Source organism: Heterodontus francisci, chromosome 14 (assembly GCF_036365525.1).
Source record: "Heterodontus francisci isolate sHetFra1 chromosome 14, sHetFra1.hap1, whole genome shotgun sequence".
NCBI classification, from domain to species: Eukaryota; Metazoa; Chordata; class Chondrichthyes; order Heterodontiformes; family Heterodontidae; genus Heterodontus; species Heterodontus francisci.
This window is the reverse complement of record NC_090384.1, coordinates 69,954,935-70,218,637: the sequence shown is the minus strand read 5'-3', so window position 1 is coordinate 70,218,637 and position 263,703 is coordinate 69,954,935. Positions and strand designations below refer to the sequence as shown.

The window sequence follows — 263,703 nt, the reverse complement described above, 5'->3', positions numbered from 1 at the left end:
GACCAGTCTTGTTAATTAAATCAGCACTCCTATTGACTCACTATTCAACTGTTTCTCAGACTGCAAGTGTGCAGCCATGTTTCAGTTGTCCAACTCTGTGGGCTTTTTTAAACAAATTCTGTGCAATGTCCAGCAAAAGAGTTCAAGTAGTGTTCCATCTGATGAAATTAGTATGTTTGGCAGGTGTGGTTTCTGTCACACAAGAATAATCCAAGTAAATTGTTCAGAATGGTAAAAGGTTAAAAAAAAAGTAACATAGATTACTCATCATAACAAAGACAGTTGTACATTGTTGGGCTGAATAAATTTTTCAAAGGGAGCTGAAAAGATTGGTTGAGCTTTAGTAATTAATAGTAAAAATAGACTCATATCATCAATGAACATTCCATATACATTGTGTGGTCATTCGTGTCCACAATGTGCACAGTATTTTTACAAGTCAAAGATTTTCCACCTTTGATCAATATATGGTGATAGAGTCAGGAATTAAAGTACAGTCAATTCAATGATTAATAAAACAATGTATCTAGAAAGGACCTATGTGACTGGTCAACCTGCAATGTGAAATGCTGATGACAAGCACTATAACAACACTGTTTAGAATAGTTCATTGTATAAAACAGGCCATGTCACCCTCTCTGTTTTCTAGCAATTTTTCAATAGTAAGGCCCCCATTGTCATCCCAGCAGAGATTAACTAACCCAGAATTGAACCTGAAACTTCCTCGCCAATATGGTTCTGCTCTTCATCATCCTAACCAGCTGTTCCATTGCAAGAGCTTTTGAAATCATGCAAGATTACATACCAAAATCCTAAATATTTAAGACCTTTTAAGGTCTCTTTTAGAGTCATAGAGTTATACAGCACAGAAACAGGCCCTTCGGCCCATCATGACCCTGCCGGCCATCAAGCACCCATCTATTCTAACCCCATTTTCTAGTACTGGGCCTGTAGCCTTGTATGCTATGGCATTTCAAGTGCTCATCTAAATACTTCTTAAATGTTGTGAGGGTTCCTGCCTCTACCACCCCTTTAAGCAGTGTGTTCCAGATTCCAACCACCCTCTGAGTGAAAAAACTTTTCTTCAAATCCACTCTAAACCTCCCGCCCTTTACCATAAATCTATGCCCTCTGGTTATTGACACCTCCGCTAAGGGAAAAAGTTTCTTCCTATCTACCCTATCTATGCCCCTCATAATTTTGAATACCTCAATCATGTCTTCCCTCAGCCTTCTCTGCTCTAAGGAAAACAACCCTAGCCTATCCTGCCTCTCTTCATAGCTAAAATGCTCCAGCCCAAGCAACATCCTGGTGAATCTATTTATCGTCTATATGAACTACAATTTCCTCCACTACATAATTATCTGAAAATAGAAACATGTTGTCGAACCTTTTCGTCTTGCACTCATCAGGACAATCACAAGAATAACCAATATAAGGGAAAACAACAACTTATATTGCTTGAGAAGAGAGTGCTGATTGGTTGGCAAGTGAACTCTCATTGGTAGAGGCTTTGCCATGGCGAATGCACCAGTTTACAGTTACTGACAGTTAACTGCCAAGCTTTGTTTAAAACTTAAACGAGGCAGCTTGACTCTGATTGGTCAAGGCGTTGCTCTGAGGAATGTACCAGCGAATGGCTGTCATTTTGTTTACCTGAAACAAGCACAATGTTTGTACATATTCTTTCTGTCAGCAAAGAACAGGGCCCTGTGTATTAATATATGTAGCTTCCAGTACTCGCAAGATGCTGCCGTCAAGCCAAAAAGACATCCTGCCTATCACACAATGCACCACACTGCGAGCCCTACTGACAATCTTAAATTGGTTGTCCACATAATTCTTAGCACACTGTGGATTATTTAGCAAATGAGTAATGTGGTATATGAATTTCAACACCAGTGTGATGCTAGGTATATAGGCCATACGTCCCAAAGACTGGCCGATTGTATCAAACAACAAGTCCCTTCTGCTGTTTGCAATGGGCAAGGTATGGGCCATATCCAAGCAGCCTGTGCTTCCAAAACTCAAAACACAGATTCCAACATTAGATGTGATTCCGCGATTGGACAATATTTATCTGTCACATATATTAATACACAGGGCCCTGTTCTTTGCAAACAGAAAGAATATGTACAAACATTGCACCTGCTTCAGCTGAACAAAATAAGTGACAGCCATTTGCTGGTTCATTCCTGAGGGCAATGCCTTGACTAATCAGAGTCAAGTTGCCTGGTTTAAATTTTAAACAAAGCTTGGCAGTTAACTGTCAGTCACCGTAAATTGGTGCATTCTCCATGGCAGTACCTCTGCCAATCAGAGCTCAGTTGCCAACCAATCAGCACTCTCTTCTCATGCAGTAAAAGTTGTTGTTTTCCCTTACATTGGTTATTCTTGCAATTGTTCTGATGAGTGCAAGACGAAAAGCTTTGACAACATGTCTCTATTTTCATACGAACATGCATAGGAACATATGAATTAGGAGCAGGAGTAGGCCACTTGGCCCTTCGAGCCTGCTCTGCCATTCAATAAGTTCATGGCTGAATTGATTACTCCACATTTCCACCTACCCCCAATAACCTTCCACCCCCTTGCTTATCAAGAATCTATCTACCTCTGCCTTAAAAATATTCAAAGACTCTGCTTCCACCGCCTTTTGAGGAAGAGAATTCCAAAGACTCATGACCCTCTGAGAGAAAAAAATTCTCCTCATCTCTATCTTAAATGGGTGACCCCTTATTTTTAAACAATGACCCCTAGTTCTAGATTCTCTCACGAAGGGAAACATCCTTTCGACATCCACCCTGTCAAGACCCCTCAGGATCTTATACGTTTCAATCAAGACACTTCTTACTCTTCTAAATTCCAGCGGATACAAGCCTAGCCTGTCCAATCTTTCCTCGTAAGACAGCTCGCCCATTCTAGGTATTAGTCCAGTAACTCTTCTCTGTACTACTTCCAATGCCTTTACATCCTTCCTTAAATCAGGAGATCAATACTGTACACAGTACTCCAGATGTGGTCTCACCAATGCCCTGTATAGCTGAAGCATAGCCTCCCTACTTTTGTATTCAAATCCCCTCGCAATAAACGATAACATTCTATTCGCTTTCCTAATTACCTGCCGTACCTGCATACTAGCCTTTTGCAATTCATGCACTAGGACACCCAGATCTCTCTGCATCTCAGAGCTCTGCAATCTCTCACCATTTAGATAATATGCGTCTTTTGAATTCTTCCTGCCAAAGTGGACAATTTCCCACTTTCCCACATTATACTCCATTTACCAGGTCTTTACCCACTCACTTAACCTATCTATATCCCTTTGTAGCCTCCTTATGTACTCTTCGCATGTTACTTTCCTACCTATCTTTGTCATATCAGTAAATTTAGCAACCATACCTTCGGTCCCTTCATCTAAGTCACTTATATAAATTGTAAAAAGTTGAGGCCCCAGCACAGATCCCTGTGGCACACTACTTGTTACATCTTGCCAACCATAAAATGACCCATTTATGCCTACTCTCTGTTTCCTGTTAGCTGGCCAATCTTGTATCCATGCCAATATGTTACCCCCTACACCATGAGCTTTTATTTTCTGCAGTAACCTTTGATGTGGCACCTTATCAAATGCCTTCTGGAAATCTAAGTACAATACATCCATTGGTTCCCCTTTATCCACAGCACATGTAACTCCCTCAAAGAACTTCAATAAATTGGTTAAACATGATTTCCCTTTCACAAATCCATGTTGATTCTGCCTGATTACCTTGAATTTTTCTGCTTGAATGCACTGCTATAACGTCTTTAATAATAGCTTCTAACATTTCCCCTAAGACAGATGTTAAGCTAACTGGCCTGTAGTTTCCTGTTTGATGTCTCCCTCCCTTTTTGAATAAAGGAGTTACATTCGCTATTTTCCAATCTAACGGAACCTTCCCGAATCTAGGGAATTTTGGAAAATTAAAACAAACACATCACTTGGCCACTTCTCTTAACACCCTAGGATGAAGTCCATCAGGACCCGGTGACTTGTCAGCCCACAACTCCAACAATTTGTTCAGTACCGCTTCCCGAATTTTTTGAATTCCTCCCTCCCTTCCATTTCCTGACTTACAGCTAATTCTGGGATGTTACTTGTATCCTCAATAGTGAAGACAAAATATCTGTTCAATTCTTCTGCCATCTCCTTATTATCCATTATTAATTCCCCAGACTCACTTTCTGTAGGACTAATGCTCATTTTGTTAACTCTTCTTTTTAAAATATCTGTAGAAACTCTTACTATCTGTCTTTATATTTCTAGCTAGCTTTCTCTCAAACTCTAATTTTACCTTCCTTATCAATCTTTTAGTCATTCTTTGCTGTTTTTTATATTCTGTCCATTCTTCTGACCTGCCTCCCATCTTTGCGCAATTATATGCTTTTTCTTAAAGTTTGATACTATCTTTAACTGTTTTAGTTAATCACGGATGGCAGGTCCCACCCTTGCAATTTTTCTTTTTCATTGCAATGTATCTATTTTGTGTATTCTGAATTATCCCCTTAAATGTCTGCCACTACATCTCTATCGACCTATCGCTTAACCCAATTTGCCAGTTCACTTTAGCTAGCTCTGCTTTCATGCCCTCATAATTGCCCTTATTTAAGTTTAAAATACTAGTTTTGGACCCACTCTTCTTTCCCTCAAACTGAATGTAAAATTCAATCATATTATGATCGCTGCTACCTAGGGGCGCCTTAACTATGAGGTCATTAATTAATCCTATCTCGTTGCACAATACCAGGTCTAGTATTGCCTGCTCTCTGGTTGGCTCCAAAACGTATTGTTCCAAGAAATTATCACAAAAACATTCTATGTACTCCTCATCTAGGCTACCTCTGCCCATCTGATTTTTCCAGTAGGTTAAAATCCCCCATAATTATCACTATACCTTTCTGACAAGCTGCCATTATTTCTTCCTTTATACCCCGTTCTACAGTGTGGTTAATGTTAGGTGGTCTGTACACTACTCCCACAAGTGACCTCTTGCCTTTATCATTTCTCATCTCTACCCAAACTGCTTCTACATCCTGGTCTCCTGAACTTAGGTCATTTCTCGCTAATACCATGATTAATTAACAGAGCTCCCCCCTCCACCATTACCTAGCTTCCTGTCCTTCCTAAATGCCATGTACCCTTCAATATTCAGGTCCCAATCTATGTTATCCTGCAGCCATGTCTCTGTAATGACTATCAGATTATACTTATTTATTTCTATTTGTGCTCTCAGTTCATCTGTTTTGTTTCGAATGCTATGTGCAGTCAGATATGGAGCCTTTAGTTTTGTCCTTTTATTATTTTTGTAACCTCTAGCCTTATCTGTTGATTTACTCTTAGATTTGTACACTCTATCCCTTCCTGTCACAGTCTGTTTATCATTTCCCATATTAATACCTTTATCTCTTGCCTTGTCTCTACTCCTTGATTTACCACATCTTCCCAAATTTGATCCCTTGCCCCCACTATTCAGTTTAAAACCCTCTCTACTTCCCTAGTTTTGCAGCTCGCTAGAACACCAGCCCCAGCACGGTTCAGGTGCAGACCGGTCCCAATGGTACAGCCACCACTTTCCCCAATACTGGTGCCAGTGCCGCACGAACCGGAACCTATTTCTACTACACCAGTCTTTGAGCCATGCATTAATTTCTCTAATCTTATTTGTCCTGTGCCAATTTGCATGTGGCTCAGAGATTATTACCTTTGAGGTTCTACTTCTTAATTTGGTGCTTATTTCCTCATACTGACTATGCAGAACCTCTTTCCTTGTCTTGCCTATGTTGTTGGTACCTACATGGACCACAACGACCGGATCCTCTCCCTCCCATTGTACGTTCCTCTCCAGCCTTGAGCAGATGTCCTAAGCCCTGGCACCAGGCAGGCAACACAGCCTTCTGGACTCTCACTCTTTCCTGCAGAGAACAGTGCCAATACCCCTAACTATACTGTTCCCTACTACCACTACATTCCCTTTTTCTCCCTCCATTTGAATGGCTTCCTGTACCAAAGTGCCATGGTCAGGTTGCTCATTAACGCTGCAGCCACCACTCTCATCCAAACAAGCTGAAAGAACCTCAAACCTGTTGGACAATCACAAAGGCTGAGGCTCCTGCACTCCTGCCCTCCTGCCCTCTGGGTTCCCTTACCTGCCTCAGCTGCAGCCACACTTTCCTGTCCCTGATCACTGACCAAATCAGAAGACCCTATCCTCAAGGGTGTGACTGCCTCCTGGTACAAAGTGTCCAGATAACTTTCCCCCTCCCTGATGTGTCGCAGCGTCTGAAGCTCGGACTCCAGTTCAATGACTCTGAGCCGAAGCTCTTCGAGCCGCAAACACTTATTGCAGACATGTTTGCCCTGGATCACACTGGCATCTAGGAACTCTCACATGCTTTCAGCAAGATTCAAGTTCTGTACTACTAAACGACTATTAAGCATAATTATCTGTCAATTCTTTGTTAATGACAGACTTTTACTTTGCAGCTTGTACATACTTTCCTATAAAGTTTTAGCTGGCTTGTCCTTTAAACAGATAATACTGCCTCTACAGATCAAACCAGGAGATGCTGTTATAGACATGGCTGCACATTTAAGTGTTTAATTATAGTCTCTTTATATCTCTGGTTCCTGTGATAGTACAGACTATTGAATGAATATTCAATTATTTCCCTTTTGTAGGAATGGAGTAAGTTATTACTTCACTGAACAGTTCCAGTTAATGATCTGAAAATCTTGCTGCAGGAGCAAATCTAACATCGCCTCTTGTTTGTTAGACTTGTCGCTGCATGTTTAATTTTCTAAATTTTTTGCTTGGCAAGTTGCTGAAAGTATGAGCTGATAATCTCCTTAGCCAATCTAATAGAAGGATTGTGAAATTAACAGATTGAGAAGGAAGTGCAAATTAGATTGGGTGAATTCAACAAGAAATCAGGTATTGAAAGGGAAATAAAAGCTGGATTAAGAAAAAAAGATACAAAGGAAAAGTGAAAACAATGGCATGAATTCTGCGGTCAATAGCAAAGCAGCAACATTTGTCACTTACCATGCTGAAAAATACAAATTCACATAGTTCATTGGCTGGAGTGAGATTTTTAACATAATGATGCAGCATGGCCTGCTGACGTGAAGAATAGCGAGGTCCTTCACTGAAGCGCATTAGGGTGAAGCCATGCCCACAGGTGAAGTAATGATCTGAACCATACCCATTGATGACATCATGAGCTGAAGACCCATTAAGGTCAGTCGTCAGCTGAAAGGCAGGTGGGTGTTTTATAATGACATATTAAACTTTTAAAGCTTGTGAAATCATTGACATAATTTAAATACATTTTCACAGGTTTAAAATAAACGGGAACGTCATGGGTCAGTCTTTAAAAAGCCAAGCTAAATAAAATTAAGAGGTTTTGAAAAGCATTTATTTACTTGTTTACAGAAAAGAAGATGGCAGGGCAAAAGACAGATAAAGAGGAATAGGTGTCCTAACTTTAGTGGTGAAGATCTCAACACACTTCTCAATGAGGTGGAAATAAAGCATAACACCGGCTCAACGGTAACTATGGGGAGAATTTTATGCTCTCCTCTGTAGCAGAGTTGGAGGCAGGGAGAACATTTAATCGGGTGGGATGGTGGCGGGGGCCACCCTGCCATCTTCCCACCCTCACCTCAATTACGTCTCTGGCGGGATGGTCCGTGGATGGCCTTCCCACTTAGCTGCCAATGGAGGCCCATAAGTGGGCAATTAATGCCCAATTAAGGACTTCAACCTGCCGTGGCCAGTATTAGCCCAGCAGCATACAGGCCTGTCGGGGAGCATGCCAAGAAAACCTGTGCTTGCTGGCTCCGTGGGGTTGTCCCTCGTTAAAAGCCACAGTGCCTGATTGAGAGAGCCAGCAATGGGAAGGGGACCCCGCTGAAAGTCACCCCCCCCACTCTTGTTGCTGACCACCCCAACATCCCCTCCCCCGCAGCCCCCACCTGGCGAATCCCCTCCTTCCCTGACTCACCTGTGGCCTGGGTCCCTCACCTCTGTTGGGTCCATGACTGGCAGCAGTCACCACCTCCACAGTGCTCTGATTGGCCGGAAGCTCTCAAAATATGGGACTTCCATCTCCGGGGTCCTGAATCCTGGGAGAGCCTGCCGTTGTCCACTTATGTGCCTAATTGGTACGTAATGCCGTGGGCCTTCCTCAGAGGAAGCTACACAGGCTCTTGCTGGCTCTTCAGCCAGTGGCCTAGACTCCCATCGCCCACAATAAGAGTAGGGTGCCTAGAAAAGCTAGCATCTTAGAAAGGATATGACTGCCAACAGCACCATTCCACAGTCCATGGAGCAATGTCACAAGGAATTGAATGATTTAACGCAGTCTGCCAGTGAGTGTAAAGTTGTTGAAAATAATTTTAAATTAAATTTTCATTTAAGATTTATAAGGTTATGAAGCGAAGATCTTGTTTGTGCGTGGGTGGCTGATCAGGGTAAGATGGAGTCAAGTGGTCGTAAAATTCAGTTGTCTTTGTAGAGGGTCCTCACTAAGTGCTTGTAAAGAGCTCCTATCTGCACCCTGCAGAGTGGAAGTGTGAAATTGCTTTCAGTGAATGATACCTGTCTCCGAACGACAAATTTAACCCAAACCAACAAAGAAGCACAAAATGTATTTATTCTCTGTGTCTGTTTAGAGGAAGATGGCTCATAATGCCCGGGGGCATTCATTGACTGGGGCTGATGAGGCCTTTCTGAAGGATCTTAATTACAGGTTTTCTTGTAGGTTTAAAACAGCAGATTAACTATTTATTAAAAATAGTCATTCTCCAAAAATGTTCGCAACACCATTCATACATGCATTCACTCTAATATACACTCTCAAGAGTAGATAGATAGAAAGCTAATAGAATGTTATCATTTATTGCAAGGGGAAATGAATACAAATGTAGGGAGGTTTTGCTTCAGTTATGCAGGGCATTGGTGAGACCACATCTGGAGTACTGTGTACAGTACTGGTCTCCTTATTTAAAGAAGATATAAATGCACTGGAAGCAGTCAGAGAAGGTTTACTAGACTAATACCTGGAATGGGCAGGTTATCTCAGGAGGAAAGGTTGGACAGGCTGGGCTTGTATCCGCTAGAGTTTAGGAGAGTAAGAGGCGACTTGATTGAAACATATAAGATCCTGAGGGGTCTCGACAGGGTGGATGTGGAAAGGATGTTTCCCCTTGTGGGAGAATTTAGAACTAGGGGTCATTGTTTAAAAGTAAGGGGCCACCCATTTAAGACAGACATGAGAATTTTTTTTTCTCAGAGGGCCATGAATCTTTGGAGCTCTCTTCTTCAAAAGGCAGTGGAAGCAGAGTCTTTGAATATTTTCAAGGCAGAGGTAGATAGATTCTTGATAAGCAAGAGGGTGAAAGGTTATCGGGGGTAGGTGAAAATGTGGAGTTGAGGTTGCAATCCGATCAGCCTTGATCTTACTGAATGGCGGAGCAGGCTCGAGGGGCCAAGTGGCCTACTCCTGCTCCTAATTCATATGTTTGTGTGTAAAAGTACAGGATAAGACATGTTCAGAGTTAGGAACATAGGAGCAGGGGTAGGCCATTCAGCCTGTCGAGCCTGCACCACTATTCAATTAGATCATGGCTGATGTGACGGAAACCACACCTGCCAAATGGAGACACATTAATTTTGTCATATGGAACTCTATTTGAACTGTTACTGGACCTTGAACAGAACCTGTTTAAAAAGACCACAGAGCAGTGGCTGAAAGCATTGCAGCACATTTGCATTCTAGGAGACAGTTGCCTAGTGAGACAATGGGAGTGCTCTCTAATTCAATTAGCCAGATGGGTTTTGTCAATAGTCATGATCAAAAGGCATTGAGACTCATTGTCTGTGTAAGTGCCAGCCATCCACCCCATCACTGAGTGTGTCTAGTAAGCTTTGAAGAATCAACAAACCTCACAGGTGATGCTGTTTCAAACAAAGATTTAGTCACATGACTAACCTGCTGGCCAACTTGGGAATTGATAGAACACAAGAAATGGGAGCAGAAGTATGGCCCATCGAGCCTGCTCCACCATTCAATACCATCATAGCTGATCTTGGGATTCAATTCCACTTTCCTGCCCACTCTTGTATCCCTTGATTCCCTGTGAGACCAAAAATCTATCTATCCCAGCCTTAAATGTATTCAATGATGGAGCATCCACAACCTTCTGGGGTAGAGAATTCCAAAGATTCACAACCTTTTGAGTGAAGTAATTTCTCCTCATCTCAGTCTTGAATGATTGACCCGTTATCCTGAGACTTTCTCCACGTGTTCTAGATTCCCTGACCAGTGGGAACAATCTCTCATCTTCTACCCTATCAAAACCCTTTCAGAATCTTGTATGTCTCAATTAGATCGCTGCTCATTCTTCTGAACTCCAGAGAATATCGGCCTAATTTATTCAGCTTCTCATCATAGGACAACCCTCTCATCCCAGGGACCAATTTAGTAAATCTTCGCTGCACTGCCTCCAATGCAAGTATGTTCTTTCTTAACTGTGGAGACCAAAACGGCACACAGTATTCCAGGTGCGGTTTCACCAAAGCCCTATACAATTTTTGTAATACTTTTTATTCCTGTACTCCAATCCCCTTGCAATAAAGGCCAACATGCCATTTGCCTTCCTAATAGCCTGCTGCACCTGCATGTTAACTTTGTGCGTTCCTTGTACGAGTACACCCAAGTCTCTCTGAATATCAACACTTACCAGTTTCACACATTTTAAAAAATATTCTGCTTTTCTATTTTTACGACCAAACTGAACAACTTCACACTTCCCTACATTACACTCCATTTGCCATCTTGTTGCCTACTCATTTAACCTTTCTATATCCCTTTGCAGCCTCTCTACATCCTCCCTGCAGCTTACCTTTTCACCGAGCTTTGTATCATCAGCAAACTTAGATACATTACTCTCAGTCTCTTCACCTAAGTGTAAATAGCTGAGGCCCCAGCACTGATCCTTTCAGTACTCCACTATTAACTGCCTGCCTAATTGAAAATGTCCCATTAATGCCCACTCTCTGCTTCCTGTTAACCAATCCTCTATCCACACTAATATATTACCCCAAACACCATGAGCCCTTATCTTGCCTATTAATCTTTTATGTGGCATCTTATCAAATGCCTTTTGAAAATCCAACTCTAATAAATTTGTCAAACAGGATTTCCCTTTAGTAAAACCATGCTGACTTGTTCTAATCATACTATGCTTTTCCAAGTGCAATGTTAAGACTTCTTTAATAATAGTTTCCAGCATCTTCCCAATGACTGATGTCAGGCTAACGGGCCTGTAGTTCCCTGTTTTCTCTCTACCTCCTTTCTTGAAAAGCGGCTTAACATTTGCCAACTTTCAACCTGACGGAACCATTCCTGAATCTAAGGAATTTTGGAAAATCATAGCCAACACATCCACTATCTCTGCAGCTATCTCTTTTAGAACCCTAGGATGTAAGCCATCTGGCTCCGGGGACTTGTCAGATTTTAGTCCCTCAAGTTTCTCCAATACTTTTTCTCGACTGATATTAATATCCTTAATTTCCTCACTCCTTTTAGACCCTAGGTTACTGCCTATTTTTTGTATGGAACTTGTGTCTTCTACTGTGAAGACAGACTCAAAATACTTGTGCAATGCCTCTGCCATTTCCTCATTCCCCATGATGATTTCTCCTGTCTCTGCCTCTAAGGGGCCAACGTCTACTTTAGCTGCTCTCTTCCTTTTTATGTACTTATATAAGCTTACAATCTGTTTTATGTTACTGGCTAGTTTACTCTCATCTATTTTTTCCCTTTTTATCAACTTTTTGGTGGCCCTTTGAATTGTGCATCACAGAATTGAGAGAAATTGAAAGTGGGAAGCCAAATTGTTCCCAATCAAAAAAGAGTGAGATTTCAATACAGGATTTCTTGTCCTTCAATACTAACATGTCTGTGACTGCAGCTAGTAGCTCCCCAAGCCAGGGTGAAGTAACTTGGGATAAGTTAAAAGCACTGTCTATGGAGGAGTTGAGGAAAATGGCTGAGCAGTGTGGGATCACTGTACATGGAAAGGCTAGGAAGTCAGAACTCCTAAGGCTAGTGGCCAACCATTTTTCCCTTGAATCTGAAGAAGCAGAAACAGGGTTAGAAGCAGACCCAGACAGGGTATTGTTAGCAAAGATACAACTGGAACAGAGGAAACTTTAATTTGAACACAGAGAGAGAGAAAGACAGGAGAGAGAGAGAGAAAGAATATTCCGGAAGGAATGCGAAGAGAGTTGAAGCAGCTTGAGTTAACTAGGGAGCAACAGAGTAACCCTGGTGAAGGCATGGCCAATATGAAGGAACATAATTCAGGGCTGGGTACAAAATATTTAAAACTAGCTCAACTAATTCCAAGGTTCAATGAGGAGGATTGTTACGACCAGGTGATCAATGTGTCTAGGGGTCTCTTGCTGCCTTTACCTGGTCTTATTGAAACATGGTTTAATTTTAAACATACTGGCCGGAATGTTATGCTGGGCGGACGGCAGCTGGACTCCGGCGTAAATGTCGGTGTCAAACCCGCTTCCGCCCAGCCTGGAGATCCGTCCCGTATTTTACGGATCCTCAGGCTTTAATTGGCCTGAGGCGGGACTTCCACCCACTTGAAGGAGGAGGTCCCGCCTCAGTGAGCTGCCGGCCAATCAGCAAGCTGGCAGCTCTTAGTCTCTGCAGCGCCACCAGGAGTGGTGGCCACTGCTGGGACTGCAGCCCAGCCAACTGAGGAGCCGGGACTGAAGGTATGTTTGGGTTGCCTCACCAGGGGAATTGGTCATGCCCTGGTGAGGCTAGGGTGGTCATTTTGGAGGAGGGGGGGACGTCTTGGATCCCGAAGCTGAGTTGGCAAGCGGGGGCGGCCCTCAATCGGGCACCTTGTGCCTGATTGCCAGGCCCCACCGGGGTACGGAAAGGCCGGCAGCTATAGCTGGGCGGCCTTTCACATCCCCGGCAGGCCCGCTTGCCACGGGTAAAATACCCGTGGAGGCGGGCGAGGGCCCTTAAGTGGCTGTTAAGTAGCCACTTAAGGGTTTTGATTAGCCTCGGGCCGCTTCTGACCGCCCGCTCCCGCGCCAGACCTCCGTAAACTTGGTCGGAGGCGGTTAGGCCTCCTGGAGCCTGCCACTCAATTTTACGCCGCCCTCATGCCACCATCTGACCCGCTCGGGTGGCGCAAAATTCTGGCCACTTTGTTTTGAGCTCCCCCTTTGTGAATCTTTGTTCACAGTTTCCAATTATCAGGCAAATAACTGAGCACAAAAATGATTTCTTTGGTTTAAAACAGAAAGGAAATTTATGAAAACTTTAATACAGTCCACGCCTACAGATATACGACGTGCTCACGCTAGCATGCAAATGCGATATAAACATGCAGATAGGAATAGAAAAGAACAGAAGAAAAGATAAGTAGAACAATTTGAGGCAATATCTAGTTACTGTTTCTCGAGCTTGCTATCCTCCTTGATTGAAGATATGGTCTTGCTGTTCGTTGGTGCTCAGTATTAGCCTTAAATCTTGTACATGTAGGAAATCTTTCTCTCTTTTAGTTTCACATGTTTTCACAAGATTCAATTTTGTGGGAAGAGATGAAGCAGGCAGACAGGCAGGAGAGGAGATATTCTCAGTTAATGAGCACACGACGTTGTCTCTTCTCAAAAACCTTTGTTGGGAGTTCAAATAAAAAAAACTGTCAAGTTGCCCATCAGGTTAGTCATGTGACTAGCTCCTTATATGGAACAGTCTCCTCAACCTCCTTGGTTGGAAGTTCAAATTCAAAATCTCCAGCCAGCCAGTCATGTGTCCAAAACTGGTCTGACCAGTCATGTGTATTGGAAAAGCAACTGCTGGATCCCCATTGTTTCAACATTGTCTGTTACCATGGAAATGTCTTTCTGGTCAGGGCTTGCAATATTAAGTTTTAATATTCTTGTGGCAAAATAATGTGTGCCTCAGTCTTGGCAGGTGGGGTTTGCCTGACAAGGATGTCGAAGCATTTTTTGTGTCCTTTAAGAAACTGGCAAGGCAGCTAAAATGGCCTGCTGAGAACTGGCCTCTTTTACTACAAAGCAAGCTAACTGGAAAAGTCCATGAGGTTGATTCCCTGTTGCCAGATGAGAGTTCATCAAATTATGAACTGACCAAAAATGCTGTCCTTGGGGCATATGAATTAGTACCGGAAGCCTATCGCCAAAAGTTTAGAACCCTCAAGAAGCAAGCTAATCAAACTTATCTGGAGTTTGAAAGAAGTAAGCAGCTGGCTTTTGACCAGTGGCTGAGGGCTCTTAAAGTTCAGCTCAGCTATCAGAATCTCAGAGAAGTAATTTTGTTAGAATAATTTAAACACTCTCTCCCACTCTCAATAAAGACGCATGTAGAGGAGCAGTGGGTCCCGAGAGCCCAGCAAGCGGCCGTCCTGGCCGATGAGCTTGCTTTAATTTATAAGTCGGTTTCCCAAGGGAGAACCTTTCCTAATCACCCCCACAAACCCGAAAGGGACAAAGGGTGGGAAGGTGTTCGGCACCCAAGCAGTCCTGGGACAGAAAGTAAAGCAGTAGACATAGGGGGACCTCCTCCAGCCAAAAAGGAAGGTGCGATGAACAGGAGTGAGACCCGGAGACCTGTGTGCTTCCATTGTAGTAAGGCAGGGCATTGAAAAGCTGACTGCTGGAAACTAAAGGGAAAACCTGTCGGGTTAATCAGGGCACACCCGCTCAGTGACGAAGGTAATCTGATGGAAAGCACAGCAGAACAAGCTGTGGCTTTAACTGCAGTAAGAGTGAGACCCAGAAAGCTTACTACTGCAAGTGCAGGAAACGTTAGTAGGATTCCTGAAGGTTATTAGGGTTTTGTGTCTGAAGGGAAAGTAACCCCATACCCCTCGAGGGGGGCATGTGAACCCATAGTAATTCTCAGAGACACAGGGGCCACTAGATCTTTTTTACTGGAAAAAGGCTGTACTTTTCCTCACAGAGTGCAGTGAACACCAAAATGGTGGTGAATGGTATTGGAGGGCAGTGTATGCCTGTACCTGTACACCGAGTGCACCTGGAGTGCGACCTAGTTTCGGGACCGGTGACCTTAGAGATTGTCCCTAGTTTGCCTGTGGACGGAGTTGACCTGCTCCTAATGATCTGGTGGGGGTGAAGGTAGTAGCTTCCCCAGTAGTGAAAGAATGACTGCAGGAGGTCAGAGAGACAGGGCAGTGGCGGGAGACGGTCCCCTGCAGAGTTCCTGAACGTGTACTGGATCAGGTCATGCTCAAACCAGCTCCCCCAGGGGAGACTGCATTGGCACTGCAGGCAAATGACCATGAGGCCTGCCTGTCTGAGACTTTCTTTGGAAAGTTAGGGGACCCTGGGAATGAATTAAATGGATTTTCCCTTGCTGAGGATCAGCGAGCCGACCCAGTATTGCGAGCGTTAGCACAGGCTGCCCAGTCTGAAAGCTACTATTTAAAGAATGAGGTACTGATGAGGAAATGGAGTTCTCCTCACAGACCTGAGAGCAAGGAGTGTACAGTAGCTCACCAGTTAGTGGTGCCACAGAGGTACCAGAGAGGAATGTTAAGAAGGGCCCACGAGACTACAGTGGCTGTACATTCCGGTATACGAAAGACCAAAGCTCACATAAGACAACAGTTTGACTGACAAAACTCCACGTAAATGCAGACACTAGAAGCACCCCACCAGAGATGCTAATAGTATTTACAGGAACCAGCAGAGACAAAGAAAGACCTCTAGGGGGCAGAGATGCCTCACCTAGTTGAAGTGCCACAGGGGCGTGTAGTAGAGTCTGCATAAATACCTGCAGGCAGGAGTCTTCTCTGGGACAAATTGGAGATTAGCAAAGAATCCTACCCCATAGTCAGCAAAAAGAAAACCACCCACCCCCCTAAAGTCAAATGCCTTTGTATGACTCAGCAAATCACTGATTGAGAGTTCAGGATAGCCCAGTCCACTACTGACACTCCTGAAAAAAATTACTTCAGCAGGAACAGGCAGCCATGGAAATGGGCAAACGGAACAGAAACTTTCCCAAAAAAGAACCACATGTTTACTGGGGTGCCAAAACCGGGGCAGTTTTAATAAGTTTTAAGATTTTTGAATGAAAGGGAATGAATGAGAGAAATGCATGTTTTTTTTCCCTGTATCTTATACTTTACTCTCGATCCTTTGAGTCTTCCTAGAACAGTTCCTTCCAGGCAATGTTGATCAACAGTCTGTGTAGACTTTCAAGAAATTCAGCTACAGAAGGCTGCCCATAGATCTTACATCAGGTGTGCAGCAACAAAGGTTTCAGTTCTCGCACATTTGATACAAAGTTCTTTTGAAGATGCAGGTTTCTGCAAACATTCAGGATTTCTTCAAATATAAGAGGCAATAGTGCAATTTGATGCAGAATTTTCTTTTCAAGAGAGAAAGACGGGATGGCTGGATTTTCTGTTCTCCTGGCAGGTCCATAAGCAAACTTCAACTGCCTGTTTTTAGCCAAACCAACTGGCTTTTTTTAACAGTTCAAAAATGAAACCAATTTTTCAGAGGCAAGTCCTATTACAGCCATAAATCCTGACTTGTCAATATGCAAAGAGCTTTTCAGGTCAAGCCCCCTGCTGGGTTCTTTACAAACATGTGCCTTCCAGTAAAAATTATTTACTGGTCAACCTTCTGATGACCTTCCTTTTAAGACAAACACCCACAAAATTCAGCAATCTCCAAATGATCCAAAATTCAACTATAATTTCTTAAAACACATTTTAGACAGAAAAACAGAAGCGCTCACATAACACAAGTATATCCTTCCTTTGACAAGGAGACCAAAACTGGCTCTATACAATTACAGCAGGAAACTTTTACTCCTGTACTCAAATCCCCTTGCAATGAAGGCCAACATACCATTTGCTTTCCTAATTGCTTGCTGTACCTGCATGCTAACTTTTAGTGACACATGAACAAGGACACCCAGGTCCCTTTGAACATCAGCACTTCCCAAATTCTCACCATTTAGGAAATATTCTGTCTTTCTATTTTTTTCTATCAAAGTGGATAACATTACACTTGATCTGTCATGTTCTTTCCCACTCATTTAGTCTGTCCAAGTCCCCTTGAAGCCTCCTTGCATCCTCCTCACAGCTTACATTCCCACCTAGTTTTGTGTCAACAGCAATTTGGAAATATTACATTTGGTCCCCACATCCAAATCATTTATATAAGATTGTGAACAGCTTTGACGTCAGTACTGATCCTTGTGGTACCCCACTAGTAACAGCCTGCCATCCTGAGAATGACCCATTTATTCCCATTATCTGTTTTCTCTCAATCCATACCAGTGCATTATCCCAATCCCGTGTGCTCTAATTTTGTTTACTAACCTACTGTATAGGACATCAAAAGCCTTCTGAAAATCCAAGTACATCACATCCACTGGTTCTCCTTTATCTATGCTATGAGTAACATCCTCAAAAAACTCCAACAGGTTTGTCAAACATGATTTTCCTTTCCTAAATCCATGTTGACTCTGCGCAATCATGTCATTATTTTCTAAGTGTCTAGTTATCACATCCTTTATAATAGATTCTAACATTTTCCCTATTACTGATGTCAAACTAACAGGGCTGTCATTCTCCATTTTCTCTCTCTCTCCCTTCTTAAATAGCAGGGTTTTATTTGCTATATTCCAGTCTGCAGGAACCTTTCCAGAATCTATAGAGTTTTGAAAGATAACCACCAATTCATCCACTGGGCTTGATTTTAAGAGCTTGCAACCGATCTCGGTGGTGAGCTCAAAAGATGGTGGCCCGCACGCCAAAGAGCCACTGCAATCTTCCGCACCACAGCTCATTTAAATGGCCGGGGCGGCCTGCACCACCTCCCCCCCCCCCCCCCCCAATCACATGGAAGGGGTAGGTTCTCTGTCGCTGGCAATGGCGTCAGCTGCCCGTGCCCTTTCTCATTACATAATACTAAATCTAAAATAGCCTGATCCCTAGTTGGTTCTTCAACATACAGCTCCAGAAACCTAACTCGTACATACTCCAGGAATTCATCCTCCACAGCATTATTTATTTTTATTTATTTATTTTTTAATTTAGAGATCGGCATTAGTGCTGATTAGGTTTACCCAGTCTATATGTAGATTGAAATCACCCATTATTACTGTATTACCCATGTTACATGCACCTCTAATTTCCTGATTTATACCGTGTTCAATAATACCACTACTGTTTGGTGGCCTATAAACAACTATCATCAATATTTTTGATTCAGATTTCCGGCATCTGCAGTATTTTGCTTTTATTATCCCATCAATATTTGCTGTTTCTTAGCTCCACCCAAACTGATTCTTCATCTTGATATTTTGATCTAAGATCCTCTCTCACTAGTGTACTGATCTCGTCCCTTATTAAGAGCGCTACCCCAATTCCTTTTCCTTTTTGCCTGCCCTTCCTAAATAATGAATGACGAATATCCTTGAATATTCAGTTCCCAGTCTTGGTCATCCTGTAACCACGTCTCTGTAATGCCAGTTACATCATATCCATTTACCTCCATTTGTGCCTTCAAATCATTTACCTTGTTGTGAATTCTGTGTGCATTCAGGTAGAGTGCCCTTAACCTTGTCTTTTTTAACATTATTCCGCATTCTGATCCTATTTGATGCTTGCCTTTGCTTTGTCTGTATTCTAATTTGGCTTACGACTTTTCTATTTACTGTTACCAGTTTTGCTTCCCTCTAATCTGAGCTCCCTCTCAGGTTCCCATCCCTTGCCAGTCTAGTTTAAACCCTCCCCAACAGCCCTAGCAAATTTCCCTGTGAGACTGTTAGCCCCAGTCCTGCTAAGGTGCAACCCTTCCATCCTGTACAGGTCCCACCTGCCCCAGAACCAGTCCCAATGCCTCAGAAACCACCTACACCAATTCTCCAGGTATGTGTTCAATCATTCAATCCTCCTATTCCTATGCTCACTAGCACGTGGCACTGGTAGTAATCCTGAGAGTTAATGTTAGAAATAACCTGTGGGATCCCATCAGAAGGTGAATTTTAAAATTGCAATCTTGTTTGCTGGTTGTCTGGTAATTGTTGGGCTGTTGTAGTCTCCTGGCAGTTCACTTTGGGATGAAGATGGTGGTGATCTCTTAGGTCAATTCTCACTGGCAGAAGAGTCATTTTTACAAAGGCACTTTCTTGTCTCTGCTGTTCCTAGCTTTCAACTTGTCTCAGCAGTGTTCAACTGCATTTGCTGGAACTGATCTCTATCTCTCTTTTAGCCTTGCTGGAATTCAAGACGGCTTTTTGTTGCACTGTGTGGCTGAGAGCAGACCAGACTGATGTTGTTATCTCTAGTCCAGTCCTTAAAACACTGCCTCTTTGTTCTTCAGTTTTTTAAAATTCATTTGTGGGAAGTGGGTGTCTCTGGCTAGGCCAGCATTTATTGCCCATCCATAATTGCCCTTGAACTGAGTGGTTTGCTAGGCCATTTCAGAGGGCATTTAAGAGTAAACCACATTGCTGTGAGTCTGGCATCGCATGTAGGCCAGACCAGGTAAGTACAGCAGATTTCCTTCCCTAAAGGACATTAGTGAACCAGATGGGTTTTTACAACAATTGACAATGGTTTCATGGTCAACATTGGTGAAATGATTAATTTTTAAGGTGAATTTTACAAGGGTTGGTTTCGACAATGTGACTTAAGGGGCTGGATTTTAAAGGGTCTCCGATGCCGGGAACGGTGGTGGTGGGGGCATGAAGATCGCTACGGACGTGGCCTGCCACCGACCCCGACACCAGCACAGCCCGGCCCGATCTCAATGGAGGCGGAAAGACCTCCTGGCTGCCCCCCTGCTGCTCGCCGACTGGACCATGATTTCCATATGTAAATAAATTAACCTGCCTGAATTAATGAAGGTCCTATCACCTCCTTATTTGATGCACCGATTTTCATCCTGGTGGCTGGGGAAACGAGGCGCAACTCCTGTGGGGAGGGCGGGGAGGAGGTACTTTTCTCAGTGCGGGAGGGGGGACCGGGGTCATACTCCGGATTGGTTAGGGGGGGTGATGGGAAGGGGTAAAAGACAAAGGTTCTGAACGTTGTGGGGGGAAAGGTCATATATTTACGGTAGGTATTCTGGGGGGGTGGGGGGGGAGAGAAAGGCAGGAATGATGTGTAATGCTATTGGTGGGTGGGTGGGAGAGGGGCTGGAAAGATTTTAAAAAATTATTTACAATAATTTGTACTGCACTTTACGTTTAAAAATTTACGTTGTCATATAGGGCTCTAATCTCCTTAAAAATGGCACAGCGCTTGCGCATTGGCGCCGGACGCCATTGCCAGGGATAGCTCGCCCACTCCCTCCACATCATTGGGGTGGTGGGGGGGGCGGTGGTGGCTGTCCTGGTCATGCTAATGAGCCGCCATGTTTGGAATGGCGGCAGCTCCGCGACGTGCGCCCCATGTGTGAAGGCCCCCATGTTCTTCGCCCAGCGCGTATTTAGGCGGTGGGCTTTCAAAATGCAGCCCCAGGTTTCACTCCTAGCTGGGCTGTGTAATGGCCTTGATGGTGGCCCCATTCCGAAGAGATGGAGGTTATTCAGAGACAAGAAGTCTGAGAAAAGTCTTGCTTCATTGTTTTTGACTATAGCTCACATCCAGGTGTGATTATCTGTCGCATTTTCATGCAGACAGGGCTTAATTGGTTTTCTATCTTAATTGGCACGGATGTGGATTTGAGTGCAGGAGATGCTGAGGGTCATTTGTCTTGTTCTCCATTTTGTTGACAACACATGTACCAGTCTTGTTCCAATTTTTATAACTCAGTTTGGTCCTGTATTTCATCACTGCATTTCTCGTGAGCGTGAATACAACTGTTTACAAAGTTGAAAAATAGCTAATTAACACAAATTGAATTAAAAGTCTCACACTAAGTACCTGAAGTTTACATTATCCTGCAATAACTACCTCAAAAGTCTTGCAACGGGTCTTTGCTGCTGAAATAAAATGTCACTTGTTTCACTTTCTGTCTACACCTGTTTAGTCTGAGGGAGAGGAATTTTGTCAATCTCGATGTCCAAATGCATCAGCCACCAGCTGCTCTCTAGCCGCCCTGGTAGATGCATGAGGCTTTCTCAGGTGGTCCACGAGACATGGCTCCAGTGACATCCATGTTTGGATACTCCAACTCGTCCATTTCGTGTGCCATCCCATCTGCAAGGTGGAGGGTCAGTCCTTCCTGCCGGGCAAAGTTGTGCAATGCACAAAAGGCCTCCACAAACCTTACACTTTAACAGGAGAGTTCTGTAAAGTGCCATCAAACCTGTTAAAGAGCCTTTTACATTGTGACATCAAAGAAGTCAGGTAAATATTGCTAAAATGTCACATACATTTAAAGATCTTTTAAAAGTAACTTCAAACTTGTTTAAAAAAGTCAGATAAACACAATCCATTTAAGAAGTCTGGTAAGGCATACTAAAACGTTACCAACAATTAACAAATAAAATTCAAGAGTGAAAATGTCTGCACTTACCTTTGAGAGTTCCATTGTTACGGCCAGGTGGTGAGGGGTTTGTTTGCTTCCCACTGTTCAACTCCCACCTGACTGCAGAAACAGTGTTTTGTTATTTGGCTTTAACCCCTTTGTTTTTTTTATTTGTCAAATAAACAGACAGCGACAGGTTTTCTTGTAGGTTTAAAACAGAAATTCAATTATTTATTGATCAATATGCCTTAACCCAAAATTGTCACCACTGCATCCACTCGCACATTCGCTCACACACACACACACACACATACAAGAGACAGATAGAGAGGAAAAGGGGTAAGCAGTTTTAAGTTGGGGTAAGTTTCAAGGGTCACGGTAAACCTGTTGATTTCTCTCCGAAGTCAAATTCTCGTTGGTTGCAGTCCTGAGGTGTTTCTCTTGGTTGAAAGTTCAGTTGAAGACAGTGGATCACTTCTAATTCACTGCTGCATAAGTATTCTACAGCAGGACGCGTCCCTTCTGGCTTTGGATTTTTCCCAGCCCCTTAGCTGGAAAAGCTGTTTGGTGATGTTTCTTTCTGTGTGTGTCTCTCTTTCTAGGGCTGCCTTTTAATGTAAAAGTTTGTTACATCTCGTCTGTGCTGGGAGACAGGGATTTCCCTCCCACAATGACCCACAATGGCCCAAGAGGTGGCTATTTCACACCTTCTAAGCTATCTTAGATCTCGTATTGTGTAATGCAGCAGGGTTAATAAGCAATGTCATAGTAAAGGATCCACTGGGAAACAGTGATCATAATACCATTGAATTGCATGTTAAGTTTGGAAGTGACACATTTCAATCACAAACAAGAATCTTAAACTTAAACAAAGCCAATTATGAAAGTATGAGGGGAGAACTGGCTAAGGTTAATTGGGTAAATAGACAGGAAGGTATGGCGGTAAATGAACAGTGGGAAACATTTAAAGAAACAATTCAAAGGGTTCAACAAAAGTGCATTCCGTTCAAAAACAAAAACTCGTCCAGAAAGACTCATCTGTGGCTCACTCAGGAAGTTAAGGAGACTAAAAGAAGAGGCTTAAAATGTTGCAAAAAATAGTAGCAAGTCTGAGGATTCAGATAGTTTTAGAAATGAACAAAGGGCCACCAAAAAGGAAAAATTTGATATGACAGTAAACTAGCCAGCAATATAAAAACAGATTAAAAGAGCTTTTATCTTCTTTGGCCTCCTTATCTTGAGAGACAATGGGTAAGCGCCTGGAGGTGGTCAGTGGTGCGTGGAGCAGTGCCTAGAGTGGCTATAAAGGCCAATTTTAGAGTGACAGGCTCTTCCACAGGTGCTGCAGAAAAATTTGTTTGTCGGAGCTGTTACACAGTTGGCTCTCCCCTTGCGCTTCTGTCTTTTTTCCTGCCAACTGCTAAGTCTCTTCGACTTGCCACACTTTAGCCCCGCCTTTATAGCTGCCCGCCAGCTCTGGCGAATGCTGGCAACTGACTCCCACGACTTGTGATCAATGTCACAGGACTTCATGTCGCGTTTGCAGACGTCTTTAAAGTGGAGACATGGACGGCCGGTGGGTCTGATACCAGTGGCGAGCTCGCTGTACAATGTGTCTTTGGGGATCCTGCCATCTTCCATGCAGCTCACATGGCCAAGCCATCTCAAGCGCCGCTGACTCAGTAATGTGTATAAGCTGGGGATGTTGGCCGCCTCGAGGACTTCTGTGTTGGAGATACGTTCCTGCCACCTGATGCCAAGTATTCTCCGGAGGCAGCAAAGATGGAATGAATTGAGACGTCGCTCTTGGCTGACATACGTTGTCCAGGCTTCGCTGCCATAGAGCAAGGTACTGAGGACACAGGCTTGATACACTCGGACTTTTGTGTTCCGTGTCAGTGCGCCATTTTCCCACACTCTATTGGCCAGTCTGGACATAGCAGTGGAAGCCTTTCCCATGCGCTTGTTGATTTCTGCATCTAGAGACAGGTTACTGGTGGTAGTTGAGCCTAGGGAGGTGAACTCTGGAACCACTTCCAGAGCGTGGTCGCCAATATTGATGGATGGAGCATTTCTGATGTCCTGTCCCATGACGTTCGTTTTCTTGAGGCTGATGGTTAGGCCAAATTCGTTGCAGGCAGCCGCAAACCTGTCGATGAGACTCTGCAGACACTCTTCAGTGTGAGATGTTAAAGCAGCATCGTCAGCAAAGAGGAGTTCCCTGATGAGGACTTTCCGTACTTTGGACTTCGCTCTTAGACGGGCAAGGTTGAACAACCTGCCCCCTGATCTTGTGTGGAGGAAAAAGAGCTTTTATAAGTACATAAAAAGGAAGAGACCAGCTAAAGTGGACATTGGTCCCTTAGAGGCAGAGACAGGAGAAATCATCATGTGAAATGAGGAAATGGCAGAGGCATTGAACAAATATTTTGAGTCTGTCTTCACAGTAGAAGACACAAGTTCCGTACCAGAAATAGGCAGTAACCTAGTGTCTAAAAAGAGTGAGGAAATTAAGGATATTAATATCAGTCGAGAAAAAGTATTGGAGAAACTTGAGGGACTAAAGTCTGACAAGTCCCCGGAGCCAGATGGCTTACATCCTAGGGTTCTAAAAGAGATAGCTGCAGAGATAGTGGATGTGTTGGCTATGATTTTCCAAAATTCCTTAGATTCAGGAATGGTCCCGTCAGATTGGAAGTTGGCAATTGTAATGCCGCTTTTCAAGAAAGGAGGTAGAGAGAAAACAGTGTACTACAGGCCAGTTTGCCTGACATCAGTCGTTGGGAAGTTGCTGGAATCTATTATTAAAGAGGTCTTAACATTGCACTTGGAAAAGCATAGTGTGATTAGAACAAGTCAGTATGGTTTTACTAAAGGGAGATGCTGTTTGACAAATTTATTAGAGTTTTTTGAGGATGTAACTAGTAGGCTAGATAAAGGGGAGTAGTATACCTGGATTTTCAAAATAGGCAACAGATAAGGGCTCATGGTGTTCGGGGTAATATATTAGCGTGGATAGAGGACTGGTTAACAGACAGGAAGTAGAGATGGGGCATTTTCAAGTTGGCAGGTAGTTAATAGTGCTGCAAGGATCAGTGCTGAGGCCTCAGCTATGACTTAGGTGAAGAGACTGAGAGTAATGTATCTAAGTTTGCTGTTGATACAAAGCTCGGTGGAAAGGTAAGCTGCAGGGAGGATGTAGAAAGGCTGCAAAGAGATATAGAAAGGTTAAATGAGTGGGCAACAAGATGGCAAATAGAGTATAATGTAGGGAAGTGTGAAGTTGGTCACTTTGATCGTAAAAACAGAAAAGTAGAATGTTTTTTAAAATGTGTGAAACTGGTAAGTGTTGATGTTCAGAGAGACTTGGGGGTACTCGTACAAGGAATGCACAAAGTTAACATGCAGGTGCAGTAGGCTATTAGGAAGGCAAATGGCATGTTGGCCTTTATTGCAAGGGAATTGGAGTACAGGAATAAAGAAGTCTTAATAAAATTTTACAGGTCTTTGGTGAGACTGCACCTGGAATACTGTGTGCAGTTTTGGTCTCCACAGTTAAGAAAGGATATACTTGCACTCAAGGTAGTGCAGCGACAATTCACTAAATTGGTCCCTGGAATGAGGTCCTATGATGAGAGACTAAGTAAATTGGGCATATATTCTCTGGAGTTTAGAAGAATGAGCAGCGATCTAATTGAGACATACAAGATTCTGAAAGGGCTTGATAGGGTAGAAGCTGAGAGATTATTCCCACTGGTCAGGGAATCTAAAACATGGGGACACAGTCTCAGGATAAGAGGTCAATCATTCAGGACTGAGATGAGGAGAAATTACTTCACTGAAGGGTTGTGAATCTTTGGAATTCTCTATCTCAGAGGATTGTAGATGCCCCATAATTGAATACAGTTAAGGCTGGGCTAGTTAGATTTTTGGTCTCGCAGGGAATCAAGGGATACAGGAGTGGGGAGGAAAGTGGAATTGAAGCCCAAGATCAGTCATGATTGTATTGAATGGTAGAGCAGGCTCGATGGGCCATATGGTCTACTTCTGCTCCTATTTCTTGTGTTCGTCTGTGTTCTTCTTTGTTTCAGAAGAACCCATTCAATTTGGAATATTTCAGGATGGGTGTAGGATGAGTATAATTGACACCTCTTAGCTTTGAAGGTATTCCTTTGTCCCTGTAAGACAGTTTGAATATACAAAGGCCAAGTCTTTTACTTTTGGTGGAAATTTTTAGCAGCATCATTCACCTTTTGAAAGAAAGATCCATTTTTAAGAGACAAAGTCCATTTTTATAACTCTTCAGTTTTAGTACATAATTTTTCATCATTGCATATCTTGTGCTGCTTCCAGTGCCTTCCTGGACAAAATTAATCCTGCCAAGCATGTTCTATTGCCTAATAATAGTAGCTCTAAACAAAACCAATTATACTCAGCATTAATTGTGGGAAATTAGCCCAAATTCACAAAGTACTAGTCCCTGCCATTTTGCAAATCAGGTCAGTGGGACCATCATTGGAGGCATACCAAAAGTTGCAGTGCCCTTGTGACCTTCGATAGTGGTGAACATCTCAGCGTTCACTACTTTTGGGACCGCAAAATGCAGACCATTCAATTACATTTAAAAAAAACCTCCAACTAGAGTTAAAACCTGAGGGAATGAGACTCTGCACTTTCTAATCACCCTATTTATTTTGGCTGGATTTGCATTCAGGTGCCAGAAAGGAAAGGATCGTATGTTAAGTCACTGTGATAACTAGAATTTTCAATTAGATCCACAGTAAGTGATAAAAATACAAAGCTGTTGTGTACTTTTTCAATATTTTTACACTTAAATTCATGCTGCGACGATTTTCAGGATGGTTGACAAAATCTTCCAAAGAAATGGTGAAAGCTGTATCAACTGCAGGGAAACACAGTAATCCTAAAGTGTAGTAGTGCAGTTTGTTTTAAATTGTGTCTGCTGGAAACCTGTTGGAGAGTCAGGGAGAAACAAAATGGATTAAATCGGCTACAGTGTCACTGACTGGCTGCGGATGGATGATGTCTTGGTCAAGTGGATACAGCATGAAGTTGTGGGTATATAAAGAACTGCCATAAGAGGGAAGGGCAGAACAAGGAGCAAAGAACAGACAGTTTCAAGACATGATTACCTGGTCTCCAAAGGATTGGGCTAATATCCATCTTTTGTACTTGCTGCCTTGTTACTATGACTATGTGTAACTAATTGTACTTGATCATTAAAATTATTGATGCTGCTGTATTGGTTGTGTTGTTGAACTGATATACAGTACTAAAGCACCTTCTACTTTTTAGTACTGCAGACAGGAATACAATTGATGCACTACTAACTCTGATAACATATCCTTATATAAACAGAATAACTAAGCACTTGCCACTGAACACTCTGACTGTGACAGCACTCTAAGATGGGCCTGACCAAGGCTCTACACAACTAAAGCATCACTTCCACATTTTGTATTCCAATCTGCTTCAAATAAAGTCCAACATTCTATTAGCCTATTTGCACACTTTTGCTGTCCATTAAGCTTTTAATGAATTGTGTACATGGAGAGCGATATTCATTTGCTCCTCCACAGTTCCTAGTTTCTCATGTTACGGCCAGGTGAGGAGGGGTCACAGGCTCCCCTCTTGCCTTTCCTCTTATTTGACCTCAACAGGGTTTTTTTCCTTTTTAAACAATGGTTGTGGTTATCACCTCAGTGAGTGTTTTACCTATTACCTTTAATGTGATTGTGAAAGAACCAATTGGACAAGTTTTCTCAAGTTTAAACAAGAAAGAGATGAGTTTATTATACTTAACAATCTAAACCTGATCTAAAAGAAATAAAAAATATGCTACACATTCATGCACACATTCACACAAGAATCACACACACAAATAGATTACAGTGCGAAAAGTAGATTTTATGGTTGAATTTGAGTCCAGAATAAATGGAAATTAAATACATAGTTTGTGAGGTTGGATGATTCGGTGGTCTTCCGGATGAAGTTGTATTCTTGATGTCTTTTGCCGATCAAAGTGCACTTTGTGGCTGGCCCGCTTGGCTCAGGGCTTTCTTGGAGGCTGTCTTGTAGGTGGCTCTGTTCCCCTGGTCTCTGTTTGTAGCAATCTGTAGGCTTGGAGGGTCCACAGTCACAGATGGTTTTCAAACTTGTGGGGATATCTGGAGAAAAAGGAAGAGAGGGGGGAGGCACATAACTTTTCTGCTGCCGCACAGCCTGAGTTACTGGTTTGAGTGTCTTTGTTCAAGGAAACTCCCAGCTTTCACAGAGATGGATAGATGGTCACATGACTGCCTCAGTATATTCGCTGGAACTTTCTAATGAGATTCAGAATTGGCTCCCCAGGCCCCAGGATGCCAGTTTTTACACTTGGAGGGGTTTGCTCTTTCAAGGTCAAGGGGCTGAAATTTATACTTCCTACACTTCAATTTAAATATTTAAAGGGAGATTGTTTTTAAAAAATTAAATAAATTGATCTTGACTCTCCCCCACCCACCCCCCCCCCCCCCACAATAACCAGCGAATTACTTCCTTGCCCTCTCCTGCCGAATACCTTGCGCACCTGACCTGCCCCCACAAAGTTCATAAACTGCACTGTAACCCTTCCCACCATCCCCTACACCAATAAGAGGAGTTTGACCCCATTCCTCTCCTCACACTTAAAAACCTACCTGCACCCCACTCCCCAACAGTGTTCGACCTCAGATCCTGGGAAGGTGCCAGCACCAATATCGCTCCAGGATGGATGGCGGAAGCGCGATGTTAATTAATTCATTTATTTAAATTATTTTACATAAATATATCGGGCTCCCGTCGCCGAACGGCGGAGGGGCCGCCACGAGGCCTTGCCGCCGCTGGCAATATGGGGCCGGGCCTTCCCGGCATCGATGACCGTGGCGGGCCTCCCCCAGAAGCATTCTCCTACACCCCCACCATGACCCCCAATGTTGGGGGGGGTCAGTAAAACTCAGCCCAAGGTGTTAGGACTGCCTTGAATGCCATAATAATGATGCAATCTCAGATAATTCAATTACTTAGAGCAAGCCATTGTTCTGGGTCCATGTTCCTCAGACCTCTGAGCCGATTGGAGGCCTTGGAATGTGAAAAGGTGTTTCAGATGTAAATTGCAGTGGCCACCTTGGTTGCTAGTTTTTAAAAAGTTAACAGCAGGATTTTTTCCATTAAATGTTTAATGTAAGTTTCCAACCGATGAATTAATATTCCTTATTTGGCATTTTTTTTTACACCCACCATTAAGAAAATATACTGATTTGTCTTTCTTGGATCCAACATGGATGACCATACACTTCATCAGTTTAACCTCCTTACCTAATCTATGTCTGTAATTGCCCTTGAACTGAATCATTTGCTAGGCCATTTCCGAGGGTAGTTAACAGTCAACTACATTGCTGTGGGTCTGCAACCACATTTAGACCAGACCAGACTTCTTGCTCCCTTCATGAGTAAGACTTGCTTACCCTTCACAGATCTATGCTTCTTCCTGAACAGCTCATACTTGTCCACGTGATCAATTACACTGCTCCTGATGAAGATTTCCAGTAACTTCCCCACATTAAACTGACAGGTCTTTCATTAACTGTTTTTTTCTCTCCCTTCCTTCTTAAATAATAGAGTAACAATTTTCATAATCCAAAGACATAATTCCCAAATCAGAGGAGCTTTGGAACATTATGACTAATGCACCTGCAATTTCCTCACCTGTTTCTTTAAATACTCAGGTGAAAATCATCAGTTCCTGGAGATTTATCTCTCTTAAAGTCTATTACTTTTTCCATTAACATTTCTTTTGCTCATATTAAATCCTTTTTTTTTAGCTTATATTAAATTCAGTATACTGATGGTAAACCATTGAATATTGCAATCCTCAGCAATATCTACAACACTTATCTACAATACGATGATACTTAGTCACACAGGGAACAAATACAATATGCAATGTCCTTCTTGTATGCAATGGGCATTCCATAATGTTATATCACCCCATCCTTATTTTATGAATGAAACAGCAACTGTTTGACCTATTGCACAAGTTGCACAATGCAATAAAAATCACAGTTAAGGCTAAAAATATTGAAGGTTCACATATCGGGCGGGATTTCCAGCAAGGTCAAAAAATGGCTGCCCACCCACGAGGGCTGCACTCCAAAGAGCCACTGCAATCTTAAGTGCGGCGGCTCATTTAAATACCTGGGGTGGCCCGCACCCCCCATTAATCTCATGGAGGAGGTGGGCTGTCCGTCCCCGGCAATGGTGTTAGCTGCCTGTGCATAGGCGCTGGCGCTATTTTTAAAGGCAGCCAGCCCTGCCTCCCAATTTAAATTTTTAAAGTCCTACCGCCCCAAAATTAAAATATAAATTTTAAACGCACCTTTCCCAGCCCCCAATAACAATTACAATAAATATTTGCCCTTTCCCCCCAAAAACACTTACCTTTTACATTTGACCTTACCCCCTCCAAAATTCCACATAGTTTAAGGTTCAACACTTCCCACCATCCCATTTTGTATATTTGACCCTGTTCCCCCTGCCCACTGCACTGACAGACCTACCTCCTCCCCCCTCTCCACTAGTGTGACGCCTGTTTCCCTGGACGGGGATTGAAGGTGCGGGAGTGCCGGCCGCTGCGCCGAAGATCGCGGCGGGTCTCAATCGCGCAGGCAAGTCTATGTAAATTTATTAATTTTAGTCATTTGAATATTTAAATTGTAGTACCGTTGATCTGTGGCGGGGGCAGCCAGACCCTCCTGGTATCCAGGTCTGTGATGGGCCTCATCCAGAGCTATCTTCAGGAACCCCACCACCACCCCCACCCCCCGCCACAGAACCCAACACCTGGGTGAGAACAAAATCCAGCCCATAGTATAAACAATAAAACTGACACCAACAACAGTTTTAGACACTTAAATCTTCTGTGAATTATAGCACCAAAAAATAAATCATGAGATACAAATAGCAAAGATTAGGGAGACTTACATTTATGCAGCACTTTATCACAGCTGAGAAAAATTACAAAGCACCTCACACAGTACTTTAAAAAAAAATTTAATGTAGGCAAACTAGGGATGCTGATATTGGCCTCTAGGCTGGAGAGTTAAAAAGAGAATTAGTCAAGGTTCTTGCTTCTAAATGCTAATCAATCACTTTTACTGGAAAGAATGTGTAGACATCCAGCAAGGACAGGGTTGGGCTCAGAAATGATGCCACATTGCCTGGACTCACTTGAAGAATGACCAACTGGCTGAGCTATGAGAGATCATCTGACACCAATGGAACGCTGCCCCAGTGCTTGGCAACAATGGAACGCAACACATTGCCTGGCATCAATGAAATGCTACCCCAGTGCCTGGTAACAATGGAATGCTACTACATTGCCTGGCACCAATGGAACACTAGCCCAGAATCTGGCACCAATAAAACTGTAACCCAGCAAGGAGCAGGCATCTTCAAAACAGAAAATCAGTTGAGAAAGCTCTTTTCTCAGCAAATACAAAGGATTACAAAAAATAATTGAAAGTGACAAGATGGAAAGTATTAGTGATTAGAAAGGGGAAGTCAGAAATGTTTAAAAATTCCTGATTTAATTTACTGAATTTACCTGTAGAATGTGAATTATGGGAATGAATTTTACAACTAATAAATGTATTATTTAGTGCCCATAAAGAAACATATCATATGACACTTACATTACCTGCATGTCTAAACCAACATTAAATGATGGTGTTGAAGTGTATAAAAATGCCAGAACCTGAAGCAAAATTAACCTACAGAATCATGCTAATTTTTCTGAAGCAGCATTGAAAATGCATTTGTAGAGGGCAGTAGTAGTGCTGTGACACAGAGCAGTAGGGCACAGAATCCATCACCAATGGTTCAGCATGGGTGAGTTCAGCTGAACTGCTGAATAATGGAAATAACTGGAGGGAGAGTTGTCCCTGTATTGCTCTTTCAGGTCCCTATGGTTGGTTTAGAGTGGAAGAGTATTGAACAGGACCAAGCAACATCAAAGACAAAATTGAAGAATTTCACATCTGTCATTAAAAGCAACATTGCATGTGCAGATACACATTTATTGGGAAGATGGGCGAAGTACAGCTTTAAGCCTCACTCAACCAAGTTGGTGAGTGAAATCAATTAGCAAATGCAATTTGCAACCAAGTCATACAGATCAAAAAAAGGTCCAAGATTTGGATATTCAGTCTGCGCTGAATTGATTGATATTCAAGCCTGCTCACTGTCCATTGACAGCTGCTGCAAAATGATCAGGGGTGTGTGGATATTGAGCGAGAGCGGGAGTGGGTTTGGGTATGATGTCCACCTATAGCCAAGATGCACCGTGTAGGATTATATATGATGAAAGTTTAATTAGGTTAGATACTGTAAGGCAACCACGGGACCATACCTCTGCAGAGGTCAAAGTGATGAAGAGGCATGGAGTAAACATAAAATCCACAGTCTATATCACCAGCGACTCCAGGAAAATTTCGGAAATGGCGAAATTCTCATTTAACTGACTTTTCTTCCCACCAACGTCAAAGTGTCATTTTTGGGGACAGCCTCTGGCTGATTCATTCATTGTCACCATTTGGGATTCAAACTAGCAACTATTATTTTGTTAAAAATGAGTAGAAATGTAAAAGATTGCTGTGCAGATCCAATGTTTGCAGGGTTTGAGTTACATGCAACTCAGTTACACACAATGCAGAGTCAAAGTAAAATGCTTAAGTGGCAATAACTTGTAATTTTACTAGACATATGATATGCAGTACAAAATAAAAACTAATTTTATAGTAATGATTACATTAAAAAGTGACACGTTTCAAATAGTTTACACAGTCAATCTATAACCATATATATCATGTTGGATCATTACTATACAACATTTGGTGTAATACATTTTACATGAAATACATTTGCCTTCCCTCTCTCAACAGGGTTATCAACATTTTGATGCACAGTTAAACCGCACTTAACATCTACATACATAAGCTCCAGGTACCCAGGCCACAAGGGGACCTTGTCGTTGTCCCAAGATTCTAATATGAGAAATGACACATGGGGCTGGATGTTACCAGCCCTCCGCGTTGGGGGTCGGGGTGGTGGAGGGGCCTGGAAAATACTTCCAGGAGAAGCCTACCAGGCTCCCTGATGCCGGGAAGGCCCCACCCTATATTACTGGCGGTGGCGAGGACACCCCTGCCGCCGCTTGGCAGCGGAAGCCCAATTTAAATATTTGAAGTGCTACTTACTTGCATCATTATGCATACCGCTGCCTCTACAGTTCTGTATATTCTGGTGAATGAGCATCTGTCACGTGCTGTCCCATTCATGATGAATAAAAGCTGGTGGGACAGCAGTTTCAGTCCTTGGAGCCTGTGAAGGTAGGTCTTCCAAGATGGCTCTCGGGGAGGGGGGATGGTATTATAGGGGGCACAACCCTGCAGGGTTCAAGGGAGGTGGAGGGGTGGTATTACTGGGGGCACAACTCTGCACACATCAAGGGAGGTGGGAGGGGTGATGGTATTACTGGGGGCACAGCTCTGCAGGCATCAAGGGAGGTGGGGGGATGGTCTTACTGGGGGCACAACTCTGCAGGGTTCAAGGGAGGTGGGGGGTGGTATTACTGGGGGCACAACTCTGCATGCATCAAGGGAGGTGGGAGGGGGATGGTATTACTGGGGGCACAACTCTGCAGGGTTCAAGGGAGGTGGGGGGTGGTATTACTGGGGGCAAAACTGCAGGCATCAAGGGAGGTGGGGAGGTGGTATCACTGGGGGCACAACTACAGGCATCGAGGGAGGTGGGGGGTGGTATTACTGGGGGCACAACTCTGCATGCATCAAGGGAGGTGGGAGGGGGATGGTATTACTGGGGGCACAACTCTGCAGGGTTCAAGGGAGGTGGGGGGTGGTATTACTGGGGGCAAAACTGCAGGCATCAAGGGAGGTGGGGAGGTGGTATTACTGGGAGCACAACTACAGGCATCGAGGGAGGTTGGGGGGGGTGGTGGTATTACTGGGAGCACAACTCTGCATATGTGTAGACAGCTACTGCATACCCACACTCAATAAAGGGGGAGACTCTGCACCATTGAATGTTTGTGTGAGTGAAGGAGCAATGGCACTCCAGGAACTCTGTGTGTGAGGAGGTAGACGTTTAAAGGTGATCTGGCTGGTGGGCCAATCGATGCAGCTGCTACAATCTGAATGTGGTCATGCTGTGCCACTCTTAGTGGGAGCTAACATGGGCAATGCTATGCCACATTGTTGATGTCTGAAAGCACCTGATGTACCAGTCAACATCATTCTTTGCTGTTAGGTACATTCGAAGAAGTGAAGGAATCGAGTTTAATTGCAACTTGGAGGTGGGGATGGTTCACCCTCTATTCATTAATCCACTTGTCATGAGGAGCCATGTGCACCACAGGCAAAACTAAGAGGCAAGTGCAGCCCACATAAAAGCCCCTACGTCAGCAGCAGCACCCACGAAGAGCTCACCACTAAAGATCACCGTGCATCTACAGGTCCCACATGACAAACCTGAAGATGTCAGAGCGCCAGCGTTGGAAGTGACTGCGGATGCCGAGAGAGGCAGTGACGCATTTCTGTGCCCTGCTCAAAGATAAACTGCAGCCGATGGGCTTCGGTGGACATCTATGCCTATGGCCCTCAAAGTGACAGCAGCTCTTAACTTTTATACCTCTGCATCATTTCAGGGGTCACCAGAGACCTTTGTGGGGTCACACAGTCATCAGTGCACCACTGCATCTGGGAGGTCACCGATGCCTTATGTGAGGGCAGGTGATTATTTCTGCTTCAGGATGGATCCTGAGAGCCAGGCCCAGAGGGCCATTGGTTTCGGCTCTATCGTGGGATTCCCACAAGTCCAAGGGGTCATAGATTGCATCCATGTAGCCATCAAGGCTCCTGCCAGGCAACCAGCTGCATACATAAACAGAAAGGGCTTCCATTCACTCAACGTGCAGCTAGTATGTGATCAACGGAAAAGCTTCATGCAAATCTGTGCCTGCTTTCCAGGCAGCTGCCATGCGCCTTCATCCTGCGCCAGTCCCAGCTGCCGATGCTGTTCAATGAACTGGCTCACATTGAGGGTTAGCTTCTTGGAGAAAAGGGCTACCCTGTGCAGACATGGTCCTGACACCAGTGATATGCCCCACCACTGATGCAGAGGAGAGATACAATGCCAGCGCGACAAGAGCCACCATTGAGCAGGCGATCGGCATGCTGAAAATGTGCTTCCACTACCTGGATAGATCAGGTGATGCCCTGCAGTACAAGCCAGAAAGTGTAACTCATCTTGTTGCTGTTTGCTGTGCCCTGTACAACTATGCACTCAATAGGGGGAAGGCCTTGCAGGATGAGGAGAGATGTCAGCAGGACTCCTCCTCGAAAGATAAGGATGCAGAGGACTTACAAGAAGAAAGGCACATGGGAGGACAGAGAGCATCCAGGCGGCGCATGCAGGGCAAACAGCGAGCAAGAGATCCACGGCAACACCTGATTGATCAAAGGTTCTCCACGCTGTAGAAAACACCATGGTCTATGCAAGCCACACAGCACCCTCGTTCACCTGTTGTGCAGCAGTCCGCATCTGCAACCTCTATGTCTCCACCATTACTGGCAGCAGCAGACTGAGCCATTATCTATATTATTGCATCCGTGGAGATGCACATGAGTAATACTGGCATGGCAATGATGTTATTCAATATATTGACAGTTCTGAAAGGCCAATGAAGTAATGGGAGGAGACACGCTTGGTACAAGCTGGCACACGTCATTCACACTGAGTATAAATGACACATATTAGTGAAGAACATTTAGTGAAATAACTTTTTACAGTGTAGTGTCACCCATGTGTACCCATTTGTGTCACGGTGTTTTTCTAAAACGTTTACGAGTGCTCCTTCGCGGTGCCACCTCTACGCTAGCAACCTGACTGGAGGAAGGCTGCTGATCAGATTGCTCTTTGGCGGTGGATGATTTAGGCAGTTGTCTATGCATATGAGGCGTGGAGGGCCCTGGCTGGCTGGGGGAATCCTGCATCAGTGCAGAACTCTCCTCAGACATCGTGGCTGCTGGGGCCTGACTCAGCAGCGGAGGGGACGGTGTCCACATTGGAATCAACTTGAGGGGGGGACCACCTCCTCTATCTCTGGGCTCTCCCGGGAAGGACCAGGGGCAGGGACAGTCTTCATGCCCCTGGTCCCTCTCTTGCCTTACCACTGATTTGAGAATCTGATGGTCTCAGTGAGGGACTGCAGGTTAGCGCGAATCAATGAAATATGGCTCTCTAAGAGAGCCGTCGTCCTCTCCATGGATGATGCCATGCACTCAATTGTCTGGGACATGGCAGCTGTCATGGCCTGGGTGGACTCCCCCATCATCCGCTCAAGGCTGTGCATGGACTGTGGCATCTCAACCAGATATTGCGATGACTGCTGCTGTAGCTCCACCATGCCCTGTGCTGTCGACAGCAGAGGGTCAACAGTAGCTTGGAGCTCAGCATGGGCCTGGCCACCCACAGCCCTCTGACTATCAGGGGCCTTGGCTATCTCAGCCTCAGTCAGCTGCTTGGGCATGTGTGCACTGCTCTCACCTGCTTGTGACCCCGACTCTATGGCCAATCGCATTCCCACCGAGGTGACTGTATCTGCGCTGGTGGAAGGTGTGGGAGTGTCATAGAACACGGTTTCCTCTGAGGTGGGAGAGGACTCCTGGGCCACCAGGGTCGGTTCAGAGCGTTGACCTGTAAGACACAATGAGAAGAGCACACTGTCAGTCTTGATGTTGTGCATGTGACGATTATGACATCATTGCGTCAAATAATAACAATTTCATAGTCATCATTGTGTACATAAAATGGCTGTATGTTCACCCAGGACCCTGAGCTCTGCGTCACCAAATGAGCGGTCAACATGAATTTTCCAGGGCCACCTCCTCAGCGTCGGTGAGCCTTCTGAAATCTGCCACTCCTCCACCAGTACGACTTGTCGCCCTTGTTTTGTGGGCCGTCTTTGCCTGGAGGAGCAAGGAGGCCGATATTAAGCATGGCAGATCAACACAACACATGAGGGGTGCTGCGCCCAAAGGTGGGGAATGCTCGGTGTGCACTACTGAGCGAGCCACTCGTGTAGCTGCCATGGTCTGACCAGCAGACAAGGGTGAGTTCTTTCATCCATTCATCCGTTCATGTCACGTCATTCCTCCCTGTCCAACCTCCCTGTGTTTGGCATGGCAGTGGCACACATGTGCCACTCTGTGTGGGGACACCCAGGTTCAGTGGAGCCATGATACAAAGTGCCACTTAGTTTTGCAGAGCGGAGCAGATTGTTCATCCTTTTGCGACATTGTACCCAGTCACGCCGGATGGCCCCACGGCCACTGACCTCCTCTGCCACCTCCAGCCGGGCTGCCTTGTTCAGGCGGGAGGGCGTCTTCTTGTCATCGCTGGGGAAGAAGACCTCCCACCTTGCCCGCACAGTCTGAAGGAGAGTGAGCAGAGAGGCATTACTGAACTGTGAGGCCACCCTGGAGTGCCTGTCTGCCATCTTCAGTATTTGGGCTTGTGTAAAATCTGAATAGATTTTTCAGGAGCACAAAACTTCAGTGACTTCTCTCTGCAGCTTCCTTCTGAAGATTCAAAACAATAATACTGTACTGGCTGCCCTTTAAATAGGCCTCAGCACCTGATACTCACTTGAACCACGCCGATATCGGCGCCGGAAATCCCGTTCCCACCACGTCATTTGGGGTGGGGGGGGGGGGATGTCGCATCGCGCCTATTATAGTGAGCCGCCGTGCTGAATATCGCCGCGGCTCCGTGACGGACCTGCGCGGACCGTCATTTTCTAAGTGCGCCGCCGAGATCAGTGGCGCACTAGTAAAATCCAGCCCATCACGTTTATGTCCTTCTGATAATGACTGTTAAACATAATGGAGTCTTCTTTATTCTGTTTTACTTTCACTTTCAGCTCCTTCTGCTGGCTCATATGTGTATTGTAGACCGAGGTGAACAATATGTACAATGCAATTTTCAAAACACTACATAATATTTCCTATGTTTGCTTTATTTCGTGAAATTGTAAACGCATTATATAATAGAATGTTTACAATACAATTAGCACAGCACATCTAGAGTGACGATTAGAGGAAACCTTAATATTAGTGACATTGGGAGGAGAATGTAAACAACAACGACGCGATTAGGCAAGATTTAGGATGTGTAGGATGGGGAAGGAAACTGCAGGGGATAGGCACAAACGAAATGTGGAGCTTATTCAAGGAGCAGCTAATGCGTGTCCTTGATAAGTATGTAACTGTCAGGCAGGGAGGAAGTTGTCGAGCGAGGGAGCCGTGGTTTACTAAAGAAGTTGAGGCGCTTGTCAAGAGGAAGAAGGCGGCTTATGTTAGGATGAGACGTGAAGGCTCAGTTAGGGCGCTTGAGAGTTACAAGCTAGCCAGGAAGGATCTAAAGGGAGAGCTAAGAAGAGCAAGGAGAGGACACGAGAAGTCATTGGCGGATAGGATCAAAGAAAACCCTAAGGCTTTCTATAGGTGTATCAGGAATAAAAGAATGACTAGAGTTAGAACAGGGCCAATCAAGGATAGTAGTGGGAAGTCGTGTGTGGAATCAGAGGAGATAGGGGAAGCGTTAAATGAATATTTTTCGTCAGTATTTACAGTAGAGAAAGAAAATGTTGTTGAGGAGATTACTGAGATACAGCCTACTAGGCTAGATGGGATTGAGATTCACAAGGAGGAGGTGTTAGCAATTTTGGAAAGTGTGAAAATAGATAAGTCCCCTGGGCCAGATGGGATTTATCCTAGGATTCTCTGGGAAGCCAGGGAAGAGATTGCAGAGCCGTTGTTGTTGATCTTTATGTCGTCATTGTCGACAGGAGTAGTGCCGGAAGACTGGAGGATAGCAAATGTTGTCCCCTTGTTCAAGAAGGGGAGTAGAGACAGCCCTGGTAATTATAGACCTGTGAGCCTTACTTCGGTTGTGGGTAAAATGTTGGAAAAGGTTATAAGAGATAGGATTTATAATCATCTTGAAAAGAATAAGTTCATTTGCGATAGTCAGCACGGTTTTGTGAAAGGTAGGTCGTGCCTCACAAACCTTATTGAGTTTTTCGAGAAGGTGACCAAACAGGTGGATGAGGGTAAAGCCGTGGATGTGGTGTATATGGATTTCAGTAAGGCGTTTGATAAGGTTCCCCACGGTAGGCTATTGCAGAAAATATGGAAGTATGGGGTTGAAGGTGATTTAGAGCTTTGGATCAGAAATTGGCTAGCTGAAAGAAGACAGAGGGTGGTGGTTGATGGCAAATGTTCATCCTGGAGTTTAGTTACTAGTGGTGTACCACAAGGTTCTGTTTTGGGGCCACTGCTGTTTGTCATTTTTATAAATGACCTGGATGAGGGTGTAGAAGGGTGGGTTAGTAAATTTGCGGATGACACGAAGGTCGGTGGAGTTGTGGATAGTGCCGAAGGGTGTTGTAGGGTACAGAGGGACATAGATAGGCTGCAGAGCTGGGCTGAGAGATGGCAAATGGAGTTTAATGCGGAGAAGTGTGAGGTGATTCACTTTGGAAGGAGTAACAGCAATGCAGAGTACTGGGCTCATGGGAAGATTCTTGGTAGTGTAGATGAACAGAGAGATCTTGGTGTCCAGGTACATAAATCCCTGAAAGTTGCTACCCAGGTTAATAGGGCTGTTAAGAAGGCATATGGTGTGTTAGCTTTTATTAGTAGGGGGATCGAGTTTCGGAGCCACGAGGTCATGATGCAGCTGTACAAAACTCTGGTGAGGCCGCACCTTGAGTATTGCGTGCAGTTCTGGTCACCGCATTATAGGAAGGATGTGGAAGCTTTGGAAAGGGTGCAGAGGAGATTTACTAGGATGTTGCCTGGTATGGAGGGAAGGTCTTACGAGGAAAGGCTGAGGGACTTGAGGTTGTTTTCGTTAGAGAGGAGGAGGAGAGGTGACTTAATAGAGACATACAAGATAATCAGAGGGTTAGATAGGGTGGATAGTGAGAGTCTTTTTCCTCGGATGATGATGGCAAACACGAGGGGACATAGCTTTAAGTTGAGGGGTGAAAGATATAGGACAGATGTCAGAGGTAGTTTCTTTACGCAGAGAGTAGTAGGGGCGTGGAACGTCCTGCCTGCAACAGTAGTAGACTCGCCAACTTTAAGGGCATTTAAGTGGTCATTGGATAGACATATGGATGAAAATGGAATAGTGTAGGTCAGATGGTTTCACAGGTCGGCGCAACATCGAGGGCCGAAGGGCCTGTACTGTGCTGTAATGTTCTAAATTCTAAATCTAAATCTAAACAACTTGTATTGACGTAGCACCTTTAACATAGTAAAACATCCCAAGGTGCTTTAGAAGAGGATAATCAAACAAAAATTGATATTGAGCCAAAGGAGGAGATATTAGGATGGGTGACTAAAAGCTTTGGAAATAGACATGTTTTAAGGAATATCTTTAAAGGAGGAGAGAGGTGGTGTGGCAGAGAGCAGTAGAAATGGAATTCCAGAGATTCGGGTCTTGATGGTGGAAGGCACGGCCACCAATAGTGGGTGAATCAAGTGGGGAATCCACAAGAGACAGAGTGATTACAACATGCAATGACCTCAATCACTGTGACACCCAAACTCTACCCTCCTCTCTGACTTTTTGCAGATATAATTTTTCTGACACTTCCAAATGTAGATGATATTTGTTAACACTCAGTCTTCCTGAAAATAATGAATCTGAAGCTCTACAGATAGCTACTCTGCAAATTTAGTCAAGTTTAGAAATAAAATTAACTGAACCTGTAGCTTTAGTCTACAAGCAAGTAATTGCCTTGTTCTTTTAATAGGTGCAGATAGAATCCATGGTAGTGAACATTGTACATGATCTTTGTGTATCTTGGTACCTAGAATGCTGGTTTGTAATATTTGATTAGATTCACTGCAGGTGGGGGGAACATTCACTCCCCTTTCTGTGATGCTTTGGGACCCATATATTAGAATGGTCAGATTGCTCTGTGCTAGTGCCCTGCAATAGTTTCAATCTTACACAAAGGGATTAAAAAAAAACAGAAATTCTTTTGCATGCTATACAGCATAGGTGCAGAGATAATCAACGATAACATCTTACCCAAAGCACGACAGGATAGAGAATCTTTCTTCTTTTTGGCCCATTGTTAAATAAAAATCACTTAATAAACTATAGTTCTGTACGATTTAGCAATATGTGATTAGAAGATCTGGTTGGGGACATTTTTTGTGAATGGATGACAGTACTAAGGAGGGAAATTTCAGATTATTTTCAATTGGAAGAAATCAAAAAGCCAAGTTTTCAATCATGAAGTGGACATCAGAAGAAGCCAGGGCAGGGCAACCGCAGAATATGCTGTGTTTCTTTACCACAGAAAACTCTATATGCCACTACCCTGCATCCTAATTGCTTCTGCTCCAAACTCGTATGGTCATATAGTCATTGCAAACACTCAAGATATTGCTTTCATGTACATGATTCTGCAGGATAGAAGGGCAGAGATATATAGCTTCTATTCCTCTGTCTCTCCTGACTCTTTTATCCCAATTCAAAATTAATTAATGAAATTGTGAGTATTGGCAATGCTACAATCTTGTGCAGGTGAAACTTTTGAATGCATCACATGGTAAGACGAGAGGATTTGGTTACAGTCTTAAATTTACTTTCTTGGATTGCGGATGGTGAACGAGTGCACAGGAAAAACTAGAGAGAGATGAAAAAATAAAAATTTAAAAGACCGGCAGTGTTATACAGCACCACTTTAGTGTTGAGACGTGTTACCAATCCATCAGTAAATGTGGGAGAGTTGTGTGAAATAGCCTACAAGCATTTTGCAAATTTGAGAGTAATCACTAATGCAATCCACTTAATGCATTTTCTGAAATTACAGGTGAAGATTATTTCTCTGCAAGTTTGCAGAATACGTCATAGACTTCTGGATTCTCTTGAGCAAACTGTTCAGCTGTGTTTCTCTGTAGCCAGTCGGTTGTTCGGATCTGTTGACGTAGAAGTCCAATTAGATCATCAAGAGCAGGATCTGGTGGAGAAGGCTGAACGCCAATTTCTATGACATCCTCAGCAGTTTTGGTTCTCTTCTCGGAATCAGAATTAGGCCCCTTTTCAACAGACTGGATTTCTGAATCCTGCTCTTCTAGAACCTTCCTAAGCCTGCGCATTCCTAAACAAAACAAGATTGAATTCTCACGTTATTTATGGAAGCAACAATTAATGAAGTTCAGCAAAACAAAATGTAAAAATTATTTTCAAACACAATCCACTGAGCTACTTATTAAATTAAAATGCAGTTTGTAAAATTATTTTGAATCTCCTTGTAGCTCCCTTCGTAGTCTTGGGTTGACTTAGAACACCAACTCAGCCATAGTGAACTTTGATAGCAATCATGGGGGCTAAATTGGATAGCTCCCAAATGCAAAATTGTCCCGCGCCCATTCATTGCAATGCAGGCAGCACGCCAATGTCGTGGTGCCTGCTGAATGATTTCCACACAGTAAATGGAGGAAAAATTAATTCTTTATGCTTAATAAAGGAATTTTTGTTTTGTTAGTAGTTGGGTATATAATACTCGTCATTTTAGACACCATGGGGGGATTTTTAATTCCCAATCACCAATTCTTTGCCTTAAGACTAGGCAACTAGCAGAGAAAGAAACTCCTGGGTCCTTTTAGTCACCTGATTTTCAGACAGGCCCTTAAATAGGCACCCATCACTTCTGCCCAATACAGGGAGGGAATTTGCTTAAATATTCAAACTGGTGGCCTAAGAAGATTGCAGGAACCTGATTGCAATTTTTCTGGAGAAATGGGCAGAGCATGCAATGTCTGTGCCAGTCCCAATTTTTCCAAGCGCTGGGCGAAGAATATATAAGGTGATATAATTAGTGTGGCCTGGACATGCGGTATGGTGGGGTGTGGTTGGTAGGGGGAGGGGGAGGGCCTTATTGCCCAAACCCAGCATTACTATTAAAATTACAACACAGTATTTGCACACAATCATCTTTGGTTTGCATTAAGAGACATCAATCCAATAACGTCAGTAATTATTAAAATGTTTTCAAAATACTGTCAGGCTAGCCCCTACTGGCCAAGACTGAGGCACATATTATTTTGCCACATGAACATTAAAACTTAAAATTGCAAGCGCCTGACTGGAAAGACATTTACCTAGTAACAGACAGTGTTGGAACAAGAGGACCCAGTCTTTGCTTCCCCAATACATAGAAGAAGTGTTTAAGTCACATGACTGTTGGCTGTTGGTTTTTTGAACTTGCCACAGATTTGAACTGAGAAAGCACTTTTCTCCTGGACTGAGAAGATCTCTCTCCTGTCTGCTCTTACCTCACTCTCACTAGCTTTGGAAACCATTGAAGACATATGAACTCCAAGACAGAAAAGTCTCCGATAGTGAACAAGGTTTAAGAAGAATACAGGGCCCTAACGAAAAGTAAGAGCTGTCTACAGTGAGCTGGAAACACAGAAACAGTAACAAGAAACCCCTTTTAGAGACTGCCTCAAACTTCTCCATTTTATTTTTTCTTCTGCTCTTTTCTGTCCCTATTTGCATGTGTGTATCGCGTGTGCACGTCGTATATCCATAGGCGTTAACCATATTAGAGTTTAAGTTTTAAGGTTTAATAAATTTCACATTTCTTCTTTAAACCTGGGGAAGCCTGTTTATGCTCATTTCTTTGCATTATAATTGGAAAACTGTGAACAAGGATTCACAAAGGGGGAGCTCAAAACACAGTGTGTTTAAAATTAAACCCTGTTACAATAAGACCAGGTGAAGCCACATCCAGCCGAGAATAGTGGTGGACAATTAAACAACTAACTGGAGGAAGTGGCTCCACAAATATCCCCATCCTCAATGATGGGGGAGCCCAGCACATCAGTGCGAAAGATAAGGCTGAAGCATTTGCAACAATCTTCAGCCAGAAGTTCCGAGTTGATGATCCATCTCGGCTTCCTCCTCTCCATCCATCACAGATGCCAGACTTCAGCCAATTCGATTCACTCCACGTGATTTCAAGAAACGACTGAAGGCACTGGATACTGCAAAAGCTATGGGTCCTGACAATATTCCCGCAATAGTACTGAAGACCTGTGCTCCAGAACTTGCCGCGCCCCTAGCCAAGCTGTTCCAGTACAGCTACAACACTGGCATCTACCCTGCAATGTGGAAAATTGCCCAGGTATGTCCTGTACACAAAAAGCAGGACAAATCCAACCCGGCCAATTACCGCCCCATCAGCCTACTCTCAATCATCAGTAAAATGATGGAAGGTGTCATCAACAGTGCCATCAAGCGGCACTTGCTTAGCAACAACCTGCTCAGTGACGCTCAGTTTGGGTTCCGCCAGGGCCACTCAGCTCCTGACCTCATTACAGCTTTGGTTCAAACATGGACAAAAGAACTGAACTCAAGAGGTGAGGTGAGAGTGACTGCCCTTGACATCAAGGCAGCATTTGACCGAGTATGGCATCAAGGAGCCCTAGCAAAACTGAGGTCAATGGGAATCAGGGAGAAAACCCTCCGCTGGTTGGAGTCATACCTAGCGCAAAGGAAGATGGTTGTGGTTGTTGGAGGTCAATCATCTGAGCTCCAGGACATCACTGCAGGAGTTCCTCAGGATAGTGTCCGAGGCCCAACCATCTTCAGCTGCTTCATCAATGATCTACCTTCAATCATAAGGTCAGAAGTGGGGATGTTTGCTGATGATTGCACAATGTTCAGCACCATTCGTGACTCCTCAGATACTGAAGCAGTCCGTGCAGAAATGCAGCAAGACCTGGACAATATCCAGGCTTGGGCTGATAAGTGGCAAGTAACATTCGCGCCACACAAGTGCCAGGCAATGACCATCTCCAACAAGAGAGAATCTAACCATCTCCCCTTGACATTCAACGGCATTACCATCGCTGAATCCCCCACTATCAACATCCTAGGGGCTACCATTGACCAGAAACTGAACTGGAGTAGCCATATAAATACCGTGGCTACAAGAGCAGGTCAGAGGCTAGGAATCCTGAGGCGAGTAACTCACCTCCTGACTCCCCAAAGCCTGTCCACCATCTACAAGGCACAAGTCAGGAGTGTGATGGAATACTCTCCACTTGCCTGGATGGGTGCAGCTCTAACAACACTCAAGAAGCTCGACACCATCCAGGACAAAGCAGCCCGCTTGATTGGCACCCCATCTACAAACATTCACTCCTTCCACCACCGACGCACAGTGGCAGCAGTGTGTACCATCTACAAGATGCACTGCAGCAATGCACCAAGGCTCCTCAGACAGCACCTTCCAAACCCGCGACCGCTACCAACTAGAAGGACAAGGGCAGCAAATACATGGGAACACCACCACCTGCAAGTTCCCCTCCAAGTCACACACCATCCTGACTTGGAACTATATCGCCGTTCCTTCACTGTCGCTGGGTCAAAATCCTGGAACTCCCTTCCTAACAGCACTGTGGGTGTACCTACCCCACATGGACTGCAGCGGTTCTAGAAGGCAGCTCACCACCACCTTCTCAAGGGCAATTAGGGATGGGCAATAAATGCTGGCCTGGCCAGTGACGCCCATATCCCATGAATGAATAAAATTTTTTTAAAAAGATAGCATGAGACTCCTAGTCACATTTCCCACCTGGTCATAACAGAAATTTGGGTGCTAGCATTTGAAATTTTACCCACAGACGAACAAGAGAAATTGGAAGTGGGAAGCCAAATTGTTCCCAATCAAAAAGAGCAAATTTCAATACAGATTTTCTTGTGGTTGTGTGTGATTGAAAGCTAACATGTCTGCCACTGAAGTGAGTTGCTCTCCAAGCCAGGGTGAAGTAACTTGGGATCAGTTAAAAGCACTGTCTATGAAGGAGTTGAGAAAAATGGCTGAGCAGTGTGGGATCACTGTACGTGGCAAGGTTAGGAAGTCTGAACTCCTAAGGCTAGTGGCCAACCATTTTTCCCTTGAATCTGAAGAAGCAGAGGCAGTGTTAGAAGTAGACCCAGAGAGGGTACTGTTGGCAAAGATACAATTGGAACAAAGGAAACCTGAATTAGAAGACAGGGAAAGAGAGAGAGAGAGAGAGAGAGAGCCAGGAGGGGCAGAAAGAGAGAACCTTCCAGATGGAACGTGAAGAAAACAAAGACAGGAGAAGGAACGAGAGAGAGAGGACAGAGAGAAAGAAAGACAGGATAAGGAACGAGGGAGAGAGAGGAGTGAGAGAGAGAAAGAATATTACTAGTTTGGCAGGGGGATGGGAACCGGAGCTACGGATCAGTGGATGGGGTAGCTGTGGAACAGGCAGATACAGAGTGCAGAGAGTCTGTGAGGAAGGTTAGACAGTTGACAGGGCAAAGTTGCAGCCAGTATGATGTGTTGAAGTGTGTCTATTTTAACGCAAGAAGTGTCTGGAATAAGGGTGATGAACTTAAAGCATGGATCAGTACTTGGAGCTACGATGTTGTGGCCATTACGGAGACTTGGATATCACAGGGGCAGGAATGGATGTTGGATGTTCCGGGGTTTAGATGTTTCAAAAGGAATAGGGAGGGAGGTAAAAGAGGTGGGGGAGTGGCATTGCTAATCAGGGATAGTATCACAGCTGCAGAAAGGGAGGTCGTCGAGGAGGGTTTGTCTACTGAGTCAGTATGGGTGGAAGTCAGAAACAGGAAAGGAGCAGTCACTTTATTGGGAGTTTTCTATAGACCCCCCAATAGCAACAGAGACACGGAGGAACAGATTGGGAGGCAGATTTTGGAAAGGTGCAGAAGTAACAGGGTTGTTGTCATGGGTGACTTCAACTTCCTTAATATTGATTGGAACCTCCTTAGTGCAAATAGTTTGGATGGAGCAGATTTTGTCAGGTGTGTCCAGGAAGGTTTCCTGACTCAATATGTAGATAGGCCGACTAGAGGGGAGGCTATGTTGGATTTGGTGCTTGGCAACGAACCAGGCCAGGTGGCAGATCTCTCGGTGGGAGAGCATTTCGGTGATCGTGATCACAACTCCCTGACCTTTACTATAGTCACGGAGAGGGGTAGGCGCAGACGGGATGGGAAAATATTTAATTGGGGGAGGGGGAATTACAATGCTATTAGGCAGGAACTGGGGAGCTTAAATTGGGAACAGATGTTCTCAGGGAAATGCACGACAGAAATGTGGAGGTTGTTTAAGGAGCACTTGCTGCGACTGCTGGATAGGTTTGTCCCGATGAGGCAAGGAAGGGATGGTAGGGTGAAGGAACCTTGGATGACAAGAGATGTGGAACAGCTAGTCAGGAGGAAGAAGGAAGCTTACTTAAGGTTGAGGAAGCAAGGATCAGACAGGGCTCTAGAGGGTTACAAGGTAGCCAGGAAGGAACTGAAGAATGGACTTAGGAGAGCTAGAAGGGGACATGAAAAAGTCTTGGCGGGTAGGATTAAGGAAAATCCCAAGGCGTTCTACACTTATGTGAGGAACAAGAGGATGGCCAGAGTGAGGGTAGGGCCGATCAGGGATAGTGGAGGGAACTTGTGCCTGGAGTTGGAGGAGGTAGGGGAGGTCCTTAATGAATACTTTGCTTCAGTATTCACTAGTGAGAGGGACCTTGTCGTTTGCGAGGACAGCGTGAAACAGGCTGATATGCTCAAACAGGTTGATGTTAAGAAGGAGGATGTGCTGGAAATTTTGAAAGACATGAGGACAGACAAGTCTCCGGGGCCATACGGGATATACCCAAGGTTATTACGGGAAGTGAGGGAAGAGATTGCCGGGCCTTTGGCGATGATCTTTGCGCCCTCAATGTCCACTGGAGTAGTACCAGATGATTGGAGGGTGGCAACAAATGTTATTCCCTTGTTCAAGAAAGGGAATAGGGATAACCCTGGGAATTACAGACCAGTCAGTCTTACGTCGGTAGTGGGAAAATTATTGGAGAGGATTCTGAGAGACAGGATTTATGATTATTTGGAAAAACATAGTTTGATTAGAGATAGACAGCGTGGCTTTGTGAGGGGCAGGTCATGCCTCACAAGCCTTATTGAATTCTTTGAGGATGTGACAAAACACATTGATGAAGGAAGAGCAGTGGATGTGGTGTATATGGATTTTAGCAAGGCGTTTGATAAGGTTCCCCATGATAGGCTCATTCAGAAAGTAAGGAGGCATGGGATACAGGGAAATTTGGCTGTCTGGATACAGAATTGGCTGGCCCATAGAAGACAGAGGGTGGTAGTGTTAATCTGAGTTCTTTTTGCCTTCAGTCTGGTTCAGTAAATATACTGAGTCGGATGTGTAGGTAAAATCAATTACTTTATTTGCGCAGTCGCCAGCGGACTTACTCTGAGAACAGCGGCACTGACTCCACCAGAGTCTGTCGGGTCCCCCCCCTCAGAGTAAGTAAAGTTTGTGATACAGGTACCACTGTTTATACATTAAGATTCATGCTACACCTCCTTGTTTAACCAATCAGTGCGGTACAATTCAACTTCACCCACGTGGTGACATGTAGTACATCTGTTACTGAGGTTACAATACACTCCATTCTCAATACATATTTGTTACTAATAAAATATTGTTTTGTACCAGCAAGATAAAACAAAACGGATAAGCAAGCTAATTAACAAGAGCATAGGAATCATCAATAACCATGCTGGTCTCACTCCCTACATGGATCATGAGTCTGTCTCTATCCTGTGACAAGTAATTGCGGCGCATCCTGCTATCTCTATTAGGTGTACATTCCTGAGTGTTTCGTGCCGTCTGCAGCAACATCAAGTAGTGGCAGTTCACGAAGATAAGAGGGGCCTAGCACTCCTTATCACTCACACAGGGATGGACATCATTTGATTCATATGAGTCCATCTACTTCAAACCACAGGGAGTCATACACTCAGGCCATAAAGAACAGATGTCCTTGCAATTACCAGTGTCGGCTAGTCTTTACTGTCTCACACACTCTGCCTTTACTTTTAACTATTTCATTGTGGTTTCTGCCACTTAAAATCAAAGCTCAGCAAAGCTACTATTCCTAACTTGGCTATATTTCCCATCAAGCATAGTGCCATGCCTTTCTGCTCACTTCCACAGTAGTAGCTGGAAAGTATTCAGCCTGGAGCTCGGTGACTAGTGGTGTTCCGCAGGGATCTGTTCTGGGACCTCTGCTCTTTGTGATTTTTATAAATGACTTGGATGAGGAAGTGGAAGGCTGGGTTCGTAAGTTTGCCGATGACACAAAGGTTGCTGGAGTTGTGGATAGTGTGGAGGGCTGCTGTAGGTTGCAATGGGACATTGACAGGATGCAGAGCTGGGCTGAGAAGTGGCAGATGGAGTTCAACCTGAAAAAGTGAGAAGTGATTCATTTTGGAAGGTCAAATTTGAATGCAGAATACAGGCTTAAAGACAGGATTCTTGGTAGTGTGGAGGAACAGAGGGATCTTGGGTCCATGTCCATAGATCCCTCAAAGTTGCCACCCAAGTTGATAGGGTTGTTAAGAAGGCGTATGGTGTGTTGGCTTTCATTAACAGGGGGATTGAGTTTAAGAGCCGCGAGGTTATGCTGCAGCTCTATAAAGCCCTGGTTAGACCACACTTGGAATATTGTGTTCAGTTCTGGTCGCCTCATTATAGGAAGGATGTGGAAGCTTTAGAGAGGGTGCAGAGGAGATTTACCAGGATGCTGCCTGGACTGGAGGGCATGTCTTATGAAGAAAGGTTGAGGGAGCTAGGGCTTTTCTCATTGGAGCGAAAAAGGATGAGTGACTTGATAGAGGTGTACAAGATGATGAGAGGCATAGATAGAGTGGATAGCCAGAGACTTTTTCCCAGGGCGGAAAGGGCTATCACCAGGGGGCATAATTTTAAGGTGATTGGAGGAAGGTTTCGGGGAGATGTCAGAGGTAGGTTCTTTACACAGAGAGTGGTGGGTGCGTGGAATGCACTGCCAGAGGTGGTAGTAGAAGCCGATACATTAGGGACATTTAAGCGACTCTTGGATAGGTGCATGGATGATAGTAGAATGAAAGGTATGTAGGTAGTTTGATCTTAGAGTAGGTTAAAGGGTCGGCACAACATCATGGGCCGAAGGGCCTGTACTGCGCTGTACTGTTCTATGTTCTATGAATATTCGGGATGGAATGCAAAGAAAGAGAGTTGAAGTGGCTTGAGTTAGCTGGGGGGTGACAGAGTGACCCTCGTGAAAGCATGGCTAATATGGAGGAGCATAATTCAGGGCTGGGTACAAGATTCTAAAACTTGCTTAATTAATTCCAAATTTCAATGAGGAAGATGTGGAAGAATTTTTTGTGTCTTTTGAGAAACTGGCAAGGCAGCTAAAATGGCCAGCTGAGACCTGGTCTCTCTTATTGCAAAGCAAATTAACCAGAAAACCCCATAAGGTTTATTCCTTGTTGCCAGACGAGTGTTCATCAAATTATGAACTGACCAAAAATGCTATCTCGGGGCATATGAATTAGTACCCGAAGCCTATTGCCAAAAGTTTTGAACCCTCAAGAAGCAAACCAATCAAACTTGTCTGGCGTTTGAAAGAAGTAAGCAGCTGGCTTTTGACCAGTGGCTGAGGGCTTTAAAAATACAGCTCAGTTATGAGACTATCAGAGAAGTAATCCTGTCAGAGGAATTTAAAAACTCTCTCCCATTCTCCATAAAGACCCATGTAGAGGAGCAGCAGGTTCATGGAGTCTGGCAAGCGGCAGTTTGCTTTAATTTATAAATCAGTTTCCCAGGGGTAAACTTTCCTAATCCCCACAAATCTGAAAAGGACAAAGGGTGGGAAGGTGATATCCACCCGGGAAGTCCTGGAAGGGAAAGGAAAGCAGGAGACACAAGGGGCCTTCCTCCAGCCAAAAAGGAAGGTGCTGTGAGCAAGAGTGAGACCTGGAGACCTGTGTGCTTCCATTGTAATAAGGCAGTGCATTTAAAAGCTGACTGCTGGAAGCTAAAGGGAAAACCTGTAGGGTTAATCAGGGCACACCCGCTCAGTGAAGACAGGACGCTGATGGAAAACACAGAACAAGCTGTGGCTTTAACTGCAGTAAGAGTGCAACCCAGGAAGCTTACTACGGCCAGTGCAGTAAAAGCTAATAGGATTCCTGAAGGTTATCAGGCTTTTGTATTTGAAGGGAAAATGAATCCCAAATCCCTCGAGTGGGGTCAGCAAGCCCATAGTAATTCTCAGGGACACAGGGGCACTAGATCCCTTTTACTGGGAAAAGGCCTGACCTTTCCTCCAGAGAGTGCAGTGAACACCAGAAAGGTGGTGAATGGTATTGGAGGGCAGTGTATGCCTGTACCTGTACACCAGGTGCACCTGGAGTGCGACCTAGTTTCGGGACCGGTGACCATAGGGATTGTCCCTAGTTTGCCTGTGGACGGGGTTGACCTGTTCCTAGGTAATGATCAGGCAGGGGGGGAAGGTGGCAACCCCCCCAGTAGTGCAAAAAAGACCACAGGAAGTCAGAGAGACAGGGCAGTGGCGGGAGATGGACCCTGCAGAGTTCCTGAATGTTTAGTGGATCAGGCCCTGATCAAACCAGCTGCCCCAGAGGAGACTGCATTTGCACTCCAGGCAAATGACCATGTGGTCTGCCTGAGAAACTTTCTTTGGAAAGTTAGGAGACCCAGGGAATTAATTAAATGGATTTTCCCTAGCTGAGGCTCAGCGAGCCGACCCAATATTGCGAGAGTTAGCACAGGCTGCCCAGTCTGAAAGTGAAGCAGAGGGAGTCCCTGATTGCTACAATTTAAAGAGTGAGATACTGATGAGGAAATAGAGTTCTCCTCACAGACCCGAGGGCAAGGACATGGCAGTAGTTCACCAGTTAGCGGTGCCACAGAGGTACCAGGGAGAAATATTAAGTTGGGCCCACGAGACTACAATAGCTGTAGATACCAGTATACGAAAGACCAAAGCCCACATAAGACAACAGTTTGACTGGTCAAAACTCCACAAAGATGTGGTGGAATACTGCAGGAGTTGTCACATGTGACAGACTGAGGGGAGACCCCAACCTACAGTGAAACCTGCACCCCTAAGTCCTATATCGGTGTTAGGAGGACCCTCCAACATAGGGCTGGTGAACTGTAAGGGACCCCCGCGGAGAACAAAAGGGGACAGGCAGACATACGGCTGGCAAAAGTTTAGAAAGTGAAGGGGAAAAAGTGACCAAGAGAGCAGGTTAAAGGAAGTCCAGGATGAATCTTGGATGAAAACCCCTACTGTCCAGTCAACCAACCCCAAAAAATGTGAAAAGTTAGACCCCACTTCTTCCTATGTAGATGTAGACTCTAGAAACAGCCCACCAGAGTTGCTAACAGCATTTACAGGAACCTGCAAAGACAAAGAGAGACCTCTAGGGGGAACAGAACGCATGTGGGTGATGCCTCACCTATTCAAAGTGTCACAGGAGAGTACAGTTAAGTCTGCACAAATACCTGCAGGTAGGAGTGTCCCAGAGAATGAAGGGGAGAGTAAGAAAGACTCTCCCCCACAGTCAGAGGAAAAGGGAACCACCCATCCCCTGAAGTCAAAAGTCTTTGCATGACTCAGAGAGTTCAGGATAGACCTGCCCGCTACTAACACTCCTGAGAAAAAAAAAGGTGGAAATTAAAAACAGCCCTGTAACCCAGAAAAGACCATTTTTAACAGGCTATAAGATTGGTGAATGAATGGAAATGAATGAGAGAAATGCATGGTTTTTCTTGCTGTATCTTATATTTCTCTCAAACCCTGTAATAAAATGCACTGTTTTTCTTTAAATCGCATTTCATTCCGCTGGGTGTGGAGGTGTCAGGCAAGGCCCCCACCGGCCAAGACTGAGGCACACATTATTTCGCCACATGAACATTAAAACTTAAAATTGTAAGCCCCTGACTGGAAAGACATTTGCCTAGTAACAGACTGTGTTGGAACAAGGGGAGCCAGTCTTTGCTTCCCCAATACACAAAAGAAGTGGTCAGACCAGTTTAAGTCACATGACTAGCTGGCTGTTGGCTTTTTGAACTTGCCACAGATTTGAACTGAGAAAGCACTTTTCTCCTGTACTAAGAAGACCTCTCTCCTGTTTGCTCTCATCTCACTCTACCAGTTTCAGAAACTATTAAAGACATATGAACCCCAAGACAGAAAAGTCTGCTATAGAGAACAAGGTTTAAGAAGAATACTGGGCCCCAACGAAAAGGAAGAGCTGTCTACAATCAAGGACTCTACAGTGAGCTGGAAACACAGAAACAGTAACAAGATACCCCCTTTAGAGACTGCCTCAAATCTTTCCATTTTACCTTTTCTTCTGCTCTTTTCTGTCCCTATTTGCATGTGTGCATCAGGCGTGCATGCTGGCATGGTCGCGTCGTATATCCGTAGGCATTAACCGTATTAGAGTTTAAGTTTTAAGGTTTAATAAATTTCACATTTCTTCTTTAAACCTAAGGAAGCCTGTTTATGCTCATTTCTTTGCCTTATAATTGGAAAGTCGTGAACAAAGATTCACAAAATGGGAGCTCAAAACACAGTATGTCTAAAATTAAACCCTGTTACAATAAGACCAGGTGAAGACAGCAAAAGACCCCCAGACACCTTTCTCACCTGGTCGTAAAAATATTAATATATATATAAATTTGAAACTGTACCATCTTGCACCTATTGGTTAATCAGTGTAAAATATAAATACTAGAATTTCTATCAAAGTTGTTGCTAAAATCATACACTCCTCAGCTAAAGAAATGGCACCTGTGGCAAACACACATTTAGAAGGGATGGAGAGGCTGAAGAAAGAGCAGATAGAAATACTAAACTGGAACCAACAGGGCAAAGTTATGGTTTTTACTCTACTCACCTAACTGTAGCCGTTTGGTTTCGTCAGCAAATATAATGCGGAACCACCCAGGCTCACAGCATTCAAATGTCTTCCCACTAATGAGAAGAATTTTATTATTGAGAAACCGCTTCCATAGCTTTTCCTCTTCTTCAAATGTTGGGTTCTTTAAATACTGTATCACAAGAAACAGGTACGTTATATTTCTGTGATTTTCACTGCTGCAGTACACCTGCTGAATCACTCAACACAAGTTAAATTTAAATCCCTTCCTGGGATGTGAAAAGTCTCAAAACAGCTTGATAAACAGACAGGAAGGGTATGCAAGAACACGAATGTTACTTAAGTGATAGCCTCAATTAAACATAAACAATCAGGGTTGGTCAAGGTGTTGCATAACTTCTTCACAACCCAGTGCAGCAGGAAATAAGAAACGGCTGTACTCAACAGCCATTATCAAGTGAGGTCCTCCTCATAAAATCCACCCTAGAACCCTCTAACCTTGCAAACCACCAACCCTCTCCATAGTCTTTAAAACGTGTTGTTACCTCTCAAGTTTGTTCCTCCTTTCCCACAATTCCCTGTTTGAATCTCTCCAATCAGGTTTCCTCCCCCGCTGTGCAATAAAACGGACCTAAACAAAGTCACAGACGTCCTCTGTTACTGTGACTATGTGCACTATTCCTCCTCAAACTCCTTGACCTCTCTGGAGCATCTGTCCCTTCTTCTGTTCACATGCAGCTCAAACCATCATCTGTGACGTTTTTACCTGCAGACTCAACTATTAGGCTGAAAGACCGAACTCATATATTTACCTATAACTAGTACTTGAATGGTGCTCATTCTTTGCATTTTTCCATACAAAATAGCTCACTTAATACTCTAACAGCCCAAATTTGTTGCATATATTGTTAAACTTTTGTGTAGGTCACCATAAGGCGGGTCAGATATGTAGAAAGCATTACTTTCACCAAACACACTGTGGTGCACAGCACAGTAGAGAAAATGCCCTTTACTGTGCACAATTTTTCCTTCACTCCTGCTTCAATGCACTAGTATGATTATTTTCCATTATCACACTAGCATACCTTCATTGTTTCCTCAATGAACCTGCCAGTTTGGGCCAAATTCTTGACACTTACCCACTAGAAACAGATTAAGACTCTGCCAAACTCATTTCACCTATGATATCTTACAGCTGCAGTGAAGCGGGAAGCATTATTCCTGGTCTGGAATAGAATCCAAGAAAAGGTGAAAACGTGAATCCCCAGAACAACCCAGTCGCTTTTCATTTTGCAGAAAATATATGTATGGAACCATGAAAATTTCTCAGTTGTTGTGACTAAATAAATTGAAATAAATCCCAAGTTCATTCCTTTATTTACACTGGTATAAAAAAAAGAGACAAAAGCTATGTTAAAAAAGATTGCACAGGATACCTTTCTAAAATCAGCCCAAATATACAGGCCTGCATGCCGGTTCAGGAAAGGAATTCCCATTGCTGTTAGTTCATTTGTCATACACTTGTGGGCAGTTTTCAATCTGGCTCGATTTGTCGGCAAAAACACCTGGTTGATCCAATCTACAGAAAAGTAGTAAAAAAGAAAAAAATAGATCAGTGGATGACTATGGATCTTTTTGAGGCGAGAAGAAATTTTCCACCTCTCAGAAATACAATTTACATGTATTTATATTTTACCTTTCATGACGTCAGGACATGCCAAAACATTTTATAGCTAATAGAATACTTTTGAAGTATTGTCACTGTTGTAATGTTGTAATGTAGGAAACGCAGAGCCAATTTGCGCATGGCAAGCTCCCACAAAGCAGCAAGGTGAAAATGACCAGATAATCTGTTGCTCTAGGGATATTGATTGAGGGATAAATATTGGTGAAGACACTGGAGATAACTTCCCTTGCTCTCCTTCAAAATAGTGCCATGGGATCTTTTACATCCACCTGAGGGGACAGACGGGGCCTTGGTTTAACATTTCATCCGAAAGACGTCAGTTCTGACCTGGGACAAGTGCCGACATGTTGCACCATGGACATTTGACAAAATGATTGACTCAGCCATGGACATGGGGCAATTAATATGTATATAAAGTATATAGCCAATCTAATGCCATCAAAACACAGCACAATTCAAAACACATTTCTCCCTATAAATATACTAGCTAAGCATACAAACATCAGTGGAGAGCAGCACATCTGTATTAGCTAGCTAGCAAACAAAATAGTATGCAATGCCAATGCAAATTACTTTTGTTGACAGAATAAAGCTAGCTACATCATGTCATGGGGCGATAGATGGACATTATCAAATGACCTCTGTCGATTCACACAGTGTCTGGATTACAAAAATTCATCCAATAAATCATGAAACTCAAGGAGAGGATTGTTATTGTGGTTACTGAGGTGAGAGAGTAGGAAAATCAGCAATAGGAAAATGGACCATTTCTTACACTGCTGTTGTCACATGACAATTTAACCCGTAATGGTCAATGTTTGTGCAACTTCTCCACCTGCTTATAATATGTGTCTGAAGACAGGGCAGCAAACAAAAGGGCAGTGATCTCCAAATCAGGAGAATTTTATAGGATGAAGCAAATAGTACTTCAGAACAGTCATGTAAAACAGAAAAGCAGAGTAGGACGGGAAGGGTCGAGAGATTAACAGCAAGTAGCCTAGACTAGTTTATTCATCTTGACAGGCTGTTAAACTAGGTCCTGAATCCTAAAATACAGAAACAACAGAATCTCTCAAGGGCAAAACGTCATTTGCTCACCAGAGCTAGTGGCAAAATTAGATAAACACAGTTACAAATAAAGAGTGCCCTTCAGTTCCTCCAATAGAGCGATTCTCTTAAATTCACTTATGTCTATATCTCAGTCCATCGTTTTTGATTCCGATTCAGTTCTGATAAGATAATTACTAACAAAAAGCTTTTCTGCAAAAAGTTGAGCAGTTGCTACTGCATGTATTATTCAGTTGCAAAATGTTTAGGCATTATCTGTAAGATTGCACTCCAGACTAACCAATTTACGTCCAAGCCAAATCTATTACCTGTTAGTAAAGATGCACTTTTAATGTAATATAATTATATGCTACAGACAACTTTCTAATGACATTGACCACTCAGGTTTCTGCCCTCAAACTGGATAGTAAATGATGCACATTGTAGTTAATAATCTTCCACATACTTCTAAAACTTGCCTTTAATCCAATTCACAGCAAAAAAAAATCAGTTAATGATTGTTTCTAACATGGCCATTGAAACATGATAAATTTTTACTATGTCTTCCCGACAATTTTTAAAATTGCAAATGCAGCAAAGATTTTGTTAAGGAACCGTAGACAGTTAGTCATAAATTAAGGTTTCATAAAGCTATCCATTACATTGTATTTACTAACTATTATGTATGGGTCAGCAGCATTTAGTTTTTGCCAATATCACACAGCCCCATTACACCAGACTCTTGCATTCATGTGGAACTTACAGTGCTGACTTCTGGAGATTCCTTGGATTTTCTTGTCTGTTTTCCTCTCAGTACATTTTTTGGAACAATGTGATTCCAAATGGCTAGCAGTGGAATTGTGACATTTATATAGAAGTAAATGTCCGGCAACTTTTGACATGTCACTGAGCTTGTGTCTCAGGTGAAAGTAACGTGTGCCAGAGTGTAGAAATTGAGACACTCCCGAGTGACTTTTGCCATTTTAAAATGAGTTTACATAACACAAGCCTTTAAACTTGTGTTTTAAAATAACCTAGTTGTTAGATTATTTTAAAACACAAGGTTAAAGACTTGAAGGAGGGGTGTCCAACATATTCGCATGGGGGGCCACATTATAATTTTTGTCTTAGCATAGGGGGCTGGCAAGAGAATTTCAGAAAGATAAAGGCATTAAAAATTTATCTTACTCTCAATCAAAACAACAACAAAGGTGCATTTTTGTGAAGAAGTTTAAATGAGAAAGCTAATTTATTGACTTCCTTTCTGGTCACTAAGTTGGACACTGATTTTGTGAGATACCTGGCATTTTTCTGCTTGCACAAGTAGTCAATGTTTGCCTGCACACTTGTAGTAGCGTTGCGGAGTATTCTGGATAGAAGTCCATCTGTCAGGAGTGATCTTGATCGCACTCTCTCCCACCTCTCTGTCTGTCTGTCTCTTTCTCTGTGTCTCTCTCCCCCCTCCCTCTCTGTGTTCCCTCCATCTGAGTTCCCCCTCTTCTCTGTGTCGTTCCCCCCTCTCTGTGTCATTCCCCCCTCTCTGTGTCATTCCCCCCTCTCTGTGTCATTCCCCCCTCTCTGTGTAGTTCCCCCCTCTCTGTGTAGTCTCTTCTCTCTGTCCCCTCTCATTCTCTGCCTTCTTTCTGTCTCTCTCTCTGCCCTCTTTCTTCTCTCTCTCTGCCTCCTCTCTCTTTGCCTCTCTCTCTCTCTCTCTCTCTGCCCTCCTGTCTCTCTTACTGTCTCGCTGACAGTTGCAGAGAGTGGGAACTCCCAGTGGAGGTGCTTTGTGGTTGGTCAGTTTTTTAAAAATTGCAGCTGTCAGTTTCACAGCTGCCAGGTGCTTAGAGCAGAGGCAGTGCTTCTTAACCTTGGACAAGTTCAGAGTTTTCAGCAGGCTTTAAAAAAAAAAATCAGAACCCGCAAGAAAATTACGAGCTTTTCTCAGTACATCAACATGTAAAATGCTGCTCAGGAGAAGGAAAGTGTAGCTATATAGGTCAATCATTTTGTTTATAACTGGAGTTGCCAATAATGTGAGCTCTCTAACCTCAACTGAAGTTCCATGTACTTCTATAGGCTCAATATGAGAAACAAAACACATTCCAAATGTGACAAATGGAAAATGCCCAATCCCCACAATCCTCTGTTTAATACTTGGCCAAAAAGAGCAGGAAGATGCCAGGTTTGACTCCTGGTATGTACTAAGTTAGCTGATCTCAGCAATGGGAGTTGCTACAATCGGCTTCTGCAAACCTTCTAGGAAACAAAAAATAATCAGCAAAGTTTCCCACTCCTCATCACTATCCAGTCACAGCTTGTAGAAACTGCATGTACATTGGACATGTTTGGGTGAGAACAGGGGGATTCACCTTGAGTGCAACATCTTTCATATTTAACAACTTGATGTTCACTGTATAAGCTCAAACATGAGGAACGGTAAGTCTGGCAATGTCCCAGAATCCACTGCTGCATGTCGAACTACACTCCAGAAGGAGCAGCACCTTCAGGAAAGGAGTAAGGAAAGATGAGGAATGTTTTGGAAAATTAAATACAAAAAACATGCTGCTAATGGTGATTGGTAATCTTTAATGTCTGCTTGCCAACATTCCAGTTATCACAGACACAACAGCTTGTAGAAGGTCTCCAATCGATGCAAGACAATAGCCTGCATGCAGAACATATTTGACACATATTTCCCATACAAACAGGGAATAAGGCAACTCTCCACTGCAAATCTCTTACCTCGGTCTCTTAGTAACTGTGCTACCATATGTTGTGTGGGACCTGGAACACCATGGAAGTACATCAACTGGCCAAGGGCACTGATAACATCTGTATTCTCAGTGTACAGTGTTCCAACACGAATTCCACTGGCTGCAAAATCCTAAGTGACGATAAGACAGATTTAAATTTGTTACGACCGAAGCAAGAGGAGTGCACTGTTAATTCAGTCCCAATAAAATTCAGCCCCATATGTGGCTGAGGTTGTACATCTTGGCTTATCCCTACAGACTCTTTTAAATGATGCGAGTAGCCCTGTTATGTCTTCTTGTTGTTCTGCATGGTGTCCGATCTTCCTAGGAATTCAGTATTGGCTAACTGGATAGTAAAAGGTCCAATTTGAGAAAATTTGCTAGGCCTCCTTCTGCCTCGTCTTCACTATCCCTTTCATTCTCAACTGTCCGAACTACCTGACACGCCTATGCTTGCTTAACCTCCTCCCTGTGATAATATTGTTTTAACATATTGATACGACACAGTTGACTCCTTTGCCAGTGATCTGGGGTGTCAATCAAATAATTTACCTCACCAATTCTTTTGACCACTTTATATGGCCCACGGAATCGTGCTTTTAATGGTTCACCCTCTAAAGGTGGTAATACTAACACTTCATCCCCTGGTTGTAATGTTCGGGTCTTAGCATGCTTGTCTGTCCATTTTTTCATAGTGATTTGGGATGCTTTAAGATGTTCATTGCAAGCTTTTGGGAGTTGTTCCTGGAACACAGGTACATAGTCTAGTACATAGGATTCATCCCTCTGTTCTAAAAACTTTTCTTTAATTAGTTTTAGAGGACCTCTTATCTCATGTCTGTAAACCAATTCAAAAGGACTAAAACCTGTCGACTCATTAGGTGAATCTCTAGTGGCAAATAAAAGAAAGTCTAACCCTTTATCCCAATCATGGGGATATTCAGGACAGTATGCCCCAATCATTGTTTTGAGAGTCTGATGGTACCTATCTAAAGCTCCCTGTGGGTGGTATGCTGAAGACTTCAACTGTGTGATCCCCAAATTACTTATTGAAATATTTTAGACATAAAATTTAAACCTTGATCCGAATGAACTTCAACTGGTAATCCATATCTAGTAAAGAATTGATTTAACTTCTCTATCACTCCCTTAGCAGTAATTGTCCTCAAGGAAATGGCCTCTGGAACTCGAGGAGCCAAATCCTTGATAGTGAGTATATATTGGTGTCCCATTTTGTTTTCAGTAAGGGTTCTACACAGTCTACCAACACCCTACTAAATGGTTCACCAATAACTGGTATGGGAATTAGAGGTGCTGGTTTTATGGCAGGTTGTGGTTTTCCCACAATCTGGCACGTATGGCATGTTTTACAAAACTGCACCACATCCTAGGTAAGACCTGGCCAGTAATAATGTTGACTTATACGTGATCAGTGAAAAAGATAAGGCTGAAGCATTTGCAACAATCTTCAGTCAGAAGTGCCGAGTGGATGATCCATCTTAGCCTCCCCCTGAGGTCTCAAGCATCACCGATGCCAGTCTTCAGCCAATTTTATTCACTTCACGTGTGATCAAGAAACAGCTGAAGGCACTGGATACCGCAAAGGCTATGGGCCCTGACAACATTCCAGCAATAGTACTGAAGACTTGTGCTCCAGAACTTGCCACGCCCCTAGCCAAGCTGTTCCAGTACAGCTACAACACTGGCATCTACCCAACATATGAAAAATTGCCCAGTTATGTCCAGTACACAAAAAGCAGGACTAGTCCAACCCGGCCAATGACCACCCCATCAGTCTACTCTCGATCATCAGTAAAGTGATGGAAGGTGTCATCAACAGTGCTATCAAGCATCACTTGCTTAGCAATAACCTACTCAGTGAAGCTCAGTTTGGTTCCACCAGGGCTACTCAGTTCCTGACATCATTACAGCCTTGGTCTAAACATGGACAAAAGAGCTGAACTCAAGAGGTGAGTTAAGAGTGACTGCCCTTGACATCAACACAGCATTTGACCGAGTATGGCTTCAAGGAACACCAGCAAAACTGAAGTCAATGGGAATCAGGAGGAAAACTCTTGGTTGATTGGAGTCATACCTAGCACAAAGGAAGATGTTGTGGTTGTTGGATGTCAATCATCTCAGCTCCAGGACATCACTTCAGGAGTTCCTCAGTGTAGTATCCTAGGCCCAACCATCTTCAGCTGCTTTGAATGACCTTCCTTCAATCATAAGGTCGGAAGTGGGGATGTTCGCTAATGATTGCACAATGTTCAGCACCATTCGCAACTCCTCAGATACTGAAGTAGTCTGTGTGGAAATGCAGTAAGACCTGGCCAATATTCAGATTTGGGCTGATAGGTGGCAAGTAACATTCACGCCACACAAGTGCCAAGCAATGACTATCTCCAACAAGCGAGAATCTAATCATCTCCCCTTGACATTCAATGGCATTATCATCGCTGAATCCCCGACTATCAACATCCTGGGGGTTACCATTGACCAGAAACTGAACTGGAGTAATGATATAAATACTGTGGCTACAAGAGAAGGTCACAGACTAGGAATCCTGCAGCGAGTAACTCACCTCCTGACTCCCCAATGCCTGTCCACCATCTACAAGGCGCAAGTCAGGAGTGTGATGGAATAATCTCCACTTGCCTGGATGGGTGCAGTTCCATATGTACGAACATACGAATTAGGAGCAGGAGTAGGCCACTTGGCCCCTCGAGCCTGCTCCACCATTCAATAAGTTCATGGCTGAACTGATTACTCCACATTTCCACCTACCCCCGATAACCTTTCAACTCCTTGCTTATCAAGAATCTATCTACCTTTGCCTTAAAAATATTCAAAGACTCTGCTTCCACTGCCTTTTGAGGAAGAGAATTTCAAAGACTCACGACCCTCTGACAGAAGAAATTTCTCCTCATCTCTGTCTTAAATGGGCAACCTCTTATTTTTAAACAGTGACTCCTAGTTCTAGATTCTCCCACAAAGGGAAACATCCTTTCCGCATCCACCCTGCTAAGACCCCTCAAGATCTTATATGTTTTAATCAAGTCGTCTCTTACTCTTTTAAATTCTAATGGATACAAGCCTAGCTGTCCAATCTTTTCTCGTAAGACAGCCCGCCCATTCCCATTTAATTAGTCCAGTAAACCTTCTCTGAACTGCCTCCAATGCTTTTGCATCCTTCCTTAAATAAAGAGACCAATATTGTACACAGTACTACAGATGTGGTCTCACCAACACCCTGTGTAACTGAAGCAGAACCTCCCTACTTTTGTATTCAATTCCCCTCATAATAAACGATAACATTCTATTAGCTTTCCTAATTACCTGCTGTACCTGCATACTAACCTTTTGCGATTTATGCACTAGGACAGCTAGATCCTTCTGTATCTCAGAGCTCTGCAATCTCTCACCATTTAGATAATATGCTTTTTTATTCTTCCTGCCAAAATGGACAATTTCACATTTTCCAACATTATACTCCATTTGCCAGGTCTTTGCCAACTCACTTAACCTATCTACATCCCTTTGTAGCCTCCTTATGTCCTCTTCACAACTTACTTTCCTACCTATCTTTGTGTCATTAGCAAATTTAGCAACCATACCTTTGGTCCTCTCATCTAAGTCATTTATATAAATTGTAAAAAGTTGAGGCCCCAGCACAGATCTCTGAGGCACATCACTCGTTACATCTTGCCAACCAGAAAATGGCCTATTTATGCCTACTCTCTGTTTCCTGTTAGCTAACCAATCTTCTATCCATGCCAATATGTTAACCCCTACACCATGAGCTTTTATTTTCTGCAATAACCTTTGATGTGGCACCTTATCAAATGCCTTCTGGAAATCCAACAACACTCAAGAAGCTCAACACCATCTAGGACGAAGCAGCTCGCTTGTTTGGCACTCCATCCACAAACAATCACTCCCTCCACCACCGACGCACAGTGAGAGCAGTGTGTACCATCCACAAGATGCACTGCAGCAACACACCAAGGCGCCTTAGACAGCGCCTTCCAAACCCACGACCTCTATCACCTAGAAGGACAAGGGCAGAAACTTGCAGCATGCTGAACAAAGATGTCCCACCTTGTGACAATGATAACATTTTGGCTTGCAGACCCGACTTTCACCCTCAGCACCCTCTTTTCTGGCCTGAGGAGGGAATCCTGTGGCGTTCCCAGCTGTCCCTTCTTGTCCCAAGCAACTTGCCTTCCTTTCACTCTCCCACCTTCTATCCTTCTCGGATTTGTGGGGGTGACGGACAAAGGGTTCGTACACAAGCTCAAAATCATCAGTGATTTCAGCTGCCTGTTTGGACCTTGAAACCTTTTGTTTCTCTACAAGAGTTCTCACTACTGGAGGGAGTGAATTTTAAAATTCTTCCAGGAGAATCAGTTCTCTAAGGTTCTCATACGTGGCTTCTATCTTTAGTGCCCGTATCCAACAATCAAAATTAATTTGCTTTACTATCTCAAATTCTACATAAGTCTGCCCAGCAAATTTGCGGAGGTTCCAAAGCTTCTGTCTATAAGCTTCAGGGACTAACTCAAACGCAGTAAAAATAACCTTTTTTGCCCTCTCATAATCTGCAGAAACCATTTCATTTGTTGGGCTATCTTTTCAAGTGAAATGAAAAATGCCTCTAGGTCCCTTTCCTCAAACTTAGGGAGAGCTTGTATAAATTTAAACAGCTTTTCGCTGTGTCCTGGGCTGGATTCAGATTCTTCCTGACCCGAATTTTCCCTGGAGTCAAGACCACCCGTTTGTCTTAGTTCCATCTTTCTTAATGCAAATTCCCTTTTTTCACTGTCTATTTGAAATTCAAGCCTAAGTTTTTCCAATTCTATTTCTTTTTCTTTTTCCTGCTGAAGCTTAAGTTTTTCCAATTCTATTGCTGTTTCTCTTTCTTTTTCCTGTTGGAGCCTGAGTTTTTCTAATTCCTGTTCCTGCTCAAGTTTTTTCAGCTGTTATTGAATTTTAGCTAATTCAATGGCACTACCCTCTGATTTACTGTCTTCTTCTAATTTCAAATGTTGGGCTATTACATCAATTATTTCTGCTTTTTTTTTTATCTCCGAATTTCAATTCTAACCCCAATTGTGCTGCCAAATCCTTTAATTTAACCTTGGCTAAATTTTCCATATCTCTGAGGAATATTTCCTCCTTCCCCAGAAAAGTTTCAGCAACTGCTACAGACATTCTGGTGGTGTAGACTTTACCCTATTACACAAGAAACCTGGTTCTTTTATTTTCCTTTTTCAATTATTATTACACCACTTACAATTAAATGTTATCTGCATTGGGTTTAATCCCAACAAGAGTCCCCAATTAACATGTTATGACCGAGGCAGGAGGAGTGCACTGTTAATTCAGTCCCACATCTCACTTTCCGAAACAGCCAATTAGATACTCTATTTGTCCCCCAGAATAAAGTACACCAACCAGGTTTCTTTAATAAACAACAAAATTATCTGTTTATTATAAAACCAAGTCTTAAGCAATAATTATGTAAATATAAATGTGAATCAAAATATTAAAGCCCGTACTGTTATCCTAGCCATCATGCACATACATCCAAAAACCAGTTAATTAGGTAAAAAAGGATTTTTGTTTGCAGTTGTTTCAAAAGAATAAAAGGAATTTTTAAAAAACTTTTACTGAAAAGATATAGAAGGAAGTCCTTTGGTTTGGCGAGGTGTCCCAGAGTTGAATATTTGGATGCCACTCAGAGTCTTTCCAGACTAGGTTGGTGAACAGTCTGTTTTGAGTAGGCATTCAAGGAAATTCAACTGCAGAAACTTCACAGAGGACTTCCATCAGGAGTGCCGCAACAGGTGTCAGTTCTCACACATATTCGATGCAAAAGTCCTTTTTTTAAAGATGCAAGATTTCTGCAGGCATTCAGTGTTTCTTAAAAGTGCAGGAGGCAACTGTAGAACTTCATAAAAGCTTTTGCTTTTACAAAGCAAGGATTCTTTAAAGAGAGATAATAGCTTTCTGTTTTTTCTTCTGAACTCCTGGCAGGTCCATCTCAAATTCCAATTGCCTGCTTTTGTCCAAAACCCACTGGCTTTTAAAGTTCACAATGAAAGTAAAATTTTCCAGAAACAAGTCACATGGCAATTATAAATCACTCCTTTGTCACTTGCTTGTAAACATCTGTCCCTTTAGGTCAGAAAACAACTCCCCTCTTGGGTTCTTTGTAAACAGGTGTTTTCCAGTTAACTGGTTACATTCCTGTTTGGCCCTCTAGCTTCGAGTGTCCCTCCACTGCCCTTAATTGGACAGAGAATCTCCATGACAATTAAAGGGGCATCCCAGTCAAAATCCCAATGAGTGACTGTTTCTCCTTGAAGTGAGTTTCAGACCCGGAAACAGTCCGAACTTCTGGTTTCCATCCCTGGAGGGAAAATCTAGCCAACTGTGTCTGGTCCAGCTGAAAAAGAGCTATCCAGCCAAATCCCACTTTCCAGCTGCTGGTCTGTAGCCCTGTAAATTACAGCACTTCAAGTACATATTCATTTACTTTTTAAAAGTGATGAGGGTTTCTGCCTCTACCACACTTTCAGGCAGTGAGTTCCAGAGTCTCACCAACCTCTGAGTAAAACAATTTCTCCTCAACTTCCCTCTAGTCCTTCTACCAATGACTTTAGGTCCCTCAAAATTTTATAAACCTCAAATTAAATCTCCCCTTAGCCTCGTGTGTTCCAAAGAAAACAACTCCAATCTTTCCTCATAGTTACAATTCTCCATTCCAGCACATCCTCGTAAATCTACCCTGTATCCTCTCCAGGACAATCACATCCTTCCTGTAATGCATTGACCAAACTGCACGTAGTACTCTAGTTGTAGTCTAACTAGTATTTTATACAGTTCTAGCATAACCTCTTTGCTCTTTTACTCTATGCCTCTGTAACCACCCTAGCTACATGACCTGCTACCATTAGGGATGTGTGGACATACACTCCAAGGTCCCTCTCTTCCTCTACACTTCTCAATATCCTGGCACTTATTGTGCATTCTTTTGCCTTGTTTGCCCTCCCCAAATGCACTACCTCACACTTTTCTGGATTGAATTCAATTTGCCCGTTTTCTGCCCACCTGATCATTGATGTAAATATAATTAAGTCCTTTTGCGGCAGAGGCATGTTAACATTAGGTCACCCTCCACTTATTCACAGTGACAGATACTATTTGTGAAAATAAATATTATCTCTTCACCTCACTCTTGTCATTTTAATGGGCCTTCTATTTCTCTAACAAAATATAAGTTCCAACTTGGTGACCTTCACATCTCTGCAATACCATGATCAATATTAATTTGAAAATGAGCTATTTCCTTTCTCCCATTTACATTCTTATCCCCATTCTCATTGGGTGTCCTTGCACCACTTCTGAGCAGTTAGGCAGACAACCTGCCCCATTCTCTCTCAGAGTTTCTCAGTGCTATTAGGAGATGTACAAGTGTAGGAATATGTAGGTTAATATGGAATTGTGGATTCGGGACAAGCCGAGAAGTGAGGCATGATTTTTTAATTAATTTCGTCAATGTCAGATTCTGATGTATAGGGAAAGTGGAAAGAAAATGCCAAGCTGTTGTAAGAACTTGTATCAGGGAATATTCTGACCTTTGACTAATTGGAATCTTGGATAAGCAATTTTGTCTGCTGACCTGTATGAATAGAGACAATAGCAAAGATAAGGAAAATGTGCTGTGTTAACCATGTTAACTAACAGTGTGGACTTTGGATCTCCCGCTTAATGGTAAATCAATCAGGTTGGCTAAAACTAAGTTTTACCTAATTTGGCACAAGGCTAGACCCAAAAAGGGTATAAGAAGAGTCTTGAGACCCTTGGCGCACACTTCAAGAAGAGAAGACTAGACTCAGGTCAAGAAACAGCGCCACACCAACTGGGCTTCTGCAGTCCGGGGTTCAAGATCTGAACAGCCGTTTCCTATCGTCTTTGGTAAGTATAAGCATTTTGGTGTCTGTGTGTTTAATACTTAATAAACTTATCTGATAATTGAACGAAACACCCATACCTGTATTGGGTCTGTGTGCAGTCACAAATTGGAGTCCACAAAGTGTGTTGTAACGACCTTATACAAGAATCATCTGGGTTACTTGGTGTCAGATTACTACCAACCTTTCCATGGGAAATCTTATATGATCACAGCAGTGAAACAGGCCATTTGGTCCCTGATCTTTATGTTGGTGTTTTCCCCTGCATAAGTTACCTAATCTCTCTCCTGAGTGCTCCCCATGCTCTTCAATATTCCTCTTTTGCAAGCAAATATCTAATTCCGTTTTAAAAGGGTTTATGGACACTGCTTCAACAATAGTTTGAGAGAAAGAATTAAACCCTTTAAAGATTTCTTTCTAACCTTCTTTATCTTAAATTTCCAACTGATAAGGGCATTCAGCCATCATAGTGGTTGATAATATTACATAGAACTTACAGCACAGAAACAGACCATTCGGCCCAACTGGTCCATGCTGATGTTCATGCTCCACGTGCTTCTCTCATCCAAGTTAGCTTAACTCCATCAGCACACCTTTCTAGCCCTTTCTATCTCATGTACTTATCTAGCTTCCCCTTAAAGGCATCTACACTATTCGCCTCAACCACTCCATGTTGTAGTGAGTTTCACAGTCTCACCACTCTCTGCGTAAAGAAGCTTCTCCTGAATTCCTTATTGGAATAAGTGAAATATAGCAGAAAATGTTTTTTTTTGTAACATCAAGGTTGAAATTATTCTTCCCCAGTATAAAGTCCCCTGCACCATGTAGTCACCTCCTAGAAAGAATAGCAGAGGCATATTTCTGCATACCACCATTGCCATTCTGTCAGCTGCCTCTAACCATGTTCCCAGATGAATTTAGCAGAGACTGGAGACTCATCATGTGAGACACACACCAGAGTGTTATTATTCACTGACGTAAGCTACTAAGGTGCCAACTCACTGTTCCTCCTTGCTGCTTTAACACATTAAATATATCTCATACATTCATACAGAATTAACCAATAGCTCCAATGGATGCTTTACCTTGCTAATTCCCCACATCACATGGGTTCTCTGTGGATCAGGAAGCCTGAAAAATAATGCCATACAACCATAAATTCTGAATAGTTAAAAGTAAACAAAAAATATAGCAACACAAATATACTAAACAGCACAAAATAAAATTTAGGAATTATACAGCTTAAATTTGTTGAACTTTCAAGCAACAAAGATAAAAACTATCTATGATTACTGTAAATGCAATTATTCCCAATCCCATATGAACAGTAGGCAAAATACCACTGTTAAAACAGAATGACTGTTCAGGCAGCACACTATGCTACAAAGTGCTCTACCTGCAAGTGCACCAATGTAATGGCATAGTCTCAGTTTACATAAAAGAACAGTTGACATAGGCCTAGATTCAGCATAATATAATCAGATATAATTGTAATTAAGAATGAATGATTGCATTACTTTTAGGTGGTTTTGTTACATCTGCTAGTTTTGCTCCACCAAAGAGTGATTTTCAAAAGGTATTGACAAGAAGAAAAACAAACTTGGCAAATTAGGTACTTGAAACAGGCAAGTCAGCAAATGTGCTGTTGATGAAGGGGCAGTCTAGTTACTTTGGGCGAAGGTTCTTTAACGTGGCTTCGGGTAACTTTGCAAGCTAATGGTCCAGTGAATGGAATGGTCCTATTTGAAAAGGCAGCAGAGAGCTCTGTGTTTTTGCCTCTATAAACTCCAGCAGTATACCTGCGCACACTTAAGGGCCTTGAGCCTGGGCTCTAGTAACCTGCATCTAAACTCTCTAATTGTGGATAAGGGGGAGTGTGACTCTACTGAGGCAGAATGTGCACTCTACATCAGAAAAATGGAAATTCTACTTGTAGATTGCTCAGTAGCTTAGTCTCGAGTCTCTAAAATAATAATAATGGGTTTCTGTACATATCAAATTCTACATGATAAATTTAAGCATTCAAGTACAATGCATAGTTTCAAAGCAGCAAAGTAATTATCACATTTGCAACATTTAATGTAAAACATAAGACTCACTTGTCAAAACTGAGGACACTTTCGAATGAGCTCATGTCACCAAATACCGATAGCATGTACACTTCATCCACAATTACATGCAATTTGTATCTACAACACCAGGAAAAAATAAAAATTGTATTTAATCAAGTTGCACAAAAATATCAATCAGTTCAAAGAAGGGTTTTAATTTTTATATCCAAGAGAGCTAGACTACTTGCTTATAAATGATGCAGGGACTCTGTTGAGCATTGAGCTTTGGGCAGGAACCAGCACAGCACCAACCAGAAATCAGCATTACTTAAAGGACAGATCTTCCAAGATTTCCTGCTCTGAAGTGTAAGAACATCCTAAATGTAACTTGTGCCTTGGCTAAGTATTCACAAGTTACTTCAATGCTACATTTACAAAGCATATAGACGTAGGTCTTGACTTTGTGCATTACCATAAACCATAATAGCAAGCCGGCAGCCTGTTCCCAAGACAGAAACTTCAATAAAAACAAAAATATGGAGAGTAGTTGCACAGAGTGATCGTAAAAGGAAAGCATCATAAATAGAGTGCAGAAGATGGAAACTTGGTGAGAGTGGAAATTCTTACTTAAGTATTGGTGAGTAGATTTCAAACTGAAATTTAGTTTAACATTTTGAATTTAACTTAGAACTTTAAAAACTGTAGAAGGAACGACAGGTTAGTCAACAGAAACTGCCTGTCAGTGACAGTTAACTCTCAATCAACTGTAGATGATTGCCTGAATAGGTTCTAATTACTGTGAGTAGGAAGCAGAGTCAGCACTTGTAACTTGGGTGTGTCTCAAGAGGTGTATAAAAGTAAACAGTATCTGTTAGTGCACAGAGTGGTCGTAAAAGGAGTACATCATAAATGGTGTGCAAATGTTGGGAATTTGTAGTGAGGGGAACTCGTGCAGAGAGGGAAAGAGGTGCTACCTTTTGCCTCAAACACTTGTAGTGGCTCATGTAAGTTTGAGGCAATAAGTATTTAACATTTTTGTCCAATGTTTTCGTGTTTAATGCAAGTTATTGTGTAGAAAAAGAAAAGAAAATTTACAACAAACTAAAAAGTAAATATAAGTAATATAAATAATCTAGACTAAGATATGTTAGAACAGGTTGTGTGTCTGGACTGCAGGATGTGGGAGTTTGTGCAAAGCAAGACTGTTCTGAGCCAATGCATCTACAGTAGATGTCTCCATCTTGACGCTGTCTGGCTCAGAGTCACTGAGCTGGAGTATGAGTTGGGAAACACTCAGACACATAATGGAGGAGGAGCAGTTTCTGGACAATTTGCTTCAGACTTCAGTCACACCTCGTAGAGGGTTGCAGGTTCAAAATGGGGTTGGTGAGAATGATAGTGTGCAGAGTAAGGGGAACCCAGATGAGATAGAGAATGAGGATCTGCAGAAACTGGTCCTTTCCAACAGGTACAATGTACTTGCTACCTGTGAGGATAAGGATAAAGAATATTGGAAGGACAGCCAAAATGTAGACCATGGCACCTTGGCACAGGAGGCTGCCCAAGGAGGGGATGGGGAGCAGTGGTGGAAGGAGGAGGAGGAAGAGGAAGGGAAGCTTAATGTGGTAGTTGTAGGGGATTCCATAATTAGGGGGACAGATGGCAACGTTTGTAAGTAGGATCAAGATCCCACTTGGTATGTTGTCTACCTGGTGCCAGGATGAAGGTAATTTCAAACCGGGTTGAAAGTATATTGGAAAGAGATTGGGAGGATCTAGTCGTTTTGATTCACGTGGGACCAATAACATAGGGAAGAGTAGGCAAGAGGTCCTGCTTGGAGAGTACCAGGAGCTAGAAGCTAAATTGCAGAACAGGACCTCAGGGTTATATAACCTCTGGATTATTACCTGAACCACATGTAAATTGGTATAGGGGTAAGCAGATTAGGGAGGTGAACATATGGCTGAAAGAGTGGTGTGGGAAAGAGGAGTTCATTTCATGGAACACTGGCACCAGTACTGGGACATCTGAACTGGGCTGGGTCCGGGGTCCAAGTGGAAAGGATAAATAGGGCGGTCACAAGGACTTTAAACGAGTAAGTGCGTGGGAGGACTCGGATGGAAAAGGTAGCATAAATCATAGTTCTGAAACTATGAAAGGGATGAAAGTAGTGAAAGAGTTAGAAATTGGGCTTTAGGCACTACAGGTAAGGGAAAAGCTAAAAGATGCAAAGTAATTAAACTAGGAGAGAGAAAAAATAAATATGTGAATAAAACATTTGTGCACAGAGACAGGTTAGGGTGTGTGACCCTGTCATGCTAGGCCCCCACCTGCCAAGAATGAAGCACATCAATTTTGTCATGAACATTTATTTTAAACTGTTACTGGAGTGAGGGGAGGAATTGTTGAACAGATCACCCGTGGCTAGAAAAGACACTTACATATTAACAGACAGTGTTTGGAAGGACAAAGCAGCCATTCCCTGACATTCAACCCACAATGGACTTTTGATCACCAGACTTTGAAGGTGGGGGAGCTCGCATTCCAGGTGGACTGCTCAGATGGCCGAATACACAAATGGACATGGTCAAACCAGCTAGTCATATGACTAACCTGTTGGGCAACCTGAGCTTTTTGAATTTGTACAAACAGTTTGGGCAAAAAGCTATTTGCTCCTGGACTGAGAAGATCTCACTCCTGTCTGGTCCCATCTCTTTCTCACAAGCCTCTGAATCCACTGAAGACACATGAATCCCAAGAGAGATAAGTCTCCTATAGCAAACAAGGTTTAAGAAGAATACTGGGCCCCAACGAAAAGAAAGATTTACCTACAATCAAGGACTCTACAGTGAGCTCGAAGAACTGTAACAACAGCTCTTCAGATATTGCCTCAAACCTTTCCACTTTATTTTTCTTCTGCACTTTTCTGTCTCTATTTGCATCTATGTATTGCGTATGCATGCTAGTATGGGGCGCAGGGTGTATCTGTAGGCATTAACTGAATTAGAGTTTAAGTTTAAGAAATTTCAACTTTTAAACTAATTTAAACCTAAGCAAGCCTGTTTGTGCTGGTTTCATTGCCTCATAATTTGAAAGTGGTGAACAAGGATTCACCAAGGGGGAGCTAAAAACATGGTGTGTTTAAAATTAAACCCTGTTACAGTAAGACCAGGTGAAGGCTGAAAGGGACCCCTAGACCTCTTTCTCACCTGGTCGTAACAGAACCAAATAAGCATTCTTCATAAAAACGCATGGAGTATGAGGAACAAATTGAATAAATTACAGGCAGAAATTAAACTTGAAGGGTATGACCTGGTAACTATTACTGGGACATGGCTACAAGATGGTCAGGACTGGGAACTAAATATACCAAGTTATAAGGCCTCGAGGAAAATTAGGGAAAATGGTCAAGGGAGAGGAGTCAATTTCGTGATTAAGCTTGACATTACTTCAATTTAGAAGAGAGGATATAACAAGAGGTAGGTATGCTGTGGAGACTTTATGGGTACAATTAATGAATAGAAAAAGGATTTAAGACTGTAGTGAGAGTTTTCTATAGGTAGCTGTGAAGTGATAAATTGTATAAATGCAGAGATTAAACGAGTGTGTAGCAAAGGCAGACTGCTTTTAATGGGGGATTTTAACTTTCATATAGATTGGGATAAGCAGACCATTACACATCAGAAAGACACTGAATTTCTTGAGTATGTCTGGAATAGCTTTCTGTCTCAATATATCTGAGAACCAACAAGTGGGCATGCCATATTAAAGTTAGCAACTCGTAATGAACTATATTTGGTTAACAGCTTAACTGTGCGTGAACATTTATCTAAAAGTGATCATAATATGATTGAATTCAAGGCAGCATTTGCAAGACAGAAATGCGAAACAGCTTCTAAGATTCTAAATTAAGGCAGGCTTCAATGTGATGAGCCAAAGACCCATCCACAGTAAACTGAGCAAATCTGGAATGGGTAAAAAGACGGAAGTGGGAGGAAGAATTTAATGTGATACAGAACCAATTTATGCCTCGAAGGGGCAAGAGCTCTACTTTCCATGGACAACTAAAGACATAAGGGACAACATTAAACTAAAAGAAAAAGCATACAAAAATGCAAAAACTGGCACAGATCCTGGTGAATGAGAAAGATACAAAGATCAGCAAAGGGTGACAAAACAGATACTAAGAGCTGCAAAAAGGGAGTATGAAAAGGAACTTGCAAGATATATCTAAGCCAACATACAAAATGCTAACAATTACATTGGGGAAAAAAACAGTGGTCTGGAGCAATGTGGGCCCCTTGAAAACTGATAATGATGATAATGTCAACAAAAATAAGGAAATGGCGGACATGCTGAATAATTACTTTGCGTCAGTATTTATAGTAGAGGAAGAGGGCAGCATGTTGGATTCCCATTGAAAGTAATATTAAATCAGGAACAAGGACTTAGCAAAATTAATGTAAGCAAAATAACATGAAGAAAATAATAGCACGAGAGTGATGAATCCCCAGGACCAGATGGTTTCCATCGCAGAGTTTTAAAGAAAGTGGGTAAGAACATTGTAGATGCTCTAACCATAATCTTCCAAGGTTCTCTCAATTCGAGTACCATTCCTTTGGAAGGGAAAATGCACATGTCATTCCACTATTTAAGAAAAGTGAGAGAGGAAAACCAGGGAACTATAGACCAGTTAGACCAACATCAGGAAATTGCTAGAGTCTGTAATTAAGGATAGGGTGAATTAACACCTTGAAACACCTAATCAGAGAGAGTCAGCAAGATTTGTAAAGGGTACGATGAATCTGATTGAATTTTTTGAAGAGTTGACTAAAGTAGTAGACAGGGAATGTCTGTGGATGTTATTTATATGGACTTCCAGAAGGCATTTGAGACAAGACTGTTAGCCAAAGTTGAAGCTCATGTAGTTGAGGAAAAATTATTGGTTAGGAAATTGGCTGAGTGGCAGGAAACAGAATCGGGATAAGGGGCAGGTACTTTAATTGGCAGGATATGGCTTGTGGCACCCTGCAAAGATTTACGTTGGGCCTCAACCATTCACCGTATTCAGTAATGACTTAGATGATGGGATAGAAAGCCATGTATCCAAGTTTGCCAACAACACAAAGATAAGTGGCATTGTAAGCTGTATAGATGGAAGTGTAAAATTACAATGAGACATTGATAGATTAAGTGAGTTGGCAAAACTGTGGAAAATGGATTTAAATGTAGGCAAATGTGAGATCATCCACTTTGGATTAAAAATGAAAAGATAAAAACAGTGGCTGTCCAAAGAGACTTGGGGCCCAGGTACATCAATCATTAAACTGTTATAAACAGGTACAGAAATTAATTGAAAAGGCTAATGAAATGTTGGCCTTTATATCGAGAGGACTAGAATAGCAAGGGGGAGAAGACATTCTTCAGCTGTACAAAGCTCTGGTTAGACCATCTGGAGTACTGCAAGCAGTTCTGGACATCCCACCTTAGGAAGGATATATTTCCCTTAGAGGAAGTGCAGCACAGATTTACTAGAATGATAGCTGAACTCTAAGGTTAAATTATGATTACACAAATTAGGGTTGTATTTCCTGGAATTTAGAAGGTTAAGGGGTGACTTGATCAAAGTTTTCAAGATATTAAGGAGAACAGATAGGGTAGATAGAGAGAAACTACTTACACAGTTGGGGCATTCAGGACCAGGGGGCACAGTCTAAAAATTAGAGCTTCACCTTTCAGGAGTGAAATTAGGAAACACTTCTACGCACAGAGTGGTGGAATTTTGAATCCCTCTTCAGCAAATAGCAATTGATTTTAGATCAATTGGTAATTTTGAAAATGAGATCGTTGGTAACCAATGGTATTAAGGGGTATGGAGCAAAGGCAGGTATATGGAGTTAGGTTGCAGATTAGCCATGATCTCTGTGAATGGCGGAACAAGCTTGAGGGACTAAATGCCTTACTCCTGCTCCTATGTAATTTGCCACTAGGAACTGCACAAGAGTGGCTGGTGGGGCCAGGGAAGATAGAATGAGCTAATGTCCTTTACGGAAGGAAATCTGCCGTCCTTACCCAGACTGGTGTATATGTGACTTCAGACCCACAGCAATGTGGTTGACTCTTAACAGCCCTCTAAAATATCCTAGCAAACCACTCTGTTGTATCAAACTGCTACAAGAAAGTCTAATAAGAACAAAACCAGAGGGACCACCTAGCATTGATCCATCCACTGTACAACGACAAAGGCACATTCATCCGAGTTGACCTAGCCAAGTCCTCCTCACGAACATCTGGGGACTTGTGCCACGATTGGGAAAACTGTTCCATGGACAGGTCAAGCAACAGCCTGACATAGTCATGCTCACATGATCATACCTTTTAGAGAACTCCCCAGATTTCTCCTCACTATCCCTGGGTATGTCCTATCCCATTGGTAGGACAGACACACCAGAGGTGGTGAGGGAGTGGCTCAGGGAGTTCTCAACATTGACTCCAGATGCCATGAGGTCTCATGGCATCAGGTGAAACATGGGCAAGGAAACCTGCTGATTACCACCTACTGCCTTCCCTCAACTGAGAATTCAGTACTCCTCCATGTCGAACACCACAGAAACATAGAAAATAGGAGCAGGAGTAGGCCATTTGGCCCTTCGGGCCTGCTCTGCCATTCAAAAAAGATCATGGCTGATCGTCTAATTCAGTACCCGGTTCCCGCTATCTCCCCGTATCCCTTGATCCCTTTAGCCCTAAGAACTACATCTAACTCTTTCTTGAATATATTTAATGATTTGGCCTACACTGCCTTCTGCGGTAGAGAATTCCACAGGTTCACTACCCTGTGAGTGAAGAAATTTCTCATCTCAGTTCTAAATGGCATACCCCATATCCTGAGACTGTGACCCCTGGTTCTGGACTCCCCAGCCATCGGGAACATCCTCCCTGCATCTAGCCTGTCCAGTCCTGTTAGAATTTTATAGGTTTCTATGAGATCCCCTCATACTCTTCTAAACTCTAGTGAATATAGGCCTAGTCGACCCAATCTCTCCTCATACATCAATCCTGCCATCCCAGGAATCAGCCCAGTAAATCTTCTTTGCACTCCCTCCATGGCAAGAACATCCTTCTTCAGATAAGGAGACCAAAACTGCACACAATACTCCAGATGTGGTCTCACCAAGGCCTTCTATAACTGCAGTAAGACATCCTTGCTCCTGTACTCAAATCCTCTTGCAATGAAGGCCAACATACCATTCGCCTTTCTAACTGCTTGCTGCACCTGAATGCTTGCTTTCAGCAACTGGTGTACAAGGACACCCACGTCTCATTGCACCTCCCCCTTTCCCAATCTATCACCATTCAGATAATAATCTGCCTTTCTGTTTTTACAACCAAAGTAGATAACCTCACATTTATCCACATTAAACTGCATCTGCCATGCATTTGCCCACTCACCCAACTTGTTCAAATCACATTGGAGCCTCTTTGCATCCTCCTCACAGCTCACATTCCCCCCCCCAGCTTTGTGTCATCTGCAAACTTGGAAATGTTACATTTAGTTCCCTCATCCAAGTGTTACGACCGACCACTCCTGTCAAAGCTGCCAATCAAAATATACGTTGGTGGGACCAACGCACTGTTAATTCAATCCTGTCGCTCCACAGATTGGCTAACATATCATTTAAAACTTTCCAAATTCAAGAAAGACACAGCCGAATTGTACCATCTATTAACCCTCGAATGAGGCTAACCAAGCCAGGTGTCTTTAAATCAACAAATTAACTCTTTAATTCGAAGAACCAAATTCTTAAACACTATGATGATATAAACAACATTTAAAATAGAAAAAATGAGAGTCCTTGCAAATTTACAGTCCAATGTTGCTTGAAGTCCTCACAGAATGTTGCTTGAAGTCCTCACAGAGTGTTGCTTTCCCTCTCCAGCGAATTTCAACAATTAACGACTTGCAAACACTTTCAACAGAATCAATCTGACTTTAGAGTTTTTTGAGGGATAAAAGATTGTCACAGTCTAACTTCCCTTCCTTCAGTTCAAATTACCAGAGATCTCTATTTTGGCTTAACTTTTTTAGAATTTTGAGCGATAATAATAAAAACAGACAAAAATCCTATTCCTTCAGTTTAAATGGTTGAGAGCTCTTTCTTCAGGTGCCAACACCAGCTATGTCTGTATGTCTCTGTTTGTCTTAGAACAAACTGTCTTCAACTAAAAGCCAGTTCAAAACTGAATTGTAACAAATGTATCGCACGAGACTCACTCCCAGTGGCTTTATCTATGGTAATGAGAATGCACCTTTTGAATTGCAGTCTCCAAATGGCTGTTTCTAAGGCAACGAAAATGCAACTTCCTATAACTCCTGAGGCTTGCTGGCTCTTAAAGCAATACTGATCCCTTGCAAGCCTTAAAGGCAAACTGCATATTCTGGAAAAAAAACTACAGGCTCATGACGCGTCATTAATAAATATTGTGAATAGCTGGGGCCCAAGCACTGATCCCTGCGGTACCCACATTGACTGCCTGCCACCTGGAAAAAGACCCAATTATTCCTACTCTCTGTTTCCTATCTGTCAACCAATTCTCAATCCATGCCAGTATATTACCCCCAATCCCATGTGCTTTAATTTTGCACACTTACTTCTTGGAAGAGGCTACAGAAAAGTCTGTGGATCCCGACACTAACCTAGCCGTAGTGCTGAAGACTTCTGTTTCAGAACTAGCTGCAACACTAGCCAAACTTTTGTAGTGCAATTACAAAATTGGCATCTACCCAACAATGTGGAAAACTTCCCAGGTACGTTATGTCCACAAAAAGCAGGGCAAATCCATTCTGCCCAATTACCATCCCATCAGTCTACTTTCAGTCATCAGCAAAGTGACAGAAGGTCTCAATGACAATGCTATCAAGCGGCAGTTCCTCATCAATAACTTACTCAGAGATGCTCATTTTTGGTTCCACCAGGACCACTCAGCTCCAGACCACATTACACCCTTGGTCCAAACATAAACAAAAGAGCTGAATTCCAGAGGTCAGGCGAGAGTGACTGTACTTGACATCAAGGCAAGTTTTGACCAAGTGGGACATCAAGAGGCCCTAGCAAAATTTTAGTCATTGGGAATCAGGGGGAAAACTCTCCAATAGCTGTGGCCATACCTAGCACAAAGAAAGATGGCTGTGGTTATTGGAGACCAATTGTCTCAGCACCAGGACATTGCTGCATGAGTTCCTTGGGGCATTTGCCTAGGCCCAAGCATCTTCAACTGCTTCATAAATGACCTTCCCTACATCATTAGGTCAGAAGTGGAGATGGTCGCTGATAATTGTATAGTGTTCAGTACCTTTTGCAACCCCTCAGATTATGCCCACATGCAGCAAAACCTGGACAACATGCAGGCTTGGGCTGATAAATGACAAGTAACATTTGCATCACACAAGTGCCAGGTAATGACCATCTCCCAACAAGAGAGAGTCTAACCACCTTCTCTTGACATTCAATGGCATTACCATCACTGAATCCCCCACTAACAACATCTTAGGGATCACTACTGACCAGAAACTTAATTATTGTAGCTACAACAGCAGGTCAGAGGCTGGGAATTCTACAGTGAGTAACACATCTCCTGACTCCCCAAAGTCTTTCCACCATCTATCTGGCACAAGTAAGGAGTCTGTTGGAATACTCCCCACTTGCCTGGATTAGCGCATCTCTAACAATACTCTAGAATCTTATCCAAGACAAAGCAGCCCAGCTTATTGGCATTCTATCCACCACCTGAAACATTAACTCCCTCCACCACCAGCACATAGCGGCTGCAGTGTGTCAAATCTACGATGCACTGCAGCAACTTGGCAAGGCTTCTCTGACTATACCTTCCAAACTCACAACCTCTACCACCTGGAAGAACAAGGGCAGCAAATGTATGGGAAAACTACCATCTGCATGTTGCCGTCCAAGTCACACAACATCCTGCCTTGGAAATATATCGCCGTTCCTTCATCCTCACTGGGTCAAAATCCTGGACTCCCTCCCTTACAGCACTGCAGGTGTACCTACACCAAATGGACTGCAGCATCTGGAGAAGGCAGCTCAAGGGCAATAAAGGATGAGCAATAAATGGAGGCCTTGCCAACGATGTCCACATCCCATGAACGAATAAATGAAAAAAAAACCTCCTAATTTCCTCCTGCCCCTTTATAGACAAGCACCTGCCCTCTGCTTGATGTCTTCTGACAACGCTTTGAAAAATCAGGTGGGGAAATTATGAACACAAAACAACATCCTCCCATTCCATGAGGCAGCATGAATTAGTTTGAATAATGCTTTGCACTGCTCAGATGTACTTGAGACTGAGCAGATCCTTTCATTAATTTAAAGTAATCTGGAACACAGTAGCCAGAAATGTTTGAGTGAGAAAACATGACTCTGGGCAGCACAAGATAATGATCTATACACAGCAGGAGTTGCGGGCATGTGTGGGGTGGGGTGGGTAGGGGGGAGGGAGTGGAGAGTAGAAAATTATTAAATCCACTTTATGGTAGAATAAGGCACAATAGTGCTAATTTGTTGCCGATCTTCTTCAGCATAGGTGAAATCCTAAGATCACCCCAAAAATTTCAGTTCTGATAAAGATTCAGGCAACGCCACCACTGGGGGATGAATGGAATTACAAATAGGAAAAAAAAGCAACGGACACAAGTTCCAACCCAGGAACTGCTGCCACCACCCACCACCCCACCACCCCCCCTCCCCCCACCACTGCCCACTCGCTCCACTCTGCCCTTCTCTTTGTTTTGGCTGAGTTTGGGGACTGTCTTTGACATCACAGACTGAGCTTGGTGATGCTGCAACTGCAGAGGGCACACTATCCACACATGTAGTTGCAGTGCCTGTGATGTCAAAGACAGTCCCCAAACTCAGCCTTTGTGAAATGAAGTGAATTATTTGAAATCAAAGTTGAAGAGTAGGCAGAAACATTGAGCAGGCAGTTTTAAAATTCTTCAGAGCAAGACATGAAAATTAAAACACACAATTTTATATCCTAGAACTGTCAGAAACTAATCGTCTGCAGCAGATTCACATATCTAATTTCTAACCAATTTAGCAATTTAAAGAAAAACATACATCTCCGTAGAGACCTTCATTGCTGGTCTGGCCAGAGATTATTTAAGACTCTCTCATAGCCTCAGTGGAACTCTCACCTTTTAGCAAATTCAAGAAACTCTTTCATTTCTGTTGCTGAATAAATATCACCCAAGGGATTGTGGGGATTTGTCAGAATCATGGCCGTGACCCTGGTACCCTGTGATTACACAAAAAAGAAAATCAGAGTCAACACAAAACAACCTCCCACAAAACGCCAGTCCAATCTGAATGGAAGTATTTTAGGATTTCATTGAATCAAAAAGAATCAACTAAATAATTCCCCTCCTTTGCGAGTTGAGTCATGCTAATTACAATAACTAAAATGTTAACCCTTATCTGCTTCTTTACATTTTATATATCAGGCTCAACCCTTCATCAGACTTGTCATTTTTTCCCTTTTCAGATGTTGACGAACCTGCATCTTCCGTTTTTATTTCTGATTTACAGCATTTCAAGTTCTTGCTTTTATCTCTCAAATTGCACAAGCTATTCAGAATAGATCAACAACAACTTGCATTTATATAGCACCTTTAACACAGTAAAACATCTCAAGGTGCTTCACAGGAGTGTTGTCAAAAGTTTGGTCAAAGAGTTAGCTCTTAAGGAATGTTTTAAAGGAGGAGAGATGGGTAAAGAGGCAGAAAGGCTTAGGGAGGAATTCCAAAACTTAGGGCCTAGGCAGCTTCACACTTTAATCTTCTGAACTCTTGCAACCACAGTCAGTCAGTCATTCAATTTTGATGGATTTCACTTAGAATGGTACTGAAGATGGACAAAGCAACTCAAAATTCTATTTTGGAAATGGGTTAGCAGTACTGAATTAAACATTCAAAGTGTTTCATGACAAGTGTATCAAGTGTTCAAAATCAACATTGTTATGCTTAATTTTTGATAAATACACTTTTCTAACTAGCCCAACCATTTTACACAGAGACTGGGCCTCTGATATATGGGCCATAATCCAAAAGCAACACAATAAAGATACAAACTAAGTGGGACCTTTCCTTTCTGGAAGTTAAGTGCAGGAAGTGAAAACAACTGGCAAGAGGTTGAATAGAGTTGAGAGTTGTCGGAGGTTTTCTCAAACTTTTGAGTTAGTGAGAAAACACCCACTGAACAAAGTTAAAGCATACGGTGTATTGAGGCACGATTGAGTGCTGATTTTGAAAACTTGAATCAAGAAACCATTGAAGATCAGGCTGGAAAGAGACAGGAGTGAAGCAGGCTGTTATCAGTCAACATTATTAAATACAATCTGCTCTTCAGTTCATTTTTCAGAATGCATTAACCTGAAGATATGGGAGATAAACTTCATGCTGACATTTATAAAAGCAGAATCTTCTCACTGAAGTGAGTAAAATGACAACAATGATGAGGAGCTTAGACTGAACTTAGTTACATAGGAACCATCAGAGTCTTCGAATTTATTTCAGCCAGAGAGGAACGGTTGGTGAAAAGATGATAAACTGAGAGGAACAAACAATCTTCTGACACATTGTTTGTAATGAAATGGTCTTCAAGAATTATTGATCAGGTATTTTGATTCTCATTATAGATTTTCTCCAAACACAGCATTAAAAAAGCAAACTAATTTCTAATTTCTAGAGGGAAACACCTGAAGGTAAATGCCTAAAGGTTCAATTACTTAGACATCAACAAATTTGCTAACTTTTGTATCAGCTTGTTCACATGTAACAAACCTTTGACATAATGGGATGAATTTTATTAACGCGCTGCATATCACGGCGGCACACTTTGAACTCAGTGGCCTTCCAACACAGAGGTGCCGCCGCTGAGCCCCCGCGATATTTTATGCGGGGGCTCATTTAAATGAAGGGGGCAGAGTGGCCACCCCTGACACGCCCAATGACATAGAGGGGGCGACCGCTCCGTCCTCGGCCATGGCATCCGGCGCCGGCGCCATTTTTAAAGGGCTTCAAGTCCTTAGCATAAAATTGAAATTTTGAAGGTTTAACACTGGACATTTTATTGAAAATAACATATGATAGGCTGGACGTCCTTTCCCAACCCCCATAATGGTTGTCTTATTGGCTGATATGAATAAAATCAATTTCACTCCTGAACTTTCTTCCCCCAGCCTCTTCACATTTGCCCTTCAACCCCTTCCCACCATCCCCACAGCGAATAAGAATTGTTTTGCCTGTTCCACCCATCCCGCCCTGATAATTTCAATCCTCCCCCTTCCCCACCAGTGCCTCGCCTCAGAACTCCGAACGAGTTGCAGCTGGCGGCCGTAAAATCGTGGGACAGCCACCAGGACCAGATAATCAGCATATTGTTTGAATTAATTTAAATGTTTAAATGAAGGTCCCACCACTGAGCAGCGGGATGGGGGGGCCACACCGAGGTCCCACCACCACTGATAAAATGCGACGGGAACTTATCGGCGTCGGGGGTCAAGGCCGACCTCTCCCAGCAGAATTTACAGTCCCTCTGCCACAACCCCCAATGTCGAAGGGCTGATAAAATTCAGCCCAATGTGTTATTTGTTCTGAGTAATAGGAACAAAGCATGAATTGGTCAACTGAAACTATAGGCATGGCACAATCACTGCAGAATATATAAGAATTTGTTTTAATTGTACACAGAATTTTGATGGATGTTCTATTAAATTCTCATTCTCTGAAACTTAGAAAAGAAAGCAGTTCTATAATTAAATTATAAAAAGATATTATCCTATTATAGGAATAATGAACATTTCTGAATCGTCCGCTCACCTGGAACTGTGCAGTTTGCATTGATTTTTCAAGCTTTCCCACTGTTAGTTGAAATGGACGTGTGTCTCCATCAGTCACCTACAACAAGGCCATCAGAAGTTCACTGCAAGACCTGGGTTTTCAATTCTCTATGTAGCAGCTTCCTAGTGTTCTTTGGGCTATATGGTGAAGGTGAAGGCAATGCAAGTCAACACAAAGGGATCACACACCACTGCATTGGCAAAAACCCTATGGGCATCATTCACTCAGTCAGGGAATTGCAAATGGTGCATTAAGAGGAGGATTAAAAAACACCACCAAATACCAAGATGTAAGATATGCTATCAATCGGACAGAGACTTTGCTTGAATATGGAGCTCCAGAGATGAAAGACAGTTGTGTAAGGATGCATTTGCTGACAACGCAACCACTAGGTGGCGCTGCACAGTCACATGCGCAAATGCAGCCTGTGCCACTAAAACGTCACAGTCTGCGACGACCAGGCAGTTACCAGGACTAAAGATGGCGCTGCTGAAATAATCACACAAAGGCAAAGTAAATACATGGCAGCACAGAATGGCCGGAGAGAGCGAGCGAGCGGGCAGGGTGGGGAGAGCGAGCAGGCAGGGGGGGTGAGGGAGAGCGAACGGGCGGGGGTGGGGGGAGAGCGTGCCAGCGAGTGGGAAGGGAGGAGGAGAGCGCATCCGCACCCGCCGCCACCAAGGTCTTCGGCCGCTCTCCCCCCTCCCCCACCCAGCTATCTCCCCATTTCCCTGCGTAATGCGATGACGCCATCTGCGCATGCGCCAACCGGTCCTGCAATCCGGAACGCAGTGCACGTGCAGAGAGCAGGAGCCCGTGTGTGCATCCTGGCACAGTCTGATGACGTCAGCGGCTGGCTGCGTTGTAAAGAATCACTTTGGTTGTGTAATGCAGTGAACCAGTATTAAGTGGCTGGCACACCCGTTCTGATCATGTCCACCAGTGTGCTAGTAGTTAAGCCAGATGATGAAATTGATCCCACAAACATCATCTAGAACAAAACAAAACTTTACAAGATTTAAATGCCTAATACATCACTGTTCATGACATAACTCAGAGGGCACGAATGGTAAAGGATAAACTTTAGATTACTCAATTGTTAAGTTTTCATTCACTTAACTAAAGTTCAGCAAGAGTTACAAAGTATAATTACAAAACACGAGGAACTACAAAAATCACATTTTCAGGATATCTGTTTTTTGTATGATCTCCTTACTTTGCTTTCCAAATGCACAAGTAGTGGTTTGACTGTGCTGTATAAAAAGATATCACTCTTGATACCCCCATAGTATGGGGCAGGTAGTAGGATTCTATCTGTCGAAGCAGAAGGGAAACCAGGCAGTACAGTGATTTTAAAAATAAAATGACAGATGATCAAAAAACAAACAAGTTAAAATTATTAACCCGCTGAATCAACCAACTCCATTTATCAGCATAAATGTTGCAATTAACTAGTAGTGTATGGGTTATTAGTGATATAAATTAATAAGCCCCAAAACAAAATACATTTCCCTAAGCATCCTATGTTGGGACAAAGTGAAGGACTTACATTAGCGTCAATGATAACAAATATTAGGAATGGACTGAAAGATAATAGCTTATTCATCACTTCCCCAAACACTTCTCTGGGTTGTCCACTTAAGATATCCCCCAAATTTGCAGAAACAGATTTTTTTAAATTATTGTTCTTGGGATGTGGGTGATGTTGGCCAGGCTTTATTTATTGCCCATCACTAGTTGCTCTGAAATTGTGGTGGTGGGCCTTCTCAAACCATGCACCCACAATGACCATAGGTAGCTAATTATAGGATAGTAAACTAGCAATGCAGGAACAACAGTGGGACATGTTTAAATTAGGATGGTGCATGACTTGGAGAGGAACCTGGAGGTGATGGTATCCCAAGACATTGCTGTTCTTGACCTTCCCAGTGGTCGAGGCCATGGAGCTGGGAGGCATTGTCAAAGTAACGGTGGTGAGTCGCTACAGTGCCTCCTTTAGTTGGTAAATATTGCAGCTACAGTACACCAGTAATGTCGGAGTGAAAATTCAGTTGAGTGACAGGGGGAATGTTCAAACAGACCAAATGATGCTGAGCTTCTTGAGTGTTATGACTGCTTCACCATCCAGGGTGAACAGTGGGTATTCTGTGAATAGTCACACCCTGGATTTGAGTCTTGTAGGTGGTTGAGAGGCTTTGAGGGGTCAGGAGGCAAGTCAGTCATCACAGGATAGTAAGACTCTGCCTTGTCATTTAGCCATAGTGTTGATTTACCTGGTCCAGTTAAGTTTCTGAACAATAGGAGCCCCCAGGATGTTCATGGTGAGGGAATCAGTGATCAAGGTGCCATTGTTGGAGATGGTCATTAACTGGGACTTATGTGGCACAGATGTTACCTGTCACTTGTCAGTCCAAACCTGGATGTTGACTTGTGTGTCTGCCATGACTCAATTGGTAGCACTCTTGCCTCTAAGTCAGAAGTTTGTGGGTTCAAGTCCCCTTCCAGGGCTTGAACACAAAAATCAAGATTGACATTTGGTTGCCAGTATTGACAGAGTGCTGCACTGTCAAAGATGCTGTTCCTTGTATAAGACGTTAAACCAAAGCCCTGTCTATCCTCTCAGGTGGACATAACTGATCCCATGTTGCTATTTTAGAGAAAAGCAGGGGAGTTATCCCTGGTGTCCTGGCCAATATTTATCCTTCAATTAACATCACAAAAACAGATGATCTGGTCATTAGCACGGTGCTGTTTGTGGGAGTTTGCTGTGTGCAAATTAGCTGCCTCATTTCGTACATTACAACAGTGACTATGTTTCAAAAAAGTGCTTAATTGTCTGGCAATATGTAAATACAAGTCTTTCTTTTGTTTTCCAAGTCCTGCTGTAAATTGGCATGCTCTATTTTTGGAGGAGTTGTTTACGGAGTTGAACACTACAGAATTGTCAGTAAACAGCCTGACATGACAAAGGTTAGATCACTGATGAAGCAATTGAAGATAGCTGGGCCATGGGTGCTGCCCCGAGGAACTCTAGCAGCTATGTCCTGGGGCTGCAACGATTGGCCTCTGACAACCATGACAGTAAACTAAGGCCTAGCTACCCGACGCGAACCCAACTAGACCCGACTATATGTATCGGGTTCGGGTTGGGTGGGGACAAAATTCCGAGTCCAGCATTCGGGCTCAGGTCGGGTCAGGCTGGACATGCTTCCAGGAAGTCATGGGATCTGGCTTACCCATGATTCCCCACAACTTCAGCTGCAGGAATAGCCTGCTGCTGGAACAGATGAAGGAGATTCGTGTCAGGTTGGTTCGGGTCAGGCACAAAAAAAAATTAAAGGGCTTGGGCTCAGGTTGGCTGTGGTCGGGTAGGCCCGGGTCGGGTTTTAATTTTATACCCGATTTAGGCTTTACCGTTAACATGACCATCTTCCGCTGGTGGGTTTTCCCACTGACTCCAGTTTTGCTAGGTCTCTTTGTTACACGCTCAGTTAAATGCTGTTTTGATGTCAAGGATAGTTAGCTAGCCTCACCTCTCTTCCAGATTTCAGCACTGTGCCTACTTTGGATCAAGGCTGTGAAGAGGTTAGAAGCTAAGATTTACGGTACTTTACTTACATGAGTTCATTTCAAACAGACGGCAGCTCAAAAGTTGTAATCTTACTTTTACGGTGATGATGTATCAAATGCCAAGAAACATGATCACGCCCAGGATACAATTCCTAACAACCAGAAGGGAAATCCAATGTTTTGCTGCTTGAATAAACACCCGTCCTGTTTCAGTCATCACTTACCTCCAGGATCACAGAGCACAGCAGACAGTGAAGAAAACAGAGATCCACAACCATTAACCACCAATATCTAGATTAATGGAAAAAAGTGTAAATACATCATTCTTGGGTAGTAAGCATTCCATGAACAAATGTCTCCTTTTTGGGAGGCAGAAAGGGGGGTCTTAGCATTAAAAAAAGTATTTTATCATCAATTGTAAAAACTTCCCATCATTGCATAAGGCGGCCAGGTATGAGAACACGCACTCATATATTCAGGCCTCAGTACTTCCAATATTTGGGTTAGAGAGAGGCAAGTAGATATTGCTGAAGTTCTACACTTCCACTTGCATGGCGTATGACGGGGTGCCTATTCTGTGATCAAAAGGATGGTGGCAATTCATTCATACATTTTATGTTGTTATGGAGCTCACTATGCAACTTGTGAGTAACTGATACCCGCTGTCTACCTAGCAAGAATTCAAACTTGCAAGTTGTTTAGTGATTATCCTACTTGAGATGGAGTTAAGTGAGGTCATTTGAGTTGTGATAACAGCAAGGTGACATGTCTGGTGATGAAAAATCAAAACCACCGTCATCTGTAGTAATCTCAGTAATTTGATACCTGACCCAGGTATGTCTGGGATACTTCAGGACACCCTTAATAGGATACCTAAAAAGGCTGTTTCATTAATTCAACCTGCATGGGTAGATCCATCACAAGGAATGAAGCTCCATAGAACCTGGCTACAGATAACCCTGCAAAGCAGTCTCCTAACATGCAGGACTGTCCTAGTGAATATGCAGCAGGAACTTTACCAGGAATTATACACAGTTAAACTGCATGGTTTTAACTGGTTAAAATCGTGTAGTGCATTGCAAACACTTGGGAATCCCCAAGTCTACCTGTACCTAAGATCTTTGAAATTAGATCATAGGAGTGAGTCCCTATTAGGAGACAATGCAAACTGCATAGTGGGCAAACAGAAATGTTATATCAGTAGATTTCTCATTAGCTTGGTTTGGAGACTCTGAAGTGGGGTTCCACATGTGTTAGTGTAGTATTTGATTGATCTGGGTTTGATTGCATTAGTCAGTTCATTAATCTATGTTCACAGTGTTTGATTGCTTAAGCCTATGGGTGGAGCTTAAGAGTTAAAACTGAAACTAGAAGGTTCTACAGCAAAAGAAAACAGACTGCTCTGAGAAGACGTTGTACTGAGATCGTGTAAGAACTAATATATTTTAGGTGCTGTAGATAAACCAGTTGGTTATTTAATTCTTTCTTTTTGGGCCTCCTTATCTCGAGAGACAATGGATACGCGCCTGGAGGTGGTCAGTGGTTTGTGAAGCAGCGCCTGGAGTGGCTATAAAGGCCAATTCTGGAGTGACAGGCTCTTCCACAGGTGCTGCAGAGAAATTTGTTTGTTGGGGCTGTTGCACAGTTGGCTCTCCCCTTGCGCCTCTGTCTTTTTTCCTGCCAACTACTAAGTCTCTTCGACTCGCCACAATTTAGCCCTGTCTTTATGGCTGCCCGCCAGCTCTGGCGAATGCTGGCAACTGACTCCCACGACTTGTGATCAATGTCACACGATTTCATGTCGCGTTTGCAGACGTCTTTATAACGGAGACATGGACGGCCGGTAGGTCTGATACCAGTGGCGAGCTCGCTGTACAATGTGTCTTTGGGGATCCTGCCATCTTCCATGCGGCTCACATGGCCAAGCCATCTCAAGCGCCGCTGACTCAGTAGTGTGTATAAGCTGGGGGTGTTGGCCGCTTCAAGGACTTCTGTGTTGGAGATATAGTCCTGCCACCTGATGCCAAGTATTCTCCGAAGGCAGCGAAGATGGAATGAATTGAGACGTCGCTCTTGGCTGGCATACGTTGTCCAGGCCTCGCTGCCGTAGAGCAAGGTACTGAGGACACAGGCCTGATACACTCGGACTTTTGTGTTCCGTGTCAGTGCGCCATTTTCCCACACTCTCTTGGCCAGTCTGAACATAGCAGTGGAAGCCTTACCCATGCGCTTGTTGATTTCTGCATCTAGAGACAGGTTACTGGTGATAGTTGAGCCTAGGTAGGTGAACTCTTGAACCACTTCCAGAGCGTGGTCGCCAATATTGATGGATGGAGCATTTCTGACATCCTGCCCCATGATGTTCGTTTTCTTGAGGCTGATGGTTAGGCCAAATTCATTGCAGGCAGACGCAAACCTGTCGATGAGACTCTGCAGGCATTCTTCAGTGTGAGATGTTAAAGCAGCATCGTCAGCAAAGAGGAGTTCTCTGATGAGGACTTTCCGTACTTTGGACTTCGCTCTTAGACGGGCAAGGTTGAACAACCTGCCCCCTGATCTTGTGTGGAGGAAAATTCCTTCTTCAGAGGATTTGAACGCATGTGAAAGCAGCAGGGAGAAGAAAATCCCAAAAAGTGTGGGTGCGAGAACACAGCCCTGTTTCACACCACTCAGGATAGGAAAGGGCTCTGATGAGGAGCCACCATGTTGAATTGTGCCTTTCATATTGTCATGGAATGAGGTGATGATACTTAGTAGCTTTGGTGGACATCCGATCTTTTCTAGTAGTCTGAAGAGACCACGTCTGCTGACGAGGTCAAAGGCTTTGGTGAGATCAATGAAAGCAATGTAGAGGGGCATCTGTTGTTCACGGCATTTCTCCTGTATCTGACGAAGGGAGAACAGCATGTCAATAGTCGATCTCTCTGCACGAAAGCCACACTGTGCCTCAGGGTAGACGCGCTCGGCCAGCTTCTGGAGCCTGTTCAGAGCGACTCGAGCAAAGACTTTCCCCACTATGCTGAGCAGGGAGATTCCACGGTAGTTGTTGCAGTCACCACGGTCACCTTTGTTTTTATAGAGGGTGATGATGTTGGCATCGCGCATGTCCTGGGGTACTGCTCCCTCGTCCCAGCACAGGCATAGCAGTTCATGTAGTGCTGAGAGTATAGCAGGCTTGGCACTCTTGATTATTTCAGGGGTAATGCTGTCCTTCCCAGGGGCTTTTCCGCTGGCTAGGGAATCAATGGCATCACTGAGTTCCGATTTGGTTGGCTGTATGTCCAGCTCATCCATGACTGGTAGAGGCTGGGCTGCATTGAGGGCAGTCTCAGTGACAGCATTCTCCCTGGAGTACAGTTCTAGGTAGTGCTCAACCCAGCGGTCCATCTGTTTGCGTTGGTCAGTGATTATGTCCCCCGATTTAGATTTGAGGGGGGTGATCTTCTTGATGGTTGGCCCAAGAGCTCTCTTCATGCCATCATACATTCCTCTGATGTTTCCGGTGTCTGAGGCCAGCTGAATATGACTGTATAGGTGTTGCCAGTAGTCGTTTGCGCAACGCCTAGCTGTTCTTTGTGCAGTACTTCTGGCTGCTTTAAGTGCTGCGGATGTTAAATCGCTGGGGGCTTTCTTGTAGTTCAAAAGTGCAATGCGCTTAGCGGCTATGACAGGTTCCAGCTCTTCATTATGAGATTGAAACCAGTCTGCATTTCTCTTCCCACTTTTGCCGTAGGTGGTCAAAGCTGACTCATAGATGGCGTCTCTGATGTGGGCCCACTTGGTCTCAGCATCCCCTGTGGGAGTGTTTTGAAGGGCTGTTACAAGTGAATTTAGAAATTTTTGTAACAGCTGTGGGTGAGAAATTCTGCTCGTGTTGATGCGCGGGTGGCCCTTCTGCTTGGAATGATGCAACTTCTTTGGTCTGAGTCTAACCTTGCTGCACACCAGGGAGTGGTCGGTGTCGCAGTCCGCACTGTGGAAGCTGCGTGTGATTTGAACACTGTTTAAGGCGGCTCGCCTTGTGACAATGAGGTCTAGCTGGTGCCAACGACGTGATCTTGGGTGCCTCCATGAAACCTGGTGACAGGGTTTAGTGTGAAAGAACGAGTTGGTGATGCAGAGGTTATGATAGGTACACAACTCAAGCAGTCTCTGCCCGTTCTCATTCATCCTTCCAACGCCATAGCGCCCAAGGCAGGAGGGCCATGAGTCATGGTCGGCCCCAACCCTGGCATTAAAGTCCCCCAGCAGGAATAGGTGTTCGGTGTTGGGGATGCTGCTAATGATGTTATGGAGTTGTTCATAGAACTGGTCTTTAGCTTCAGGTGCGGAACAGAGTGTTGGAGCATAGATGCTGAGTAGGTGTACTGGACCAGAGGTGGTGAGCAGTCGGATGGACAGTATGCGTTCCGAGCCATTTGAGGGAGGCTCTATCATGCTGAGCAAGGAGTTTCTGATGGCGAAGCCCACTCCATGCTGTCTTGGTTCTTCAGGATCCCTGCCCTGCCAGAAGAAGGTGTAGTCTTGCTCTGCTAGAGAGCCACTCGCGGGGAGGCGAGTCTCCTGAAGTGCTGCAATGTCCAAATTGAGTCTACTGAGCTCGTTGTTAATGATGGCGGTCTTCCGAGAATCGTTGATTTGTGTAAGGTCTTCCGACAGGCCAGGACACATAGTTCTGACGTTCCAGCTTGCAAAGCGAAGGGCTGGTACCTTCTTTCCTTTTTTCATGTTGTTTGGTGCGGTGTATCAGTCCACCTTTCGGGCAATGACCCTGAGCTCCAAGCACCCATTGAAGCAGGCAGACTGTGGCGGGACAGAACCTTATTGACCGGGGGCTGCCCGGTTTGAGGCGGGCGGTAGCTGTCCAGTGAGGTGCAATGACCTCTCCCACCGACAAAGGCAACCCGTGGCGCCCAGTTTCTACGCCAATTTATCTGGACTTATAACCCGTAACTGCTGCCTTCCGTGTTGTTTCAGTCGCTGTGAGGCAACTATGGAGTGACCTCTCCATGGCGCATGCCTGGGCAAATTTATGGAGGTTGAGAGTTGCCCAGTCGTCAAAACCCCCCTCTCGGCCTTTCTGGTGGGGTCCAAAGGAGTGCAGGACACGACGTTTGGCACCAGTATGGCTGCAGGAACTGCCGGAAACATGCCAAAGGTGACACATGACCGCCTACGGGGTTCCGCTCCGGATTTTCTGTTAGGGTTTACTCCCTTAGCCTTGGTCTCTCCCGAGACGCCCACAAGGCAGTGGGGTTGTTGGGGCCCCTACACAGGTGTAGGATGGTGCCGGTGGGAGGAGGGGATGCAAGGGGGTGGGGGGGGGGGTGCAGGGGAAGGGGGTGCGGGGTGAAGATGGTGCGAGGGGGGGGCGGGCTGGGACGGGGTTGTGAGGGGGTGAGCTGAGAGGGTGGAGCAGGGAAGGGGACGGGGGTGGGGGGGGGGTGGAAGGGGGGTAAAGGGGGGGGGGGGGAGGGGGGGTGGAATCTGGTGCAGGTAATAAGCCATTTCCTCAGTGCCCACCATCGACGTCCGGAAAGCTCATCTACGTCCTTCGGGAGGTGAAGCATCATTTGGCAGACTTAGAGGTGATTACATTTGTTAAGGGTTTTTTTTTTTGCAGTGGTTTAAATAAAGGCATGCAGCATTGCCGACAGTGCGCTGCAGATGCTCTCCGAGCCATCTCCCGCGGGCGCTTTGAAGTTGCGGCCGGGGGGGCCGTTCGTGGATGTTTTGGGTGTTCGGGGTACCTTTTCCCAGGACTTCTCTCGGGTCCCGCAGCTCCTTCTTCACCTCAATGGACTTACCGCATGCCGTGGCTGCAGACACTCTGGGCAGTGAAGACAGCAGGATCGGAGATTAAAGTATCGGCAGCTGTGCTCGTCAGTTTCATCCGGATCAATTTCATTGAGAAAACAAAGAGCAGGTGTGGCTGGGGGAGGGCAGTGGGCCCAGGTAACATACACTAAACTAACTGTTAACTTTTAGATAGGGCTAAAATGAACTGATTTAAAGAGCCAGGGGAATTTAAACAGTTTAAGAGGGCAGATTGGGGGAGAAAACGTTAGGGATGGGAGCAGATGGCCATGGATAGAGTTGAACAGCAAGGGAGCTTCCAGCACAGGAGCCATCTTGAAAGCAGAGGTTATTTAATACAAGTGTGATATCTGCATTTGCTCGGAGATAAATCAGATACTTTTTCTGATAAATCATGTACTATATCCAGAAACCCGGCGTAAATATAACAGTCAGGACACCCAGCTAACTTAAATGAAACCGATATTCTTTCAGATCATGTTATTTTTGTGGATCATTGATCATTACAAATGTAGTATATGGACACACAAAGCAATTGAAACAAAAATTGAGTTCAGTCCCTCATGGAAACAGTCATATTATCAGAATGTCTATTACGGTTAAGAGCAAATTCAAGAAAGTGGCAAGAAGTTTTGGAAGGAAGTTCCAGACTGTGAGGCCAAAGTAACTGAAAGCTCTGCCACCAAGTGACAATCCTGGACAGAGTGGATATATGCATATAAACCTGGGGAGTAGGGATGAAGGATGCTGCAGAGGTAGGTAGAGACAAGGTTGTAAACAAGGACAGGAATTTTGAATTCATATGGATAGGGATGATGGGTGAGTGAGACATAATGCAAGGCAAGGTGTGGAAAGCATAGATTTGGACAAGTTGAAGTTTGCATGGGGAGGGTTTTGAGAGCTGGCAAAGAGACTGCTTGAGAAACAGAGTTTTGATGTGGCAAACAAATGTATATAGTTTTCAGGAGTAGAGGGGGCTGAGAAAGGGACAAAAGTGGGCAATGTTGAGGTGATGGATGTATACTGTCTTGATAATGGACAGGATATGGAGTTTGAAGTTCAGCACAGCATCGAACAGGACACTGAGGTTGCACACTATCTGGGTCAGCCCAAGTGAGTAACTGGGACAAGGGCGGAAAATTTTGGTGGGAGCTGAGCACTTTGGTTTCAACTGGAGAACATTCTGGTTCAACTATAACTTTACACAGCACAATAACCACCTTTTCCCAACAAATATTAGAAAGATTAAAAAATATAGTCAAGTAGTTAAATTGGAGATTTCCTCTGTCAGCTGGAAAAGACCCACCAAAAATACAGTTCACCATAGTGTTGACACTATTGTACTGAGTAAAACAATTACAAGAACTACTCTCCCTAAACTACTGGATGATTGTGAAATGATCAAGAATTGCCACGAGGAACACATTACTGGTTGCACACATTCATAGCCTATTAACTACCATGCAAGAGTCCATTAGGCATGTAAAGCCCGATAGAAGTAGCCACATTCCTTGAAATTAAAAGCACCACCTTCAAGGATAAATTAAGCTTGACACAAAAGCAAAATACTGCGGCTGCTGGAAATCAGAAACAAAAACAAAAGCAGCTGGAAATACTCAGCAGGTCAGGCAGCACCTATGGAGAGAAAAACAGAGTTAACATTTCAGGTCTTGTGACCTTTCATCAGAAGACTAAATTAAGCTTGAGACTGGTCAAAGTATTGGTTTTCAGATCTTTAACTTAAGAAATGCATTTCTTGGAGCAAATATTTGTTGATCAAGGCATTTGTCTCCTTATTTAAAAAAACTTTGGAAATGTGTTCTGAAAACACAGTCTGCTTCACAGATCATGTGTAGTGAACTCTCATTATTACCAAGTCACATTAACTTTTCCCCCAAAACAGCTAAAGGATAGCATTGTATCCTTTGTGGAGGAATACCACCAACATGTACAAAGGAAGTTGCAGCTCTCTATCCCCACCCCCACCCTTTCTGGTCCCATTTAATGAAACTTGAGCAGTTTAATATTCACAGCTATTTCTGTTCGTTACTGGTAACTACTCACGTTGTCAGGCTTGAGGAGTGCTGATGCCTTACAGTAGTATGTCAAAAACCTTCCCACTTCCACACGGAGGCTGAGATAACAAAAAGATACACATACAAATGTTTTGAATTTGTTTCTTGTACATTTCTCTCAATGTGCAAATTCACAGATACAAAGAAAATCATAATTAAAAATACAAAGAAATTTTGAAGGATGTAAAATCAGAAAGCATCAGTTGTACAAAATGTTTATTCCAGGTTTCCAATTTGTTTAAAAAATGAACTCATTCACAAGATGTGGGCATCACAGCATGGACAGCAACTATTGTCCATGAGAAGGTGGTGGTGAGCCACCTCATTGAACAGCTGCAGTCTGTGTGCTGGAAGTACACCCACAGTGCTGTTAGGGAAGGAGTTCCAGGATTTTGACCAAGCTACGATAAAGGAACAGCAATATATTTCCAAATGAGGATGACGCCACAGTTTTAGAAGGTGCTGTTGAAAAGCTTTGGCAAGTTACTGCTGTGCATCTTGTCGATGGTACACACTACAGCCATGCTGCGCTGGTGGTGGAGGGAGTGAATATTTAAGGTGATGGTCAAGCGGACTGCTTTATCCTGGTTGGTGTTGAGCTTCTTGAGTGTTTTTGGAGCTGCACTCATCCAGGCAAGTGGAGAGTATTCCATTACACTCCTGACTTCTGCCTTGGATGTGGTGGATAGGCTTTGACAAATCAGGAGGTGAGTTATGCAGCAGTTTTCCTTTCACAACTCTTCAATATCCACTAAATGCACCATCTTCTTCCCGTCTCATCCATTATGGCAGGGATTTAAATTTGGAAATAGACAAACAATGACAGCAAAACTTTCAAAAATATTTTTGGGGCATTTATAGCAATTTGCCTTTATATAGTACCTTTAACATTAAAAATACACTAAGGCACTTCACAGGGATATAATGAAAAAAAAGATGCCAAACCAAAAGACATTTTTGGATTGGTGAACAAAAGCTTGGTTGAAAAAGTAGGTTTTCAGGATGGTCTTAAAGGAGTAGAGAGAGGTGGCGAGGCAGAGGAACATAGAGGGAATTATAGAGTATGGGGTCTAAATGGCCGAAGGCATAATCTCTGCAGTGGGCCTTTTGGGGGAGCAAGGGTGGGGGCATGGGGGGTGGGGGGGGGGGGGGCGCGGGAGTGGCGGTGGTGCATAAATTAAGCTTTAAAGCTCTGAATGTGTGACAAATGTAGTTTGGATTTGAAAGTGTTAGATTTGGATAAAAAAGCTCAATATTATATGGGAGGGACTCAGTAAGGAATCATAAATGCCAACATCTACGCTTGAATGGTGTTTTATGGTTTACCAAGTGAGTGCATTCATAACGCTGGGCCTCAAATGGTACAACATCACCTTATTTTCCCCAAACAGCTATGAATGGAGATAAACTTCCAAACTTGGATGGGGTTAGCAGGGGGAATGGTGAGACAGACAGAAAGAAACTAGGTGGGAGTTAGACTTCTATATACTCTCTCATGTCTTAATTGCAGAATAGCATTGATAGAATTTAGTCATGGTGTTCTTGCTCCTGTCTTCTTCAAGAGAAGTAAGCATTTGCCATGAAGGTAATTAAAAAGAGAAGGAGAGGAAAGTAGAAAAGATAACAATGAAAAGCTGATTTTATTTTTTAAAGGAAGATTGTGTATAGCAGCTTCAACATCCCAAAGTGCATTACAGCCAATGAATTGCACTCATTGCTCTTTTGCAGGAAAATACAACAACCAATATGGACACAGCAAGGCACCACTAACTGTAGTATAAGGGTCTGAAAGGGTTAATGTTGAGAGAGTGTAAAGGATACCTCCTACCATGATGATGTAAAGATCACATGTGAGAGAGACTTGAAGACAGATGCAGCGTGGCTTTAGAGGAGTTACACAGGTTAGTCTGAAGCTGTACATAGTTATAACGTAATAAAGTTTAATGTTCAAGTTACTCCTTACTAAAGAATCTCTCTAAGTTAGACTAACTAAGGTGGCAGCATCCCAACAAACATACAACATGGTGACCAGCGGTGAGATCGAGAACAACGGTGGTTCTTACCAAACAACACCCAGAAGAAAAATTTGAAGAAACACTTTGAAGAGGGCTAATGTGAAAAAAGTGCCAAAACTGCAGAACTCAAAAAGAGGCTGTGGCAAAACTTCAGAGCTCCAGACATGGAGAGTCAGGGAATCAGTGGTAGAAATCCAGTCCAGCGATCGAAAGCTTCGAGTCAGAGAACCAAGCAATGATTGAGGATCTGGTGAGCAACTCTGAAAATGGGTAAAAAATTTTTGTTCCTAAGGGCACTAGGCAGGCAGCGAGGGCTGATTCAAGGTCAGCGCAGCGTGGTGACCAGAGCAAGGACGGAAAAAAAAACCCAACGAGGATGCAAATACTTGATTCAGTAAGAGAAGGGAGTTAAAGTAATAAAGCAGTTAACACTGTAAAACTGTGTTTAATTTCAAGTCTAGTGACGAGATTCAAAGGCAGAAACGTTGGCTATAGCTGGAGTCAGCACAGGGCTGAAAAGGGTGGGAAGCTTCCGATACTGGAGGGAAAAATTCAAAAGGGAAAGCAAAACAAATTGAAGCTATGGACCTTAAATTCACAATACCAGAGAGGTTTGGACACATGGAAGAACCAAATCAAACCCAAAATTGGTCATTCTGGTGAAAAAGGTTTCTGAGATACAAAATTGCTTCCAAATAAGACAGCCAGTCTGAAGCAGAGCAAGGTAACACATTGCTGTATTCTATTTGGGGCTATAGCAGGCGACGTTATCGCAAGACAAGGCTTTATGAGACTTCTGCAAAATTCGCTGAAGTTTTAAAAGCTTTTGATACTTATTTCAACTTGCAGAGCAATAAGATTTGAGAAAGGGCATGATTCAACAGAAGGGTTCAGAAGCCAGGTGAAACATTCAATGCTTTTATCAATCACCTTTAAAGACTAGCTGAAGGATGTGAACATGGATACCTTAAAGCAGAATTAATAAGAGACTGCATTGTAGTAGATATTTCTGATGAATCCCTAGCAGATTTATTGCAGTCTAAAGAAGACTTCATCCTGGACAAAACTACTCAGCTGGTGAGACAAGCAGAGATCTGCAAGAACAACCGATCAATCCTGAGAGGTGAAGAAGGTCCTTGGTACAGGAAAACTCCAGCAACTGTACAGTTCCTTAACCAGAAGGCTGTAAATGAAGCACCAGAAAAAAGGTACACTGGAGGGGGAAAGCAAAAGACACCATTAAACCCTGCCAGTGATGTGATGTCAAAAGTACCCACAGGTGCAAACAGTGTCCTGCAAAAAAAAGCAGAATGCTTCCTCTGTAAGAAAACAGGGCATTTTACTAAAATGTGCCAAAGTAACTCTATCCTTGAATGGTTAACACATTTAAACAACCTCCTTCAGGAGAACAATCAAAACAATCTTTTGGTGAGATCAGTGATCCTAATCAGGCATTTTGGTCTGCAGATATATATGTCAATGGCCATATCACAAATTTTAAACTGGACACCGGAGCATGTGTAACTGTCTTCTCAGACAAAGAGCCGTGATTATCAACACATTTTTCGCAACCAACAGAAACTCAGTTACACGGCCCTGGAGGGTTTGAACTAGAAGTAAAGGGGAAGCTACAGTCAACACTGCAGTACAAGGGAAAGCAGATATTAGAAACACTGTATGGTCTAAGGAATCAGGAATTCTCTCTCTTAAGTCGAGGAGCTTGTCTTGACCTTCATCTTATAAAGAAAATGGAAGAAGTTAAGCAACAAGAATCCCGGAGTCACTTCCAAAAGGAATTCCTGAAATTGTTTTCTGGTCTAGGGAGACTGAAGACTGAATATAGTATCACTTTGTGAAAAGATGCATTGTTCAGAGCTACGGTCGTCCATCCTACTCAACAGCATGTTAACTTGATTAATGAATTTGAGTCATATTTTCAGGTCACTGCATCACAATGGTCAGCAAGTTCAAACAAGCTCCAACAAATTCATCATGCCCAGATGCAAGATGAAGAATGCTTCCAAGGATGGTGCAACAGAGTCCCAAGGGTAAGAGGATGAAAATCTTCTTCGAACACAGAAGACACTCGACCATAATGGATGATTTATTGTTTATGATGAAAGATTGGTGATTTCAGAGTCACTCCCGGTAGATATCTTGAAGAAAATACACCAGGATCATATGGGCATAACTAAATGTAGAGCATAGGCTCAGACGTCCATGTGGTGGCTGGGAATATCAAAAGGTAGAGAAGAAATGATTTCAAATTGCCAGGTATATGCAGTGCACAGACAGAATCAAAGGGAATCCCTTATCTCAACCCAATTCCCAACCAGGCTGTGGGAACGGCTGGCAATTGATCTATTCATCTTTGATGTAAAATCCAATCTGATTGTAGTCGATTACTTTTCTCGGTGGATCGAGGTTAAACGTATGTACACAACAACAACTGAAGCAGTCATTCGAGTGATACAAGAAATCCTCGCAACACATGGTATACCGGATCAGATAGTGTCCAATAATGGACCACAATTTACAAATGATTACTTCATGCACTTTGCTGAAAACTGTGGATCTGCACATCTAACAAGTTCCCCTAGGTATCCACAATCTAATGGAGAAGCTGAGTGAGCAGTCAGAACTATTAAAATACTGTTAAAGAAAAATCAAGATTTTCAAACAGCACTTCTGAACTACAGAACTACTCCATTGCTAAGCGGATTTGGACCATTCAAACTATTAATGGGAAGAAAACTTAGAACACAACTTCCAATCCTACCCAAGAAGTTACTTCCAGGGCTACAAGTCCATGATTATCAGAGAGTTCAAGACAGAGAAAAGGCTTAACGAAAGCAACAAGCCTATAATTATAACAGGAACTACCATACCAGGAACCTACTAAAATTGTCAGAAGGGCAAAAGATATGGGTACAAGACCAAAGCAGAGAAGGATTAATTGTCCAGAGAAAGGAGAATCAACAGTGATCTTATTTAGTCAGAACTTCAGAAGGTACTATAAGAAGAAACAAAAGGAATCTTATTCCAATTCATCAACAACGCCAATCGGTCACACATTTGGATAAATCAGATGTTGAACCTGAAATTCAGAAAGGAATGGATACTACAAACTTCAATGAAGGCCGTCCAAGTCAAGAAACTAGAGTTCAGAGAAAGACTACTGATAAAGAACAAAGAACAGTACAGCACGGGAACAGGCCATTCGGCCCTTCAAGCCTGCGCCGATCTTGATGCCTGCCTAAACTAACACCTTCTGCACTTCCCGGGCCCATATCCCTCTATTCCCTTCCTATTCATATATTTGTCAAGATGTCTCTTATCAGATACGTCGCTATCGTATCTGCTTCCACCACCTCCCCTGGCAGCAAGTTCCAGGCACTCACCACCCTCTGTGTAAAAAAACTTGCCTTGCACGTCCCCTCTAAACGTTGCCCCTCGCACCTTAAACCTATGTCCCCTAGTAACTGACTCTTCCACCCTGGGAAAAAGCTTCTGACTATCCACTCTGTCCATGCCGCTCATAACTTTGTAAACCTCGATCATGTCGCCCCTCCACCTCCGTCGTTCCAGTGAAAACAATCCGAGTTTTTCCAACCTCTCCTCATTGCTAATGCCCTCCAGACCAGGCAACATCCTGGTAAACCTCCTCTATACCCTCTCCAAAGCCTTCTGGTAGTGTGGCGACCAGAATTGCATGCAATATTCTAAGTGTGGCCTAACTAAAGTTCTGTACAGCTGCAACATGACTTGCCAATTTTTATATTCTATGCCCCGACCGATGAAGGCAAGCATGCCGTATGCCTTCTTGACTACCTTATCCACCTGCGTTGCCACTTTCAGTGACCTGTGGACCTGTACGCCCAGATCTCTCTGCCTGTCAATACTCCTAAGGGGTATTTACTGTATACCTCCCACCTGCATTAGACCTTCCAAAATGCATTACCTCACATTTGTCCGGATTAAACTCCATCTGCCATTTCTCCGCCCATGTCTCCAGCCGATCTATATCCTGCTGTATCCTCTGACAATCCTCATCATTATCCGCAACTTCACCAACCTTTGTGTCGTCCGCAAACTTACTAATCAGACCAGCTACATTTTCCTCCAAATCACTTATATATACTACAAACAGCAAAGGTCCCAGCACTGATCCCTGCGGAACACCACTAGTCACATCCCTCCATTCAGAAAAACTCCCATCCACTGATACCCTCTGTCTTCTATGACCGAGCCAGTTCTGTATCCATCTTGCCAGCTCACCTCTGATCCCGTGTGACTTCACCTTTTGTACCAGTCTGCCATGCAGGACCTTGTCAAAGGCTTTACTAAAGTCCACATAGACAACATCCACCGCCCTTCCTTCATCAATCATCTTCGTCACTTCCTCAAAAAATTCAATCAAATTAGTAAGACACGACCTCCTCTTCACAAAACCATGCTGCCTCTCGCTAATAAGTTCGTTTGTTTCCAAATGGGAGTTAATCCTGTCCCGAAGAATCCTCTCTAATAGTTTCCCTGCCACTGACGTAAGGCTCACTGGCCTATAATTTCCTGGATTATCCTTGCCACCCTTCCTAAACAAAGGAACAACATTGGCTATTCTCCAGTCCTCTGGGACCTCACCTGTAGCCAATGAGGATGCAAAGATTTCTGTCAAGGCCCCAGCAATTTCTGCCCTTGCCTCCCTCAGTATTCTAGGGTAGATCCCATCAGGCCCTGGGGACTTATCTACCTTAATGCTTTGCAAGACACCCAACACCTCCTCCTTTTTGATAATGAGATGACTGAGACTATCTGCACTCCCTTCCCTAGGCTCATCATCCACCAAGTCCTTCTCTTTGGTGAATACTGATGCAAAGTACTCATTTAGCACCTCGCCCATTTCCTCTGGCTCCACGCATAGATTCCCATCTCTGTCCTTGAGTGGGCCAACCCTTTCCCTGGTTACCCTCTTGCTCTTTATATATGTATAAAAAGCCTTGGGATTTTCCTTAATCCTGTTTGCCAATGACTTTTCATGGCCCCTTTTAGCCCTCCTAACTCTTTGCTTAAGTTCCTTCCTACTGTCTTTAGATTCCTCAAGTGCTTTGTCTGTTCCTAGCCTTCCAGCCCTTACAAATGCTTCCTTTTTCTTTTTGACTCGGCTCACAATATCCCGTGTTATCCAAGCTTCCTGAAACTTGCCAAACTTGCCTTTCTTCCTCACAGGAACATGCTGGTCCTGGATTCTAATCAGCTGACGTTTGAAAGACTCCCACGCGTCTGATGACAACAAGATCAGGAAGAGTTGTGAAGCCTCCTGACAGATTGAATCTATGAAGTCAGAGACTTGGGAAGAGATGAGGTATTATGTAAATATATATATATTTAGAGAAAGACTTGGGGGGAAATATAGTATAAGGGTCTGAAAGGGTTAATGTTGAGAGAGTGTAAAGAATACCTCCTACCATGATGATGTAAGAAATCACATGTGAGAGAGACTTGAAGAGAGATGCAGTGTGGCTTTAGAGGAGTCACACAGATTGGTGTGAAGCTGTTCACAGTTATAATGTAGTAAAGGTTAATGTTCTAATTACTCCTGACTAAAGAATCTCTCTAAGCGAGATCAACTAAAATGGCAGTGTACCATCTACTGAGGGATAAATCTTGGGCAGGACACTGGGAGGAATTTCCTATCCCTTCAAATTGTCACATCGGCAAACAGACGTCTGTTTGTTGCCTTATCTGAAACACAGCATCTCCAACAATGCACATTCCCTCAGGATTACACTGAAGTGTCAGCCTAGGTTATGAGCTCAGATCCTGCATTGGGCCTTGAATTCACAACCTTTTGATTCAGACATAACTGTTACCACTGAGCCAATGTTGACAGTTGTTACTATCAGATAAATTTGATCTAAAATCAGCAAGAGCACAGTAAAACCACTCAGTACTTACAACTTGTGTCCTTTCCAGTCTGGATACTGCAAGAGTGGAGGGTCTATCTGAAAAACGTCAGTCTGCATCACCTGCAAACAAGAAAGAGACCAATTAGAATTTTTATTAAGCACATTGAAAAGGAATAACCTTTCAGCAACTATTAATCTTCATTGAAACTGGTTTGAATCTTGTTCTATGTTTGTGTGTTCAAAAAGTTTAATCTCTAAAGCATGAAGGATTCTACACAAAAAAAAAGAGCAACTGGAAACAAATCTTGTAAAGAAAACAAATTTGAGAGCTTTTTGTAATAATTAGTGAGTTTATTAAGTTACAGTTGCATTTATGTTGTGCCTTTAATGTAAAGAACATTCCAAGTGGCTTCACGGATAAGCATAAAGAAAAGGTCTATCGAGCCTGGAAGGCTAGGTTTTGCAGGGACATTCAAAGGCTTGCTCAATGAGATAGGGATTTGAGATGGCTTCTAATGGAACAGAGGGACATGAAGAGGCAGAGGGGTTAGGGAGGAAATTCCAAAACACAGAATTCAGATGACTGAAGGCTTTGCTGGTGGGCTGGTAACTTCAGATCAAATTGATGAACCATAACTCACAGATCTTGTCACACCTCACAGAATAAGGATACAGCAGTGCAAAACTGAGTTAGTCTAAAACATTTCATAAGCCTTTTGTTTTAACCTAATTAAAAGGGTTGAAAAGTACTCAAAATGCAATACTACGCAGGAGAGAAAATAGTCAAAAAGTATATTACAGAAGCTTGCACTGAAGTTATAGTTTGTTTTAGTCAATTCAATTAAATTACAACAATAACTTGCATTTATATAGCATTTTAAGTAAACATCCCAAAATGTTTCACAGAAGAGTTATCAAACAAAATTTGATACTGAGCCACATGAAGAGATATTAGGACAGATAGGGGTAGATCTTAGGTGTGTCTTACAGGAGGAGAGAGATGCAGAGTGCTTCAGCGAGGGACTTCCAGAGTTTTAGGTCCAGGCAGCTGAAGGCACATCTGCCAAAGGTGGAGCCATTAAAATCACAGTCCCACAAACAGCAATGTGACAAATAATCAGTTAATTATCGGGTTGAAGTTACTGCTTTTCTACACTTACCATTGAAACGTGGGGTGACGCTTGTAGTGAGGCCGCATACCACATGGCAGATAAACCAAGAAAAGCTTTAATATTGTACTGCCACTAAACTTAAAGTTTTGTGTCAATCCTCTGGCCTCAGTTCAGAGAATCATAAAATGGTTACAGCAGAGAAGGCCATCGTGTCTGTGCCGGCTCCTGTGAGAGATACTCAACTAGTCTCACTCTTCTGCCTTTCTCCTGCAGCCCTGCAATTTTCTTTCTCTTCAGATCATTATCTAATTCCCTTTTGAAAGCCACAATTGAATCTGCCTCCACCATACTCACAGGTAGTACATTCCAGATACTAACTACTTGCTGCATAAAAAAAGATATTCCTCATGTCACCGTTGCTTCTTTTTGATAAAGCTCCTACTAATTACTATCTTACAATTGCAATCGACATCTAATTTGATGGTTTGAAGTTTATTTTCCTTGAGCAAAGATATTCTTAGAAACTTGAACTTCCAACTCGTTCCTGAAAATTACCAATTGCAAAACGAGGGAAGATGGTGGCATAGTGGTAATGTCACTGGACTAGTAATCCAGACACCCAGGCTAATACTCTGGGGATGTGGGTTCAAATCCTACCACGGCAGCTGGATTCAATTAATTAATGAATTTAATGAATAAAAAAAATCTGGAATTGAAAGCTAGTCTCAGTCATGGTGACCATGAAACTATCATCGATTGTCATAAAAATTCATCTGGTTCACTAATGCCCTTTAGGGAAGGAAATCTGCCATCCTTATCTGGTCTGGACACCAGACCCACAGCATTGTGGTTAACTCTTAATTGCTCTCTAAAACGGTCCAGCAAGCCACTCAGTTGTAAAAAACTGCCACACAAAAGTTGAAAAGGAATAAAGCCGAACATAACACCTGGCATCGATCTAGGCACCGGAAATGACCATGGCAAACCCAGCCCTGTCAATCCAGAAAAGTCTTCCTTACTATCATCTGGGGGCTTGTCCTCAGACTAGTCAAGCAACAGCCTGACATAGTCATACTTACAGAAACAAACCTTACATCCAATTTCCCAGACACAACCATCACCATTCCTGGATATGTCTTGTCCCACTAGCAGGACGGATTCGCCAGAGGTAGCAGCATGGTAGTATACAGTCGGTAGGGAGTTGCCCTAGGAGTCCGGACATTGACTCTGGACCTCATGAAGTCTCATGGCATCAGGTTAACATGGGCAAGGAAATCTCTTGTTGATTACCACCTACCGCTCCCCTCCCCCCCACCCTCAGCTGATGAATCAATACTCCATGTTGAATACCAATTGGAGGAAGCACTGAGGATGGCAAGGGCACAGAATGTACTCTGGGTGGGGGACTTCAATGTCCATCATCAAGAGTGGCTCAGTAGCACCACAACAGACCAAGCTGGCCGAGTCCTAAAGGATATAGCTGCTAGACTGGGCCTGAGCCATGTCGTGAGGGTATCAACAAAAGGGAAAAACCTACTAGACCTTGCCCTCACGAATCTAGCTGTTGCAGATGCATATGTCCAAGACAGCATTGGTAGGAGTGACCACCGCACAGTCCTTGTGAAAACGAAGTTCCGTCATCACACTGAGGATATCGCCCATTGTGTTGTGTAGCACTACCACTGTGCTAAATGGGATAGATTCAGAACAGATCTGGCAGCTCAAAATTGGGCATCCATGAGGTGCTGTGGGCCATCAGCAGCAGCAAAATTGTAATCAACCACAATCTGTAACCTCATGATACGGCATATCCCCCACTCTATCATTACCATCAAGTCAGGGGATCAACCCTGGTTCAATAACGAGTGCAGAAAAGCATGCCAGGAGCAGCACCAGGCATGCCTAAAAATGAGGTGTCAACCTGGTGAAGTTACAACACAGGACTAATTGCATGCCAAACAGTGGAAGTAGCATGCAATAGACAGAGCTAAGCAATACCACAACCAATGGATCCGATCAAAGCTCTGCAGTCCTGCTACATCCAGTCGTGAATGGTGGTGAACAATTAAACAACTAACAGGAGTAGGAGGCTCCACAAATATCCCCATCTTCAATGATGGAAGAGCCCAGCACATCAGTGCAAACGTTAAAGCTGAAGCATTTGTGACCATCTTCAGCCAGAAGTGCCAAGTTGATGATTCAACTCGGCCTCCTCCTGAGATACCCAGCATCACAGATGCCAGTCTTCAGCCAATTCGATTCACTCCACATGATACCAAGAAGTGACTGAAGGCACTGGATACTGCAAAACTATGGGTCCTGACGACATCCCAGCTGTAGTATTGAAGACCTGTGCTGCAGAACTAGCCGCGCTTCTAGCCAAGCTGTTCCAGTATAGCTACAACACTGACATCTACCTGACAATGTGGAAAATTGCCCAGGTATTTCCTGTCCACAAAAAGCAGGACAAATCTAATCCAGCCAATTACCACCCATCGGTCTAATCGTGATCATCAGCAAAGTGATGGAAGTTGTCATTGACAGAGCTAATAAGTGCCACTTAAACTGCAACAACCTGCTCACTGATGCTCAGTTTGGATTCCGCCAGGGCCACTCGACCCCTGACTTACAGCTTTGGTTCAAACATGAACAAAAGTGCTGAACTCAAGAGGTGAGATGAGAGTGATTGCCTTTGATATCAAGGCAGCATTTGACTGAGTGTGGCATCAAGGAGCCCTAGCCACATTGAAGTCAATGGGAATCAGGGGGGAAAATCCCCTCTGATTGGAGTCCTAGCACAAAGGAAGATGGTTGTGGTTGTTGGACACCAATAATCTCAGCTCCAGAACATCACTGCAGCAGCTGAAGCCCAACCATCTTCAGCTGCTTCATCAATGACCTTCCTTCCATCATAAGGTCAGAAGTGGGGATGTTCGCTGATGATTGTACGATGTTCAGTACCATTCACAACTCCTCAGATACTGAAGCAGTCTGTGTCCATATGCAGCAAGACCAGGGCAACATTCAGGCTTGGACTGATAAGTGGCAAATAACATTCGCGCATCACAAGTGCGAGACAATGGCGATCTCCAATAAGAGAGAATCTAACCATCTCCGCTTAACACTCAACAGCATTGCCATCGCTGAATCCCCCACCATCAATATCCTGGGGGTTACAATTGATCAGAAACTGAACTGCAGCAGCCACATAAATACTGTGACTCCAAGAGCAAGTCAGAGCCTGGGAATTCTATGGTTGAGTAACTCACCTCCTGATTCCCCAAAGCCTGTCCACCATCTTCAAGGCACAAGTTAGGAGTGTGATGGAATACTCTCCACTTGTCTGGATGAGTGCGGCTCCAACAACACTCGGCAAGCTCGATACCATGCAGGACAAAGCCGTCTGCTTGGTCGGCCCCCACCCACCACTTTAAACATTCACTCCCTCCACCACTGATGCACAGTGGCAGCAGTATGCACTGCATACAAGATGCACTGCAGCAACTCACCAAGCTTCCTTTGACAGCACCTTCCAAACCCGTGACCTCTTCCACCTAGAAGGACAAGGTGTGGGAACACCACCATCTGCAAGTTTCCCTCCAAGCCACACACCATCCTGACTTGGAAATATATTGCTGTTCCTTCACTGTCGCTGGATCAAAATCCTGGAACTCCTTCTGTAACGGCACTGTGGGTGTACCCATACCAGATGGACTGCAGTGGTTCAAGAAGGCAGCTCACCACAACCTTCTCAAGGGAAATTGAGCATGGGAAGAAATGTTGACTTAGCCAATGATGCCCACATCCCATGAAAGAATAAAAACGGTCCAGATTTCCACACTCACATCCCATGAAACAAATTAATAACAAAAATGTGCAGAAATCATTGGTAGTTTCATAGCCACCAATTTCCCCACAAACTCCAAGCTGTTTACTAAAGAATGGACTTTGACTGAAGCTGACTTGGGAAAATTCCAGATGAGTTTTCTGCTAGAAATGTAAAGCACCCCAACTTGCAATATGGCATTTGGAATCTCCTGCATAATACCTTTTAAATGTCGATGTAAACAACTCTGCATCGAAATTTGGAAAAGCATTTTGGACGATATAGAGTTTTAAAAATTTTTGTACAGTTGAAGTAAAAATGCACATACCCTTTTGGAAAGCAGGTCAAAACACAACTTGTTCTCACTAGTTCCCAGATTAATAATGCCCTGCAAGGTGAGAGGAAAACAAAAATAAAATAATAATCTACAATCTGAAGAATGAGCTACATTCGGATTTACTTTAGAAACTCACCCATAGGTTATTAATTCACAATGTGGGTAATGGGCCAGCCCAATACCAGTTCCAAGTCAAACTCAATTTAAGTCACATAGTGCACTATAATGTAGGATTTTCAGAGCCTGTAATTTGCAACATTAATATTTACCAAATTTATAAACACACAAACAGTATTTAAAACAACCACTGACATTACTGGAAAGGAATTTCCCAGCTTTCTGAAACCAGCAGCCTAAGGTCATAAGAACTAGGAGCAGGCGTAGGAAATTCAGCCTCTCAAGCCTGCTCCGCCATTCAATACGATCATGGCTGATCTTATCTCGGCCTCAACTCCATTTTCCTGCCCGTTCTCCATAACCCTTCAACCCTTTCCTAAGTAAAAATCTGTCTATTTCCTCCTTAAATTTACTCAATGTCCCGGCATCCACCACACTCTCGGGTAGTGAATTCCACAGACTCACGACCCTTTGAGAGAAGTAATTTCTCCTCATCTCTGTTTTAAATCTGCTCCCCCTTATTCTAAAACTATGACCCCTCGTTCTAGATTGCCCCACAAGAGGAAAGATCCTCTCTACATATACTTTGTCAATCCCCTTAATCATCTTATATACCTCAATTAGATCCCCTCTCATTCTCCTAAACTCCAGAGAGTAAAGGCCTAAACTGCTCAATCTCTCTTCATAAGACAAACCCCTCATCCCTGGAATTAATCTAGTGAACCTCCTCTGAACTGCCTCCAATGCAACTACATCCCTCCTCAAGTAAAGGGACCAAAACTGTACGCAATACTCCAGGTGCGGTCTCACTAATGCCTTGTACAGTTGCAACAACACTTCCCTACTTTTATATTCTATTTCTTCAGCAATAAATGCCAAAATTCCATTTGCCTTCTTATTACCTGCTGTAGCTGCATGCTAGCTTTCTGTGATTCATTCACGAGGACACCCAGATCCCTCTGCACCGAAGCATTCTGAAGTTTCTCTCCATTTAGATAATAATTTGCCTTTCTACTCTTCCGACCAAAGTGGATAACCTCACACTTATCCACATTAAACTCCATCTGCCAAATTTTGGCCCATTCACCTAACCTATCCATATCCATTTGTAAATTTCTTATTTCTTTATTGCAACTTACTATCCCACCTATTTTAGTGTCATCTGCAAATTTGGCTATAGTACCTTCCATCCCTGCATCCAAGTCATTAATATATATTGTAAATAGTTGGGGCCCAAGGACCAAACCCTGTGGTACCCCACTAGTTACATCTTGCTAACCAGAAAAAGACCCATTTATCCTGGCTCTCTGTTTTCTGTTGGTTAGCCAATCCTCTATCCAAGCTAATAAATTTCCCCTAACCCCATGTGTATTAACCTTTTGTGCGGCACCTTATCAAATGCCTCCTGGAAGTCCAGAGAGAATACATCTACCGGATACCCCAAACAACAATTAAATGAATACAAATAAATCCCCAAAGGTCACAGCTTGACGGAAAATTATAGCTATTTAATGTGGTTTCAAAACTTACTTCAGGATTCTTGGCTTCATCATACTTATCTGCATGGTAGGCAATATAACCTTCCTGAACTGTTTCACAGACATTATGAAGTTCATTTCCTCTCTTTGATAAATAAATGCTAGTCTCAGGTTGTTGGAATGTTGGATTAAGTTCTGCTTCAGACACAACATCTTTCAGTCCATTTGATAGAGATTTGCTCTGATGTTGCACCAGTCCACTGCTACCATCTTTAGAGGCAGAAGCCGAGGATCGGGCACCACCTGTCTCAGTAGCTTGATCAGAAGACTGCGAGAAGGCCTGGCTGAGGTCCAAGCCCAAGGTCTGCATGGAGCCACCATGCTGAAGTGCGTGCACCATCTGAGCAAATATGGTGAACATTCTGTACTCGTGTTCCCTCTCCAGTTCCATCCGACGCTGCTCCAACTGCATCCGCCTGTCTTCCAGTTCCATGTCCCGTTGCATTCTTCGTTCTTCCATTTGCAGGAAACGTTCCTCCACCACTCTTTGTGCTGTTAGAAACTTGAGAAGAATGTCATCCAAAGGATCCTTCACCCGAGGCGGCTTCCTTTTCCGCCGAAGTCTGTGAAGAGCAGAAAAAGCAGGTCCAGAGGTATGCATCCCAAAGGAAGTACCACTTATATTTGGGTCCATGTAACCTGAAATAAAAAGGTACAGATATAATCATAAACTACATGTCTAATGTGTTTTTTAACATGCAACACTCAAAAGAAAATAAAGGATAATTGTTTTTTTGAAACAAGTCCAGAATGAAAATCTGGAAAATCATTTGGTTTCCAGTTTACTATGGTTTAGCTGTGCAGTGCTGCTGGGTAATAAATCACTTGAACCCATTCATTTTCTTAAATAGTATTTTTAATATAAGAGTAAGAGTGATCACAAAAGGGATGGAATAATCCACTGGATGTGTGTCCTGAAACCTTAAGAGGGGGGAAAAAAGCGAATATTGCTCTGCACAGGTGATAACAAACAAATCACTGACCAATCAAATTGATTAGAGACTTAAATCAGGGATTTTTTTTGTCTTCCTGCCCATCAATTTACACCTCCCACAGCTGTCAATGTCTTTCTCCAGTAAGGTTCTGGGGCTTCGTCCAAATGACCACGACTCATTGTATTTTCAGGACTGGAGAGGATGATGGTGGTGAGCCCAACCAAGCCCAATCCAATCTTTGCCCAGCAGTCATACAACACAACTCAAGTGGGGGTTTGTAGATAGCAAATCAGGAGCAGAAACCATATGATGGTTTTAGCCTCTCTAACTCAAGCATTTTAACATTCATACTAACACCTTAGCTGAGGTCAATAAACTCAGGACAGAAGTGAACCTAAGATCTTCCTAGTCTCAGATACTCATTGGATAAACCTGCTAATACACTGGGGGAGCCTGCTTATTAGTCAAATTTGATTATTAGAAATGCAACTGTTGCACCTAACAAAATGGTACACTTTAAATACGTGCTGTCTAACTTAACAGATCTGGTATACTAGACCTGGTATTGTGCAACAAGATAGGATTAATTAATGACCTCATAGTTAAGACACCCCTAGGCAGCAGCAATCATAATATTTTATATTCAGTTTGAGGGAAAAAAGAGTGTGTCCAAGACTAATATTTTAAACTTAAATAAGGGCAATTATGAGGGCATGAAAGCAGAGCTAGCTAAAGTGAACTGGCAAATTAGCTTAAGGGATAGGCCAATAAAGATGCAGTGGCAGACATTTAAGGGGATATTTCAGAATACACAGAATAAATACATTTCAACGAGAAAGAAAAATTGCAAGGGTGGGACCCGCCATCCGTGGTTAAATAAAACAGTTAAAGGTAATATCAAACTTAAAGAAAAAGCCTATAATTGTGCAAAGATGGGAGGCAGGTCAGAAGAATGGACAGAATATAAAAAACGGAAAAGAATTACTAAAAGATTGAAAAAGAAGACAAAATTAGAGTACAAGAGAAAAACTAGCTAGAAATATAAAAATAGATAGTAAGAGTGTCTATAGATATTTTAAAAAGAAGTTAACAAAGTGAGTGTTGGTCCTATTGAAAGTGAGTCTGGGGAATTAATAATGGATAATAAGGAGATGGCAGCTGAACTGAACAGATATTTTGCATCAGTCTTCACTATTGAGGATACAAGTAACATCCCAGTATTAGCTGTAAGTCAGGAAATAGAAGCGAGGGAGGAACTCAGGAAAATTATAATCACCAGGGAAGTGGTACTGAACAAATTGTTGGAGCTGTGGGCTGATGGACTTCATCCTAGAAAAAAGTGGCTAGTGAGATAGTTAATGCGTTAGTCTTAATTTTCCAAAATTCCCTAGATTCAGGGAAGGTTCCGTTAGATTGGAAAATAGCGAATGTAACTCCTTTATTCAAAAAGGGTGTGTGACAGAAAGCAGGAAACTACAAGCCAGTTAGCTTAACAACTGTCTTAGTGAAAATGTTAGGAGCTATTTTTAAAGACATATTGCAGGGCATTTAGAAAAATTCAAAGTAATCAGGCAGAGTCAACATGGTTTTGTGAAAGGGAAATCATGTTTAACCAATTTATTGGAATTCTTTGAGGCAGTTACATGTGCTGTGGATAAAAGGGGAACCGGTGGATGTATTGCACTTAGATTTCCAGAAGGCATTTGATGAGGTGCCACATCAAAGGTTATTGCAAAAAATAAAAGCTCATGGTGTAGGGGGTAACATATTGGCATGGATAGAAGATTGTCTAGCTAACAGGAAACTGAGAGTAGACATAAAGGAATCATTTTCTGGTTGGCAAGATGTAACGAGTGGTGTGCCACAGGGATCTGTGCTGGGGCCTCAACTTTTTACAATTTATATAAATGACTTAGATGAAGGGACCAAAGGTATGGTTGCTAAATTTGCTGATGACACACAGATAGGTGGGAAAATAACTTGTGAAGAAGACATAAGGAGGCTACAAAGGGAGACAGATAGGTTAAGTGAGTTGGCAAAGACTTGGCAAATGGAGTATAATGTGGGAACGTGTGAAATTGTCCACTTTGGCAGGAAGAATTTAAAAAAAGCATACTATCTAAATGGTGAGAGATTGTAGAGCTCTGAGATGCAGAGGGATCTGGGTGTCCTAGTGCATGAATCGCAAAAGGTTAGTATGCAGGTACAGCACGTAATTAGGAAAGCTAACAGAATGTTAGCGTTTATCGCGAAGGGAATTGAATAAAAAAGTAGGAAGGTTATGCTTCAGCTATACAGGGCATTGGTGAGACCACATCCGAAGTATTGTGTACAGTCTTGGTCTCCTTATTTAAGGAAGGATGTAAATGCGTTGGAGGCAGTACAGAGAAGGTTTATTAGACTCGCACCTGGAATGGGCGGGCTGTCTTATGAGGCAAGGTTGGACAGGCTGGTCTTGTATCCGTTGGAGTTTAGAAGAATAAGAGGCAACTTGATTGAAATATAAGATCCTGAGGGGTCTTGACAGGGTGGATGTAGAAAAGATGTTTCCCCTTGTGGGTGAATCTAGAATTAGGGATCACTGTTTAAAAATAAATGGGCAACCCCTTAAGATAGAGATGAGGAGAAATTTTTTCTCTCAGAGGGTCGTGAGTCTTTGGAATTCCCTTCCTCAAAAGGCAGTGGAAGCAGAGTCTTTGAATATTTTTAAGGCAGCGTTAGATAGATTCTTGATAAGCAAGGGGGTGAAAGGTTATCGGAGGTAGGTGGAAATGTGGAGTAATCCGTTCAGTCATGAACTTATTGAATGGCGGAGCAGGCTCGAAGGGCCGAGTGGCCTACTCCTGCTCTTAATTCATATGTTCGTATGTTCGTATCACATTCATGAATGTATGAAATTCAGTGAGTGAACTGTTAACGTTTACTGATATTGATTCAGAAACAATGAAAGTTCCTCTGAGCATTGAAATACAGCCGTGTCTTGTGGTCAATGCAATGTGCCTTCACAACTGTATGATACTAAATCATTTCACTGTCTGAGTCCCACTATAATTCAGATCTACACCAACAGAATTTGACATTCTGTCAGGCCAGTTAAATCAGAGAGAAATATAACCACTAAGAAAAAATCATTGGTGGCCAAAATAAACAAGTAACAAAATGTAAAGAAAGTATTCAGAGACAAAAGTCATGCATCAGCCTTGGTTCAGTGTAGCACTCTTGCTTCTGAGTCAGAAGGTTCTAGGTTCATGTCCCATTACAGGAATTGAGCACATAACCTAGCCTTCTACTTCTCTCAAATGCACAACCTCTACTACATAGAAAAACAAGGACATCTGGCGCATGGGAACATCACCACCTCCAAGTTCCCCTCCAAGTCACACACCATCCAAACTTGGAACTATCTCACCATTCCTTCATTGTTACTGGGTCAAGATCCTGGAACTCCTTACCGAACAGCACTGTGGAAGCACCTTCACCACATGAGCTGTAGCAGTTTGATATGAGGGATTGGCAATAAATGATGGCCTTGCCATTGATGCCAACAACCTTTGAATGAATAATTAGAAAAGAAATACTGATGGAGTGCTGCAACGTTTGAGATGCTGAATTCTTTGTATGGTCTCTCAGGTGGACAGAAAAGTTAAAATAACATAAAAGTTCTCCTGCTGTCCTGACCAGTAATTATCCCTCACCCAACATCATTGAAAACAATTATCTTGTCATTATCTCATTGCTGTTTGCAGGACCTTGTCTACACAGGGTCAAAAAATAGTTGCATAACCTTTTGGCCATCCTGAGGTTGTGAAAGCACTAAAAATGTTTGTTCTTTTACAACTCCAGGTAATCAAAACAGAATAGACTTTGAAACCCAGGTTCTTTGTTTCCTACGCACTCTATCCTTGGACTAATGACTTAGATTTGTATTTTTTTCAAACTCATGCTGACCATATCTGTAAACATAAGTTAACCATAAAGACTAAATAGTAACAGTTATTATTCCTGGGGAAAATTCCTCACTAACAAGTTATAGAAATTTATGACACAGAAGGAGGGCATTCAGTCCATCATGCCTGTGACAGCTGTTAAGGAGCAATCAGCTTAATCTCATTTTCAGCTCTTGGTCTCTAGCCTTGTAGATTATAATACTTCAAGTCATACCTAAGAACCTTTTAAATGCGATGAGGGTTTCTGCCTCTACCCCACTTTGAGACAGTGAGTTCCAGACCCCCACCACCTTCTGGGTGGAAGTATTTCTCCTCAACTCCCCTCTCGTCCTTCTACCAATTAGTTTAGATCTATGTCACCTGGTTATTGACCTCCCTGCTCAGGGAATAGGTCTTTCCCATCCAATCTATCTAGACTCCTCATAATGTTATACACCTGAATTAAATCTCCCCTCAGCTTTCTCTGTTCCAAAGAAAACAACTTCATAGCGAAAATTTTCCAGTCCTGGCAACATCATCGTAAATATCCTCTGCACCCTCTCCAGTGCAATCACATCCTTCCTGCTAAGTGGTGACCAGAACTGTATACAGTGTTCTAGTGGTGGCCTAACTAGTGCTTTTCACAGTTCTAGTATAACCTTGCTGCACCTATATTCTATGCCTTGGCTAGTCTAGGAAAGTATCCCATGTACTTTCTTAACCACCTTATGTACGTATCCTGCTACCTTCAGGGATCTGTGAACATGCACACAATGTCCCTTTGTTCCTCTACATTTCTCAGCATCCTACCATTTATTGTGCATTCCCTTTCCTCATTTGCACGCCCCAAAGCATTACCTCATTATTCTCCAAACTGAATTCCATTCGCCACTTTTCTGCTCACCTGACCAATCCATGGATATGTTCCTGCAGTCTACAGCTCTCTTCCTCCATCAACCACATGGCCAATTTTGGTATCCTCTGCAAACTTCTTAATCATGCCCTCTACATTTAAGTCTAACTCATTGATATATACCACAAAAAGCAAAGGATCTAGTACTGAGTCCTGTGGAACCCCACTGGAAACAGTCTTCCAGTCATAAAAACACCTATCGACCATTATCCTTTGCTTCCTGCCATTTAGCAAATTTTGGATTCAACTTGCCACTTTTCCTCGATTGCCAAGGCCTTTTACTTTTCTGATCTGTTTACCATGTGAGATCTTGTCAAAAGTCTGACTAAAATCCATGTGGATGACATCAAACACATTACCCTCATGTTACCTCATGTTATCTCCTCAAAAAATTCAATCAAATTAGTTAGACACAACCTTCCCTCAACAAATCCATGTCTTTAATTAATCTATGTTTTCCAAATGATAATTTATACGTCCCTCAGAATTTTTTCCAATAATTTGCCCACCCACGGGTTTGGCCTGACTGGCCTGTAATTACTTGGTCTATCCCTTTCTCTCTTTGTAAACAATGGTACAACAGTAGCAGTATGCCAGTCCTCTGGCACCAGGCCTGTAGCCAGAGAAGAATGGAAAATGATGGTCAGAGCCTTTGCTATTTCCTCCCTCAGTTGTTTCAACATCCTGTGATACAGTTCATCTGGGCCTAAAGATTCATCTACTTTCAAAGATGTTAAAACACCTTACATATTTCAGCTCTTACTACATTCATCCTATCCAATATTTCACTTTTCTCCTTAAGTACAATGTCTGCATTGTTGCCCTCTTTTGTGAAAACAGACAAAAGTATTCCTCAAGAACCATGTCAATGTCTGCCACCATTTCTAATAAGCCCTACTCTTTCCTTCATTATCCTCTTGCTCTTTAAGTATTTATAAAACATCTTTGGGGGTTTTCTTGATTTTGCTTGCCAATTATTTTTTCATGTCCTCTCTTTGCTTTCCTAATTTCCTTTTCAATTTTACCCCTGTACTTTCTATACTCCTTTCTAAAGTGTTGAGCTCACTGTATCTGACATTAGCTTCCCTTTTTTGCTTTATTCTACCCAGTGTGCTCCTTGACATCCAGGGGGGCTTTAGGTTTGGAGGTCCCACCCTCTTTCTTTGTTCTGAACTCTCACTATCTCCTCCTTGAATGCCTCCCACTGCTCTGACACTAATTTACCTTTGTTTGGGATAGAAATGCAATAGTGTACGAATGTGCCTCCGTATAGCTTGCCATAATCATGTGACTTCTACTATGAGGCACTCTGACTGCAGGCAGCCTTTGCAGTCAGTTCATTAAAAGACACAGTACACACCAGACTTTTGCCCTGTGAGCTCGTAACATGGTGTCAGTGTGGAGCTGAGATGGAGTGTTGAAGAGCTGTTTAGAAGCACAGCTACGGAACAAAGGCCACAGAAATGGTCAGAATTGCTAAAAGCTGCTAAAAGCCACAGGAAGCTACAGAAAAGGAACAAAAAAAAACTGATGAAAGCACTGGGTAAGACTTAACGGCCACAAATTTTCCTCTGCCTGCGCCGGTCAAAATGAAAGTTGTCATTAATGTCAATTCATTAAAAGATACAGTATACACCAGACTGTTGTCTTGTGAGCTCATAACAACCTTCAAGTAACTGTTTCCAGTCTACTTTGTTCAATCACATCTCAGCTTAGTAAAATCAACCTTTCCCCAGTTGAGAACTTTTACTTCTGGTCTGTTTTTGTCCTTTTCCATAATTATGCTAAATCTAACTGAATTATGATCACTACCACCAAAATGCAACCCTACTGATAACTCTTCCACCTGCCCTACTTCATTGCCTAATGAAAAGTCCAGAACTGCCCCTTTTCTTGTTGGGCTTGCTACATCCTGGCTGAAGAAAGCTTTCCTGAAGGTGTTGCAATTTGCATACGTATTAGCTCTTCTATCTCCCTCTGATTATTTGGGAGCCTCTAGTACACTCCTAGCAGTGTGATTGTCCTTTTTTTAGTTTTTCTGTTCAACCAATGTGGCTTTATGATAATGATCCTGCAAGCATTTCGCCTTCCTCACAGCTGTGGTTGTTTCTTTAACCAATATTGTATCACTCTCCTTTTTTTAATCTCCCTCTCTTTCTTGACTGAAAGCCCTGTAATCAGGAATCTTGAGCTGCCGTTCCAGCCCTTCTTAGGCCACCTTACAGTATTAGCTATATCATACTTCCAAGTGTCTATCTGTACCCTCAGGTCATCTGCCTCATTCACACAACTCATTGCATTGAATTATTTACCATCAAGCACTGGCAAACTCCTTTGCTGTCTATTTTCTAGCCTTTGTTTCCTTTGCCTTTCATACTTGCTTACTAATTTTCTGCTTTCCATTTCCAACTTTGTTCTCTCCCTTCCGAATCTACACTTAGGTATCCATCTCTCTGCCAAGCTAGTTTAAAGCTCCCCTAACAGAGTAATAGCAAACCTTCCTGTGACAATATTGGTCTCAGCCCTTTTGAGGTGCAACCCCTCTGGCTTGTACAGGTTCCACCTCCCCTAAAACCAGTTCAAATACCAGGAATCTGAAGTCCTTCATCCTGCACCATCTTTCCTGCTATGGATTCATTTGCACTCGCTTCCTGTTTCTGTACTCACTCGTGTGCAGCATCAAACGTTTCACTTTTATTCATTCAACGGGTTGTGGGTGTCATTGGTAACACCAGCATTTAATACCCATCCCTCTTTGCCCTTGAGAAGGTGGTATGAACCACCTTCTTGAATACAACCGAGTGGCTTGCTAGGCCATTTCAGAAGGCAGTTAAGAATTAACCACATTTCTGTGTGTCGTGAGTCACATATAGACCAGACTGGGTGAGGACAGCTGGTTTCCTTCTATAAAGGACATAGTGATGGAAACCACACCGGCCAAATGGAAACATATTAATTTCGTCATATGGAACACTACTTGAACTTTTACTGGATATTGAACATAACTTGTTTAAAAGGACCACACAGCTGAGCGGCTAAAACATGGCTGCACATTTGCATTCTGAGACAGTTGAATTGAGAGACAATGGAAGGGCTCACTGATTCAATTAACACGATTGGTCTGGGCAACAGTGATGATCCACATCTGTCTGTGTAAGAGCCAGCACTCCACCGAATGTGTCTAGTAAGCTTTGAAGAATCAACAATCCTCCCCAGAAGAAGCTGTTTCAAACAAAGAGCTGGCCACATGACTTACCTGCTGGCCAGACTGGAAACTGTTTGAATTATGCCTCACAATAAAGGCAGACTGCAACTGAACTTCAAGAAGACATCACCTCTCTCTCTGTCTCTCTCTCAAGCAAAGTCCCAGGGACCCACAGAAGCAGCTTAAGCCTCAAGATAGAGGACCTTTTCAGTCTTCTGGTACCAGGGAAACAAGTTTGAAAATGTGCACTGGGCCCCAGCGAGAACTGCAAGACTTCAACTCCAATCAAGGACTTTACAGCAAAACTAAAGACAGTAACTGATTTCCATTTACTACTCCAATCGCCCCCCCCTTTATTCTTTCGCCCCCTCTGTATCTATTTGTGCATGTGTTTCTCTCAGATGCATGCTAGCGAGGTTGCAATGCTTATTTTAATAATTTTAACTGAGTTAGACTGATAAGGTTAATAAACTTACATCTTTCTTGTTTAAACCTAAGGGATCCTGTCTGGTTGGTTCATTTACAATTACAATTAGAAAGCAATGAGCAACGCCTCACTGAAGTGAAGCTAATAACACTGTGTTTTAAAAGTTAAACCCTGTTATGGCCAAATCAGGAAAGGGCCAAGAGGGGAACCTGAGACCCCTTCCTCACCCGGTCATAACAACATTAGTAAATCAGATGGATTTTTATGGTAATTCAGTAATGGTCATTATGGTCACCGTTACTGATTCTAGCTTTATATTCCAGATTTTATTTAATCATTTGAATTCTCTAGCTGCTGTGATGGGATGTGAACTCTGCCTCTGGATCATGAGTACAGGCCGCTGGGTTATTAGTACAGTACCATAACCATTGTGTTTCTGTACCCCTAGAGATTACTACTTTGTGGTCTTGCTTATTAATTTTCTTCCTATCTCCCCAAAATGTGCCTGCAGGACCTCATACCACATTCTACCTGTGCCATTGGTACAGAGCAAGACTTCTAGCTGTTCACCCTCTTCCCTCGGAATATTCTCCAGCTGCTCAGTGACGTCCTTGACCCTGGCACAGGGAGGCAATATACCATCCTGGAATCACATCAGTGGCCACAAAAACTCGTGTCTGTTCCCCTAACTATTGAATCCCTTAACACTATTGCTTTTCTGACTTTCCTCCTTCCCCACTCTGCAGCTGAGCCACCCATGGTAGTATGAACTTGGCTGTAGCTGTACTTCCCAGAAGTACCTTAGTCCTCCTCAGTATTCAGAACTGAATACCAAATCGGGAGCGAGACGCACTCAGGGGACTTCTGCACCACTTGCCTGGTCCTTCTCATCTGGTCCCTCTCTCTGCACATTCTAAACTACAGCGTGCCCATCTCCTGAAATGTGCTATCCATGTAGCTCTCAACCTTGCGGATGCATTTCCAGGTGCTGCTCAAGCTCTGAAAACTGGAATTGAAGCTTCTTCAACTGATGGCACTCCCTGCACATGTGGTTGTCCAGGGCACGAGAAGCATTCTGGAGTTCCCACATGACACAAGATGTGCTTTTGATACGACTGAGGGGCCTTGCCAGGCCTCTATTTATAAGATTACTTAACAGAATTAAACACAAGACTTGTCTGTGATCTAGACAAAAAACACTCGTTGGCTACTCACCAATAATAGCTCCTGCCTCAGAATAAGTACCTGCTTAATTTTCAGAAACTTCCAGCAGTAGAACCTTCAGCATATGCAGCTAGCTACTATATGTGATGTTTATACAGGGCGAAGAAAAACATGCTGTGTGGTTACTGATTTACTGATTAACCCCTCCAGTCACAAAGCCATTTGATCCTCGAGCTGTCCGTATTTCAAACATTGTGTGGGGGATGGGTGCAAACACAAGTTAGTCCTGCATTTTATTTCCCCCAGTACAAAAACTCAAAATTGAACTTCTCTGTTAAACTTCTACTTCACTGGGCTTGCTTTTGTGCCTACTTTCAAATGGAAGTATAGTTTTTTTAAAATAAAAGTCTGCTCCAATACAGGAAAGTGCTCCTTTTCTCTTTCTGTACCTTCAAATATTTGCTTGATTCAATAGTTTTACAATGCATATCTACAACCCAAGCTTTGTGGTCACAAGTATGTAGTTAAAAGCACCGTGTTTTACCTAATTCACCTTTGCACTGTTGCGTTTATCTATTTTCTGTGAATGCAGTGTTCTGCAATGTTTGAGCACCAACTGATCGTGGGATAAAGCAATCAGTAATGGTTTTGTTGTGTTGTTGGTTTTCAACATATATGTACCAAACACTATGAGACTGTTTGATAAGTTAGATGAAGGGTTCTTTATTACAGAATAACAGAATTACAGGAGAGCTCTACAATGCACATGCTACCTGCTGACTAACAGTGTTCCAACTACTGCATCACATGTTGATCTTTACTGTAATAAAAGCAAAATACTGCGGATGCTGGAAATCTGAAACAAAAACAAGAAATGCTGGATTCACTCAGCAGGTCTGGCAGCATCTGTGGAAAGAGAAGCAGAGTTAACGTTTCGGGTCAGTGACCCTTCTTCGGAACTGACAAATATTAGAAAAGTCACAGATTATAAACAAGTGAGGTGGGGGTTGGGCAAGAGATAACAAAGGAGAAGGTGCAGATTGGACCAGGCCACATTGCTGACCAAAAGGTCACGGAGCAAAGGCAAACAATATGTTAATGTGAAGTTTACTGTGATGTGCATATCAAACTATTTACATATTCAGTGGTATGTTAACTAGTATTCAGGAAGTTAAAGAAATATCACAACATTCCCCTTTCCCTAAATACAAAAGTTACATAAGTTATAAGCTATGTACATGATGAAATAGGATAATTGTGGCAATATTTACATATGGATGGATTCTCACATTAATTATTCAAGTGTCGCTGAAACGTTCAGGTGGTCTGCTGACTCAAACTGATCAGCTAACAGTGAAACTTTGCTGAGATCTGGAATTGTCAATTCTTTTCTCCTGGCCTAGGTCTAGACTGACAGTTATCTTGTACTTGGGTGTTGTACTTATCATTTTCCTTAACTCCATTCTTAGAACTTGAATGTGAACGTGTTCTTGACTCTACAGGCGTGTTAGGCATAATGCTGTTGGATAACTCTCTCAGCTGGCATCTGTTCCTTCTCAACATTGCTCCATTCAGGGTGGTTACCTTGTGGGCCATGGCTCATTATAGATCTTGGACACTTCTGCATTGAACCATGTCTTCTCTTGCAGGTGGATCACTCTGATCTCCTGTCCAAACTGCAGAGCAGTTAACTCCATGCCTGCATGCTTGTCATGTGTGATTTTCATCTTCTCTTGTCTTGTCAATAGTTTATCTTGGACTGATGACCAAATGGTGACTCGGAAGAGTTGTCCTGAATTGCCTTCCAAACATGATCTCTGCTGAGGTTGGTAATCCTGCGTCTAGTGGTGTTGCTCGTAGGTGCAACTTTGCTCTTTGGATGTCTTGATTAGTCTGCTTACACTTCAAAATTAATTACTGTCCGTACCATGCTTTCAGCTAATCCATTTGACCTTGGATAATGTGGAGTTGATGTAACATGATTTATAGTCCACTTTTCGCATGTCTTGAAATGGTGTACGTGGAATGTTATTTAAAACTATCTCCTCTGGGCAACCAAAAAGGCTGAAAATTGCACTCATTGCTTTTGCTACCGATGTGCTTGATGTATCCCTGAGTTGACGAATGATAAAAATTTGGAGAAGTAGTTGGTAATGAGTAAAGAATCATCACCTCTGACAGTAAATAAGTTAGTGGCTATTCTTGGCCATGGATGTGATGGAACATCATGGAGATGGAGTGGTTCTCTGTGTTGGCTTGGTTGATGCTCTTGACATGCATTGCACATCCTCACTGCTTGTTCTATTACATTATTGATCCCTGGCCAACAAACTGTCTCACGTGCAAGTCGTCTTGACTTTTCAATGCCCATGTGACCTTGATGTAATTGTGTAAGGATATCTTGATGAAATGTTCTTGGATTCAACACCTGTATATCTTTAAAAATGACACCACTGGATATTCCTAATTCGTCACGATATAGCAAAAAGATTCTGAGGTCTGTGGGAATCTTCTGCATTGTATCTGGCCATCCATTGATGATGAGCTGCTATAATGCTCTTAGAACAGGATCTCTGGAAGTCTCTGTTGGAGCTCTTCATGTTTCTTCTGTCCAAATCGCATTAGGCCAGTGTTGTACACATCTTATAGCTCTCCATCTATTTCATCTACTTGGACATCTAACGGTACATCTTCTGCCATCTTAGGGTTGGGTAGTCGGCTCAATGTATCAGACGTAACCATGAGGTTTCTAGGTTTGTAGGGCCTGTTTCAGTGCTGTATCTCTAAATAAATAAAAACATGCGGTGTGGCTCAGGAACACCTTAAAGCATCCCAAGCCAATATGAAGAAATGGGCAGACAAGAATGCAACCCGCAATTTTCAACCAGGGGATGAAGTATTAGTGTTGTTACTGATCCAGGGGGAACCATTAAAAGCACGGTTCAGTGGCCCATATAAAGTGATCAAAAGTGTGGTTCAGGTAGATTACTTGATTGACACCCCTGATCATTGGTAGAAGAACCGGTTGTGTGACATCAATATGTTAAAACAATCTTATCGCAGGGAGGAGGATATGTCAGGTAATCGGGACTGTTGAGAAGGAAAAGGATAGTGAGGATGAAGCAGAAGGAGGCCTAGAAAATTCTCAGATTGAACCTCCAACTATCTGCTTAGCGAATACAGAATGGCTAGGAAAATTGGACAACATGCTTTTGCACTTAGATGCAAAACAACGTAAAGACCTTACCAGGCTTTTCACAACATTAAAAAGAGTCGGTAGGGATAAGCCAGGGTGTACAACCTTAGCCACAGATGATGTGGATATAGGGGAATCCATTGCTTTAAAGCAACATCCTTACCGTTTAAATCCGGACAAACAGGCCCAAGTAAAAGCAGAAATCCAATACATGCTGCAAAACGATTTGGTCAAACCTAGTCAAAGCAGCTGGAGTTCACCAATAGTATTAGTGCTTAAACCTGACAGGTCAACCCGATTTTGCATAGACTACAGAAAAGCATTACGACCCAATGAGAAACGGGTTTAGGGTTCCCTCTCAGCCTTCACCTGGTCTTACAGTAACAGGGTTTAATTTTAAACACACCATGTTTTTAGCTCCCCTTGGTGAATCCTTGTTCACTAACTTCCAATTACAAGGCCAAGAAACTTGCCAAACAGATTTTCTTTGGTTGAACTTAAACTCTAATTCGGTTAATGCTTATGGAAACGCAATGCACCCATGTTAGCATGTATACGCGATATGCACATGCAGATAGAGACAGAAGAGAGCAGAAGAAATAAAGTGGAAAAGTTTGAGGCAATATCTGAAGATGGTTTTGGTTACTGTTCTTTGAGCTCACTGTAAAGCCCTTGATTGTAGGTAGGTCTTGCTTTTCATTGGGGCCCAGTATTCTTCTTAAACCATATTTGATGTAGGAGACTTTTCTCTTTTGAAGTTCATGTCTCCTGTGTGGGTCCAGAGGCTTGTGAGAAAGAGATGGGAGCAGACAGGAGGGGTCTTCTCACTCCAGGAGCAAACAGTCTTTCTCAGTTCAAACTCTTTGTCCAATCCAGAAAAACCCAGGTTGCCAAGTAAGTTAGTCACGCGACTAGCTGGTCTGACCATGTCTGTTTGTGGATTCTCGTCTTAGCCGACCCTGGAATGTCCCTTCTTACACACAATACCTGGTGCTCAAAGTCCATTTTGGGTTAAATTGGAGCAGGGAATAGCCCCTTTGTCCCTCCAAGCACTGTCTGTTAGTATGCACAAATGTTTTTCCAGCCAAGGGTTTGGTGATTTTTTTTTATCAAGTCCTTTCTTCACTTCAGTAACAGTTTAAAATCAATGTTCATATGACAAAATTAATATGCCTCATTCTTGGCAGATGGGGGCCTGCATGACAAAAGTCAGTTCATGAAGAAGGCAGGCTCCCACCAAATTCCACGCTTAGAAGACTGTATTGACAAAGTGGGCAGTGCTGAGTTTCTTACCAAATCGACTTGTTAAAAGGATATCGGCAAGTTCCTTTGACTCCTCGAGCCAAAGAGATATCAGCTTTTGCAACACCAGACAGTCTTTATCAGTGCTGTGTGATGCCATTTGGGCTAAAAAATGCCCCTAGCCACTTTTCAAAGATTAATGAATCAGGTGGTAGCCAGTGTTCCCTTCTGTGTAGTGTATCTGGATGATGTACTAATATACAGTAACACTAGGCAAGAACACTTAAACCAGCTAAAGATTCTGTTTAAAAAGTTGCAAGCAGCCAACTTAATAGTAAATCTGGCAAAAAGCGAATTCGGAAAAGCAAGAGTAACTTAACTCGGACACATAGTGGAGGAAGGACAAGTATTGCCAGAAATAGCAAAAGTACAATCCTTAGTGGAGGTTCCTATCCCTAAACCTAAACATGAAATAATGAGGTTTTTAGGGATGTGCAGTTTTTACAGAAAGTTTGTATGGAATTTTAGTGCTGTGGCTGTTCCATTAACCCATTTGTTACAAAAGAAGAAAACCATCAGAGGAGGCGAAACTGGAACTGCAGACAGATGACCCGAATGTCTGGTTATCTGAAACCTTTTTTAGGAAGTTAAAGGACCCAAAGGATGGATTAAACAGAACTTCCTTGCTTGAGGCTCAGCAAGCCAACCCAGTATTAAAAAATAAAAGCAAAATACTGCGGATGCTGGAAATCTGAAACAAAAACAAGAAATGCTGGATTCACTCAGCAGGTCTGGCAGCATCTGTGGAAAGAGAAGCAGAGTTAACGTTTCGGGTCAGTGACCCTTCTTCGGAACTGACAAATATTAGAAAAGTCACAGATTATAAACAAGTGAGGTGGGGGTTGGGCAAGAGATAACAAAGGAGAAGGTGCAGATTGGACCAGGCCACATAGCTGACCAAAAGGTCACGGAGCAAAGGCAAACAATATGTTAATGGTGTGTTGAAAGACAAAGCATTAGTACAGATTAGGTGTGAATATACTGAATATTGAACATCAGCAAGTGCAAACCTGAAGAAAAACAACCTGAAAAAAACAGTGGGTGAGCAAACTGAACAAACTAAGATGAACTGAAATAAATACAAAAAAAGATTGTAAAAAATGTAAAAAGGAATGCCAAAAAAAAAAGGAAGAAAAAATAACTAAAAATGACTAAAAATGAAAGTAAAGTGGGGGGCTGTCATGCTCTGAAATTATTGAACTCAATGTTCAGACCGGCAGGCTGTAGTGTGCCTAATCGGTAGATGAGATGCTGTTCCTCGAGCTTGCGTTGATGTTCACTGGAACACTGCAGCAATCCCAGGACAGAGATGTGAGCATGAGAGCAGGGGGGAGTGTTGAAATGGCAAGCAACCGGAAGCTCAGGGTCCTGCTTGCGGACTGAGCGGAGATGTTCCGCAAAGCGGTCACCCAGTCTGCGCTTGGTCTCCCCAATGTAGAGGAGACCACACTGTGAGCAGCGAATACAGTATACTACATTGAAAGAAGTACATGTAAATCGCTGCTTCACCTGAAAGGAGTGTTTGGGGCCTGGGATAGTGAGGAGAGAGGAGGTAAAGGGACAGGTATTACACCTCCTGCGATTGCAAGGGAAGGTGCCCTGGGACGGGGACGAGGTGGTGGGGGTAATGGAGGAGTGGACCAGGGTGTCGCGGAGGGAACGATCCCTTCGGAATGCTGACAGGGGAAGGGAGGGGAAGATGCGACTGGTAGTGGCATCACGCTGGAGGTGGCGAAAATGGCGGAGGATGATCCTTTGGATATGGAGGCTGGTGGGATGAAAAGTGAGGACAAGGGGAACCCTGTCACGGTTCTGGGAGGGAGGGGAAGGGGTGAGGGTAGAGGTGCGGGGAATGGGTCGGACACGGTTGAGGGCCCTGTCAACCACAGTGGGGGGAAATCCTCGGTTGAGGAAAAAGGAGGTCATATCAGAAGCACCGTCATGGAAGGTAGCATCATCAGAGCAGATGCGTCGGAGACGGAGAAACTGGGAGAATGGAATGGAGTCCTTACAGGAGGTAGGGTGTGAAGAAGTGTAGTCGAGGTAGCTGTGGGAGTCAGTGGGCTTATAATGGATATTGGTAGACAACCTATCCCCAGAGATGGAGACAGAGAAGTCGAGGAAGGGGAGGGAAGTGTCAGAGATGGACCATGTAAAGGTGAGAGAAGGGTGGAAATTGGAAGCAAAGTTGATAAAGTTTTCTAGTTTGGGGCGGGAGCAGGAAACGGCACCGATACAGTCATCAATGTACCGGAAAAAGAGTTGGGGGAGGAGGCCTGAGTAGGACTGGAACAAAGAATGCTCGACATATCCCACAAAAAGACAGGCATAACTAGGACCCATGCGGGTACCCATAGCGACACCTTTTACTTGAAGGAAATGCATGGAGTTGAAGGAGAAGTTGTTCAATGTGAGAACAAGTTCAGCCAGGCGGAGGAGGGTGGTGGTGGATGGGGACTGGTTGGGCCTCTGTTCCAGGAAGAAGCGGAGAGCCCTCAAACCGTCCTGGTGGGGGATGGAGGTGTAGAGCGATTGGACGTCCATAGTGAAGAGGAGGCGGTTGGGACCAGGAAACTGGAAATTGTCAAAATGACGTAGGGCGTCAGAAGAGTCACGGATGTAGGTGGGAAGAGACTGGACCAGCGGAGAAAAGATAGAGTCTAGATAGGAAGAAATAAGTTCACTGGGGCAGGAGCAGGCTGACACAATGGGTCTGCCGGGACAGTCCCATTTGTGGATTTGTGGGTATTAAAAATGTTAGCGCAGACTCCACAAATCTAAGCTGAAGCAGGTGGAGTTCCAGAGTGCTACTATTTAAAGAATGAGGTGCTGATGAGGATGTGGAGACCTCCTCATAGACCTGCGGATGAAGAATGGGTAATGGTTGACCGGATAATGGTGCCGCCAAGGTACCGTAAGGAAATACTAAGAATAGCCCACCACCTTCCAATGGCTGGACATGCAGGTGTACAAAAACCCAAAGCCCGCATATGTCAGCATTTTGACTGGTCAAAACTCCACAAAATGTCTGAAGGACGTAGCTGCTAGACTGGGTCTGCAGCAAGTGGTAAGGGAACCAACAAGAGGGAAAAAACCTACTTGAGCTTGTCCCGACCAAACTACCTGTCGCAGATGCATTTGTCCGTGACAGCATTGGTAGTAATGACCACCGCACAGTCCTTGTGGAAACAAAGTCCCGTCTTCACACTGAGGGTATTCACCATCATGTTGTTTGGCACTACTACCGTGCTAAATGGATAGTTTTCAAACAGATCTCGCAACTCAAAACTGGGCATCCATGAGGCGCTGTGTGCCATCAGCAGCATCAGAATTGTATTCAACCACAATCTGTAACCTCATGACCTGGCATATCCCCTGCTCTACCATTACCATTAAGTCGGGGAAACAACCCTGGTAGAATGAAGAGTGCAGGAGGGCATGCCAGGAGCAGCACAGGTATTCCTAAAAATGAGGTGTGAGCCTGGTGAAGCTGCAACACAGGACTACTTGCGTGCCAAACAGCAGCAGCATGAAATAGACAGGGCTCAGCGAACCCACAACTGATGAATCAGTTCTAAGCTCTGCAATCTTGCCACATCCAGTCGTGAATGGTGGAGGACAATTAAACAAATGACAGGAGGAGGTGGCTCCACAAATATCCTGACCCTCAATGACGGGGGAACCCAGCACATCAGTTCAAAAAACAAAGCGGAAGCATTTGCATCCATCTTCAGCCAGAAGTGCCGAGTGGATGATCCATCTCGGCCTCCTCTTGAAGTCTCCAGCATCACAGATGCCAGTCTTCAGCCAATCCAATTCACTCCACGTGATATCAAGAAACAGCTGAAGGCACTGGCTACTGCAAAGGCTATGGGCCCTGACAATATTCCGGCTGTAGTACTGAAACTTGTGCTCCGGAACTAGCCGCACTCCTAGCCAAGCACTGGACAACTACAACACTGGTATCTATTCGGCAATGTGGAAAATTGTCCAGGTCTGTCCTGTGCACAAAAAGCAGGACAAATCCAACCCAGCCAATTACTGCCCCATCCGTCTATTCTCAATCATCAGCAAAGTGATGGAAGGGGTCATCGATAGTGCAATCAAGTGGCTCTTGCTCAGCAATCACCTGCTTAATGTCGCTCAGTTTGGGTTCCGCCAGGGCCACTCAGTTCCTGACCTCGTCACAGCCTTTGTCCAAATATGGACAAAAGAGTTGACCTCAAGAAGTGAGGTGACAGTGACTGCCCTTGACATCAAGGCAGCATTTAACTGAGTATGGCATCAAGGAGCCCTAGCAAAACTGGAGTTTATGGGAATTGGGGGAACACTCTTCACTAGTTGGAGTCATACTGATCACAAAGTAAGTTGGTTGTCGTTGTTGGAGGTCAGTGATCTCAGTCCCAGGACATCACTGCAGGAGTTTCTCAAGGTAGTGTCCTAGGCCCAACCATTTTCAGCTGCTTCATCAATGCCTTCCCTCCAGCATAAGGTCAATGGTGGGGATGTTCGCTGATGATTGCACAATGTTCAGCAACATTCGTGACTCCTCAGATACTGAAGCAGCCCATGTCCAGATGCAGCAAGACCTGGACAATATCCAGGCTTGGGCTGATAAGTGACAAGTAACATTCATGCCACATAAGTGCCAGGCAATGACCATCTCAATCAAGAGAGAATCTGACTATCTCCCGTTGACAATCAGTGGAATTACCATTGCTGAATCCCCCACTATCAACATTCTAGAGGTTACCATTGACCAGAAACTGAACTGGAGCATAGCTACAAGGGCAGGTCAGAGGCTGGGAATTCTGCGAACAGTAACTCACCTCCTGTCTCCCCAAAGCTTGTCCACCATCTACAAGGCACAAGTCAGGAGTGTGATTAAATACTCTCTACTTGCCTGGATGGGTGCAGCTCTAACAACACTCAAGAAGCTTGACAGCTTCCAGGACAAAGCAGCATACTTGATTGGCACCCCATCCACAAACATTCACTCCCTCCACCACCGACGCATAGTGGCAGCAGCATGTACCATCTACAAGATGCAGTGCAACGCACCAAGGCTCCTTCGACAGCATCTTCCAAACCCATGAACTCTACCATCTAAAAGGACGAGGGCTGCAGATCTATGGGAACACCACCACCTGCTAGTTCCCCGACAAGTCACACACCATCCTGACTTGGAACCATATCGCCATTCTTTCACTGTCGCTGGGTCAAAATCCTGGAACTCCCTTCCTAATAGCACTGTGGGTGTGCCTACACCCCATGGACTGCAGTGGTTCAAGAAGGCAGCTCACTACCACCTTCTCAAGGGCAATTAGGGATGGGCAATAAATGCTGGCCTAGCCAGCGATGCCCACATCCCACGAACGAAAAAAATAAATATGGTGGAGTTCTGTAAAACCTGCCAGATGTGCCAGATTGTGGGGAAGCCCCAATCTGCAATAAAACCTGCACCCCTAATTCCCATATCAGCTTTTCGGGAACCTTTCAGCAGAGTGCTGGTAGCTTGTGTAGGACACATGCCAAAAACAAAAGGGGCTATCTGTACTTTCTTACCACTATGGCTGAAGCTACCCGATTTCCAGAGGACATTCCCCGAAGAGCTATCTCTACCAAAGTATTGGTGGAGGGGCTAACCCAATTGTTTACCCGATATGGGCTGCCTGCTGCGATTCAGACGGACCAGGGCACAAAATTCATGTCTGGAATCTTTCAAAAAGTCATGGGTCATCTGGGCACCCAGCTAAACTCCTCAGCCTATCACCCACAGTCACAAGGGGCGTTGGAAGGCTACCATCAGACCCTAAAGACAACGATCAGGTCATTGTGCTAAAAGTACCCCCCTGACTGGGACAAAGGGCTGGGATTTTTCCTGTCTGCCACTCGGGACTCACCCAATGAATCCACTGGCTTTAGTCCTTTTGAATTAGTCGATGGACACAAGGTCCTCTTAAACTAATCAAGGAGAGGTTTTTGGGGACACAGGGATGAGTTCTTCAATATTAGACTACATTTTCATGTTCCAGAAGCACTCATGAAAGCCCCTGCAGTGGCTCAGGAGCACTTAAGAACCTCCCAGAGAGCTATGAAAGGGCATGCAGATAAATATGCCAAGGCCAGAACATTTCAGCCCGAAGACCATGTATTGGTACTATTCCCAATTCAGAGTGAACCTCTGAAAGCCAGGTTTAGTGGCCCATACCGAGTGGAAAAAAGGATTAGCCAGGTAAATTATTTGGTTGACACCCAGACCTAGGGAAAAAAACAAAGGCGATGCCACATTAACATGTTAAAACAGAATCACATCCAGGAAGGAGACAGGCAAGCACAAGTTTGTCAGACAGTCAGGAAGGAAGGGGACAAAAAGGACAGTGAGGACATGTTCAGGCCAGGAGGATTCCCAAATTGAATGTCTTACTGTCCAGCTGGCCAACCTTGAAATGTTAGGAAATTTCAACCCCACACTTCCCTATTTAAAGGCAGGACAAAGAGAAGCCCTAGCAAGGCTGCCAACAACCTTTACAGAAAGCTGCAGGGACAAGGGAAGTTCCCAAAAAGGCAAATCAACATTGAGTGAGATGCCTCACTGAGTTGAAGTGCCGCAGAGGATTGCAGTGAAAGCTGGACAGACACCTGTGAGCAGTAATGTCCCAGAGGACATGGGGTAGATTAGAGAAAAGACCCTTCCCACAATAAAGGGAAAAGGGAAGAAAAACTGCCCTAAAGTAAACAGCACTTGTGCAACTCACCAGAAAACCACAAGTGAGGTCAGTGTGGATCTACCCACTGAAGAACCTAATGATCAGCTCCCAAATTCAAAGCTAATCAAACACAACAATTTCAATATAGAACTCAGCAAGTACAAGGGCCTGGAGGAAATCTCAGACATCTCACTGGGGCAAAAAGTCAAGTTATTACCCACTATCAATATAGAGGAGAAAATTATCAAGGTGCTGGAACCTGAATGGTTAAAGCCACATGTTTCAGCAATAGCAGTTGAAGGGTTAAATCTTGTACATACAGGAGGACTCACCACAAGCTGTAACGGAAATTTGCATACCACAAGCTTCACCAATAACCACATGTTTATTGAGATGCACACTCCCAGGGTATTACAAATTGAAACGAGAGAAACTGTAACCCCAATTGACAATTCATAACCCAATACTGAACCATCCCAGTCAAAAATTAAACTAGAAAAGCTGTTTCAGACCATGCCAGCTGCAGCAATTCTAAGATTAATGTGTAAACTTCGGAAGTGAATGTTTGTGATTTTTTTTCCTGCAACCTTGTAATGAAATGTTCCCGTGGTCACATTTCATTCCGCGTTCTCAAGAGGTGTCAAGAAAACATGCTATAGCAAAGGGGATTTTTTAATTCACCGATTGGAAACTTACATTAAACTTTTAATGAAACAGCAAGAGGTGGAATTCTACAGTGAACTTTTTTAGAAAGCTGGCAGCCAAGATGACCAATGCAATTTGCATTTGAACACCTTACACATTACAAGGTCTCAATGATGAGACACATGTCTGATGAGCCTGTACCCAAGATAATGGCTTGCTCTATTGAGTGAACCACAGGAGATTGTGTTCATTAGCAGGGCGTTCTAAGCTATCGGAGCACATTAACCTTGAAGAGGCCGCCCCTTCCAGGTATAAACATTAACATCCTGAGGCCTAAGGGACTGAGATTCCTAAACTTGAATCTCATTAGAAGGTTCCAGACAACACACTGAGGCAATTATGTGACTGTCCATCTCTGTAAAAACTGGGAGTTTTCCCTTGGACAAAGGAGACAAGCCCGTGACTGCTTCTGGGCAGAAACCAGAAGATATCTCTCTCTATCTCTCCAGAAAGCCTGGTGGTGATGTGTGAAGCCTAGCTGCTGGTTGCTGGATCTGAGACAAAGACACCAGGGGAAGAAAGCCACCTACAATTATAGGGGAATTTCAGTGAGTCTTGAAAAAACTGACCATTTATTCAATCTTTAATTCAAAAAGGTATAATATATTAATTATATCTAAATTCTACCTAATTAAGCCTATTATACCTATGTTTCATCACACCCTCCTCTTGACCAGTATAAACACGAACAGCGAAGATAGGTTGTTTTAACTAAGTAATGCCTAAAACGTAAACATTCAATAACGTGTTATTACCTATTTTTTTCAAACAGTGCAATAATATAAAAGACTACAACAATCACAGTTCGTGTTCTTACATGGATCTACGTTTTCCAAAAATGAATCTTTTAATTTTATCGCAAAGTTTAGAATAATACTATGTGAAGTGTTGATGATCTGAGGTCGCAAAATGTTTAATGAGATGACAGTATTCCAACATTCTTATAATTTTTCCAATGTTGAAAGACTATACAATAAAAAGGAAAGAGTTATGATGATGATAGTTCAGTGCCTCATTAAAGCACGACCCCTTCAAGGGATACACCCCATTACAAATTATACTGAAATACCAGACTTGAGATCAGTTTAGCGAATGGCCTCTGATGAGAGAAGAGCCACTCAAATCTGATTATGACAAATGGGCCTCCTTTCTGAATGATCCTACACTCATTTTTAAATTTCTATACTCAGAACATCTCCCTGTTATGCAAGATGACGATACTGTTAAACAAGTAAGAGTTAAACAAGTACCTCTGAAACCACTTACAGATTATCATCAAGTTATTTACTGTGATGGGCCATCAATGATGATTAAAAAAGGGATATCCCAACAATCCTCAGCTGGGACGGGAATAGTAATAGGTACCTTTCCGGATTTTTATTCTATCTAGAAGAATTGTTGTCCATACCCCTTGGCCAACGGACAGCACAGTATACTGAAGCTGCAGCATTACGGTATGCTTTAGAAAAGGCAGACCCAGTTAAGGCCGCATTAATTTGTACAGATAGTGACTATTGTAAACAGGATTACAACCAAACCCCTGTGTTCTGTGAGCAAACAGGCTTTAATTATAAAGGTAAACCCATAAAACACAAATTGTGTGGGAAGGTATTCTCCATTTGAGAAAGGATAAATGTAATTGTCAGGTAATTCATGTACCTGGGTATACCACTGGTTCAGTACATTCAAAGGGCAACAGTCTTGCAGATGGACAGACAAAACATTCAGTCTGCATGATACCCCATTGAGAGGGGCCTGCCATAGTTAATGTAATCACTAGGGCAGAACGGGCAGCTAATCAGGATGAGGAACTGATTCAGCTATTAGACCCGACGAAAGAGAATTAAATGAATATCCATCAAAGCACTTCTATTCGGAGACCCCGACTGGTATTATACTGGGTAAGTTGCCCAAGGGTGTCCGGGAAGTACTCCTAAGTCACAAACGAGAACAGCTTGTAAAAGAAGTTCACGAAGTGGTCCATTTGTTTGCGTTGGTCAGTGATTATGTCCCCTGATTTAGACTTGAGGGGGGCGATCTTCTTGATGGTTGGCCCAAAAGCTCTCTTAATGCCATCATACATTCCTCTGATGTTTCCGGTGTTGAAGGCCAGCTGAATATGACTGCATAGGTGTTGCCAGGTGTTACAGTCATTCAAGACTATTTTAACATAAAACATCAGAATGTTATAGCAGTTTACAAAGTTGAAAAATTGATAACACAAATTGAATTAAAAGTCTCACACTAAGTACCTGAAGTTTACATTATCCTGCAATAACTACCTCAAAAGTCTTGCCACGAGTCTTGGCTGCTGCTGATTTCCGGTAACTTCCCCACATTAAACTGACAGTCTTTCGTTGTCTGATTTTTCTCTCCCTTCCTTCTTAAATAATGGAGTAACAATTTACATAATCCAATGGCATAATTTCCAAATAAAGGAACTTTGGAACATTATGACTAATTCACCTGCAATGTCCTCACCTATTTCTTTTAATACTCAGGTGGAAATCATCAGTTCCTGGAGATTTGTCTCTCAAGTCCATTACTTTTCCATTAACATTTCTCTTACTCATAATAAATCCTTTTTTTTTTAAAAGCTTATTTTAAAGCCAGTATCCAAATGCTAAACCATTAAATACTGCACTCCTCTGCAATATCTGCAATACCTACTTACCATGATACATAGTCACACATGAGACAAATGCCATATGCAATGGCCTTCTTACATGACATGTGCAGTGTCTTCAGTCATGGTATGTCACGCCCATCCTAACTTTATGAACTAAACAGCAACTGTTCGATCAATTGCACAAGTTACACAATGCAATAAAAATCACAATAAAGGCTAATAATACTGAAGCTTCACATATTGTATAAACAATAAAACTGACACCAACATCAATTTTAGACAATTACATCTTTTGTGAATTATAGCACCAAAAATAAATCATGAGATACAAATAGTAGAGATTAGGGAGACAGTACACAGTACTTAAAAAAAAAAGTAGAATCACCATTGTAATGTTGGCAAACTAGGGATGCTGATATTGGCCTCTTGGCTAGAGAGTTAAAAAGAGAATTAGTCAAGGTTCTTACTTCTAAATGCTAGTCAATCACTTTTACTGGAAAGAATGTGCAGACATCCAGCAAAGACAGGGTTGGGCTCAGAAATGATGCCACATTGTCTGGGCTCACTTAAAGAATGACCAACTGGTTGAGCTATGAGAAAACACCTAACACCAATGGAATGCTACCCCATTGCCTGGCACCAATGAAATGCCAACTCAGTGCTTGGCACCAATGGAACACAGAATCACAGAACCTTTACATCACAGAAGGCGGCCATTCAGCCCATCGTGTCTGCACCGGTTCTCCGAATGAGCAATTCACTTAGTGCCATTCCTCCATCTTCTCCCCTCAACCCTTCACAATCATCCTTTTCAGATAACTATCTAATTTCCTATTGAATGCCTCAATTGAACCAGTGCCCACCACACTCTCTGGCAGTGCATATCGGATCCTCATGTTACCATTGCTTCTTTTGCCAATTACTTTAAATCTGTGCCCTCTGGTTTTTGATCCTTTCACAAGTGGGAAGTTTTTCTCTATCTACTCTGTCCAGACCTCTCATGTTTTTGAACAACTCTATAAAATCTCCTCTCCAAGGAAAACACTTCCAACTTCTCCAATCAATCTTCGTAAATGAAGTTCCTCATTCCTGGAACCATTCTTGTGAACCTTTTCTGCACTCTCTCCAATCAATGCCTTCACATCTTTCTTCAAGTGCTGTGCCCAGAACTGGACGAACCAGTATTTTATACAAGGTTAACATAACCTCCTTGCTCTTGTACGCTATGCCCCTGTTTATAAATCCCAGGATACTGTATGCTTTACCAACTGCTCTCTCAACCTGTCTTGCCACCTGTAATGACTTATGCACAAAGACACCCAGTTAAAGTTCGGCAACATGTTCATACACAGACACCAGTGTCCATGGTAAAATATTTTGAGGTCCGTGAATGGTAATTTTAAATGTCTTCCTCCAAGGCTGCATGGTTGTCCAACATACAGCCTGCCAAAGGTTTCCATCTGGTAAACTGCAGAATTTCAGGTACCTCAGCAGGCAGCTATGGGTTTGTCAGAATTCCGTTACCACACAACATGGCTGCGGCGTTTGCAGCCTGCCTCTATTATCCACATTTATGCTGAATGCACAGTCGAGGAACGGCGAACAAGGAACGAGAGATAAAGACAAAGAATGACAGTGGGGAGAGAGAGAGAGAGACAGAGATACAGAGAGACAAAGACAGAGACACAGAGAGACAGAGACAAAGACAGAGAGAGAGACACACACACAGAAACACACACACACAGATCGAGAGAGAGAGAGATGGGGGAGAGAGTGGGATAGAGAGCACACAGGAAGAGAGGGACAGAGAGAGAGAGATCAAGGAGACAGTGAGTGTGCATAGAGACAGAGACATAGAGGGGAGAGAAAGTGAGGGAGAGACAGATAGACACAGAGAAGGGAGAGAGAGAGGGGAGTGAAAGAGATCAAGATCACTCCTGACAGATGGACATCTATCCGGAATACTCTGCATCGCTACATCAAGTATGCGGACAGAGATTGAGTACTTATCCAAACAAAAACAATGGAAGGTATAGAAACATAGAAAATAGGAGGAGGAGTAGGCCATTAGGTCCTTCAAGCCTGCTCCGCTATTCATTATGATCATGGCTGATCATCCAACTCAGTAACCTGTTCCTGCTTTCCCCCCCCCATATCCTTTGATCCCTTTCGCCCCAAGAGCTATATCTAACTCCTTCTTGAAAACATACAATGTTTTGGTCTCAATTGTTTTCTATGGTAGCAAATTCCACAGGCTCACCAGTCTCTGGGTGAAGAAATTTCTCCTCATCTCAAGTCCTGAAAGGTTTACCCCCTATCCTTAGACTATGATATAATATATAATATAATATACTTATTCCTTAGGCATGTCACTAAATCAGTGTTCAACATAGTGATGAGAAAGTAAGTCAATAAATTAGCTTTCGCATTTAAATCTTCTTCACAAACATGCACATTTGTTGTTGTTTTGATTAATAGTAGGATCATTTTTTAATGACTTATCTTTCTGAAATTTTCTCACCGAGCCCTATGTAAGACAAAAATTGTAATGTGGACCCCACACAAAAAAGGTTGGATACCCCTGCTCCAAGCCTTTAACCTTGTGTTTTAAAATAACATAGCAGCAAGGTTATTTTAAAATACAAGTTTAAAGGCTTGTGTCATGTAAACTCATTTTAAAATGGCAAAAGTCACTAAGGGAATATCACTTTCTACACTCTGCCACACATTACTTTCACTTGGGACACCAGCTCAATGACATATTGGAAGTTGCTGTACTTTTACTTCTGTATAAATGTCATATTTCCTCTGCTATCCATTTGGAATCACATTGTTCTAGAACTTGTATTGAGGGAAAACAGGCAAGAAAATCCAAGGAATCTCAAGAAATCAGCACTGTAAGTTCCTCATGAATACAAGAGTATGGTGTAATGGGGCTGAGTGACATTGGCAAAAACAGAATGCTGCTGATCATATAGACAGTAAATACAATGTAACGGATAATTTTAATAAACCTTAATCTATGATGAACTGTCTACGATTCCTTAACAAAATCCATTCTGCATTTGCAACTTTAAAAATGGTCGAGGAAGAACTCGTAAAAATGTATTATGTTTCAATGGCTGTGTTAAAAACACACATTAACTGATTTTTTTTTTGCTGTGAATTGGGTTAAAGGACAAGTTTTACAAGTATGTCAAAGATCAGTAACTGCAATGTGCATCATTTGCTATCCAGTTTGAAGGAAGATAACCCGAGTGGCCAATGTCATTTGAAAGGTGTCTACGTCATATAATTACATTACTTTAAGAGTGTACCTTTGCTAACAGGTACAAGATTTGGTTTGGACATATATTGGTTTGTCTGGAATACAATTTTACAGATTGTGACAATATTTTTTAACTGAATAATACATGCAGTAACAATTGCTCAACTTTTTGCAGAAAAGCTTTTTGTGAATTATCTTGTCAGAGCTAAATCGGAATCGACAGTGATAGACGGAGATATAGCCATAAGTGAATTAAGAGAATTGCTTTGTTGGAGGAACTGAAGGGTGCTCTATTTGTAATTTTGTTTATCTAATTTTGTCTCTAGCTTTGGTGAGCAAATGACATTTTGTCCATGAGAGATCCTGTTGTTTCTGTATTTTAGAATCCAGGACCTAGTTTAACAGCCTGTCAAGATGAATAGACTAATCTTGGCTACCTTTTTAATTTTCAAAAATTCTTTCATGGAATGTGGATATCGCTGGCAAGGCCAGCATTTGTTGCCCATCCCTAATTGCCCTTGAGAACTGAGTGGCTTGCTAAACCATTTCAGAGGGCAGTTAATCTCTCTGTCCCTTCCTGTCTCACTTTGCTTTTCTGTTTTACATGACTCTTCTGAAGTACTATCTGCTTCATTCTATAAAGTTCCCCGGATTTGGAGATCACTGCCCTTTTGCTGGTTTCCCTGTCATCAGACACGTATTACCAGCAGGTGGAGAAGTTGCATCAACATTGACCATCACGGGTTAAATTGTCTTGATGGTCCATCTTCCTCTTGCTGATTTTTATACTGCCTCACCTCAATAACCACAGTAACAACCCTCTCCTTGGATTTCATCGTTTATTGGATGAATTTGCAGTCCTAACACAGTTTAAATCCACAGAGGTCATTCAATAAGGTCCATCTACCACCCATGACATGGTGTAGTTAGTTCTATTCTGTCAACAAAAGTAATCCACATTGGCACTGCATAGTTTTGCTTGTTCGCTAGCTAATACAGCTACGCTCCATTGATGTTTGCATGCTTAGCTACATTACTTATAGGGAGAAATGTGTTTTAAATTGAACTGTGCTTTGATGGCAATAGATTGGCTATACAGTTTATATACAGGTTAGCTGCCTCCATGTCCGTGGCTGAGTCAATAATTTTGTCAAATGTCTGTGGTGCAACATTTCAGTGCCCATCCCTGCATCCAGGTCCCTCTGCTCCTGCACCCCCTTTAGAATAGTACTCTTTTTTTAATATCGTCTCTCCATGTTCTTCCTACCAAAATCACTTTACACTTCTACGGACTAAACTTTATCTGCCACTTGTCCACCGTTTCCACCACTTGTCTATGTCCTTTTGAAGTTCTCCAGTACGGCAGCAAATGAAATTTAAATTAGAATAATAAATTCAATTAATTAATTAAAAAATTCTGGAATTGAAAGCAAGTCTCAGTAATTCTGCCATGAAGCTATCATCGATTGTTGCAAAAACCTATCTGGTTCACTAATGCCCTTTAGGGAAGGAAATCTGCCGTTCTTACCTGGTATGGCCTACATGTGACACCAGACCCACATTAATATGTGGTTGACTCTTAACAGCCCTCTGAAAGGCTTAGCAAGCCATTCAGTTGTCAAGAGCAATCAGAGATGGGCAACAAATACTGGCCCTGCCAGTGCATCCACATCCCATGAAAGCATTAAAAAAAATCCTTCTCACAGTTCCAAGTTTCATATCATCCGCAAATTTTGAAATTGTGCCCTGTACACCAAGATTTAGGTCATGAATATATATCAGGAAGAGCAAGAGTCCCAACACTGACCCTTGGGGAACTCCACTACAAACCTTTCTCCAGTCTGAAAAACATCCATTAACCACTACTCTTTGTTTCTTATCACTCAGCCAATTTCGGATCCATGTTGCTACTGTCCCTTTTATTCCATGAGCTATAACTTTACTTGTTGTGTGACACAGTATCAAATGCCTTTTGGAAGTCCATGTACATCACATCAGCAGCACTACCCTCATCAACCCTCTCTGTTACCTCTTCAAATAACTCCAGCAAATTAGTTAAACATGATTTTCTCTCAACAAATTCATGCTGGTTTTCATTAATTAACCTGCATTTGTCCAAGTGACTATTAATCTTGTCCCGAAGTTTCCCCACCACCAAAGTTAAAAACTACCCTATTGCCTGGCAATCAAATGCTACTACAGCGCCTGACAACAATGGAATACTACTTCATTGCCTGGCACCAATCAAACACTACTACATTGCTTGACACCAATGGAACACTAGCTCAACACCAGGTGCCAAGAGAACTATATCTCAGCAAGGAGCAGACATCTTCAAAACAGAAAATCGGTTGGGAAATCTCTCCCCACAGCAAATACAAAGGATGACAAAAAGAATTGAAAGTGACAAGGTGGAAAGTATTAGTGATTAGAAAGGGGAAGTCAGAAGTGTTTAAGAATTCCTGATTTAATTTACTGAATTTACCTGTAGAATGTCGATTATGGGCATTATTTTTACATCTAATAAATGTATTATTAAGTGCCCTTTAAAGAATGACACATTTCAAATGACATTTATATTACCTGCATGTCTAAACCAACATAAAAAAATTGCACCAAAGTGTATAAAAATGCCAACATCTGAAGCAAAAATTAACCTACAGAATCACGCTAATTTTTCGTTAGCAGCATTGAAAATGCATTTGTAGAAGGCAGTAGTAGTGCTGTGACACAGAGCAGTAGGGCTCAGATTCCATCACCAAGCGTACAGCATGGGTGAGTTCAGCTGAACTGCTGAATAATGGAAATAATTGGAGGGAGAGTTGTCCCTATATTGCTCTTGCAGGTCCTTATGGTTGGTTTAGAGTGGAAGAGTATTGAACAGGACCAAACAACATCAAAGAGAAAACTGAAGAATTTCACATCTGTAATTAAAAGCGACATTGCATGTGCAGATACACATTTATTGGGAAGATGGGCAAAGTACAGCTTTAAGCATCACGCAACCAAGTTGGTGAGTGAAATCAATTAGTAAATGCAATTTGTAACCAAGTCATACAGATCAAAAGAAGGTCCAAGATTTGGATTAGCAGTCTGTGCTGAATGAAAACACCTCAGCCAGGTTGTCAGGCACAATGTTACAATCAGTCTCATCATCCTTGGGTGGGTGAACAAGGGAGGGAAACAGCCAGGATACTCAATCCTGCTCACTGTCCATTGACACCTACTGGAAACTGATCAGGGTGTGTGGATATTGAGTGAGAGCATGAGTGGGTTTGGGTATGATGTCCACCTATAATTGGATACCCTGCCATATGAGGAAAGATCACTTGGGCCAGATACTGTAAGGCAACCATGGAACCATACCTCTGCAGAGGTCAAAGCATTCAAGAGACAGAGAGTAAACTGGCACATAAAATCCACAGTCCATACCACCAGCGACTCCAGGAAAATTTCAGAAATGGCGAAGTTCTCATGTAACTGACTTTGCTTCCCGCCAATGTCAAAGTGTCATTGCTGGGGACAGCCTCTGGCTGATTCATTCGTTGCCACCATTTGGGATTCAAACTAGCAACTATTATTTTGTTAAAAATGAGTAGAAATGTAAAAGAGTGCTGTGCAGATCCAATGTTTGCGGGGTTTGAGTTACATGTAACTCAGTTACACACAATGCAGAGTCAAAGTAAAATGCTTAAGTGGCAATAACTTGTAATTTTACTAGACATATGATATGCAGTACAAAATAAAAACTAATTTTATAGTAATGATTACATTAAAAAGTGACATGTTTCAAATAGTTTACACAGTCAATCTATAACCATATATATCATGTTGGATCATTACTATACAACATTTGGTGTAATACATTTTACATGAAATACATTTGCCTTCCCTCCCTCAACAGGGTTCACAACACATCGATGCACAATTAAACCTCACTTAACATCTACATACATTAGCTCCAGGTACCCAAGCCACGTGGGGACCTAGTTATTGTGCCAAAATTCTAATATGAGAAATGACACCTCATGTTTGTGTCCTTCTGATAATGACAGCCATTTGAATTATTGAAGAGAAAATACTACATTACTAGGAGAAAAATTAAAGACAGCCGAACACTTAAAAAAAACATTCATACTTCTGGTAATCTGTCGTACGTTTAGTACCATAAGAATGAAAACTCCAGTAATTAGATCAACTTTCATGGCTTAATGTGAAATAAGCAGGGAGATAATGTTTTCACAGGCCAGTTTAGTGTGACAAGATTATGGTGAGAAATGCTTCTCAACAACTTAATTGGATTTTTTTTAAAAAGCGTACATTTTTCTTTTTAAAACATCCCCGTTTAAACAAGTCATTGCTTCTCATTCTTTCTAGGCAACAGGAACTCAATTAATAACCACATTTTCAAAATCAGCAGATAGAAAAGACATTCTGGATGCTGCTATAAATCTGTTGACACAAAATGAACTTCAACCTCACACTGCCACTTCACAATACAAAAGAACTCTGTCCATATATTGCGAAAAGTTATTCCTCCAAAACATTGTTCTGTTCCTCCGTAAAAGTTACATCTAGAAAAGGTCAGGTGACATAAAGTATGAAGGTGCAATACAATAGAACCAAACTGAACTTTACCAAGATGTTTTGTTGACTAAGCTTGATAAATCCCATGTTGGAGACTAATTAAAGAGAAAAAGAAAAAGAAAAACTATAAATGTCAAAATCTGAAATAAAAGTTGAAAATCATAGAATAATACAGCACACAAGGATGCCATTCAGCCTATTGTGCCTGTGTCTTTGGTAAAGTTATTCAACATGTGTCACTCCCCTGTAATTTTTTTTCTCTTCGAGAGTTTATCCAAATGCTGGGAGTTCACAGCAAGCTTGTGTCAGCCTCTAAAGAGAAAAGATGGGTAACATTTCCAGAAAAGACTTTCAGATGAGTCTATGTCCAAGATTTAAAAAAAAATTTCTACTTAAATCTCTTATTGCCTAAAATAAACACATAAATACTTTGGTTAAAAAAGGTAACTTTGGTGTTTTTGACAATAGCTGTAACAATTTCAGAAGGTTTCTTTAAACAGGGGACCATGTAAAGGTTCAAACCTTCAATTGAGGTTGTTTAAAATCACTTTTACCTTCAACACTCAAAATCAAACTGACCAAGTCCAGCTAATAAATAATAAATCATTCAAGGCATTTCAGCACAGCATTTCCATAAATAAAAAAATGAACTTTCCCTCATAAAGAACCTGAGGAACAGGACTCGTTCAAATAACAAAAACTAAATTTCTACTACAAAATGAATTTATGCACTACTTGTAGAATTGCTCAAAAGTAAGTTAATAAGTGGATATACAAATATTGCAACACAAGTCTAAATAAATTTGGCACAAAATGCAATTAAATGTTATTAAAAATAAAACAAATGGGATGTACTGGATATTAGGTTGGAGTAATATATGGTGGTCTTTGCTCTATGCAAATAACACCAATGTAAAAGCACCTTAATTTTACCGCAGTAAAAACAATCAACTATAATAAAATTCAAATTGGCCATGAAATCCCAGTGCAATCCAATTAACACAAATCATTTTCAACAGAGCATAAAACAGAAGTAATGACACATAAATTTGAGTCCATCCAGTTCAATGTTTGAGGGATCTTTCCACACTGTTTAAACATTCCATTACCTAACACTATAATCTTGTTTTTTTTTAAACTTGTGGTTCAGGTGAAATACAGTGCAGCATCACCATAATGCAGAAAGTTTACAATTGTACTGTGTGCACTCCTTTTTACCAAGCCTGTTCTTTTTCCTTCAACAAATTTCTTTCATTCAAAACAACTTGAAGCCACACGTAAAATTAAAACAACCCTTGGAGCCAACCTTTGATTTCATTCATGAGAACAATAGGGAGAAGCTAACATGCTCTGGCAGTGACAGGTTATGTACACAGCGAATTAAATGGCAGATTTCATTGCTTATCGTGACTGGTTTATTGATGATTGTTTTCCATGGCCATTATAAACATCTTCCTAAAATCAGGAATTTCATTTGACTAGCAAATTTGCAAACCATAAATAAGCTAAACAAATCTCCAGACAGTAGGTCTGGATTCCGCTGTGAAGATAAAAACACCAGAAATTTTAAATGAAAACAGTAGATGCCAGAAATGGACAATCAACAATTAATATTGCAAGTGTGACCTTTTGTCAGAATTACATTCAATTCTGATAGATTGCACAATTTTTTATTTTTAGTCCAATTACTACTATATTCAGCTTCACGATTTTTATCCTTCTAAATACGTATCAGTTTGAAAGCTTTGTACTTTAGAAAGGACTCTACTTTACAATTGGTGTGATGAGAAAGCATTTATTTGTTGCTCTCATGAGCATGTCCCTCCTTCTCTCTAAAAATACACAAAAATATCCACTAAGTGACAATTCAGTTAGTACCTCCTTAGTTGTCATGTGAAGCATTGAATAGAAAGCAATGTGCCCTATCTTAAACAACTCTTTAAAAACCTGAAATGTGGCCTATCAAAATCATATCATTCACAACCATGGTTGAAAAATAAAAATATTATATATATTTGTATGGAATTTAATTTATTTGCAACCTGTGCAAAATGACCAAAATGGAATTCACACTATTACAGCCCGCAGAATAGTACTGCAGGGATTCTACAGAACTGACACCTGTAGGGGTGGCAGATGCCAATTAAAAATATAAAATTAAAATTTTATCACCAATTTGTATCGTCAAGGTGAGGGAAGTCAGAGCTGGGGAAAGGGACATATTTGCACATTAAACACCAATATCAGCTTCGAGCATTGCCAGGTTAGGGAACAGCACAGATCAGATCCAGAGTCAAGTTTCCTCCCCTATGCTTCAACAGCTCAGCTTGAAATTGCACGAACTATACTTTAGCACATTTCCTTTTTCTAATTTCAATCATTTTATGGCTCTCTGAACGAGATTGCTAAATACTGTAGAGGCAAATCAGTGGCAGTTTAGTACTTCAGTCTCATCCCCACCAGGAACTGGATTGAGAGTTTCCATTTCATTTAGAATTCCTACAGTCAACAAAGAAACGGGAACTACACATAGTGAGCTTGGTTCCAACCCAGCCCAATTAACAGAATGAAGCAGCAGTTGGAAGATTTCCTCTGATTGCTGTATGTTAGCTATGCAAGATTTCCTATGCTTGCTTTAGTTAGTAAAATTGTAAATGCATTATAAATAGAATGTTTACAATACGATTAGCATAGCAGATCTTGAGTGACAATTGGAGGAAACCTTCACATTCTGCTCCCAATGGCATTAATATTAACAACTACAAACATAGCGCCTTTAACATAGCAAAACGTCCCAAGGCGCTTTACAGGAGCATGATCAAACAAAAGTTTGCATCGAGCCAAATGAAGAGATAAGAGGACGGGTGACTAAAAGCTTTAGAGGTAGACATGTTTAAAGGAACATCTTTAAAGGAGGAGAGAGATGATGTGGCAGAGAGCTGTAGAGATAGAATTTGAGATTAGGGTCTTGATGGTAGAAGGCACGGCCACCAACAGTGGGGCAAAGCAAGAAAGGAATCAACAAGAGACAGTGCTCACAGCACACAATGACCTCAATCACTGTGACACCCAGATTCTACCCTCTCATCTCTGACTCTTGGCAGATATAATTTTTTGACCACCTCTAAATCTAGATGATATTTGTTCACACTCAGGATTATCTGTTTTCCTGAAAATAATGAATCTGGAGGTTTACAGATAAGCTGCTCCATAAATTAGGTCAAGTTTAGATTAAAAAATTAAAAACTGAACCTTTGGCTTTAGTCTATGAGAAAATACTTAGCTTGTCCTTTTAATTGGTGCAGATAGAATCCATGGTCTTTGTGCATCTTGGTACCTAGAAGGCTGGTTTGTAATATTTCATTAGCTTCACTGCAGGTGGAGGGGAACATTCACTCCCCTTTTCTGTGATGCTTTGGGACCCATACATTAGAATGGTCAGATTGCTCTGTACTAGTGCCCACAATAGTTTGAATCTTACACAAAGGCATTTTTAAAAAAACGGAAATTCTTTTACATGCTTTACAGCTTAGGTGCAGAGATAATCAATGATAACATCCTACCCAAAACACGACAGGACAGAGAATCTTCCTTCTTTTTGGCCCGTTGGTGAATAAAAATCAACTTTATAAACTACAGTTCTGAATGATTTAGCAATATGTGATTAGAAGATCTGGTTGGGGACTTTCTTTGTGAATGGATGACAGTACTAAGGGGGGAATTTTAAGATCATTTTCAACATGAAGAAATAAAAAAAGCCATTTTTTCAGTCATTAAGTCGACATCAGAAGAAGCCAGGGCAGGGCAACCGCAGAACATGCTGGATTTTTTTTCTACAGAAAACTCTATAATCCTACTACCCTGCATCCTAATTACTCAAAGCATTGCAAACACTCAAGATATTATTTTATGCATTTCCCACTATTGCTTTCATGTACGTGATTCAGAGGGATGGAAGGGTAGAGATATATAGCTTCTTTTCCTCTGTCTCTCCTGACTCTTTTATCCCAATTCAGAATTAATTAATGAAATTGTGAGTATTGGCAATGCTACAATCTTGTGAAGGTGAAACTTTTGAATGCATCACATGGTAAGATGAGAGGACTTGGTTACAGTCTGAAATTTACTTTCTTGGACTGTGGATGGTGAACAAGTGCACAGGAAACACTAGAGAGAGATGAAAAAATAAAAATTTAAAAGACCGGCAGTGGTATACAGCACCACTTCAGTGTTGAGACGTGTTACCAATCCATCAGTAAATGTGGGAGAGTTGTGTGAAATAGCCTACAAGCATTTTGCAAATTTGAGAGTAATCACTAACGCAGTCCACCTAATGCATTTTCTGAAATTACAGGTGAAGATTATTTCTCTGCAAGTTTGCAGAATACGTCATAGACTTCTGGATTCTCTTGAGCAAACTGTTCAGCTGTGTTTCTCTGTAGCCAGTCGGTGGTTCGGATCTGTTGACGTAGAAGTCCAATTAGACCATCAAGAGCAGGATCTGGTGGAGAAGGCTGAACGCCAATTTCTATGACATCCTCAGCAGTTTTGGTTCTCTTCTCGGAATCAGAATTAGGCCCCTTTTCAACAGACTGGATTTCTGAATCCTGCTCTTCTAGAACCTTCCTAAGCCTGTGCATTCCTAAACAAAACATGATTGAAATCGCAAGTTATTTATGGAAGCAACAATTAATGAAGTTCAGCAAAACCAATATATAAAAATTATTTTCAAACACAATCCACTGAGCTACTTATTAAATTAAAATGCAGTTTGTAAAATTATTTTGAATCTCCTTGTAGCTCCCTTCGTAGTCTTGGGTTGACTTAGAACACCAACTCAGCCATAGTGAACTTTGACAGCAATCATGGGGGCTAAATTGGATAGCTCCGAAATGCAAAATTGTCCCGCGCCCATTCATTGCAATGCAGGCAGCACGCCAATGTCGTGGTGCCTGCTGAATGATTTCCACACAGTAAATGGAAGAAAAATTCATTCTTTATGCTTAATAAAGGAATTTTTGTTTTGTTAGTAGTTGGATATATAATACTCGTCATTTTAGACATCATGGGGGGATTTTTAATTCCCAATCACCAATTCTTTGCCTTAAGAATAGGCAACTAGCAGAGAAAGAAACTCCTGGGTCCTTTTAGTCACCTGATTTTCAGACAGGCCCTTAAATGGGCACCCATCACTTCTGCCCAATACAGGGAATTTGTTTAAATATTCAAATTGGTAGCCTAAGAGGATTACAGAAACCCGATTACAATTTTTCTCATTTCTGTGCAATGTGCGTGCTAGTCCCAATGTTTCCAAGCACTGGGAGAAGAATATATGATATGGTGTAATAAGTGTGGCCTGGACATGCGGTATGGTGGCGTGTGGGGGTGGGGGAGGGCCTTATTGCCCAAACCCAGCATTACTATTAAAATTACAACACAGTATTTGCACACAATCATCTTTGGTTTGTATTAAGAGACATCAATCCAATAACCTCAGTAATTATTTTTTAAAATTTCAGAACACTAAAATATACATAATTTTGAAACTGTACCATCTTGCACTTGTTGGTTAATCAGTGTAAAATATAAATACTAGAATTTCTATCAAAGTCGCTGCTCAAATAAGACACTCTTCACCTAAAGGAATGGCACCTGTGGCAAACACGCATTTAGAAGAGATGGAAAGGCTAAAGAAAGAGTAAAAGATAGAGATACTAAACTGGAACCAACAGGGCAAAGTTATAGTTTTTACTCTACTCACCTAACTGTAGCCGTTTGGTTTTGTCAGCAAATATAATGCGGAACCACCCAGGCTCACAGCATCCAAATGTCTTCCCACTAATGAGAAGAATTTTATTATTGAGAAACCGCTTCCATAACTTTTCCTCTTCTTCAAATGTTGGGTTCTTTAAATACTAAATCAGAAGAAATGGGAACATTATATTTCTGTGATTTTCACTGCTGCAGTACACCTGCTGAATCACTCAACACAAGTTACATTTAAATCCCTTCCTGGAATATGAAAAGTTTCAAAGCAGCTTGATGAACAGACAGAAGGGTATGCAAGAACACAAACGTTACTTAAGTGAGAGACTCAATTAAATATAAACAATCAGGGTTGGTCAAGGTGATGCATAACTTCTTCACAACCCAGTGGATCAGAAAACAAGAGGAGGCTGTACTCAACAGTCATCATCAAGTGAGGTCTTCCTTAAAAAATCCACCCTAGACCCCTCTACCCTTGCAAACCACCAACCCATATCCATAGTCTTTAAAACATGTTGTTACCTCTCAAGTTCGATCCCACCTTTTCCACAATTCCCCATTTGAATCGCTCCAATCAGGTTTCCTCCCTGCTGTGCAATGAGATGGACCTAATCAAAAGTACAGACATCCTCTGTTACTGTGACTATGCGCACTATTTCCCCTCATACTCCTTGACCTCTCTGCAGCATCTGCCCCTACCTCTGTTCACATGCAGCTCAAACCATCATCTGTGACGTTTTCATCTCCAGACTCAACTATTAGGCTGAAAGACCGAACTCATATATAATTATTTTTAATGAGAGCTTGAATGGTGCTCATCCTTTGCATTTTTCCATACAAAATAGCTCACGGAATAATCTAACAGGCCAAATTTGTCTCACATATTGTTGAACCTTTGAAGTGGTGACCATAAAAAGGCACAGAGATGTAGAAAGCATTACTTTCACCAAACACACTGTGGTGTACAGCACAGACCAGATGCATGGTAGAGAAAATACCCTCCACTGTGCACAAATAATTTTTCCTTCACTCCCACTTCAATGCACTAGTATGATTATTTTCCATTATCACACTAGCATGCCTCCATTGTTTCCTCAGTAAACCTGTCAATTTGGGTCAAATTATGGACACCCATCTACTAGAAAGAGATTGAGACTCTGCCAAACTAATTTCTCCTAAGACAGTCTACAGCTGTAGAGAAGGGGGAAACTTTATTCCTGGTCTGGAATCGAATCCAAGATCCAAAAGCTGAAAACATGAATCCTCAGAACAACTCAGTTCCTTGACATTTTGCAGAAAATATATGCATGGAACTATGAAAATTTGTCATGACTGAATAAATTGAAATAAATCCCAAATTCATTCCTTTATTTACTCTGGTATTAAAAAAGACAAAAGCAATGTTAAAAAAGATTGCACAGGATACCTTTCTAAAATCAGCCCAAATATACAGGCCTGCATGCCGGTTCAGGAAAGGAATTCCCATTGCTGTTAGTTCATTTGTCATACACTTGTGGGCAGTTTTCAATCTGGCTCGATTTGTCGGCAAAAACACCTGGTTGATCCAATCTACAGAAATTAGGAAAAAAAAAATCAGTGGGTGCCTGTGGATTTTACTAAGGCTACAAGAACATTTCAGACTCTCAGAAAAATAACATACATTTATATTGTACCTTTCACAACCTCAGAACATTCTTTCCGCCCAATTAAGTTCTTTTGAAGTTTAGTCACTGTTGTAATGCAGGAAATGTGGTAGCCGATTTGCACACGGCATGCTCCCATAAAACAGCAAGGTGATAATGAACAGATAATTTGTTTTTTGAGGGATGTTGATTGTGGGATAAATATTGGCGAGGACACCGGGGATAACTTCACTGGTCTTCCAAATAACGCCATGGAATCTTTTACGTCCACCTGAGAGGACAGACGGGGTCTTGCTTTAACATCTCACCTGAAAGGTTTCACTTCCAACAGTGCAGTGCATTCCCTCAGTACTGCACTGGAATGTCAGGCTAGGCTTTTGTGCTCAAGTCTCTGGCGTGGGACTTGAACTCAACCTTCTGACATCAGAGGCAAGAGTGCTACCAACTGAGAAGGAAAATCTGATCTTTCAAGATGCCATAATCTGTAGGTTTTCACTGCAATTGTAATTTCACTGCAAAACTGCAAATTGAAGAGTGCTACTTCATCCCATTATTTTAAAAGCTGAACTTAAAATAAATTAGAACAGTTTTAGGAGCCCTTTTCTACATAAATTTTAACATTAACCTCAGTAATCACACTGATAAAATGCTACTGTTAATGCTTCACATCTGTGACCTTCCATTAGGACAGTTCTGATGAAAGGTCACAGACCTGAAACGTTAACTCTGTTTCTCCACAGATGCTGCCAGACCTGCTGAGTATTTCCAGCACTTTGTGTTTTCAATTTCAGATTTGCAGCATTCGCAACATTTTGTTTCTGTAGAACAGGAAGATGCCAGTTTTGACTCCAGCTATGTGCTAAATTAGCTGATCTCAGCAGTGTGATAATTGACTGGAGTTGCTGCAATCGGCTTATGCAAACCTTCTAGGAAAGAAAAATCAGCCAAGATTCCCACTCCTAAGACTATCCAGTCACTGCTTGCAGAAAGTGCGTGTACATTGGACATGTTTGGGTGAGAACAGGGGGATTCAGCTTGACTGTAACACCTTTCATATTTAACAACTTGCTGATGTTCACTGTATAAGCTCAAACATGAGGAATGGTAAATCTGGTGAGGTCCCAGAATCCACTGCTGCATGTCGAACTACTCCCCAGTAGGGGCAGCACCTTCGGGAAAGGAGTAAGGAAAATGTTTGGGAAAATGAAACACAAAAGACATACTGCTAATGGTGGTCGGCGATCTTTGATGTCTGCTTGTCAACATTCCAGTCATAACAGCTTTGCAAGAGGTCTCAAATCCATGCAGGACATTAACCTGCATGTGGAACACTGAGCTCACTGCTTATTTGACACATATTTCCCATACAAACATGGAATAAGGCAACTCTCCAGCGCAGCTGACTTACCTCGGTCTCTTAGTAACTGTGCTACCATATGTTGTGTGGGACCTGGAATACCGTGGAAGTATGACAACTGGCCAAGGGCACTGATAACATCTGTATTCTCAGTGTACAGTGTTCCTACTCGAATTCCACTGGCTGCAAAATCCTAAGCAACAATAAACAGATTTAATTTATACAGTTCCTGATGCTGTTCTATTCTCCCTCACCCTGCTTTGCCATGCATTTTTACACAACCTCCTTCAGCAAATAGGCCAAGCATCAGGTTCTGTGCAATTCAAAAGGAATTGCCACCAAGTACTCAGTCAACAGGATGTGCACGTCATGAGGTTCAGTGTTAGTTTCCTTTATGTCAATGTTGCTCCTATTAGACTATCACCATTGAAGAGATCCTCATAAAGCGTTGTTGATGGATTGAAATATAAGCTAACCCACGGCTTAAACCTGCACATATGGGTTACTAGGCCAACAGTCACACAAAAGTAAAACTCAAGCATGATTCCCTCACCAACATTCTGTACTTGTGCTCTTGGGCACTTGGCATTTTCACAATAATTAAGCACCAACATCGAGACATGTATGACCTAATAAATCTCCAGCTGCCCAAATTAGAGGCCACAAATCAAGTAATTTACACCAACTGCTGTCTGTGGTTACATACTGCCAAACCTGGGGATTTATACATGTTTTTTTTTTACCAACACACATCTGAGGAGCATTGTTTTCATTTGTGCAATGCAAGTGCTCAGACTTGAAGATTTTACATTGAAAATTTACAGCTCAGAAGGAGGCCAGTCAGCCCATTGTCTGTGCTCGCCACAGAAGAGCTATCCAGCCTAATCCCACTTCCCAGCTCTTGGTCCATAGCCTTGCAGGTTATGACACTTCAGGTGCATATCCATGATTTTTTAAAAATCCAATTAGAGTTTCTGCCTCAACTCCTCCTCCTTGCTGCTTTAACACATTAAGTATATCTCATGCATTCATAAAGAATTAACCATTAGTTCCAATGGATGCTTTACCTTGCTAATTCCCCACATCACATGAGTTCTCTGTGGATCAGGAAGCCTGAAAAATAGTGCCATACAGCCATAACTTCTGAATACTTAAATGTACACAAACAATACAGCAATGCAAATATACTAAATCGCACAAAATAAAATTTAGGAATTGTACAGCTTAAATTTGTTGAACTTTCAAGCAGCGAAGAGAAAAAAACAATTTGTGGTTGTGTTGGCATCCTTCCATCAACGAAAGATTGGCATCCTTCCATCAAGCAGCAAATAATCCATTTAGGTTGGGTGTCTTCTCTTGGTGCACCTTTGGGATGGCTGTGGAGGCCAATCCTTGACAGGCAGGTTCTGCAACAAGTGCTGCACATGAAGCTGCCAAGTGACACTGTGAGTTGTCGTTTATGGCTTTGGCGCCTGTTGCCAAGCTGCTGTAGCCACTGGTCATGGTGGTATTGCACGCCAGTCCACAAAATGTGTCGCCAGCTTCCTTTTTCACCAGCTAGTAACTCCCAGGTGCGATAGTTGACATTTAGGGCCTTCATATCACACTTGCAAGCATCCTCGAAGCGGAGGTTTGGGCGTCTGGCCCCGGCTACCTCACCATACAGAAGGTTCTTGGGTATGCAACTGTCTTTCATCCTGCAGACGTATCCGATCCACCGAAGTCACCTCTGTTTGATTAGTGCCAACACACTTGGGAGCTCTGCCTTTGAGCGGACTTCCACATTTGTGATTTTGTCCTGCCAGGATACACCCATAATGCGACATAGACAGAGAAGATGGAAATTATTGAGCTTCTTTCCCTGAGCTGTAGGTCACCCATGTTCACAGTCATACAGCAAGATGCTGAGGTCATTGGCCTTAAAAACCATCAGCTTGGTCCTAAGGGTCAGTTTTGTGTTATCCCATTCATGTTTTGCAAGTCGGCCAAAGGTGGTAGCCCTTTCCCTATGTGTGTATCGAGCTCTGCAACAAGGGACAGATTTTCTGTCACTGTGGAGACAGGTAGCAGAATCTGCTAACCACTTCCAGTGGGTGCTATTTCATGCGATCAGGGGCAGAGATGCAACACCTTGTCCCAGGACCATGGTCTTCTTGATGCTTATAGTCAAAAGTGATCAATCTAAGATTAATATTAATGCAATTGTTTCCACTCCCATATAAACAGTAGGCAAAGTACCACAGTTAAAACAGAATGACTGTTCAGGCAGCACACTATGCTACAAAGTGCTCTACCTGCAAGTGCACCAATGTAATGGCATAGTCTCAGTTTACATAAAAGAACAGTTGACATAGGCCTAGATTCAGCAAAATATAATCAGATATAATTGTAATTAAGAATGAGTGACTTAATTACTTTTAGGTGGTTTTGTTACATCTGCTAGTTTTGCTCCACCCAAGAGGGATTTTCAAAAGGTATTGACAAGAAGAAAAACAAACTTGGCAAATTAGGTACTTGAAACAGACAAGTCAGCAAAGGTGCTGTTGATGAAGGGGCAGTCTAGTTACTTTGGGCGAGGGTTCTTTTACGTGGCTTTACAAGCTAATGCTCCATTGAATAGAACGGTCCTATTTGAAAAGGCAGCAGAGAGCTTTGTGCTTTTGCCTCTATAAACTCCAGCAGTCTACCTGCACACACTTATGGCCTTGAGCCTGGGCTTTAGTAACCTGCACCTAAACTCTTTAATTGTGGATAAGGGGGAGTGTGACTCTGCTGAGGCAGAATGTGCACTCTACATCAGAAAAATGGAAATTCTACATGTAGATTGCTCAGTAGCTTAGTCTCGAGTCTCCAAAATGATAATGATGGGTTTCTGTACATATCAAATTCGACATCAACTACAATACTTAGTTTGAAGTAGCAAAGTAATTGTCACATTTGCAATATTTAATGTAAAACATAAGACTCACTTGTCAAAGCTGAGAACACTTTGGAATGAGTTCACGTCACCAAATACCGATAGCATGTACACTTCATCCACAATTACATGCAATTTGTATCTACAGCACCAGGAGAAAAAAACTGTATTTAACTGGGTTACATGAAAAACTCAATCAGTTCAAAAGAGGGTTTCAATTTTTATATCCAAGAGAGTTAGACATTTTGCTTATAAATGATGCAGGGACTCCATTGAACAACTTGATAGGTTAATTGGCCATTATAAATTGCCCCTAGTATAGGTAGGTGGTAGGGAAATATAGGGACAGGTGGGGATGTGGTAGGAATATGGGATTAGTGTAGGATTAGTATAAATGGGTGGTTGATGTTCTGCACAGACTCGGTGGGCCGAAGGGCCTGTTTCAGTGCTGTATCTCTAAACTAAACTTCAGTTTTGGGCAGGAACCAGCACAGCACCAACCAGAAATCAGCATCACTTAAAGGGCAGACCTTCCAAGATTTCCTGCTCTGCTCTGAAGTGCAAGAACATCCTAAATGCTACATGTACCTTGGCTAAGTATTCACAAGTATTTACTTCAATACTACAATTATAAAGCATATAGAGGTAGATCTTGACTTGATGAGTTAGAGTAAAACGGCAAGCAAGTTGGCAGCCTGTTTTATTTATTTCTATTGAAATCTACATCTTGGGAGATCAACAGAAAATATACTGGAGAGGTAACTTGCTTGGAGGCCTCTATCAATGCCAATCTGAGTAACTAGCAACAGTGTCTGGTGGAACCAGGGAAGGCAGAATGGGCCTGACATCTGATTTCCCCATCTCCTTATGGGCAATTATCTGTCCTCTGCTTGGTGTCTTCTGACAGCACTTCGGAAAATCAGGTGGGGAAATTACAAGCACAAAGCAACATCCTACTATTCCTCAAGGTAGCATGAATTAGCTTGAATAATGCTTTGCATTACTGAGGTGTACTTGAAACTAAGCAAATCCTTTTATTAACTTAAGGACTCCAGAATACAGTAGTCAGAAATATTTGAGTGAAAGAACCCAAATCAGACTCTGGGCTCAAAATTATAATTTTTCTGGGCTCAAAATGATCATTTTCTTTAACTCAAACATGCAAGAAAATAATCTCAAACTCATAAGCACAAGATACAGAGCAAGAGCTGAGAGCAGTCGTCGGGCAGAGAATAGAAAATTATTAAATCCACTTTGAGGTAAAATAAGGCACAATAGCGGTAATTTGTTGCAGATTTCCTTTGGCAGAGGTGAAACTACTAGATACCAAAAAGGCATTTTTAGTTCTGATAAAGATTCAGGCTAACAGCCACCACTGGGGATGAATGGAATTACAAATAATGAAAGAAGTGCAAAGTAAAAAAGCTCAAATATTAAAAATATGCAAGTCCAGATTTATTTTGTGAAATAGTTATTTGAAATCAAAGCTCAAGAGCGAGCAGAAGCATTGAACAGACAATTTTAACATTTTCTGGAACAGTATACATGAAAATAAAAGCACATCATTTTATATCCTAGTACTGTCAGAAACTAATCGTCTGCAGCAGATTCACATATCTAATTTCTAACCAATTTAGCAATTTAAAGAAAAACATACATCTCCGTAGAGACCTTCATTGCTGGTCTGGCCAGAGATTATTTAAGACTCTCTCATAGCCTCAGTGGAACTCTCACCTTTTAGCAAATTCAAGAAACTCTTTCATTTCTGCTGCTGAATAAATATCACCCAAGGGATTGTGGGGATTTGTCAGAATCATGGCCGTGACCCTGGTACCCTGTGATTACACAAAAAAGAAAATCAGAGTCAACACAAAACAACCTCCCAAAAAATTCTGGTCCAATCCGAATGGAAGTATTTTAGGATTTCACTGAATTAAAAACATTGCCAACAAAATAATCCTTTTTCTTTGTGAGAGTTGAGTCATGCTAATGAAAATAACTAAAATATAAAGTGTAAAGAAGCAGAGATAAGTTAACATATCAGGTTCGGCCCTTCATCAGACTTGCCAGTTTTCTCTTTTCAGATGTTGACAAACCTTCATCTTCCATTTTTATTTCTGATATACAGCATTTCATGTTCTTGCTTTTATCTCTCAAAATGCAGAAGATATTCTGAATAGATCAACAACAACTTACATTTATATAGCACCTTTAACACAGTAAAACAGCTCAATGTTCTTCAGAGGTATGTTGGCAAACAATATCAGGCATCAAGCCACATTAGGAGATATTAGGATAGATGAGCGAAAGCTTGGTCAAACAGGTAGACTTTAATGTATGTCTTAAAGGAAGAGAGATGGGTAAAGAGGTGGAAAGGTTTATAGGGAGGAATTCCAGAACATAGGGTCTAGGCAGCTTTACACTTTAAACTTCTGAACTCCATGAACAAGTTAGTCATTCAATTTGATGGATTTCACTTGGGATGGCACTAAAGGATGGATGGACAAGGTGCTACGACCAAGGCAGGAGGAGCGCACAGTCTTTCTCTAGTTCCACTTCTCCACAGGTCACAACATCTATTTAAATATGTACCCAGTTACCAATGCAGCCAATTATATACTCTATCTATTTTCGTTTCAGAACAAATTCCACCAACCAGGTTTCTTTAATAATCAACAAAAGTACTAAATTATTGTAAAACAAGACTTAGTCAATAAAGATGCAAAGCACACAGTTTTAAATATGACAGTATATAATATATATATTCTCTTCTAGATATCCAACACACACACACACAGTTAAAGGAAAAATAAAGGTGCTTTGACCAAAGTACTTGTTAATTCCTGAAGAAAAAGGATGATATGTTATGTTCCAAACAGCATACAGTCAGACGTCCGAGTACACGTAGACGGCTCACTGGGATCTTTTCAGAAACAGTTTGTTCAGGAGAGGTTGAGAGGAAGTCTTCCAAAAGCTTCTCAGGAGAAATGCCGCACCAGGCGTTGCAGTTATCACACGCTGGATTCTTTTTGCAGGGTTTCTCAGAGAGGTGGAGAAAAGATGAGCTGGGTGTTTCTTTCAGCAGGCTACAAACCCAACTGACTCAAAACAGTTTTCAAAAATGAAACCCACTCTTGGGCACCATAAATCTTGACATGTCACTTCACTTGTAAACAATTCCCATAGTCAGAAGGCACCTACTATTTACTTAGCTGAAGACATGTGACATCCAGTAAATGTTGTTTTGAAACACAGTCCTTCCAGTGACACTTTTTAAAAAAAAAGTCGAGTATCTATGGAATCACTTCATTTCTCCAATGAATCCATCTCCACAATTTCGAAACATGAGTCCTCAAAAAATATTTAAAAATTGAAGCACTTTCATAACAAAAGCAACTCAAAATTCTATTTTGGAAACTTGTTAACACTGAATTAATCCTTTACAAAGTTTAGTGACAAGAGCTCTATGTATCAAGTGTGCAAAATCAACATTGGTACGCTTCATTTTTGATAAGTACTTTTTCCCAGCTGGCCCACTCACAGTACCTTGAGACTTGGCATCTGATCTGGGGACCATAATCCAAATGCAACACAACTACAACTGCAAACTAAGTGGGAGCTTCCCTTTCTAGGTGTCAAATACAGACATTCCATTCAGGAAGTGAAAACAACTGGCAAGAGGTTGAATAGAATCTGAGAGTTGTTGGGGTTTCCCTCAAACTTTTGAGCCATATGCATGGGACTCAAAGGGTGTTGGGGGTAGGCAGGAAAGTGGAGTTGTGTCCATAAACAGGTCAGCCATAATCTTATAGAATGGCACAACAGGCTCGATGGGCCAAATAGCCTACTCCTGCTCTTAGTTCGTATGCACGTATCTACCTTATGTTCGTAAAATAACCACTGAATTCAGTTGAAGCATACAGTGTACTGAACGAAGCATGACTGAGCGTTAATTTTGAAAATTTGAGTCAAGAAACCAGTCAAGATCATGCTGGACAGACAGCACTGAAGGAGTCTATTATCAATTGGCATTGTTAAACAGAAATCACTCTTCATTTTTCAGAATGCATTAACCTGAAAATAGGGAAACAGACTCATACTTTACGCTTAACAGTTTTAAAAGCAGAATCTTCTCACTGAAGGGAGTAAAATGACAACAATGAATGAGGAGCTTAAACTGAACCAATGCTTTAGTTACACAGGAATGGCAACAATCACAGTTTACCATCTGTCACCACACACTGGAAGTGCGATGATGCAACAATCACGGACTAACTCTGAAGAGTTATGAAAAATGCACTTTATCTTCAAAAAATGAAACTTTATTTTAAAAAGTGAACAATGGTCCACAATGGCCACTGAAGAAAAAGGGATTGGCCTTTTATGTGTTCAAACAGTTCTGACAAAGACTAATGACAAATCTTCAAATACAAAAGGTGCAAATGAAACCCATCTTACACCTATGCTAAAAACATTCCAGAATTGAATGTCTTCTTCTGAAACAAAGGAGGTGTGAAGTAGCCATGTCCTGAGCCATTGTGCGATCGCCATGGGGAAGAGAGGAGAATGTCTCTTATCAGGAGGTGAGCGGTGTACAGTTTTACCTTATAAAAGACAGCCAGCGAGAGAAAGACTGACCCAGACAGTGAAGCTACATGTAACAGCTCAAGTTCCTGCCGAGCCAGGAAGCACAGTGCTCTGCTGAAAAAATATGACAGTATACCGTAGTGAGAGCTAGAGGTAACCCACCATCTTCAACAGAACCATCAATCAAGAGAGAAATCTACAATCATCTCAGGCCTGCATCCATCAAGAACTTGATTCACAAGAGAATGCAACAGGTTAATCGTAACCTTTCCCCCCATTAAAAACCACTTTCCTCTTTCCCTTCTGTATCTGTTTCTTCTTGTGTGCGTGTGTGTATGCATGCAAGCAAATGTGTGAGTGGATGCGGCTGCAACAATTTCGGGATAAGGTTCACTAATCAATAAAGAATTGACTTTCTTTTTTAAGCCTACAAGAAACCTGCCGCTGTCTGTTTATTTGAAAAATAAAACACCAAGGGGCCAAACTCTACTACAATTATGCCTTCTGCGGTCAGCTGGGTAGTTGAACAGGGGGAAACACCTATGTCACACCATGTGACCATAACAAATTGGAAGCTCGAAGCCAGGATCTGAACCACCAGACAAATGAGAGATTTGGAAAACGGGAGGAAAATTGTGGAAAAATAAACAAACAGGTTTTCTGGTAGCCTCCTGTATTTCCCCATGGTACTAGAAACAAAAGAGATGGCCAGATTTAATGCTCAGGAGTTTTTAGAGCAGGGAGAGATATCCCATGACAAATTTAACACATTAATTGTCGAAGATTTAAAAACCTATAGTGGTGGGAATCACTTACAGACAAAAAGCAAAGAAACCTGAACTGATGAAAAGTCTAGCCAACCATTTTAAACTAACCTCTGAACTAGAAGACAACAGCATTGAGTCAGAGGCTGAAAAGATAATTCTAGCTAGAATCCAGTTACAGTTGAAAAAGAGGGAGAGTTTCAGCTTCAAAAGGAAAAAGAGGAAAGAGAATTTCAAAAGGAAAAAGAGGAAGGGGAGATGCAGTTGAAAAGGAAAGTGATGCAATTTCAAAAGGATAAAGAGGAAATGCAAAGAGAGGAAGCAGCAAGAAGACTTGACTTACAGAGACTGCAAACCCAAAATGAACCCAAAAAAGTCACTCAAAGCTTATCCCCAATTCAGAGCAAAACTTTGATGAGCTGAGACACTCAAGACTAGTGCCAAAATTTAATGAGGAGGAGGTGGAGTCATTTCTCATTTGAGAAAATAACTACCAGGCTAAAATGGCCGAAAGAATTCTGGACTCTCCTCTTACAAGGTGAGTTTGTGGGTAGGGCATGTGAAGCTTTTTCCCTGTTATCAGAAGAAAGTTCTTCTGATTATGAACAAACTTAAACTGTAATTTAAATCCATATGAGCTGGTACCAGAAGCATACAGACAGAAATTCTGACACACCCGAAGACCCACACAGACTTACATTTAATTCAAAAGAAGCAAACATATGGCTTTTGATTGCTGGATACAATCTCTCAAGCTAGAACCCTCATATGAAAATTTGAAAGAAGTGATGTTGCTGGAAGTGTTTAAAAATAGCATTCCAAATAGTGTAAGAACCCACATTGAGGAACAAAGAGTCACAAGAGTAAGGGAAGCAGCTAAAATGGCCAACGACTAGGAATGAATACATAAATCCCTAACTCCGAATAAATTTGGGTCTAGTAACTTGTCCAAGCAAGGAAGAGATAGCAGGGATGCAGAGGAAGCAGAAATAGGCATGAGAAAAGTTGAGCAGGGAAGGAAAACCTGACCAGTCTCCAACTTTTGAAAGAAGGAACCCTGCAGATAAACCAGTAGGGGTCTGCCTGACATGTTTCCAGTGTGGCAAATCTGGACATGTCCAGGCCAAATGTTGATATGCCAAAAAACCAACAGGAGTCACTGCAGTCTGGTGCTTTGAAAGTTATAAGCTTGTGTTCTAACATCATGTAAGACCAGAACACACATCAGAACTTTTTGCACAAAGGAAAAATGGCTTCTTCTGTGTCCCAGGCACCAGACACAGAGATAACCATCCTCGGGGATACCAGTTGTTTTCAAACCTACTGACAGCCAAACTGACAGAAATGCCACCAGAAAGCAGAGCAAATATCACAGTATTAGTAAAAGGGCCTACTGACAAATGCTTGAAAGTTTCCTTAGTTAAAATTTACCTACAGATTAAGTTGGTCACTGGGGAATGACTTGGAAGGAAGCACAGTATTGCACCCAGAGGGTCCAGAGCAGTCCAAGGAGACTGGAGAAACTGGGGGGAGAAAACAAAACTCTGTACAACTGCAGAGGGCTGGGAAAGTCCCAAAACTCCCACAGCGGGTGATAGAGTCAGTAAAATTTAAAAGGGCCCAGATCGAGCCAAAAAGATTTAATGAAGGTAAGATAATAGTTGCAAAAGCTGAAAGAAAAGCAACCAAGGTAAAAGCCTGCTCAGGTCGGGAAAAAGAACCCGACCCGAACCACAGCAGACCCGAGCCCGACCCGGCCCAAGTCCCTCAGATTTTGCCCCGAACCCGACTCGACCCCCAGCTCAGGTAAGTTTCTTAATTTCAATACTTATCAGCAGAGCACTTACCCTGTGTGTACCCACACTTTTTGGGATTTTCTTCTCCCTGCTGCTTTCACATGCGTTCAAATCCTCTGAAGAAGGAATTTTCCTCCACACAAGATCAGGGGGCAGGTTGTTCAACCTTGCCCGTCTAAGAGCGAAGTCCAAAGTACGGAAAGTCCTCATCAGAGAACTCCTCTTTGCTGACGATGCTGCTTTAACATCTCACACTGAAGAATGCCTGCAGAGTCTCATCGACAGGTTTGCGTCTGCTTGCAATGAATTTGGCCTAACCATCAGCCTCAAGAAAACGAACATCATGGGGCAGGATGTCAGAAATGCTCCATCCATCAATATTGGCGACCACGCTCTGGAAGTGGTTCAAGAGTTCACCTACCTAGGCTCAACTATCACCAGTAACCTGTCTCTAGATGCAGAAATCAACAAGCGCATGGGTAAGGCTTCCACTGCTATGTTCAGACTGGCCAAGAGAGTGTGGGAAAATGGCGCACTGACACGGAACACAAAAGTCCGAGTGTATCAGGCCTGTGTCCTCAGTACCTTGCTCTACGGCAGCGAGGCCTGGACAACGTATGCCAGCCAAGAGCGACGTCTCAATTCATTCCATCTTCGCTGCCTTCGGAGAATACTTGGCATCAGGTGGCAGGACTATATCTCCAACACAGAAGTCCTTGAAGCGGCCAACATCCCCAGCTTATACACACTACTGAGTCAGCGGCGCTTGAGATGGCTTGGCCATGTGAGCCGCATGGAAGATGGCAGGATCCCCAAAGACACATTGTACAGCGAGCTCGCCACTGGTATCAGACCCACCGGCCGTCCATGTCTCCGTTATAAAGACGTCTGCAAACGCGACATGAAATCGTGTGACATTGATCACAAGTCGTGGGAGTCAGTTGCCAGCATTCGCCAGAGCTGGCGGGCAGCCATAAAGACAGGGCTAAATTGTGGCGAGTCGAAGAGACTTAGTAGTTGGCAGGAAAAAAGACAGAGGCGCAAGGGGAGAGCCAACTGTGCAACAGCCCCAACAAACAAATTTCTCTGCAGCACCTGTGGAAGAGCCTGTCACTCCAGAATTGGCCTTTATAGCCACTCCAGGCGCTGCTTCACAAACCACTGACCACCTCCAGGCGCGTATCCATTGTCTCTCGAGATAAGGAGGCCCAAAAGAAAAAGAAAAAAAAGAAAGACTTACCCTGTGTGTCCGGCCCAACCAGGACCCGGCCCGATCCGCACCCAACCCGGCCCAAGCCCGAAAGCCAGACCTAGAAGAGGGGCCCGGCCCAAGCCCGAAAGCCAGACCTAGAAGAGGGGCCCGACCCAACCCGAACCAGACATGTCGTCGGGTCCAGTCGGGTTCAGGTCAGGTAGCAGGCCTTTAAACCAAGATATGGTTAGCTGAAACATTTTTTAAGGATTTAAATAGGGACGCGGAAAGTTCCCAAACAAGAAAGCCAAGCGTGATGGAGATGCCTTACCCATCTGAAGTGCCACAGGGGAATGCAGTGGAAGCTGGACAACCACCTGCGAGCAGCAGTGCCCCACAGGACATGGGGCAGATTAGGGAAACACATATCTCTGAAGTAAAAGGAAAAGGGAAGGTAACATACTCTAAAGCGAATCACTAGTGAAAATCACAAGAAAACTAACAGTGTGATCAGCATGGATCTACCCACTGAAGAATCACACCATCAGGTTCCAAATCCAAAATTAATCAAACCCATTTAGAGTCAGAACTCAGCAAGAACAAGGGACAGGAAGAATTCCCAGACACCTCACAGGGGCTAAAAAACAATGTATCACCCACTATTGCCCTAGAAATAAGAACTATCAATGTGCCAGAACCCGAATGATTAACACCATTTATTGTGGAAGCAGTAGTTAAGGGGCTAAAGCTTGTACAAACAGGGAGCCTCACAACAAGCACTAACAGAAATTTGCATACTACAAGCTTCAGCAACAATCACATGGTCCTGGAGATTATCATTCCTAAAGTAGTACAAACTGGTCTGAGAAACTACCACCCCATTTGACAACACATAATCAAATGAAATGCAATTTTTTGATGGTACCTCCGCCAAAGGAAGGATGATAAAATAAAAAGTAGGCTGGAAGCCTGAGGAGTGAATGAAATGAATTTTAAATTGATGTGACCCTAAACCGTCGTACTGTTTCTAATTTCCCTCTTTGTAAACCCAAAAAAAAGACATAAAAATGAAAACAAGGAATTTCATTTTTTTCCCTTTTGTAGGGAGGTGTTATGCACATGGGAAGTGCGATGATACAACAATCACGGACTAACTCTGAAGAGTTATGAAAAACGGGCTTTGTCTTTAAAAAATGAACCTTTATTTTATAAAGTGAACAATGGTCCAAATGGCCACCTAAGAAAAAGGGAAATAGCCTTTTGCGTATTCAAACAGTCTGACAAAGACAGGATAAAACTTCAAAGCCAAAAAAGGTGCGAATGAAACCCATCTTACACCTATCCTAAAACATTCCAGAACTGAATGCCTTCTTCTGAAATAAATGTGTGAAATAGCCACGTTCTCGGCTATCACCATGGGGAAGAGAGGAGAATGTCTCCTACCAGGAGATGAGAAGTGACACAGTTTTACCTTAAAAAAAGACAGCCAGAGAGACTGACCCAGAAGGTGAAGCTACGTGTAGCAGCCTGAGTTCCAGCTGAGTCAGGAAGCACAGTGCCCTGCTGAAGAATTCCGACATCTACAGTGATAGCTAGAAGTAACCCACCATCTTCAACAGAAATGTTAATCAAGAGAGAAATCTACAATCATCTCAGGCCTGCATCCATCTAAAACTTGATTCTCAAGAGAATTCAACAGGTTTATCGTAACCTTCCCCCCTCACCAGTAAAAACCACCTTCCTCTTTCCCTTCTCTATCTGTTTCTTCTTGTGTGTGTATGTGCGTGTGTGTGCACGAGTGAATGCGTGAGTGGATGCGGTTGCGACATTTTCGAGATAAGGCATATTGATCAATAAACAATTGACCTTCTGTTTTTTTTAAAACCTACAAGAAAACCTGTTTAAGAAACAAAACACCAAGGGGCTAAACTCCAGTACAAATATGCTTGCTGCGGTCAGGTGGGGAGTTGAACAAGGGGAAACACCCACGTCACACCACATGGCTGTTACACAGCAGAATAGTATAATTTATTTTAGCCAGAAACGAATGGTTGATGTAAAGATGGTAAACTGAGAGGAACGGTTTTCTGACACATTGGGCTGGATTTTGTTTTCCCATGGCCAGGAGCGGCGGCAGGCAAAAAAAGGCAGCCTGCACACACGGGATGTGCGCTGCCAAACCGCAGTGATCTTGAGCTCAGCGGCTCATTAGAATATGCAGGGCAGCCACCCCCTTCCCCAATCACGTGGCGGGGGCGGCCTCTCCGATGCCGTGAATGGCGGCAGCTGTCTCTGTGCAGGCATGGCGCCATTTTTAAAGGGCTGTCAGCTCTGCTCAGAAAATGCAGAGTTGCCCTCGTTCCCCTCCCCTCACTACACTGAAAATAAATGTTTGCCCCTCCCCCCAAACACTACATTAACATTGCAGAGTTGATCCCTTCACCCCTGAACTGCACATAATGCAGAGTTCACCCCTTCCCCCCCACACTAAAAATGCAGATCTGACCCCGTCCCCTCCTCCACTACTCTAAAAATGCTGGGTTTCCCCCTTCCCCACCTTGGTGGCGCCAGCTTTCCCTGGATGGGACAGTGAAGGTGCGTGAGTGCCGCCCATTGCACTGAAGCCCCGGAACTGCTGATAAGATCACTGCGGGTTAGGTTTTAATGCATGCAAACATCCTATTTAAATATTTAAAGTTGGATTCCGTTGCCGAGTGGCAGAGGGGCCGCCACGGAGCCTCGCCACCGCTGGAAAGATCGGGCCCAGCAATCCTGGCATTGGACTCCTTGGTGGGCCGCTGTCGCTCCGATCTTCCAGCGCCCCCCACCCCCCGCCAGGGAGCCCGACGTCGGGAGCTGAACACAATTCAGCCCATTGTAATGACATGGTCTTCAAGAGTTATTGATCAGATATTTTGATTCTCATTACAGATTTTTTCCAAACACAGCATTAAAATGCAAACTAAGCACTGGGGTTCATTTCTCGAGGGATAGAATTGAAAAACAAAGTTGTTACACTGGACATGTATAGAACCTTGGTTAGACCACACTGGTCACCATATTGTGAAAAGGTTACAAAGGCACTGGAGAAGGTACAAAAAAAAATTCACAAGGATAACAGAACTGAGGGAACAGGAAAGGTTGAAACATCTGGGGCTATTTCCTTTAGAAAAGAGAAGGCTGAGGGATGAACCGTCAAAGGCCTTTCAAATTATGTAAAGGTTTGATAGGGCAGATGCAGAGAAAATGTTTCCATTTATGGGGAGAATCCAAAACTTGAAGACATAAATGTAAGATAGTCATTCATATATCCATTAGGGAATTCAGGAGGTACTTTTTTATCCACAGAGTGGTAAAAATTTGGAATGTGCTACCATGAGGAACAGTTGGGGCAAATAGGACAGATGCATTTAAGGGGAGGCTAGATAAGCACATGAAGGAGAAAGGAGTAGAAAGATATGTTAATGGGGTTATTGTGCTCCTCTCGCAAAAAAGCATTGTGCCAGGAGCAGTAATACTTTAAATTTACGCCTCAAAAGTCCCCTTTCCCTCCTTCTATATCACAGGTCATTGAATCAGACATTTATATGATATATACCCATTAGTCCAAGCATGTCTATTTTGAAATGAATTTCAGAAATTGCTCCTAACATTTTAGTTATAAACGCAAGAAAGAATTGACTGAATTGAACTTTAATTTTAAAATTAGATGAACTAGAAACAGATTCAAAATAAGCTTAGGCTGATCTCTGATCATTAATCAAGGGGAGAATAAACAAACTCAGGCTTAAATTAGTTAAAAATGACAAATTAGGCACATCAACAGAAACACCAGTTGGAATGCCTAAAGGTTCAATTGCTTAGACATCATTACATCTGCCAACTTTTGTATCAGCTTGTTCATATGTATCAAACCTTTGATATAATGTGTCGTTTTCTTTAGCAGGAAAAAACATGAATTGGTCAACCGAAGCTACAGGCATTGCACAATCACTGCAGAATATACAAGAATTTGTTTTAATTGTACACAGAAGTTTGATGGATGTTTGTTAAATTCTCATCCTCTGAATCCTGCTAAAGAAGTAATTCCATAATTAAATTATAAAAAAAAGATATATCCTATTATAGGAATAATGAACATTTCTGAATCATCCACTCACCTGCAACTGTGCAATTTGCATTGATTTTTCAAGTTTTCCCACTGTTAATTGAAATGGACGTGTGTCTCCATCAGTCACCTACAACAAGGCCATCAGATAATCACTGCAAGACCTGGGTTTTTGTGCACAATTCTCTATGTAGCAGCTTCCTAATGTTCTTTGGGGTATACAGCGAAGGTGCATGCAAAGCAAGTCAACAAAAAGGAATTGTCTTTCTGCTATATCAGCCTCCGAGTGGAAGTGGGAAGGTTTTTGACGTACTACTGTAAGGCATCAGCGCTCCTCAAACCTGACAACGTGAGTGAAGTAGTTACCAGTAAAGAACAGGAATAGCTGTGAATATTAAACTGTTCAAATCTCATTAAATGGGACCAGAAAGGGTGGGGGTGGGGATAGAGAGCTGCAACTTCCTTTGTACATTCCTCCACAAAGAATATAATGCTGTCCTTTAGGTGTTTTGAGGGAAAAGCTAATTAGACTTGAAAATAATGAGTTTACTACACATGTTCTTCTTCTACACAAGCAAAAAAAAAGGGTGCGTATGACAGACGTCAGGTGGGCAATGCAATTGAGCACCCAGGCTGAATATAAAAGGTTCTGAGGGAAAGTGAAACAACAAATAAGAGAAGCAAAGAGAAAATATAAGAGACTTGTGGCAAACATAAAAGGTAATCTAACCGGCTTGTCAGCAAAGTTAGAGCCCATGGAATAAATGGGACAGTAGCAACATGGATGGGAAATTGGCTGAGTGACAGGAAACAGAATAGTTTTGAATGATTGTTTTTCGGACTGGAGGAACATATATAGTGGTGTTCCCCAGGGGTCGATGTTGGGACCCCTACTTTCCTTGATACATATGAATGAGCTAGTTCTAATTTACAGGTCATAATTTCAAAATTTGCAGATGACACAAAACTTGGAAGTATTGTGAACTGTGAGGAGGATAGTGGTTAACTTCAAGAGGACATAGGCAGGCTGATGGAATGGGAGGACAAGTGGGAGATTAAATTACTGAAGAAAAGTGTGAAGTGATTGATTTTGGTAGGAAGAATGAGGAGTGGCAATATAAATTACAGGGCAAATCAAAATCCTGGAACTCACTCCCTAACAGCACCGTGGGTGTCCCCGCACCAGATGGACTGCAGCAGTTCAAGAAGGCTGCTCACCACCACCTTCTCAAGGGCAATTAGGGATGGGCAACAAATGCTGGCTTTGCCAGCGACACCCACATCCCATGAATGAATAAAAAAAATCTAAAGGGGTGCAGGAGCAAAGGGACCTAGGAGTATATATGCACAAATCATTGAAGATTGCAGGGCAGGTTAGAGTCATGGAGTTCAAAAAAGGATAAACCTTCATAAAACACTGACTCGGCCTCAACTGGAGTATTGTGTCCAGTTCTGGGCACCACACTTTTGGAAAAATGTGAAGGCATTAGAGAGGGTGCAGAAAAGATTCATGGGAATGATTCAAGGGTTGTGGAACTTCAGTTCTGTGGAAAGATTGGAGAAGCTGGGTCTGCTCTCCTTGGAGAGGAGAAGATTTGATAGAGGTGTTCATAATCATGACGAGTCTAGACAGAGTGCATAGGGAGAAACTGTTCCCATTGGCCGAATGATCCAGAACCAGAGGTGATTGGCCAAAGAAGCAACATGAGGAAAATCTTTTTTACGCAGCAAGTGGTTAGGATCCGGAATGCACTGCCTGAGAGTGTCAGAAGGCAGATTCCATGGAGGCCTTCAGAAGGGAACTGGATAATTATCTGAAGAGAAAAGTTATGCAGGGCTACAAGGAAAAGGCGGGGGAATGGGACTAGGTGAGTTTCTCTTGCCAAGAGCCAGCATGGACACAAAGAGCTGAATAGCCTCCTTCTGTGCTGTAACCATTCTATGATTCCAACACAGACCACTGCATTGACAAAACCCTATGGGCATAATTCACTCAGTCTGGGAATTGTGGATGGTAGGCTAAGAGGAGAATTAAAAAACATTTCTCCGACTTGATACTAAGGTGCAAGCTATCTGTCAGATAGAGACTTTGCCTGAATGTGGAGATTCCAGAGGTGAAAGGGCAGTTGTGTAATGCAGTGAACCTCTACTAAGTGGTTGGCACACCCATTCTGATCACGTACGCCAGTGTGCTAGTGGTTAAGTTGGATGGTGATATGGATCCAACAAACATCATCTAGAACAAAACAGAACTTTACTAGGTTTAAATTCCTAATACATCACTGTTCATGACAGAACTCAGAGAGATTGAATGGCAAAGAAATCGTAGAAATAGAAATTTACAGCAGAGAAGGTGGCCATTCAGCCCATCGTGTCCATGCCAGCTGATAAGTAGCTATCCAGCCCTTGCATCCACTTTCCAGCTCTTGGCCTGTAGCCTTGTATGTTACAGCACTTCAAGTGCATATCTGACTATTTACTAAATGTTCTGAGGGTTCTTGCCTCTACCTCCCTTTCAGGCAGAGAGTTCCAGATCCCCACCATCCTCTGGGTGAAAAGATTTCAACTCAAATCCCCTCTAAACCCACTTCCTTACCTGAAATCTATGCTCCCTGGTTAGGGACCCCTCACCCAAGGGGAATAGGGCTTTCCTATCCATTTTATCAAGCCCGCTCATAACTTTATACACCTCGATTAGGTATCCTCTCAGCCTCCTCTCTTTCAAAGAAAACAACCCTGGCCTTTCCATTTTTTCCTCATAACTAAAATTCTCCAGTCCTGGTAACATTCTTGTAAATCTCCTCTGTAACCTCTCTAGTGCAATCATATCCTTCGTATAGTGTGGTGACCAGAACTGCACGCAGTACTCCAGCTGTGTCCCAAGTAATACAAAAGCAAAATACTGCGGATGCCGAAATCTGAAAGAAAAACAGAAAATGCTGAAAATACTGAGCAGGTCAGGCAACTGTGTTCTGTTTTTTTCTCCACAGATGCTGTCTGATGTGCTGAGTATTTCCAGCATTTTCAGTTATTGTGGCTTAACTAGTATTTTATACAGTTCCAGCATAACCTTCCAGCTCTTATATTCTATGCTTCGGCTAATAAAGGCAAGTATACTTTATGCCTTCTTGGCGGCACAGTGGTGCAGTGGTTAGCACCGTAGCCTCACAGCTCCAGCGAACCGGGTTCAATTCTGGGTACTGCCTGTGTGGAGTTTGCAAGTTCTCCCTGTGTCTGTGTGGGTTTTCTCCGGGTGCTCCAGTTTCCTCCCACAAGCCAAAAGACTTGCAGGTTGGTAGGTAAATTGGCCATTACAAATTGCCCCTAGTATAGGTAGGTGGTAGGGAAATATAGGGACAGGTGAAGATGTGGTAGGAATATGGGATTAGTGTAGGATTAGTATAAATGGGTGGTTGATGGTCGGCACAGACTCGGTGGGCCGAAGGGCCTGTTTCAGTGCTGTATCTCTAAAACTAAAAACCACCTTATCTATCAGCCCAGCCACCTTCAGGTATCTGTGGACATGCACTCCTACATGTATCCTACAATTTATTGTGCAGTTCCTTGCTATGTTAAGCCTTCCCTAAATGTATTACTTCACACTTCTCTGGATTGAACTCCATTTGCCACAGTTCCACCCACCTGACTAGTCCACTGATATCTTCCTGCAGTCTACAACTTTCTTCTTCATTATCAATCACACAGTCAGCTTTTGTATTGTCTCCAAACATCTTAAGCATGCTCTCTACATTCAAGTCCAAATCATTGATATATACCACAAAAAGCAAGGGACTGAGGCCTGTGGAACTCTACTAGAAACAGCATTCCAATCACAAAAACACCCAGTAACCATTATCCTTTGCTTCTTGTCTCTGAACCAAATTTGCATCCAACTTGCCACTTTGCCTTGAATCTCATGGACTTTTACTTTAATGACCAGTCTACCATGTGGGACCTTATCAAAAGCCTTGCTAAATCCATGAAGACTATATCAAATGCACTGCCCTCATCAGCCCTCCTTGTTACCTTCTCAAAAAATTCAATGTTAGCCAGACACGATGTTCCCTAACACATTTGTGCTGACTACCTTTAATTAATCTGTGCCTTTCCAAATTATTTATCCTGGCTCTCAGAATGTTTCCAATAATTTTCCCACCACCGAGATTAGGCTGACTGACCTTTAAATAATTACTCGATCAATTCCTTTCTCCCTTTTTAAACAACGGTACAATGTTAGTTGTCCTCTAGTCCTCTGGCACCATGCCTGTAGCCAGAGAGGATTGGAAAATGAAGATCAGAGCCTCAGCCATTTCTTCCCTTGCTTCCCTTAACAGCCTCGGATACATTTTGTCTGGGCCTGGGGATCTATCCACTTTCAAACCCCTTAATACTTTCAATGATTTCATTTGATATTTCACACTCCTCCTCCCTGATTGCAACGTTTCATCCCTCTCTTTAGTGAAAACAGGCATAAAGTATTCATTAAGAACCATACCAATGTCCTCTGCCTCTACATATAGGTTTCCCTTATGGTCCTTAACAGGCCCTACTCTTTCTTTAGTTATCCTCTTGCTTTTTATGTATTTATAAAAAAATCTTCGTGTTTTCCTTATTTTACTTGCCAATATTTTTCATGCCCTCTCTTTGCTTTCCAGATTTACTTTTTAATTTCGCCCTTACACTTCTTATATTCCTCTAGGTTTTCTGCAGTACTGAGCCCTCAGTAAGCTTCCTTTTTTAACTTCATCCTCTCCTTTAAACCCTTTGATATCCAGGGCACTCTGGACTTGTTAGTCCTGCTCTTTTTCTTTAGGAGAATATACTTGCGCTGAACCCTCACTATCTCTTCCTTGAATGCTTCCCACTGATCTAGCATTGATTTATCATGAAGTAGCTATTTCCAGTCCACTTTAGCTACATCACATCTCAGCTTAGTAAAATGAACTTTTCACCAATTGAGAACTTTTATTCCTCACCTATCTTTATCCTATTAGATAACTAACCTAAAAATAACTGAACAATGATCACTTCCACCAAAGTGCTCCCCAACTGATGCCCCTTTCACCTGCCCTGCTTCATTCCCTAAAACTAAGTCTAGAACCACCGCCTCATTTGTTTGGCTTGCTATGTACTGGCTAAAAAAGCTCTCCTGAATGCATTTTAAGAATTCTGTTCCCTCTGTACCTTTTGCACTAATTCTATCCCAGTTGATATTAGGGTAGTTGAAATCCTCCATTATTATTACCCTATTGTTTTTGCACTTCGCAGATATTTGCCAAGATATTTTCTCTTCTATTTCCCTCTGACTGCTTGGGGGTCTATAGCACACTTCTAGTAGTATGATTTCCCCTTTTTTGTTCTTCAGTTCAACCCGTATGGCCTCATTTGACGATCCTTCTACCATATCATTCTTCCTCACAGCTGCAATTGTTTATTTCATCAATATTGTGACCCCCCTCCTTTTTTATCCCCCACTCTTATCTCGTCTGAAAATCCCATAAGCAGAAATGTTGAGCTGCCATTCCTGCCCTTCTTTCAGCCATGTCTCAGTAATAATATTAAACTTTAGGTTACTCAGTTGCTTAGTCTTCATTCATTCAAACTGAAGTACAGAGTTTTGGACAAGTTTCACAAAGCATGGTTACAAAACATAAGGAACCATACAAACACTTTCAGGCTGTTCATTTTTTGTATGATCTCCTTACTTTGCTTTCCAAATGCACAAGTAGTGGTTTGACTGTGCTGTAGAAAAAGATATCACTCTTGATAACCCCATAGTATGGGGCAGGTAGTAGGATTCTATCTGTCGAAACAGAAGGGAAACCAGGCAGTACGGTGATTTTAAAAATAAAATGACAGATGATCAAAAAACAAACAAGTTAAAATTATTAACCCGCTGAATCAACGAACTCCATTTATCAGCATAAATGTTGCAATTAATTAGTAGTGTACGGGTTAATAGTGATATAAATTAATAAGCCCCAATACAAAATACATTTCCCTAAGCATCCTATGTTGGGACAAAGTGAAGGACTTACATTAGCGTCAATGATAACAAATATTAGGAATGCACTGAAAGGTAATAGCTTATTCATCACTTCCCCAAATACTTCTCTGGGTTGTCCACTTAAGATATCCCCCAAATTTGCAGAAACAGATTTTTTTTTTAAATCATCCTTCTTGGGATGTGGGTGATGTTGGCCTGGCTTTATTTATTGCCCATCACTAGTTGCTCTGAAATTGTGGTGGTGGGCCTTCTCAAACCATGCACCCACAATGACTGTAGATAGCAATTTATGGGATAGCAAACTAGCAATGATGGAACAACAGTGGGATATGTCCAAATTAGGATGGTGCATGACTTGGGAAGGAACCTGGAGGTGATGGTGCTCCCAAGACTTCGCTGTATCTATCCTTCTCAGTGGTAGAGGTCATGGGACTGGGAGACAGTTATAATCACTTTGTGAATTGCTACAATGTCTCCTGTAGTTGGTATATACTGCAGTTACAGTGCATCGGGGAAAATTGACAGGAGTATTGTTCAAACTACTATGCCTCAAATGACCCTGAGTTTCTTAGGTGTTATTGTGGCTTCACCCATCCAGGTGAGCAGTAAGTATGTCATCACACTTCTGATTTGAGTTTTGTAGATGGTGAGGAGGCTTTGAGGGGTCAGGAGGCAAATTACCCATCACAAATAGTAAGACTCTGCCTTGCTACCTTAGCCATGGTGTTGATTTGCCTGGTCCAATTAAGTTTCTGAACAATGGTAGCCCCCAGGATGTTCAAGGTGACTGAATAAGCAATGGTGGTGCCATTGTTGGAGATGGTCATTGCTTGGGACTTATGTGGCATGAATGTTACCTGTCACATCAGCCCAAATCTGGATGTTGTCCAGGTTCTGCTGTATAGGCTGTCATGCTCTATTTTTGGAGTTGAACACTATCGTTGTCAGCAAGCAGCCCGACCACTGACATGAAAAAGGACAGATCACGAATGAAGCAGCTGCAGATAGCTGGGCCATGGGCGCTATCTGAAGAACTCTGCAGCCCCAGGTCAATGCTGCTAATGATTGGCATCTGATAACCATGACCATCTTCCTCTGGAGGCTTTTCCCATTGTCTGTAGTTTTGCAAGGGCTCTTTGTTGCCATACTCAGTTAAATGCTGCTTTGATGTCAAGGACAGTTACCCCCAAGTCTCTTCCAGATTTCAGCACTTGTGCCCATTTCTGGATCAAGGCAATGATGATGGCAACTCAAAAGTTGTAATCTTACTTTTACAGTGATGATGTATTAAATGCCAAGAAACATGATCACACCCAGGGTACAATTCCTAACAACCAGAAGGGAACTCCAAATGTCTTGCTGCTCAAATAAACAACCGCCCTGTTTCAGTCATCACTTACCTCCGGGATCACAGAGCACAGCAGACAGTGAAGAAAACAGAGATCCACAACCATTAACCACCACTATCTAGAATAACAGAAAAAAGTGTAAATACATCATTCCTGGGTAATAAGCATTTCATGAACAAAGATCTTTTTGGGAGGAGGAAAAGGGATCTTAGCATTAAAAAAAAGTATTTCATATTCAATTGTAGAAAATTCCCATCATTACATACTAATTAATCAAGTTATGATTCTCAAAAGTTTGTCATTCACCTAGTGGGGGTATCTACTCCTACTATTTAGATATGCAGCTGGCTTTTACTAATGGTTCATATCAATGTTACTCGGAGACACCACTGGGAAACCCATCTGTTGAGTTAATGAATCTTCAATCAGCAATCAGCCAAACTCAGCTGAGAACTCCTCTACAATCCAGATATTTAACAGTTTGTGAATTTTGGATTTTGGTAACATCAAGGTGACATGCCTGGTTATGAAAGTTCAAAAACCATTGTCCTCTGTGGTAAGCTTGGTAACTTGATACCTGAACCAGGACACTTTGGATGAGTAACTAACCAGTCTGGTTCATTAATTCAACCTGCATGGGTAGTTCCATCAAAAGGAACAAAGCTTGTGCCCACTTGGCTACAGAAAACCCTGCAAAGCAGTGTCCTAACATGTAGGATGATCCTAGTGAATAAGCAGCCCAAAGTTTACCAGTATTATACACTGGTAAACCTCAAGGCTTTATTTGTTTAAAATCCTGTAGAACCTTAGTTGGAAGTCCCCAAGCCAATCTGTACCCACGAACTTTGGAATTAGGTAATAGAAGTGAGTCTCCCCAGGGAGAGAGTGCAAAATGCATATTGGGAAAACAGAAATGTTATAAATGTAGATTTCTCAATAGCTTGGGTTAGAGACTCTTAAATGGGTTTCCATATGTGTCAGGACACCAAGCTAACTCAAATGAAACCAAATTCTTTCAGATGATGTTATTTTTGTGGATCATTGGTTATAAGGTGAAAGACTGGACAAACAAATGCACTTTAAACAAAAAGTGTGTTCAGTTTCTGGAGGAAAACATCAATTTATTAGAATGTTTACTACTGTTAAGAGTAAATCCAACAACAAAAACTTGCATTTGTAAGGCACCTTTAGCATGATAATACATCCCAATGCTCTTCACAGAAGAAGGACTGACAGAGCAATAAAGGAGTTAATCAAAAACACAGTCAAAAAAGGTTTGAGGATACTTAAAGGCCGGGAGCAGAAGTAGCAAGGAGTTTAGGAAGCATGTTCCAGAGGGTGCAGCCAAAACTGGGAAGTTGGGTTGAAGGATGCTGCAGAAGTAGGTTCAGATGAGGTTGTAAACAAGGACAAAGATTTTGAAGTCATACGGATAGGGATGACAGGTGAACGAGTCATTGTGCAAGACAAGGTGTGGATAGCAGAGTTTTGGACAAGTTGAATTTTGTATCGGGAAGGGTTCGAAAGCTGACAAGGAGAATGCATGATAAATCAAATTTTGATGTGACAAAAGAACTGATATGGGTTTCAGGAGTGGAGGGGGCTGAGATAGGGACAAAGGTAGGTACTGTCTTGGTGATGAACAGGATATGGCGTTTGAAGTTCAGCTCAGGATCCAATAGGATACAGAGGTTGCATACTACCCAGCTCAGCCAAAGTGAGTAACTGGGACAAGGGTGGAAATTTTTGGTGGGAGCTGAGTACTCTGGTTTCAGTTTTACAAATATTCAACTGGAGAAAATTCTGGTTCAACTATAACTTTATACAGCACAATAACCACCCTTTCTCAGCGAATATTAGAAATATAAAAAATATCAAGTAGTGACATTGGAGATTTTGTCCATCAGTTGAAAAGACCCACCAAAAATACTGTTCACCAGAGTGTTGACACTACTGTACTGAGTAGAATGATTACAGGAACTATGCTCCCTAAACTTCTAGGTGATAGTGAAATGGTCAAGACTTGCCACGAGAAACACATTACTGGTTACACACATTCATAACATATTAACTACCATGCAAGAGTCCATTAGGCATGAAAAGGCCAGATAGAAGTAGCCACATTCCCTGAACTGAAGAAAAGCACCACCTTCAAAGATAAATTAACCAAGAGGTTGGTGAAAGTATTGCTACAGTTTTCAGATCTTTAACTTAAGAAATGCATTTCTTGGAGCAAATATTTGCCCAGCAAGGTGTTTGACTTTTTATTTCAATCACACACTTTGAAAATGCATTCTGAATACAAGGCCTGCTTCATAGAATCATAGAATAGAGTCATAGAATGGTTACAGCACAGAAGGAGGCTAATCAGCCCTTCGTGCCTGTGCCAGCTCTCTAGTCCCACTCCCCTGTCTTTTCCCTGTAGCCCTGTGTAATTTTTCTCTTCACTTAATTATCCAGTTCCTTTTTGACTCCACCACACTCTCAGGCAGTGCATTCCAGATCCTAACCACTCGCTGGGTAAAAAAGTTTATCCTCATGTCGCTGTTGCTTCTTTTGTCAATCACCTTAAATCGGTGTCCTCTGGTTCGGGATCCTTCAGCCAATGGGAACAGTTACTCCCTATGCACTCTGTCCAGACCCCTCATGATTTTGAACACCCTATCAAATCTTCTCTCCAAGGAGAACAGAACCAGCTTCTCCAACGTATCCATGTAACTGAAGTTCCTCATTCCTTGAGCCATTCACGTGAATCTTTTCTGCACCTTCTCTAAAGCCTTTCAAAAGTGTGGTGCCCAGAACTGGACACAATACTCCAGTTGAGGCTAAACCAATGTTTTATAAAGGTTTATCATAACTTCCTTTTTTTTATACTCCATGCCTCTAGACAAAAGGCCAGGATCCCATATGCTTTATGAGCCACTTTCTCAACCTGCCCTGCAATCTTAATGATTTGTGCATATATACTCCTAGGTCCCTTTGCTCCTGCACCCCCTTTAGATTTTTTTTATTCATTCATGGGATGTGGGCATCGCTGGCAAGGCCAGCATTTGTTGTCCACCCCTAATTGCCCTGGAGAGGGGTGGTGAGCTGCCTTCTTGAATCGCTGCAGTCCATCTGGTGCAGGGACACCCACAGTACTGTTAGAGAGTGAAATCCAGGATTTTGATCTGCCCTGTAATTTATATTGCCACTCCTTGTTCCACCAAAATCAATCACTTCACACTTTTCTTCAGTAATTTCATCTCCCACATGTCCTCCCATTCCATCAGCTTGCCTATGTCCTCTTGAAGTTAACCACTATCCTCCTCACAGTTCACAATACTTCCAAGTTTTGTGTCATCTGCAAATTTTGAAATTGTGCCCTGTAAATTAGAACTAGCTCATTAATATATATCGAGGAAAGTAGGGGTCCCAACACCGACCCCTCGGGAACACCATTATATACCTTCCTCCAGTCCGAAAAACAACTGTTCAAAACTACTCTCTGTTTCCTGTCACTCAGCCAATTTCCTATCCATGTTATTGTCCCATTTATTCCACGGGCTCTAACTTTGCTGATGAGCTTGTGAGATTACCTTTTATGTTTGCCACAAGTCTCTTCTCATGTTTTCTCTTTGCTTCTCTTATTTGTTTTTTCACTTTCCCTCAGAACCTTTTATATTCAGCCTGGGTTCTCAATTGCGTTGTCCACCTGACATCTGTCATACGCACCCTTTTTTTGCTTGTGTAGAAGAAGAACATGTGTAGTAAACTCATTATTTTCAAATCCAATTAGCTTTTCCCTCAAAACACCTAAAGGACAGCATTATATTCTTTTTGGAGGAATACCACCAAGATGTACAAAGGAAGTTGCAGCTCTCTATCCCCGCCCCCCACCCTTTCTGGTCCCATTTAATGAGATTTGAACAGTTTAATATTCACAGCTATTCCTGTTCTTTACTTCACTCACGTTGTCAGGCTTGAGGAACGCTGATGCCTTACAGTAGTACGTCAAAAACCTTCCCACTTCCACTCGGAGGCTGATATAGCAGAAAGACAAACAGACAGATGTTATGAGTTTGTTTCTTGTAGATTTCTCTCAATGTGCAAATTCAGATACAAAGTAAATCATAAGTAGTACAAAAAAAATTTAAGAGGGTAAAATCAGAAAGTTAATTACAGGTTTCCAGTTTTTTTTCTTAAAAATTCATTCACCGGATAAGGGTGCCATCATTTACTGCCCATCTCTAGTAGCCCTTGAGAAGGTGGTGGTGAGCTGTCTTCTTCAACGGATGCAGTCTGTGTGGTGAAAGTATACCCACAGTGCTGCTAAGAAGGCAGTTCCAGAATTTTGATCCAGCTACAATGAAGGAATTGTGATATGTTTCCAAGTTATAATCGTGTGTGATTTGGAGGCAGTGGTGTTCCTATTCACCTGCTACCCTTATCATTCTAGGTGGTAGAGACCGCAGGTTTGGGAGGTTCTGTTGATGAAGCCTTGGTGAATTGCTGCAAGGTGTTTTGTAAATAGTATACACTGTAGTCATAATGCACTGATGGAGGGAGTGAATGATTAAGGTGGTGGATGGGGTACCCATCAAGTGGGGTGCTTTATCCTGTATGGTATAAAGCTTCTTGAGTGTTGTTGGAGTTGCACTTTTCCAGGTAAATGGAAAGTATTCCACCCATTCTTAACATGTGCCTTGGATGTGGAGGGAAGGCTTTGGGAGTCAGCAGCTGGGTTATGCAGCAGTTTTCCTTTCTCAACTCTTCTACATTTAAATGCAGCACTGACTTCCCTTCGAATCAATTATGGCAGAGATTTAAATTTGGAGATAGACAAATAATAACAGCAAAATTTCCAAAAATGCTTTTGGGGAATTTATAACAACATGCCTTTATATAGTACCTTTAGCAGAGAATAATATGTCAAGGTGCTTCACAAAGGCATAATGAAAAAAAGGATGCCAAGTCAAAAAAGATATTAGAAGGAGTGACAAAGGCTTGGTCAAAAAAGTGGGTTTTAAGGGGGTTCTTAAAAGAGTAGAGATAGGTGGAGAGGGAAATATAGAGCATGGGCCTCGGCTGCTGAAGGCACAATCTCCTGAAGCGAATCTTGATGGCCGGGCGTGATGGGAAGCACAACAGTGAGTTTCTAAAGTAAGTATTATAGTGCTGCAGGAGGTGACAGAGATGAGGAAAAAGTACAGATATTTTCAGTAAAGTATATTTACTTTCAACAACTCTGCATAAAAATGGTGAGCAGTAATTAAGCTTTAAAACTCTGAATGTGTAATGGATATAGTTTGGATTCAAAAGTGTTACATTTAGATTTAAAAGACAATATTATGGGAGGGATTCCCATAGGAAAGGAGTCCTACATGCCAATATCTATGCTTTGGTGGTGTTTTATGGCTTACAAATGTCAGTGCGTTCCCACTACTGGGCCTCAAGTGACACAACCTCTTCACCTTATTGACCCCAAATAGCTGTGAATAGAAGTCAACTTCTAAACTTGGCTGCAGGGGGACAGGGGGGCAGACAGTCAGAAATTAGATAGAAGTTAAACTTCTATGTGCTCTCTAGTGCCTTAATTACAGCATAGTATTAATAGAACTTAGTCATGGCGTTCTTGCTTATGTCTACTGCAAGAGAAATAGGCATATGCCATAAAGGTCATTAAAAAGAGGAGCAAAATAAAATAGAAAAAATAGCAACAGAAAGCTAATTTTTTAAAGGGAAGAATGTATATAGCACCATTCACAGCTCAAAGTCCATAACAATGAATTGTAGTCATTGTTCTTCTGTAGGTAAATACAACAACCCAGTATGCACACAGCAAGACCTCACAAATAGCAACGAGATGCCTTCTTTTTGGCGGCATCCGTTGAGGGATAAACATTGGGAGAAATGGGAGAAATCCCCTGTGGCACGAGTTCTTTTATATCCAGCAAACAGACCTCTGCTTAATGTCTTATCTGAAAGACAGCGTCTCCAACAACGCATATTCCTTCAGTACTGCACTGAAATGTCAACCTAGATTATGTACGTTCAAGTTCTGTATTGGGGCTTGAATCCACAACCTTTATGACTCAGACATGAGTGTGCTGCCACTGAGCCAAGTTTGACAGCTTTTACTATCAGAATGATTTGATCTAAAGACAGCAGTAGCACAGTAAAACCACTCAGTACTTACAATTCGTGTCCTTTCCAGTCTGGATACTGCAAGAGTGGAGGGTCTATCTGTAAAATGTCTGTCTGCATCAACTGCGAACAAGAAAGAGACCAATTAACATTTTTGAGTAGATTGAAAAGGAATAACCTTTCAGCAACCAGAAGTCGACATTGAAAATGGTTTTGATCCTTGTTCTATGTTTGTGTATTTAGAAAGTTTAATCTCTAAAGCATGAAGGATTCTACAAAAAAAGCAACCACCTACAAATCTTGTAAAGAAAAATAACATGGAAGCTTTTTGTAATATTTAGTGAGTTTATTAAGTAACAGTTGCACTTATGCTGTTCCTTTAATGTAAAGAACATTGCAAGTTGCTTCACAGGTAAACATAAGGAAAATAGCCATCGAGCCAGGAAGGTTAAGTTTCAGAGAGGTGACTGAAGGCTTGGTCAATCAGATGGGAATTTGAGAAGGATTCTAAAGGAAAAGGATGTGGAGAGGCAGAAAGGCTTAGGGAGGAAATTTCAAAAAATAGAATTCAGACAACGGAATGTTCTGTTGCTAGTGGTGGGCTTGTAACTTCAGATCAAATTGGTCAGCCTTGACTCAGTAGAAATGGTACGTACTTCCTACTCTATTAGTTTAACTCACAGATCTTGTCACAATAAGGGAGGATACAGCAGTGCAAAACAAAGTTAGTCTAAAATATTTCATATGCATTTTGTTTTACTTTTACCAAAACGATTGTAAGTGCTGTTATGAATGCTGGACTTTGTAGTATAATTATGTTTTAAAAATTGTGATCTTTGATGCAGTATAAAAAGAAGTCGGAGGAGACATGTGACCTCACACCGAGTCTGCCCAGAGACAAGCCAGGGGTCTTGGTTACTCTGCAAACAAGGAACCCTGATCAAAGACCTTTTGAAAGCAGAGTACAAGGTTGTAACACCTGACTGGCAATAGGTTTCACTCTCCCAGACTCTCAGACCATAGACGGGGAGCCAGGGGCTGTAAAAATGCAGATTCAAGTTGCAACTGCTAACACCTGGAAACAAAGGAAGGTCCAGGTGGTTTTGCTATGGCCAGACTTACGGACTCTGAGAATTGTTAAAGGAAAGGACTATTGACTTTTGATTCTGGATAAATTCAACAGGCTTTCCCAAGTCTGTAGGCTGTAAGGAAGAAAGGAAGACACAAAGACCAGCAGCGGCAGCCTCAGAAGAGAGAGAGATAAAACAACTGCTCTCAGAACATTAATAGAGTGAAAGGCTGCTAAAATTTGAACCGTTTTGCAGAGGAGAAAAGACCAATGGGATCACCAGAGATTACCTTATTAATGGAAGTCCAGATCGAATGTGCTTGGAAGAACGAAGTCCAGAGGACATTGACTTTGAGAAGGACTGGGAGATCCAACCCATTTCAACTGGGAGAAGTTTGGGACATTTAACTGCAAGGATTTTCTTTTGCTGAGAACACTGTGTAACGTTTGAATGTGTTGTGGGGTTTTCAAATGTGTTAATAAGTTAATGGGAAATTTCTCTACAATTTAGTGAATTAGCTCCCTAAATACTGTTTAATGATGATTTTTAGTTTACCTGTATAGTAGAAGTCTTAAAACGTGAAATCATGTTGTGTAATTCTTTAAATTGGTCTGGGGAGTTCATATCTTCTGTTATAAAGTTAACGGTCTCAACTGAGGTCGTGGCAGTACTCAAAACACAGTATTTCACAGGAGAGAAAAGAGTTATAAAGTACATGACAAAACCTTGCTGTGACGTTATAGTTTTTCTAATCAATTCAGTTACACTACAACAACTTACATTTATATATGGTGTTTAAAATAGTTAAACATCCCAAGTAGCTGCACAGGAACATTATCAAACAAAATTTGACACTGAGCACATGAGGACATATTCAGACGGATGAAGGTAGGTTTTAAGGAGTGTTTTAAAGAAGGTGAAAGGAGTAGAGAGATGAAGGGGCTTAGGGAGGGAATTCCAGAACTTAGAGCACAGGCAGCTGAAGGCACAGCTACCAATGGTGCAGTGATTAAAATTGCTGTCCCACAAACAACAATATGATAAATGACCAGTTAACTATAGGTTTGAAGTTACTGCCTTTTCTACACATACCATTTCAATGTTGAGTGATGCACATAGCGAGGACACAACCCACAAAAACTGTGCATCACAGCTGCATGAATTGCTGTGACATCAACACATCATTAAAATGTTCCAGTGCAAACTATCACTTTGGTCGCCACAACTATATATCAAATTTATTGATCTCAAATTTGCTACAAGAAATAACTTCCCATTTTTAGCTTTTGTCCTTCAAGGATGCAGATAAGTAAACCGAGAAAAGCTTAAACATTGTACTGCCACTAAAGTTAGCAAAGCTTTGTGTCAATCCTTGAGCCTTGGTTCAATAAAGTTCTTGCCAATTAATAACTGACATCTAATTAGAAGTTTATTTTTCTTGAGCAGACACATTCTTATAAACTTGAATTTCCAACTTGTTTCTGAAAATTACTGATCACAAAAACAATGTGCAGAAACTCCAAGCAATGGACTTTGACCAAACTGACATGGGGAAAATCCAAACAAGTTTGTTTTGCTAGAAATGAGAAGCACTCCAACTTGTAGTGTGGCATTTGGAATCTCCTGCACAATGTCCTTTAAATGTTGATGTAAATAACACTGATAGAAATTTGGAAAAACACTTTGGAGGATATAGTGTTTTCAAAATCTTATACAGTCGAAGTAAAAATGCACATACCCTTTTGGAAAGCAGGTCAAAGCACAACTTGTTCTCACCGGTTCCCAGATTAATAATGCCCTGCAAGAAGGAATGAGAACAAAAAGAAAATAATAATCTACAATCTGAAGCAAGATCTGCATTCAGACTTACTTTAGAAACTCACCCATAGATTATTAATTCACCATGTGGATAATGGGCCAGTCCAATACCAGTTCCAGGTCAAACTCAATTTAAGTCACATAGTGTACTATAATGTAGGAGTTTCATTGCCTGTAGTTTAGAACATTAATATTTACCAAATTTATAAACACACAAACAGTATTTAAAACAACTACTGACATTACTGCAAAGGAATTTCCCAGCTTTCTGAAACCAACAGCCGATGCTGACATTGGAAGAGAGAGGGAAGGAGGAAGATTTCCTTCGTTCTCTGTATTAGTCACAATGTGGCTGTAAGACTTTGCTGATTAATGTTTCGAGAGAAATCAGAAATCCATCTTTTCAGAAACATTTTACAATTTTATTAGAAATAGTGAACAAAGACATTGGGATGGATTTTACATGTTCTGGAGGCAGACGTGAACAATGGCAGTCCGCCCGCACGCATCTCACGTCGCAGAGCCACCGCGATATTAAACGCAACAGCTCATTTAAATGGCCAGGGTGGACCGCCCGTGATGACGTGGAGGGGGTGGGCAGTCTGTCCCCGGCAAAGGCGTCAGGTGACATTGCGCAGGCGTCGACGCCATTTTTAAGGGCTTCGAGCCCTACCTTGCAATTCCAATATTTAAAGAGATATTGACTTTAAAAAATTAAATAAAGTGATCCCGACCCTCTCTTACACTCCCAATAACCATAACTATCATTATTTGCCCTCTCCCCCCTGCCCAAACACTTACCTTGTGTTTCTGACCTTCCCCCCCCACAAAAGTTCATAAACTTTAAACTTTACCCCTTCCCACCATCCCCTATACCAGTCAGATTAGTTTGACGCCGTCCCCCTCCTGGACTGAAAACTTAGCTGCTCCCCTCCTCCCCACCAATGTTCCGTCTTGGATTCCTGGACTGGAACCCGAGGGCATGGGATGCCAGCCACCGGCACCAATACCACAGCAGGACGGAAGGCAGGAGTGGATAAGCAATCAATTCATTTCTTTGAATAAATTAACATATGCAAATTTTGTTCCCGTAGCTCAGCGGCAGGGGGCCCACCACGAGGCCTCACTGCTGCTGGCAATACTGGGCCGAGACTTCCCGGCGTCAAGGCCCGTGGTTGGCCTCTGCCGGAGGCCTTTTCTGGCCCCTGCCACCACGACCCCCAATGTCGGGGGGGCTGTAAAATCCAGCCCATTGTCTGACTATGTTTTTGATGCTGCTGACACGTAATGATCAGAGGAATTTTTCTCCTGGGATTTAATAAAGGTATAAATAAAATGCCGAATTAAAGCATCCAGTTACTGATGTGAAACAAAAAACCACAATATAGTAACTGACTGTTCCAAGTCCAAAAATACTTCTTCAATCTTTAAATTTTTGCTTTATAATAGCTACATTGTTAAAAAAATTTCAGTTTAACATTTCCATCAAGAATTATATTTCTATGGGGAATGGAACATTAAGTATAAAATTGGAGCTAAAGTCTGATATTCAAATTTCAAAAGCTTGGTTTTCAAAATTTCTTGCTGACTACAGAGGTAGAGGGAAGGTTGCTGGGTGTTTTACAGTAAGGGTGACTTGCTGGGAGGCAGTGATGATACTGAACACAGGAGAAAAACCAGAACAATTTTAACATATTCGAAACTGAGAATGATCTGTCACGGGTGATTCACTGACCCAGAACTGTGCAAAACCAATAAACCTGTGTACGCATAAAGAGGTGTCTAAAAGGAACTAGTAAAACCTAGTGTATAGTGTCCAGGATACACATGACATGACAGAGGTTAGGACTGGAACATTATTCCATCTATGCCCAGCTACAACTTCAAACATATTCAGCTACTTAAAGAACAGGCAATGTAGTGTTCATCCACTAGGTGTATGAACCCAAACGATTTTAACAGTGCAGTTTTTACCTCAATTTTTTTTGTATTCTTTCATGGGATGTGGGCATCGCTGGCAAGGCCACCATTTGTTTCCCATTCCTAACTGCCCTTGAGAACGGAGTGGCTTGCTATGCCATTTTAGAGGGCAGTTAATAGTCAACCACATTGCTGTGTGTCTGGAATCACATGTAGGCCAGACCAGGTAAAGACAGCAGATTTCCTTCCCTAAAGAACATTAGTGAACCAAATGTTTTTTTACAACAACCGATGAGAGTTTCATGGCACCATGACTGAGACAAGCATTCAATTCCTGATTCCTGACTATTAGCTCGGTGACATTACCATTACGCCACCATCTCCCCATAAATTTACCATTATCACCACTCAAGGTTAGACTCGACAATGCCAAATTTGTATAGTTTTGTTATGCAAATGAATTAATTTTTAAATGAAGACCCAAAGCCAATAGATTAAGTGGATCCTCCTCAAATATGTCTCAAGAATGAAACTCAAGTTTCCAGTTAAAAATCAGTGATCGAACACATTCTGAAATTCAGTTTGGATTTATATGAGATATCATATTTTTCCGCCACCTAAATTATGCAAACAATAAATAAATACAAATAAACCCCCAAGGGCCACACAGCTGGATAGAAACTTACAGATATTTAACGTGGCTTAATACCTACATTAGGGTTCTTGGCTTCATCATGCTTATCTGCATGGTAGGCAGCATAACCTTCCTCAATTATTCCACAGAAATTTTTAATTTCATTTCCTCTCTTTGATAAATAAATGCTAGTCTCAGGTTGTTGGAATGTTGGATTAAGTTCTGCTTCAGACACAACATCTTTCAGTCCATTTGATAGAGATTTGCTCTGATGTTGCACCAGTCCACTGCTACCATCTTTAGAGGCAGAAGCCGAGGATCGGGCACCACCTGTCTCAGTAGCTTGATCAGAAGACTGCGAGAAGGCCTGGCTGAGGTCCAAGCCCAAGGTCTGCATGGAGCCACCATGCCGAAGTGCGTTCACCATCTGAGCAAATATGGTGAACATTCTGTACTCGTGTTCCCTCTCCAGTTCCATCCGACGCTGCTCCAACTGCATCCGCCTGTCTTCCAGTTCCATGTCCCGTTGCATTCTTCGTTCCTCCATTTGCAGGAAACGTTCCTCCACCACTCTTTGTGCTGTTAGAAACTTGAGAAGAATGTCATCCAAAGGATCCTTCACCCGAGGCGGCTTCCTTTTCCGCCGAAGTCTGTGAAGAGCAGAAAAAGCAGGTCCAGAGGTATGCATCCCAGAGGAAGTACCACTTATATTTGGGTCCATGTAACCTGAAATAAAAAGGTACAGATATAATCATAAACTACATGTCTAATGTGTTTTTTAACATGCAACACTCAAAAGAAAATAAAGGATAAGTGTTTTTTTGAAACAAGTCCAGAATGAAAATCTGGAAAATCATTTGGTTTCCAGTTTACTTTGGTTTAGCTGTGCAGTGCTGCTGGGTAATAAATCACTTGAACCCATTCATTTATTTTTTTATTTAGAGATACAGCACTGAAACAGGCCCTTCGGCCCACCGAGTCTGTGCCGACCAACAACCATCCATTTATACTAATCCTACATTAACCCCATATTCTTCTGCCACCTACCTACACTAGGGGCAATTTACGATGGCCAATTTACCTATCAACCTGCAAGTCTTTGGCTGTGGGAGGAAACCGGAGCACCCGGCGGAATCCCACGCAGACACAGGGAGAATTTGCAAACTCCGCACAGGCAGTACTCAGAACTGAACCTGGGTAGCTGGAGCTGTGAGGCTGCGGTGCCAACCACTGCGCTGCCATTTTTTAATTTTTTTTAAATAGTATTTTTAATATAAGAGTAAGAGTGATCACAAAAGGGATGGAATAATCCACTGGATGTGTGTCCTGAAACCTTAAGGAGGGAAAAAAGCAAATATTACTGCACAGGTGATGGCAAACAAATAACTGACCAATCAAAATTGGTTAGGGGCTCAACAGGGATTTTTCGTCTTCCTGCCCAACAATTCTCTCCTCCCGTGGCTATCAATGTCTTTCTTCAGTAAGATTCATGGACTTCATCCAAATCAGCATGACTCATCTAATTTTCAGGACTGGGGAGGATGCCAGTGGTCAGCACAATCAAGCGCAAACCAGTCTTTGCCCAGCAGTCATACAGCACAACTCTAGTGCAGGTTTGTAGGTAACAAATCAGGAGCAGAAACCATATGATGGTTTTAGCCTCTCTAACCCAAGCATTTTAACATTCATATTAACACCTTGGCTAAGATCAAGAAACTCAGGGCAGACCAGAGAACTGAACCTGGAATCTTTCTTGTCTGTATGTCTCAGGTACTCATTGGATAAACCTGCTAATAAATTCACCGAGAAGCCTATTTATTCGTCAAATTTAATCATTAGAAAAGCAGTGGTACCGACTAACAAAATGCTGCACTTCAGGTAAGTGTTGTCTATCTTAAGAGATGTGAGCTCTTTTAGCAACTGTGAAAAGGGGTTCCTGCCAAAACACAGGGAATTGACATTATACTATGCTTCCAACAACCAGGTAACACCCAGTAGTTACACCAAGAACTGCAAATGAATAGTATGAAATAAAAACAAGAAATGCTGGAAATACTCAGCAGGTCTGGCAGCAGCTGTGGACAGAGAAGCAGAGTTGACGTTTCAGGTCAGTGACACTTCTTCAGAACTAGCAAATATTAGAAACGTAAACGGTTCTTGACAAATACATAAATAGGATGGGAATAGAGGGATACGGACCCCGGAAGTGCAGAAGGTTTTAGTTTAGGCAGGCATCAAGATCGGCGCAGGCTTGGAGGGCCGAATGGCCTGTTCCTGTGCTGTACTGTTCCGAGGAAGGGTCACTGACCCGAAACGTTAACTCTGCTTCTCTTTTCACAGATGCTGCCAGACCTGCTGAGTGGTTCCAGCATTTCTTGTTTTTATTTCAGATTTCCAGCATCTGCAGTATTTTGCTTTTATATTACTGTACTGTTCTTTGTTCTGTTCTTTGTTATAAGCAAGTAAAGCGGGGGTGGGGCAAGAGATAACAAAGGAGAAGGTATAAATAGGACAAGGCCACAGAATAGCTGACCGGAAGGTCGTGCAGCAAAGGCAAACAATATGTTAATTGTGTGTTGAAAGAAAAAGCATTAGTACAGATCGGGTGTAAACAGACTGAAAATTGAACAGCCGTAAGTACAAACATGAAAAAAAAAAGTGGGTAAGCAAACTGAACAAACTAAGATGAAATAAAACAAAATAAACACAAAAAAAATGTTAAAAAGGAAAAGAAAAAATAACTAAAAATAAAAATAAAATGGACCTCGTCATGCTCTGAAATTATTGAACTCAATGTTCAGTCCGGCAGGCTGTAGTGTGCCTAATCGGTAAATGAGATGCTGTTCCTCGAGCTTGCATTGATGTTCACTGGAACACTGCAGCAATCCCAGGACAGAGATGTGAGCATGAGAGCAGGGGGGAGTGTTGAAATGACAAGCAACCGGAAGCTCAGGGTCCTGCTTGCGGACTGAGTGGAGGTGTTCTGCAAAGCGGTCACCCAGTCTGCGTTTGGTCTCCCCAATGTACAGGAGACCACATTGTGAGCAGTGAACACGGTATACTACATTGAAAGAAGTACAAGTAAATCGCTGCTTCACCTGAAAGGAGTGTTTACGGCCTGGGATAGTGAAGAGAGAGGAGGTAACTGGACAGGTATTACACCTCTTGTGATTGCAAGGGAAGGTGCCATGGGAAGGGGACGAGGTGGTGGGGGTAATGGAGGAGTGGACCAGGGAGTCACGGAGGGATCAGTCCCTTCAGAATACTGACAAAGGAAGGGAGGGGAAGATGTGTTTGGTAGTGGCATCACGCTAGAGGTGGCGGAAATGGCGGAGGATGATCCTTTGGATATGGAGGCTGATGGGGTGGAAAGTGAGGAAAAGTATGGTTTGGTATTGGTACTGAATATGTCACAATGATTTTCCAGCTTTGTTACACTGATGAATGTATGAAGTTCAGTGAACTGTTAATGTTTACTGATACTGATTCAGAAACAATTGAAATTCCTCTGAGCATTGAAATACAGTTGCGGCTTGTGGTCAATGCAATGTGCCTTCACAACTGCATGATACTGAATCATTTCACTGTCTGAGCCCCACTATAATTCAGATCTACACCAACAGAATTTGAAATTCTGTCAGGCCAGTCAAATCAGGGGAAAATATACTCACTAAAAACAAATCATTTGTGGTCACAATAAACAAGTTAACAACATTTAAAGAAATTATTTGAAGCAGAACTCATGTGCCAGCCTTGACTTGGTGGTAGCAATGCCGCCTGAGTCAGGAGGTTGTTGGTTCAAGTCTACAAAAGGATTTGAGCACAGAATCTAGGCTGCCACCTCTCCCTTTGGATGAGGTCCAGTCGACCTCTCAGGTAGAAATAGAAGATCGAAGAGCAGAGAGGTTTTCCTGGAGTCCAGGCCAACATTTATCCCTCATCACCAAAACGGATTATCTGGACATTATTTCATTACTGTTTGTAGGACTTTGCTCTGCACAAATTGGCAGCCCTGTTTCCGACTGAGTAACTACACTTCAAAAAGTACTTAATTGGTTATAAAACATTTTGGGCCATCCAGAGGTCGTGAAAGGTGTTATATAAATTCAAGTTCGTTCTTTTACAATTCCAGCTAATCAGAAGAAAATTACAATATTTTCTTCCCAGTGAATAGCAATAGACTTTGAAACCCTGGTTGTGTTTTTCCTGCACTCTGTTCCTGGACTGCTGACATTTCTTTTTCAAAACCCATACCAACCAGAAACAATAGTTGCAAAGAAATGCTGAACATAAAACTAAATACTAACTTAGTTAATGTTCCTGGGACAAATTTCTCAGTAACAAAGGAAATCTTGGCTACCAGCTTAGAATAAGTACCTGCTTAATTTTCGGAAGCTTCCAGCAATACAATCTTCAACATATGCAGCTAGCTAAAATCTGTGATGTATATAGAGGGCAAAGTACATCGTGCTGAGTGGCTACTGATTTACTGATTAACACCTCAAGTCTACTGCACTGGGCTCTGCTACAGTGATTAACCTGGCCCACTTTCAAACTGAAATATAGTTTTTTTTTTAAAAGAGAGTCTGCTCCAATAGAGGAAAGTGCTTGATTTGATTTTTGATTTACTGAAACAGGCCCTTCGGCCCACCGAGTCTGTGCCGACCATTAACCACCCATTTATACTAATCCTACACTAATCCCATATTCCTACCACATCCTCACCTGTCCCTATATTCCCCTACCACCTACCTATACTAGGGGCAATTTATAATGGCCAATTTACCTATCAACCTGCAAGTCTTTTGGCTGTGGGAGGAAACCGGAGCACCCGGAGGAAACCCACGCAGACACAGGGAGAACTTGCAAACTCCACACAGGCAGTACCCAGAATTGAACCTGGGTCGCTGGAGCTGTGAGGCTGCAGTGCTAACCACTGCGCCACTGTGCTGCCCCACTGTGCTCTTTTTCCCTTTCCATAACTTCAAATATTTGCTTAACCCAATATTTTACACCATAGCCACAATCCTAGTTTAGTAGCACAAATTTGTAGTTAAAAGCACATTGTTTACCTACTGCATCTTTTCACTGTTGCATTTACTTATTTGCTGAGAATGCAGTGTCATGCAGTGTTTGAGCATCATTTGATTATGGGACAAAGCAGTAATGACTTTTAATTATTTGTTTCTAAGTGCTATCGTTTTGTATTTTATTTGAAGTAATCAATTTGAATGGAGGAACATACACAAAATCTGAGGAGACTCAAAAATATGACAAATGTTTAGTTTAAAAGAGAAATGTACAGTCTACTCTATAAAATCACAATATCAGTGCTCGACTGGAAAAGATGCTGTCATTTTCAGATTTGACTACACTGAGACTGCTGCACATTGCAGGAGCTTGAGGGACTTCTTTTGGATCCTGAGATATACTGAACTTCCTCAACTTAATTTGGTTTTCATTTGTACTGTATGTAAAGACTGAGGATAGATGTGCTTAGGTAAATTAGTTTTCATTGCTCAGATCTACTCAGAAACTTGAATTTACACGCCCTCTGGAGCTTTTAATGCAAAATTGTAGAAATTGGGTATAAAATCACATTAGGTGCAATAGGTGTAGAGTCCTGTGGGTTGTTACATCAGCTCAAATCAGCCACTTACTATTGAAATAATTTTTTGGTATACCTTCAAGTATGCTTCACTGCTGAAAATAAAAAATGCACAAAGTGCACTTATGCCCTTTGTATGAGTATCTTATTGCCGCTCTTGTTCTCCGAGTAGTGCAAACCCCAGTAGAGAACTACCAAGTTAAAAATTGTTCAGACTGTTGAGTCCACCTCTAGCAATGGCTCAGCAAAGGAGTAAAAATGCAGTGAACATAATATCCTAACTATGTATGTTATGATATCACAATGTATTGGACCGACTGCTTACACATATTGGCATGGGCCAGACAGCTCAGGTCAGCAGATGAAGTCCTACAGATAGATAAAATGTACACACCATAGAATTTAATCTTGAGAAGTGTGAGATGATGCATTTTGGGAGGACTAACAAGGCAAGGGAATATACAATGGACGGTAGGATCCTAGGAAGTACAGAGGGCCAGAGGGTCCTTAGTGTACTTGTTCATAGATCACTGAAGGCAGCAGCATAGGTAGATAAGGTGGCTGTGAAGGCATATGGGATACTTGCCTTTATTAGCTGAGGCATAGAATTTAAGAGCAGGGAGGTTATGATGGAGCTGTATAAAATGCTAGTTAGGCCACAGCTGGAGTACTGTGTACAGTTCTAGTCACCACACTATAGGAAGGATGTGATTGCACTGGAGAGGGTGCAGAGAAAATTTAGCAGGATGTTGCCTGGGCTGGAGCATTTCAGCTATGAAGAGAGACTGGATAGGCTAGGGTTGTTTTCCTTAGAGCAGAGAAGGCTGAGGGGGGACCTGATTGCTGCATACAAAATTATGAGGGGCATAGATAGGAAGAAATTTTTTTCCCTTAGCGGAGGGGTCAATAACCAGGGGGCATAGATTTAAGGTAAGGGGCAGGAGGTTAAGAGGGGATTTGAGGAAAAATTCTTTCACCCCAAGGGTGGTTGGAATCTGGAACACACTGCCTGAAGGGGTGGTAGAGGCAGGAACCCTCACAACATTTAAGAAGTATTTAGATGAGCACTTGAAACGCCATAGCATACAAGGCTACGGGCCAAGTGCTGGAAAATGGGGTTAGAATAGATAGGTGCTTGATGGCCGGCATGGATACGATGGGTCAAAGGGCCTGTTTCTGTGCCGTAGAACTCCATGACTCTAGGTTATACTGGTACGTCCTTGTGCATATACAGTAGTACTCTGAGTTTCAACATAAGCTTCAGCAACCTTGATGGCACGATTATTCAATTTCTATTATTTGCTATTAGTCAACATTTAAAAAGAGCAAAGGTTATTCTGGAACTCGAACATGGTTTCTGGAAGAAAATCTGATCAAGTTCATAAAGTAGTTACAAAATCGGATGTAAATCTGCTAGATATTATCTACCTTGGTTTTCAAAAGTTCTTCCATAAATTTAAAAACAAAAGATTGCTAAGCAATGTTGAGTCTTGTGGGATTGGCTGGCAGATTTAGCTTGGATAATGAAAAAAAAAGTATGAAGCAACAACATATTGGACAGAAATGGCATATTTGGCTCGGTTACAGGTGGAATGTCATTTGAAAGGTCACAGTGAATCAGAAAGTTTCAGTGAATTGCAAGCACACATCATACCAATTTCTCCACAGCTTTAGCTGGCCACATATCATACTGTAATGAGGTTCCATTGTATGGCTAAGGTTGGATTCCCAAGTTTCTTTTTGCGAAAAATAAACACGGAGCAGCAATTGGGCTCTACTGAGCAAAACAAGTATTGTTCAGCAGAACTGGGGCAAATAATAAACAATACAGAAAAATAGAAATGAGAGAAAAAGATAAAAGAGCAAAGGTTTAAACAAACTGAAGGACAGAATGCGATAAAAGTAAACACAAAGAAAAATGAAAAAAAGCAAGAAGTGACAGATCATGAAGCGTGTTGGGTAACAAAAACAAACAGGGGGAAGCGGGACAGAGTGGTTGGGAGAAGAAAAAGATGGTGAAAGAGAAAAAGATGGTGAAAGAGAAAAAGACAGTGAAAGAGAAAAAGACAGTGAAAGAGAAAAAGACAGTGAAAGAGAAAAAGAGCAAGTGAAAGGGGATGGGGGAGCTGAAGGGGGGCAGGAAGGGAGGGATGAGGAGAGAGGAAGAGCCAGATTGGAGGGAGGGGAGAGGGGATCAGACAGACTGGCAGGAGGAAGGAGGGGAAGAGTCAGACCCAGGGATTGGGGGGGGGGGGGGGGCTTGGCAGGGGAAGGAGGGGAATGAGCCAGACGGAGAGGAAAAGCCAAATGTGGGGGGAGGAGGGGACGACCCAGACTGGGAGAGGGGAGGGAAAGAGCCGGAGGGGGGAGCCAATTACAGGGAAGGACGGATAAAGGGAGATACAGAGCAAAATGGAGAGATAGAAAGACAGAGTAAAATAGAGAAAGACTACACAGAATGAGAGAGGAGAGAAATGAGGAGAGGAGTACCAACCTGATGGGGAAATGTCATTCTCCGTAGGGTTATCCATCCTAGCAGCTGGTGACCCATCATGATGTCCCCCTTCCAACAGGCTTCCATCCATTCCATGATCCTCCCCACCCTGCTGAAGTACAATAGAAGGGGGTGGTTCAGGTGTCTCGCTGCGCTCGTCCGAGTCCACTTCTTCACATTTAATGTCCATTAGTTCCTGAGGATGGTGAGAATGTGAAATACCATGTGGAGGAGAAGTAAGATGGTGGTGGTGGTGATGATGAATGTACCCATCTCCTGCTGCCAGAACACCTGGTGGTATCTGCTGTGTTATCACTGTGTTACCCACAGTACTATAACAAATATTTGGCCTGTTGGACAACACTCTGTCCATCACCTCAAAGAACTTCCAGGTCCTCCCTCCCCTACAGATTTTGTTGTTATCTTTAATTCTTCTGTATTCAAGTTTCATTTTTTTGATCTTCTCTCTGCACTGGTCTCCTGTTCTGTGTATACCCTTTTCCCTTAAGACTTCAGCGATCCTGTTGAAGACATGCTGGTTCCTCAGACAACTCTCCAACTCCATCTGAACGGACTCATCAGCCCAAAGCTGCAGCAACTCCACCACCTCAGGATCTGACCAATTACTCCCACGCTCATATTTTTTGCCTCGGAAATCCATTACATCTCATTAGGCTGAAAGACATTAACAAGACATTTTGAATACCTAGATAGAATGTCATTTTACTATTCAACATAACAAAACATAAGTAAATATTATCTGAAAATGTTTATGTTCACAATCAATCGTAATAAACCTCTTAAATAATCCAAGCTCCCTGTAGTATCTGTGTAATATGCATTTCTTAACTGTACTCAAAATACAAAAGCTATGTTCATCCAGATGATTTACATATACTTAGTAAAACTGTAGGAAAGTATAGCTTGTCTTCTATTTACATTACAAGTTTTCTTTAGAAGTAGGATCATTATAAAACCAATGTACTGTTAACCTATTATGGCTTCGAACAGAATTCATACATTTCCTAAAGATTCTTGGAAGCAGTGCAAAGAAAAGACTCAAGACTGATGCCTAATGTTCAGGGTCTGTTATGAGAAAAGAATCTAGAGATTTGGGCTTTTCAGCCAGGAAAAAAGGGCATCTGATAGGTGATCTTTAAGATGAATATAAGATTATTAAGAGAATAGAAAATGTAAATCCAGCACATGACATCAAATTAAACTGATACAGGTTCAACCAAATAAAAGTTAAATTTAGGAGTGAAATGAGGAACTTTGATGCACAAACAGTGACCAAAACTTGGAACGGACCCTTGCATAGAGTAGTGTAAGTGAAAACCAGGGACCATTTTAGTACCAATGGGATGCTGCAATGAGGGAAGGGGAACAGATTTTGTATTTCTCTCCTCCATATAATCCCAAAATGCTTCCTGTGGTCAAAAGAAGGAAGGTGGCTCCTTAGGAGAGAGTCACACTAGCAGCTAGGAGCAATCATTTGGTCATTGTTCGGCACACTTTTAGGCATCAATCTTATTTACATAGCTGCATAATCCACTTTCATAACTTGAACTACACCTGAAGGAATCATTTTCACCATCCCCCTTCAAAGCAAACCAATTGGAGGTAAATCCTAGTATCAGATTTTGCTGCTGTTTCTTGCAACCCCAAAAAGAAAACATTTAAAAATTCCATTAACCTATTAAAATCAGAATGAATGGGCGAGGGTTTGATTTTAAAGTGACGAATTGAATGTACTTATTTATTTCAACACTGTGAGCCATCGTGTGTGTATTTTTTTAATGGAAGCTGCTGTGAATGTAGATCCGCTTGAAGGTGCAGGCTCAGTCAAAGTGGGCTAGAGGGAGCGCTGCTGTGACTTTTTAAAAACTAGTTGGTTGCGTTGGGGATGAATGATGCCTGCGGTGCAGGAGCAGCAGGGTTGACAGACAGCTACTTGTTAAGAGATGACTGTCCACAATAACAGTGTAGCATTGTCTGCAACCGGCAACACTTCAAAGAAAAAGTTTGGCAACATCCGCACAGCAGAAAAAAAATGGAAACTGTCATCTTTAAAATGGGAAAAATAAAAATCCTTTGTATTTTTGACATTTCAGTTTTATGCAATATTTCGGAATGTAATTTGCCCTTTGTTTCAGAACCGTTACATCACCTGAAACACTTGTCATCAGATAAATATCCCAAGTACCAAATACACCGACCTCAGGCTTTATTTCCATCCGAGTTATCCCGGGTATATTTCGCCCGATTCCGCCGACTTTTCCCCAATTGGTCAGATGGTTATATTGGCCAGTCTACCTCATGAATTTGGTGTTCTACGAAGTCCTTGCTGGTTCTACCTTTATTTTCTAATAAAATATATGGATTGTTAACGCGATCCGACCTGGCCCAGACCCGGTTACACTGTCAATTCAATCAGGGCTTTCTCGAGAGAAGTGATTTGCATCCGGGTTGACGGCACATGCGTGCTGTCCTTATTCCGGGATAACTTTGGTCCGTGTCAGTCAGTGGCTGCTGTTGAACAAGAAGAGCCACTGGAAATAGAGCGAGAGAGACAGAGTGTGTGAGGGAGAAAGAAAGAGTAGAGCAGGCTGGCCAGCACTCAGACACACAGCACACCCCAATGGCAGGGACTGGGAGCACATCATCATCAGTGACAGAAAACACACTTTGGTTTAATTTGTACAAAATAGTTTAAGATTTTTTTCTCCTTCCTAGCTAGTTTGTATAGTTCTGCGACCAACTATGCCAGTTTATTTCTTGGCTGTCAGCTGGATTGTCAATTACGATCTCTGCCATACCATTAACAGTACCAAACATGAGTTGCCATCTGCTTTCTTTTTTTGGATTGGACACTTTTTGACTGTTAAGAAATTTCAGAAATGTAAACCAGACACCAAAAGCATTTCCTTAAAAAAAAGTTGATTGCCAATTTAATTCCCTCATGAAGTGAAGGCTCTCTTATGAAGTAGACCTGTCCCACAGGCCAGTCAAGTAACAGCCCAACATATTCACACTCACTAAATCATACCATTACATCCAATTTCCCAGAGTCCTACATCACCATCCCTGGCTATGTCCTGTTCCACTGGCAGGACAGACCCACCAGAGGTGGTGGCACAGTGGTATACAGTCAGGATGGAGTGGCCCTGTGAGTCCTCAACGTTGACTCTGGACCCCATGAAGCCTCATGGCATTAGGTCAAACATGGGCAAGTAAACCGCCTGCTGAGTACCAAGTACTGCCATGCCTCAGATGATGAATCAGTACTCCTCCATGTTGAACACCACTTGGGTAGCAGGGGCACAGAATGTACTCTGGGTGAGGGACTTCAACATCCAGCACCAAGAGTGGCTCAATAATACACTACTGATCGAGCTGGCCAAGTCCTGAAGGATATATCTGCCAGACTGGGCCTACAGCAGGTGGTGAGAGAACCAACAAGAGAGAAAAAACAATTTGACCTCACCCGCACCTATCTACCTGTTGCAGATGCATTTGTCCATGACACTATTGGTAGGAGTGACCACCGGACAGTCCTTGTGAAAACAAAGTCACATCTTCACAGGGAATCAAGGGATATGGCGAGCAGGCAGGAAAGTGGAGTTGAATCCTAAGATCAGCCATGATCATTTTGAATGGCGGAGCAGGCACGATGGGCCATATGGTCTACTCCTCCTATTTCTTGTGTTCACTGAAAATACCCTCAATCGTGTTGTGTGGCATTATTACAGTCCTAAATGGAATAGATTCAGAACAGATCTAGCAGCTCAAAACTGGGCATCCATGAAGCACTGTGGACCATCAGCAGCATCAGAATTGCATTCAACCACAATCTGTAATCTCATCGCCTGGCATATCCCTCACTCTACCATTACCACTAAACCAGGGGCACAACTCTGGTTAAATGAGGGGTATAAGGGAGCATGCCAAGAGCAGCACCAGGCATACCTAAAATGAGGTGCCAACCTGGTGAAGCTACAACACAGGAGGACTACATGCATGTCAAACAACAGAAGCAATAGACAGAGCAAAGTGATCAAGGTCAACAGATCAGATCAAAGCTCTGCAGTCCTGCCACAATCACTTGCAAATGGTGTGTCACAGAGTCATACAGCACATAAACAGGCCCTTTGGCCCATCGTGTCTGTGCCGGCTATCAAGCACCTATCTATTCTAATCTCATTTTCCAGCACTTGGCCCGTAGCCTTGTATGCTATAGCATTTCAAGTGCTCATCTAAATACTTCTTAAATCTTGTGAGGGTCCCTGCCTCTACCACCCCTTCAGGCAGTGTGTTTCAGATTCCAACCACCCTCTGGGTGAAAAATCTTTTCCTCAAAACCCCTCTAAACCTCCTGCCCCTTACCTTAAATATATGCCCCTGGTTACTGACTCCTCCGCTAAGGGAAAAAGTTTCTTCCTATCTAATCTATCAATGCCCCTCATAATTTTGTATATCTCAATCATGTCCCCCTCAGCCTTCTCTGCTCTAAGGAAAGCAACCCTAGCCATTTCAGTCTCTCTTCATAGCTGAAAAATTCCATTTGCCACTGCTCAGCCCATCTATATCATCCTGTAATCTAAGACTTTCCTCCTCACTATTTACGACACCACCAATTTTCATGTCATCTGCGAAATTACTGATCATACCTCCTATATTCACGTCTAAATCATGAATGTCAAAGGGATCCCATCCACCACCTTAAACATTCATTCCCTCCACAGTGGCAGCAGTGTATGTTATCTACAAAATGCACTGCAGCAACTCGCCAAGCCTCCTTCGACAGCATCTTCCAAATGCATGGCCTCTACCACCTAGAAGGACAAGGGCAGCATGGGTAGACCACCACATGCAAGTTCCCCTCTAAGCTACACACCCCATCCTGATTTGAAACTATTTTGCCATTCCTTCACTGTTGCTGGATCAAATCCTGGAACTCCCTTCATAACAGCATCGTGGGTGTATCTACACCACTTGGGGTGCAGTGGTTCAAGAAGCCAGCTCACCACCACCTTCTCAAGGACAACTTGGGATGGGCAATAAATGTTGGGATGCTCCCATCCCATGAACGAATAAAAAGACAGTAGAGGTCTTAACTATTTGTCATTGGCACTGAAGAACATATCAGAACATAAACTATGATCATATATTCTGTCCTGCTTCTCTTCTGCTCATTTAGTTTGGACTTGCAAAGGGTGGAAACCCTAATCTCCAGCACATGTGCAGAATGCTGGTAATCTATTACATATGTCTCTCATTATTATAGCTGGGCCAACTGGACAGGAAGACCATTTGGCTGTGTTTGGGGAGCCCATCCACGGCGGCGATCAGGAGGAAGAGCGGCCACATGGTCCCGGCAGCGGCTCCTGCTCACTCGGCGACTCCGCGCTGTTTCCACACAAATCTTCCCCACAATTCCGGCTCGGCTCCCGGATCCCGATCCCAATCCCAGAAGTAGTATACCATTGTAAAAGGGACAATGGTGGGAGCTGATGCAATGTTTTATTACCTGCACCCCCTCCCCCACCCCCCGCTCCCAGCTCACCCCCTTGCACCCCCTTTCCCCCACCCCCCACTCACCCTCTTCCCAGCTCCCTCCTTGCACCATCTTCCCCTCTCCCCTACCCCCTGCAGCCCCCCTCCCAGGTCCCCCCGCATCCCCTTCCCACCACACTCCTCCGCTTCGCACCCCCTCCCCCACACCGGCATCCACCTACCCCTATGTAGGGGCCCCAACAACCCCCCTGCCTTGTGGGCATCTCAGGAGAGACCAAGGCTAAGGGAGTAAACCCTAACAGAAAATCCGGAGCGAAACCCCGAAGGTGGTCATGTGTCACCTTTGGCATGTTACCGGCAGTTTCTGCAGCCATACTGGTGCCAAACGTCGTGCTCTGCACTCCTTTGGACCCCACCAGGAAGGCCAAGAGGGGGGTTTTGACGCTTGGGCAACTCACAACCTCCATACATACGCCCAGGCATGTGCCATGGAGAGGTCACTCCATAGTCGCCTCACAGCGACCAAATCAACACGGAAGGCAGCAGTTACGGGTTATAAGTCCAGCTCAATTGGCGTAGAGTTTGGGCGCCACGGGTTGCCTTTGTTGGTGGGAGAGGTCATCGCATCTCACTGGACAGCTACCGCCCGCCTCAAACCGGGCAGCCCCCGGTCAGTAAAGTTCTGTCCCGCCACAGTCCACCTGCTTCAATGGGTGCTTGGAGCTCAGGGTCATTACCCGACAAGTGGACTGTAACACCGCACCAAACAGCACGACCGAAAAAGGAAAGAAGGTACCAGCCCTTCGTTTTACAAGCTGGAATGTCAGAACTATGTGACCTGGCCTGTCGGAAGACCTTACACAAATCAACGATTCTCGGAAGACCGCCATCATCAACAACGAGCTCAGTAGACTCAATGTGGACATTGCAGCACTTCAGGAGACACGCCTCCCTGCGAGCGGATCTCTAAGAGAGCAAGACTACACCTGCTTCTGGCAGGGTAGGGATCCTGAAGAACCAAGACAGCACGGAGTGGGCTTCGCCCACTTGGAGGCACCCAAGATCACGTCGTTGACACCAGCTGGACCTCATCGTCACAAGGCGAGCCTCTTTAAACAGCGTTCAAATCACACGCAGCTTCCACAGTGTGGACTGCAACACCGACCACTCCCTGGTGTGCAGCAAGGTTAGCCTCAAACCAAAGAAGCTGCATCACTTCAAGCAGAAGGGCCACCTGCGCATCAACACTAGCAGAATTTCTCATCCACAGCTGTTACGTAAGTTTCTAAATTCACTTGTAAAAGCCCTCCAAAACACTCCCACAGGGGATGCAGGGACCAAGTGGGCCACATCAGAGACGCCATCTATGACTCAGCAATGACTACCTATGGCAATCGTGTAAAGCGGAATGCAGACTGGTTTCAATCTCACATTGAAGAGCTGGAACCTGTCATAGCCGCTAAGTGCATTGCACTGCTGAACTACAAGAAAGCCCCCAGCGAGTTAACATCCGTAGCACTTAAAGCAGCCAGAAGCGCGGCACAAAGAACAGCAACACCTATGTAGTCATATTCAGCTGGCCTCTGACACAGGAAATATCAGAGGAATGTATAATGACATTAAGAGAGCTTTTGGGCCAACCATGAAGAAGATTGCCCCCCTCAAATCTAAATCAGGGGACACAATCACTGACCAACGCAAGCAAATGGACCGCTGGGTGAAGCACTACCTAGAACTGTACTCCAGGGAGAATGTTGTCACTGAGACCGCCCTCAATGCAGCCCTGTCTCTGCCAGTCATGGATGAGCTGGACGTACAGCCAACAAAATCAGAACTCAGTGATGCCATTGATTCTCTAGCCAGCGGAAAAGCCCCTGGGAAGGACGGCATTACCCCTGAAATCATCAAGAGTGCCAAGCCTGCTATACTTTCAGCACTGCAGGAACTGCTTTGCCTGTGCTGGGACGAGGGTGCAGTACCACAGGACATGTGCGATGCCAATATCATCACCCTCTGAAAGAACAAGGGTGACCCCGGTGACTGCAACAACTACCGTGGAATCTCCCTGCTCAGCATAGTGGGGAAAGTCTTCGCTCGTGTCGTCTTAAACAGGCTCCAGAAGCTGGCTGAGCGTGTCTGTCCTGAGGCACAGTGTGGCTTTCGAGCAAAGAGATCCACCATTGACATGCTGTTCTCCCTTTGCCAGCTGCAGGAAAAACGCCGTGAACAACAGATGCCCCTCTACGTTGCTTTCATTGATCTCACCAAAGCCTTTGACCTCGTCAGACTACTAGAAAAGATTAGATGCCCACCAAAGCTACTAAGTATCATCACCTCATTCCATGACAATATGAAAGGCACAATTCAGCATAGCAGCGCCTCATCAGACCCCTTTCCAATCCTGAGTGGCGTGAAACAGGGCTGTGTTCTCGGACCTACACTGTTTGGGATCTTCTTCTCCTGCTGCTCTCACATGCATTCAAGTCTTCAGAAGAAGGAATTTTCCTCCACACAAGATCAGGTGGCAGGTTGTTCAACCTTGCCCGTCTAAAAGCGAAGACCAAAGTACGGAAAGTCCTCATCAGGGAACTCCTCTTTGCTGATGATGCTGCATTAACATCTCACACTGAAGAGTGTCTGCAGAGACTTATCGACAAGTTTGCGGCTGCCTGCAATGAATTTGGCCTAACCATCAACCTCAAGAAAACGAATATCATGGGACAGGACATCAGAAATGCCCCATCCATCACTATCGGCGACCACGCTCTGGAAGTGGTTCAAGAGTTCACCAACCTAGGCTCAACTATCACCAGTAACCTGTCTCTCGATGCAGAATTAAACAAGCGCATGGGAAAGGCTTCCTCTGCTATGTCCAGACTGGCCAAGAGAGTGTGGGAAAATGGCGCACTGACACGGAACACAAAAGTCCAAGTGTATCAAGCCTGTGTCCTCAGTACCTTGCTCTACGGCAGCGAGGCCTGGACAATGTACGTCAGCCAAGAGCGACGTCTCAATTCATTCCATCTTCGCTGCCTCCAGAGAATCCTTGGCATCAGGTGGCAGGAACGCATCTCCAACACAGAGGTCCTCGAGGCGGTCAACATCCCAAGCATATACACCCTACTAAGCCAGCGGCGCCTGAGATGGCTTGGCCATTTGAGCCGCATGGAAAATGGCAGGATTCCAAAGGACACATTGTACAGCGAGCTCGTCACTGGTACCAGACCCACCGGCCGTCCATGTCTCCGCTTTAAAGACGTCTGCAAACGCGACATGAAGTCCTGTGATATTGATCACAAGTCATGGGAGTCAGTTGCCAGCGATCACCAGAGCTGGCGGGCAACCATAAAGGCGGGGCTAAAGTGTGGCGAGTCGAAGAGACTTAGCAGTTGGCAGGAAAAAAGACAGAAGCGCAAGGAGAGAGCCAACTGTGTAACAGCCCCGACAACCAATTTTATCTGCGGCACCTGTGGAAGAGTCTGTCACTCTAAAATTGGCCTTTATAGCCACTCTAGGCGCTGCTTCATAAACCACCGACCACCTCCAGGCGCTTACCCATTGTCTCCCGAGACAAGGAGGCAAAAGAAGAAGAATTATAGTAACTGCACTCCAAATTCATTGTGTCAAGTACTTGGAGATCTTTTAAGGTGCTAGATAAATAAAAGCTTATTATTTCTGCAGCATCCGCAGTATTTTGCTTTTATTATTTCTGAAGTTCTGTACCCACCCCCCAGCTGAAAAGGTAAAACTGTGTGCTGGTGTTCTCTAATGCCACCAGCAATGGTAGTTAAAGGGTAGATGAGATGAAGTACTTGTTCCTCAATGGTCAGTTCCATCTTTAAGGATACATTGACACAAGTTTGCTAAACCTAATTTATGCCGCTCAGTATTCTCTTATGATCTAACATTTAAAGCACTGATCTAGTATTGTGTAATGAAGCAAGGTTAATTAGCAATGTCATAGTAAAAGATCCACTGGGAAACAGTGATCATAATACTAATGAATTCCATGTTAAGTTTGAAAGTGACATGCTCCAATCACAAACATGAATCTTAAACTTAAACAAAGCCAAATGCATAGGCATGAGGGGAGAGCTGGCTGAGGTAAATTGGGTAAATAGACTAAAAGGTATGACAGTAAATGAACAGTGGGAAACTTTTAAAGAAACAATTCAAAATGTTCAACATGTCTACAGGCCCTGCATGATATACTTGCAGATGTCCAGGCGCCAGTGTCAGAGGTGACTGCGGATGTCCAGAGAAGTGGTGACACATCTCTGTGCACTGCTGAATGAGGACCTGCAGCCGATGGGGTTTGCTGGACACCCTATGCCCGTAGCCTTCAAAGTCACCACGGTTCTGAACTTCTACGCCTCCGCATCATTCCAGGGACATTTCACAGTCAGCAGTGCACCACAGTATCAGGGAGGTCACCGATGCTTTGTACAGGATGGCCGGTGACTATGTGCGCTTCGGGACAGACCCTGAGAGTCAGCATCAGAGGGCCCTCAGATTTGGGGCCATCGCGGGATTCCCACAGGTGCAAGGGGTCATCGACGGCACACATGTGGCCATCGCGGCTCCAGCTGGACAACCAGCTGCATACCTGAACAGAAAGGACTTCTACTCACTCAACGTGCAGCTAGTATGTGACCACAGGAAACGCTTCATGCAAGTGTGTGCCCACTTTCCAGGCAGCTGCCATGACTCATTCATCCTGCACCAGTCCAGGTGTCAATGCTCTTCACTGCACCGGCTCAGATCCAAGGGTGGATTTTTGGGAACAAGGGCTACCCCTTGCAGACATGGCTCCTGACGTCGAAGAGAAACCCCACCAGTAATGCAGAGGAGAGATACAACGCCTGTCACGGCTCAACACGAGCTACCATCAAGCAGGCCATCGACATGCTGAAGATGCGCTTCCGCTGCCTGAATAGACCAGGTGGGGCCCTACAGAAAGGGTTGTGCGCATCTTTGCTATATGCTGTACCCTGCACAACTTTGCAATACAGAGGACGGAGGCCTTGCAGGATGATGAGAGACGGGAGCAGGAAACATCCTCAAACGATGAGGACACAGAGGAGGTGCAGCAGCATAAGCGCATGGGATGACGAAGAACATTGATGCAGTGCAGACAGGGTGAGCAGCGAGCAACAGATGCATGACAATGTCTTATTGCTGAGCGCTTCCACAATCCCTGAGGTGCACAATATGCTTCTCATGTCACACATCACTATGCTGCATCTGGTAGGCAGTCTTCTGCACCTGTGACATCTGTGTCTCCACCATTACTGGCAGCAGATGACTGAGCCATTGCCCATGCGACTGCATCTGTGTAGTGCCACATCACGCATACTGGCATGGCGATGATGTTGTTCCATACATTGGCATTTCTCTCAGGTCAATGATGTAATGGGAGGAGACATAGTCAGCATGCGTCATTCACACAGTAAAAAGGAGACACCTGTTGGAAAAGCACATTTAGTGAGAAGGAATTAATACATTGACGTGTCACCTGTGATAACCCATCTGTGTCATGGTGTCTTTTTGAAAAGTTTGCAGGTGCTCCTTTGCAGTGCAACCTCTGCACTAGCAGCTTGACTGGAGGCAGGCTACTGATCAGGACGTCCTTTGGCTTTGGATGACTTGAGCAGTCATCCTCTGGGCACACAAGGTCTGGAGGGCTCCGGCTGCTGGTACTGGACTCACCGGCGGAGGCGCTGAGGAGCCGGTGTTCACATTGGAATCACATTGAGGGGAGACCCCAGATATGGACTGCTGGCTTGCCTCCCCCCCCCCCTCAAGGCTCGTAGGAACCTCACTGCTCTCCTAAGAAGGACCAGGAGCAGAGACACTCTCCAGGCCCCTTGCCTCTCTCTCACCTAGTCACTGCTGCATCCAGCTCATGTCTGAGGCAAGGGTTTGCAGGTCAGCGCGCATCTGTGGAATGTGGCTCTCCATGAGGTTTGCCATCCTCTCCATTGAGGAAGCATGCGCTCATATGCCTGGGACACGGCAGATGTCGAAGCCTGGATGGACTCCCCCATCATCCTCTTATGGTTGTGCGTGGCTTCTGGCATCTCTGCCAGATCTTGCCTTACCTCTCCCTGCAATTCCAGCATGCCTGTGCTGTCGATACCAGAGGATCATCATCAACCTCGGGCTCAGCATGGGCCTGGCCACCGATAGCCCTCCAGGCATTGCCTGACTCAGCCTCAGCCAGCTGTTTGGGTGCGTGTATGGTGCTGTCACCAGCTTGTGACCCAGACTCTGAAGTTGAATGGAGTCCCACCGAGGTGAGTGTATCTGCACTGGTGGAAAGTGCGAGAGTGTCATGGGACGCTGTGTGTCCTCTGAGACTGTCTCTTCCTCTGAGGCACTGGAACACTCCAGGGCCTCCAATGCCAACTCGGAGCGTTGCCCTGCAAGATGCAATGTGAAGAGCACAGTTTTAGGTTCACTGGTGTACATATCACTAATATGACAGCATTGTGTCCACAAATGAAATGTTTTGACTTATCATTGCATTTGTCAAAGAAATGTATGTTCACCCGGGATCCCAAGTTCCATCTCTGAAAGTTTCTGTGCTGGCCAACTAGCTTGAGGGCCTCCTCCTCAGCTTGGGATAGTGGTCGGATGTCTCCCTCACATTGTGCGCCCTCTTTGCTGGAACAAACATTTAAATATGGCACCAGCACCTGCTGACTTGTCAGCTGACAATATCTCCTTCAACAATGAAATTACTGCTTCAGAAGTTTGACCCTGTAGTTGCTTGACTTCTATCCATCTTGAGTAATAGTTCACTACAGTCAAGAACATTTTAATTTGATGTTCAAAAAGGTCCATCCCAAGATAGTCCCATGGTCTTGATGGAAATGAAGATGACATCAATGGTTCTCTTGTCTCCTGATGATAAATAGCACAAGTAATACATCTTAATATAATCTCTTCTCGCGATTTTGAGAGACCTAGCCACCAAACAGGATTTCTTGCTCCAGCTCGACATTTTGTGATGCCCAAATGTCCTTGGTGCAATCTTTGTAGTCTGTCTAATCTCAGAACTCTTGGGATGACTAATCTCTCATCATAGATGAGTAAATCATCAACTACACTGAAATGTCCTCGCTGTTCGCAGTACTGCCTGAGAATAGGATTGTGTGGCGTGTATGCTGGCCTTCCTTTAACGCAGTATTCCCTGACTTGAGCACATTCTTCATCAGATTTCTGTGCATCGCTGATTTCGGTCAATCTCTGAGTTGTGGCTGGTAGAGTTGTGGTTGTTGTCGATGCAAAGGCTCCTACCTCCTCAATAAGGGATACATCACCTTGTTCAGGTCTTGCAACTGGGATACGAGTCAAAGCATCCACTGTGATCTGCTGCTTTCCTGGAACATACTCTGTCTTTGCACCAAACCTCATCATCCTCAGTCTGAATCTTTGTACTCGTGGAGGCGTCTTTGCTAACTCCTTTGCATTTAAGAGTTACCAATGGTTTGTGTCTGTCTCTATCTTGAAGCTAAGGCTGATAACATAATCTGCAAACTTTTCACAAGCCTATGTAGCCACTAATGCTTCTTTCTCTATCACTGCATATTTCTGTTCAGTCTCGGTTAGTGAAAGGGATGCATAGTAAACTGATCTGTGCTTTCCATCTGTCTGTATCTGAAACAGTACAGCTCCTAGTCCTGTAAAATATGCATCTGCAGCAATGATAGTGGGTGGCTCTGGGTCATAGTGAGCTAACACATCAGGTGATTTCAGCATTTCCTTGATTTTCTCAAAAGATCTCTCTGTGCTACTTCCCAACACCATGTATTGTCCTGTCTTAACAATTGGCGTAGTGGCTCATTGACTACAGCTAGGTTGGGCATAAACTTTCCAACTTGATTCACCCTACCCGTAAATCTCGGTTGCTTGGTCACGTTCCTAGGAGTTGGAAACTCCTTGATTGCTCTTGTTTTCTGCGGATCAACTCTTACACCAGATCCATCTACAATATGTCCAAGGATATTGACAATCAGCTGTAAGAACTCACTTTTGTTATTGATAGTAAGTCCTGCTTTCTCTAAGCATTGCAGCACTGCTTTCACTCTAGTGTAAGTTCTCTGAGTGGATCCATGGATCAGGATATCATCCATTTGACATACAACTCCATCTCATCTTTCTAGGATGCTTGACCTTGTACCCTGGAAGATTTCAGGTGCTGACGTGATAATAAAGGGTAGTCTGTTAGAACAGAACCTTCCAAATGGGGTAATGAAAGTTGTGAGCAACTTAGACTCTTCATCGAGGGGTGGTTGCCAAAAACCATTTTATGCATTCAGCTTTGTGAAGATTGAACTCTTCCCCAGTTTAGCTAAACTCTTATCTACAGATGACATTGGATGGACTTCAGGTCCAAATGCTTTCTTTAGCTGTGAGATCAACACAAATTCTAATTGATCCGTTTGGTTTTTGTATGGAACCATACCTGAACACCAGCTTGTAGGCTCTGTCACAGGTGAAGTACCTCCTTGCTTCACCATAGAATCAATTTTTTTTTATCTTTGACATGAGTGGGTGAGGAACTTTCCTGGGCGTAAATAGCCACACTGGCTTTGCTTCTAGCCATAGGGTTTTATGGTATGCTGGCTTCAGCTTTCCTAGTCCTGTGAACAGCTTTGGGAATTCACTCTAAAATTTCTGGGCTGATCTTCTCTGCTTTCCAATTCCTCCACTCTGCAAAGCAAATGCGAGTTGGTGCAAGCTTTTCTGCTCAAAAGAGAACAATTTTGATTTACAATCACATTTCAGGTTTCTGTGATTTCTTTTTCCTGGTATTGGAAAGTTGCCTTCAGTTCTCCTGTAACTTTATGTTCTATACCTCCTGCTCCGTATAATTTCTTGCCTGATGGCTGAAGAATGCTCTTCTCGAACCACGGTTTGGCATCGGAAAGAACCGAAACTGCTGCTCCAGTATCCAATTTAAAATGTGCCTGGTTTCCCTCTACAAGAATCACTGCGCTCCAGCAACTTCCACTTGGTTCTTGGATCTGTCCCAGAAAAGGTATTTCAACATTGTGGATATCCTCCACTTTGTGGATCTTCCCAGTTTTCAAGGGTTTCCCTTTCTGTATGTTCTGTACTTTTTTTTGCTAAGGCACACCACCTGGAAGTGGCCCATCTTCCTGCACGAATGGCTTTCAGCCTCTTTGGAGGGACGGTTTTCCCACCTATGTCTCTCTCGGTCACACCCACTGCATTTAGCTATTACTGCCGTTAGATACTCCTCCTGTCTCCCTTACTTTTTACCGCCATCTTTCCCTTTCTTTTGCTTAGCAAACTCAATTGGATTGGCTGTCCTTAAGAGAGGACTCTCCCTGTCACCTTGGACCACAGATCGTTTCTGTTTCCTGACCTCCACTTGTCTGCTCAGTTGGATTGCCTTTGCTGGGGATTAGATCATCTCTTGACTGCAAGTGATCAGACAAGGCAACATCAAAAACTCCTACAACAATTCTATCCCTGATGAGCTTGTCCTTCAAGCTGCCATACTCACAGTCTTCTGCAAGTTTGTATAAGTTGTTTATAAATGCACCAACACTTTCCCCTTGCCGCTGAATGCGTTTGTTAAATTTGGTGCACTCCACGATGATATTCTTTCTCAAATTAAAATATACATCGAGTGCTTTGATTACTTGGTCGTACGTGGCTTTCTCTTCATTGATACTTTGTGAGAGTATCATCCGCACAGTCACCCATCGCATATAACAGTGTACGGACCTGTTCACTGCTTGGTTTAGTAGCTAAACCTCATGCAGTGTGATACCTGGCAAATCTTCGATATCATTTCAGCCATGCCTCGGCTTGATTTAGGCTTGCGACTTTTTCAAAGTTTTCCGGTAAAGGTGGGGACTTTTGTATCATTCTAGTTTACTGTTGACAGCATATAATATTCTGCTTACTCTTAGACTGGTACAGAATATCTGAAGAGTAAGATGGGTTAAAAGAAATGGGAGCTTTATTCAACACGTCTTACTGCTATGGTGTATATCTTTCAAACCTATACACAAGGGATCCACACACATGGTGCTACACCATTTCCTGTGATGAGGTATAAAGCATGATTAGCATATTTAAAGCAGCCCTTTCCTATCCTGAGTGGTGTGAAACAGGGCTGTGTTCTCGCACCCACACTTTTTGGGATTTTCTTCTCCCTGCTGCTTTCACATGCGTTCAAATCCTCTGAAGAAGGAATTTTCCTCCACACAAGATCAGGGGGCAGGTTGTTCAACCTTGCCCGTCTAAGAGCGAAGTCCAAAGTACGGAAAGTCCTCATCAGAGAACTCCTCTTTGCTGACGATGCTGCTTTAACATCTCACACTGAAGAATGCCTGCAGAGTCTCATCGACAGGTTTGCGTCTGCCTGCAATGAATTTGGCCTAACCATCAGCCTCAAGAAAACGAACATCATGGGGCAGGATGTCAGAAATGCTCCATCCATCAATATTGGCGACCACGCTCTGGAAGTGGTTCAAGAGTTCACCTACCTAGGCTCAACTATCACCAGTAACCTGTCTCTAGATGCAGAAATCAACAAGCGCATGGGTAAGGCTTCCACTGCTATGTCCAGACTGGCCAAGAGAGTGTGGGAAAATGGCGCACTGACACGGAACACAAAAGTCCGAGTGTATCAGGCCTGTGTCCTCAGTACCTTGCTCTACGGCAGCGAGGCCTGGACAACGTATGCCAGCCAAGAGCGACGTCTCAATTCATTCCATCTTCGCTGCCTTCGGAGAATACTTGGCATCAGGTGGCAGGACCGTATCTCCAACACAGAAGTCCTCGAGGCGGCCAACATCCCCAGCCTATACACACGACTGAGTCAGCGGCGCTTGAGATGGCTTGGCCATGTGAGCCGCATGGAAGATGGCAGGATCCCCAAAGACACATTGTACAGCGAGCTCGCCACTGGTATCAGACCCACCGGCCGTCCATGTCTCCGTTATAAAGACGTCTGCAAACGCGACATGAAATCGTGTGACATTGATCACAAGTCGTGGGAGTCAGTTGCCAGCATTCGCCAGAGCTGGCAGGCAGCCATAAAGACAGGGCTAAATTGTGGCGAGTCGAAGAGACTTAGTAGTTGGCAGGAAAAAAGACAGAGGCGCAAGGGGAGAGCCAACTGTGCAACAGCCCCAACAAACAAATTTCTCTGCAGCACCTGTGGAAGAGCCTGTCACTCCAGAATTGGCCTTTATAGCCACTCCAGGCGCTGCTTCACAAACCACTGACCACCTCCAGGCGCGTATCCATTGTCTCTCGAGATAAGGAGGCCCAAAAGAAGAAAGAAAAAGAAGAAGAAAAAGCAGTAACAACCCAATGTCCAGTCGACCACATTATACTGCAATAATGTGTAAACAAAACTGAAAAATATATCATGGCACTTAAGAGATTGCTTTCGATTGCCATGGTTGCAGGTTTAGATTCTAGGACTACCTTACTGTCGAAGTTGCCAACATCTGTGAGGGTTTTTATCTATTTTGAAATAGGTTGCAAGATGAGATGCCATGGAACAGTGATGATTCGTCCTTGAAGAAACATTATCAACTCACATTTCTCACTTGTTTGCCAGAAATTCCCACTACGTTCAAACTGTCCTTTCAATAGTATCTGGCATTGGGACATTGATCAAATCCTTCATATGTTCTGAAATCATGTGATTTGTATAGAGTTTGAACAGTGTTTAAAGCTGTCAGTCATACAGAAACAACAAAATGAAGGTCAAACTCTTTAAACGCTTCACAAATGTTACTGAAAATACTATTATATTGAGACTGCTTGCCAATTTTGGATAAAACTGATTGCTTTTTAATAAAATCCTCCTTTCCTATCAGCTAGTCTTACTTAGAACCATAGTTCTGCATCGCAATCTTGTTCTACAAGTATATATTTCACAATGCAAAGCCACACACCAAATTCAGCTTCCACAATGATGCTGGTTAGCACAGGCAAGGGAATATTGATGTAGGTAATCAAAGAAATAAATTTAAATACAAACTCTGGGGACCTAAAGATGCCAATTTATACATATATATAAATAAATATATATCTTGAATATTTTTTAAATGTGGGAAATGAGTTTTAAGCAATGACACAGACTGGATTTGGATAGCATATACAAAACCCACTGAACTTCATTTAAAACTTTATGACGTCATTCAAGCAACCTGACAGTAATTCTCAGCCCTCAGTTACTGGTTCTGTCATGTAAGTTACAAGACGAATATCATTATGTTACAGCACATTTATTCACAGAGGTATTGTTTTCAAATTCTGTTGTAACATCATTGATATAAATTCTTGCAGACTTTGGGGGAGTAAAATTGTATCCTATCTATCAAAGCAGCTGTGAAATATAGCCCTTAAAAGATTAAAACCAAATGAAAACATTGTTGGAGATAGTTCTTTAAATTTTAGGAACTTTGGAAGATTGATAAGGAAGGTAAAATTAGAGTACGAGAGAAAGCTAGCTAGAAATATAAAGACAGATAGTAAGAGTTTTGATAGATATTTTAAAAAGAGTTAACAAAGGGAGCGTTGGTCCTATACAAAATGAGTCTGGGTAATTAATAATGGATAATAAGGAGAAGGCAAATGAATTGAACAGGTATTTTGCATTGGTCTTCACTATTGAGGATACAAGTAACATCCCAGTATTAGCTGTAAGTCAGGAAATGGAAGGGAGGGAGGAACTCAAGAAAATTACAATCACCAGGGAAGTGGTACTGAACAAATTGTTGGAGCTGCGGGCTGACAAGTCCCCGGATCCTGATGGACTTCATGCTAGGATGTTAAAAGAAGTGGCTAGTGACATAGTTGATGCGTTAGTTTTAATTTTCCAAAATTCCCTAAATTCAGGGAAGGTTCCTTTAGATTGGAAAATAGCGAATGTAACTCCTTTATTCAAAAAGGGAGGGAGACAGAAAGCAGGAAACTCCAGGCCAGTTAGCTTAACATCTGTCTTAGGGAGACCGAAGCTATTAGAAGCTATTATTAAAGATGTTATAGCAGGGCATTTAGAAAAAAATCAAGGTAATCAGGCAGAGTCAACATGGTTTTGTGAAAGGGAAATCGTGTTTAACCAATTTATTGGAGTTCTTTGAGGGAGTTACATGTGCTGTGGATGAAGGGGAACAGGTATATGCATTGTACTTAGATTTCCAGAAGGCATTTGATAAGATGCCACAACAAAGGTTATTGCAGAAAATAAAAGCTCATGGTGTAGGGGGTAGCATATTGGCATGGATAGAAGATTGGTTAGCTAACAGGAATCAGAGAGAAGGCCTAAATGGATCATTTTCTGCTTGGCAGGATGTAACGAGTGGTGTGCCACAGGGATCTGTCCTTGGGCCTCAACTTTTTACACTTTATATAAATGACTTAGATGAAGGGACCAAAGGTATGGTTGCTAAATTTGTTGATGACACAAAGATAGGTGGGAAAGTAACTTGTGAAGAGGACATAAGGAGGCTACAAAGGGACATAGATAGGTTAAGTGAGTGGGCAAAGACCTGGCTAACTGAGTATAATGTGGGAAAGTTGGAAATTGTCCACTTTGACAAGAAGAATAAAAATGAAGCATATTATCTAAATGGTGAGAGATTGTGGAGCTCTGAGATGCAGAGGGACCTGGGTGTCCTAGTGTATGAATCGCATAAGGTTAGTAAACAGATACACCACGTAATTAGGAAAGCTAACAGAATGTTATCGTTTATCATGAGGGAAATTGAATACAAAAGTAGGGAGGTAATGCTTCAGCTATACAGGGCATTGGTGAGATCACATCTGCAGTACTGTGCACAGTACTGGTTTCCTTATTTAAGGAAGAATGTAAATGCGTTGGAGGCAGTACAGAGAAGGTTTACTAGACTAATACCTGGAATGGGTGGTCTGTCTTACGAGGAAAGATTGGACAGGCTAGGCTTGTATCCGCTGGAATTTAGAAGAGTACGAGGCAACTTGATTGAAAGATATATGATCCTGAGGGATCTTGACAGGGTGGATGTGGAAAGGATGTTTCCCCTTGTGGGAGAATCTCAAACTAGGGGTCACTGTTTAAAAATAAGGGGTCACCCATTTAAGACAGAGATGAGGAGAATTTTTTTCTTTCAGACGGTCATGAGTCTTTGGAATTCTCTTCCTCAAAAGACAGTGGAAGCAGAGTCTTTGAATATTTTTAAAGCAGAGGTAGATAGATTCTTGATAAGCATGGGGGAGGAAGGTTATTGGGGGTAGGTGGAAATGTGGAGTAAACAGTTCAGCCATGAACTTATTGAATGGTGGAGCAGGCTCGAGGTGTCGAGTGGCCTACTCCTGCTCCTAATTCGTATATTCATATGTTTGCATGTATGTTAAAGAGCTCACTTGGGAAGCTCGCTGCACTCTCCCCACTCTGTCAATGTGCACTGCACTCAGTGGACTCTCCCCACACTCACCAAGACAATTAATTTAAGGGTAACTGATTTGTGTATTTTATTCAAACCAGTTTCTAAACATGAAGCAGTAAATTATAGCCGAGTGTTTAATTTTTAGTCAACCCTTAAGGTACCTTTGTTCAACAAAACCCATTTGCAGTCTCTTTATTAAAGTTAAAGCAATGGTGTCCAACTACAGCCCATGAAACCGAGGCATACTGTCATGAATATCCCCATGATTGGGATAATGGGCTAGAATTTCTTCTGTTTGCCACTAGGGATTCACCTAATGAGTCCTTTTGCATTAGTTTATGGACATGAGATAAGAGGTCCTAATTAAAGTTTTTAGAACAGAGGGACGAATCTTCTGTGTTAGATTATGTCTTCATGTTTCAGGAGTGGCTCACGAGAGCCTGCAAAGTGCCTCAGGAACACCTGAAAGCTTCACAAACAACCATGAAGAAATGGGCAGACAAGCATGCCAAGACCCGAACATTTCAACCAGGGGATGAGGTGTTCGTATTACTTCCTTTACAGGGTGAACCACTGAAAGCACAGTTCAGTGGTCCATATAAAGTGGTCAAAAGAATTGATAGAGTAAATTATTTGATTGACACACCAGGTCGCCAGAAAAAGAATCGGTTGTGTCAGATGAATATGCTGAAACAATATCACCACTGGGAGGAAGATAAGCAAGAACAGGTATATCAGGTAGTAGAGACAATGAAGGATGAAAGGGATAGTGAGGATGTGGCAGAAGGAGGCCTAGACCATTCTTAAATTGAACCTCCTAACATCCGGTTAGCTAATACTGAATTGTTAGAGAGATTGGACACTATGCTTTCATATTTACATGCAGAACAATGAGAAGACCTAACAAGGCTACTCACAGCATTTAAAGAAGTCTGTAGAGGCAAGCCTGGATGTACAATCTTAGCCACACATGATGTGGATGTAGAGGAATCCTTTCCTATAAAACAGCATCCTTATCGCTTAAGTCTGGTGAACCAGGCCCAGGTGAAAGCAGAATTCCAATATGTTTTTTTAAAATTCATTCATGGGATGTGGGCTTCGCAGGCCAGGCCAGCATTTATTGCCCATCCCTAATTGCCCTTGAACTGAGTGGCTTGCTAGGCCATTTCAAGTGCATGTAAGAGTCCACCACATTGCTGTGGATCTGGAGTCACGTGTAGGCCAGACCAGGTAAGGACAGCAGATTTCCTTCCCTAAACGACATTAGTGAACCAGATGGATTTTTACAACAATCGACAATGGTTTCATGGCCATCATTAGACTAGCTTTAAATTCCAGATTTAATTGAATTCAAATTCCACCTTCTGCTGTAGTGGGATTCGAACCCATGTCCCCAGAGCAATACCTGGGTCTCTGGGTTACTAGTCCAGTGACAATACCACTATGCCACCACCTCCCCCATTGTGTTGGAAAACCACCTAATTGAACACAGTCAAAGCAGCTGGAGCTCCCCAGTGGCATTGGTGCCTCAACCTGATGGTTCAACTAGATTCCGCATAGACTACAGAAAGGTTAATGCAGTAACAAGGGCAGACTCCTACCCAATTCCCCGCTTGGAAGACTGAATTTGCTGCAGGTAAAGAGTGAATGAGAGTGAGTGTTTAAATGTGTTTTAATGATTTTTCATGTTCTGTTTTTTCACTCTTTGTAATGAAACACATTTAAAAATGGCGTTTCATTCCTCCAAGGATGGAAGTTTTATGAAAATGCTTCCTTTTTAAAATGTTTTTTGAGGACTTGTGTTAAACCTGAAAAGAATTCATGGAAATTTATTTCTTAACCAAGTTCACCGACAGGACTAGATGTTGCTTGATGACCACCTGTGCTGGAAACCATCTGTAGATTGGGCTCGGTAGGCAGCGGAGTCCTTGGTAACCTGGGGAAAAATGGTTACAGAGAAGCCACATGTCAAGGTTTGTGGAGGTCAGGGGGTCGACTCTGTTTGGGGTTTGAACATTGTTTTCAGTTTTAGTTGTGGTGTGAACCGATTGAAGGCAGTTGATGTTTACCTGCCAAGGAAGAAAGAAATCACCCAGCTCACCTCCTTCGCTACCTTTTTGAAGAAATCTCACCAAGATCCAGCATGGGGTAAAAAATCCCTGCTGCCGTATAGTTCCTGAGAAACTGAAAAAAAATCCTGTGATTCCAGCGTGTGCTGGCGGAAAAACCATAATGCCACATTTCTCCCAGAAAGCTACTAGAATAATTCTCGACATCTCCAGAAAGGACTGCTTCTGAAACGATCCCAGTGACCCGTCTTCATATACCAGGATGCCAGACCAAAAAAAAGGGACAACTGACTTCCTTCCATATCTTTTTTCTTTTTTCATCAAGAGTTAACAAGTATTTGGCCAAAGTAGTTTTTTTTTGTCTTTTTTTGAAACAGACCGCTGCAGAGTGAATTTCTGTATTTTTCAGTGTGTGTGTGCGTGAGTTTGAGTGTAAGTGGGGAATTTTTAAAGAGGAAATTTCATATTTCTATGTCTGTGTTAATGCTTTACTTCATTACTGGTTAAGTCTTGTTTTATAATAAACTGATAATTTTGTTTATTCAAGAAACTTGCTTGGTGAATAAAGAGTAGAGTATATGATTGACCGTATTGGTAACTGGGTAAACATTTAAATATATGTTGTGACCTGTGGAGAAGCGGAACTAGAAAAAACAGTGCACTCCTCCCACCACGGTTGTAACAATATCAATTACTCTCTAGTTTGTCCGGTTTGAATTTTGTGGCCTGGAGGTTTGGAAAGGACAGTTTCAAGCACTGATAGGTCATTCATGGATAAATCCTAAATCAGGAAACCAAGATTTGTTAGCATTTGCAGCTTGAGATGCATTCAAATCAATGTGAACACTGATTTAGCTCACGAGCCTTCATGGTGTGCACAAATTTCACCTGTGAAAAGAAAAGGCTTGGGACTCATGTTCAATGGGTTAAATACTGTTCAATTCACTTAAATTAATTTTGTTTCATACACCCACCTCCTTTATGACAGTTCCAAACAGCATTCAACCAACCTCGAGGCGAGTCACTATATCCAGCCACTACAGCGGGCACAAGAACAGTTTGTTGAATTTCCTTTCAATTTTGTAAGCAAGTCCCTTGGTTCTCTGTTGCAAGTTCCTCATGATAGGCCAGTTGAGATTGGGTACTTACTGTAGAGTAGAATAGCAAGTGCAAACTTATCTTCTAATAGACTACGGGTGCCTATGGGAATTTTATAATATATAAAGCTGTAACAGGATGAACCAAGGAGGAGAAAGGCATGATCAATCTAAGTACAGAAATCTGAAAATAACAGCAAAGAATCAGCACATTAAATATCGCATTACTGTGTGTCTTTTGAACCTGTTTAATCATTTATATCACTCGATGGTTGGATTTTTAGATTAATCTTAGAAGTATAACAACCGTTGGGGCCTCTCTTAATGTGTTGTAATATACTGTGCCCATTATATTATAGTACTTCATTACTACCATCACCAATGAAATTTGTCCACAATTTACCACTATATAATTGTTACTGACCACAGAAAAATCATGTGTAGGACATGACCAGGAATTAACAGATAATTCGTTCTATTACCTCTTTCAAAACTGCGCTGTGATTTGTATGGAGGCAGTCAATTCATGACACGACAAATGACTCCTACTGGTTCATTGTCAAAAGAAACCTGCTGTAAATGACATTTGTTTCAGGCATGGTTGATTCAATAGTGATTTGCTTCTGAAGTGTTTGTTTTTCAAAATGAGCTCAATCAACTAAAGCAAGAACTTAACAAAGAAAATTAACAAATGATTTGTTGCTGTCATAGTCTTAATAAGTGTTGAGCAAGTGTTGCATTTTGCTTTGAGGTTCGTTGCACCTGACTGTATGATAGAGAAGTAACATATTACAATTCCTGCCTTGATTAGTTTGGTATATAATGAATAGGTCATGTCAGCTAAACAATTCTTATTGTGGAATTATACAGCAAATCTTTCTTTTCTTTACTATTATTTAGCTATCAGATACTGGCCCATATTTTACAGTCAGCGGCAACGTGACAGCATTCACCACTGACCTCGAAGAAAGCTGCCCTCAAAGATCTAGTGACGTTTGTAGTGTGGCTTTCACCTTTTCTCGGCCTTAATTTGATTCTGGCACCAACTTTAGGGGATCTCCACTGTCCAACAACAGTGATTTCATCAAGCAGACTAAGCAGCCAATCACATTGTAGAATTCTCTCAGACTGCCAACCAGGAAGTAAAATGCACTGATTAGCCTTTACTTTTCAATAACTTCACAGACAGCGAAATAATGATTGGGACATACACATAGGATGAAGGTAGAAGCTGAAATATAAACAAACTTTAAAAATTATGTTAGAAACCTGTGGAATATCATCGCAAATTCCACAGATGTAAAATTAGTTTTTCAGCGCCAGAGAGGTTGTCCAGTAGTAATTATGACTTAGTCTGGTGTAAAAAGACCAGTTAAACATCATTCAACAAGGCACAACTTTTTCAAGGGTTTTTACAGCGAAACTAATAGCATAAATAGCAGCCAAAGACTTGCAGGTTGATAGGTAAATTGGCCATTGTAAATTGCCCGTAGTGTAGGTAGGTGGTAGGGAATATGGGATTACTGCAGGGTTAGTATAAATGGGTGGTTGTTGGTCAGCAAAGAGTCGGTGGGCCAAAGGGCCTGTTTCAGTGCTATATCTCTAAATAAAAATAAAAGTGGAAGCTCATGCCATATCAAGTGATTTCTAAATATTTCCCTCTGTGCGGACTTCAACAACACACCCTGTGGAATCACTGACAGAAAACTTTGAATTTCTATGTTTAACTTTGCACATGCGAATGCCAGAAGTTGCTGTCAGCTTCACAGTTGAAATGACAGCAAACTCTGACAGTTTTGGCATCATTACAACCACAAAATCTGGATCAATTTTTTTTCCACCGTAGGATTACATAAGCCCCGACAGCAAATCAGCAGTTCGGTAGCAACAATTCATAAATCATGGCAGTTCTGGAAGCCTAGCGGTGGAGTTGCTGGTCCTGTACCATCTTTGTACAAGTTTTATTCTCCTGCTGACACTTACTTCTCAACATGCGGCCCTAGGTAAGTTATTACACAACTTAGAAAAAGTGACATCTTTCATTCGGATGCATAACTGACATTTGGCCTTGGCTGCAATGTGTTTGTAGAGATTAAACCTATAAATTTTGAAATCAATGTTCATACATTAATAAAATACATTAACAATAATAGCACTTGAGGAAATGTGAAGTGATACTTTTACAGTAGGCTTGAACTCTACATTTATTCCCATCTGACATATTTATTAATCTATATATTATAAGCATATTAAAAAAGATCCATTTAATGACAAAGATGCCATATCAAGTGACACTGTTTCAGATAAAAAGCAATTAAGCAATTTTTAAAAAAAGTACCTGCTTACTTCAAGGTGCTTCTGACCTGCAACCTGAAACTGACCAACATTTGTACTTAGCAAACACACTTGACCAAATAGTTAAAAGTCTCTCGGTGTTGACATTATGGATCAAGACCCATATTTAAGATGGCTTCATACCAAATGTCTCCTGAGAAATCACCACTTAGTGTCAACAACTGGGACAAGTGAGAGCTTTTGTACTGACCTATTACTGTCAAAAATGCTTGCTTCAAAACTATACTATTTTAAATTTAACAATTTAAGTGTTCCAAAATTAAATGGTTAAATAATTAATGTATGTTGCTTCTATTGCCGTTGGTATATTTATTGGCAGTAAATGGACCTAACTTTCCATATCAGCACCTTAAATGCTGTAACATTCCTGCATTTGCTAAAATCTCCGAGTATGAACAAATATAGGGAGATTTTGACAGCTCCGACCTAGAAGAAACAACATTGTAGAGTCCTGAAAATAGTTAGGAATGACTTACTGCCACCTGCTCTGTGGCTGCCAAAATTATTTCTGAGCCTTCAGGTTGGGCAGCCAGCCTGGGTCAGGACATAGTCCCTATTAATGTACAAATATGACTTCTTTTGTCATTTTAGAACAGCACTGGATGGGGACTGTGATGTGCACATTCCGTCCAGTAGCAGCTGGTATTCCAGCTGCAGATTAAGTTTACTGTAAGCCTAGAGTTTTCGCTCAATTGCACTGGCTTTTTTGGCACAATTTTTTTGATAGCTATGTAATCGTGCAAAAGATGATGGAATTTAAACGTAAATTGTATTCAGTGCAATTCAAGTTTCCCCAATCTTTTGTGCGAGTTTTAAAAACGTTGTGCTAAAAGCAAATTTTGCCCACAAAATTGGCCACATCCCCCAGGGTGAATTAAACACCATTCAGAGTTTCCACTAAAGGTCCTCATAGAGTCATTTATGGCACAGAAGGAGGCCATTCGGCCCATCGAGCCCATGCTGGCTCTCCATGGAGCTATGCTGTCAGTTCCACTCCCGGCTTGATCCCCGTAGCCCTGTAAGTCTATTTCTCTCAGTTGGCCATCCAACGTCCTCTTGAAGTCATTGATAATCTCTGCTTCCACCACCCTGTGGCAGCAAGTTCCAGGTCATTACCACCTGCTGCATAAAAAAGTGCTTCCTCATATTCCCCCCTGCATCTTTTGCACAAAACTTTCAGTCTTGCAGGCCTTCCAAGGGGCTCCAAAAATTAAGCTGGAATTTTGGGTGCAAGGACACTAACAGGTAGATTTTGAGCTTTTTAAACAAAAAATTACTAAGGAACTGAGTAGTGTACCCCAAACTACCCAGAAAATAGTTTTGTATATTGTCATTTTCAGAAACTTAAAAAATCAGATTATTCACATTGTGATTTAAGATGCTTAATTTTTGTGACAAACTCATTTTGGCGTATTAATCAAATACAATAAAATATCAAGGAATCTTTTAAAGCAAATCTTTAAAGAAATTCACATTTTAAAACATTGTCCAATTACGGAGGCAGATTTTGCATTCGGCAATATGCAAATGAGTTTGAGCAGAAACTCGGAGGGGAAAAAAACACTTCTAAACAGACGCAATTAGCACCAGAATCGCCAATCGTGCCCAAAGTGGAAACTCTACCCTTGTATTTTGTGGAGCCAGGTGGAGTCTCCTTGCTCCACCGGCTCCATAAAGCTAACCTGCGCCACCGCCTTCCAGCGCTTCCCGCTCACCCATAGATCTAACCTGCATCTGCCACAGAGGCTGGCCAGCCTACCCGATATTATGGTAGTCTGAAGTTGGCAGACGGCCTTGAGTTTTTTTCACCCGCAGCCCGCCAGTCAATCGTTAATGAGACCTGGACTTCAAAAATACCAGGTAGGAATCCTACACCTAGCAAACTGCAGTCATATCCAATTATTATCAGAGGTACGTCCCCTGCTTCTGATGTTGTCTCTGGTCACAACTGTTTTTTTAAGCAAGTTTAATTTTTAGCAAATCTGCATTGTCCAACCCTCACATCCCACAGATCCAGAACGCGTGCTTTGCTTCACAATAGATAACTGAACAAATAGCTGTAAAACAAAGGATGCACTCAGCAGATGGAGAATCGTCAGATCGTGAACTTCGGTTCAATTGACTAACTTTTAATTTTTTCCATCCCAACAGTTTCAGAAGTTGTTAATTAACCACTACCTGTTGTAATGAGCTATTATTAACCACAAATTGAAAATGACTTAGAAATATTTTGATGTAACTGAGATTGAAAAGTTGCGGTCTGTATTCTGTGCATGATACAAAAAGAATGTCGGTTCTGATCGTCAGTGTACAGTTCTGTGATGTCATTGACAGCTGGACTAAAAGGTAAAAGTTATGCAGTCTGTTAACTCCAATGCTACACCATTGGATTTTTGATAGTCCCAGTTTGAATTCTTGACTCAACAAGTATTCTCTACCTTCTGGCTGTCCGAACAAGTCATCAGCAGAAGGCACTGAAAGCTCCCTGGGCGGACACAGAGAAGGACATATTGCCTTGCCATCGCTAGATGGCAAACTTGTGCTTTGCTTCAAAATAGCTAACTGAAAAAATAGCTGTATCACAAAGAACTCACTCAGCAGATGGAGAATTGAGTGATAGTGAGCTGTTCAGTTGAGCAATGTTTAATTTTTTCAACCCCAATAGTTTCAGAAGTTGATAATGTTAACTGCATTAAGACAAAGCTGCCTTACAATACAAGTGCTTCTGCAGTCATTTAGTGCTGATATTCAGTAGCACTGAAACAAATTCAGCAACTTTTTTTGCTACATAACATGCTGAAAGAACCAAAGTTAAATGATCTATGGAATTGCACACATGTGGATTTAAAGATGCCTGATCTCTTCTACTGACCTATATGCAGTAATTAATTACAAAGTAAAGCTATTTTCTTGTTCTGTGGATTGTATATTGGAGGAGCTTTCTGCAGACTATTCCAATATGTTCTGTGGGGTATGATAAGTCTACCTTTAAATCTGCAATGTTCAATGTGCAAATTGTACAGAATTCCCTGGTTGAGAGGACAGGCAGTTTTATCCCCAAACCTCCCCTCCCAGGAGCCCACTACTGGAAAGAGTATACAGTGGTATGGAGTGGCATCAATACCCTTTACATTTTTTGTCTTTCCCATATGGAAAAAAAGTTCAATTAAGGTTGTATCTTGAGAGAATTATACGAACAATCATCTGTCCTCCGACTTCATTCTGCACCACTAGGTTGCTTAACTTGATTGACATTTTCTATACTCTGAAGGTTGATATCGCAATGTGCTATTTACCCAATACAAACTTCTGCAAAATGTAATCTATTTCAGTTATTTTGTAATTTGTCAGAAAAATTGAGCGCCACAATCACAAATATATATATGTATGTAGTTCTTGTCAGTCACAGACCCGTGACTATAAAACGGAATTAAAGTCCTTTCAATGCATTATGGAAATGTATCTAATATCTCATTTATGCTTTAAGCTGCATTCATAATGTGTATCATACCATTCAGAGACATTAACCCCTCTTTTTTTATGGAGACATTTCACTATCAGGAAAAAATATGGTTTGATAAATGTAGGAGGAGAAATTCAACACATGGTCAAATGTTTTGCGCCTGAAAAACAGGCAACCAGCATTTGAAAGTTGGGGACTGACCTCACTTGCCACACTGAACATAATAACCAGAAATAGGAGCAGGAGTAAACGATTCAGCCCCTCGAGTCTGCTCCGCTATTCAATAAGATCATGGCCGATCTGATGGTGGCCTCAACTCCACTTTCCTGCCGATCCCCCATAACCCTTGACTCCCTTGTAGATCAAAAATCTGTCCAACTCAGCCTTGAATATTCAATGATTTAGCCTCCACTGCTCTCTGGGATATAGAATGCCAAAGATTAATGACCTCTGAGAGAATAAATTCCCCCTCATCTCTCTCTTAAATGGGAGACCCCTTATTCTGAAACTGTGCCTCCAGTTCTAGATTCCCCCACGAGGGGAAACATCCTTTCAGCAACTACTCTGTCAAGCCCCCTCAGAATCTTTTTAATAAGATCACCTCTCATTCTTCTAAACTTCAATGAGTATAGGCCCAGCCTGTTCATCTTTTCTTAATAAGAGAAGCCCTTTATCCCAGGAATCACCCTAGTGAACCTTTGCTGAACTGCCTCCAATGCAACTGCCTCCTTAAATAAGGAGACCAAAACTGTACACAGTACTCTAGATGTGGTTTCACCAAAGCCCTGTACAGTTGTAGGAAGACTTCCCTACTTTTATACTCCACCCGCCTTGCAATAAAGGCTAACATTCCATTTGCCTTCCTAATTACTTGCTGTACCTGCATGCTGACATTTTGTGATTCATGTACGAGGCTGCAGCATTCTGTAGTCTCTCCATTTAAATAATATTCTTACTTTTCTATTCTTCCTACAAAAGGATAACCTCACATTTTCCCATCTGCCAAATGTTTGCCCACTCACTTAACCTATTTATATCCCTATGCAGACTTTGTGTCCTCCTCACAACTTTCTTTTCCACCTATCTTTGTATCATCAGCAAATTTGGCTACAATACACTCTGTCCCTTCATCCAACACATAATATAGATTGTAAATAGTTGAGGCCCCAGCACTGATGCCTGAAGCACCCCACTAATTACTGTTTGCCAACCTGAAAATGACCCATTTATCCCGACTTTCTGTTTCCTGTTAGCTAACCAATCCTCTAACTATGCTAATATATTACCTCCAACACCATATGCTCTTATCTTGTGCAGTTTATGTGGCACTTTATCGAATGCCTTCTGGAAAACCAAATACACTACATCTACTGGTTTCTCTTTATCCCAGGTGAGGTGAAGGGAGAGTGATTGCCCTGGATATCAAGACAGCATTTGACTGAGCGTGGCATCAAGGAGCTCTAGCCAAACTGGAGTCAATGGGAATCGGGAGAAAACTCTCCACTGGTTGGAGTCATACCTAGCACAAAGGAAGATGGTTGTGGTTATTGGAGGCCAATCATCTCAGCCCTAGGTCACTGCTGCAGGAGTTCCTCAGGGTAGTATCCTAGGCCATCTTCAGCTGCTTCATCAATGACCTTCCCTCCATCATAAGGTCAGAAGAGGGGATGTTCACTGATGATTGTTGATGTTCAGTACCATTCACAACTCCTCAGATACTGAAGCAGTCCATGTTCATATGCAGCAAGAACCTGACAACATGCAGGCTTGGGCTGATAAGTGGCAAGTAACAATCATGCCACACAAGTGCCAGGCAATGACGATCTTCAATAAGAGAGAATCTACCCATTTCCCCGTGACATTCAACGGCAGTACCATCGCTGAATCCCCCATTATCAACATCCTGAGGGTTAGCATTGACCAGAAACTGAACTGGAGCAGCCACATAAATACTGTGGCTACAAGAACAAGTCTGAGGCTGGGAATTCTGCGGTGAGTAACTCACCTCCTGACTCCCCAAAGCCTGTCCATCATCTACAAGGTACAAGTTAGGACTGTAATGGAATACTCTTCACTTGCCTGGATGAGTGCAGCTCCAAAAACACTCAGGAAGCTCGACACAATCCAGGACAAAGCAGCCCACATGATCGGCACCCCATCCACTACCTTAAACATTCACTCCCTCCATGCATAGTGGCAACAGTTTGTACCATCTGCAAGATGCACTGCAGCAACTCTCCACGCCTCCTTCGACAGAACCTTCCAAACCTGCAACCTCTACCACCTAGAAGGACAAGGGCAGCAGACACATAGGAACACTACCACCTGCAAATTGCTCTCCAAGTCACACACTATCCTGTCTTGGAAACATATAGCCGTTCCTTCACTGTCACTGGATCAAAATCCTGGAACTCCTTCCCTAACAGCAGTGTGGGTGTATCTGCACCAGATGGACTGCAGCAGTTCAAGAAGGCAGCTCACTATCACCTTCTCGAGGGCAGTTAGGGATGGGCAACAAATTCTGGCCTTGCCTGCGACGCTCACATCCCATCAAAGAATTTTCAAAAAATCCACCCTGCTTGTTACATCCTCAAAGATCTTTAATAAATTTGTCAAACACAATTTCTCTTTCATAAAACCATGTTGACTTTGCTCGATTGTATTATGATTTTCTGAATGTCCTGCTGCTACTTCCTTAAGAATGGATTCCAGCATTTTCCCAATGACAGATGTTAGGCTAACTGACCTTTAGTTTCCTGCTTTCTGTGTCCCTCATTTTTTGAATAGGGGTGTTACATTTGTGGAAGATTACAACCAATGTATCTACTATCTCTGCAGCCGCTTCTTTTAAGACCCTAGGATGCAGGCCATCAGGTCCGTGAGACGTCAGCCTTTAGTCCCATTAGTTTTCCTAGTACATTTTCTCCAGTGATAGTGATTGTTTCAGGTTCCTCCCTCCCTTTTTCTCCTTGATCTTCTACTATTCTTGGAATGCTTTTAGTGTCTTCAACCATGAAGACATATAGAAAATACTTGTACAAAGTCTGCCATTTCTTTGTTTCTTCTTGTAATTTCCCAGCCTCATCCTCTAAGGGGCCTACATTTACTTTAGCTACTCTCTTCCTTTTTATATAGTTGTAGAAGCTCTTACTATTTGTTTTTATATTTCTTGTTAACTTAACTCTCATATTCTAAATTCTCCCTCTATTTTTTAATTCATCCTTTGCTGGTTTTTAAGATTTTCCCAATCTTCTGGCCTACCACAAATCTTCACAGCATTGTACACCTTTTCTTTCAATTTGATACCATCCTTAACTTCCTTAGTTAGCCACAGATGGCTCATACTTCTCATAGAGTCTTTTACAATGGAATATAACTTTGTTGAGAGTTATGAAATATCTCCTTAAATGTCTTCCACTGATTATCTGCCATCTTACCTTTAAACTTACTTCTCAGTCTACTTTAGCCAAATCTGTCTTCATACCTTTGTAATTGTCTTTATTTAAGTTTATGACACTACTATCAGACCCAAGTTTCTCGCTCTCAAACCGAATGTGAAATTATGTTATAATCACTCTTCCTTAGTGGATTCTTTATTATGAGATTATTAATTAATCCTGTCTCTTTACACATTACCCGATCTAAAATAGTCTGTTCCCTGGTTGGTTCCACAGCGTACTGTTCTAAGAAACTGTCCCAAATACACTCTATGAACTCATCCTCAAGGTTACCTTTGCCAATTTGATTTGTCTAATCTATAATGACGATTAAAATTGTCCACAATTATTACAGTACGTTTCTTATAGACCCCCATTATTTCTTGATTTGTACTCTATCCTACAGTGTAGCTACTATTAGGGGGCCTATAAACTACTCCCACCAGTGACTTCTTTCCCTTGCTATTTCTTATATTCACCCAAACTTGATCTTCGAACCCAAGATCATTTCTCAAGACTGTACTGATATCATTCTTTATTAACAGAGCTACACCACCACCTCTAACTTTCTTCCTATCCTTCTGAAATGTCAAATTCCCTTTAATATTCAGTTGCCTGCCTTGGTCACCTTGCAACCATGTCTCTGTAATGGCTATCGAATCATACCCATTTATTTCTATTTGTGCCATCAATTCATCTATCTTGTTACAAATGCGGCATGTTCCTTTTACCATTTTTCCCTATACTGACCCTATTTTCTATTATAGTCTTAAGTTTGTCTGCTTCGTCCCTTCCTATCACACTCTAGTTATCATTACCCATATCATAGGAACATGGGAGTAGGCCATTCAGCCCATCGAGCCTGCTCTGCCATTCAATATGATCATGGCTGATCATCCACTTCAATGCCTTTTTCCCATACTATCCTCATATCCCCTTATGTCATTTGTATTTAGAACTATGTCAATCTCTACTTTAAACATACTCAATGACTTAACTTCCACAGCCCTCTGGGGTAGAGAATTCCAAAGATTCACAATCCTCTGAGAAAAGAAATTTCTCCTCATCTCTGTCCTAAGTGGCTTCCCCCTTATTTTGAAATTGTGTCCCCTGGTTCCAGACACACCAACCAGGGGAAACATCTTACCTGCATCTACCCTGTCTATCCCTTTAAGTATTTTGTAGGTTTCAATGAGATCACCTCTAAATCTTTGAAACACTAGAGAATACTGGCCCAGTTTCCCCAATCTCTCTTCATAGGATAGTCCTGCCATCCCGGGAACAAGTCTGGTGAATCTTCGTTGCACTCCCTCTATGGCAATAATATCCTTCCAAAGGTAGGGGACCAAAACTGCACACAGTACTCCAGGTGCAGTCTAACCAAGGTTCTATACAATTGAAGCAAGATTTCATTACTTCTGTACTCAAATCCTCTTGTGATAAAGGCTCACATACCATTCGTCTTTCTAATTACTTGCTGCACCTGCATGATAGCGTTCAGTGACTTACTGACAAGGCCACCCAGGTCCCTTTGTACATCTACACTTTCTAATCTCTTACCATTCAAGAAATACACTCACATCTGTTCCTCCTAACGAAGTGGATAACCTCACATTTTTCCACATTATATTCCATCTGCCACGTTCTTGCCCACTCACTAAGCCTGTCCAAGTCCCCTTGAAGCCGCTTTGCATCTTCTCCACAACACACATTCCCACCTAGGTTTGTGTCATCTGCGAACTTAGAAATACTACATTTGGACCCCACATCCAAATCATTGATATATATTGTGAACAGCTGTGGTCCAAGCACTGATCCCTGCAGTACCTGACTAGACAGAGCCTGCCAACATGAGAATTATCCGTTTATTCCTACTCTGTTTTCTGCCTGTTAACCAATCCTTAATCCATACCAGTATATTACCTCCTATCTCATGTGCTTTAATTTTGCTAACCAACCTCCTGTGGGGGACTTTATCAAAGGCCTTTTGAAAATCCACATCCACCAACTCCCCTTTATCAATTCTGTTAGTAACATTCTCAAAAAACTCCAACAGGTTCGTCAAACATGATTTCCCATTCATAACTCCATGTTGACCGTGCCCAATCAGATCATTATTATCCAAGTGTCCACTTATCACATCCTTTAGAATAGATTCTAGCATTTTCCCAATGACTGATGTAAGTCTAACAGGTCTGTAATTCCCGGATTTCTCTCTCTCTCCCTTCTTAAATAGTGGGGTGACATTTGCAACCTTCCATTCTGCAGGAACTGCTACAGAATCTATAGAATTTTGGAAGATGATCACCAATGCATCCTCTATCTCCATAGCTACCTCTTTCAACACTCTGGGATGTAGAATATCAGGTCCTGGGGACCTATCAACCTTCAGCCACATTAATTTCTCCAATACAACCTCTTATTCATACTAATTTCCTTCAATTCCTCATTCTCCCTAATCCCTTGGATCTCTAATTCTGGGAGATTTATTGTATCTTCCTCAGTGAAGACAGACACAAGGTAATCATTTAGCTTCTCTGCCATTTCTCTGTTCCCCATTATAAATTCTCCTGACTTTGCCTGTAATGGACCCACATTTATCTTAGCCAAACGTTTCCTTTTTATGTACCTATAGGAGCTTTTATAGTCCATTTATATTATTTGCTAGCTTACATTTATATTCTATTCTCCCTTTCTTTATCAGTTTCTTCGTCCTCCTTTGCTGTATTCTAAAATCCTCCCAATGCTCAGGTTTACTACTATTTCTGGCAACTTTACAGGCCTTTGCCTTTTAATCTTACACAATCCTTAACTTAGTTTGTTATCCACGGTTGACTGCCTTTACTTTTGGGGTTTTTGGGTCTTGAAGGAATGTATAGTTGCTGTAAACTATGTAATATTTCTTTAAAGACTATCCATTGCCTATGTACTGTCATACTTTTTAATGTATTTTTCCAATCCACCTCAGCCAATTTGCCCCTTATACCTTCATAATTTCCTTTGTTCAAATTTAACACCCTAGCTTCAGATTGAACTACCTCACTTTCAAACATAATGTAAAATTTTATCATATTATGGTCACTCATCCCTAAAGGTTCTTTTACAACAAGATGATTAATTAGCCCTTTCTCATTACATAATATTAGATCTAAATTAGCCTGTTCTCTAGTCAGTTCCTCAACATACTGCTCTAGAAAACCATCCCTAACACACTCCAGAAACTCGTCCTCCACAGCATTAGTGCTCATTAGGTTTACCCAGATTGAATTCACCCATGATTACTGTAATACCCTTGCGACATGCTACTCTAATTTCCTGATTAATGCCATTCCCCACACTACCACTACTGTTTGGTGGCCTACAAACACCTCCTATCAATGTTTGCTGCCCCTTGCTGTTTCTTAGCTTCATCCAAACAGATTCGACATGTTGTTCTTCCGATCTGAGATCCTCCCTTACTAATGTACTGATCCCATCCCTTATTATCAGCACAACACCACCTCCTTTTCCTTTTTGCCTGTCCTTCCTAAATGTCGAACATCCTTGAATATATTGCTACCTTGAACTAGTGCCCTGTCCTTTCTCTTTAACTTTCTAAATTTCCCCTCATTTCACCCCCAACACCTATTTAGTTTAAAGCCCTCTCTACAGTCCTACTAATTTGGTTTGACAGGACACTGGTCCCAGCATGGTTCATGTGAAGCCTGTCCGAATGGAACAGTTCCCTCGTTCCCCAGTGCTGGTGCCAAAGCCCCATGAATTGAAACTCATTTCTCCCACACCAATCTTTGAGCCATGCATTCAACAATCTGATTTTATTTACCCTATGCCAATTTGCTCACGGCTCAGGTCGCAATCCAGAGATTATTACGACCGTTGTTTCTACTCTTTAATTCAGCCCCTAGCTGCTCATACTCACTTAGCAGAACCTTTTTTTTCAGTCCTACCTATGTCGTCAGTACCCACATGGACCACGACATCTGGATCTTTTCCCTCCCACTCCCTCTACAGCCCTGAGGAGATGTCCTTAACCCTGGCACCAGGCAGGCAAAACAGCCTTCAAGACCTGCACTCTTGGCTGCAGAGAACAGTATCTATCCCTCTAACTATACTGTCCCCTACTACTACCACATTCCTTTTTACTCCCCAACTTGAATGGCCACCTGTACCATGGTGCTGTAGTCAGTTTGCTCATCCTCCCTGCTGTCCTTGCTCTCGTCCACACAGGCTGCAAGAACCTTGCACCTGTTGGAAAAGTGCAAGAGCTGAGGCTTCTCCATTGCTACCTTATGAATCCCATACCTGCCCCACTCATAATCACACTCTCCTGTCCTTGATCACGGACCAAATCTGAAGTACTGAACGTAAGGGGTGTGACTGCCTCCTGGAACAAAGTATCCAGGTAACTTTCTCCCTCCCTGATACATCGAACTGTCTGAAACTCAGACTCCAGCTCATCAACTCTGAGCCTAAGTTAGCCAAGCTGCAGACACTTGCTGCAGATGTGGTTTCTGTGGATCATACTGGTATCCATCAGCTCCCACATGCTACAGCTGCAACACATCACCTGCCCTGCCACGTCTATATTTTATTTAACTAATTCGGGTCCCAAATTTTGAAATATCAATGAATATTTGCAGTTACAATAGGTAGTATAACTAGTTAAGCCAAAAATTTAATACAATCTTCCTGGTCCTAATTTAAATTACTGCCCTGGTTTAGAGAAAAAAAACCCAAAAATTCATCAACCAATCCCTTACCTGCTGTTATGACCTCAGTGAGACCATTAGCGTTAAAATGCAAGATAGGAACCCCAGATCAATTTAAAGAATTACATGACAAGATTTCACGTTTAAAGACTTATTAACAACTAAACTCAAAAAAATCACCATTAACTAACTAATACTTTGTAAGTAGCTGATATCCCACATTACAAAGAAAGGTATTTTCTTTACTTATTAAAATACTTGAAAACCTCACACCACACTTTTACATTACACAGTCCTTTTTTTGCTGGCACAGTGGCGCAGTGGTTAGCACCGCAGCCTCACAGCTCCAGCGACCCGGGTTCAATTCTGGGTACTGCCTGTGTGGAGTTTGCAAGTTCTCCCTGTGTCTGCGTGGGTTTCCTCCGGGTGCTCCGGTTTCCTCCCATATGCCAAAGACTTGCAGGTTGATAGGTTAATTGGCCATTATAAATTGCCACTAGTATAGGTAGGTGGTAGGGAAATATAGGGACAGGTGGGGATGTGGTAGAAATATGGGATTAGTGTAGGATTAGTATAAATGGGTGGTTGATGGTCGGCACAGACTTGGTGGGCTGAAGGGCCTGTTTCAGTGCTGTATCTCTAAACTAAAACTAAAACTAAAATCCTTTGTGGTTAAAAGTCCCAAACTCCTCCCAGCAGCAACGGGTTGGATCTCTTAGACCATTCCAAAAATCAGTGTCCCCTTTGCTTACTTCTCCAAGCACTTCCAACTTGGACATCTGTGAATAAGGCGATTCCTGGTGATTCTGCTGGTCTTCCATTTCTCTGCAAGCTTCAACTTTCAAAACAGGTCCAAGTCTTCGCAGCCTTTCGCTGTGTCAGGTTTCCGAGAGCAGGTGTTTCCTCTCTGTCTCTCGGCTGCCATCATGGTTCTCTGAGGCAGGGTTCCCTTCTTACAAGCCTGCCTTGAGGCCGTAACTGTTGGCTTCCTCTCTGACAGACTGTCTGCCTTCAGAAAACCTGTTAAATTTTTCTGGACTTAATAGTCAATAGCTTCTTGTCCCATTCCAATATGTAAAGTCTAGAAGTCTGGTTTCACAGAGTCACCTGGGCCTTCCATTGTTCCCAGGTGTTAACAGCTGCTTGGTACATTTGCATCTTCAGAATCACTGACTCCCTTGTTTACGATCCGAAACTCTGGGATGGTGAAACCCATTGTTCTTCAGGTGTTACCCCTGCTGTCTCTATTTTTCAAATAAAATCTTTGATCTAACTTGTCCTTTAGTAGAATGGATGTGAGGTCACCTGACCTTCCAGACTCCATCTTAAACTTTTAACAATCACAATTTTTAAAAACATAATCATGTTACAAAGTCCAGAATTCATAACACCTGCTCAACTAATTAATGTCTCTAGATCTCAGCTCTCTGGTCTTGGTGTCTCGTGCTCCCTCTCTTGGATCACTTCTTGTTTTGTAAAAGACCAGAGCAACACCTCTTTCCCTCACTCACCAAATTCCTGAAATAAGTACTCTGTAGAAGTTGTGCTCCGTCAAGCTGGCCTCTGTGCTACTTACTCCGTGTGTTAACAAAAGTCTCCTGTATTTATACTAGCAAGAATTCCAAAGACCTAAATCAGCCCCTGCTGACCAGGTAACCATTTGTAACTAGTCACCTAATTAACTGTGCAGATGCCAACAGCAGGCAGCTTTTTTTTACTACTAACACTGTGAAGGAAACTACAAGTTAAGTTTAAAGTTAAGGTAAGCTAAATGCTAAATGAAAAACTTGACTAGATTTTAGAAGGAGATCAACCCTTAAAACACTTATAATTCCCTCACTCACCAAATTCCCAAGATAAGTGCTCTGTAGAAGCTGTACTCCGTGCTACTTACTCCCATGCATTAGAAAAAGCCTCTTGACACTTGAGGCCCACCTAATGCCATTTTAAGATGGACCTGTATATTGGTGAGCAGCCTGCCTGCCTGAAACAGGTGTAAAGGTTGTTTAAATATGAAAACCAGGGTCCTACATCATTTGTAGGTTTGCAAAATTCAGGTACAAGTGTTGTACCAGGAACCTCTGGGCATGGGCAAGATGCTCAAGAAGAGGTCCAGGAAATTTTCAGTTTTTACATTTGTGTGGCTCTGTGAAAAAAATAGTACTCCTCCTCATCCCTCAAAAAGTCTCCAGCCTGCTGCCAATCTGTTCGAGGACCTCTCTGGGATTACCATCCCACCTCCCCTAAACTCAACCTACTAGCTAGCTCAGTGCAGGAACCAGATAATTTCACACCCTCCCCAACAGGCAAGCTCTCATCGCGAAACCACTCAGTGGCCACAACTCACCAGCAGCATTTAACTAAGGACCAAAACAAAATTTGGCAATCATTCCACTGACTTTGTGCCCATTTTAGGTGCAAGTTGAATTTCTTCCAAACAGCCAACAACACCCGGCTTGCCCCTCAAGTCCATAGGTGTTTTAACCTGTTTTAAAATGAATTGCTTTGCATCTGGTTGCTCTTCATATTGTCACACAACAGCCTGAAAAAAGTGTCAACTTTTATATCTTAAACTATGCTTGTGGTAACAGTGGACAGTACATTGAAGGAGTGTTCAAAAGAATGAATAAAGTTCTGACTTGTTCATTAAAAAAGTTTATAAATGTATAAGTGGGTACTGGCACAAGAGCCTCAACTGCCTTGACCACTTTTGTGAGGTCATTGAACCATTTCCTGCATTGTATGGCAGTTTTTGGGTTGGTGAAGGTTGCACTAACTGCCGCATCCTTCCAAAGACTAGCACCATCCTCCTATAGGGCCTCCTACTCTCATAACTAGGAAACTAGGAGCAGCAGTAGGCTATTCAGTCCATCGAGCCTGCCCTGCCATGCAATCTGATCATGGCTGATCATCCACTTCAATGCCTTTTTCCCTCACTATCCTCATATCCCTTACGTCACTTGTATTTATCAATCTCTACTTTAAACATACTTAATGACTTAACTTCCACAGCCCTCTGGGGTAGAGAATTCCAAAGATTCACAACCCTCTGCATAAAGATATTTCTCCTCATTTCTGTCCTAAGTGGCTTCCCGGTTATTTTGAAATTGTGTTCCCTGGCTCTAGACTCCCAACCAGGGGAAACATCTTACCTGCATCTACCCTGTCTATCCCTTTAAGTATTTTGTAGGTTTCAATGAGATCACCTCTCATTCTTCGAAACTCCAGAGAATATAGGCCCAATTTTCCCAATCTCTCTTCATAGGATAGTCCCGCCATCCTGGGAACAAGTCTGGTGAACCTTTGTGGCACTCCCTCTAAGGCAATAATATCCTTCCTAAGATAAGGGGACCAAAACTGCACACAGTACTACAGGTGTCGTCTAACCAAGGTTCCATAAAATTGAAGCAAGACTTCACTACTCCTGTACTCAAATCCTCTTGCGATAAAGGCTAACATACCATTAGCCTTCCTAATTGCTTGCTGCACCTGCATGTTAGCTTTCAGTGACTTACTAACGAGGACACCCAGGTCTCTTTGTACGTCTGCACTTTCTAATCTCTTACCATTTAATACTCTGCACATCTGTTCCTCCTACCAAAATGGATAACCTCACATTTTTCCACATTATATTCCATCTGCCACATTCTTGTCCACTCACTAAGTCTGTAAGTCAGTACCCATTAGATAGCCCTTCTTGGCGCTCACTTCTGCCAGCATGGAAAACATAGATACATAGGGCAAGATTTTCCCTCCAGATGTGGGAAACGGAAGTCAAGACCATTTTCAGGTCCTGAAGCTGCCTGGGGGGAAACTGTCACCAGCTCCGGGTTTCACAGTGGCGCCCTCTTAATTGGCCTGGAGATGGTTTTGGTAGCCATTAGCAGTCATGGAAGCAGGAACATAGGTTTGACGATTCAAATGTGGCTTGATTTAAACAAACCATAGTAACCATTACTGTGGCTGCAGCTTCACTGCTTTAACTTCAGTTTGGAAGATCATAGAATATCTCAGGAGAGGCAAAGGCCAGGAACCCGGGGCAGGGAACCCCTTCGATTTGCTAATGCAGTCCTGAAGGTCCTCCTGGAGGCTGTAAGGGAGAGGAGGGAGGTCCTGTTCCTGGAGGGTGGCAGGAGGAGGCTATCCACCCAGAATAAGCAGGCCTCAATGGAGATAGCTAACACAGTCAGCAGAAGAAGGGTGGTGCGCAGAAACTGGATCCCGTGTCGGAAGAGGTTTAATGACCTGATATGCTCTGGCAAGGTGAGTGCAACCCGCAACCTTTAGGTCAGGCCTCTGGGTATTCACCCTCCAGCAGAAACACTAGCTGAGGAACCTCGGGGTGCCTGCTGCCCCTGAACATGGGAGGAGTGTTTTTCCAGAATACTTACTGACCCCTCAGAATGGCTCAGAGCAATAGTACTGCTAAGGACCTGTCAGCACTGAAAGATGCAGCTTCTAATGAATTGAAACAGCTGGCATCGTCCATAGAGGACAGCAGTACCTTATCTCTCTCTCTCTCTCTTTTGTCCTTAAGGGAGAAATAGGCTCATTATGCCTGGGAGAAGGCCCAAACTGGTGAAGGGGCTCCCGACTTTCACATGGTCACAGCCATGGAGGAGGGAGCCATGGACATTACCTGCTTCCTTCCCCCCGCAAACCACACCCCCCCACAACCAATCCATTGATATCTTCCTGCAGTTTACAGCATTCTTCCTCACAATCAACCACACAGTCAATTTTTGTATTATCATGTTAATCATGCGCCCTACATTTAAGATTAAATCATTGATATACAGCAAGAAAGGACATTCGCGCCACACAAGTGCCAGGCAATGACCATCTCCAACAAAAGAGAATCTAACCATCTCCCCTTGACATTCAACGGCATTACCATCGCTGAATCCCCCACTATCAACATCCTAGGGGCTACCATTGACCGAAAACTGAACTGGAGTAGCCATATAAATACCGTGGCTACAAGAGCAGGTCAGAGGCTAGGAATCCTGAGGCGAGTAACTCACCTCCTGACTTCCCAAAGCCTGTCCACAATCTACAGGGCACAAGTCAGGAGTGTGATGGAATACTCTCCACTTGCCTGGATGGGTGCAACTGCAACAACCCTCAAGAAGCTCGACACCATCCAGGACAAAGCGGCCCGCTTGATTGGCACCCCATCTACAAACATTCACTCCCTCCACCACTGACGCACAGTGGCAGCAGTGTGTACCATCTACAAGATGCACTGCAGCAATGCACCAAGGCTCCTTCGACAGCACCTTCCAAACCCGCGACCTCTACCAACTAGAAGAACAAGGGCAGCAAATACATGGGAACACCACCACCTGCAAGTTCCCCTCCAAGTCACACAGCACCCTGACTTGGAACTATATCGCCATTCCTTCACTGTCGCTGGGTCAAAATCCTGGAACTCCCTTCCTAACAGCACTGTGGGTGTATCTACCCCACATGGACTGCAGCGGTTCAAGAAGGCAGCTCACCACCACCTTCTCAAGGGAAATTAGGGATGGGCAATAAATGCTGGCCTGGCCAGCAACGCCCACATCTCGTGAATGAAGAAAAAAAACCTAGTAGTGAGCCCAATGGAATCCCACTGGAAACAGCTTTCTGGTCATAAAAACACCCATTGACCATTATTCTTTGCTTCCTGCCACCAAGCCAATTTTGGATTTTACTTTTCTGACCAGTCTGTCATATGGAACCTTGCCAAAAGCCTTGCTAGAATCCACTTAGACTACATCAAATGCACTGCACTCATGTAGACCCTCCTTGTTAGCTCCTCAAAAAGTTCAATCAAGTTAGTCAGACACAACCTTCCCTTAGCAAATCTATGCTGACTGTCCTTGATTAATCTGTGCCTAAGTCATGATTTATACTGTCACTCAATTTTTTTCAATAATTTTTCCACCATAAGATGACCGGCCTGTGATTACATGATCTATCCTTTCCTCCCTTTTTTAAACAATGTTAGCAGTCCTCCACCACCACACCTGCAGCCAGCGAGGATTGGAAAATGATAGTCAGAGCCTGCAGTATTTCCTCCCTTGCTCCTCTTAACAACCTGGGATACATTTCATCTGGGCCTGGCAATGTATCTAGTTTCAAAGATGCTAAAACACTTATATTTCTTCCCTCACTATGTTTATCCCATCCAATATTTCACACTCCTTGTCCTTAACTACAACATCTGTATTGTTCCCCATCTTTTGTGAAGACAGATGCAAAGTATTCCTTAAGAACCATGTTCACATCATCTACCTCCATTCACCAGTTGCCATTTTGGTCTCTAATAGACCCTACCTTTGCCTTTATTACCCTCTTGCTCTCTATATATTTATAAAACATCTTTGGGTTAACTTGATTTTGCTTGACAATATGTTTTCCATGCCCTTTCTTTGCTTTCCTAATTTCATTTTTAATTTCACCCCTGCACTTTCTACTCTCCTCAAGGCCTTCTGAAGTATTGAGCTCTCAGTATCTGACATAATCTTCCCTTTTTTTGCCTTCTCCTACCTTGGATGCTCCTTGACATCCAGGTGTGTCTAGATTTGGCAGTGCTACCCCTTATCTTTGTGAGAACATATTTCTTCAGAACCTTCTCTATCTCTCCTTGAAAGCCTCCCACTGCTCCGACACAGATTTACCTTCAAATAGCTGTTTCATGTCCACCTTTGCCAAATTACATTAGTAGTCCACTGATATACTGGAAATTACGGATGAACCTTCCAGCTACTGACATTTTCGAGGTTACTGCTCTTACTGCCATGTTGCTGCAAAGTGATGTCGACCTTTAACTGGCTGTAGCTTATTAAAGGCTGTACCACATCTGCTGTTCCTCCCTCCCAGTGGTGGTAATGGCTAATGAGGACTTTGAGAGGACATTTAGGCAGGTCGCAGTGGTTTTATATTGACTGGTATTCAGTCCGGCTTGCTGCAAATCTGATTGGCAGGAAAATCTGTGCCTTAGTGTTTGGGAGAAAAATATAGGCTTCTCCATGCAAAAATGAATTCTACTAAGAATACATAGTAGAGCTTATCTCTCCATTTTTTTTCCAACTATGGCATTGTGCTGCACCTAACTTACAGGTGTAAAGTGAGCGCCTAAGGAATCAATATGGCGAGCAGCATGTATGCACTCATTCGACGATAGAAGTGAAACCACATTGGTTCGGGTTCCTCCGCAAACCTCCAAGCATGCACCTGGAATTGACATTAGGCCCAATGCATTCATATATCAGCCTATATTTTTGTATGAATTGTGGACCACTGGAAATTATTAGGCTAGCTTGCGGCTATTTACTCTGATATGAATCTAAATCTATTTTACTTATGATCCCTATTAACCATATCAGGGGCCCCATACGTGTTTCAGGCCCCTTTGTGAATTGCTCTGTGACCATCAGTTTCGTCAGGCTCTCAGGACCAAATCTTATTGTGCAGGCAGGAAGAGGAGTTGCGCGCCTCCCATTTCCACATTGAAACCTGCTTACACTCCCTCGCAATTGCTTCCCTCTCCACTCTGGATTCTCCCCTGAGGACTTTGAGCTGATCAATCTTGTTGCCCCACCCATGACCAGCAAGCTACCTCTGGGACCACAGGTAGTGCAAACAGCTTGCCAGTACAATCCTAATGAAGCAGTTGGATGTGCCATGGTTATTAGGCGCGTGTAGTGTGCACAAACCAATTTCTAGGCCAATACTGCTGAGAAGCATCCCTGTAGTTACAATAAGCTACTTTGGAAGTACCAGTGATAATCTTGTCATTCATTGATCACTAAGGTGCACTAAACCTAAATCACAAATAAATAATTCAATCACAACAGTTACAAGAAAGCTGATATAGCTTCAAAATGACAGTCTGATGCTTCAGATTTTTTCATAGCAAGCAGTATAATAATAATGTATTCCTATGCATCAACTCTGCGTCAATTAATTAAGATGGAATGGTGAAATGCTTACGAGATCAAATTTGGTTCTGAATGAGCTAATTGTAGTCAAAAAGTGGACTTGCTCTTTATAGGATTGCACTGTGTAATATATGCACTGACCAGAAGGTTAATTATGTATGTTACGGACAGGTATAAAGGGGTGTGGGTAGTTCCCACTGTTCACCTCCCAACTGAGCACAATCGTGTTTTGTCAAAAATGATGTGTTAGCCCAAGTATCTTTCAGGTCAAATAAGCAGATAAATGACAGGTTTTCTTGTAGGTTAAAAAAGGATAACTATTTATTTTTACACAGTTCCCGAAATGGTTGCAATCTCACCCACATACACATTCACTCACACGCATACACAAGAATAGATAGAGAGAAAAGGGTAGGAGAGTTTAAAGTCCAAAGTGAAATAAGTGTTCGTGATTTACAGTAAACCTGTTGAATTTTCTTAGGTGGAAAGTCTTTAAAGGTGCAAGCCTGGGTGTCTGTAGTCTTGAACCTGTTGAGGTGTTGTAGAGTTCTAGTCATTACAACTCAGCACAAAGCTGGAGGTGTGGATGTTGTTATCTTCACAGATGGAGAGTCTTGAAGTCATTTTGTGATATCTCTGCCGTAGTGGTTGTTCAGTTACTGTTCAGCAGGGTTCTTCTTGCTCGGTTGGATCTCTTGCACAGCCTATATAACTGGACTGCTTTATGAAAGTGTTGGCTAACTTTTTAAGGAAAAAATCCATCACATTAAGGTTTCTGTTTGGGGACAGATGGCTCTCTCCCCTGGTGTGACCACACAATGGACCAGCATGTGATAACCATGGCTATCAAATAATGTCTGAATGGGGACCATTCTGGTAACATGGTGCTTCTTCACGCCTATGCATTTTGGTTTGGGCTGAGAGTAAGTCTGTCTTCAGCATCTCTGTTAGTTCATTCATGTCATTAAGAGTTATTAATATGCAACAGTGCTGCTTTCAATTTTTTATTTAGTTATAGATACAGCACTGAAACAGGCCCTTCGGCCCACTGAGTCTGTGCCGACCATCAACCACCCATTTATACTAATCCTACATTAATCCCATATTCCTACCACATCCCCATTAACCTATACTAGGGGCAATTTATAATGGCTAATTTACCTATCAACCTATCAATTGAAGGGGTTCTTCCCAGAGCTATTTCAGATGAGGTTAATGAGTTCCACCTTTGTATACAGGTTTGTTGATTCCCACAGGAGGGGTCACATGACTGCTACTCTATTTTGACTGTGGTACAAGTGTCCATGTTCTTGTGGTTTTGTTTAACAGTTGACTTTTTAATTCATAATTCTTCCATTTCATTGTTTATTTCATCAGGGCTCCTTCTGTGCATGACAGGTAAAAATGGAAATCCAGCTTTCCACCTTCACATATGCTCAGCTGATGGGGCATTCAGGAAAATTAAGTCAATTTCAAGAAGGACTGGGTATAGTTGAAAATGGATGTCAGTGAAAACCTCAGTTGATATCTATGTTATCAATTTAGTTTTCTAGCATCAAGGAACCCTAAGTAAAACAAATGACTAAGTCAGCTTTGAGTGCAGTATGAACTTCTCAAGGACTGCTCTACTTGTACATAATGCTGCATCAACCTTGGAGAATATAATTATGTTTTTGAATTCTCTGCTGCTGACACCTAGGGAATTTTGATTTTCCTTTAATATTCTTCCTAACATTACTAGCTATTCATTTGATGAGAAATGCTTTCAGAAAACACTTACTTTGTGACAGTTTCAAATGCCAGAACCTTCATAAAGAGAATAATTCGCAAGAGATTGTTGACTGTATTTGAGGCCAAAGACAAATCATGGACATAACAGGATTACTTCATGATCCACCCTGATTACTGAAGCTACATCTCAGTCAGTAATGTTTTCATGATACTTCCTTTGTGATATTTTGTATAAGTAAGTCATTTATGAGTGTTTATTTCTTCTGAGTTTACTTTCAGACTAGGAACATTTTGGGGTAGAATAGGGAATGGATGAGGTCATAAGTTGATTTACATTTCTCCAACTGAATGTGCTGTGTAGAAATGAAACTCAAGAGTCACTGAGGGCATTTTTCAACTTGCTACTGGAGCATAAAACCAGTGTTGAGGGTTAGGCACCCATTACAGAAATGGTCTGGGTTTTCTCTGCATTAATTTTAGTCGGAAATGAAAGTTGGAACGTTTCTATAACTGATGCCCAAACCAAAAACCAATTTTACATTCCAGCAGTAAGTTGAAAATTACCCGTATTATTTTTGTTCTCTTGTATTCTAATTACAACTGAATGAAAATGTGCTCAGAGACAATGGCCCGGATTTTGTGGTCAGCAGCGAAGGAATGGTGCTCGCTGTTGACTACGCTGACAGCTGCCAACAGAGCTTTTACAGGCATTTGAGTGGAGACTTGCTGTCATCAGGTGCCTGAACTACCGTGGCACGTTCTAAAGGGGGTGGTTAGTGGGTAAATAGCAGGCAAATACCACAATTCCGTGTCCTTACATGTATTTCAATGCCGAGTCTATTGGCGACATACTGGCATAGTGCAGCCTATGGAAGAGCAGAGTAACTTGGAATGCAACTTCCAGTTTTCTGTGTCTAACTGCACATGTATGGACTCCAGAAGGTGCTATCTGGTTTACTGCATAATAACGGGGAGCAATGGTAAGCATTGATAGCCTCTCTGTTAATCTCAACAGGCATGGTAGCATAGTGCTTATGTTACTGGACTGGTAACCCAGAGGCCTGGACAAATGATCTGAGATTAAGTTCAAATCCCAGCAGGGCAGCTGGGGAATTTGAATTCAGTTAATTAAATAAATCTGGAATTTAAAAGCTAGTATAGTAACGGTGCTCTGAAACTATTGTCGTAAAAATCCATCTAGTTCACTAATGTCCTTTAGGGAAGGAAATCTGCTGTCCTTACTTGGTCTGTCCTCTATGTAACTCCAGACCCACAGCAATGTGGTTGACTCTTAGCTGTCTTCTGAAATGGCCTAGCAAGTCAGCCAGTTGTACCAAAATGCTGGCTTTGCTGGTGACGCCCACATCTCGAGGATAAGTAAAAGAGAGAGACTGGACCATTATTTCTAACCTATAAAAGAATATGGTTTAGTTTAGAACATACAAGCCCCTACTTTTAAATTTATATAACCTCTAATTTTATGGTTTTAATATTGTTGAATTTGTATAAATTTTATTTCGAGGTTATTTCTCCTCTCCTTTGTTTGAAAGCTTTTTTTATGCTTTAAACACTGAAGAAAAAACAAACTTACTTACAATGTTATTTTATTTCGGATTTGACAATCATCTGGAAAACAAATGTAGAATTAAATACCAAATACATTTTTCTGACAATAGAACAAGCATACAAACCTTTACTTCTTGTTATAATTCAGTATTAGTGATGAAGTAATAATGGTACTCTGAGGCATTATATGTGTTTTTATCAAACACACAGGAATCACAAGAGAGGGAGACTTTCAGTTGTCGGCTGCTCATTTTTTACCTGCAAAACAGGCAACTGGCAGTTGAAATTCTGGTGGAGATCTTTTGCACCCATTTGCCTGCCTGAATCATCTTTCAGACAGGCGTTTAAATCGGCACCCAGCACTCCCACCCAAAATAAGCGGGAAGCAATTTAAATATCTAAATTGGGTCCAACATCTGTTTTAGGACCCCAATTCAAACATTCAAGGATAAGTGGTAGAAGCATGTGTGGTGAATGCCAATCCCACTTTCTAAATGTGTTCAAAATGCTTAACAAGGGACCACTGGAGGCTGCACACAGAAGGCAACTTTATTGGGGTCTTTTAAAAAGAGTTTAGTTAGGTCTAGGGGAGCAGGAGTGCTGCTATGGGCCCAATAAAATCCTTCAGGCCTGCTACTGACCCATTCTTGCATCCACCCACTCCCAGAATCCACTCCACCTGCCATAGGCCTTACCTGTTGGCTGGTTGCGTGCAGTAGTTACCAGACCATTCACCATCAACCTGAAAAAGTATCCCCCACAGTTCCAATTATACCATCATATTCTAGTTTCTCTAACACCTATTCTGCTTTAGTATCACAATTGGTTTTGATGGATGGTATAGATTTCAAACCAACACCAAATTCTGAATAAAAATGTACTGGCTCTGCTATCAGAATTCTGGTTTTATTAATGTCTTTTAAATCCAATTCAAATCAATGCAGTTTCCTTGTAACGGTATGAATAGTTCACTCCAAAAAAAATTTTTTGCCTCTCCTAGGAGATTACATGGCTCCAGAGTGGGTGGTGGTAAGTGTCTACTCATGATGCTGCAGCCACCATGAGAATTGGGCAGACTTGATGGACCAGTTGGCCTTTTCCTGCCCATCAATTTCATATGTTTGTAATTTTAATGGTTGGTTGACTATTTACTATTCCATGCAACTAGGTTCAGCAAGACTAATCTGTCACTGGATGAAATGCCTAAAGTATATATAATCTCCAACAATCTACATACTCTGTAAATGTTTTAAGTATCTATAGAATTTAGTGTTACAGTTGGACTTGTGCATATGGACAATGGAAAAATGTGATTATAGAAATCCAACAAATGCTCTATTTCCACAATAAGCCATGTAAAAATAGAAAAAAAACAACCACAAGGCAGAATCATACAAGTAGAATGAATACTGGGTCAGACTGGAGCAGCTATTTTGGTTCTATGTCTGTAAGTCTCATATTAAAATATCAACACTATTACCTTCATCTGCAGTCAGCATTTATAAATAGACTGGAACAAATGTAAAATAATTACATCTTTCTGGAAGTTATCTTTGACATGTACAGTCACCTTCGCAATAAGTGACAGCATGATAAATATGCTTTATGCATACCTCAAATGATGCATCATGCTTTACACCCTAATTAGCAAAATTAATAGTACTACCAGCAACTCATTCTACTGCTAAAACTTGCTTAGTTAGCGACTATCAAATTGAATTTGATACTGTGAAGCTCCCTGACCTTGTTGTTACCTTTTTAGTAGCAATGAATTGAACAAGTGCTGCTTAATCTTCTCATCATTTATTCTTCATTAAAAAGCTTCCCCTCACTACCTTGTAGGCAAAACACATAACGCTGGATATCAGATCATTAATGATTTACGGATGTTTGCATCCAGGAACTGTAAACAGATTCACAGTTATGCTGGCGCTGTGCTGAGGGAAGCTTTGCTGCTAACAACACAGCTGATTCTATGGTGAATACGCCACAACACTGATTACAGCCCAGCAAGCAGCTGTCAGTGTGTAACATGTTGTTTCCCTAGATGCTTTCTCAGTTCCTGAACAGACGTGAAATGATCGTATTGTAAATTGAACAGACACCTGACTGATATACTGATTTCCCCGGTTACATTGTGCTTTTGTGATTCTTCCTAAAATTTTTCACTCTTTCACAGACTCCTTTGAATATTATTTATAAACTTCCTGGCAAGTCTACAAACAATGGTATCTAATCAACAGACCAAAACTTGCTACAGTAATAAACTATGAAATAAGACATCTATTTAAAAATAAACTTTTTAAAATTAGCAGTTCAAAATATACTGGGAGGGATTCTGTTTCTCAAAGTGCTGCTACTCAGAAGAAAATCTCAACAGTTTTTTGACCTTAATATGAGCAGCCGGCACAATTATGTACTGGCAGCTGTACAAGTGTATTATCATCTCAGTAGAAAGGGGAAAAATACATTTTCCAAGTCTATATGATGCACAAAAGGAAGGGGTAGATAAGCTGATAAAAGCAATGGAAATAAGAGAGCAATTTATGCTTTATTCTTCAGTAAAGCTAGTTTTGATAATTTTACATTCAGTTTCTATAAGAAGCTTTTCTCGCAACTTCTCAGGACATGTAGGGATAAGCAATAAATGCAAATTTGCCAGGGTCACCCACATCCCAGAACAAATTAAAATAAATTTACTTTGATATTTGCCAAGATATTAGCTGTACATGTATGATAGAATCTGCTGATACAGTGGCACAGTGGCGCAGTGGTTAGCACCGCAGCCTCACAGCTCCAGGGACCCGGGTTCGATTCCGGGTACTGCCTGTGTGGAGTTTGCAAGTTCTCCCTGTGTCTGCGTGGGTTTTCTCCGGGTGCTCCGGTTTCCTCCCACAAGCCAAAAGACTTGCAGGTTGATAGGTAAATTGGCCATTATAAATTGTCACTAGTATAGGTAGGTGGTAGGGAAATATCGGGACAGGTGGGGATGTTTGGCAGGAATATGGGATTAGTGTAGGATTAGTATAAATGGGTGGTTGATGTTCGGCACAGACTCGGTGGGCCGAAGGGCCTGTTTCAGTGCTGTATCTCTAATCTAATCTAAACATTTGTTAATTTCTGAGTATTGTATATTAACACAGGGAGCCCGGATTCTATTTAGAATGGTCGAAAAGTATTCGATAGGGTTGACTGATTCCAAACTTGCTGTTGCTTTTGTATCACAGGACAATTCATATATTACATGAGGGCTTTGTATTCCAGTTTTCCTCTCCCCTTTTATTAAAGAAGGGTGTAACATATCCAATCTTTCAGTCCTTTGGCACCACCCCCATATCCAAGGAGGACTGGAAGATTGTGGCCAGAGCCTCTGCAATTTCCACCCTTACTCAGTAACCTAGGATGCATCTCATCTGGAGTAGGTGACATTTCCATTCTGAAGACTGCCAACCTTTTAAGTACCTCCTCTTTTATTGGTTTTTATCCTATCCAATATAGGTACTGCCTCCTCCTCTACTACATTGCAGCATCCTCTTTAGTGAAACCAGGTGCAAAGTAGTCATATACCTTAGCTCAGTCAAATACCTTTTGAAAGTCCATTTGCACATCAATGCACTACCATCATCAACCTTCGACACAACTTCAAAGAATGCAATCAAGTTAGTCAACCAATATTTGCCTTTAACAAATCCATGCTGACTTTCATGTATTGGCTGATACTTTTCCAAATGCCAATTAATTTTGTCCCAGGGCCTCTGGCTGAAATTTTCTGTGGCAGCGGAGGCTCCGTCGACCAGCTTAAAGGTCGAGGGCAAGCCCATTTCCACTGGGCCTGGAAGCCATGCAGCAATTTTGCATGGTCCAGGCCCTTAATTGGCATCAGGCAGGGCTTCCACTCCTCTGAGGCGGCAAGTCCCACCTCCAAGAGCTGTTGGCCAATCAGCGGGCTGGCAGCTCCTCAGTCCCAGCAGTGTCCCAGTGTGAGGAGCAAAAGGGACGCCGGCCCCGAAAAAAAGCGGGGTTTCGGGCCTCACTGGGGACAATCGGCTGTGCCCCTGTGAGGGGGGTGGGAATCAGGAGCCCACAAAGAGGTAATATACCAGCAGCGGTGGGAGATGGCCCTTAAGTGGCAATTAATTGGCCACTTAAGGGCCTCAATTGGCCTGGGCAATTTGCCACCACCCCCGCTGGTGTTAAAATGGTGGGGGGGGGGGGGGGAGGGTAGATGACGAGAATGGCATCACCCCACCCCCCCGGCCTTCCACTCGATTTTACGCCGCCTTCAGCCCACTCCCAGAGGGCGTAAAATCCCAGCTTCTATCTCCACAAGACTATCTTTTTGCTAACCAATCAGCCCCACCTTTCCTTCGACTGCATTTTTACTTCATAGTCTTTATAAAAGACTTTTATGTTATCTCTTTTATGTTAACTGCTAATCTATTCTCATACTCTCTTTTTGCCCCTCATTCCTTTTCAAGATCTCTTCTATACTTCCTATATTTAATTTGGTTCTCTACTTTATGAACCTTACATTTGTCATAAGCCTCCTTTTTCTGTCTCATTTTATCCTTTTTTAAGTCTCCTAGGTATCTCTAGCCCTTCCTTTCCTCCTAATGCTCTGTAGTCAAACCATCTCCTCTTTGAAGGCCTCCCATTGTTCAATTACTGTTTTGCTACCAATTTTTGACTACAATGCACCAGGGGTCAGATCCCTTTTCAACTCACTGAAGTTAGCCCTCCTCCAGTTCAACATTTTTACACTTGAATGTTCCTTGTCCTTTCCCATAACTATTTTAAACCTGATGGTATTATGATTACAGTTGCCCAAATGCTCTCCTATTGAAACATGTTCCACTTGCTCCACTTCATTTCACAGAATTAGATACTGCACTGCATCCTTCTTTGTTGGGCTAGGAACACACCAATCAAGCAAGTTCTCTGGTACACATTTCAAGAATTTCTCTTTGCCCTTTAAACTGTTGTGATCCCTGTCTATATTAGGATAATTGAAGTTTCCCATTATCACTGCTCTGTATTTCTTGCCTCTTTCTGTAGTTTGCTTGCAAATGTTCCTCCATCTCCTCACTATTTTGTGACCTACAGTACACACCCATTATAGCTCCTCTATTTTTCCTTACTTCTAACCACACAGATTATGTCTTTGACCCCTCACGTTCATCATCCCTCTCCACTCCTTTAGTAGTTTATTTGATCAATACTGCCATCCTTTCCATTTTTTCTGGCCCTATCTTTTCTGAATCCCTTGTCGCCAGGAAAATAGGTTCCCAATCCTCCCCTTCTTTGAGCCAAGTCTCTGTTATTTCCACGATATCATAGCCCCACGTGGTGACTTGTGCCTGAAGCTCACCAACCATATTTACCATACTATGTACATTTACACGCATGCATTCTAAACCCATTTTAGACTACCTCACATATGCCTTCAGTGTGATCCATCATATTTCTGAACTATTCCTTATTCTAGTGCTATTAGTCTCTTCCAGTCCTCTGGTCAGACTACTGCCACAGTACCGAAACGTCTCTTACCAAAGTCACAAATGACATCCTATGTGACTGTGACAAAAGGTAAACTCTCCCTCTTGTCCTACTCGACCTTTCTGGAGCCTTTGACATGGTTGATCATACCATCTGCCTCCAATGCCTCCCCACCTTTGTCCAGCTGGGTGGGACTTTCCTCACCTGGTTCCATTCTTATCTATCTAATTGTAGCCAGAGAATCACCTGGAATAGCTTCTCTTCCCACTCTTACATTTACCTCTGGTGTCCCCGAAGGATCTATCCTTAGCCCCCTCCTATTTCTTATCTACGTGTTACCTTTCAGCGACATTATCTGTAAACACACCAGTTTCCACATGTACGCTGACGACACCCAGCTCTACCTCACCACCACCTCTCTTGACCCCTTCACTGTCTCTAAATTGTCCAACTGCTTGTCTGACATCCAATACTGAAGATTTCCTCTAATTAAATATTGGGAATATTTGGGTCTTTGTCTTCGGGCCTGCCACAAACAAAGAACAAAGACAATTACAGCACAGGAACAGGCCCTTCGGCCCTCCAAGCCTACGCCGATCCAAATCCTCTATCTAAACCTGTCGCCTATTTTCTAAGGGTCTGTATCTCTTTACTTCCTGCCCATTCATGTATCTGTTTAGATACATCTTAAAAGACGCTATCGTGCCCGCATCTACCACCTTCGCTGGCAATGCGTTCCATGCACCCACCACCCTCTGCGTAAAGAACTTTCCACGCATATCCCCCCTAAACTTTTCCTCTTTCACTTTGAACTCGTGTCCCCTTGTAATTGAATCCCTCACTCTGGGAAAAAGCTTCTTGCTATCCAACCTGTCTATACCTCTCATGATTTTGTACACCTCAATCAGGTTCCCCCTCAACCTCCGTCTTTCTAATGAAAATAATCCTAATCTACTCAACCTCTCTTCATAGCTAGCGCCCTCCATACCAGGCAACATCCTGGTGAACCTCCTCTGCACCCTCTCCAAAGCATCCACATCCTTTTGGTAATGTGGCGACCAGAACTGCACGCAGTATTCCAAATGTGGCCGAACCAAAGTCCTATACAACTGTAACATGACCTGCCAACACTTGTACTCAATACCCCGTCCGATGAAGGAAAGCATGCCGTATGCCTTCTTGACCACTCTATTGACCTGCGTTGCCACCTTCAGGGAACAATGGACCTGAACACCCAAATCTCTCTGTACATCAATTTTCCCCAGGACTTTTCCATTTACTGTATAGTTCACTCTTGAATTGGATCTTCCAAAATGCATCACCTCGCATTTGCCCTGATTGAACTCCATCTGCCATTTCTCTGCCCAACTCTCCAGTCTATCTATATTCTGCTGTATTCTCTGACAGTCCCCTTCACTATCTGCTACTCCACCAATCTTAGTGTCGTCTGCAAACTTGCTAATCAGACCACCTATACTTTCCTCCAAATCATTTATGTATATCACAAACAACAGTGGTCCCAGCACGGATCCCTGTGGAACACCACTGGTCACACGTCTCCATTTTGAGAAACTCCCTTCCACTGCTACTCTCTGTCTCCTGTTGCCCAGCCAGTTCTTTATCCATCTAGCTAGTACACCTTGGACCCCATGCGCCTTCACTTTCTCCATCAGCCTACCATGGGGAACCTTATCAAACGCCTTCCTGAAGTCCATGTATATGACATCTACAGCCCTTCCCTCATCAATCAACTTTGTCACTTCCTCAAAGAATTCTATTAAGTTGGTAAGACATGACCTTCCCTGCACAAAACCATGTTGCCTATCACTGATAAGCCCATTTTCTTCCAGATGGGAATAGATCCTATCCCTCAGTATCTTCTCCAGCAGCTTCCCTACCACTGACGTCATACGCTACTTAGAACCTCACACTTGGACTAAGCTTTGGTCATCTAACCTAATATTTCCTAATGTGGCTCGGTGTCAAATTTTATCGTGTAATGTGGATGAAGTGCCTTGGGACATTTTATTACAATAAAGGTGCTATATAAAGATCAGTTGTTGTTGTAATGAGTCAAAGGACTGCCCCATGTTTTCTGATGCCTCCCTGGGGGATCTCAGGGCAAGCAGTGAGGTACAAAACACCTGTAGGGGCTTCCCCAGGGCCAGCTTCAGGATAGAGGTGGCTGATGGGGTTGATACCAGCAGCATCACTCCCTCGAGTGGACCTGGACCTGGCTTCAGGATAGGAAGAAGGTAAATGACCTCACAAGAGCAGTAAGAATGAGTAATGGTCTTCACCTCTCCACCTCTCTCTCAACAACACCTAATATTATTCCATTCACCCCTCCCTCACCACTCTCAACAAATCCCTCCCTTCCATTACATCATACAATTTGCCCTTGAGATTGTATGTTGAATTACCTCTCTCATTCCAACACTCAACTCCTTCACTTCATTTTGTTTCTTTCTTTCATCAGTACTCTACATAGTAACATTAAGAATGAGAAAGTAAATTAGTTCATGGCATGGGACAAGTAGTGAATTAGCCAGGATTGCTAAAAGCACTGGTGTTGCTAAATGATAAGACTAATTTTCTATAAATAAAACCAGGATGACTGCAATACCTTTTCTTCCACAGTTGAATTATTATTATTACTTGCTAACAAGTAGCAAAGCATTTTCTGTAAGTCTAACACTTAAACAAAAGTTGCCAGGTTTTTTCAACATAATTGGCACAGATGTGATTACAGATCTGAATAACAACTACTCAAAAAACTGTTATCTGACTAAGTATGAAATACTTTATGGGGGTACGGGGTACAAGGATCCAGATCAGATCATATATTTTCAGTCTGCAGGACTGTGCTCGTTGCTGTTATGAACCTGCTATCATGAGTCAGATCTGTAGAAATTATACTCAACTGTCATTGTCACAGTAGCACAAAATGACATTGCTGTATTTGAGCAGATCACATCCATGAGTATGCAATAGCAAAGACAAATTTACAGTAATATTCCTCAAATATAAAACAAAACTCAAAATAAAACTGGGCCTGAGATAGGCTCCTGTAACAGTAATTTTACTTGAGGTTCATAGCCTAACTCGCCCATGGAGCCTCCTTGCTTTCTGATGACCTCAGAAGGAGTGATAAACTGGAACAAGAGTATATAAGATATAGTTTCTCACTCCTTTGAAGTTCAAACAGGAACCAAAGGAATTAAATATGTATCTTAATAATTTCAAAAGACAGTCAAATGTCCTGCTGGATCAGCAAATTTAAATTGAATCTTTGGTTCTATCTTGGGATGAAAAGAAATTGGTCCTAGTACCCTGGATAAATGGTAAGACTGTCATCTGTATGCAATTATCTTTTCTAGCTAATTATAAGAACAAAGCAAATAGGTAAGCAATGGTGCAATTACTACATCAGGATATTAATGCCATTTTGGCTCATGCAACAGACACTGATCTATGTTCTCAACTGTGTGTCAACCGGACTGGTCTACTTCTTAAGTGAATCAGGTTTTAACCCCACAAGGTACTGTAATGAAAAGGTGGAACAAAAATAATATGCCATATACAAAATACATTTTATCAAAAGGGCATTGGTCTCATTTAAAAGATGGCATTTCCAACATTGCAGCACTCTCACAGTACTGCAATAAAATATCAGCCTCTATTAAATGCTCAAATTTCAGAATATGGCTTGAGCCAACGTATAGAATTACAGACTGTCCACAACACAGAGATGAGTAATTCAGCCCAACTGGTCTGTGCTGGTATTTATGCTCCACATGAGCATCCCCCACCCCTCTTCATCTAATCCTCTCAGTACATCACTTTCTGACTCAGGCAAAAGTATTACCAACTGAGCCCAACTGACGCATACATAAACTGACACATACTGCTAATCCTTGCTAATTGTGATCAGAAGATGGATCAATTTATCTGCCAAGACTGTAGCTTGATTGCTTCTCACTTGAACTACGTTCTTTTAAACAGCATGCCACCTACCAGCTGCTTGCCATTGACAACTGACATTTTACATAACCTTTTGCTGCCAGCATAATTTCTGGTGTTTTATAAACAAACACTCTGATGTGTAAAAGAAAATGCAAAATACTGTAGGTGCTGGAAATCTGAAATAAAACTAGGAAAGGCTGAAAACACTCAGCAGGTCAGGCAGCAACTGTGGAGAGGTTAACCTTATGACTGTTCATCCAAAATTTGCGTGCATCAAGGTCCTACAAACAGCAATGAGATGAATGTCCAGTGATGCTGTTGTGGTGATAATAAATAAGGATCAAGGACACCAGAAGAACTCCCTGTTTTACATCCATTAGTAGCATATTTTAGTTTAACATCTTGTTTGAAGGATGACCTCTCCAACAATACAGCACTCCCTCCATACAAAGGGTGAGCCTAGATTACACATTCAAGCCTGCAGTCGACTTGAATCCACAACCTCTGACTCAAAGGTAAGTATGCTTTCACTGAACCAACCTAACATGATAGTTTCAGAATTCAGTGATCACTGGGTTCAAGGACTGCCTATGTATGTACATGTGCTATATTTCAGATACGTAAGAATATCTGGCATTCATCTCTCCCCATTATTAGTGACTCTCCTGTCAGTTGATCAGAGAGAATTGAGGTTAACCTGGACTACAATGCCCCAGGCTGTGCAAATGATCATAATGGAGAAAAAAAGATTGGATTTTGTGCATACACCAATTATTTCTGTAATTCACTTATGTAAGAACTGTGTTCCATTAATTATAATTATGAATTCAGGTTAGTAAGGGTCAAATTTATTTGAACAAGCCTCTAAATGTGTGTGAGACTTCACAGTGATTTAGAGCTGTCACAGCTTATTCAGACAGTAGCTAAGATTAGTAAAATATTCAAATAGAATTGTTTATTGTAGATTTTTATATTGTAATATTAAGGATCATTGTAGGATTAACTACTCAGACAACAGGATGTATTGAAGTACCCTGATTCACATTGCAATTTTAATCTTAAACTTTTAGATCCAAACTCATAAAATTCTAAAATATTAGATGGAGCCAGGTCTCTTCATGTTGATGTATTGTCTTAATACTCGTGTAATAGACCTATAAAGAATCAGCAAAGCAATTCTAAACATTAAGGAGTTGGAAGATGTCTTTCTCAACACAGGATGCCACAGTCCCAATACTAAACTGTTTTATAGATTACTTTTTATTCCCATGAGGATATAAATATTGAATCACTGGGACAATGCTGAAAATCTGACTCCATTTAAGTGGAATATTAATAATAAATTTGATTAAAAACATAAAATGCGAGAAATGCATTGGTCAATCAACATCTGAAAGAGAAACTAGATCAATGGTTCAGGTAGGCCTTATCAGAACATTGTTTGTTTGTGAAAGCAGTAACTACGTCTCAACTTCCAATTTCTATCCTTTTCTCCCCTTTTTGTTTTTGTCAGTTATATAAATGGGGTTCCGCTACCAGATCCATTCAAACAGCACACTCAAAACTTCAACCTGAATTTGCTTAACTGATGATTGTGGATTTGGATAAAAGCATTACTAAAGTAGTAGACAGGGGAATGTCTATAGATGCAGTTTATATGGATTTCCAAAAGACATCAATAAGATTTCACATAAAGAGACTTAACTAAAATTAAAGCTCATGAAATTGAAGGCAAGTTATTGAACTGGTTAGGAAATTGGAGATTCTATATCCAACTTTGCTGATGAAACAAAGATTTGTGGCACAGTAAGTAGTTTAGACAGGAGCATAAAATTACTAAGAGACATTGATGGATTCAGTGATTGGGGGAAGCTATGGCAGATGAATTCAATGCAGGTTAAGTGTGAGGTCATCCATTTTGGACAAAAAATAGATAGATCAAGTATTATTTAAATAGTGAAAAGCTGGTAACAGTGGAGGATCAAAGAGATTTAGGGGTCCATGTGCACAGATTACTAAAATAGTTAGGTTAAAAAAAAAATCAAAAAGGCTAATGTAACATTTGCCTTTATAACATGAGGACTTGGATATAAAGGAGAGGAAGTTCTGCAATAGCTGTGCAAAGCCCTGATTAGACTACATCTGAAGTACTGTGCACAGATATTAAATCCAAAATTGATATGCTTTTGCTAGATAAGGGTACAAAAGGATAAAGAGTCAAAGCAACTGAATGCAGTTAATATACAGATCAGCCATGACCTCATTGACTAACAGAACAAGCTCATGGGCTAAATGGCCTACTCCTGTCCCTATGTTCCCATTAACAGAACCATTTGGAAATTGGAAAATGACACAAAAATATGGACAGGAATTGGGAATTTAGACCAAACATATGTTGCAAACAAAAGAAAAGGTGCTGGAAATACCCAGCAGGTCTGGCAGCATCTGTAGAGAGAGAAGCAAAGTTAACGTTTCAGGTCTGTGACCTTTCATCAGAACCGTCTAAGGTTAGAAAAGAATTAGGTTTTAAGCAAGTGAAGGGGAGGGGAGTTGGAGAGAGAACAAAGGGGAAGGTGGTGTACATTGGTGCACATCCAACGCATCTGTTCTGATGATGCAACCTTCCATAACAGCGCCTCTGATATGTCTTCCCTTTTCCTCAACTGAGGATTCCCCTCCAATGTGGTTGACAGGGCCTTCAACCGTGTCTGGCCCATTTCCCACACTTCTGCCCTCGAGCCATCCCCTCCCTTCCAGAAACACGACAGGGTTCCCCTTATCCTCACTTTCGACCCCACCAGCCTTCACATCCAGAGGATCATCCTCCGCTATTTCCGCCACCTCCAGCGTGATGCCACCACCAAACGCATCTTCCAGTCCCCTCCCCTCCCCTGTCAACATTCCAAAGGGATTGTTCGCTCTGCACCATCCTGGTCCACTCCTCTATTACCCCCCCCCCGACACCTCGTCCCCTTCCCACAGTACCTTCCCATGTAATCGCAGGAGATGTGATACTTGTTCTTTTACCTCCTCTCTCCTCACTATCTAAGGCCCCAAACATTCCTTTCAGTTGAAGCAGCAATTTACTTGTACATATGAATTAGGAGCAGGAATAGGCCACTGGACCCCCCGAGCCTGCTCCACCATTCAATAAGTTCATGGCTGAACTGATTACTCCACATTTCCAACTACCCTGATAATCTTCCACCCCCTTGCTCATCAAGAATCCATTTACCTCTGCCTTAAAAATATTCAAAGACTCTGTTTCCACTGCCTTTTGAGGAAGAGAATTTCAAAGACTCAAGACCCGCAGAGAAAAAAATTTCTCCTCATCTCTGTTTTAAATGGGCGACCCCTTATTTTTAAACAGTGACCCCTAGTTTGAGATTCTCCCACAAGGGGAAACATCCTTTCCACATCCACCCTGTCAAGACCCCTCAGGATCTTATATCTTTCAATCAAGACACTTCTTCATCTTCTAAATTCCAGTGGATTCAAGCCTAGCCTGTCCAATCTTTCCTTGTAAGACAGGCCACCCATTCCAGGTATTAGTCTAGTAAACCTTCTCTGTACTGCCTCCAACGCATTTACATCCTTCCTTAAATAAGGAGACCAGTACTCTACACAATACTCCAGATGTGGTCTCATCAATGCCCTGTATAGCTGAAGCATAACCTCCCTACTTTTGTATTCAATTCCCCTCGTGATAAAAGATAACATTCTATTAGCTTTCCGACTTATGTGCTGTACCCGCATAACTAACCTTTTGCGATTCACGCACTAGGACACCCAGATCCCTCTGCATCTCAGAGCTCCACAATCTCTCACCATTTAGATAATATGCTTCTTTTTTATTCTTCCTGCCAAAGTAGACAATTTCCCACTTTCCCACATTATACTCCATTTGCCAGGTCTTTGCCCAGTCACTTAACCTATCTATATCCCTATATAGCCTCCTTCTGTCCTCTTCACAAGTTACCTTCCGATCTATCTTTGTGTCATCTGCAAATTTAGCAACCATACCTTCAATTTAGTATACTGGATTCGCTGCTCACAATGTGGTCTCCTCTACATTGGGGAGACCAAACACAGATTGGATGACCGCTTTGCTGAACATCTCCACTCAGTCCGAAAGCATGACCCTGAGCTTCCGGTTGCTTGCCATTTCAACACTCCTCGCTGCTCTCATGCCAACATTTCTGTCTTTGGCCTGCCCCAGTGTCCCGGTGAACATCAACGAAGCTCGAGGAGCAGCACCTGATCTTTTGATTAGGCACTCTCCAACCTTGCGGACTGAACATTGAGTTCAATAACTTCAGAGCATGACTGGCCTTTTATTAATATTTAATTTTCAACCATGTGCCTGCTTTTCATGTAGTCAGAGCTGCTCATTATTCCACTATTAACACTCTCTCTGAACTAATGCGTTGTCTTTCACCACAAGCATTAACACACACTTTGCCTTTGTCCCAGACAGCTTTGTTATTTAATCTCTCTCTGCCCCATCACACACCTTCCCCTTTGTTCTCTCCCCCACTCCCCTTCCCTTCACTTGCTTAAAACCTAATTCTTTTCTAACTTTTGTCAGTTCTGATGAAAGGTTACAGACCTGAAACATTAACTTTGCTTCTCTCTCCACAGATGCAGCCAGACCTACTGAGTATTTCCAGTACATTTGTTTTGTTTCAGATTTCCAGCATCTGCAGTATTTTGCTTTTATATGTTGCAAACAGTTTTGTTAAGTTAGTGGAATGGACCTATATAACAGAAGTCTTTTAATGTGGTTAAGTGCAAGGTTATGTATTTGAATCTCGGAAATGCCAGGTATATGTACACAATGCAGGCATACCAGATAAAGGGATCATAGTTGATAAATTGTTCAAGCTCCTCAACCAGTGTAACAAAGCTCATGAGAAGGCAGATAGGGTTTTGTGCATTAACCTGCCCTTTATAGAATTTGCTAAATTTCCATTCCATTCATTTCAATGGAAGAAATATTGGTGGGTTCTGCAACGGGCAAGCGATTTAGAATCACAGGTGGGGAGAGGACAACAACCAGTGCATGAGGAAGAATCTGGTCAAATCACAGGCATTTTCTTCACTGCCCATTCTGAATAAACATTTGATTATTTTGAACCGCAACTTCACACCATGAAACCTAATTTGCACCTTGAAGCAATGTGGTAGTTTCTCTTCCAATTTACTACTTGCTCATTGAAGTTACCTTCCTCGTGCATCCTTTTCCCTTTCTCTTGTTTCTCTGTTGTTGCCTCCCTCCAATCGTCTCCATTATCTCTTACTGTTAGCGACCCCTCATCTTCCCAGCACAGTGTCACCCATCATGTCCCCTTTCCAGTACTCTCACTTTTATATCCATGTTCCACCTTTACCCACCTCCCTCACTCCAAATCATCCCAGCCTTATCAACTTAAGAATCCCTTTCCCCTGTCTGCATGACACCTTTTACTGCTTTATGCTCACTATTAGTTTTCTCCTAGTTATCCCAATCTGCTTCTCCTCTCTGGTATAAACTACACCTACCCACTGTGTGGCTACTTCTCATGATCCTTTTACGGTTGCCCCTATCCCCAACTTTTGTTACCACTAGTCCCCTCTATTTGGTTGTCCCCATCCCTCCCTGTTGCTGCTTTCCACCCTGCTTCTGTGGTTGCCCCACTTCTTACATTGTGGCTATTCCCACCCTCCTATTATGGTTGCCCTCATCCTCCCTCCCATTATCCCTCTGCAGCTTTTACCTATCCCTACTATTGTTGCCTCCACCCGCTCATCAAAATTCTGTTGCTCCCCTCAATGGCTGCTTCCTGTCCCACTCTTGTGGTTGCCCCCAATCCCCACCGTTATTAATGAAAAATCCAGCAGCTAGCCTGTCATCCTTGTTCCTGCCCCAACCTCTGCCATTCAAACCCATTAGTATGGCTTATATTGATAGTTTTCTTGTGAAGTCTGAGCCGAACCTAAGCTTTCCTTGTCCCTCTCAGGCTGGTTCCAGGCATCAAATGAAGTTTCAGGATGGAAGATTTAACAGCGATAGGCCTGAGAATGGCCAACAAATCCAGTAAGTCACTGATGCTGAATAAGCTCAGCCCGTAAGAAGCTACTGAATTCAGGCAATGACAATGGGAAGAGTCCAAGTAATTTAATATTGCAGAAAAGAGCCTCTGGAGCAAAAAGGGGCCTCAAACAATCCAATTTCAAAATAACACTAATAAATAAAATACATTTAGTGTTTTTTTATATTTAGTGATGCCTGCAAGCAGGGTGGAGAGACCATGCAAACAAAAAGTAGGGCAGCCTGATGTCACTGAAGTTAGGTGATAATTGAAGAAAGAACATGAATGGACACACAAATAAATTAAGTGTTAGAATAAAAACATTTAAAAACAAAAAGAAGAAATTTAAAACTTATTTTACATTTACCTTCTGGAAGCTCAGCAGATAAAATCAAGGTGGAGGTCAAGCTAGAACTGGCAGCTTAAAGTACTCCACAGTGATCTGCAAGTTCAAAATTCAAGTAACATGTTTACATAGGCATTCTCTATTATTAATGTGGACATAGGAAATTTATAAGATAAAATTAGGTCAAAAGTTGGTTGGAGTCATACCTAGCACAAAGCAAAATGGTTGTGGTTGTTGGAGGTCAATCATCTGAGCTCCAGGACATCACTGCAGGAGTTCCTCAGGGTAGTATCCTAGGCCCAACCATCTTCAGCTGCTCCATCAATGACCTTCCTTCAATCATAAGGTCAGAAGTGGGGATGTTCGCTGATGATTGCACAATGTTCAGCACCATTCGTGACTCCTCAGATACTGAAGCAGTGCGTGTAGAAATGCAGCAAGACCTGGACAATATCCAGGCTTGGGCTGATAAGTGGCAAGTAACATTCGCGCCACACAAGTGCCAGGCAATGACCATCTCCAACAAGAGAGAATCTAACCATCTCCCCTTGACATTCAACGGCATTACCATCGCTGAATCCCCCACTATCAACATCCTAGGGGCTACCATTGACCAGAAACTGAACTGGAGGAGCCATATAAATACCATGGCTACAAGAGCAGGTCAGAGGCTAGGAATCCTGAGGCGAGTAACTCACCTCCTGACTCCCCAAAGCCTGTCCACCATCTACAAGGCACAAGTCAGGAGTGTGATGGAATACTCTCCATTTGCCTGGATGGGTGCAGCTCCAACAACACTCAAGAAGCTCGACACCATCCAGGACAAAGCAGCCCACTTGATTGGCACCCCATCTACAAACATTCACTCCTTCCACCACCGACGCACAGTGTGTACCATCTACAAGATGCACTGCAGCAATGCACCAAGGCTCCTTAGACAGCACCTTCCAAACCCGCGACCTCTACCAACTAGAAGGACAAGGGCAGCAAATGCATGGGAACGCCACCACCTGCAAGTTCCCCTCCAAGTCACACACCATCCTGACTTGGAACTATATCGCCGTTCCTTCACTGTCGCTGGGTCAAAATCCTGGAACGCCCTTCCTCACAGCACTATGGGTATACCTACCCCAAATGGACTGCAGCGGTTCAAGAAGGCAGCTCACCACTACCTTCTCAAGGGCAATTAGGGATGGGCAATAAATGCTGGCCTGGCCAGTGACGCCTACATCCCATGAATGAATAAAAAAAAGTGTGATAAATTACAATAGGAAGTCCAGCAGTGCAAACAGGAAGTGCATACAGATGCTAATATATTGACAGATGGGAAGCTCTGTATTATGGATACTGCAACTTGATTTTAATAATGTACATAAAGCATTATCCAGTTATTTAAATTTACAGTAAGATATGTGGATTTGCCATATTTAATTTCTGAAGCGTACAATTCCCATCAAATGCAAGAATCTATACGTATATAGAAATTCTATATTACCTAAAGGAAATTTGAAGTTGCCATAAATGCTGCATGAAAGATAGCTTGGCAGACAACTTGATACAATGGTGCCATTCGAATAAAAATGTATCATGAAATAGTATTTCTGTAAAAAATTATTTTAGCTGTGCTGGCTCTGCTTCCAACCTGCAAGGATGACAATGTCCTTAATAGGTCGATTCAAAACAATTAAATCCTGACTATGTTGCAGCGTTAACTCCTTGCTTATTAACAACATGGTTATTACTCAATTGCTGTAATGTAATGTGGACAAAGACTGAGGTTATTAGCTTTAGTAGCTGTAAAATTCTCTCACAGAAGAGCCAGACTTGCAATGAAATATGATAGCAGCACTCACCATTATCTTATGAACCAGAACTTGAACTGGCTGTCACTTGCACCTAGACTTCTATGTTGATTTGCTGATGTTGGTCTAAAATATAGAAGTGTTCTTGAAGCTAGTTTTCCAATGAATATTTATCACCATTTAGTGATTTTTACTCCAATGCAACATGATTTCAGTCTAATATAAAAGCTGTAAAAAAAGTTAATATTAGCATTACTTTTTTAATGAAAATGAAGGTACTATCATCTTGTCAATGAATGGAAAATTAATTATGATTTTTTGTGTTACTAATGGAAACAGCGAACAGAAATGATCACATTCATTGCTGCCAACTGTGATGTAAGTTTGAGTCCAGAGTTTACATGCAATTATTTGTATCTGTGGTGTAGTTTTAATGGCTCTTAGTTGGGTCACTGGATGAGAGAGGAAGAAGAACGAATACATATTGTGGGGAGGCTGTGGCCTAGTGGTAATGTCATTAGACTAGTAATCCAGACCCAGGTTAATGATCTGGGGACAATTCCCACCATTAATGCCCTTTAGGGAAGGAAATCTACCATTCTTACCTGGTCTGGCCTACATGTGACTCCTGACCCAGAGCAATGTGTGGTTGACTCTTAAAAGATACCCTTGACATGGCCTAGCAAGCCACTCAATTCAAGGGCAATTAGGGATCGGCAATAAATGCTGGTCTAGCCAAAGCAAAATAAAAAAAAACACATCATATCATGCCAAGTAAATCCTGCTTCTGCTACTTGATCACACACTAGTATTAATAACAGCTGCGGAGAAATCCTTGGCTCAGACTAACATACTCACTTGGCTGAAGAAAGATTTGTGGCGACAAAGCACACACAGGTCTGAATTTTGAGGCACCAACGGGGCTCCTGGCGCTGGGCCAAAAAGGCAGGTGGACTCTCGCTTCGGCCATGTGGAGCTCCAACAGCACGATCCTACAGTGCCAGGCCAATTATCAGCCCGGCGCCAGGATCCCCAACACTTTAAAGACAGGATCCCGCCTGGAAGAGCTGCCAGCCAATTAGAGGGCTGGCAGCTCAGTAGTATTGGCAGTGCCACTGGGAGAGGTAGCCACTGCCAGTACTGCACCAGGCCTTGGACCCAGCAGCAGAGAGCGAGAGCACAGTGAGACCAGCAGCAGGGGTAAGAGAACAGCGACAAAGCGCAAGAGTTCAGCAAGCCCGCCAGCAGGCATAAGAGAGCAGCAGCAGAGAGCGAGAGCACAGCAAGTTCGGAAGCAGGGATAAGAGAGCAGCGGCAGAGAGTGAGAGCATAGTGAGACCGACGGCAGTGATGAGAGCTCTGGGGAGGGTTCAGAGAGAACCGACTGGGTTTGAGAAAATATCAAAGTGTGACATCACATGAAAGCAGGTAAGTGATTGGTTGGTGGGTATTTCTCTTTTTCTCTCGAAACTAGGGCATTTGTACAAATTTTGAGCTGGGAAATTAAAAATTTCAACTGAATTTATTATAAAGTAAGCAAATTAATAAGAGTATTAGCACAAAGCAGGTCGAGAGGCGTTAATTAAAATTAATAGTTTAAACAAGGTACTAACTAAAGTGCAAAAGAGGGAATAGGTTTTTTTTGATCGTGGTTGGGCAGCTGCGACCTGTTGGTTGTAATTCCTGTGCCATGTGGGAATTCAAGTACACTTCAGATGCCTTGGGTGATCATGCGTGTAGGAAGTGGCTCCAGCTGCTTCAGCTCGAGCTCAGGATTTCCGAGCTGGAGTCATTGAGGAGCATCAGGGAGCAGGACAGTTTCTCAGATTGTACTTTCCAGGAGGTGGTCACCCCACAGGCAGAGAGAGTTCAGGATATTAGGAAGGGGGCCATCCGGAAGACCAGGAAGAGGCAGGAGGTGCAGGCATCTTCGGGCTGTGTGTCACTCTAAAACAGGCACTCAGCCTTCGAGACTGCTGGGAGTGACAATACCCTGAAGGAGTGCAGTCCAGACCATGGCAATAATGGGCTAGGGAGGAGGGAGGGAGCAGCAAAGTGTAGAAATGCAGCTGCTAGAAGAAGATTCCATAGTCAGGGGTACAGACAGGCATTTCTGTAACTGTCATCGTGAGTCTCACATGGTATGTTGCCTCTTTGTTGCCAGGGTAAAGGACATCACGAATATTCTGCAGGGGTAGGGAGTGAGCTAGAGGTTTTGGTGCACATTGGTACCAATGCCATAGCAAGGGCACGTATTGCGGTCCTACGGTCAGATTTTCAGGAGATAGGGAGAAGTTTAAACAAGGTAGTAATCCCTGGCTTACTCCCAGTGCCATGCACTTGCGACGGTAGAAATAGGAAGACAGGGCGGATCAATGCGTGGCTTGAAGCACGGTGTAGGAGGGAGGCTTCAGATTCTTGGGGCATTGGGACCAGTTCTGGGGCAGAAGGCACCTATTCAATGTGACGGATTGCACCTCAACAGGACTGGGACCAATGTCCTCATAGGGAGGTTCACTAGTGTGGTTGGGGAGGGTTTAAACTAAATTGGCAGGGGAAGAGCATATAGAAGTAGAAAAGAGGAATAAGGTGCATAATGTGATAATGTTGGAAAGTACCACAAAAGGAAGTAGTTCCATATTAGATAGCAGCAGACTGAGAAGGACCACGAGGAATGCAGAGACATGATTACAATGCAGGTATGTAAACGCGCTAAATGTTGAATAAGGTTGGTGAGCTACAAGCATAAATAACAGACGGGAATATGATGTCGTGGCAATAACGGAAATGTGGATTAAAAATTAGGAGGGCTTGGTGCTTAATATACAGCGGTATAAAGTGTTCAGAAAAATTAGAGACGAATAAAAGGGAGGTGGGGTGGCAGTACTGATTAGAGAAGACATTGTAGTGTTGGAAAGAAGGGATGTCCTTGAGAGGGAAAGGACAGAATCCATTTGGTTAAAATTGCGAAGCAAAAAGGGTATGATCACGCTACTAGGGGTATTCTATAGACCTTCAAATAGTGCGAGAGATAAAGGAGCAAATCTGCAGGAATATCGCAGAGTTGTGCATGAAATATAGAGTGGTGATATTGGGGGAGTTTAATTACCCAAATATCGATTGGGATAATGTTAGAGTAAAGGGAAAAAGGGAGGAATTTCTGAAATGTGTTTAGGAGAAACCTTGACCAGTATATTCTCAGCCCAACTAGAAAGGAGGCATTGTGGGATCTGCTGCTGGGAAATTAGGTGGGCCAAGTAGACCAAGTGTCTGTGGGGGATCATTTGGGTAAGAGTGATCATCGTTTCATAAGGTTTAGACTCATAATACAGAAAAGCAAGGAATGATAAAAGGTAGAACAGCTAGATTAGAACAGGACTAATTTCAATGCAATGAGAAGGGATCTAGCCAGGGTGAAATGGAACCAAAGGCTGACAGGAAAAACTATTACGGAACAATGGGTTATCTTTAAGGAAGAGATGCTTCAGGTACAGGCTAGGGACATTTCATCAAGGGCAAAAGGTAGGGGAACCAAAAACAGGGCTCCTTGGATGACAAGGGAAATAGAAATTACTCTCTCACAGATTACTAACAATATAAAAAAATGTAAAGCTTAAAAAGCTTATCTCTATGAGTGCTTTTTTAGCACAGCTTGTTGAAGCCCCAACTCATTGAAACACAAATTGACACCTACAATACTCAATATGCTGAGTAACCATTTTCAGCTATCCTGATAGAGGGACCAGATACTAGGAAAATCAAAGGGTGATCACTTTTCTCATCAATGCGCTGCATGGTCCTTCAGTGATCTCTAGTACATTTCTATAGCTGTTGTAAGATATCCTATTCTTATATACATAAGATTATTATGATTAGGTTTTTTGCTATATTTTCACTTATAATTAGTGTTTGACTTGTAGTGTAGCTTGAAATGATAAAATGGTTAAGTTGCTCATTCCCAGAATGCTTCACGTATGGATCACATTTAGCAAGAAAAAGGTTCATCAGCAAAGAGAGATCTTTTGCTAGTAAGGATTGTTTAATAAGGGGCCAAAGGCCTCCCTGGTAAGAAGGTAACCTTTGTCACAAGCAATCAAGATAATGAACAACAGATCAGTTAGGTATCTGGAAAAACAGCTCCTATCACCCCCATAGTGAATCAACAACGTTACAAGGATGTGTGCACAACTAGAGCCCCATAAAGATCTTAAGCTTTCCGATACGGAGAGAGAGAAAAACAAAAGAATTGACAATGGTTCTACCCATAGCGAAAGTGGGTAATATTGTTTATTTCTCTGTATGACTATTGCTTAAGACACTGTGTGTATCAA

The 263,703-nt window shown here is 42.5% G+C and overlaps 1 protein-coding gene across 1 annotated transcript; it reads right to left on the bottom strand.

Annotated features, from left to right (window-relative positions):
• Positions 1-37,689: 37,689 nt before the first annotated feature.
• LOC137376913 (uncharacterized) lies at positions 37,690-195,851 on the bottom strand. The gene is made up of 39 exons (XM_068045868.1): positions 195,610-195,851; positions 193,391-194,065; positions 185,368-186,014; positions 182,655-182,714; positions 179,899-179,969; positions 177,673-177,742; positions 173,772-173,838; positions 172,070-172,167; positions 166,417-166,494; positions 155,652-155,752; positions 153,970-154,059; positions 152,068-152,113; positions 151,052-151,193; positions 149,427-149,569; positions 147,996-148,149; positions 146,616-146,876; positions 142,286-142,329; positions 136,828-136,906; positions 133,832-133,910; positions 121,790-121,949; positions 121,422-121,678; positions 120,391-120,532; positions 119,195-119,316; positions 116,746-116,972; positions 115,583-115,759; positions 109,260-109,906; positions 107,604-107,663; positions 102,387-102,457; positions 94,406-94,475; positions 86,749-86,815; positions 84,171-84,268; positions 82,934-83,011; positions 80,252-80,352; positions 69,085-69,174; positions 68,071-68,116; positions 58,996-59,137; positions 54,956-55,098; positions 53,538-53,691; positions 37,690-41,862 (listed from the first exon to the last, which is right to left on the bottom strand). Exons 2-39 carry the CDS (start codon positions 194,049-194,051, stop codon positions 41,582-41,584), a joined length of 6,024 nt encoding a protein of 2,007 aa, XP_067901969.1. The 5' UTR covers positions 194,052-194,065; positions 195,610-195,851; the 3' UTR covers positions 37,690-41,581.
• Positions 195,852-263,703: the final 67,852 nt, after the last annotated feature.

Bases quoted from the DNA above. Each gene is read 5' to 3' on its own strand.
- LOC137376913 (XM_068045868.1), bottom strand. From the start codon at position 194,051: ATGGATTTCCGAGGCAAAAAATATGAGCGTGGGAGTAATTGGTCAGAT. The intron at 133,911-136,827 runs GTTTGTGAAGAA...ATGTTAAAATAG, and splicing joins AAACAACAACAAATGTGCAT to TCTTGAATGACTGTAACACC. The intron at 102,458-107,603 runs GTATGTGCATTT...TCTTGTTTGCAG, and splicing joins TTGACCTGCTTTCCAAAAGG to GTGATGCAGACTGACGTTTT.